Source organism: Peromyscus maniculatus, chromosome 2, assembly GCF_049852395.1.
Source record: "Peromyscus maniculatus bairdii isolate BWxNUB_F1_BW_parent chromosome 2, HU_Pman_BW_mat_3.1, whole genome shotgun sequence".
NCBI lineage: Eukaryota > Metazoa > Chordata > Mammalia > Rodentia > Cricetidae > Peromyscus > Peromyscus maniculatus.
Genome location: NC_134853.1, coordinates 70353171 through 70639227, shown reverse-complemented (window position 1 = coordinate 70639227; position 286057 = coordinate 70353171). Strand labels below are relative to the sequence as shown.

The 286057-nt window shown below is 47.9% G+C and overlaps 4 protein-coding genes and 1 long non-coding RNA gene across 17 annotated transcripts; 2 read left to right on the top strand and 3 right to left on the bottom strand.

Annotated features, from left to right (window-relative positions):
- Positions 1-108735: 108735 nt before the first annotated feature.
- LOC143271843 (uncharacterized) lies at positions 108736-119140 on the bottom strand. Its single transcript, XR_013049091.1, has 2 exons — positions 110680-119140; positions 108736-109050 (listed from the first exon to the last, which is right to left on the bottom strand). It is a non-coding gene; the product is annotated as an uncharacterized LOC143271843 (long non-coding RNA).
- Positions 119141-120161: 1021 nt separating this feature from the next.
- Positions 120162-139184, top strand: Xpa (XPA, DNA damage recognition and repair factor). Of its 2 annotated transcripts, none has more exons than XM_006973693.3 (6): positions 120162-120318; positions 122602-122712; positions 127681-127786; positions 129176-129341; positions 130582-130699; positions 138989-139184. In XM_006973693.3, exons 1-6 carry the CDS (start codon positions 120162-120164, stop codon positions 139135-139137), a joined length of 807 nt encoding a protein of 268 aa, XP_006973755.1. In that variant the 3' UTR covers positions 139138-139184. The 2 variants fall into 2 exon arrangements, with proteins under 2 accessions (XP_006973755.1, XP_076420277.1); XM_076564162.1 differs by lacking the exon at positions 138989-139184 and adding an exon at positions 133376-133579.
- A 3559-nt stretch (positions 139185-142743) lies between these two features.
- Ncbp1 (nuclear cap binding protein subunit 1) lies at positions 142744-180342 on the bottom strand. 5 transcript variants are annotated; one of them, XM_015992533.2, is made up of 23 exons: positions 180206-180342; positions 173008-173096; positions 172310-172439; positions 170018-170174; positions 167299-167406; positions 166730-166851; positions 165401-165470; positions 164435-164650; positions 161438-161535; positions 160346-160409; positions 159102-159212; positions 155923-155987; positions 154632-154694; positions 153710-153784; positions 152741-152844; positions 150942-151064; positions 148709-148811; positions 148103-148196; positions 146932-147035; positions 146166-146280; positions 144922-145050; positions 144273-144386; positions 142744-143252 (listed from the first exon to the last, which is right to left on the bottom strand). In XM_015992533.2, the coding sequence occupies exons 4-23, from the start codon at positions 170075-170077 to the stop codon at positions 143139-143141; spliced, it is 2052 nt and encodes a 683-aa protein (XP_015848019.1). In that variant the 5' UTR covers positions 170078-170174; positions 172310-172439; positions 173008-173096; positions 180206-180342; the 3' UTR covers positions 142744-143138. The 5 variants fall into 5 exon arrangements, with proteins under 5 accessions (XP_015848019.1, XP_076420270.1, XP_006973753.1 ...); XM_076564155.1 differs by having other exon boundaries at positions 152747-152844; XM_006973691.3 differs by having other exon boundaries at positions 172339-172439.
- Positions 180343-180385: 43 nt separating this feature from the next.
- Tstd2 (thiosulfate sulfurtransferase like domain containing 2) lies at positions 180386-206669 on the top strand. Of its 5 annotated transcripts, none has more exons than XM_015992534.3 (10): positions 180386-180601; positions 182959-183166; positions 188351-188664; positions 191236-191356; positions 195944-196069; positions 196802-196907; positions 200105-200223; positions 200671-200829; positions 201383-201521; positions 204476-206669. In XM_015992534.3, exons 1-10 carry the CDS (start codon positions 180501-180503, stop codon positions 204706-204708), a joined length of 1626 nt encoding a protein of 541 aa, XP_015848020.1. In that variant the 5' UTR covers positions 180386-180500; the 3' UTR covers positions 204709-206669. The 5 variants fall into 5 exon arrangements, 4 of the variants coding, with proteins under 4 accessions (XP_015848020.1, XP_076420272.1, XP_006973756.2 ...); XR_013049090.1 differs by having other exon boundaries at positions 180463-180601; positions 200757-200829; XM_006973694.4 differs by lacking the exon at positions 180386-180601 and adding an exon at positions 180607-180712.
- A 177-nt stretch (positions 206670-206846) lies between these two features.
- Positions 206847-281878, bottom strand: Tmod1 (tropomodulin 1). 4 transcript variants are annotated; one of them, XM_006973695.4, is made up of 10 exons: positions 281743-281878; positions 259435-259603; positions 241713-241869; positions 236478-236597; positions 230130-230219; positions 228765-228895; positions 227022-227129; positions 224001-224144; positions 212849-212993; positions 206847-207100 (listed from the first exon to the last, which is right to left on the bottom strand). In XM_006973695.4, exons 2-10 carry the CDS (start codon positions 259552-259554, stop codon positions 207036-207038), a joined length of 1080 nt encoding a protein of 359 aa, XP_006973757.1. In that variant the 5' UTR covers positions 259555-259603; positions 281743-281878; the 3' UTR covers positions 206847-207035. The 4 variants fall into 4 exon arrangements, with proteins under 4 accessions (XP_006973757.1, XP_076420275.1, XP_076420274.1 ...); XM_076564160.1 differs by lacking the exon at positions 241713-241869 and having other exon boundaries at positions 281743-281804; XM_076564159.1 differs by lacking the exons at positions 259435-259603; positions 281743-281878 and adding an exon at positions 242954-243102.
- Positions 281879-286057: the final 4179 nt, after the last annotated feature.

Genomic DNA, 286057 nt, shown 5'->3' with positions numbered 1-286057 from the left:
AAGTGGGGGTTGGCGGCAGGTGCCTTTACCCCCGGTTTGAATCCAGTCTTGACTGCCAGCGCGGGGGACCACGCGCACAGGCACAGGATTTCAGCGTGGCATCGGCGGGCGCCCCCGGCGTTTGTCCCGCTTACCAGGCGGCGGAAGGTCCCCGCGTGGACGGAGGCGGACGGCCCGCGGGCCGGGAGCCGAGCGTGAGAGCCGCCGCCCCGGGTTCTGCTCGCGCGGCCTTGCACAACGCGCCCGGATAAGCGCCGCGTCTCGGGGCAATTACCGCCCTGCCCCGCCGCCGGGGCTGCCTGGGCCGGGGGCCAGAGGCCGAGGGACTCGCAACCACCCAGGGAGCGCGGGCCGGCCGACCCGGCGGCCACCAGCGTGCCGGGCGATTTCACAACGCTCGGCCGGGGGCGGCGGGGGCGGTGCCGCGCGATGACGTCAGAGAGGCCACGCCCCTTCTGGGGAAAGCGGTCTGCGAGCTGGGACGTTGTGCTTCTTTGCGGCATCTTTTTCCTGCGTGTCTCCTTTTCTTGCTTTGCCTCCTTCCTTCTGGCATCTCCCTTCTTTTCCTTCTCTCCCAATCCTCTCTTCCATTCCTTCCTTCCCTTCCATCCTTTCCTTCCTGTTTCCTGCCCTTCCTTTCCGCCCACTCTTCCTTTCCCTCGTCCCTTCTCTCTCCTTGCTTCTCTTCTTTCCTTTCTCCCCTTCGTTTCTAACCTTTTACAAATTCTAAATTTCATTTTTATTGTAAAACAATTCATAAAATTTGCCATCTCAACGGAGTGTTAAAGTACAGTGGAGGGGAGTTCAATGTATGCACACTGTTGAGCCGCGGGTCTCTAGAACTTTCTCACCTTGCAAAACGCACTGCACCGGTTGCACACTTCCCCAGATCCTCTACTGCAGGGGCTCTTGACTACCGTCCTGTTACCTGCAGTTCCAGTTCTTTTTTTTTTTTTTTCCTGTTGTACCGTTCTCCCACCCCCACTCCAATCCCTTGCTTTCCTTCCCCTCCCTCTTTCTAATCTATCTTTGGCTTCTGAAGACAGTGGCCCCACTGCCCTGTTGGCAGCCCTTTGCAGCCCCTGCTGGGCCTGGCCAAGAGGCCTGTCAGCAAGGCTGTTAGAAGGCTGTGAGTCACCATTCCTCCCCCGTGTGTCAGGGCCAGTGGGCGGCCCCTGGAAGCCTCACCTGGCTTTTTGTGGTAGACAAACATGTCCTGCAGGAAACTCCTGCCAGCAGGAGTTAATTAGAGATGCTCTAACTCAGGCAGAGTCAGAGGGTCGGGCTGGGAGCCCCTGTCTTCTCTGGGCCATCCCCAAGCCTGGGGCTCCCCTTCTAGACATTGCAAGACAGCCGTGGTACTGATGATGGTGATGATAACCTGGCCCAAACACCGTTCAGTGTACCAAGCATTCCCACAGACGTGAGCTCATTCTTGTTCTCACAACCACCCTGGCAGGTGGTAGGTCTTCTTACTCCCATTTTACAGGTAAGGAAGCTGAGCCTCAGAGAGGTGGAGGGATTTGCTTGTGGCTACAAAGCTACTATGCTGCCGAGTTGGCAGGGTGGAAAGCCGAATTAGTATCGCCAAAGAAGGGGCAAAGTGTCTAGGTCCAAGTTCAAAATGCTTTTAAGCTGGACTTCCCCATCTGTGTTTCCATAGCAACTGTGTAGACCCCTTGCCTCTGGGCAGGGCTTGGTGAGTTTTGGTGTAGGACAGTGAATAAACAAGTGAGGAAGGGCTTGATGGTGTGCATAGTGAGGACAAGAGAGCTCATATCCAGCCAGGAGGAAGACCTTTGAATCAAATAGTGTCACCACCCAGCAGGTATCTGGGGTCTCCACTTTCGGTGCAGGGACTGTTCTGGGAGGAGGGGAATGAGGGGCTTTGGGGCACATCTGTAGCAGCAGCCCTTTTCTCCTTTTGGGAGACAGACCCTCTGGTTAGGGATGATTCACATTACCAAGTAGGTTCTGTTGCTGTCTCTTTACAATATATTGGTGTGAACACATTTCTTTATACCATGGGTAATGCTGATAGATTTGTAATGTTCACACATATCCATCTCTCCTTTATTTTTGGTTATTGGATGATGGACAGACTCTCCAGGCCTCTTGGAGCAAAGTGTAGTCACGTGATTCTCTTTATCCTTTACTCTGATTAGAAGTGGTGTTTGGACCTCTGAATATCTGATGCTCAATTCTTCAGTTGTGCTCAGATCAGGGAAACTTACACTCCAGAATGTTCCAGCTTTATTGGCCTGAGTTCCAGCACTGGTTGGAGGAGCAGCTAGTTTAGCTGAAATGGTTAGCTCAGAGTTCAGTGAGTGATGCTGTCTAAAAAAAAAAATAGAGGAAGACACCCTGACATCAACCTCTGGTATCCATACATCTGACATGGGTATCCATACACATACAAGAACACAGGCATACACCACACACACACACACACACACACACACACACACACACACACACGGTGGGGGGGGAGAGAGAGAATATATGTTTTAATTTATAACATCTTCCTGAAACATTTTTTTTTTCCTTTTTCAAGACAGGATTTCTTTTTGCAGTCCTGGCTGTCCTGGAACTCACTCTATAGGCCAGGCTGGCCTTGAACTTACAGAGCTCTGCCTGCCTCTGCCTCCAGAGTGCTGGGATCAAAGGTGTGTACCACTTTTGCCTGGCTCCCCTAAACATCTTTATCACAAACACTTTTAACTGTTTTTTACGACTTTGCATGTGTCAACCATACAGTTTGATGAAACGTGGCGTGTGTGTGTGTGTGTGTGTGTGTGTGTGTGTGTGTGTGTGTGCGCGTGTGCAGTGGGCAGCAGTCAATGCAGAGGTACACAACTGAGAAGTTGTGGGAATGCTCAGCCTCAGATGGGGCATCAAGCCACTGCGCTCCCTCCATCCCTGGCCCAGCCAAGGCTCAGGGAACGTCATGGAAGAGGAGGCAGAAAGAATTTTGGTAAGAAGCAAAGGATGGAGGAGAATGCTGAGAAAAGCTGTCTTTCTGGATAAGGCATGGCTATCACACTCATGGAACCACGACCTGCATAAGACCTGCTCAAGATCAAGCCCACCAAAATCCCTGCATAGATGGAGGAGATCTCCAGGCCCCACCCACTACACTGAGGTGTTGTTACTGGAAGTTAACAGCCACTGGGGGAGGGAGAAGCAGATTTTGGACAGTGTGGTCACTGGTAGGTTTCCCATGCTCCATTCGATGGCCCTATGCCCGTGCCCTTCTAGGCAGCACTGACTGGACTTAGAGGCTTATAAAAAATAAATAAAAGAAGACATAAGGTTGGGAGGGGACATGCTGGGGAGCTATGGGAGTGAGCTGAAGGGGGAAATGGGGTGTATCTGATCGTATGTATATACATGTATGAAATTCTCAATAACAAAAAAATATAAAAACATTTATCATAGATAATTGCCACAATCATGCCAGTGATTATACTCATTGCCTACAGAAGTTTATTGTGTTCCCCCTGGTTTTTCAAGTAGGCTTTTGCTATGTGTTCCAGGATGGCCTCAAACTCATGGCAGTCCTCCTGCCCCAGCCTCCAGCATGCTGGAACTACAGGTAGGCATCACCATCCATGACTTTGTGTCCCTTTAAAGGCCCTCTTTCCTTTCCACCCACCATGGGGACCAATGATTTGCTTTTGTCACCAAAGCTTAAATTATCTTTCCTAAATATTTACATAAATGGAATCTCCAGTGTTAAACACAGTATTGTCTGACTTCTTTTCAGACTGATTCAAAGCCATCCAGGCTGTGGAACATGTCAATAGCTCATTCGTTTTATATTGCTGAGAAGTAGTCCATCATATGGATATATTACCATTTCTTCACCCATTCCTGTGTTGACAGGTTTGGTATGTTTCCAGATTTTGGCCAGTCTAATGAAGTTGCTGTGAAAATTTGTGTACAAGAGATTCATTTTTTTGTGAGGTTCCTAGGGCAGGAATGGCTGGATCATGTGTTAGGTTAACTCACTTTTTCAGAAGCTGGCAACTGTTTCCCCATGTGACTGTGATAGCATCTTTCCTATCAGTGATTAAAGGGGGAGGGTTCTGGTGTTGTCACATGCTTCTCAGCACTAGTAATGGTCAGGCAGACCCTTACCCCCATTTTCCTTCCTTTCACTTTAATTTCCTTCCTTCCTTCCTTGTATCAGGACATTTGATCACACTGTGAACTCTGAGTTTGCATTACTTAAATAAAACCTGGGGTCAAGAGGTAGAGCCAGCCATTAGTTGATAGGAAGTACCCATAGAGAGGTAGAGGGAGAGTGGGAAACAGATAGAGAAACACACAGGAAGTAGTAGGAAGGACTTGGTGTGTGGTGGTCTTTTTTGGTTTGAGATGATAGAAGAGAGTCATACTGGGTCACCAGCTAAGGAGGAAGGTCAGTGATTGCTCCTTGGCCTCTCTGAGCTAGCAGGTTTTCACCCCAGCATCTGACTCCCAAGTCTTTGTGGGGAAATAGAACAATAGAGACTTAGTTTAAGCCTAACAGGAAGTCCCTCCAGGCTGCAGCCTGGGTGACCAGTTGGGGCACTGACTGCAGGGCCATGGGCTGCAGATGGTGATTAAAATATCAGTAGATTCATGTGCAGCTGCTAAGCCGACAGAAAAACATCATTTGGTGAACCTGGGCATGACCACATGAATGAACTCCACTGATAGCCACTCCAGAAAGTGGGCTCATGCTTGGACATTGTGGGAGGGGCTCCAGCCTGCCACCAACTAGGCTGTTGCTGCAGACAAACTGAGAAATCAGCAGATTTGGTGAGACACTTAGGAAGTCCATAAGGAGAGAGTTAAATAATATTAAAAGGAAAATTTTTCTCATGTTAAGAATGGGAAATACCACAATGTAGGGAGTTAGGACTCTGTATAGTGCTACTATGGATGACTTGCAAATGAAAAAAAAATAAATGAGGGGATAAACCACCTAGCTGGGATTGACATGATGCTGATTGTAATTACTATCAGTTTGGTAATTCAAAATTTATCCTTAAAAACGTGTTTTGGTAACTGTACCAAATATGAAAATTTGATTGATAAGATACAAGCCTTAGAAAGACCTATTAATGAAAATAAGAAAAATACTCAAATATGGACAGAGGAATTTAGACAAGAACCTCCTGTACCACCCCATGATGAAACTGATGAGAGGCAGCCCAAGGTTATTAGAAAACCAACCTTAGGTAATGATGAAGTTAAATGGAATCCTATAGACATATTAGATTTGAGGAGATTAAGAGGTTTTTTCATATGGTATGCCCTCACCCTATGAGAAGTAGATAGTAAACTCATGGGCAACTCAGAATAGAATTATCCTCAAGACTGGAAAGATTTGGCTTCAGCAACATTGGAAGCTGGTCCTCAGTTACAATGGTGAACATGGTGAAAAGAGGAAGCTGGGGCCATAGAAAAACAAAATAGGGCTAAAAGTATTAATTTTTCCCAAGATCAGTTTCTAAGTGAAGGCCAGTATGCTGAATTTCAAAGACAGTTAGAATCTGATGATCACACCTTGGAACTATGCCATTTAGCAGCCTTAAATGCTTGGGAGAAGGTTGAAGAATCAAGAAAGAGGTCTGAGTCATTTACTAAAATTAATCAAGGCCCAAAAGAAGCCTTCACTGATTTTTTTGCAAAGATTGACCTCAGTTGTAAATAGAATTATATCAGATTCAGAAGTCAGACAAATATTAATTGAATGTTTGGCTTTTGTAAATGCTAATTCAGGATACAAAAAGGTGATCAGGCCTCTAAAGGCAAGATAATGAATGGATTAGAAATATGGCTGATATTAGATCTCATATTTATGATATAACTTTAATAGAAGAAGTAGTCTCTAAAATTTTTAAGAAAAATCAAAATGTCAAATGTCTTAGCTGTGGCAAGCAATGTCATTTCAAAAGGAACTGTAGGCAAGGCATTCCTAGAAACAATTTTTTTTTTAGACATAATTATAAAAGAAGGCCCCAGCCTTCTGGAGTATGCAGAAGGTGTGGCAAAAGCCAACACTGGATTAAGGAACATAGATGAACAAGGAAAAATGAAATAAGTTTTTTTTTTATATAAGTTTTTTGCAACATAAGGCATATTACATGTATACTACACAGTCCTACAGGACAAGCAGTTATAGGAAGATCCAACCCTACTTTAAATGATATGCTTATTAAACAGAAAGAGTTAACAAAGACCCCCAGAGATAGATTACATAGTGCTTTATTAACTTTAAATTTTTAAAATGATAGTGAGCAAAACACAATAGAGACTTTGTTGTGGGGAAAAAACTGCTGAAGTAAACTAGCCTATATATTTTAAGGATGTCTTAACTTCAGAATGGAAGTCAGGAAATATGTTGCATTGGGGGAGAGGTTATGCCTTTGTTTCCACAGGAAACAAAAAGCTATGGATTTCCTCAAAATTAACACAAATCAGATTTGACTTGGAGAAATTGTCTGAAAATCTTGGCTGCAGACATGAAGGAAGAAAAATTACAAGACAGGTGACATGTATGCTGATCCCTCTACATGGGAACAGCTCTGAGACTGGATGAGACATGATAAATCTTGTTGGCTACAGAGTCCTTAAGACTATTATTACATGCCATCATCCTTTTATATATCATGGATAGAGATTTATAATACAGTTTGGTTATGCAGTCCAAATAAAGTTGACAGATGCCTTTTACCTGCTCTAACATAGAGCAGATAGTTGATTTGTTCACATTACACATTCCATACTTGTGTTAATGCAGATATGTTTGTTACCTTTAAACGTTTGTGTGTTTTCAGAACAAAAGGACCAGATGCTAATGAAGATAAGACAAGTAGCCCAGATGATCCAGCTTCTCAGAATGCCTCCATTGCTGTTTCCTCAAAAATCTGCATCTGGGATAACTTCAAAGTGGCTAGCTAAGATGATCTAGCCTCACAGATTACTCTAGCCAGGACTTCAGTTAAGCCTTGAACTTTCCCATCATACAGAGACTGAACAATAAATGATACAGCTAGCTCTTCTAGGACTTGACCATTGCCCCAATTTTCTGAGGGTCCCCTAAAGATGACATTGCCCCAACACAGCAGGAAGTAATTTTAAGAACATGATGTTCACATTCCCAAGAAATGGGAGTGGGTTATGATATTTGCCGTTGTCTAGGGGGGTTGATTGCAAGTTGTTATTGGTCATAGTCAGGGAAAAAACTAAGCAAAGGAGGTTAGATGCAGGGATCTCTTTCTGAAAAGAAAATGAGGGGGATATATGAATGATAGGATAAAAGGGCAGATTAATGAATATACTTTTAAACTAAACAAGCAACTACTAGTATCAAATATTTTACATTGGTATGGATTTTTGTATATTGATACAAATTGAAGGTTATTTTTGTTATAACATACTGTATATATGTTTTTACTCTTGTTTAAGGTGTTGTACCTATGCAACTCATTTGAAAATAAAATGTAAAGTTCAAGTCTTTGAAAGCTTATATTACAAACTGTTTAGGATAGTTAAATGCAGGTTAGTAGTTAGTCACCTATAACAATCAAACTTGAAGTCATGTTAGGTATGTTTTCAAGGTTAAAGAGATATATTTCAGATAGATAGGTGGCATTCAAATACTTCATAGATCTACAGAATATGTTTTATTAACATAAGGCTTGTCATGACAGTGAGATATGTCTGCTCCTGGCAGCACCAATCTACTTCAAAGAAAATGATGGGCATCAAAGAACTTCCATATGGAGTTTTCTTTAAATGTGGCAAAACTAGCCACTGGACAAGAAACTGCCCTTGCCTTGACTGCTGACAGTATGCTGTCCAAACTGGACAAGCAGGACACAAAGGAAACCATTGCCAAACTTTGCCTAGACAAGGTAGGCCAGCCCTTCAAAATTCCTGCTTCACAGAAAAGTCTGTCAGATATTCTAGGCCTGTAGGCCAATGGATGTTCCAATGTTGCAGAGGAATCTTAGGTGACTGTCCAGGTAGCCAACTGTCTCTGTTGTTTGTACAGTTTTTAAAATTGCTTGCTCTGTACTTCCTGTTTACTCTGGCAGTATTTTATCCTTCTCAGGTCTCTGATGGGGTTGAAGGCTAGATAGTTATCCTTGTTACCAATTTCAAAAAAGAAACTCATAAATGAGATGTAAAGTTTATAAAGGTTGAGAGACATAAAAGCTTAAGTTGTTTAACTAAGAAAATGTTTTACGGTCTAAAAATATATTTTTTGGCTGGTAATACAAGTTATGACAGAAAGTGGTTTAGGTACAAAACTTTGGACTCACCAGGATAGGATAGATAATAGAGTACTTTCTCCAAAGTTGCCAAACAAATGGACTTGACATTGTGAATGTAATTCTTACCTGATAATTGTTCTTATTGTATATAGTTTTACTGTGTTAGAGTTAATAAAAAAGTTTCCTTTTTATTTAGACAAAAAGGAGGAAATTTTGTGGGATATTTGATCACACTGTGAACTCTGAGTTTGCATTAATGAAATGAAACCCTGGGTCAAGAGTTGGGGCCAACAACTAGTTGACAGGAAGTACTCATAGAGTCCAGAAAACAAATAGAGAAATGTACAAGAAGTAGTAGGGAGGGATTGGAGTGTGGTGATCTTTTTTGGTTTGGGGCGGTGGAAGACAGTCCTTCTTGCTGGGTTGCCAGCTAAGGAGGAAGGTCAGTGGTTGCTCCTTGGCCTCTCTGAGCTAGAAGGTTTTCACCCCAGCACCTGACTCTTGAGTCTTTGATGGTAAATAAAACCATAGAGACTTAGTTTAAACCTGACCAGAAGTCCCTCCAGGGCATGACCTGAGTGACCAGCAGAGTGCTGATTGGGGAGCTGTGGGGTGCAGAGGTAATTAAAATATCAGTAGATTCATGTACAGTTGCTAAGCTGACAGAAAAACATCACTTCCTTTCTTTTCTCTCCCTTTCTTTTTCTTTTTCTCTTTTCCTTTCTTTCTTCATGTAGCCTAGACTGGCCTCAAGCTTACTTTGTAGCCCAGGCTGGCCACAAACTTGCCATCCTCCTGTCTCAACCTCTCCAGTGCTAGGATTACAGGCATACACTGCCATATCCATCCATTTAACCACTTTCATGAGATGTATCTCCTTGTAGTTTGGAAAGTTGTGATAAAATATACAAACCACAAAGTCTACCAGTCTAACCTTTTAGATTGTCTGACTCAGCGACATCTAGTGCATTTGCAATACTGCACAATACTGCATTACCTCTGTAGTTCCACAGTGTTCTCACTTCGGTGTTTGGAAGCCCAACACTTGAGAAGTCTCACTGTTCCTGGCATCTGCTTTTCTTCCTGTGTCTGAAGATTGCTGTTCTGGGTATCCACGGTGTACTTGCAATCTGAGCTGCACAGACTGGCTTCTTGCACTCAGCACACTTCTATCAAGGCTGCCCTGCTGTGTTCTCTGCCTCTCTGAATAGGGTTCTGTTGTACATACGTGCCGCATTTTGCTCACCCACTCACCAGCTGATGGACATTGGGTTATTTCTACCGTTTGGCTGTAGTGGAGATGCTGTGATGGGCATCTGGATACAGGCTTTCATTGGAATTCTGTTTTCAGTTGAGGATGTATCTGGGGTGATTATCTGTTGTAATTTTATGGTTAACTCTTTGACGAGCCACCACACCATTCTGCACAGCGGGTACATCACTTCACCTTCTCAGTAGTGAGGCAAGGATTCCAGGTCCTCATGATCCTTACTAACACTTGTTATTTTCCATTTTCTGGATAGCATCCATGTTAGTGGTGTGAAGTTGTAACCCATCACACCGATTTTATTTTTATTACAGCTTTTCTATTCCTGAGAAATTAATATTGGTATACAACAAAATACAGTCATTTCTCCTCTCCAATCCTCTGATCCTCCTCACAATTTCGTAGTTGTTGTTGTTTTTTAAATAATCTGCTAAGTCCAGTTAGCGCTGTGCATGGGTGTGGGACCATCCACTAGAGCATGGGAAGCTACTAGCAGACACATCTACAATCAAGAACGATTCTCCCTCCCCCAGCCGCCTTCGACTGCCAACAGCTCCTCACTAAGGGGTGGGGCCTGGACCCCCCATCTCTGTGGGAATTTTGACTGGTTCAGTCTTGTGGAGGCAACCGCAGCTGCGGTGACTGCGTGAACACAACAGTCGTGTCATTGCCCCCTTTTCTGAGACGTTCCCTGAGCCTGGGTCAGCTGGAGCCTCCTATGCCAGCCGGTTTTAATTTTGAAGCTAATGTCATTGGGTGAAACGTTCTGGACTGACATTCTTTCTCCTCCTGTCTTAAAGGATTTGCCCTGCTGTCTTCGGTCTCACATTGCATCCAGCAGCAAATCTGCTGCCATCTTCTTCCCACTGTGTGTGCCAGGTGTCTTTCTCTCATTGGTCTTTTAGATTTTATGATTCATTTTGAGTAAGTTGACTATGGTGTATGTAGTTTTATTACGCTTTTAAGATTCATTGAGCCTGTTAGTGTTTTGCATTTATACTTTTCAATCTGACTGGGACTTCAGAAGGTATTAATTAAATCTATTTTCAATTAATAGATAAATAAAAATTAACCAGGCATGGAGGAAAACACCTTTAATCCCACTGCTTGGGAGGCAGAGGCATGTGGAACTCTGTAAATCTGAGGCCAGTCTGGTCTACAGAGTGAGTTTCAGGACAGCCAGGGCTACACAGTAAAACCCAATATCAAGAAACAAAGCAAAATAAAAATATATAAATTATACAGATTAATGAGGAGCCATGTGATGTTTCAATAAAATTAAGAAAATTTTGCCATCCATTTTTAGATAGATTTATTGAGATATAATCTATACATGATACTATTCACCAACTTAAAATGCATAATTAAGTGAATTATAATTGATCTCTATCTACTATCATAATTTTAGAAGACTTTCATTATCCCAGAGGGGAACTCTGCACCTAGCTGTCACCTCTCATACACCGTCAGCCCCCAGACAATCGCTGAGGAATGGTTCAGCAGCTAAGGGCCCTGGCTGCTCTTCCAGAGGACCCAGGTTCAATGTCCAGAATCTACATGGCTGTTCAAAGCTGTCTGTAACTCCAGTTCTAGGAATCTGATGTCCCTTTCTGGCCTCCATGGGCACTGTACACATATGACACACAGACATGTGTACAGGCAAAAGACTCACGCACATAAAAATAAATAAATACAATTTTAAAAATGAAAACATCCTTTTCAGAAGATGTCCATAGACATCCACAGGTAACTGAACAGGTCTTTAGCACAAAAATGTTGGACAGAATATTCCTAGACTAGATTGCTTGTAGATCAGGATTTTCTCCTACCCAGGGTGATTCCTTTAGATATTGGAAGTTGCTCCAACTGAGGTGCTTTTGCTTATCTGGGCTTGGGGGGCACTGTGGGAAACAACACCTGGTATCTCTTCTTGTTAGATTGCACAGAATCTGTTATTTACCTACATGCTCTGAACATATGTGTGCAGGGGGTGTAATGAATAATGTTTCTTAGATCTGATGCAGCACCAAGTATACACTTTCCCCAAATTTGGTACTTAAAAATCCTAATTGGATCCACTTTAATAAATTCTGCAAAAGAACTGCTCCAAAATAAACAAACAAAAATTTTAAGAGGCCAGTTTATATTGTTACATCATGATGGGTGTTTCTCAAACTATAATAAGAATTACGACGTCTAGAGAGATGGCTCAGAGGTTAAGAACACCCACTGCCCTCACAGAGGACCTGGGCACCTACAATGCACATCAGAAGCATCTGTAACTCCAGTTCCTGGGGAACTGACACCCTCTTCTGGCCTCCTTGAGCACTAGGCATGCATGTGGTGCACAAATAAATAGTGGAAAAAGAATACTAAGACTGCGTGCCTCAGCATTGACTTAAACATGTTTCATCTTCATGTTATTTAAGTAGGTGCAGATATAAAATGAGATACAACCTTTTTATAACAAACAAACTTATGAAGTAAATGCTCACCTATACAGCCCACTGAGATCCGGCGCTGTGTGGCGAAGGCCACAGATCTTCTGGTCTTGCTGGCATGGTGAAGCCGTCTGCACTGTTGCAAAGAGCCGACCTGCTAAGCGGAAGAGTCTTTTGATTTTCATGAAAGCACCCCTCTCTCCGTGTGAATTTCCACTTGCTTCCTGCAGGGTTGTGATGTCATCTTTAGTCAATGTCACCCTGCCACATTTTCAGGTTACTGGTTATGTTTTGGGCCAGAGAGATGGCTCAGTGTTCAAGAGCACTTGCTGCTGTTGTGTGATGAGAGAGATGCCGCATGCATGTCCACTGATCCCAGACAGGGAACCTACAACAGGCCAAAGTACGGATACCACTGAAGTCCAACTTGGTGAACCAGTGAGTTGTATTGGGATTACTAACAGGACTATGGGTGAGGGGTCACTTACAGGAACAGAAACGACTCACAGACAGTGCATCCCCAAAGCCCAACCCAGCATGGGTGACAGCTCACAGAGCTGGGAACCTGGAGCACACTGCACAGCCCGCAGGCAGCTCAACAGGTTGGAGAGCGTCATTTCCAGGTGCCTCAGTTGGTCTAAACCTCTTCCAGGAAGCTGAGCTGGTTTCTGCTTCTGGGCAGCTGGTCTGGTCTCAGAGTCTTGCCAAACCTGAGTGTGGATCTCCTACTCACATAGAAGCCAGGTGTGGTGCTCTGCACCTGTAATCCCAGCACGGGGGAGGTGGAGACAGGCAGATCCCTGGAGCTCACTGGTCTGCTTGCCTAGCCGAATCAGTGAGCTCTAGATTCAGTGAGAAATTCTGCCTCAAAGAATAAGTATCGGGCTAGCAAGAGGATTTAGCTGGTAAAGGCATTTGCTACCAAACTCCAAACCTGAGTCTATCTCTGGAGCCCACGCTGTGGAAGAGAACGGTCTCCTGCAAGTTGTCTTCCAGTCTCCACACGTGCACTGTGTTCCCTCCAAAATAAATACTTAAAATTAATTAAAAAAAATTTAAATGTGGAAAGTGATTGAGGAAGACACCTAACATTGACCTCTCACCTACACACACATGCACACACACATGCACGCACATGATAAGATTATTTGGAAAAGAATGCACCCACCATTTCTGGATGGGTGTAGCAGGGAACTGTGGTTAGCCTGCTACGTTCCCAGCAGTTAACATCTCCCTCATGGTTAGCTTCATCTCCTCCCCTACCCTCCACTCCATCCCAGAGATGGAGAACAAATGTGTAGAGGAACCCGAAGCTTCTGCTGCATCCCGGTGGGAAGGGCTGATGGGGACTAGAGACTAAAGCTGGAGCTTTCCGGTGGAGGAGGGTGCTGTGAAGCATCCCTCAAAAGGCTTGCCGCAGGGATGAGACCTTCCCAAGCGCAGGGATAGCCAGTCACTCAGCGCTCCCCTGCCTATGGAACCGTGTCCATATCCACCCTCCTCAGCCTGTCTGTAGGCCTGGCTGACCCCATCTGCCTCACCTCCCCCTGCAGCTAGCGGAGGACTGACCCATGGACAAGATTCTCCCTTGAGTCTTCTCCTCATCTGGGGGTTTCCTTCCCTTTGACACTCAGATGTCCCCTGCCTTCCAAGAGAAGGGATGGGAGGCTGTTTTCTCCTCCTTCAGTCTTCCACAACCCACCCTACGGTGGCCTGTCTGCCCCACTCTAGTGTTGTTCCGGTCCACATCCGTACAGTCCTAAGAGGAAGCCATGTCTGACTGACTCCATCCTGCATGCTCAGCATGACACCTTGCTTTGCTGATTGATTGATTGTGGGGCTGGATGGAACCCGAAGCCTCACACATCCTAAGCACATGCTGGACCACAGCCCCAGCTCTTTGTTCTTGGCAAGTGTTTAAGACATTTGATAAGAAAAGATTGCGGGGGCCTGAGTACCCTGTGTGGGTATGGATGGATAGCTTACCGAGGGAGGCAGCGTGAACCCGCGGGAAGGTGGCTGTTGAGGCTGCTCTTCATTTCCTCGCTCAGAACTGGGGCTGCGGCCTCAGAGGCAAGGGAGAGAGCTCCACTTTGCTCTGAACAGAGGACAATTTACAGATTCGTGTCAGGTCTTGAGGAGACAAGATGACACCCTGAAAGGACCCGCCACTTGGTCTCCGCCACTCATTACCTATCCCCCCACTCCAGCAGCACTTTTGAGTGATGAGCAGAAGGACATAGTCCAGCTGCTGGGGGAAGGATGTTCAGGAGTCATTTTGGAATGGTGAGTTTTTGCCCAATATGCTGACTTTAGTTCCTGACTCCAGCATCAGGCACATCTCCACCTTAGCATCAGGCTGTTACGTACAGGGACGAGATTTCCAGCATTAGAACTAGATGGACCTTTATCATTAGATACAATCTACGTTTTACGGAGAAATACTCACGACAATGCTCAAGAACTGACTATGTTAGGTACCATACTGAGCACTTTAAAATCATCCAGCTTTATCCTTCCCACGGCATAAGATGAGGGCTGCCATCCGTCCTTCACAAATGGGGACCACACAGAGCTTGGGCCATCTGAACCGTCTTGCAGAGCTGGCAGGTGGCAGAGTCAGCTGTGCTCCAGGCCTACTGGCTAACCTGGCTCTCCCCACTTCCCATCACACATCACACCTGGAGGAAACAGACCCGCAGGAGGGCAGCATCTTGCCTGGGACCCCAGGCCCTCAAAGACAAGACTGCTGACTTTACCGGAGGCGCCTTCATTCCTGAGCCTTCCAAGACCATGAAAAGAATTTCAAGTGCATTCTAAGACCCGTGTCCACCCCCCTGTTGTGTGGAAGCCAGCCCGCTCTCAAGGACCCAGCCAGGGAGAAAGATTTCATCTCCAGGGCAGGCTCCACTTCCCATGGCGACGCCTGCTTGAGTCGCAGCTCTGGTATGAAGCAGGACTTGTTTAGGGCCGTGAGTGCTACAATCCCCATTGTGTCAAGTGGTGACAGTGTAATCCTCCCTAATAATTTCGTTCCCTCTTCAAGCTCCCTTCCATTACGCATCCTTAAAGTGTGGTTTCAAACATCTCTTTAGGTTTCCAGTCCCGTAAGCGTAGGGGGATTTGGTGATGGTTGGAGGTGGGGGCGCAGAGAGAATGTCTTCCACGCAATCAAATCACTCATGAGTGTGTGACTGAAAACCCCCCATCCCATCTGAATTCCTCTCTGAGTTATTTGTGTTTATTCTTTAATTTGTGTATGTATGTGTGTATGTGTGTGTGTATGTGTGTGTGTATGTGTGTCCGTGTCCATGTGAGTGTGTGTGGTGTATGCACATCTGTGTGTGCAGGTTTGTGTACTCCTGGGCACACGTGTAGAGTACAGATGAGGACGTTGGGTGTCCTGCTGTCACTCTCTGCCTTATATGCTAGTGACAAACTGTCCTGGAGCCTGGCGTTAGACTGGCAGTCACCAGCCCCAGGGAGCCTCCTGTCTTCCTATATCCTAGATCGTACTGGAGTGTGTGACCACACCCTACTTCTTATGTGGGTGCTGGGGATTTGAACCCAGGTCCTCTCCTCACTCGGTGCTGTCCTCGGCAAGTGCTCTTCCTCACGGAGCCATCTCCCTATCCTTTGTTTATGCTTTTACATAGAAATCTAAATTTATAAAAGAAAAGATAATAGTGCATTAAAACCCATTATCTTCATCAACCACTTCAACAATATCAATATATCATCAGTCTTATTCTAATATACCCTACCTACACCATAGAATATTATTACCACCAGAATACCCTTATCTCAGAATATTTTGTATATCTGGAGCATACACATCTTATATCACTAGATGATTATTTTATTTAAAATAACTAATATTCTATATGTATAAGGATTGAAAGTAATTTCTTATATCGGAGGAGGGGCTCACAAAGCCCCACCCCTAGCTGAGGCGCTGTTGGTCACTGGTGGCTGTTGAGGGAAGAAGAGTCATTTTTCTTTGGGGTTATGGTCCATTGTCCATGTTCCAATGGATGGCCCCACATTTGTGAGCAACAGGCAGACGAGGATGACTCTGGGTTATTAAAAAGTTGGGGAGACGTTAAGTTGGAGGGAAAGCAGTGGGGATGGATGTAATCAAAATACATTGTATATACGTATGAAACTCTAAACATGTATGACATTTAAGAGATTGGAAACAATTTCTTTGAAAAATATCTGTTTATTTTTTATATGTATGTGTGTGTCCTCACAAGTTTATATGCACCACGTGTGTGCAGACACCCTTGGATGCCAGAGGTTAGTGGTGTTGAGTCCTCTGGAATAGAGTCATAGGCTGTTGTGAGTAATCTGATGTGGGTGCTGGGAGCCAAACCTGGATCCTCTGCAAAAGAAGTAAGTGCTCTTAACTACTGATTCATCTTTCCAGCTAGTGAAAATAGTTTCTTAGTATCATCAAATACCTCGTCATTATTAAAGTATATGCATATCAGAATCCAGTCTGTACACTGAATGTGACTGATTACACACTCCTACCAACGGAGCCATCTCTCCTTCCCCGATTTTATATATATTAGTTTTTTGGAGACAAGCCCTAGCTGTCCTGGAACTTGCTCTGTAGACCAGGCTGGCCTCAGACTCACAGAGATCCACCTGCCTCTGCCTCCCGAGTGCTGGGATTAAAGGCATGTGCCACCACAGTCCTGCTCCCTACTATATTTTTTAAGGATGGAGTTTCACTATGTAGCCTAGGCTGATCTCAAACTCATAATTCTGCCTCAACCTCCTGAGTGCTGGGATTACAATACCACCAAGCCCAGATTTCTTTGTCTGCTTTTAAAAAACATTTATCTTTTGAAGAAGTTGGGCTGTCCTGGGGTGCCATTCTGTTCTGGATTTCACTGGTTGCATTCCCTAGGGATTATTTATTATACTCCCCTTGTCCCTGAAGTCCCCTTGTCTGAAGTGTGGTCAGACCCCAGGACACTAACTCGAGAGTGAGGTAGCCATGGAGGTGGCCCTGCAGCTGTTGGTTCGCAACAGGAGGTGGCTGCTGTCTGGTCTGCATTCTCTCTGGCTTGTTGAGATAGTAATCAGGGTGAGTAGCGTTCACAGTCTGGTCCATTCATTGTGATGCTGGCTTTTTGCCTAATGATTTTAGCAGTTACTGGTGATCCTTGCCTAATGCTATTGTTTCATCTGAGAGGTGATAGTCTACTTCTGAGTTTTCTTATTTTATTAGTTATGATTAAGAGATTGCATTCATGTATCATTTGGTAACTCTGAAATATAATTCCTAATAAAAGGCAGGATAAATTATCATCCTTCTATCTATCTATCTATCTATCTATCTATCTATCTATCTATCTATCTATCTATCATCTATCTATCATCTATCTATCTGTCTGTCTGTCTGTCTGTCTGTCTGTCTATCTATCTACCTACCTACCTACCTACCTACCTACCTACCTACCTACCTACCTACCTACCTATCTATCATCTATCAATCATCTATCTTCTCCTCCCTCCCTCTCTCCCTCCCTTCCCTTCCTCCTTCCCATCTTTTCCTGGAATTGAACATAGCACCTCCCACATGCTTGGTATATCTTCTACCATCGAGCAACATCCCCAGCCCTTTCAACCTTTCTTGATCTGTTTTTGGAACAATGAGCTTACTTTTCTCCAAAGGGGATATGTTGGTTATGTACTGATGCCTAACTCTACCTGCAAACCTAGTGGCTTAAACATCAACTTTTATTATATCCCACTTAGCACATCAACTTTTATTATATCCCACTTTGAAGGGCAGGAATCTGGGCAGGGATCAGCTGGGTGGTTCTTCAGTTCTTAGTGGCACTCACCAGGATGCTGTGGCTGGATTTGGCTCCTGCCTGGGCTGGGCTGAAGGAGCTGTGCCCACACATGGATGCCTGAGTGGGGATGGTTGGCAGGTTGGGGTCTGCTGGAATGGTCCACAGGAGTGACTTTTGAGACTTCTCTTGCATGGTGGTTTCTTATGTAGGAGCTTAGGACTCCCAGAGAACATTCTAAGAGGCTCACATCAAAGCTGCCAGACCTTCCTGACCTAGCTTAGGCAATCATTCACTTCTGCTGCATTGATGACAAGTGAATGCTAGAATTGGCCCAGCATCAGGGAGGAAGGTGACATACAAACACATGAACTTGAGAGGCTGAGTTTACTGGGACCCTTTTCTAGCTGCATGGAAGATACAGTCAAACGCTTCTGCCTCTTGAAATGTACCTGGCTCCTTCTCCCCTCTCATGGGGTCTGGCCAGCCTGGGAAGTTTGGCTGGGACCTGGCTTCAGAAGACCCAGCCAATGGTCTGTGTCTACAGTCTCCTCTGGGTCAGTAGAATATAGATGATCCTATTGTGAACAGGATCAATGATATGTCACCAAAGCTCTGCATGTTGGAGTGCCCATTGCTACCTCTCATCAACCCATTTCTGGATGATGTCTCAAGCTGAATACCTTTACTGGGAGAACTTGACCTTGGTCTACCTAAGCCTTTGAGGAGGAATCTGATCTAGAAGCTTAGCCCTCCATGAACCTGAAGAAGCACTGGACCCAGGGGGGCTTTTGTGGATGAGCCTCGGGGTCACAGCCATGCACCCACAATGACTGCTTTGGGTGGCTGTCCATGCATCTTGTTTTAGCAAACTGCTTCCCTACTCTGGAAGTGACTTGCAGCATTTGATCATTTACGAGTAGTACTCTGTGTTTTTCTGCACCTAGGCTTTTTATTCTGTTGATGTTTTCCCCCTAAGGTCAATTTTCAAGAGCAGAATGAACTTTTAGATCTTGACGCCTGTTACCAATTTGCTTTTCTAACCAAGTGAATAACTTGAGTTCCAACAGCACTGTCTCTCGGTGCTCCTGTCCGCCTCCCCCAGCACCGAGAGTCACCGTTTGAATCGCCTTTGTTAAGTTTATCGGGTGTGAAGTTGAACTTACCATTCATCTGTCTTTCTTTCCCTACCGTTTGATCCTGGATTATCAGTTCTCTTCTCTTACACCACCTCTACTGATTGACTGATTGTGATACCGAGGATGAACTGAGGGTCTTACACATACTAGATGACACTCTATCACTGAATACATCCCCAGACACTTTTAAATAAAGCAATGCTAACATCTATCCAATAACCGATCTGTTCTTTTTTTTTTTCCAACTTCAAGCAAGTTGGAATCAGGACCTTGTCACTTGAGCCAAAAGTCCAACAAGGTCTCTCAGTAGCAGCGCTACCGATGTTTGGGACCTTTCTGGGATGAGAGGGCTGCCCTGTGCCAGGAACACCCCATCCCAAGTGTGACAACCCAAATCCTTCCTGACACCACCAAATGTTTCCAAGGGGTAAGGGCAAAAATCACTCTTGGTTTGGAACCACTGGTCTAGTCTAAGACCCATAGGGACTCTTACTTTTGATTTTTAAAAGGGGGAGGGAGAAATCAAAGTATTGTGAGATGATAGCAAAGAGATCGAGGAGAAAAAGGGTCCAGGAAGTGATACTAGAAAGAGATGTTGGTGCTGGCTTTATTACAGCTGTTGGAACAATGAGAAATTCCACAAAATGAGCTGGGATTTCACCCATGTCACAAGCCGTAATTCTCCACCTAAGAATCCTCAGGCATTTCACAGGATGACAGACAAAGCAATGCCAGCTAGCTTGACTTCTGTTGCTTTAGATCTTGCTGGTGAGTGACTTGGAACTTTGGGTTCAGTGAATGTTGACGGTGTTGTCAAAAGGCTCCCACCCACCCTTCTGAAGAGATCCAAGAGGCCCAAACTTGCTCAGATGAACAGATCCCTTGCATAATGGTGTCTGTATGAGATCATAAAAACATCACAAAGAGTCAGCTTCATTTTTGTTAGAATTATGTGTGTGCGCCAGATGGGTGCACTCATGTGGGTGTGTGCACAAAGATACAGGGGAGGGATCTACACCTCTTCCAAATCTGCCACTGAACTCAGCTCAGCTTTCAGCTAGGCTGACTGGCCAATGGGCTCCAGGAATGTGCCTCTCTCCACACCCATCCCATACCCCAGTGCTGGCGTTAGACATATGTGTCTTTTTATATGGGTGCTGGGATTCAAACTTGGGCCTTCAAGCCTACAAAGCAGAGGCTTGGTCAACTGAATCTTCTCCCCAAACTCTGTCAGAACTATGTTTAGGGATGGGCTCCTTTAAAGGATAGGACCAAAGGCACAGGAGTCCAGAGGTCTGTCGTGCTTGAGCCTCAGTCAGCTCTCTGTGTGATGAGGGAGAATCACATGAACTTTCCAAAGCCATCCTGTGGTAATTTCAGGAAGCAGAACCTGGGTCTATTTATCTCAATCATCTTCAAGCCAGAACTGAATGCAGTTCCAGAAATAAAGTAGATGCTAGAAAATGCTTATGAAACACACCAATAAATTAGCCTGGATGCAAAGAACGGAATGGCAAGGCAAGACTCATCAGGGCTAAACCCCCAGCCAAATCGGGAGTTTTCCACCATGTTTGTGATGGGTCGGACTGATAGTTTGTTTTGCAAGATAGTGAGTGAACTCATTATTTGTAGGACCAGACAGCTCCATTGTTAGGTAGACCTGGATACTAAAACATTTTCCTATATCTGAAATCTCAGCCTCTGTGCAGATTGTGTGTTAGATGAATCTTCATTTAAATCCAAAGTACATGCCCAGGATTGGAAAAGTCAAGCAATGCCCAAAGCTTTCATAATGACAAGCTCTTCTGTTGTGGAATATTAGTTTAAGATGTGTTACATTTGTTCATGTTATCGAATATTTGTTTATGATGCAGAGATGTGTTGCATTCCTTTTTGTTGCATTTGTTTAACTCTGAAGCTGTGTTACTGTGCCTGTCTAAAACACCTGATTGGTCTAATGAAGAACTGAACAGCCAATAGCTAGCCAGGAGAGAGAAATAGATGGGGCTGGCAGGTGAAGAGAATAAATGGGAGGAGAAATCTAGGCTCCAGAGAGAAGAGTGAGGGAGGAGCAAGAAAAGGAGAAGAAGAGAGGACACCAGGGGCCACCCTGCCACACAGCCAGCCACGGAGTAAGAAGAAAAGAATAATATGTAGAATAAAGAAAGTAAACAGCCCAGAGGCAAAACAGTTAAAGAGAAATGGGATAATTTAAGTTAAGAAAAGCTGGCTAGAAACAAGCCAAGCTAAAGCTGGGCATTCATTAGGAAAGAATAAGCCTCCATTATTTATTTGGGAGCTGGGTGGCAGGCCCCAAAAGAGCAACGAGTAAAAGAATAAACAACAGACAACCACACTCTTCCTAGGTTTTTCCCTCCTCAGTAATGCCCCTCCCCCCCCCACATTCTTCTCTTTAGTTGCTTTCTCTGTGTTTCTAAATGATACGCTTACACAATTGTTTCCTGAGTTATCACTTTGGAAATCATCTACTGTTTCCCTGTTTTTATGGAAGAGGACTTAGCGCTCTCAATGGACAGTCTGCAACTTTCTCTCCCTCTATTCTCTCACACCCAGTTACAAGTTTTGGCTTAACTGGCACCCAGTGTTGGGAGTATTAATGTAGCTATGTAAATATTGTTCAGGAATAAGACAAGTGAAATACACCATGTCTCTTTTGGTTTTTCCTGGAGTGAATACTTGCTTTGATGTATTTTTTTAAATCTACTTTTCTCTAATTTTTCTCAAGTATTTCAACTAAGCTGAAAAATACCCATCAAGACATCCCTCTCTCTCTCCTTTCCTCTCTCTGTATGTGTGTGCACATGCATGTGTGTGTCTGTGTGTGCGTGTTGACGCTGGGTGTCTTCCTCAGTCACTCTTCACCCTATTTTTAAGACAGGGTCTCTCACTGAATCTAGAGCTCATTGATTGGCTAGGTTGGCCCACCAATGAGCTCCAGAGACCGCCTTCTTCCTGCCCCACAACATGTGGTGGGTACAGAGGCAGGCCTGGCCTTTAGGTAAAGGCTGGGGATCTGAACTCAGGCACTTTCCTGCCTGAGCCATCTTCTCAGCTCTGCCCCTTCTAACTGTAAATGTTACCAGCTGTGTGTTTGCATAGACAAAAAAGTCAAATAAAAAAGCCAGGGTTGAGAGCGAATGAGCTGAACGGAAGCAGCCTGCTCCTCCCTCTCCCGTTGCCTGACTCCTGAAGCAGTTTCCGCTTAGCTCTTCTGACTGAGTCCTTCGATGTGTTTCTTCCACAGCTCTACATAGCAGGGCCAAATTGCTGCTATTTGATTTAAATATGTTCATTAACACATATTCATTATACACAATATGTTTTATAATGACATTTTCCTACATGTACATAACGTGTTTCAATCATACTCTTGATTTTAAAATTGAGATTGACTGACAAAAATTGAACTGTAAGGCATGCAATGTGCTGCTTTAATGTGTGTGTACACTGTAAAATGATTGACATGCTCAGGCTAATTAAAATACCCAGCAGCCTCCCAGCTGCCTTGGTGTGTATGTATATAGGGGTGTGCAGAACACTTGAGATGTACCTCTTTTGAAAATGTAAATTATACAATACATTATCAACTACAGTACAACGCTACCCATTAGGCCTCCAGAACTTAATGATGGTATAACTTAAAGTTTGTACCTTTGACCAATTCTCTCTTTTTACATCCACCTCCCAGTCCCTGGTAACTACCTCTCTATTCTCTGTCACTGTAAGTTCAGCTCTTTCTGGATTCCACATAGAAGGAGGCCATGCAGATGAATCTTTCTGGGTTTGTCTTATTTCACTGAGCATGCTTTCCAAGTTGCTCCAAGTAGCAGAAACTCGTTCCCTTTTTTCAAGTCTGAATAATAGTCATGTTATATTCTTTGACCCATCTATGGGCTGAAAGCTCCTAGGTTGCTTCTGCATGTTTAACCTGGGGGTACTCTGACATACTGATTTCATTTCTGTTGAGTGGTGAAGCCAATGACACCTAGTTTTAAATTGGGAGGAAACTCCAAATTGCTTCCTAAAGTTGCTATGCCTAGTTATATCTGCCAACCCTGAAAAGGTTGCTTCTCTATGTCTTCAGCAAAATTGGCTAGGCTTTGACTTTTTTTTTGTATTTTTGTTTTTTGAGACAGGGTTTCTCTGTGTAGTTTGGTACCTTTTCTGGATCTCGCTCTGTAGACAAGGCTGGCCTCGAACTCACAGAGATCCGCCTGCCTCTGCTTCCCGAGTGCTGGGATTAAAGGTGTACGCCAACACTGCCCGGTGAGAGAGAACACCCTAACGGGTTTTCCTGTTACAGCTGATCCACTCATCAGTTCACAATGGCTTTTCCCATTCAAGAGCCTGACCTCTCTATTGTAAATCACACTGAGTTATGATGTTTTAGGTGAGTATATGTGTGAGGTGGTGGTGGTATGGAGGGGGCAGGCATGCCATGGAGTGTGTGTATATGTGGTAGAGGGCAGGCATGCCATAGAGAGTGTGTGTGGTGGTGGTATGGGGGGCAGGCATGCCATGGAGTGTGTGTGTATGTGGTGGTGGGGGGCAGGCATGCCATGGAGTGTGTGTGTATGTGGTGGTGAGGAGGATGGGCATGCCATGGAGTGTGTGTGTAGGTTAGAGGTCAACTCTGTGGAGTTGGTTTCTCTCTTTCTACCTTTATCTGGGAACTCAGGTTCCCAGGCATGCACAGTAAGCATCATTACCCACTAGCCATCTTGCTGGTCTGGAAGTCAATAAACCCCACACTCCACACTCCATAGACTATATTTATTTTATGTGTATGGGTATTTGCCTGCATGTGTATCTGTGTAGCATGTATGTGCCTGGTGCCCATGGGGGTCAGTGGAGGACATTGATCTCTGGGACTGGAGTTACAGATGGCTGTGAGCTGCCATGTGGGTGCTGGTCAGGTCTCTGGAAGATCAGATGGTGCTCTTAACCACTGAGCCATCTCTCCAGCCCCGTCAACAAGTCCTTTAAATAGGTTTCCACTTTTTGCTTTTTCTTGTCTGTATTTTTAGTCAAACCTCCTGTGCTTTACATGGCTTAGATTATATGTTCTCAACAACTCTGTTCTGTTATTAGTCTCTCCATCTTCCAGGTGAGAGAACTCAGCTCCGAAGAGGACAATAGCTAGTAAATGGCGGAACCAGACCTGGAATGAATCCAAGTACATTTCATTTTAATGTGTTTAATCCACTTTTATTTTTTGTGCACAGTTTTGGTCCTCTACACCAGTGTTTCACAGACCTCTGGACTGACTAATATTTCAAGCAGAAGAAGTGTGGCAGAGGGATTTGAGTGGAATATTGAATTTGTTTTTTTTCTTGAGTCAGAACAACGAAGAACTTCTAACCCCTCTACAACTAAGGACTAACATCATCACTTCAAGCAAGAACAGGAAGCGTGGGGTTGGGGTATAGCCAGACACCCAGTCTCCAGCCTGTGTCACTATTGGGAGGTGGAATCTAGTGGACAGAAGTTAGGTTGGGGGGCGGTGTGCCCTTGAGGGGGGTTGTGGGACTCTAGAACCTTCCATCCTCTCTCTCTCCTTCCTGATTGTGAGGAAGTGAGTAACTGTCTCCACCACAGACTCCCACCATGATCAGCTGCCTCCTCACAGGCCCCAGAGCAGCCATGGGCTGAAAGCTTTGAAACCGTGAACTGCAATATGGTTTTCTCCTTTAAGCTGATCATGCTGGGTAGTTTTATGTCACCTTGACACAGGCTAGAGCCATGAAAGGAAGGAACCTCAATTAAGTAGATGCCTCCATAAGATCCGGTGGTAAAGCTTTTTCTTAATTAGTGATTAATGGGGAAGGGCCCAGCCCATTGTGGGTGGGGCCATCCCTGGGCTGGTGGTCCTGGGAAAGCAGGCTGAGTAAGCAATGGAGAGCAAGCCAGTAGGCAGCATCCTTCATGGCCTCTGCATCAGCTCCTGCCTCTAGGTCCCTGCCCTGTGTGAGTTCCTGTCCTGACTTTCTTCAATGTTGGAGTATGATGTGGAAGTGTAAATCAAATACACCGCTTCTTCCCCAAGTTGCTTTTGGTCCTGATGTTCGGTCACAGCAATAGAGTCCCTGACTAGGACACTGGTTTTCTGAAGCTCCTGAGAACAGTTACAAAAGCCACCAGCATGGGAAGACTCACCTGTACCTTTCCAAGTTATTTTCTTTTTGTGACTTAAAACATCCTTTAGGGCCAATGAGGTGACATCAGATAGAACCACTTGCTATATAAACATGATGATCTGAGTTCAATCCCCCAGTGGGAACAGGGAGCTGATTTTTGAGGCTTCACATACACATTCACACACACACACACACACACACACACACACACACACACACACACACGGTAAATTAAAGAGATTATAGTTTTAAAAATGTCTTTTTCTTTAGTGCTGAAGATTAAACCCAGGACCTCATGAACAATAAGCAGGAATTACTCCAACATGTCAGCTGTAGTCTGATGTTTGAAGACATTGCTCTGTGCATTTTGTTTTCTTTTCTACAAGACAACGAGATGCCTTTGGATTTGGATTTGTAGCACAATATACCTTCAGAAAGCCCCTTCTTCTAGCTGTGAACAATGATGTGGGTGGAGGTTAATGTGGACTACAGCAGGTTAGGACATGGAAGTCCAGAGAGAAAAAAATGACCTGCTTAAGACCACACAGCAAGCCTGGGAGGGCCAAAGCTTTTTAAACACAAACTCAGCATTTTCCTAACAGCACTGCTTAGAACATTCCTTGGAGTTAGTACTGGTCAACAGCAGAAGGTACTCTAAAGATAAGGGGCTTCTGGGATGTTAGTCTGTCATTCTAGACACACTTGAGTAAATCACTTGGTGCAAAGTTGGTCTCAGCTACTGGCACTGAGTGGGGTGGTAGCCACCCGAGCTTCTGCATGCAAGGTGAGATGGGGCTCATACTCTCTGCTCCATGCAGAGGGGGTTACACAAATCCCTCATAGGCTTAAACTGAAGCATAGAGAAGTGAGCAGGACGGGTAAGTGATCTCTTATACATCTCGTTATGTCTCTCTGGCTGGCAGAGACCAGTCCCACCTTAATCCTTCCCAGGCAGATCTCTTCTTGTTCCTGTTGGGAACCCAGAGGCAAGAAGTGAGATGTGGCATGGCTTCTGGCTCAAAGACAAATCATTTTCACGCACGTGTGCGTACACACACACACACACACACACACACACACACACACACACACACACACACACACAACATCTGTATCTATATGTGTCCACATATGACATTATCTTTATCTCTCTGTTAATGAACACCTAGGCTGGTTCTATAACTTAGCTGTTGTGAACCATGCTTCAATAAACACTGAATGATGCTCAGGAGCCCCAGACATCTCATTTAAGAGAGAAGTCTTAGTGAGCCCGAGGACCTCACTCAGCCAGCTGCTGCTGGCGTCGCTGATAGCCGCAGCTTTCTGGGTGCTCACTGCGTGCTAAGCCAGAGTAAATGCTTAGTGCTCTTTGGCACGGGCCCAAGCTGCTTTTCTCACGGTTACTAGAAAATACCTGAGAAAGCAGCAATGCTTAGTGAAGGGTGTCCTTATTTCACCCACTTCAGAGACAAGCAAACTGAGGCTCAGAACGGTGACACACCTTCCCCAAACTGTGAGGCTCTAAAAAGGCAGGAGCCATCCTGGGCCAAGGCTTCAGCTTGTGTGTGTCAGTGAGACACTGGGTGGGAGCGCTTTGGCTAGAAATGAAGGCACAGGAGTTCCCTATATGCACAGTTCGCTCCGCATAGTTCCAGCTACCTGTGGTCAACCATGTTCTAAAGTACTGAATGGACAATTCTAGAAATCAGTGATGCATTAGGTTGGGTGTCATTCTGGGTGGCATGAAGAAACTGTACATTGGGTGTACGCATCCATGCTGTGTATGCATGCTACCCCCTCATCTGTCGCTTACCAGGCAGCCGAGTTACTGCAAGGACTGCCACAGTGTTGCAATACTGTGGCAGAGTCGCTTTTCTGAATCCCCTGATGACCCCAATGCCCAGGAGTAGCAATGCTGGTGGTTCAGACTGTCAGCTTGACAAGACCTAGGAGACAGAGCTCTGGGCGCATCTGTGAGGGGGATTGGGTCATTGGCGGTAGAATCCTCCACCCTAACTGCGGGTGGCACCACTCCACGGGCTAGTATTCCAGGCTGGACCAAAAAGAAAACTGTGCTGAGCAGAATCATGCATTTCTCTGCTTCCTGACGGTGAGTCCAACATGACCGTGGCCTCAAACGTCTACTGCCATGACGGTCCTGTCACGATGGACCCTGGGACTCTGAGCTGAAGTAAGTCCCTCCAGCGAGCTGTTTTTCTCAGGTATTTTCTAGTAACCGTGAGAAAAGATGCTTGGGCCCGTGCCAAAGAGGAGCCATAGGGCCGTCCTCTAAGCAAAAAGTGCTCCATTTCATGAGAAAAGAAAAACTAGTTTCCTGAGGGTCCTAAGGTGTACAGGGCAATAAGATGCCTTGAGAGACAACATCACGTAACTTCAACTAGAGGGCATTGCTGTTCTTGTTCTATACATTATCATTGTTAATTTCTCACTGCACCTACTTAGAAGCTAGACTCTGCCATATACACCCACATAGGAAAAGGTGTACTGTGTATACGGTTTGGTATATCTGTGGTTCCAGGCATCCCTGAGAGCCTCTCATCCCCACCCCATGCACCTAAGAGAAGATGCTGAGCCCATCTCCTATTCTGCTGTCTGCAGGGCACGTGATCCAAACTGAAGGAAGACTTCGGGGGCCTTGGTGAAGTGGGAATCAGGGGGTCTTGGGTCCCAAGGTCCTGCTCGTGATTCAGGACAAGCATCTTCCCCTTCTCTCTGAGGGCCGATTTCCTCCTCCGGAGGCCTGGGGTTGGAGGTGTGCTCTATGAGAGCAAGCTGGGGCGGCCACCGTGAAAACTGTTTTGCTTTGGTCTGACCCTCGGTGCTGAGAGGGGGAAAGGTCGTCAGAGGAGATTCTAGGACGAGATGAGAGCCTGGCCTCCCAAGAGGCTGGGCCACTCCTGTTGGCTGGGCCAGCCCAAAAACCTGCGCTTTGTTTGACTGGCCCCTTGAGCCTTGTTTAGTCTGCAGCAGGGCTGAGCTTATCCGGCTGCCTTTGTCACAGGCCATTAGTGCCCTCATAATCCCCGGGGGCTCAAAGCGGCTTGCTTTCCCGAGGAATTCAGGTAGGGTGGCAGAGGATTCAGCTTTTAGGAACCAGCAGGGCAGCTCAGTTGAGAACCTCTGGCCTGTAATTCCAGCTGTGTGACTCTTGGCCTATCCATTCCCTCTTGGAGGCCTCAGCCTAACCGGCTGTGCAGAGGGCTGCCTCAGATGCTCTCAAAGGCTCCAGTTTTATGATGATGGACGGACGCAGGTTTCTGCTCGCTCCTCCCCTCTTGGGCCTCCCCAGCCCCTTGGCTATCCCTCCCTCAATCTGTAAGCAATTTGTTGCGTCTGCTGGGTGTCCACTGATCCTTTCCCTGCCCTGAGCCTGGGGCCAATCCCTCTCTCCTCTAACTTGCTGCTTGCAAACTGGGGCTAATGAAAGCTCTGGGGATTAACTAGTCGGTGGTTATTAAGCGAAGGAGGAAGGCACATTCTCTTCCCATTGAAGATGATTTCTTCTCCTCTGATTCTCTGTTGCTGTTGCACCATCTCAGGGTGAGAATATGATTTCCAGCACCCCCACTGCACAGATGGAGAAACTGAGGCCAAGGAGGGAAAGGAGAAACTGAAGATTGAGCTAGGCGTCAGGGACAGGGCTGGCTTCCTGGTTGACCCTGGGGGTCCTGTCTATCACCCTGCTTCCTAGTGATTTGTCTGTCTGTAAATAGGATGATGGTCTCTTTTAAAGGTTGCTGCCCAGTGTAGGCATTAGGGAAACAGTAGACTTTATGTTGTATGTTTTGTTGAGTCCTCTGCCCTGCGTCCCTTCTCTTCCCTCCCCTCCCCTCCAGTTTTCTACAATGACGGAAATGCATATCTGTATTGTCCAGTCAGTAGCCAGCAGCCGTGCGTGGGCTACTGGGCCCTTGCATGTAAAAGTGGACTGAAGGACCTGAATTTTAATTCTATTTATTTACATAGCCATGGGGCTGCTGCTGGGGACCACTTGGCTGTGGAGAAGTCTACAGAAATCTCTTCTGCCCCACCTGTTTTTGATTCTTGGGCAGCTGATGTGGCTGCACCCTGTGCTGGACACACCACAGAGGTCACCGAGATGAAAACACACAGTCACAGATTCCGTAGAACTCACATCTTGCTGGTGAGAGACCAGGCAGACAGGAATTACAGCCCAAGGGGGAAGGCTTACCACCCTGCGGCTGGGTGGAGAGGACCAGGAAGCCCTCCACTTAGCTGGGGTTCCTGAACCTGTGCCGTGAGGAGAAAGGGGGTGAGCTCCGGGCAGGAAAAGCCTTCCTGAGGCGGGAACAGCATAGCCAAAGGCTTGAGGACACAGAAGAATGTGGACTATGGAGCGTGCAGGTAGGAAGCTGAACATGGTGATGGACGCCTGTGATTCTAATGTCTGGGGCGCTGAAGCAGGACCGCTGCGTTTGAGACCAGCCTGGACTACAGAGAGCTCCAGTCCAACCTGGGTTATAGAGTGAGACCTTGTCTTAAAAAAACAAAAAACAAAAACATGCTTGGTGATACTTGTCTCTAATCCCAGCACTCCAGAGCTAGAGGCAGAAAGATCAGGAGTTCAAGGTCATCTTTGGCTACAAAGAGAGTTTGAGGTTAATCTGTACATTATAAGACACTGCTTAAAATGATGATGATGGTGGTGGTGATGATGATGATAAAGTAAAATAAAATAAAAACAACAGCATTCATAGCAAGAACACAAATTGGATTGTGGCTGGATTCCCTGGTCCAACCACCAAGGAACATAGCTGAACTGATGTCATGGGCATCAGGGGATTCTGGTGAGGAACTTGTGCTATGTGCCAGGTGCTAGGGTAGACAAGAATGGCTTTGGGGTCTCCTTCTGCCCCTTACTCACAGAGCTTCATCTCCTTGCCTTGCCTATCTAGAAGGGCTCAGGGCTCTGATGTCCTTCTGGGGCAGGATCCCCAAGAGTTTGTCCTCTGAAAGTATGCCCTCCGGTGAGCCGCATCTTCATGGAGGTAGTCTAGGCTTCCCCTGGTTTTGCAGAGCTGGGGCCGACAGTGGCCCGACTTACTCCCTGATACTCCACTCAGCAGCATTTCACTCCAACCCCACCCCCACAGCAGTCAAGAGCATGTCCTTAATGCAGCCCTAATGGTGTGTGCTGGACCCAAAGGCTTCTTCTCGACAAGGCCTTGAGGCCTCGATGGCTCAGCAGTTTCTACAAGCTGACATGCTCAGGTGTAAGGAGTGCCCCAGCCAGGGCGCCATCGAATGTGGTACTGGGCACATCGTACACTTGCAGCTACAACCATCTCCTCAGGGCTCTGCTGTCCCTGATTCACCCCTGAGGATGCCCTAATTAGTCTAGGGGAAATTCCTTAGGGGCTGCCACTTCCTGCCCCAGCTCACTGGATGGCGGGAGGCATGCGATCCAGTGCTTGTTGGGGACCTTGAGAGAAGGTGCCTTGCCTTAACTCTGGGAAGAAGACACTTCTCAAGAAGGAGGCACAGACTGTACTCCCTCGGGCTGACATCATGGTGACAATACCATATAAGTATCCAGAATCACTGTGGCTAGATCAATTCTGGACAGATTGGGAGCTTGAAAGAATCTCAAAGATATCCTTTGAACTTTAAACACTTAAGTTAACCTACCCTGAAAGCTATCTGTTTTAGTTAGTTTTCTATTGCTGGGATAAAACATCATGACTGCCTGGTGGTGGTGGTGCACACCTCTAATCCCAGCATTTAGGAGGGAGAGGCAGGTGAATCTCTGAGTTCCAGGCCAGCCTGGCCAGCGAGCTCCAGGATGGTCAGGGTTACACAGAGAAACCTTTTCTCGAAAAGCCATAAAAAACAAACAAGAAAAAAATCCAAAAAACCCAAAAAGGCCAGGTGGAGGTGGCACACTTTAATCCTAGCACTTAGGGGGCAGAGCCAGGAGGATCTCTGTGAACTCCAGGCCAGCCTGGTCTACAGAGCAAGATCCAGGACAGGCACCAGAACTACACAGAGAAATCCTATCTCAAAAAAAAAAAAAAAAAAAAAAAAACCAAAAAAACCAAAAATCTGACTGAAAATCTGACTGTCTTAGTTTGGGTTTTTATTGCTGTGAAGAGACACTATGACCACGAACACTCTCATAGAGAAAAACATTCGGTTGAGGGGGCTTGCTCACAGCTTCAGAGGTTCATTCAATTATCATGGCGGGGAGCAGGGCAGCATGCAGGCAGACATGGTGCTGGAGCTGAGACTGCTGCATCTTGCAGGCAACAGGAAGTCGACTGACACACTGGGCGGTATCCTGAGTTATGTGAGACCTCAAAGCCCGCCCCCACAGTGACGCACTTCCTCCAACAAGGCCACACCCACTCCAACAAAGCCACGCCTCCTAATAGTGCCACTCCCTGTGAGATGATGGAATTATGGGGGCCAATGACATTCAAACCACCACAATGACCAAAGCAACTTATAAAAGGGAGCTTTTTATCTGGCTTATGGTTCCAGAGGGTTTTCTTCAAGGTGGGGCAAAGGCACACCTGAGAGCTCACATCTTGATCCACAACTAGAAGGCAGAAAGGGAGAGAGCTCTGGGAACCGAATGAATCTTTTGAAGCCTCAAAGCCCCCAGTGATAACATGTCCTCCAACAAAGCCACACCTCCAAATCCTTCTCAAACAGTTCCACCAACTGGGGACCCTGTAGTCAAACATGTGAGCCCGTGAGGGGCTTTCTCATTCAAATCACCACATTCTATTACCCGCCCCCTCCCATAGGCTTGTAGCCATATTGTAATGCAAATGTGTTTAATTCAACTTCAAAAGTCTCATAGTTGTCTCAACACAGTTAAAAAGTTCAAAGTCTCTTCTGAGATTCAAAGAAGTCTCTTAATTGTAACCCCCTGTAAAATTAAAAAAAAAATAAATTTACATACTGCCAACCTACAATGGCACAGAATATACATTACCATCCCAAAGGGGAAGGATGGGGGCCTAGTGAGGACGTATTGGACCAAAACAAGACCAAGACCAAACAGGGGAAACTCCAAATCCAAATCCTGTAGCTCCACGCTTGGTGTCAAAGGGCTTAGATGGCTCCATTCTTCCAGGTTTGCTGCCTGAGAGTATGGTACTCTCTCTCTCCAGCTGGTTCCACTTCCTGTGGGCAGCTCTCCTTGGCAGATCTCCATGGTCCTGCCAGGTCCAACAGCTTGGCATCTCCAATGCAGTCCAGGCCTCACTTCCACAGCTTCCGATGATGGCCTCTCAGAGCCTCTCGCCCTCATGTGGCCTTCATGTGGGGCCTTCATGCAGCACACACTGCCCGCCCTCAGTGGTTCTCCTTGACCGTGGAGGAAGAGTCTACAACCCTGTTACTCACGTGTCTTTCATGATGCTAAAGTGAGGACCATGTGGATGATGCTGACAAGCGTAGCTGCCCACTTGGGGCCGGGCCTGTCCCCCTTGAATTACACTTGCCCTAGCTTTTATTTGTGGTTGCTTTTTTATGAGTAGAAAATTCCTTAGGCTTTTTTCCCCCACAAGTTAGAAGCTTAGGTGGTGGGGGTCAACCATTCCTTTGTATATAGTCTTGTATTAGGTTAGAACCTTCTTATTTAGACACAGGAGGAGATGTAGTGGGTAGCCGTTCCAGCTTTGATCTGGAAGTTCCAACCCCCACTGAAGCTTTGGTAACTGTCACGCCTACAAGGTGGAGCCAAGAGAGGACCCTGAAGACCCGAGATCCGGATGCGCCATCTCTCTTGGTTCCTGGACCCTGGACGCTGGAAGTAGACTGAGTAGAGTTCTCCAGAGAACACTGCCGGACTGTGCTACGTCTTTCCCAGAACTTGCGACCTACCTATCCCTTCATTTGTAAGTTACACCACTAAATAAACCTCCCTTTTAACTACGTGGAGTGGCCTTAATAATTTCGCCAATACCTCCCTTTGTTCCATTTTTGGATCAGGCTTCTGCTGAATTTCCTTACCTCTTTCAGCCCAAGTCTTTGCTCCAACATGAAATTTCTTGGTGATATATATATATATTTAATTTGTTTGCCTCACTTGCTCTTTTTCATTGTAGACCTGCATAACAATGATTACTAATGACCATGTGATAGAATCAATATTGGACTGTCTTAAAGTCTCCTCCGCCAAGGAAATAGTTCATTACTATTTAATTTAGCCTCAAGCAAATTTTTAGGACAAAGGCACAAGGCAGGCATCCTTTGTCAAAGATCACAAGAAACACTTCTAGCGCAGCTGCTAATATTCTTTGTCTCTGAAGCCTCTTGAGCTGGGCCTGCTGTGGGATGTTCTGTATGTTAAATGTGTTGCTCTGATTGGTTAATAAATAAAACACCGTTTGGCAAGTAGCCAGGCAGAAAGTATAGGTGGGACAAGGAGAGAAGAGAATTCTGGGAAGTGGAAGGCTGAGGCAGAGAGACACTGCCAGCCACCTCCATGAGAAGTGAGATGTAAGGTACCGGTAAGCCACAAGCCACGTGACAACTTATAGACCAATAGAAATGGGTTAATTCAAGATAGAAGAAGTAGATAACAAGAAGCCTGCCACGGCCATACAGTTTGTAAGCAATATAAGTCTCTGTGTGTTTACTCAGTTGGGTCTAAGCATCTGTGGGACTGGTGGGTGAGAGAGATTTGTCCTGACCATGGGCCAGGCAGGACCAGGAAAACTCTAGCAACATGGGCCTCCACAGTCCACACGGCTCTCAGCACCACTGTCTTCCATGTTCTTACAAGTATGGCCCATTAAGCACCCCCTACAGCATCCAACCACTTTTCTAGTCCAAAGTCCCAAAGTCTTCCACATTCCTCCAAAACAAACAAACAAACAAACAACAAACCCCAAAGCAGCATGCTCAGGCCTGTCACAGCAGTGGCCTCTCCTGGTACCAACTTTCGTCTTCGTTACTTTTCTATTGCCATGCTAAGGCACCAATGACAAAAGCATCTCAAAGAGAAAGCACTTAATTTGGCTGGCAGTTCCAGAGGGTTAGAGTCCATGATGTTGGTGTGAAGGGACAGCTGAGAACTCACACTTGATCCGCAATCACAAGGCAGACAGAGAGCACTGGGAATCACAGGAGTCTATTGAAACCACCCTGCCCACCCCCAGTGACACGCCTCCTTCAACAAAGCCACACCTCCTAATCCTTCCCAAGCAGTTTCTTTATCTAAGGACCAAGCATTTAAATATATGAGCCTGTGGGGTCCATTTTCACGCAAACCATCACACCATCCTCTGTTTTGTGAAATGACTCGTTTCTGTCATTTGCAGCAGGAACCAACAGGCTGAGGCAGGTGCACTGGCCGGGACCCGCCCTCTCAGTTTTAAACTATAGCAGCTCAGCTCCAATTGGCTCCAGCATAAAGGGGATGTAGATGGGTCTCTGTGGCGAGACTATGTGATTTAGGAAAGTGTGTTTAGTTTGCTTTTTTTTGCTGTACTGGGGATTTAACCTATGGGCTCATGTGGGCTGGGCAAGTGCTCTACCACTGAGCCACATCCGCAGATCAAGAAAAGTGCTTCGTTTTTAGTAAATAGCTCATATTGACTCGGAGAACCTTTGTTTGGCTTTGAAGTATGCGTGAATGTTTGTGTATGTGTGTGTGTGTATGTATATGTGTGTCTGTGAGCATGTGAGTGTGTATATGAGTGAGTGTGTGAGCATTTGTTTTATGAGTATTTATGTTTGATCATGTGAGTGTATATATGTGTGTGAGCATGAGCATGTGGATATGTGAGTGAGCATGTGTATATATGAGTGAGTGAGCGTGTGTGTAAGTATTTAAGTATGTTTGATCATGTGAGCATGTGGGTATGTGAGTATGAGTGTGTGAATGTGTGAGTGTGTGTGAGTTCCAAACATTTCTATTTGGAAGGCCATAGGAAAAATGAAGAGGCATTTTTATTTCAAATTGGCAAACACCCACTGAGGAGATGTCCTTGGGTTGCACATGCTGACTTCATAACCAGGCTGGGGGCTGCATGGTTCTCTAGTCCAGTGGTTCTCAATCTTCCTAATGCTACCTTTTAATAGTTTCCTCATGTCACGGTGACCTCATTTCGTTGCTCTTTCATAACTGTAATTTTGTTAGTGTTATGATTCATAAATATCTGTGTTTTCTGGTGGTCTCAGGTGACCCCCGTGAAAGGATCGTTCGACCCCCCAAGGGGTCACGACTCACATGTTGAGAACCACTGCTCCAGACTCACACCTTGGGAAAGACACCACTTCAGGGCTTCTGTGTACTGGGACTACAGAGTGCCCAGCTTTAGCTTGGCCCCAGCCCTGAGGGTCAGAGGGAATTTCTCCTAACTGCTGGAGGCTTGCATGGTGAAATCAGGCACCGGACCGTCTCTCTCAAAGAAGAAAAGGAGAGGCCAGAAAGCTGAGAAGACCCCAGTGGGAGAGTGACGGTGTGATCCAGCCTGCAGCTCCCTGCTCTTCCCCCTGGCTGCCAGCTGCAGCTGGTGGGCTTATCCAGCCTGTGAATGTTGAGGCTATTGAGTGGGGAAGACGGTGACGTCAACAGCTTCTGCTGGTGAGGCCCTGCATTGGTAGCCCCCCCCCCCCTCGTAAGGTCGATGACGGACAAAGCAGAGCTCCAACATGGAGCTGAGAGCGGAGGACAGTGGGGTCTTGGAGCTCTGTTCTCCAACTCCTCATGGGCCTCTGAATAGTTCCCATTTGGGTCCTGTTGTGGTTTTGAGTGTGAACTGCCCCTCAGAAGGAAGGCTCACGTGTTTAAACACTGGGTCCCAGGCTGGTAGTGTTGTGTGAAGGGTTGTGGAATCTTTGGGAGGTGGCACCTCATTGAGGAAGTGGGTCACTGGGGGAGGGCCCTGAAGCTCTAGCTGGCCCTGCTTCTGTCCATGCTCGTTCTGACCGGATGGAATGTGACCTACTGTTCATACAGCTGCTGTCCTCCCCACACCATGGGGACTGTGCCCCTCTTAACTAAGCCCAAATAAACCATTCCTTTTTCAAGTAGACTTTGTCAGGTATCTTGTCCCAGGCCCCCCAAAAGTAACTAATACCACCCCCCCAATGTTAAGGTTACAGTGGGATTTGGTGGGGGGTGGGCCCAAGGTCTAAGGCATTCCGTTTACCATTCTCCAAAGCCTCCTCCTCCTCCTGGGGATGGGCTTCACTTCTCCTATGGGGTCTGAATTGGGACCAAGATGCCTGCAGACTGGGGTGTCTGTCCTCTGAGAGGGGCATTGTTTCCCTCCTCCTGTGTGCAGGAGGCTTAGGGACTTAGTGTGCTTGGAGAAATAAAGCTATTTAAGTGGTAAGCATTATATTTTGATCCGCAAGCCTGTGTGTTTCCAAAACCCCCTTGAAGTCAGCAGCAAGCAAAGCCTGGCAGATTTTGTGTTTTTCTTTTTTTTTTAAATCTGCTAAAATCATGTGGTTCCAGAAACCATCATCCCCTGTGCTGTGGATTCTGTTCTCTCCTTCCCACTGAAGCAGCAGCTTGGAAGCTTTCTGGGGTCAAGGGCAAGGGGCTGCTCCAGGTTTTTTTTTTTTCCTGAGAACTGGTTATAATGGGCCTTCTCATACTTAGCTCTGGCTATGAAGCTCCTCCTTCTCTTCCTCCTCCCCCCCCCTCCTCATTTGTTTTTTGAGACGAGGTTTCTCTGAGTAACATCCTAATTGTCCTGGAACTCACTCTGTAGACCAGGCTGACCTTGAACTCACAGAGATCCACCTGCCTCTGCCTCCCGAGTGCTGGGATTAAAGGTGTGCGCCACCACCGCCCAGCATATGAAGTTTATTTTTTTTTTAAATCTAAGTGACTATTTTTTTTTTTAATCTAGGGACCATGATTTTCCCTATACCTACTATCTGCCTGACTGTTTACCTCCCCATCCCAACCTTCCCTCCGTATATCCAAAGTCTGCCTGGATTTAAAACCCAGGGAAAATGCCAGAGCATGAGCAGGTGTCATCAGAGACCAGGACGCAAATTTCAACGTCACCAATAACAACTGTGGCTTCAGAGAAATAACTCAATCTCCCTGAACCTCACCCCCCGTGGCTTCAAGGCAGAGGCTGCAGTGTTCCCACCTCAGTGCAGAGCTGAGAGCAGGTACCCCGCAGCTCATGAACAGACCTGTCCTCCCTTCCCCTTCCCAGGACAGGGGCAGCTCAAAGACACTCGTGGTGACAGTCAGGAAGGGCTCCCTCTGCATTCCGTCTCTGATGACCACGGCCCAAGCCCTGACAGCCCTGCCTGGTCCCTTTCCTCCCTCCTTTCCATACCCAGCACCTAACTTAGCATCCTGTTGGGTGACTTACAGTGTTTGCTTTCTGTCTCCCGTTAGCAGGCAGCCCCCAGAAGGACGGGGGATTTTGTCTGTCCAGTTTTCTCTGGTGCCCAAGGCAGTGTCTGGAACTTGGCAGGCACTCAATAAGTATTTTTAGTGTGGCCTTGGAAGGACGTCTCTCTGACTTGTTTCGGCATCCCAGGAGCCCCTGAGAGCTGTCCTAGGTGCTATCTCGCTCCCACCTGGCTCTCCTGGAGAAGCTTGTGCTCACCTCCAGCTACAAGCTGCTGTCAGATCCTCTGTACTCTGTCCCTCCTCAGTCCTCAGCTGCTGAGTCACCCAATCAGTGGAATGAGGAGCCACTAAGACAGAGGTGAAGGACATGGAGACCTTAGGAAGCCAACTCCCAAGGTTCATCAGGAATAAGACAAATTCCTTGACTACTCCGACCATCCTCCATCCCACACCGCTTCCTCCTGATGTGTATGCCCAGCTTCTGGTCCTCCAATGATGCATTCCATTCCATCCCATCCCCTGAACACTTCTTTGTTGTCTGTTGTTTGAGACAGGATCTTACCACATAGGCCAGGCTAACTTTGAACTTGCGGTCTTCCTGCCTTGGCCCCCCAAGTGCTGAGGTTACAGATGAGTGCCACCACACGTGGCCCTTGAACACTTTTGACTCCAGGACCCAGGCTGTCCTTGCCTCCTGACTCCTTGCTTGGGCAACTGACTGTCAACTTTCAATTTGATCTCAAGCACCAGTGTCTGGAAGGCCTTGCTGGGTCCAGATGAGACCCTGGCCTCCCCTTGGGCAAGAGTTGCCGAGTGTATTATTAATCCTCACCACTAGTTCTTCCCACTAGACTGCAGCAAGTTCAGGGGTCGGGGTTCCAGAGCCATGGTCCTCGCCTCTGCATGGATGGAGCTTAGTTAGGCACAGCACTCTGCAGAGAGAACAAGTTTAGTTAGTCACTGTAGAGTGAAGGAGGAAAAAGGAAGCGTGGACAGAAGCCCAGGAAGAGCACCTGCTCTGGCTCCAGCTGTCCGACAGCTGTGTAAGTCACGTCTCTCCCCAGTCTCCATTTTTCACCTCTCAAGTACAGGTGGTAACAGGGGCTGCCCTGGGCTACTGTCGCATTGTGGCTGCATCTGACACTAACTGGACGCTTGGCACTTGGCCAGGTGATGAGTACACGGTACCCATGTTAATGACAGCATGAGGCTCCCATCGTAATCTCCCCTCATTCAGCTTTTGATGTCCAAGCTTCTGTCTGGTTTCATTTGGGGATAGTTTTTGGGGTTGGGAGAAGGCTGAGAAGAGACTAAGCCACGTGACCAGGTCACTCTGCCTCGAAGGAGTAGGCTGACACACAGCAACAGTTGCAGAGTTCCTCTTCTGTGGGTACAGTGTGAGCATGCACATATGTGTGCAAATGCCCATGCTCATGTGTGTGCATGTACATGGAGGCCAGAGATCAATCTCAGATTCATTTGTTTGTTTTTCAAGACAGGTTTCTCTGTGTATCCCTGGTTATCCTGGAACTCCCTCTGTAGACCAGGCTAGCCTTGAATTTAGGGGTCTGCCTGTCTCTGCCTCTTGAGTGCACCATCACATCCAGCTTAGGTCTTATTATTTTTGAGGTAGGAGCCAATGAAACTCAGACTAGTCTCAAACTCACTACATAGGTGTGGAGGACCTTAAACTTCTGTTCTTCTGCCTTACGGCCAAGTGCTAGGGTTCTGGGTGTGCTTCATTTTATGTGGTGCTGGGGATTGAACCCAGGGCCTTGTACACGCCGGGCAAGGACTCTGCCAATTGAACTATATCCTCAGATCTCCATTCTCTAACCTAGAGCTCGCTGGCTAGCTAGTCCACCCAGGAGATCTCCAGGTGCTGGGGTTGCAGACCTAGACCACCACGTGCAGCTTTTCTAACGGGTGTTGGGGAGCAAAAGTTGGCACCTCATGCTTGCTCAGCAAGCCCCTTCCTGACTGGATCTTCTCCCCAGACCCCTTCAGAGGGCCTTTTTGTCGTGATCTGCTTTGCATTTTGCCTCATTGGGCTCAAATTTTAGAAAACTGTGAAGGTCAGTTCAGTACCTAACCCACAGGTCCTGGTATAGACGAATAGAAAGCAGGCAGCTATAAGTGTCCTTTGAGTTGTGTAGATGGGGCTGCTGTGGGATGTTCTGTATGTCCTGTGGGAGCCCTTCTTGGGTTCTTTGTGGCGTTACCCAGCAGGTCCGCATAGAGGATGATTAGGACCATGGGCCTGAGTGCAGGTGTCTGAGATGGTCTGCACTTGGCTGTGCTGGGGGATGGTCTGTATGTCAAGTTGTTCTGATTGATCAATAAATAAAACCTGATCGGCTGTGGCTAGGCAGGAAGGATAGGCGGGACTAACAGAGAGGAGAAATAAAAGGACAGGAAGGCAGAAGGACTGACTGCCAGATGCCGCCATGACCAGCAGCATGTGAAGATGCCGGGAAGCCACCAGCCACGTGGCAAGGTATAGATTTATGGAAATGGATTAATTTAAGATAAAAGAACAATTAGCAAGAAGCCTGCCACGGCCATACAGTTTGTAAGCAATATAAGTCTCTGTGTTTACTTGGTTGGGTCTGAGCGGCTGTGGGACTGGCGGGTGACAGAGATTTGTCCTGACTGTGGGCAAGGCAGAAAAACTAAAGCTACATGGGGCCATCAGTCTGTCCGCAATTCCCAACTCGCCCGACCCCCAGCGGCTGCTCAGTTCAGTGAGACCCTGACTGCTTCCCATTGGCTCCTCTTGCCAGGGCCAAAGGCAGGCTCCAGAGAGGCAGGGCAACCTACAGGGAAGCAGTGTGCACTTAACTGGAGTGGATCCCTGACCTCATCGAGAGACCAGTCAAGTGTGCCCTGGAGCCCTGGCCCCTCTTAGCTGCCTGCCCACCTCTTACTCTGGGTCCTGCTTGAGTATTTAGTGACCTGTGGCCTGAGTAGACGGCACTACTGGAGAGGGTCAGGATCCCTGGGGCCCCCAAGCTTGGCTCCCCACAGCAGCTCTGGGGTTTGATCGCCGTCTCAGCCCTTTGGCAGCAGCTAGGTGGCCAGGCCCAGAGTCCCGGGACATAGCCAGCTTTGTGTCCTCTGCATGGTCCTCTTGGAGTCCCTCGGGGAGGATTTGATTGACTGGGTGTCTGAGGACCTTTGATAATTCTCATTTTGTTAGTCCAGAACACTGTTTGTTTTACAGCTATTCCCTTCTAAGGTGAGGAGTCTGGTGGAAAGTGCTGGAGAGCCTGAGGTTTTGTTCTAATTTGGTTTCCACTGTGGGGTCCCCAATCCAAGTGCTTTTCACAGGGAGAACCCCAAGGTTTAGAGAAGCATCCCTGGGAGTCGAGCAGAATGAGGTCCCTTCCTTCCCCTCAAAGCTACACAGCCAGCTCGCTAAGGAAGACCACTGAATCAGGAGAGCTCTGGGACCTCAGCAACCCATCCAACCCTGTCGCCTCAGGTGGTTTCTGTTGGTTTGTTTGTTTGCTTGTTGTTTTTTTGTTTTCTCCCTATAATGGGGACAAAAAATACTTTCCTGACCAGCTTGGTCTGTTAGGAGATCCAGAGTTCTCATAAATGTCCAGTGTGTAGGAATTTCTGCTGAATAGAAGGAACTGACCAGCATCGGAACCTCAGGCACTTACCCTCAATGTCTTAAGCGCTGACCATGTACACACTACTGGGGACCACAGAGATGTGAGGATGTGTGTCCAAAGAGTTAGAGCTCCGGGACTTTTGATGCCTACCAATCCCAAACATGACTGCTTGATGCCATTACTATCCTTACCTGGGAACCTCAAACCAAAAAAATGGGTTTCTTGGTGGCTGAGAAAGGTCAAAGGTTGTGATAGGTGGAGAAGCCACTGTCACTGAGGGTGTTCTAGGGGTTGGCTGCCATGCACATGTGAAGACAGCTCCCAAGAGACAGGTGGCGGCAGCCCATTCTACACAGGAGGTGCCTGAGGCTCAGCAAGGGGAAGCAGGAGAGATGGTCCAGATGCCAGATGCCGGTTCCGATGCTCCGACTCACTCATTGCTTCCTTCTGTGACTCTGCAAAGCGTTCACTAAGTTCATGTGCAGGTAGAAGGATTTGATTTTAGTATTTGCCTCTTCTGCTTCCTCCTCTCTGCGTCTTTCCCCTCTCATAGGCGACACTTCAGAGAGAATGAAATGGAGCTGGGTGTGGCTGGGGAGACTGGCTGGCATCAGGAAGTGAGGGAGTAGGCTGTTTGTTGGAACATGGAGAGGAAGGAGGTGGTCACCCCTCAACAATATCACTTTACATTTCCTAAGAGCTTCACTTACTTTATTAGGGAATGCATACAGCTGAGTGATGCTTCTCTTTAGACGTGGGAAGGTGTTTTGTGGTGAGGTGAACTTCGTGGGTATTGATGTGTCAAAGCCCCTGTCAAAGAAAGGGCAGGGCAAATACTGGGAAGTGCATTAGGCGTGGGACCAGGAGACTGGATTTAGTTCCTGTGGAAAAAACCTGTTGACGGCGTGGTCTAAGCCTTTCTGCTGTCATTCTGTCTTATGGGTAGAAACGAACAGTATTGAACAATGGTGTGGATAAAGTTGCACGGTTGCTATAGAGACAGCAGTCTATAAATCTTACCTGAACAGAGGGAGGGAAGTCCCACGCAGCCACCATCACGTGGGAAGCGTGGCAATCACAACCCTCCTTTTGAAAACGCCTCTTGTTTATAATGATGACTGCAGCTGCTATCGCCGGAGCCTCAACTCTACTTTGAGATCAAGAGATTACAATGATCCCAGCAGATATACTGGTGACCTCTTTTGTGTTCTGAATTTCTAAACTTTATTCTTTCTTCATTGACGGACACAGGGAGATCATACGGCTGTAGAGTCACGAATTCTAATGATAATAATGTTTTAAATGGACGTTCATCGAGCCCTCCCAGGTGCCAGGCACCAAGCTTGCCTCTACACTGGCATGTCCTCACTTAATTGTCACTCCTCTGAAGTGGCCATTAGCATGTGGCTCATTTCTACACAGGAAGCTGAGGTGGAGGGACCGTGTAGCTTGCTTCCTGGGTCTCATAACCCCCTGGCAATGCATGTGTGGGCTTTAATGAGCCATAGAGGAGTGGGAGGGTGAGGGAGGAGATGGTACTGAGACTCAGAGGCTGGCTGCAGAGGGAAGGGAGGGTGGGAGGCAGGGGTTACCCGTGTTGTTGGAGACCGAGGATCCTGTGGGAGCTGTGGTTTAAAAGCCGTCGGCACTGCCAGACTGCAGGTATCCATGAAAGGAGGGAGTGTGGTAGGAACATACCTCTCCCTCACCCTCTCAGCTCTTGCTGCTACTTTCCGGAGCTTGTCATGTGGCAGCTAGCCCCAGGGGAGCCCGGGAGATGTCCTCGGCAGGCTTGGTCTCTCAGGGCAGAAAGGGCAAGGCTGGGACTGGGGTCTTTGAAGTGGTGCACATAGAAAATGCTCACTAGCCTGGAATCCCTGTGCTAAGAAGATGCCAAGCTTGTCTCAGGTCCATCAGAGCCTGTGAAGGTATGGCATTATGGAAAGGGCAAAGCCATAGACACAGTAAAGAGCAAGGGCCGCCAGAGGCCAGTGAGGAAGAAAGGCAGCTGTGCTGGTTGGTGTTGACTTGACACGACCCTAGACACATCTGGGAATAGAGATCTCAATTGAGGAAATGCCGCCATAGGATTGGCCTGTGGGCAAGCCTGTGATGAGTTTTCTTGATTGATAATTAATATGGGTGGGTCCAGCTCACTGTGGGCAGTGCCATGCCTGGGCTTGTAGTCCTGGGTTATAACACAGATTGAGCAAGCCATGAGGAGCAAGCCAGTAAACCATGTTCCTTCATGGCCTCTGATTCAGTTCCTGCCTCCAGATTCCTGCCTTTGAGTTCCTGTCCTGACTTCCCTCCGTGGTGGAGAGCAACCAGAGAGTTGTACGTCGAAATAAACCCTTTTCTGCTCACGTTGCTTCTGGTCATGGTGTTTTATCACAGCAATCGAAACCCAACCCAGACGGCAGTGTAACAGACGGAGCACAAGGGTGTTCAGGACGGCCCTTCTCACCCGCACATTGCCTGTGACAGTGAGCACATGGCATCCGTGCCTATCATAACCACAGATCTCTCCACGCTCAAAACATGAACCCTCGGGGCTGGGGTTTGCACAAGGATAGAGCACTTGCCTAGCAAAGCCAGGCTCTGGGTTGGATCCTTGACACCATCAAAATACGAAAAGCCAACCTTAATTTGAACGAATTGTGGGGTTTTGTTAAAAGTGTATCGGTGTTGGTTCATGAGTTGTAACAGGCATACCAAACAATTCAAAGATGTTAAGAATAAGAGAAGCTTGGGGGACAGGGAGGATGAAAGGACCTGGAATTCACTCTATTGTCTGTTCAATTTTTCTACAAACCTAAAGGTGTTGTAAATGGAAAATATTTAATTTATTGGTTAATCTTGAAAGTTATATACAAAGTGCTGGGGTCTAATTGGGACATTGAAGGGGTGGTGGGGCACTTCTGTTATATGCATCTCAATATCACACTGAAGTTGGGCATGGTGCACACTTACAATCCCAGCACTTGGGAGGTAGAGGCAGGAGGATCTGAACTTCATGGCCAGCCTTAGCTCGATCATGAGTTTGAGACTAGCCAGGGCCATATGAGACCCTGACCTAAAATTTTAAAAACAAAACCCAAATAAAACCGGGCAGGCAAGATGGCTCAGGGTGTAAAGGCCCCTGCCGCCAAGCGAGACAATCTTGAGTTCGGTCACCGGGACCCACGTGGTAGAGTGAGAGAACGGACTGGGCAGGTTGTCTTCTGACTGCCACAGAAGTGCCACAGCATGAACTCTGCTGTGTGTCTTTGTCTCTCGGTCTACGTCTCTCTGTCTTTCTTGTAAAGCAAATAAATGAAAAACAGACCCCAAACCAACAAAACCCCAAACGCACAAGCCAAACAAAAGGCCAAGGCTTACTAGGTCCAGCAGCCAGTCTGTGATGCATCCCTTATTTTACAGTTAGGGAAACTGAGACCCCGGGAAGGGTGGGGTACTACTATTCTGAGCAGAGTATCGGGACAGCTTCCCAAGTCAGAGTGTGGGGTGGCACGGGGTATCTTCTCAGTGAAGGGAGACCCCTCTCCAGGAGGCCTGCTGTTGATGGAAGAGGAGCCAGTGCGGACAGAGGAGTACTGCAGTGACCCTTGCCTCCCGCCAGCCTGGGTGGGCTCTCCTGAGACACCCTGGTGGGTACCGAGAACCTCTAAGAGCCCCAGTGCTCTGACATCTGTGTTTGTTTAGTGGGAGAGCAGGCGCCCCTCCCCCCCCCCACAGCGGGTGGGTTCCGACTCACTGAGCTGGATGCAGACAGGAGTGGACACCTGTTCCCTTGCTTCAGGATAGAAGACTGAGTGGGGAGGGGCCGCCATCGGCAAAGCCCAAACTGGAGCCAGAGAACTGTGACTGTAGGATCTCACCAGACACTGCAAGAGTGCGGGGGACGCTTCTCTGAGCCCTTTCTGTCTCCTCTCATGGTTCCTGTCAGGGGTGGAAGCAGCAGAACAGAGCCTGTCAGGGTCGTTTCTCACAGGAGGACACTGAGATGGGGAGGGTGCCAGGCATGTGCCTCACACCGGCACATCCCGGGAGGGACAGAGGGAGGCTTTGCGCCCAAGCCTCCTTCTACCTGTTAAAGTGATGTTTGGGGAAAGGCCAAAGGGACCAAACTCTTGACAGGAATTTCCTTGCAGGAGCACAGGTTAGCCCTAGGACACTGCTTTGCATGGATCTGAGGACCGAACAAGCAGATAAGTGAGGACTGTAGGACCCTGCCTCCTCTCTGTGAGACCCCCTGGAAGCGAGCACAGGCCTAGGCTGAGGGGGCCTCTGCAGCTAGAGTTGGAGTTACAGTTTCAGTTGTGGTTATCTTACTATACACAGACTGACACAGAGATATATATGCACGTTACCTGCATGTGGGAATATGAACACATGTGCAGACTGAGCATCTGTTTCCCAAATGCTCGGGACCAGAAGTGGTTTAGATTTTGTAGTTTTAAAATTCTTTTTGAACATTTACATAGAGGTAATTAATTGAGCGACTCTAAAAATTGCAACTCTAAAATGCTCCAAAATCTGATTTTTTTTTTTTTTTGCATCCTCTTGGTGCTGAAAACAATTTGAATTTTGGAGTAATTGAGATTTGGCCTTTGAGGTTAGGGACTTGCATATGCCCTTGCTCTGTCTACCAGGAGGGCCAAGAGCAGTGTGGAAGAAACCAGAGCTCTCGGAGAATTAGCTGGTTCTAGGACTGAATCAAAGAAATGGATGATCTTAAAGACTAAGGAAGCATTATAAAAACTCAAAGATGGCGGCCTGTTAGAACCGAAAGCTGACCAACAATGGTGTTCTTTACAGGATGGGACTGTGATCCCGAGAAAAGGGAAGACTGATAAAATAACAAAATGGGTAAAGAAACAAAGATAAATGTGCATGCATGCGTGCGTGCGTGCGTGCGTGCGTGCGTGCGTGCGTGCGTGCGTGTGTGCATGTGCACATGTGTGTTTATGTATTTGTATATGTGTGGACATATGTAAGCAGGTACACATGTCTATACGTGTGTGTGTGTGTGTGTGTGTGTGTGTGTGTGTGTGGTGTGCATGCATTTGTATGTATGTACTTGCATGTGGGCAAGTACACGTTTTGTGTGTGTGTGTGTGTGTGTGTGTGTGTGTAGGCCAGAAATATCCTCTTTTATTTCTCTCGACTTCGTTTTTGGAGACAGGGCCTTTTACTGAATGGAGCACACACATCCGGCTAGAGGTGCTCGCCGGCGATCGGGAGGATCCTCCTGTCTGCCTCCCTGGCGCTGAGACTGAATGACACATGCCACTGCACCACTTTTTACCTGGCGGTGGAGACTGAGCTTGGGTTCTCATGCGTGTGTGGCAAACCCCTTCCCTGCTGAGCCCCTTCCCCAGCCCAGAAAAACCTTTCCACAGAACTGAGAACACAAAGGTAGAATAATGAAGGGCAGAGAGTTGCCGTGAGAACATTACCACAACAATCACACAAGCCCTGCTTAGGGTAAAATTGGTGGGTAAAACTTTAAGAAGAAACAGGACATTGGTATAGCATCAAAGAAGCTCCCCGCAATGTTGATTAGTCACTGTGGTGATTCAGCAGGCCCATGTGCTCGCTGATATTCCTCCCTTCTTGAACTTGGTGTGTGGTTTCCACTGACCTTGGTGATTCTCTTCTCTGACTGTAAAGTGGGAAGGGAGAAGCACCCGACAGTGGAGAAGCTGACAGACACCACCTCAAGCTCAACCAAATGACCACCAGTGACAATGTCATCCCCACACCACAGACACAGCCATGAGACGGGAACTCTGGGACATCCTGCGTTCCAATCCATCAGCTTCTCCAGGTCACGAGAGAAGATCAGACAGATCCAGTTAAGGACATTTCACAAAACACCTCACAGACCTCTTCTGAAGTGGCGGGGTCCTGAGAAACTGCCAGGGACCGAGGGGCGGCCAGGTGAATCCCCTGGTCAGGTCTGTGAAACAGGAAGGATTTTAGCAGGAACGCTGGCAGAACCGGAATAAAACCCTCACTCCATTGTTAACACCATGCAATCAACGCACGACATCAGGAGCTGGGCAAAGGCTGCACGGGAATGTCTGACCTAACTTTGCAACTCTCCCAGCAAGTGAAGAAGTCTTTCAAGATAAAAAGATGTTTTTTGCTTTTTGTTTTTTAAATAACTTTTGTTGTACAACTTGATGGGAGTCACCAGCAAAGAGTCCATGTTGTTGAGATTTCTCCATGTTCTATGGTTCTAAGACAAACAACATCAAAATAAGACCTTTGGTTCAGATCTCATTACCTTAATGACTCCATTGGTGATTTTTCTAATGATAGAGGGTGAACTCAGATAATGCCCATTGCACAGATGAGAAAACTGAGACACCGGTCCTAGAATTACATCCCATGCTGTAGATGGGGTGGCTAAAGTGTAGAGAGCAGAAAGGCTTTGCCCATGGTCATGAAAGCAAGTTGAAAAGCCAGTCTAGGACCAGAACTCCCAAGTCCTGAGTCCTCATTCTTAAAACCCTGGCTGCTGATTCAAGACAGCCTCAGACAAAGCTTGCATGTGGACTGTTTGAGGTCACGGCCAGCCATTCTCATCTCACCCCACCTTCTTCTCACCTTCCAGTCAAGCAATAAAGCTGAAAAGATTCTTCAACAAACAAATCCTTCCTCATTGTGGAAGCTACGGGCACAGGGTTCTTCAGAAACCTGAAAGGCAGGCTCCCTAGGAGAAGGGCTGTTGGGACACGCCTGTCTGCCTGTCCGCCTGTCCGCCTGTCCAGACACCCACTTCCAGCTCCTTCTAAGAGGGCTGAATGCCTGCCTTGGGGCAGCAGAGCAGTGGACATGCCAGGACTCCCCGCCTCTGAGGTAGGACCCAGGTGGGAGCAGCCAGGACAGCGGGAGCCCCTTCCAGGAAGGCTCCTGGACCAATCAGTGCCTGCATTCCCCTTTCAAGGTTGACTTCATCTGGATGTTGGAAAGTGCTCCAAAGAGCTAGCTCACTGTTGATGGGGGAAGGCATCGGTGGGGTCAGGCCCGGGGTGTGACAGCGCCCTATTGCCAGGCCAGAGGACGACACTGGAAAACATGGGCCTTTTTCTCTCTCTGTGAGTGAAAAGTGAAGGCCATTGTGTTTTATAAACGAAGACTCAACAGGGCTAGGGGGAAGTGGTTATGTAACTAAAACTTGGGAGCAGAGACTCGGGTGAGGTTTGGCTATGCCAAGAGGTAACAGTGCCTTGGAGAAGCAAAATGTTCCTTTGTATCCTTGAAAGGCAGAGTGAGGACCCCACTTGGGCCTCTTGCTTGAGAGAGGTTGGGGACTAGGCCCTCTATTTGCATTTGTGGAAGAGTAGAGCTTTTTGTTCAAGAACCCTGCATCACGGGGGTCGGGGGGTGAGGTCGTGAGTCATTTCCTTTGAGAAGCCTGGTGCGGTCCTGACCTAGATCTCCTGAGTCTGATCCCCTGGGTTCTCAGGAAATACCACCTTCTTCTCCAGGGTCTGTGAAAGAGAGATCAGCGCTGACAAGAGGACTCTGGCTGGCTTACATGTCAGAGGAGCTCTGAAGATCAGAAGCTCGGGCTGGGGAGATGGCTCCATGGATTAAATGCTTGCCACGCAAGCGTCATGACCTGAGTTCAAATCCCTGGAACCTACATAAAACTAGGGTATGGGGAGGCACCATCTCTGAGTCCAGTGAAATGGGAGGTGAAGATAGGAAAAGTCTCCAGGAACTCAGGCCAGCTAGCCTGGAGTACACTGCAGTGGACAACAAAGACCCTGTCTCAAACAGTGTGTACCATGACACACGCTTGTAAGTACACATACTCACACATACTTAAAACGTTTAGAAGCTACAATGTGTCTCAAGGAAAGTTTCTAAAGGGCGCTGTCAATCATGCCAGCCTGGGCTCGGATCAGGTTTTGTCTTCCAGGAATGGGTATTGATCAAGGGCACCTCACTTTTATCCTTCAGGTAAGCAAGAACCCCTCCCTGCCTGTCCTCTTTTTATAATTGCTGCAGGGAACTACTGAATCTTGTTTTAATGCCCGCTCTCAAAACAGCTGACAGACTAGCTAGCACTTTCCACTGGGCCGCCAAGCTAATCACCTCTCTATGTAGCAATTACCACCTTTTTAATTGGCTAATTAATTGTAAGATGGATTGTTTAAGGAGGATCCGATTTCCCAGAATGCAAGCTGTCTGAAGGCAGGGCCAGTAAGGACAGCAGGGACAGTGTCTGTTCTGTCCACTGCGGTGTCCTTCATACCAGGCTGTGTGTGCATGAGTGTGTGCACATGTGCATCTGTGCATGCGTGTACCCACACATGTACACATCTCAGGCAGTTTACATATTGCCATTATTCTTTGCCATCAAATGCATCCTTTGAGGTCATTTTCAGGTGTGAGCCAACAGTTACATTCATCCTCTAAATAAATGATCAAGAGAAGAAATAGTTGTTTTTGGTAAAAACTGAGGAGGGCTGTGTTTATTAAATCATACCATCATTTGTCCTCAGCGCTCATGTCAGGAGCTAGAGGTCAGGTGGAGGCTGGGTGCTCTCTTGAGGGGCCTCTGTCCAGGAGAGGAGCCATAGTCACACCCTGGCCCTGCAGGGATGGCTGGGCGGATCTTTAGAGTGGGAGCTGGGCTCTGGTGCCCACTGAGAGTTGAGTTTGCTGTGTGGCTTTGGACAACTCCTTCTCCTCTCTGAACCCTTGTGTCCAAGCAGGTCCATTTGCATGATCTGTGGGTGGCTTTGTGATCTTTGCTTGATTATATTGTTGTCCTTTCTAGTAGTATCCATCTCCTGAGACCTGGGCGGCCTCTACAGGAGGGTGTGTGAATTCCACCTGCTTCTTGGAGTGAAGGCTTTCTGTGCAGCTCTGGAGAGGGAGGCCAGACCTGTTTCTTCCCCCTAGCTGGCTGTGCAGCCTGAGGAGAGTACTGGACTCAGACCCCTGTATGTAACACGGGGGCTCTGGGATCCCCTATACGTCCATCCTCCTTACACGTCCATCCTTACACCTCCATCCTCCTTGCACCTCCATCCTCCTTACCCCTCCATCCTCACACCTCCATCTTCCTTACATCTCCATCCTCCTTGCACCTCCATCCTCCTTACCCCTCCATCCTCACACCTCCATCTTCCTTACATCTCCATACTCCTTACAACTCCATCCTTACACCTCCATCCTTACACCTCCATCCTCCTTACACCTCCATCCTTACACCTCCATCCTCCTTACACCTCCATCCTCCTTACACCTCCATCCTCCTTACACCTCCATCCTCCTTACACCTCCATCCTCCTTACACCTCCATCCTCCTCACACCTCCATCCTTACACCTCCATCCTTACACCTCCATCCTCCTCACACCTCCATCCTCACACCTCCATCCTTACACCTCCATCGTCCTTACACCTCCATCCTTACACCTCCATCCTTACACCTCCATCCTCACACCTCCATCCTCCTCACACCTCCATCCTTACACCTCCATCCTTACACCTCCATCCTCCTCACACCTCCATCCTTACACCTCCATCCTTACACCTCCATCCTCCTCACACCTCCATCCTTACACCTCCATCCTTACACCTCCATCCTTACACCTCCAGCCTTACACCTCCATCCTCCTCACACCTCCATCCTTACACCTCCATCCTTACACCTCCATCCTTACACCTCCATCCTTACACCTCCATCCTTACACCTCCATCCTTACACCTCCATCCTTACACCTTCATCCTTACACCTCCATCCTTACACCTCCATCCTCAACACACGTCCATCCTTACACCTCCATCCTTACACCTCCATCCTCCTCACACCTCCATCCTTACACCTCCATCCTGATACCTCCATCCTTACACCTCCATCCTCACACCTCCATCCTCAACACACCTCCATCCTTACACCTCCATCCTTACACCTCCATCCTCACACCTCCATCCTCACACCTCCATCCTCCTTACACCTCCATCCTTACACCTCCATCCTTACACCTCCATCCTTACACGTCCATCCTTATACCTCCATCCTCACACCTCCATCCTTACACCTCCATCCTCCTTACACCTCCATCCTTACACCTCCATCCTTACACCTCCATCCTCCTCACACCTCCATCCTTACACCTCCATCCTCCTCACACCTCCATCCTTACACCTCCATCCTTACACCTCCATCCTCCTCACACCTCCATCCTTACACCTCCATCCTTACACCTCCATCCTCCTTACACCTCCATCCTTACACCTCCATCCTTACACCTCCATCCTTACACCTCCATCCTCCTTATACCTCCATACATACACCTCCATCCTTACACCTCCATCCTTACACCTCCATCCTTACACCTCCATCCTCCTCACACCTCCATCCTTACACCTCCATACTTACACCTCCATCCTTACACCTCCATCCTCCTTACACCTCCATCCTCCTCACACCTCCATCCTTACACCTCCATCCTTACACCTCCATCCTCACACTTCCATCCTCACACCTCCATCCTCCTTACACCTCCATCCTTACACCTCCATCCTTACACCTCCATCCTTACACCTCCACCCTTACACCTCCATCCTCCTTACACCTCCATCCTCCTCACACCTCCATCCTTACACCTCCATCCTTACACCTCCATCCTCCTTACACCTCCATCCTCCTCACACCTCCATCCTTACACCTCCATCCTTACACCTCCATCCTTACACCTCCATCCTCACACCTCCATCCTTACACCTCCATCCTTACACCTCCATCCTCCTTACACCTCCATCCTCCTCACACCTCCATCCTTACACCTCCATCCTTACACCTCCATCCTCCTCACACCTCCATCCTTACACCTCCATCCTCCTCACACCTCCATCCTTACACCTCCATCCTTACACCTCCATCCTCCTCACACCTCCATCCTTACACCTCCATCCTTACACCTCCATCCTCCTTACACCTCCATCCTTACACCTCCATCCTTACACCTCCATCCTTACACCTCCATCCTCCTTATACCTCCATACTTACACCTCCATCCTTACACCTCCATCCTTACACCTCCATCCTTACACCTCCATCCTCCTCACACCTCCATCCTTACACCTCCATACTTACACCTCCATCTTTACACCTCCATCCTCCTTACACCTCCATCCTCCTCACACCTCCATCCTTACACCTCCATCCTCCTTACACCTCCATCCTCCTCACACCTCCATCCTTACACCTCCATCCTTATACCTCCATCCTTACACCTCCATCCTCACACCTCCATCCTCACACCTCCATCCTCCTCACACCTCCATCCTTACACCTCCATCCTCACACCTCCATCCTCACACCTCCATCCTCCTTACACCTCCATCCTTACACCTCCATCCTTACACCTCCATCCTTACACCTCCATCCTTACACCTCCATCCTCCTTACACCTCCATCCTCCTCACACCTCCATCCTTACACCTCCATCCTTACACCTCCATCCTCCTTACACCTCCATCCTCCTCACACCTCCATCCTTACACCTCCATCCTCCTTACACCTCCATCCTCCTCACACCTCCATCCTTACACCTCCATCCTTACACCTCCATCCTCCTCACACCTCCATCCTTCCACCTCCATCCTTACACCTCCATCCTTACACCTCCATCCTCCTTACACCTACATCCTTACACCTCCATCCTCCTCACACCTCCATCCTTACACCTCCATCCTTACACCTCCATCCTTACACCTCCATCCTTACCCCTCCATCATCCTTACACCTCCATCCTTACACCTCCATCCTCCTTACACCTCCATCCTTACACCTCCATCCTTACCCCTCCATCCTTACACCTCCATTCTCCTTACACCTCCACCCTCCTTACACCTCCATCCTTATACCTCCACCCTTACAGCTCCATCCTCACAACTCCATCCTCCTCACACCTCCATCCTTACACCTCCATCCTCCTCACACCTCCATCCGTACACCTCCATCCTCCTTACACCTCCATCCTCCTCACACCTCCATCCTCCTTACACCTCCATCCTTACACCTCCATCCTTACACCTCCATCCTTACACCTCCATACTTACACCTCCATCCTTACACCTCCATCCTCCTTACACCTCCATCCTTACACCTCCATCCTGACACCTCCATCCTTACACCTCCATCCTTACACCTCCATCCTTACCCCTCCATCCTTACACCTCCATCCTCCTCACACCTCCATCCTCCTTACACCTCCATCCTTACACCTCCATCCTTACACCTCCATCCTTACACCTCCATCCTCACACCTCCATCCTCCTTACACCTCCATCCTTACACCTCCATCCTTACACCTCCATCCTCCTCACACCTCCATCCTCCTTACACCTCCATCCTTACACCTCCATCCTCCTTACACCTCCATCCTTACACCTCCATCCTTACACCTCCATCCTCTTTACACCTCCATCCTTACACCTCCATCCTTACACCTCCATCCTTACACCTCCATCCTCCTTACACCTCCATCCTTACACCTCCATCCTTACACCTCCATCCTTACACCTGCATCCTTACACCTCCATCCTCCTCACACCTCCATCCTTACACCTCCATCCTTACACCTCCATCCTTACACCTCCATCCTCCTTACACCTCCATCCTCCTCACACCTCCATCCTTACACCTCCATCCTCCTTACACCTCCATCCTCCTCACACCTCCATCCTTACACCTCCATCCTTACACCTCCATCCTTACACCTCCATCCTTACACCTCCATCCTTATACCTCCATCCTCAACACACGTCCATCCTTACACCTCCATCCTTACACCTCCATCCTCACACCTCCATCCTCCTCACACCTCCATCCTTACACCTCCATCCTGATACCTCCATCCTCACACCTCCATCCTCACACCTCCATCCTCAACACACCTCCATCCTTACACCTCCATCCTTACACCTCCATCCTCACACCTCCATCCTCATCACACCTCCATCCTTACACCTCCATCCTTACACCTCCATCCTTACACCTCCATCCTTACACCTCCATCCTCCTTACACCTCCATCCTTACACCTCCATCCTTACACCTCCATCCTCCTCACACCTCCATCCTTACACCTCCATCCTCCTCACACCTCCATCCTTACACCTCCATCCTTACACCTCCATCCTCCTCACACCTCCATCCTTACACGTCCATCCTTACACCTCCATCCTCCTTACACCTCCATCCTTACACCTCCATCCTCCTTACACCTCCATCCTTACACCTCCATCCTTACACCTCCATCCTTACACCTCCATCCTCCTTATACCTCCATCCTTACACCTCCATCCTTACACCTCCATCTTTACACCTCCATCCTTACACCTCCATCCTCCTCACACCTCCATCCTTACACCTCCATCCTTACACCTCCATCCTTACACCTCCATCCTCCTTACACCTCCATCCTCCTCACACCTCCATCCTTAAACCTCCATCCTCCTTACACCTCCATCCTCCTCACACCTCCATCCTTACACCTCCATCATTACACCTCCATCCTTACACCTCCATCCTTACACCTCCATCCTTACACCTCCATCCTTACACCTCCATCCTTACACCTCCATCCTCCTCACACCTCCATCCTTACACCTCCATCCTTACACCTCCATCCTTACACCTCCATCCTTATACCTCCATCCTTACTCCTCCATCCTCCTTACACCTCCATCCTCCTCACACCTCCATCCTTACACCTCCATCCTCCTTACACCTCCATCCTCCTCACACCTCCATCCTTACACCTCCATCCTTACACCTCCATCCTCCTCACACCTCCATCCTTACACCTCCATCCTTACACCTCCATCCTCCTTACACCTCCATCCTTACACCTCCATCCTTATCCCTCCATCCTTATACCTCCATCCTCCTTACACCTCCATCCTCCTTACACCTCCATCCTTACACCTCCATCCTTACACCTCATCCTCCTTACACCTCCATCCTTACCCCTCCATCCTTACCCCTCCATCCTTACCCCTCCATCCTTACACCTCCATCCTCCTTACACCTCCATCCTCCTTACACCTCCATCCTTACACCTCCACCCTTACACCGCCATCCTCCTCACACCTCCATCCTTACCCCTCCATCCTTACACCTCCATCCTTACCCCTCCATCCTTATACCTCCATCCTCCTTACACCTCCATCCTCCTTACACCTCCATCCTTACACCTCCATCCTTACACCTCCATCCTCCTTACACCTCCATCCTTACCCCTCCATCCTTACCCCTCCATCCTTACCCCTCCATCCTTACACCTCCATCCTCCTTACACCTCCATCCTCCTTACACCTCCATCCTTACACCTCCACCCTTACACCGCCATCCTCCTCACACCTCCATCCTTACACCTCCATCCTTACACCTCCATCCTCACACCTCCATCCTCCTCACACCTCCATCCTTACACCTCCATCCTCCTCACACCTCCATCCTTACACCTCCATCCTCCTTACACCTCCATCCTCACACCTCCATCCTCCTCACACCTCCATCTTTAGACCTCCATCCTTACACCTCCATCCTTACACCTCCATCCTCCTTACACCTCCATCCTCCTCACACCTCCATCCTCCTTACACCTCCATCCTTACACCTCCATCCTCACACCTCCATCCTTACACCTCCATCCTTACACCTCCATCCTCCTTACACCTCCATCCTCCTCACACCTCCATCCTCCTTACACCTCCATCCTCACATCTCCATCCTCCTCACACCTCCATCCTTACACCTCCATCCTTACACCTCCATCCTTACACCTCCATCCTTACAACTCCATCCTCCTTACACCTCCATCCTTACACCTACATCCTCACACCTCCATCCTCCTCACACCTCCATCCTTACACCTCCATCCTCCTCACACCTCCATCCTTACACCTCCATCCTTACACCTCCATCCTCCTCACACCTCCATCCTTACACCTCCATCCTTACACCTCCATCCTTACACCTCCATCCTCCTTACACCTCCATCCTTACACCTCCATCCTCCTTACACCTCCATCCTTACACCTCCATACTTACACCTCCATCCTTACACCTCCATCCTCCTTACACCTCCATCCTTACACCTCGATCCTTACACCTCCATCCTCACACCTCCATCCTCCTCACACCTCCATCCTTACACCTCCATCCTTACACCTCCATCCTTACACCTCCATCCTTACACCTCCATCCTCCTCACACCTCCATCCTTACACCTCCATCCTTACACCTCCATCCTTACACCTCCATCCTCCTTACACCTCCTATCTCCTCACACCTCCATCCTTACACCTCCATCCTCCTTACACCTCCATCCTCCTCACACCTCCATCCTTACACCTCCATCCTTACACCTCCATCTTTACACCTCCATCCTTACACCTCCATCCTTACACCTCCATCCTCCTTACACCTCCATCCTTACACCTCCATCCTTACACCTCCATCCTTACACCTCCATCCTCCTCACACCTCCATCCTTACACCTCCATCCTTACACCTCCATCCTTACACCTCCATCCTTATACCTCCATCCTCCTTACACCTCCATCCTTACACCTCCATCCTCCTTACACCTCCATCCTTACACCTCCATCCTTACCCCTCCATCCTTACCCCTCCACCCTACACCTCCATCCTTACACCTCCATCCTCCTTACACCTCCATCCTCCTTACACCTCCATCCTTACACCTCCATCCTCCTTACACCTCCATCCTCCTTACACCTCCATCCTTACACCTCCATCCTTACACCTCCATCCTCACAACTCCATCCTCCTTACACCTCCATCCTTACACCTCCATCCTTACACCTCCATCCTCCTCACACCTCCATCCTCCTTACACCTCCATCCTTACACCTCCATCCTCCTTACACCTCCATCCTTACACCTCCATCCTCCTTACACCTCCATCCTTACACCTCCATCCTTACACCTCCATCCTCCTTACACCTCCATCCTTACACCTCCATACTTACACCTCCATCCTTACACCTCCATCCTCCTTATACCTCCATCCTTACACCTCCATCCTTACACCTCCATCCTTACACCTCCATCCTTAAACCTCCATCCTTACACCTCCATCCTCCTCACACCTCCATCCTTACACCTCCATCATTACACCTCCATCCTTACACCTCCATCCTTACACCTCCATCCTTATACCTCCATCCTTACACCTCCATCCTCCTCACACCTCCATCCTTACACCTCCATCCTTACACCTCCATCCTTACACCTCCATCCTCCTCACACCTCCATCCTTACACCTCCATCCTTACACCTCCATCCTTACACCTCCATCCTTACACCTCCATCCTTATACCTCCATCCTTATACCTCCATCCTCACACCTCCATCCTCAACACACCTCCATCCTTACACCTCCATCCTTACACCTCCATCCTCCTTACACCTCCATCCTCACACCTCCATCCTTACACCTCCATCCTCCTCACACCTCCATCCTTACACCTCCATCCTTACACCTCCATCCTCACACCTCCATCCTCCTCACACCTCCATCCTTACACCTCCATCCTCACACCTCCATCCTTACACCTCCATCCTTACACCTCCATCCTCACACCTCCATCCTCCTCACACCTCCATCCTTACACCTCCATCCTTACACCTCCATCCTTACACCTCCATCCTCACACCTCCATCCTCCTCACACCTCCATCCTTACTCCTCCATCCTTACACATCCATCCTCACACCTCCATCCTACTCACACCTCCATCCTTACACCTCCATCCTTACACCTCCATCCTTACACCTCCATCCTTACACCTCCATCCTCACACCTCCATCCTCCTCACAGCTCCATCCTTACACCTCCATCCTTACACCTCCATCCTCACACCTCCATCCTCCTCACACCTCCATCCTTACACCTCCATCCTCCTCACACCTCCATCCTTACACCTCCATCCTCCTTACACCTCCATCCTCACACCTCCATCCTCCTCACACCTCCATCTTTACACCTCCATCCTTACACCTCCATCCTTACACCTCCATCCTCCTTACACCTCCATCCTCCTCACACCTCCATCCTCCTTACACCTTCATCCTTACACCTCCATCCTCACACCTCCATCCTTACACCTCCATCCTTACACCTCCATCCTTACACCTTCATCCTCACACCTCCATCCTCACACCTCCATCCTCCTTACACCTCCATCCTTACACCTCCATCCTCACACCTCCATCCTCCTCACACCTCCATCCTTACACCTCCATCCTTACACCTCCATCCTTACACCTCCATCCTTACAACTCCATCCTCCTTACACCTCCATCCTTACACCTCCATCCTCTCACCTCCATCCTCCTCACACCTCCATCCTTACACCTCCATCCTCCTCACAGCTCCATCCTTACACCTCCATCCTTACACCTCCATCCTCCTCACACCTCCATCCTTACACCTCCATCCTTACACCTCCATCCTCCTTACACCTCCATCCTCACACCTCCATACTTACACCTCCATCCTTATACCTCCATCCTCCTTATACCTCCATCCTTACACCTCCATCCTTACACCTCCATCCTTACACCTCCATCCTTACACCTCCATCCTTACACCTCCATCCTTACACCTCCATCCTCCTCACACCTCCATCCTTACACCTCCATCCTTACACCTCCATTCACCTTACACCTCCTATCTCCTCACACCTCCATCCTTACACCTCCATCCTCCTTACACCTCCATCCTCCTCACACCTCCATCCTTACACCTCCATCCTTACACCTCCATCCTTACACCTCCATCCTTACACCTCCATCCTCCTCACACCTCCATCCTTACACCTCCATCCTTACACCTCCATCCTTACACCTCCATCCTTACACCTCCATCCTCCTTACACCTCCATCCTCCTCACACCTCCATCCTTACACCTCCATCCTTACACCTCCATCCTCCTTACACCTCCATCCTCCTCACACCTCCATCCTTACACCTCCATCCTTACACCTCCATCCTCCTCACACCTCCATCCTTACACCTCCATCCTTACACCTCCATCCTTATACCTCCATCCTCCTTACACCTCCATCCTTACACCTCCATCCTCCGTACACCTCCATCCTTACCCCTCCATCCTTCCCCCTCCACCCTACACCTCCATCCTTACACCTCCATCCTCCTTACACCTCCATCCTCCTTACACCTCCATCCTTACACCTCCATCCTCCTTACACCTCCATCCTCCTTACGCCTCCATCCTTACACCTCCATCCTTACAGCTCCATCCTCACAACTCCATCCTCCTTACACCTCCATCCTTACACCTCCATCCTTACACCTCCATCCTTCTCACACCTCCATCCTCCTTACACCTCCATCCTTACCCCTCCATCCTTACACCTCCATCCTCCTCACACCTCCATCCTCCTTACACCTCCATCCTTACACCTCCATCCTTACACCTCCATCCTTACACCTCCATCCTTACACTTCCATCCTTACACCTCCATCCTTACACCTCCATCCTCCTCACACCTCCATCCTCACACCTCCATCCTTACACCTCCATCCTTACACCTCCATCCTCCTCACACCTCCATCCTTACACCTCCATCCTCCTCACACCTCCATCCTATCACCTCCATCCTTACACGTCCATCCTTACACCTCCATCCTTACACCTCCATCCTTACACCTCCATCCTCCTCACACCTCCATCCTTACACCTCCATCCTCCTCACACCTCCATCCTTACACCTCCATCCTTACACCTCCATCCTTACCCCTCCATCCTTACACCTCCATCCTTATACCTCCATCCTTACACCTCCATCCTCACACCTCTATCCTCAACACACCTCCAGGCTTAGACCTCCATCCTTACACCTCCATCTTCACACCTCCATCCTCCTCACACCTCCATCCTTTCACCTCCATCCTTACACCTCCATCCTTACACCTCCATCCTTACACCTCCATCCTCCTTACACCTCCATCCTTACACCTCCATCCTTACACCTCCTTCCTCCTCACACCTCCATCCTTACACCTCCATCTTCCTCACACCTCCGTCCTTACACCTCCATCCTTACACCTCCATCCTCCTCACACCTCCATCCTTACACCTCCATACTTACACCTCCATCCTTACACCTCCATCCTCCTTATAACTCCATCCTTACACCTCCATCCTTACACCTCCATCCTTACACCTCCATCCTTACACCTCCATCCTTACACCTCCATCCTCTTCACACCTCCATCCTTACACCTCCATCCTCCTCACACCTCCATCCTTACACCTCCATCCTCCTCACACCTCCATCCTTACACCTCCATCCTTACACCTCCATCCTTACACCTCCATCCTTACCCCTCCATCCTTACCCCTCCATCCTTACACCTCCATCCTTATACCTCCATCCTTACACCTCCATCCTCACACCTCTATCCTCAACACACCTCCAGCCTTACACCTCCATCCTTACACCTCCATCTTCACACCTCCATCCTCCTCACACCTCCATCCTTACACCTCCATCCTTACACCTCCATCCTTACACCTCCATCCTTACACCTCCATCCTCCTTACACCTCCATCCTTACACCTCCATCCTTACACCTCCTTCCTCCTCACACCTCCATCCTTACACCTCCATCTTCCTCACACCTCCGTCCTTACACCTCCATCCTTACACCTCCATCCTCCTCACACCTCCATCCTTACACCTCCATACTTACACCTCCATCCTTACACCTCCATCCTCCTTATACCTCCATCCTTACACCTCCATCCTTACACCTCCATCCTTACACATCCATCCTTACACCTCCATCCTTACACCTCCATCCTCCTCACACCTCCATCCTTACACCTCCATCCTTACACCTCCATCCTTACACCTCCATCCTCCTTACACCTCCATCCTACTCACACCTCCATCCTTACACCTCCATTCTTACACCTCCATCCTCCTCACACCTCCATCCTTACACCTCCATCCTCCTTACACCTCCATCCTCCTCACACCTCCATCCTTACACCTCCATCCTCCTTACACCTCCATCCTCCTCACACCTCCATCCTTACACCTCCATCCTTACACCTCCATCCTTACACCTCCATCATTACACCTCCATCCTTACACCTGCATCCTTACACCTCCATCCTCCTTACACCTCCATCCTTACACCTCCATCCTTACACCTCCATCCTTACAACTCCATCCTCCTTACACCTCCATCCTCCTCACACCTCCATCCTTACACCTCCATCCTCCTCACACCTCCATCCTCCTCACACCTCCATCCTTACACCTCCATCCTTACACCTCCATCCTTACACCTCCATCCTTACACCTCCATCCTCCTTACACCTCCATCCTCCTCACACCTCCATCCTTACACCTCCATCCTCCTTACACCTCCATCCTCCTCACACCTCCATCCTTACACCTCCATCCTTACACCTCCATCCTCCTCACACCTCCATCCTTACACCTCCATCCTTACACCTCCATTCTTACACCTCTATCCTCCTTACACCTCCATCCTTACACCTCCATCCTTACCCCTCCATCCTCACCCCTCCACCCTACACCTCCATCCTTACACCTCCATCCTCCTTACACCTCCATCCTCCTTACACCTCCATCCTTACACCAACATCCTCCTTACACCTCCATCCTCCTTACACCTCCATCCTTACACCTCCATCCTCCTCACACCTCCATCCTCCTCACACCTCCATCCTTACACCTCCATCCTCCTTACACCTCCATCCTCCTTACACCTCCATCCTCCTTACACCTCCATCCTTACACCTCCATCCTTACACCTCCATCCTTACACCTCCATCCTTACACCTCCATCCTTACACCTCCATCCTTACACCTCCATCCTTACACCTCCATCCTTAAACCTCCATCCTTACACCTCCATCCTTACACCTCCATCCTTACACCTCCATCCTTACACCTCCATCCTCCTCACAGCTCCATGCTCCTTACACCTCCATCCTTACACCTCCATCCTTACACCTCCATCCTTACACCTCCATCCTTACACCTCCATCCTCACACCTCCATCCTCCTTACACCTCCATCCTTACACCTCCATCCTTACACCTCCATCCTCCTCACAACTCCATCCTCCTTACACCTCCATCCTTACACCTCCATACTCCTTACACCTCCATCCTTACACCTCCATCCTTACACCTCCATCCTCTTTACACCTCCATCCTTACACCTCCATCCTTACACCTCCATCCTTACACCTCCATCCTCCTTACACCTCCATCCTTACACCTCCATCCTTACACCTCCATCCTCCTCACACCTCCATCCTCCTTACACCTCCATCCTTACACCTCCATCCTCCTTACACCTCCATCCTTACACCTCAATCCTCCTCACACCTCCATCCTTACACCTCCATCCTCCTTACACCTCCATCCTCCTCACACCTCCATCCTCCTCACACCTCCATCCTTACACCTCCATCCTTACACCTCCATCCTTCTCACACCTCCATCCTCCTTACACCTCCATCCTTACACCTCCATCCTTACACCTCCATCCTCCTCACACCTCAATCCTTACACCTCCATCCTTACACCTCCATCCTTACACCTCCATCCTCCTTACACCTCCATCCTTACACCTCCATCCTCCTTACACCTCCATCCTCACACCTCCATCCTTACACCTCCATCCTCCTCACACCTCCATCCTTACACCTCCATCCTTACACCTCCATCCTTACACCTCCATCCTTACACCTCCATCCTTATACCTCCATCCTCCTCACACCTCCATCCTCACACCTCCTTCCTTACACCTCCATCCTTACACCTCCATCCTCCTCACACCTCCATCCTTACACCTCCATCCTTACACCTCCATCCTCCTTACACCTCCATCCTCACACCTCCATCCTTACACCTCCATCCTCCTCACACCTCCATCCTTACACCTCCATCCTTACACCTCCATCCTCACACCTCCATCCTCCTCACACCTCCATCCTTACACCTCCATCCTCACACCTCCATCCTTACACCTCCATCCTTACACCTCCATCCTCACACCTCCATCCTCCTCACACCTCCATCCTTACCCCTCTATCCTTACACCTCCATCCTCACACCTCCATCCTCCTCACACCTCCATCCTTACCCCTCCATCCTTACACCTCCATCCTCATACCTCCATCCTCCTCACACCTCCATCGTCACACCTCCATCCTTACACCTCCATCCTTACACCTCCATCCTCACACCTCCATCCTCCTCACACCTCCATCCTTACCCCTCCATCCTTACACCTCCATCCTCACACCTCCATCCTCCTCACACCTCCATCCTTACACCTCCATCCTTACACCTCCATCCTCCTTACACCTCCATCCTTACACCTCCATCCTCACACATCCATCCTCCTCACACCTCCATCCTTACACCTCCATCCTCACCCCTCCATCCTCCTCACACCTCCATCCTTACACCTCCATCCTCCTTACACCTCCATCCTTATACCTCCATCCTCCTTACACCTCCATCCTCACACCTCCATCCTCCTCACACCTCCATCCTTACACCTCCATCCTTACACCTCCATCCTTACACCTCCATCCTCCTTACACCTCCATCCTCCTCACACCTCCATCCTCCTTACACCTCCATCCTTACACCTCCATCCTCCTCACACATCCATCCTTACACCTCCATCCTTACACCTCCATCCTCACACCTCCATCCTCCTTACACCTCCATCCTCCTCACACCTCCATCCTTACACCTCCATCCTTACACCTCCATCCTCGTTACACCTCCATCCTTACACCTCCATCCTCCTTACACCTCCATCCTTACACCTCCATCCTCCTTACACCTCCATCCTCCTTACACCTCCATCCTTACACCTCCATCCTTACCCCTCCATCCTCACACCTCCATCCTCCTTGCACCTCCATCCTTACACCTCCATCCTTACACCTCCATCCTTACACCTCCATCCTTACACCTCCATCCTTACACCTCCATCCTTACACCTCCATCCTCACACCTCCATCCTCACACCTCCATCCTCACACCTCCATCCTCCTTATACCTCCATCCTTACACCTCCATCCTTACACCTCCATCCTTCTTACACCTCCATCCTTACACCTCCATCCTTACACCTCCAACCTCCTCACACCTCCATGCTCCTTACACCTCCATCCTTACACCTCCATCCTCCTTACACCTCCATCCTTACACATCCATCCTTACACCTCCATCCTTACACCTCCATCCTCACACCTCCATCCTCACACCTCCATCCTCCTTACACCTCCATCCTCCTCACACCTCCATCCTTACACCTCCATCCTTACACCTCCATCCTCGTTACACCTCCATCCTTACACCTCCATCCTCCTTATACCTCCATCCTTACACCTCCATCCTTACACCTCCATCCTCCTTACACCTCCATCCTCCTCCCACCTCCATCCTCCTCACACCTCCATCCTTACACCTTCATCCTCACACCTCCATCCTTACACCTCCATCCTCCTCACACCTCCATCCTTACATCTCCATCCTTACACCTCCATCCTCCTCACACCTCCATCCTCCTCACACCTCCATCCTTACACCTCCATCCTTACACCTCCATCCTCCTCACACCTCCATCCTTACACCTCCATCCTTACACCTCCATCCTTACACCTCCATCCTCACACCTCCATCCTCCTCACACCTCCATCCTTACCCCTCCATCCTTACACCTCCATCCTCACACCTCCATCCTCCTCAGCCTCCATCCTTACACCTCCATCCTTACACCTCCATCCTCCTTACACCTCCATCCTTACACCTCCATCCTCACACCTCCATCCTCCTCACACCTCCATCCTTACACCTCCATCCTTACACCTCCATCCTTACACCTCCATCCTCCTTACACTTCCATCCTTACACCTCCATCCTTACACCTCCTTCCTCCTCACACCTCCATCCTTACACCTCCATCCTCCTCACACCTCCATCCTTACACCTCCATACTTACACCTCCATCCTTACACCTCCATCCTCCTTATACCTCCATCCTTACACCTCCATCCTTACACCTCCATCCTTACACCTCCATCCTTAAACCTCCATCCTTACACCTCCATCCTCCTCACACCTACATCCTTACACTTCCATCCTTACACCTCCATCCTTACACCTCCATCCTCCTTACACCTCCATCCTCCTCACACCTCCATCCTTACACCTCCATCCTCCTTACACCTCCATCCTCCTCACACCTCCATCCTTACACCTCCATCCTTACACCTCCATCCTTACACCTCCATCCTCACACCTCCATCCTCCTCACACCTCAATCCTTACACCTCCATCCTTACACCTCCATCCTTACACCTCCATCCTCCTTACACCTCCATCCTTACACCTCCATCCTCCTCACACCTCCATCCTCACACCTCCATCCTTACACCTCCATCCTCCTCACACCTCCATCCTTACACCTCCATCCTTACACCTCCATCCTTACACCTCCATCCTTACACCTCCATCCTTATACCTCCATCCTCCTCACACCTCCATCCTCACACCTCCTTCCTTACACCTCCATCCTTACACCTCCATCCTCGTCACACCTCCATCCTTACACTTCCATCCTTACACCTCCATCCTTACACCTCCATCCTCCTTACACCTCCATCCTCCTCACACCTCCATCCTTACACCTCCATCCTCCTTACACCTCCATCCTCCTCACACCTCCATCCTTACACCTCCATCCTTACACCTCCATCCTTACACCTCCATCCTCACACCTCCATCCTCCTCACACCTCAATCCTTACACCTCCATCCTTACACCTCCATCCTTACACCTCCATCCTCCTTACACCTCCATCCTTACACCTCCATCCTCCTCACACCTCCATCCTCACACCTCCATCCTTACACCTCAATCCTCCTCACACCTCCATCCTTACACCTCCATCCTTACACCTCCATCCTTACACCTCCATCCTTACACCTCCATCCTCCTCACACCTCCATCCTTACACTTCCATCCTTACACCTCCATCCTTACACCTCCATCCTCCTTACACCTCCATCCTCCTCACACCTCCATCCTTACACCTCCATCCTCCTTACACCTCCATCCTCCTCACACCTCCATCCTTACACCTCCATCCTTACACCTCCATCCTTACACCTCCATCCTCACACCTCCATCCTCCTCACACCTCAATCCTTACACCTCCATCCTTACACCTCCATCCTTACACCTCCATCCTCCTTACACCTCCATCCTTACACCTCCATCCTCCTCACACCTCCATCCTCACACCTCCATCCTTACACCTCCATCCTCCTCACACCTCCATCCTTACACCTCCATCCTTACACCTCCATCCTTACACCTCCATCCTTACACCTCCATCCTTATACCTCCATCCTCCTCACACCTCCATCCTCACACCTCCTTCCTTACACCTCCATCCTTACACCTCCATCCTCCTCACACCTCCATCCTTACACCTCCATCCTTACACCTCCATCCTCCTTACACCTCCATCCTCACACCTCCATCCTTACACCTCCATCCTTCTCACACCTTCATCCTTACACCTCCATCCTTACACCTCCATCCTCACACCTCCATCCTCCTCACACCTCCATCCTTACACCTCCATCCTCACACCTCCATCCTTACAACTCCATCCTTACACCTCCATCCTCACACCTCCATCCTCCTCACACCTCCATCCTTACCCCTCCATCCTTACACCTCCATCCTCACACCTCCATCCTCCTCACACCTCCATCCTTACCCCTCCATCCTTACACCTCCATCCTCATACCTCCATCCTCCTCACACCTCCATCCTCACACCTCCATCCTTACACCTCCATCCTTACACCTCCATCCTTACACCTCCATCCTCACACCTCCATCCTCCTCACACCTCCATCCTTACCCCTCCATCCTTACACCTCCATCCTCACACCTCCATCCTCCTCAGCCTCCATCCTTACACCTCCATCCTTACACCTCCATCCTCCTTACACCTCCATCCTTACACCTCCATCCTCACACCTCCATCCTCCTCACACCTCCATCCTTACACCTCCATCCTCACCCCTCCATCCTCCTCACACCTCCATCCTTACACCTCCATCCTCCTTACACCTCCATCCTTATACCTCCATCCTCCTTACACCTCCATCCTCACACCTCCATCCTCCTCACACCTCCATCCTTACACCTCCATCCTCCTCACACCTCCATCCTCCTTACACCTCCATCCTTATACCTCCATCCTCCTCACACATCCATCCTTACACCTCCATCCTTACACCTCCATCCTCACACCTCCATCCTCCTTACACCTCCATCCTCCTCACACCTCCATCCTTACACCTCCATCCTTACACCTCCATCCTCGTTACACCTCCATCCTTACACCTCCATCCTCCTTACACCTCCATCCTTACACCTCCATCCTCCTTACACCTCCATCCTCCTTACACCTCCATCCTTACACCTCCATCCTTACCCCTCCATCCTCCTTACACCTCCATCCTTACACCTCCATCCTTACACCTCCATCCTTACACCTCCATCCTCACACCTCCATCCTCACACCTCCATCCTCCTTATACCTCCATCCTTACACCTCCATCCTTACACCTCCATCCTACTTACACCTCCATCCTTACACCTCCATCCTTACACCTCCAACCTCCTCACACCTCCATGCTCCTTACACCTCCATCCTTACACCTCCATCCTCCTTACACCTCCATCCTTACACCTCCATCCTCCTTACACCTCCATCCTCCTTACACCTCCATCCTTACACCTCCATCCTTACCCCTCCATCCTCCTTACACCTCCATCCTTACACCTCCATCCTCACACCTCCATCCTCACACCTCCATCCTCCTTACACCTCCATCCTCCTCACACCTCCATCCTTACACCTCCATCCTTACACCTCCATCCTCGTTACACCTCCATCCTTACACCTCCATCCTTACACCTCCATCCTTACACCTCCATCCTTACACCTCCATCCTCCTTACACCTCCATCCTCCTCCCACCTCCATCCTCCTTACACCTCCATCCTTACACCTTCATCCTCACACCTCCATCCTCCTCACACCTCCATCCTTACATCTCCATCCTTACACCTCCATCCTCCTCACACCTCCATCCTCCTCACACCTCCATCCTTACACCTCCATCCTTACACCTCCATCCTCCTCACACATCCATCCTTACACCTCCATCCTCCTCACACCTCCATCCTTACACCTCCATCCTTACACCTCCATCCTCCTTACACCTCCATCCTCACACCTCCATCCTTACACCTCCATCCTCCTCACACCTCCATCCTCCTTACACCTCCATCCTCACACCTCCATCCTTACACCTCCATCCTCCTTACACCTCCATCCTTACACCTCCATCCTTACACCTCCATCCTCACACCTCCATCCTTACACCTCCATCCTTACACCTCCATCCTCACACCTCCATCCTCACATCTCCATCCTCCTCACACCTCCATCCTTATACCTCCATCCTCGCACCTCCATCCTTACACCATCATCCTTACACCTCCATCCTTACACCTCCATCCTTACACCTCCATCCTTACACCTCCATCCTTACACCTCCATCCTCCTCACACCTCCATCCTCCTCACACCTCCATCCTTACACCTCCATCCTCACACCTCCATCCTTACACCTCCATCCTCCTCACACCTCCATCCTCACACCTCCATCCTCACATCTCCATCCTCCTCACACCTCCATCCTTTTACCTCCATCCTCGCACCTCCATCCTTACACCATCATCCTTACACCTCCATCCTTACACCTCCATCCTTACACCTCCATCCTTACACCTCCATCCTCCTCACACCTCCATCCTCCTCACACCTCCATCCTCCTTACACCTCCATCCTCACATCTCCATCCTCCTCGCACCTCCATCCTTACACCTCCATCCTTACACCTCCATCCTCACACCTCCATCCTCCTCACACCTCCATCCTTACACCTCCATCCTCACACCTCCATCCTCCTCACACCTCCATCCTTACACCTCCATCCTTACACCTCCATCCTCCTCACACCTCCATCCTTACACCTCCATCCTTACATCTCCATCCTCCTCACACCTCCATCCTTACACCTCCATCCTCACACCTCCATCCTCCTCACACCTCCATCCTCACACCTCCATCCTCCTTACACCTCCATCCTCCTCACACCTCCATCCTTACACATCCATCCTTACACCTCCATCCTCCTCACACCTCCATCCTTACACCTCCATCCTTACACCTCCATCCTCACACCTCCATCCTCCTCACACCTCCATCCTCCTCACACCTCCATCCTTACACCTCCATCCTTACACCTCCATCCTTACACCTCCATCCTTACACCTCCATCCTCACACCTCCATCCTCCTTACACCTCCATCCTTACACCTCCATCCTTACACCTCCATCCTTACACCTCCATCCTCACACCTCCATCCTTACACCTCCATCCTTACACCTCCATCCTTACACCTCCATCCTCACACCTCCATCCTCCTCACACCTCCATCATTACACCTCCATCCTTACACCTCCATCCTTACACCTCCATCCTCACACCTCCATCCTTACACCTCCATCCTCCTTACACCTCCATCCTTACACCTCCATCCTCCTTACACCTCCATCCTTACACCTCCATCCTTACTCCTCCATCCTTACACCTCCATCCTTACACCTCCATCCTTACACCTCCATCCTCCTTACACCTCCATCCTTACCCCTCCATCCTCCTTACACCTCCATCCTCCTTACACCTCCATCCTCCTTACACCTCCATCCTTACACCTCCATCCTTACACCTCCATCCTCCTTACACCTCCATCCTTATACCTCCATCCTTACACCTCCATCCTCACACCTCCATCCTCCTCACACCTCCATCCTTACACCTCCATCCTTACACCTCCATCCTCCTCACACCTCCATCCTTACACCTCCATCCTTACACCTCCATCCTCACACCTCCATCCTCCTCACACCTCCATCCTTACACCTCCATCCTTACACCTCCATCCTCCTCACACCTCCATCCTTACACCTCCATCCTTACACCTCCATCCTTACACCTCCATCCTCCTCACACCTCCATCCTTACACCTCCATCCTTACACCTCCATCCTTACACCTCCATCCTTTTTACCCCTCCATCCTTACCCCTCCATCCTTACCCCTCCATCCTCCTTACACCTCCATCCTCCTTACACCTCCATCATTACACCTCCATCCTTACACCTCCATCCTCCTTACACCTCCATCCTTACACCTCCATCCTTACACCTCCATCCTTACACCTCCATCCTTACACCTCCATCCTCCTTACACCTCCATCCTTTCACCTCCATCCTCCTCACACCTCCATCCTTACACCTCCATCCTTACACCTCCATTCTCTTACATCTCCATCCTTACACCTCCATCCTCACACCTCCATCCTCCTTACACCTCCATCCTTACACCTCCATCCTCCTCACACCTCCATCCTTACACCTCCATCCTCCTCACACCTCCATCCTTACACCTCCATCCTTACACCTCCATCCTTATACCTCCATCCTCCTCACACCTCCATCCTTACACCTCCATCCTTACACCTCCATCCTTTTTACCCCTCCATCCTTACCCCTCCATCCTTACACCTCCATCCTCCTTACACCTCCATCATTACACCTCCATCCTTACACCTCCATCCTCCTTACACCTCCATCCTTACACCTCCATCCTTACACCTCCATCCTTACACCTCCATCCTTACACCTCCATCCTCCTTACACCTCCATCCTTTCACCTCCATCCTCCTCACACCTCCATCCTTACACCTCCATCCTTACACCTCCATTCTCTTACACCTCCATCCTTACACCTCCATCCTCACACCTCCATCCTCCTTACACCTCCATCCTTACACCTCCATCCTCCTCACACCTCCATCCTTACACCTCCATCCTCCTCACACCTCCATCCTTACACCTCCATCCTTACACCTCCATCCTTATACCTCCATCCTCCTCACACCTCCATCCTTATACCTCCATCCTTACACCTCCATCCTTACACCTCCATCCTTACACCTCCATCCTCCTTACACCTCCATCCTCCTCACACCTCCATCCTCACACCTCCATCCTCCTTACACCTCCATCCTCCTCACACCTCCATCCTTACACATCCATCCTTACACCTCCATCCTCCTCACACCTCCATCCTCACACCTCCATCCTCCTTACACCTCCATCCTCCTCACACCTCCATCCTTACACCTCCATCCTTACACCTCCATCCTTACACCTCCATCCTCCTCACACCTCCATCCTTACACCTCCATCCTCCTTACACCTCCATCCTTACACCTCCATCCTCCTTACACCTCCATCCTTACACCGCCATCCTTACACCTCCATCCTCACACCTCCATCCTTACACCTCCATCCTTACACCTCCATCCTCCTTACACCTCCATCCTTACACCGCCATCCTTACACCTCCATCCTTACACCTCCATCCTTACACCTCCATCCTTACACCTCCATCCTTACACCTCCATCCTCACACCTCCATCCTCCTCACACCTCCATCCTCCTTACACCCCCGCCCTGTTCTTAGGTGACTGGCCTTTCATAACTGTGTCCAGTAGTGTTCTTTGGGGTGGCAATGGGATTCACAAGCATAGAGTGAGGAGGAAATCTCCTGTCTGGCGGATGCTAAGTTTCACTCATATGCGGATCTTTGGATATGTAATATAGTAACGAATATTTAATCACACGCAAGGGTCACTGCTGTGGAAGGAAAGAGAGACTCACAGAGTGGCCACGGAGGCTCCCTGGATTCCTGCTTCAACTGCTTTCTAGCTGTGGGACCATCCTGGAGTTTACTACAGTTTCTGGGCTGCATTCTTCTCATTTGCAAGTCAGAGAAACATGGACCTCACTTTCTAGGGATCTGGTGGATACTGTGCATAGAGCCTGTGCTGTTATTTTGGGGAGAGACGGCTAAGTCCCGCCAGCCACACAGCTCGGGAGTGGCCACCCAGCTGTTCATCCTGGCTGCTTTGCTCTTTTGTCAGGTGGACACTAGAAGACCCCAAGAGCATCAGCTCCAGCTGCTCTGACCTTGGGGTGCTGGGACTTGAAGCTGCAGATTTAAGGGCCAGTGTGTTGAGTCCCTGATGCCTAGCTGTTGGTACTGCGGGAGGTTGGGAACCTTTGGCCATGGGGCCTGACTGGCAGATGGAGGGTTAAAGGCAGGGCTGGAAGGTGATACCCTGGCCCTTTTCTACTTCCTGGTCTGTCAAGAGGTGACAAGCTGCTTCATATTCCTGCTGTCACAGCCCTGAGCTGCTGTGGCCGATTTGCCTTCCCCGGGAGGATGGACTGTACCCCTCAAACCACGGGTCAAATGGTCTTCCCTTTAGTTCTTTCTTCTGGGTGTTGGGTGAGAACGATACAGTGGTAACCGCGATGCAGGTGCTGAGCTCAGATAGTTCTCCACGTGACTCAGCAGGGACACTCGGGAAGGGGTGAGGCTGGAGAAGGTGAGAGGAGGTCAGGGAGGCCCTGGTCCAGGACAGAGGATTCAAGCCTCATCCCAGGACAACCAGAGTCATACTGGAGGTATCTGTGCCCCCCAAATGCCCTGAGATTCTGTCTCCCATTCTACCTTGCCAAAGCTGCTCTGGCCTGGGCATCCAGGGCCAGCCCAGAAGGGCAGCAGCAGTGGCATCAGGGCCAGGAGACAGAAGACGTGGCTATGGGATTGGCTTCCCATAAATAAGCACTCCTGTAACTGCTGAGAACCCGATCCATCAGCAGCAGTGAGGATACAGGGGGACAAAGTGCTTGGGTGGACATGTTAAGGTGAGGTCCTACTGTGTGCCACATTCACATTTAGGCTGGGGAAGATTGAGAAGAGCAATACAGGTCTGCCCAAGCACAGTTGTTAAGTTCGGGCCACAAAAGGGCCCTTCACCTACTGTAGGGAGAGGTGCGTCCCGAAAGTTCCCCTGGAGGATATACCTTCCCAGCGAGTCCTAAGGCACAGGTGGGCGTTAGTGAAGGAGAGTGAAAGGAAAAAGTCTCCAGGCATAGGAAACAGCAAGTGTGAAGAGGCAAGTAAGTGAAATGCCACCTTCCATACGGGTGAGTGGCCACTAGGATTATCAGGACCCACTGACCTTCCTGCGTCCCTCCCTCCCTCCCTCCTCCCTCCCTCCCTCCCTCCTCCCTCCTTCCCTCCTCCCTTCCTCTCTCCCTCCTTCTCTCCCTCCCTCCACCCTCTTCCCTCCTCCCTCCCTCCCTCCCTCCTTCCCTCCTTCCCTCCTCCCTTCCTCTCTCCCTCCCTCCTTCTCTCCCTCCCTCCTCCCTCCTCCCTCCCTCCTCCCTCCCTCCTCCCTCCCTCTCTCCTCCCTCCCTCCTTCCCTCCTTCCCTCCTCCCTTCCTCCCTCCCTCCCTCCCTCCCTCCCTCCCTTCCTGCATTCTGCACTGAACTACATTCACATCTGTTATAAAGACCTTGAATCTGAGCTAGGTGCAGAAGACCTGATGTCACAGCCGGCCGGAATGGTGCTTGGGTTTAAACAGAGGCCACACTGCAAAGCTGGAGACGTGAAGCTCCAACCGCAGAATCCCAGGAATTGGCTGGCAGGAAGCTTTTTTGTGTCCCCTGACAGGGCAGTCCCTTTGGTGTCTGTGATGCAGCAATGGTGGAGGGCAGACGGGTAGGCCCTACCCTGTGCACCAGACTGAAGGGTTTGCTCTGTCATCTGCAGACTAATGGGAGTCTCAGCCAGGAAAGCTAGGGATTTAGAATGGAATCCATGGCATGCTCCACTTGTAGGGATCTGGCTGAGTGACGAGGCTTCCAGAAGAAACCCAGGGAGCCTTTTGCCCTCCTTCTGCACTTAGGCGAAAGGCAGAATTAGCATAAGGTCCCCTGAGTGATCCAGTTGTTGTGGCTTTGTGCCAGGCTTCAGGATCCAATCTGCCACAGTGCACGGGCTTAAGGCGTGCAGCCCTGGAAGCCAGGCTGTAAGCCTCGGCCACCACGGAGGCTTTGGGGAGCTCCTACATGAATCAAGTCTGCATGGTTTCCTCGTTACCAAAAGAAAGGGACAGCTGGGAGCAGACACCCCCCAGCCTGTAGGGGATGTCTCTCAGCTTCCCGCTCCTGTCACTCTGCAGACTGAGCTTGGCAGGGAAAGCATCCCCCCCCCCACACACACACACTAGTGGTCCTCTGAGCTGCACACACAACACTAAATAAAAATGCAATAAATAGTTTTATCTTCTAAAGGGACATACTAAAATATTTGTGGACAAAGTGACATAATGTCTGAGATCTGATTCTATGTAAGGAAAAGGTGACTCAGACACGCAGAGAGATGATCATGCATGCTCAGAGGTCCACTCTTCCGCATGTTTACATTTTCCTGGAGTGGGAAGATGAATCGTTGGGCATGCATTAGAGTACGACTTCCCTGTCTTCACCTCATGTCTGTGGACGAGTCATCTCTGAACCTCGAGTGTGACGTTAAGGATGACACCTAAGGGTTCGCCATGGTCCCTGATGACCATGGATGATGATACTCAGTTCACGCTGGCTCATACAATCACGCTTGCCCATCACCTTAGGGTCAGTCATCAGTTGTCACCTGTCACCCCATGGCTTTGCTGGATGTAGCTGGGCTGTGGCTCGCCTCTTCAGGTGGGGAGGAGGCAGATCAGGGGTTAGGCTTTGCACAGCTCTGACGAGCAGGTAGCCCAGTGGACTCAGCTGGTGGAGGTGAAGGGGAGGAGAGCACGGGCCTTCTCCATCTGGGAGGATTGGGCGAACAGAAGCACTTGGACTGAATGTTTTCTCAACAGCAAACGTTAAGTCTTAAAGCACTGGGAGGGCAGAACTCTCTCTCAGAAAGGCTAAGAAATGTCCAAGGGGAAAGTGGAGCTGGAGATGTGGAGAGAAAACGAGGAATAAAGGAAAGAGGCCCCAAGGGCATGGCGTGGGGAGAACCTGTGGGCGGAAGTGGCCAGCCTTTTCTTTTCCCCTCTTCCCTCTCCCTGAGCTGAGGCATTGTTTCTGGCCTTCTTGGTTAGTCAGGAAGGGTGATGGGAAGAGCAATCATGGCCGCATGCGGGTCTGCCTTTTCCCAGCAGCACTTGCTGCGCCTAGCCTGGGGGTGTCGACCCCACTCCGGGGTCATTCTTCCTTTTCAACTGCTAAAAATGTCTTAATTGGCATGTACTAATTTTACACCACAGTGAGCTCCATGATGATGCTTTCAAGCACGTACAAATATACGTACACGTATATTGTTCCCCCTCCGACTTCCGTTAATCATTTTCCTGTTCCCAACAACCCCCTCTCCTATTTCCACGCCTGTGCATGCGTGGGTTTCATCAGGGTTGTTCACAGGAGCATGGCTTACCAGGGGCTACACCACTGAAGAAAACGTCTCTCCCTTCCACATCAACCGTTAGCTGAGGAGGGGTTCTCATGAGCACCTCCTGCTTTTGGGATTGAGTGTTGACAGGGCCAATCTTGGGCGGTTCTTGGCCGTGCAATCCCAGCTGCCGTGAGTTCAAGCACATCCCAGCCATGCCATGCCGGAAATGTGATGTTCAACACTGCTCCCTCTCCTTTCCTTTGGCCTTTACATTCTTTCTGCCTCTTCTGTAGAGGCATCTGCCCCTGAGATGGAGAGGGGATCATACAGATGCCCCACTTACGGCTGGGCATTCAACAATTATTTATTCTCATTTTTTTGGTTAGTTATGAATCTCTGCAGTCGCCATGACTTGTGATGCATATAAAATACACTCAGACACACACACACACACACACACAGAGAGAGAGAGAGAGAGAGAGAGAGAGAGAGAGAGAGAGAGAGAGAGAGAGAGAGAGATATTAAATAAATCAGTAAATGTTAAAAACAAAACAAAACCAGAACCGATGGCTTTTGGGAGCATATTCATTGATTCACACAGGAGTGCACAATGCCCTGGACAAGCCCTTATGGAGGGTCTGTTAGTCTCTCTTCCTGGGTCTTTTTGCAGTATTGAGCCTGGGCTCCTGTCCCCGGCCCTTTCTCCTTACATGCATGACTGCCTTCAGCAAGCTTGAGGCCTGATTTACAAGACCAGATATGGGATGTGGTCTGTCCTGGGGCAGAGCTTGAAGCAAGGTAAGAGTAGGACACCTTTCAGCCACCAGCCCCAGGCAGGTAGCCCAGTTTCTTAAAATATGAAGTGAGACCTTTCCCACAAGGATGCATGGTATTTGCAGAGATTAAAGCAGACATGTGGGAAATCCTTGTACAAAATCATAAGGTACTAAAAAACAAACTGGGAGACCCGTTCTTGGAGCCTTGTGAGCCCAGCCCTGCCTCTCATGGGTGTGTAACCTTGGGACAACTCTATCAGCCTTGGTTTTGACACTTGCCTTTATTATGCTGATGTGTGTTACAGACGCTGTCTTGCAGGGCTGTTAGAAGCTGTTTGAGTGTTTGTAGGGTGATGGATGCTATGGCATGCTCTGTCCGTGTGAGGACTTGTTTGGGGGTAGTCAGGATGATGGGCTGTGTTTCTTTGCGGGGCTGTGGTTTTTATCCAGGTATGGCAAGAAAGCTGCACAGGAGGATAGGTTTAGATCTTCTCTAAGTCACTGGTTGGTGGGCATCGTCTCCTGTCTTGTTCCGTGTCCACTGTGTGAAGACATGATCTTGGCTACAGTAGGAGGAAAAGATGGGCCTTTCTTTCTCTTTAAAAATTTTTTTAAGTTAAAAAGCAAAGTAATGGGCATCATCATGGCGTTTCACACACACACACACACACACACACACACACACACACACACACACACACACGCACAGACACACACGCGCGACATTATTCTTTGTGTTCGTCTTCTGTCTTTCTCAGATTCCCTGCCCATGTCTTACTGGCCCCCTCCTCTTCCCAAGTAATCCTGCCTTCTGTTTACACAGCACGAGGATTCGTTATTGTCTCTTTTCTCCCCTAGCCTCCCCTCAGGTATCTTCTTCCCCTTTCATGACCCCCCCACCCCCCCACCCCCCACCCCCACCCCACCCCACCCCACCCCCCCGGCAAAAACAAGCAAACACACACACATGCACACACACGGACACACACACATGCTCTCTCTCCCTCTCTTTAATCTTCACCTTTGAGAGAAAAATGTGCAGTATTTCTCTTTCTGAGTCTGCCTTATTTTGCTTAGCATAGTGATACCCAGTTCTACCCATTTTTCCTGCATATTTTATGATTTCATTTTTCTTTGTGGCTGAGTAAAATTCCATTATGCATATGGGACACATCTTTTTTTTTTTTAATCTATTCATCTATTGCCAGCATCCAAACTGATTCTGTTTCTTACCTGTTGTGAACAGTGGAGGAATAAACACAAATAGACAAGTCCCTCCATGGCACGTGCCTAGAGACCTCTGGGTAGATGCCCAGGAGTAGAATGCCTGGGCCATATCTTCTTTCTACTTTGAGCTTCCGAGGACCCTCCACACTGATCTCCACAGTGGCTGCAGTGGTTTGCATCCCCACCAGCAGCTTATAGGGCTCCTCTTCTCCCACATCCTCACCAGTGGTTTTCTTGACAACAGCCATTCAGATTGGGCTGAGCTGGACTCTCAAAGGAGATGGAATTTTCTCAGATGGCTAAGGATGTCTAACACCTTTTCAAGAACATACTAGCCAATTGTGTTTCTTCCACACCTCCTAAGTGAATGACTTATCTACAGCCATCCTCCAGGGAGATGCTTTGTTTTGTTGAGGGTAGCCTTGAGCTGATTCTTCATTTTAACTTTTTACATCTGTGTATTATTGTATGCATGTCTGTGTATATATGCACGCATGTGCACATACCATGCTGCACATGTGGGCGCCACAGGACAATCTGTGGAAGTCAGTCCTCTCCTTCCACCATGTGGGGTCCAGGGATCCCACTCAGGTTGTCAGGCTTGACCACAAGTGCCTTTACCACTGACCTGTTTTGCTGGCCCGACCTTGAACTCCTGGCTCTCCTGCTCCTGTCTCTCTCTAGAATGACAGGCATTTGTCATGTCACTATGTGACTTTATGTGGTGCTGGTGGGGGGGGGGGTTTGAACCCAGGACTTTGTGTATGCTGAGCAAGCGCTTTACAATGGGAGGTACAGCCTCAGACCCAGAAACCAGCATGTTTTTAGGCTATTTTCTCACTGAATCTGGGACTCAGCAATTTGGATAGACTGATGGATTGGTGAACAAGCCCCAGGGACCCTTCTGCCTGCACCTCTCCAATACTGGGGATACAGGCGCTCACTGGTTTTTATGTGGGTACTGGGGACCAGAGTTGGGCCCTCAAGCAAAGGTTTTACTGACTGAGCGATGGCTGGGAGATGTCCCCAGCCCAAAGTGACTGATTGATGTATCCTGCTACTCTGTTGAAGGTGTTTATCAGGCCTCAGAGCTTTCTGCGGGTCTGTGAGGTCTTTTGTATATAGAATCACGGCATCCATAAATAAGAGTTGCTTGACTTTTCTTCCTTCCCTGTTTGTAACCCTCTTGTGTTCTTTCTTTTCTCACAACTCTGATGAAGACATTGAGCAGTTTATTTAATGTTAAGGGGGCATCCTTTCCTCGTCCCAGACTTTAGGGAAATACTCTCAGTTTTTGCCAGTTAGTATAATGTTGGCTATGTATTTATCATGCAAAGCCTTTACCATGTTGACCGGTGTCCCTTCTCCTAGTATTTCCAGGGCTTTTATCATGAGAGGATACTGTCGTCAAAGGCGTTTTCTAGATTGGTTGAGATGATCATGTGAGTTCCTCAAGCCTCTTTATGTGTGGTGTTACACCTCCTGATCTGCATATGCTGGACCAACCTTGCATTCCCAGAGTGAAAACCACCTCGTTGTGGCATGAAAACCGCCTGGTTGTGGTGTATGATCTTCTCGTGTTCTTGAATTCAATTCCCCAGAACATTTTTTTAATGATTTATTTTTATTTTATGTGCTTTTTTTGCCTGAATGTATGTATGTCTGTGTGAGGGTGTTGGATTCTTCTCCTCCATTCCCGAGGTGGAGTTACAGGTGTGAGCTGCCATGTGGGTGCTATGAATTGAACCCAGGTCCTTTGGAAGAGCAGCTAGTGCTCTTAACCCCTGAGCCATCTCTCTAGCCCAGTTTGCCAGAATTTTATTGAAATGTTTTATGTATATGTTCATCAAGGAAATTGGCTTATAACTTTCTTTTTTGTTGTGTCTTTATCGGGTTTTTTAAAAACCAGGATATACTGTTTTTGTAGGATGGGCTTGTTAGGGTTCTATCTTTTTTTTTTTTTATGGGACAGTTTGGGAGTTTGGGGAGTGTTGGTGTGAGCTCTTTTCAAGGTTTAGTAGGATTCAGCAATGGGTCCATCTGGACCTGGGCATTTCTTTGTTGGGAGACTTTTTAAATTATTGCTTCAATCTCATTGATCATTGTGGATCTTTTAAACATGAACCTTCTTGATTTAATTTTAGTAGAACATATATATCTAGGAATTTTTCCATTTTTGTCTAGATTGTCCAGATTTTGGAAGTGTAGGTTTTCCAAATATTTTCTAATGATTTTAAATTACATTGGAATATGTAGTAACTTCTCTTTTTTCATTTCTGCTTTTATTAATCTGGGTCTTCTCTCTCTTTTTGTTATTTTGGTTAGTGGTTTGTAAATTTTTGTTTTGTTTTGTTTTTTTTGAGACAGGGTTTCTCTGTGTAGTTTTGGGTGCCTATCCTGAAACACTCTGTAGACCAGGCTGGCCTCGAACTCACAGAGATCCACCTGGCTCTGCCTCCTGAGTCCTAGGATTAAAGGCGCGTGCCACCACTGCCTGGCCATAAATTTTTTATATTATTTTTTCAAAGAGCCAGTTGTTTGATTGAGTCTATATATTGCTCTTTTAATCTCCATTTCATTCATTTGTGTTCTTTATCATTTCTTTCTTTCTTTCTTCTTTTTTTTTGTTCTTTGTTTTTTGTTTTTCAAGAGGGTTTCTTTGTGTAGCTTTGTGCCTTTCCTGGAACTCCCTTTGGAGACCAGGCTAGCCTCGAACTCACAGAGATCCACCTGCCTCTGCCTCCTGAGTGCTGGGATTAAAGGCGTGCGCCACCACCGCCCGGCTAATTTCTTGTTGTCTACTGCTTTGGGGTATGGATTATTCTTGTTTTTCTGGGTCATCAACTTGCATAATTAGGTTGTTAACATGAGATGTCTCTGATTTTTAGACATAGCACTCACAGCTATTGTCCTCCACCCTAGAACTGCCTTAGCTACATCCCCAAGATCCTGCTGGCCTGTGGTTTTGCTTTTATCTCATTCCAGGAATTTAAAAATGTCTTTCCTAACTTCTTCAAAGATCGACCCATTGGTTATTCAAGAGGGTAGTGTGCAGTCTCAGTATATTTGTGTGGTATCAATAATACATCTTATTGATTTCTAGTTTCATTGCACTACAATCTGATAAGATAAAAGGAATCATTTTGATTTTTTTTTTATTTTACAAGGCTTGATTTGTGACCTAGAATGTGGTCTATAGAAGGTTCCAGAGACTGCTGAGAAAATGTATATTCTGTGTCTACTGGATAGAATATTCTGGTGGATTTCATCTTATTTCTTCTTTGTTCATTTATTTCCCTCTCTAAACTTTTTTTCCCACTGTGCTCTGTGATTGAGACTGTGATTATCTGACTAAGTATGGCCCCCATAGACAGACTCATGTGTTTGAAAGCTTGACCTCTAGGGAGGGGTGCACACTTAGTCACCTGTGCCAGTCCCTTAGTCCCAACCATCACATCTGTGGTGGCTTCAGACTGCAGACCTTAATTCTATCACTGTCATCATGGGGGTCGAAGGTCCCAAGCAAGATGGCGGCGGGGCTGCAGTTCGGGGGGGGGGGGGCGCTCCAGGGAGAGTCCAGCCCCTGCCTCTTCTGCATGGGACCAGAGAAGGCAAGGTGGACGGGGCCCCTTGGTTGACCAGAGAGTGAAATTCTAACCAGCTTAACCCAGCAGTGTTTTACAGGTTCCTGCAGGCCCCCTGGGAGGTGGATGAGAGAAGATGGTTGGTTAAGGTGGTGGCCTCGTGATGGCTGGCCAGTTCTGGGCTCGCTCTCCTAATGTGGTCTACAGGGAACACAGGGTTCTCTACTCTCAGCTCTCATTTAAAATTCCAACAAAGGCTGGAAGGAAAAGTATGGGCTCAGGACCCCCAAGGCCAAGTTCTCGGCACAAAGGAGATTTATTTGCCTCAGAGGGACAGAGGGCAGGGATAAGGGACAAAGACAGGAGATAGAAGAAGAGGGGGACGGCAACAAGGGAGAAGGGGAATTTGTCCCAGAGGGACGAAGGACTGCCTCTGGATAGAGGGGAGACAGATGTGGCATGTAAGAAAATGGCGGTGTGGTAGTTTGAATGTAATTGGCTTCTATAAGCTCATAGGGAGTGGCACTATTAGAAAGTGTGACCTTGTTGGAGGAAGTGTGTCGCTGTGGGGGGCGGGCTTTGAGGTCTTCTTTGCTCAAGCGATGCCCAGTGTGACACACAGTTCTATTGCCTGCTGATCAAGACGTAGAACTCTCAGCTCCTTCTCCAGCACCACGTCTGCCCACATGCAGCCATGTCCCGCTGTGATGATAATGGACTGAACCTCTGAAACTGTAAGCAAGCCCAAACTATATGCTTTCTCTTGTAAGAGTTGCTGGGGTCATGGTCTCTCTTCATAGCAATAAAAACCCAAACTACGACAGGCAGGTTACAAAGGTAAAGGGGGAAAACCCTTGTTAGGATGAGGTGTTTAATTTTAGTTGGTCGTGTTAATTAGGTGAGTCAAAGGGGGCTTTTGATTGCTGAACTTCAATACTTTGATAGCTGGACCTTGGTAGTCAGCCTCAGGAGGAGGAAGTGGCAATATAAGGGACTAGACCTTGATGGCTAGCTTTAGGGATGTAATCTAATGGTTTTTAGAAGACAGAGGGAATTGGGGAGACAGGCAAGGCCTGCCAGGGTCACATGCTCGAGTGGGCTAGAGTCCCTTCAAAAACTCTGATTGGCCTATTTTGGGTCATATGACTGATTTTTGGACCAATCATCTTGGCCCAGGAGATGTGACACCTTGACCCTGTTTACTCCATTCCTGTGCCTGGAAGAAGGATTTGAATTGAAGTGAGGAAAGGGTAGTTTTTCAGAAGAAAGAAGGGCGACATTCCTGGAAAAGAAGCACTCTCAGGAAGACAAAATGGGTTTTCCAACACAGGAACAACCAGATAGTCCCTGGCTGAAGGGCTACAGAGACTGTGCATCCAACACTGGCTGCCTCTGCAGCAGCTGGGATGCTCTTTTCAGCTGCCCTGGAGTCTGGGCTTGGTCATGTGACTTTCTGTGGCAGGTGGACATTTGCCGGTGTGACGTAAGCAGAGAGCTGGCAAACGCAGGGTGCTTGGGTAAACACTTGCCTTCGCTCTTGCTGCTGGCACCCCTGAGTCCACTTCAGAAGCCCAAGCTAGCCCACTGGAGGATTCAATCATGCCAAGACAGATTACGGCTGCCCAGAGTATCTCACTGGAGGCCCAGGTGTGAGCGAGGCCAGCCCAGACAGAAGAAGCACCCACCAGCTCTCAGAACTGTGAAGATCCTTCTTCTGAACCATGATTTTTGACACAGTTGAGTAGCATCTTGATTTGGAGGACACTGGAGGAAAGGGTGGTAGTTGGGGCAGGAGAAGCATGGCCAGCAGAAGAGACAGAATCAGACATGAAACTGTGTGGCACACGTGGACACCCCAGGGTTTGGCAGCACAGAGAGCATTGGAGAATTACAGAAAATACAGTCAAAGGAGGAGGCAAGAGCTGGGTCAGAAAGAGCATTTCATATCAGACTAAAGAAATACGTTTTGGGCTTGGAGAGATGGCTCAGGGTTTAGGAGAACAATGGTTCGTTTCCCTATACTCACATGGTGGCTTATAACCGGCTGTAACTCGTTTCCAGTTCCAGGGATGTGATGCCCTCTTCTGGCTGCTGTGTGGCAAAACACTTCCAGGGAGACACAACACACTACTCACCCCAGATAGGGAACCCACAACAGACCAAAGTACAGATGCCACCAAAGTCCAACTTGATGAGCCAATGAGTTTTATTGATGTTACTCGCAGGAATATGGGTGAGGGGTTTCTCACAGGAGCAGAAATGACTCACAGACAGCTGCATCACCAAAGCCCACCGCAGCATAGGTGACAGCTCACACAGCTGGGAACCTGGAGCACACTGCACAGCCCGCAGGCAGCCCAACAGGTTGGAGAGTGTCCTTTCCAAGTGACTCTGGCCAAGTGACCAGGCAGATCAGCTGGTTTCTGCTTCTTCCAGGCAGCTGGTGTGGTCTCAGAATCTTCTGTGCAGCTTTTCTCCTCAGAGAGTCTTCTTTACAGCTCACCTCTGCTCATCTGAGAGAGGCCCTCAGCTTTTATTACTCACTCTAACAGGGAGGGGCCTAGTGAATCCCGTCAGTTTCAGGGACTTCCTGAAGCTGTTTTGAGTTGTGTTCACCTTCCTATTTAAGGAATTTCCTGCAGGATGAACTGTTTCAATCTCAGAGGAAACTGTTATACAACAGGTACACAATCACACACACACAGGCAAAACATCCCTACACTTAAAGTAACTGTAATAATTAAAAGAAAAGCATTTTATCCTGTGGTCCACGAGAGAAACTGTAGAAAGATTTGATGTAGTGAGGAGACATGATTGAACTTGTGTCTTAAAAACCCCGCAGCTATCATTAACGTTCACCAGAGACTGGGATATGCTTGTCAGAAAGGCCGTCCTGATTGCAGCACTGAGGGTGGGCAGACAGGCCAGAGAGGAGGTCACCATAGGGACTCCGGGGAACTGGATGAAAGCCTGAGCCAGTGGCCACTGGTACTGCTGTGGGACGTCTTTCTGTACACTGTGAATATGTTTCGTTACCATTGGTTAATAAAGAAGCTGCTTTGGCCTATAGCAAGGCAGGATATAGCCAGGCAGGAAATCCAAGCAGAGACACGGTGAGAAGAGAACAGAGTCGAGAAGACACTTAGCCAGCTAGCAGCCAAAGGAGCACGATGTATTAGAACACAGGTAAAACCACAAGACACGTGGCAAAACATAGATTAATAGAAACGGGTTGATTTAAGTTGCAAGAGCAAGTTAGTAATGAGCCTGAGCAATAGGCCAAACCGTTTGTAATTAACATTAAGCCTCTGGGTGATTATTTCATAAGCTGCTGCGGGACCACGAGACTGGGCAGAACAGAAAAGTCTCTGTCTACAGGTACAGTAGAGCAGGGGACAGATGGCTGATAAGGGTCAGTGGGCAGACTGCCTGGTAAGCTCACACCAGGGGCGAGGAAGAACAAGCCGGGGTTCCTGAGAATCACAATCTTGTTCTTGAGAACAAGACTTAGATGATTCTAGAAGGTTTGACTTAGATGAATGTGGAGAATTTTGGAACCAACGACACCGTCGATTCTCAGCATTGTAGAAACCCAGCTCCCAGGACTGGAAGGGAGCTAGAGGCTCTGCAGCTCCATCCGTCAACTTTACTTGCCACCAATCACTCCCAAGCTGGTTTTAAGGGGGATGGGGTTGGAAGGGTGAGCTGTGCCTGACTGTAATCCCAGCACACAGAAGCAAGAGGATCGTGAGTCCCAGGCCAGCCTGAACAACACAGTGACTTCTGGGCCAGCATGGACTACAGAGCAAGACCCAAGACCCTGTCTCAAAAGCCTGTGAAGTTGTCTAGGGAAACTTTTTATGACTGGAACACATTTTGCACTCAAATTTTACTTCTTATCTTTGAAGAGCAAGACTGAAGGACAGTTTTGGGGCTGTTGGCAGACTGGTTCCTCCTGGAACCCTTTGTCCTATTCCAAGGACTGTTTTTGGCCAGAGTTGGTCAAAGGTCACAAGCCAGAAGCTGAGGGTGGAGAACGTTCAGGTCCTAACACCCAGACTGCAAGTTCCCTCAGGGACTCCACTCTCTCTGTCATGCAACAAATGGGGACATTGATACAAACAACAGGGACACTTACAAGACCACACTATGAGTAAACAACAGTGTAAAAAAAGAGCCAAGGGCTCCTGACTTCATTCAGCTGGCCTTTCTGTCCCCAGACATCCCTTGCTACTACCAAGAAGATTTCAGTGCTCCTATAATCAGCATGCTCTCAGGCAGGCTGAGACCTGCACATTAGGAGCAAAGGCCCTGTGAAGTCCTGCAGTACGCCAGCTTGCTTACTGTTCAACGGCCTTTCCCAAAAGAGCAGTGTGGTGGTATTGTGTTCCCTAAAATATTGTGCACCCTAATAAACTTATCTGGGGTCAGAGAACAGAACAGCCACTAGATATAGAGGCCAGAAAATGGAGGCACACACGCCTTTAGTCCTAGCATTCCAGAGGCAGAGATTCACCCAGATCTCTGTGAGTTCACGGCCACACTGGAAACAGCCAGGCATGGTGACAAGAGCCTTTAATTCCAGGAAGTGATGGCAGGAAGGTATATAAGGTGTGAGGACCAGGAATTAGAGCTGGTTAAGCTTTCAGGCTTTCGAGAAGCAGTTCAGCTGAAATCCCTTCGGATATGGGGACACAGAGGCTTCCAGTCTGAGGAAACAGGATCAGCTGAGGAATTGGCGAGGTGAGGTGGCTGTGGCTTGTTCTACTTCTCTGATCTTCCAGCATTGACCCCAACACCTGGGCCCAGGTTTGTCTTTATTGATAAGACCTTCTAACAATTCATGCTACAGATCAGTGGGCAGTGAGGAGCCATAAAGGCCTCCTGTACTTTTACAAAACTGTTGGTCATTCATTAGCCCCCCACCACCCCTTTGTGGTCCTGAGGATGGAAGCGAAGGCCATGCACACACCAGATAAATGTTCTACTACCGAGCGACCTTCCCAGCCCTTGATTTACTGAGACAAGGTCCCGCTATGTAGCTCAGACTGGAGCTGAACTTGTGAATTTCCTGCCCCCCCCCCACACACACACCTCCTGAGCTGCCGAGCGCTGTAATGACAGGCCTGCCTGTCCACTGTTTTGTTGTTGATCATCTGTTTGTTTTATTTTGTTTCTAAGAAGGCAGTTGCCTTCCTTGGGGTTTTCCTACAAACAGACGCTGACTCAAAGGTCGGAAGCGGAAGTCTCTCTGAGAGGGATCCCAGGAGACCCGTGTGAGGGGAGTAAAAAGGGACGAACCAAAAGGGGGTTGTTAGGAAGCAAGTGTCTGTGGACAGTTAAGCTCCGCCCTGCTGGGGGCGTGTAGTGAGCAGATGTCTGAGCAGCCTTAGAACGAACGATCCTGTTGTGGGGTGAGGATGTAAAACATGGCAGCCACCACCTCAGGTCACTCACTGGGGTTGGGTGGGGGTGGGGCTCTGAATTCCCTAGTAACAGTGCTGGGATGGATGCTGGGGACCGCCCTCAGGGAGATGCCCCAGGCAGAGCAACGGGTGCTGAAGGCATGAATTGTCTGCCACAGGGACAGACCACTCTGGAGAGACAGAAGGGGGTCAACGCCCACCCCAGCCACTAGTGACGAGCTGCAGGTCCCCTGCTTTCTCTGAGCGTGAGGAAACTCTCAGAAACTCTGTCTATCAAATGGGTGCCACCCTGTCCCCAAAGGAGACCACACTGAAGTAAGGAAAGGGGACGCAGTTGCAGGTACTGATGCTCCCCTCTCCAAGCCACTCACCCTGCCTGCCTCAGCGCCCTGTGAACTCATCAGCCACAGCAACAGCCTCCGGACCATCGATGCCTCCCCAGCCTCCGGTCTCTGTGGCCCCCGACGCAATTCCTAGACTGGAAAAGGACTTTGCGTCTAGGATGATGTAAGATGTCTAGGTTCAAGGGAGCAGAATGACAGGGCAGACGTAGTGTGGGCCTGGACATCAGGAGGCCTGCATTCAGAGCTTTGTTCTCTCTCTCTCTCTCTCTCTCTCTCTCTCTCTCTCTCTCTCTCTCTCTCTCTCTCTCTCACTCTCTCTCTCTCTCTCTCTCTCTCTCTCTCTCTCTCTCTCTCTCTCTCTCTCTCTCTGTGTGTGTGTGTGTGTGTGTGTATGTGTAGCTGGAGTTTAACCCTGAGCCTTGTGCATCCTAGACAAGTGCTCTTCCACTGGGCCACACTCCTGGTCCCTTGTTTAACCCTCCATGTACCGCAAATGTAGCAAATACACCGGCTGATGGTGCTTCATGGAGTGTTTGCCCTCTCTTGGGCTGGGTGGTTCCAGAGGGCCCTTCCAACACCGTCACTCATTGCTTCAGGCTCATGCCTACCTCCTTGAGCTCTGCCAGGACCAGTGGAGGAAGTGGGTGCCAGGCTCTTGTTGAAGCTGAGGAGATGTACGGGATAAGGAAGGCTCATGCTGGTTCCTCCAGGGAGCTGCCCGGATGCCGGGGCCTTGTATACCATGAGCAGTGTAAGCTCAGCCAACAGCAGCTGAGGAAGCTGGATTTAGCCAGCATTAAACTGTATTAAGCTGTGCTGTTTCTACAAAGAGTGTGTTTTAGGATAAACCTGATGCCAAAGGCACCCGAGAGCGAGTGGCTTTGTGCCGTCCCGGCCCTTAGTGCAGAGAGCCGGTCTCCTGCACACGCACATGCGCTTGGGACAGGAAATCCAGCTTCAGCCTCTTCCTGTTTCTTCCAGCAGAACACCACCCAGGGCTAAGCATTGGACTCAGGCTGGGCCAATGGAGACACTCCAGCCTCCAGGCTACTGTGACCCTTCCAGATTTGTTCACGTCACACAAACAAGGCACAGCACTTTCTTGGGATCCTTTCCACTGGTGGAAGCTCCTGGTCGCAGGGCTGTTGGAAGTCATGTGACCACCCCACAGAACACCTGTGTGGCAGGACAGAAAGGAGGTAGCTGTTAGAGATGAGAAGTCTGGCTGGTGTCTGAGTCCCCGACTTCAGACCTCCCAAGGCCAGCTCCACTCCTGGGCTTCTTGTCCTTAATAAAATGCTTTGTTCACGTAAACTAGCATTTGATTTTTATCACTCCAAATCAAGGTAATTCTGCTTGGGATTGATCACCCCTTAGTTCAGAGCATGAAAGCAGCTCGCCTAGGCTCGCCCAGCACATCTGGTGCGGAGCAGAACTCAGGACCCAATTCTTCACCTCCTGTAGTCCCTTTTCTGATGAATGTCCTTGCAACTCTCGGGGTTCCAAGGCCTCTGCCGCAGGGCCTGGGCTCAGAGGACAGTGGCATACAGTATAGAAAGCCCCTACTTCGTGCTCACCAAAGCCTCCGGTGGGGTCTGTGACAAGGCTGTGGGCAGAGTACATGCACTTGGCTCCAACAAGAGACCGCCTCATGCCCCTGTCGGCCCTGGCAGCCCCTCCCTTGACTGCCACCGGCTCTCCTTCCAAGAAAAAGACAACCGTCACCTTTACAGAACAGTTTGTAGACGGAGGCCTGGACACTGCCCAGCAAGAGGTACTGTCGTCCCTTCTCATAACAGATGGCAAACCTAAGCTGTGGAACAATTACAGCACATGCCTAAAATGAGAAACACAACCCACAACACAGAGCAGGGATGTGAACTCAGCTGTCTGTTCCTAGGCTTTCTCAACCGTTGTATTCTATGTTGTAGAGATGGTGCCTTATGTTGCCCACGCTGGTCTCACACACGTGGGCTCAAGCTATCATGCTCAGCTTCCTGAGTGGCTGACCCTACAGATGGAGCCACTGCTCGGCCATGCGTAGACATCCCCTAGGTGTGGTATCTTCTTTAGGAATTGTGCATCAGAGCATTCTCTGACAACAGGACGATCTGGTTTTGGGAGGGAGAGGGCACGGCAGGTGTTTTGAGGTTGAAACAGGCAAGTTTGGATTCTGGTTCTAGAGTACTCCCTGTGAGTTAGAGCACGCATATCTACCAGCTGTTTCAAGGCCGTCTATGCGGCTTATACTATCACGGAAGAAAGGGGAGACACTTCTCTTCTTTGCCATTCTTGGGGGCTGGCTGGGTGAGCATTATTTCAGTAGGGTCTTCCCAGTCCTGTACAGGTTGCAAAGCAAACTCTAGTGTCCCTGGATTGTAAAAATCCTCTGGGAAGGCAAGACTAGCCGAAGCCTGAGAGGGGGCTATGCTGGGCTGCGTGAGTGTGCAGGTGTGTTTTCACATGCATGTGTTTTTGTGTACGAGAAGGGTTGTGATTGTTCCTGTGAGAACGGATTCCAGCTGTGAGGAGCTGCCAGCTCGGAGGGGAGCGTTCCGGCCCACTGCCCATGTTTGGAGTCACTCAGACTTAGCTGAGTACACAGCAGCCGGGAGCCTAATTTCGGCAGCTGACATCAGCAAGCAGCAGAAAAATGTAGGTGCAGTCCCCCTCCTTCCCTCTCCCCCTTCCCTTCCAGGGGCGAAACAGGCCCGGCCCGGACAACAGGTCTGCACATGAAGTATCCAGGGAACCAGTGTTGGGCAGCTCCGGGCACATGTGTGCACCGCATGTACATGCAAGTGGCTTTCGGGGGTGCATGTGTGGGAAGGTGTGGGCTGCGGCTTCTGGACCGGCTCAGCTCTAATCAACTCTCCCCTCTGAGCTCAGACTGTCCATCTGTGTAATCGGGCAGAAGGATGCCTGCCTCCCAGGACTCCTGATCCCTGCAGAGAGTGAGGTTTGAGAACTCTGGTCTAGGAGAGCCCTGTGAGACAATGAGCAGGCCCTGCTTTCATTCCGTGAACAGGGATGATGAGCCCAAGACCGGGACAGGGAAGTGCCTGGGTCATGGAGCAAATCCAGCACAGTCTGACGAGAATGTGGACCTCCTGCCTCCTAGGAATGATGTGCTAAAGCTCAAGCCAATCCTGGAAAAACAAGAGCAAGATGCTGTCAAAGGCGAACTCTTACTGGCTTCCCCGACCTTCCACGCTGGTGTCATTTTGAGGGCAACACACTCTGCAAACATTACTTATGAGCACAGACTTTCATGGATTCTGCCGGAGGGGGTCTCTCGCATGGAATATTAGCTCAGAGAGACATACAAAGGACGGTATGACTCTGGGTTTGCTGAGCCAGTTGATTTACTTCATGACTACAAGTTCATACGGAGTTCTCGAGGATCCTCTGGCCCCTTTATTGACTCTGCATGAATCCAGCTTTTCCTAAAAGATAAATTACAGAGTAGATGGAGATATGGAGGCCAGGGTTTAGGACCACTCACCATAAACTGCTAGGCTGGTCCTCTTCCGTGTGCCAGTTCTGCCCACATCTACCCACATCTGCCCACTGCAGACCTCAGCTCACCACTTCTCTTTGACTCTCCTCTGGCCCTCTGCACTGTGCTGCCCACATGGGCGTCCATCCATCAGTTCAGATCACTCCTTAAAGCCCCCATCCCACTTCAGGACCCAGCCCAGGGCAGCTATGGTGGGAATGGATGTCCAGTGGGATGGCTCCCAGGAGAACCTGGAGTTAAGACATGCAGGTCCTCAGCTGCCATTCAGCCTATATGACATTTCAGGTAACATGCTGATACTTTCTGGCTGATCTAGACCCTCCACATATAAATCACACACATCTTTTTTTGGTCACACACTACATACACACCAGGCTCTTCGTGAGCATTAGTGTGAATCCTGATTCACATCCATACTCCTATGTTCATGGTGAGGCACCCAAGGCTCAGAGACCCTATCACTTTTAGCAAGGGAAGCTACCTTTGACCTCAAGGCTGATCCCCTGGTTCATGCTCAAACAATAATAGCACAGGGCTTCTCTCAGCGTGCTGTGTTCCCTGGAGATTAGAATCAAGGTCCTTCCCCAAGCAGGACCTCTTCTCTTAGTGTGTGGGGTGGCTTTTCCCTGACCTGGACTCCTTATGTCCTTGCCTACATTAGCCTTCATTTTTCATATAGCAGGCAGTGAGTAAGGGGACCATATGGACCCCCAACTAATCTGTGACTCTGGTAAACTGTCCAGTTTCTGCTGTGGCTTTTTACTGGCAGAGGTAAGTATCCCCAGATCTGTCCTATAATACACGCATGTATATCAGAAGACATTTACAAAGTGTTCATAGCTGCACTGTTTATAGCTGTCACAGGTGTTTATCAATCTAAGTATCTTGCAATGGAACGATATGCTGAATGACTGAACTGTATTAAATTTGTCTCTTTAAAAACGTTTTCATTATTTTATTATTTATGTATATGGATATGTGTCTGTGTGAGACTTGTGCACATAAGCATGGGACCTAAAGAGGCCAGAGGAGTAAATCAGAGCCTCAGGAGCTGGAGTTACAGGTGGCTGTGAGCTGCTGGACATTGGTGCTGCGAACTGACCTTGGTTTCTCTGCAAGACCTGTGTGTGCTCCTAACTGCTGAGCTATCACTCCAGATTCCACAGTTTTATAAGTGTGTGTGTGTGTGTGTGTGTGTGTGTGTGTGTGTGTGTGTCAGAGTGTATGCCACATGTGTGTGTGTGAGTACCTGCAAAGGCCAAAGAGGGTATTGGATACCCTGGAGGTGGAATTATTGGCAGTTATGAGCCACTAGACCTGGGTGCTGAGAACCAATCCCAGGTCCAGAAGGGCAGTATAAACTCTTAACTGCTGAGCCATCTCTCCAGCTCCTAAAGTATACTACATTTGTACAGTAGACTTCTGTACCTCCATGAAAATAAAACAGGCCATTGTTTTCTGCAAAAGTATGAATGCATCCTCTAACAGTGTAGAGTGAGAGAATCTTGGCACTAAAGAGTAAATATCATAAGACCCCCTTTATAAGAATTTCCAACTCTTCCAAAAGAAAAAACTAATCAAGATGGTTGATTTGAGAGGGTTGATTTCTGTGCTGTGGGAATGTTCTGTGACCCATGTGGCAGGGATATTGGTATCTGCATTGGTGGAAACTTATCAACCTGTACACACGGTATGTACCTTACTATGTAGGCATTATATTTCAGGTTTTTTTTTTTTAAATCTAAGAAAAATAGTAAAGCAGTGGAAATTTCAGTGAATTCCAAAACATCAGCCCACAGCCACTGACCAGGTAACAAAGCAATTGAACCACTGAGTGGTAGCTCCCCTTACAAATGCATGCACCTGGCCACAGGAGCACACCTGTGAATAAACAACTGGGTACTAGAAAGCACCCTAAATAGAACCGGAGGACAAGAGCATCGTCAGTTCAGTCCCGATGCACCGTGAGTACTCAGAGGTTTGTTGAGTCACATGACCTCACTCACACGTGGAAAGCACAAACGCCCTGCAATCCTCTCACTAATCCCGCACACCTCCGGGCTTCAGTGCTCTCGCCTCAAACCCGCTCTCCAGTTTTGATCTTCTATTGCCAGCTGAGACATGCCTGCTCGCTATCGGTCAGGTCAGAGAGACCCTCCTGCCACGGTTGTCTCATGGAGGATGACGGACATCTCCATTTATACTCAGTGGGATGGAAGCGAGATCAGGGCCACATGTGACAGAACCTGATTTAGTCATCAGGGACAGAAATAAGGTTTTGCTAAATCAGACTCTGTCTCAACAATGCAAAAAAAAAAAAAAAAAAGAAAACCAGAGGAGGAGAGAGGGAGGAGGAATTGGGGGAAGGCTGGACTTGAACTCCTGGGCTCAGCCTTCTGAGAAACTGTGATTACACCTATCTTGAGACCTTTAAAACTGTAATCTGCATTATGAGTGTTTTCCATTCCGTTCTGGAGTCCTAGACTGTAGATGGTCAATGAAACAGTAAATCAAGTCCCGATATATGGGCTTTGTGGCCACAATGGCCACCATCTCGCTGAGTACAGAGGGGGAGGAGACACAGGAGTGTGTCCTTCTGTGATCTCCCTACAGCACAGAGGCAAGAGGTGTGTCAAGAACAGAGACAACAATAAAATGTAGTAAAGATAGTCAGTATTGCCATTGTTTCAAATAGCATTTAATGAGTTGTAAATGTGAGTTTTTTAGTATTATTATTTTTGAGACAGGGTCTCATGCAGCCCTGGTTGGCCTCGAACTCACTCAGTAGCCTAGGATCACACTTTTGTTTATTAATTTATTCATGTAAGTATTTATTTAGAGCAAGTGTGTGTGTGTGTGTGTGTGTGTGTGTGTGTGTGTGTGTGTGTGTGTACACTAACACTCATGCAGCCCACAGTGCACAGGATGAGATATAGAGCCATTCTCTGGATTGGGTTCTCTCTGGCCACCTTGTGGGATCCAGGGATCCAACTCGGGTCTTCAGGCCTGTGTGCAAGTGTGTCTACTCACTGAACCACATTATTTTAAATACCAGAATCTAAGCACTGAAAACATAGCAATCAACTTTCTAAGCTCTCAAACCCTCGGGAGAAGGTTGTATCTTTGCCCCGTCTCAAGATCCCAGGCCACATAGTCCTTGTTCACTCCAGCCATTGACTCCTACTTCCCTTCATGTTCCTGTGAGAGGCTCCGGCTCTGAGCCGCCTCTGTGTCTCGATGCCTAGTACTGAGCAGATTGCCTTGTATAGATGTGTGCTGAAACCAGGTCTTGGACCAGCCCTCTCCACCCTGGACCCAGGCATCTTCATGACCTCATCCTTTGGGGCAAGGACAGATTCTCAACAGAGAGGGCAGCCATTTGGCCTCAGTTTCCCCATCATCAAAGTGCTAAGGAAATAGAGGCTGGGACGGGAGCCAAACTCAGATGTTCCCACTGGTCTCTTTTTCTTAGGCATGTGAATGTAGGCTCTTACATCTGCCCTATATGTGTCTCTTGGCTTCTCGTGGAATATACCAGAAGAAATTTTCTACATTCCCCTAGCTTTTTTATTTTTATAATATAGATGGTTTCTACTCTGACTAACTCAAATTCGCTGTATCTTTCCTTTGGCTCACCAATGCCATGTCACCGCCAATAGCCTTTTTAGTTCAGAAATTATGCACTCATTTAAACAGCATGGGCTTTCTTGTGATTTTATGGCTTCTGTCTCAGTGACTAATGCTGTTGGACATTTTGCTATCAAATTTCTCTCCTGCATGTCCTCTTAAGCAGAGAGTAAGGCCATGAGTCGCTTTCAGCCCAGGAGCCCCTGGAATGCAAAGGCCTTTGGCCTTGCACTATGGCTTTGAGTGAGGACAGCTGCCATGTTTACTCTTTGGGGAGCATTTTCTGTCAGCTTGTTAAATACTTCTCTTTGCTGAGGTCAGCGGACCAGCTTCTGAGCCTTCATTTGTTTCTACTCAGAAGACAGAAACTATCACTATGCTTGTTAGATGGCCTAGACACCCCCCCACTCTCCAACCCCCCAATATCCAACCCCACACCCTCACATACCCCACAGACCCCTATACCCCACCCCTACATTGACCCCCCCAACACACACACACACACACACACACACACACACACACACAAACACACACATTGGGCTTCATTGTAAGGGGGATATGTGGATTCATAGCATGGTGCACAGATTCCCAAAGGCCTTATACCATTCAGCTCTTGGCTGAACTTGGAATGGCTCAAGATGTTGGATCAAGAAACAAGGACAACCACATTTGGTTTCATTAAAATCACGTACCAGTGTGGATGACGACACTACAGTTACATGTACATCAAACTTGACCTTGTGCCATGCCCTTTAGACACATTGTTAACCCCCACAGCCACTGTGGGACAGGCATGGTTGACGGTTTCACTGGTGAGGATGTATAGACGTTAAAAAACTCTGGGTCTCACCCAAAGCCCACAGCCAGCCCGGAGCAGCCGTTGCCTGGGCTCGGGACACGGCTGCTGAGCTGCAGGTGAGGTCTGCGTGACTCGGGCTCCCGTGTTCAGCTCCCTCACATGTTTGCTCATGTTCAAGATTCAGGATGTGGGGAAATTTCCTTGAAGAACAATTAAGGAGCAGATGAGCTCACAAGGCCTTTTGTTTGGGATGTACCTGTTTATCTAAGGCACTCTCCTCGGATCATTCATACTGCCTTTGTAGGCAGCAGTTGGGCCACCCTGCATCTGAGACAGAGGCGTTTCTCACTGGAGTTCATAAGGTCATGGTTCAGTCTATCGGGTGCCTTGGTACGGGCAAATTCAAGAGGAAGGCACCATTATTGCCATTCCGATGACACCCAAAGGCCTCTGAGATTTCTGAGGGCAGATGGGCTTCGTAGGATGCTATGGTGCTTGAAGGATTCTCCATGGGTGGCCCTTCACGGACGAGGCAGCTAGTCCCACGTAGTACAATAGCACTGTGAAGGGAGTGTGGGTTTGAGTCAGACAGACCAGCGCTGGAAAACTGACTCTGCCACTAGTGTGGCCCTGGGTGGGTCACTGGACCGCCCATTAGCACAGTCTCCATGGGGCTTGCTGTGGTACCTGTTCTATGTCGACCCCGGGTCTCGCTTTACTCCAGCCTCAGGAATCAGCCCCTTCCTTCTTTGGGCGGACTCACTGTTTGTCCATGTCCCCTTCAGATTCCTTAGCACTTGGGGGCTTGTGTGCAGCCATACCTGCCTTGTCAGAGGACAGAGCTCAGGACCGCTGGGACACAGGGTACTGAAGAACCTGGAAGGTTCCTCCGGCCCCTCCAGTGACTGACTAGCCTCCTTGCTCCTGACATGGACAACCTAAGAATGTGACTCCTCAGGGCTCCCAGGGGGGACTTGCCCACAGCTGCTCCTGGGTGGCCGAACAGTTTGCTAAGGTAATGCCAAGGGCCTCCTTACCTTCCCATCCTGCTCAGCCACCTCCAGGTTCCCGGGATCACTGCCAAATGCGCCACTTTTACAAGACTTCTTCTCCCTAGGGACCCTTAGGGACCTGGACTCAACATGCAGCTGTGGAGTGGCACCTTAAGACGGACCTCCATATGAGCTTGCTCAGACCCCTGGGGACATCTCTGCTCAGACTCACAAGCTATCCCAACTGGCCACTCGCTTAAAAAAATAAACCCTAGCTGGGTGTGGTGGTACACACCTGTAATCCCAGTACTCAGGAGGTGGAGGCAGGAGGATCAGAAGTTCAAGGTCATTCTCAGCTACATATAGAGTTTGAGGCCAGCCTGGACTACCCCAATCGAACATGAAACAGCCGTGTTTTCAGGAGAAAATCACTTATGGATGGTTCAGTGGGTAAAGATGCTTGCCACCAAACCCAATGACTTGAGTTTAATCCCTGGGACCCACATGGTGGAAGGAGAGAACCCACGTCTGCAAATTGCCCTCTGACCTTCACACAAACACACATCATGGCACAGGCATACCCACCTACAAGCATGTCACCCTACACAAAAAAGCAAAATAATCAGGCATTTTAATAATAATAACAATAATAATAACAACAACAACAACAGAAATCATTTACCTTTGCTTGTAAAGTTAAACCATTTCCACACACGTGGCTTCTTTTGAGCTTTGTTGCCCCATCAGTTCAGGAAGAGAGTATTAGACCCTTCTTAGAGGAGCACAGAGACCAGCCACTCCACTATTCTGTTAAAAACAAAACCTGGGGCTGGAGAGACAGCTCAGCGGTTAAGAGCGCTGGCTGATCTTACAGAGGTCCTGAGTTCAATTCCCAGCACCCACTGGGACCCCTCCCTCCTTCTGAGTAGCCTTGCCCAGCCCTGTTAGGAGGGTTTGTGCCTGGTCTTACTGTAACTTGTTACACCTGTTCCTTGGGAAGCCTGCTCTTTTCTGAAGGGCAACAGAGGAGGAATGGATCTGGAGGAGAGGGGAGCTGATGGGGGAACTGGGAGGATTTAAGCGAGGGGAAGCTGCAGTCAGAGAGAAGAATAAAATAAATTACATAGAGAATAAAGAGTTATATTAGAAAAAAATAAACCAGAAATATTTGTGGAGGTAAATATGTTTAGCCTAATTTGAACATGATACAATGTATATGTACATAATACATTTATGCTACCTCATTAATATGTATTATGTTATGTTTATGTGTTAATTAAAATCAAAATTGAATTAAAAATTAAAAATGAGCCAGATTAAAAAAAAATTCCCAACAACCACATGGTGGCTCACAGCCATCTCTAGTGGGATCTGACGCCCTCTTCTGGCATAAAGGTGTACATGCAGATAGCACTCACGCAAAAAATAAAACTTTTTTTTTTTAAAGGAAACCTGTTTTAAGTAATTTTCACCATTATAAAAATATATTCTTGGTACATTAAATTTGGGGGTATACAGAAGAAAAAGCAATACATATTTTTCCTCATAGTTTCAAGGCTAGCTTTTAGTCTGCTAGCCATTTCTTTCATTAATCTGCTTGGCTATTTGTTCCTGGGCTGTAAACCCAGAGTAATTACTCTTCATTGATTCTCCTAACTGCCGGCACACAGCCACCCTCACTGATCTGCAAGGCCTGTTTTCTTTCATGTTTGTCTTTTACAAGATGAGCTTGGCAGGACGCTCATATGACCTGAGAGTGTCTGTCCACAGATTACTTGTGATGGAAAAAGAGATAGCTGGGCAGTGCTGAGGCTGGATCTCACTGATGCTGGATGGGCACCATGTCCCTAGGGATGGACATTAGTATGTCCTGGAGGACACAGCCTCACTAACGTGCTGACTTAGGAATGTAAAACCTGAATCTAATGGATAAGGAGATGACAGAGGCCAGGAGAGGTGCCTCAGGTCTGTAATCCCAGCATGCATGAGTTCTAGGTCAGCCTGGGCTGTATAGTAAGACCTTGTGTCAAATCGTCTTTTCCTAAAAATGACCTGCATTGTCTAAAAATGTCAATGCCGAAGAAAGATGAACGTCTGAAAGAATTGCTTTAGATTAAAGGGGAGTAAAACATGACACAACAGAGTACAATTTTTGATTCTAGATTTGTGGACTGAGGGCAAGTGGCTAGAAACGATGTTGTTAGGAAGCATGTAACATTTGAAATATGCACAGTGGGTTGATTAGAATTGTTTTTTCTGTTGCTACTACTTTTTGAATTTTAAAATTAGACTTATTTATCTATGGCAGGGGCATGCTGCCGCAATGCACATGTGGAGCAGTTCCTTCCTTCCAGATGTGGGTCCCAGGCATCAAGCTCAGGTCACAAGGCAAGCCCCTTTACCCCTGAGACATCTTATGGGCCCCAGTGGTTGCTTCCCTTGATGTTGACCTCTATATTGTATTTATATCATGCAGGTGTGTGTATGTGTGTTGGGGTATGTGTGTGCGCGCGCGCGCGTGTGTGTGAAAGACACTGGGAGGCCAGATGTTATAGCTTCTCCTTGGATGTTCACTGCTCAAGTGGTTTTGGTGTAGTATAGAGAAAAATGAAGAGGAAAGGTCAAAGGTTAGGAATTGGTGAATCTAAGCAGAGTCTACAAAGAAGTCCATGTTCTAGCCCTTTCTATAAGCCTAAAATTATTTCCAGATAAAAAGCTAACTATTGTACATGTTTGATATCATCAGAGGATGCTATGTGCAACCTTATGCCCACATTTCACCATAGGGACAACTGGGTAGCTGGCTGTTTAAGTCCAGAAGAAACTGGCATTTCCCTGGCCCAGGTTGGGAAAAGTGGGGGCAGCCTCGGCCGTGCCCCTGTGTCCCAGAAACAGGCACAGCCATGGCTACAAGCTCAGCAGGCTGGGTGCAGCCTCGAAGAGAAAGCCTGGAGAGATGGCTCAGAGAACCCGGGTTCAATTCCCAGCACCCACATGACATCTCACAACTGTCTGTACCTCCATTCCGTGAGATCTGATGCCCTCTTCTGGCATCCATGGGCACCAGGCACACACAGACACGGGCAATACACTCACATAAATAAATAAATAAATAAATAAATAAATAAATAAATAAATAAATAAATAAATAAATAAATAAATAAGCAAACGAATGAGAGGAAGAAGGAGGGGAAGAAAGAAAGAGGGAAAAAGGAAGGGAGGAGAGAAAGAGCAAGCGGGTAAGCTAGAAGAGTGTCAATGCTGCTGGAAGGGAAGAACCGCACCCAGGACAGGAGGACCCTTTCCTGTTGGAGGAAGTGAGTGTTTCTTGGTGATCAAGGGTGTGCCCTTTGATCCCATCAATCAGCTAGGACAGGCAAATAGTCCAGGAGGCTGCAGAGTGGTGGCCCAGACCCAGGGCGGTGGCTGCACACACAGAAATGCTGCCTGAGGACTGGCTCGCTTTCTGGAGCCAGACAGGGGCAGCTCACTCCCCAGGACTCAGGTGAGGGACCTTTCTGGCTGTCCCTCTCTGCTCAAATGGCTGCACACCTGTCCTGGCCCAGTGCTGTGCTAAGTGCTTTGTATGTGCTTTTTCATTTTGTCTCTCAAAACCCTTTAACTGACTACTGCCACCCACCCCTTGTTTTACAAAGAGTCTCAGACTCAGACAGTCCCTGAGTGCCCGCTGGCCTTGGGAGCTGTGATGCCTTCTGGTTGGTCTAACAGTGCTGTCCCGTGGCCAGCTCTGCAGAGTCACAGCTAAGGCCCACTTGGGGAGAGATGAGTTCTCCCTTCTGCCCCTTGCTTCACCTCCCCTCCAATTCCTCTACCGCCTACAAGCCTGAGCACCCCCAATCCTAGCTCTGGTCTATTGTCCCCAAACCCGTCAGGTCTTTTCCTAAAAGTCCTGTCATTATGTCTCTCCTCTCTAACAATGTCACACAACTCTAAGGGCTCCCCTCTCCCTGATGACATCATTCCCTCTGATGATGCCATTTTCTCCGATGACATCACTCTCTGCTAAGATACTTTCAAGGATCTCAACACTTACACAATGAAGACCACCTTCCAAGCCTGGTACCCTAGGTCCGCAGGGTATGACGCAGCTAAGTGTTTTCTTCTCCCTTCTGCTCTGTTCCTCAATGCTTATACTTACATGTTTCTCCAAATGAAAGTGTCTTACTGGTTCTCCACTCCTCAGAACCTTCCTGACCCAGCTCTGTCTTCTCCATGAAGCTTTCTTTATTTCCTTCCAATCAGAGCTACTGGTTTCTATTCAATGTCATTCGTGTCTTTTTTTCCTTTCCCTTCTTTCCTTCCTTCCTTCCTTCCTTCCTTCCTTCCTTCCTTCCTTCCTTCCTTCCTTCCTTCTTCCTTCCTTTTTGAGACAGGTTATCTCTGTGTAGCTTTGGAGATCATCCTGGATCTCACTCTGTAGACCAGGTTGGCCTCAAACTCACAGAGATCCGCCTGCCTCTGCCTCCTGAGTGCTGGGATTAAAGACATTCGCCACCATCGCCTGGAGTCATCCTTGTCATCTTAATACTGACTGTGCTGTACCTTGATTGGAACGAAGTCAATGCATTTCTTCTTCTCTTACAGAGTACTTCAGAAGCCATGTGCTGGTTCCAGGACACATGGCACTCCAGGACACACAGCACTCCAGGACACAGGGCACTCAACTGAGGTCGAAGCAGGAACAGTGTGCTTTTGAGGTTAGCCTGGGCTACCCACAGAGTTTGAAGCCAGCCTGAGTTACCTACAGAGTTCGAGCCTGGCCCAGAACCCAAACCCAACCCAAAACAGCAGAAAGAAAGAGAAGGCAGTAAAACTTCATCCCACACTCCAAGGAGAACAGTTTCTCAGTGACTGTTACTGCAAGAACTAGAAGGGAGGAGGCAGGAATTTTCTCACGGATCAAGACTCCTGTCTGGAGCCTGTATTCCAACACCTGTGGCACTGACATCCTTGTAAGCCTCGGCTGTTATCATTTGGTGGGGAGCAGCCAGGGACTTCGGCTGCAACCAAGTCAGGCTGACTTAGCTACTGCGTGGACGCGGTTAGCTACTGGCCTGGACTGATGTCCGTTTGGCACGCTGTCACCCGGACTGAGCACACTGGAAGAACAGTACACACAGCCACATCTGGGAGCATCTGAGCACCCGGGAGACCTCTCTGAAGTTAGCGTTTCAGCCTCCACCACCTCACCGGTGCGGGGTGAGAGCTGTTTGATTCCTTTAGCTTGACCGAGTTTCATTATTTTTATTTTATTTTAATTTTTAAAAAATCATATATTTGGCCAGATGTGGTAGTGCACGCCTTTAATCCCAGCACTTAGGAAGCAGAGGCAGGCAGATCTCAGTGAGTTGGAACCCAGCCTGGTCTGCAAAGTGAGTTCCAGGACAGCCAGGACTGTTACACAGAGAAACCCTGTCTCAAAAAACCACACACACACACACACACACACACACACACACACACACACACACACAATCATATATTTGATGTGTGTGTGTGCTTGTGTGTATGCATGCAGGCACGTGTGTACTACAGTGTGTGTGCAGAGGAAGAGAGGGGATAGCCTTGGCTATTGGTCTCAGCCCTCCACCTTGTTTGAGGCAGGCTCTTGTTAGGTGGACCGTGCACCAGGCTAGCTGGCCCTCCAGCCTGCCTGCTCTCCTCCTCTCCTGTCTCTGCCCCCATTTCCCTGAAGGAGTTAGGAAGACAGCTGCTCAGGCTGCCACACTGAGCCACACTTGGACTCCGGAGTTTTGGACTCAGGTCTTTAGGCTTTCATGGCGAGTGCTTTGCTTCCTGAGCCTCAGCTTTATTGTGTTTAATGATTCTTTTAAAAATGATTTGCCCCCTTTGCTTCTCTAGGTGTGAGAGAAGGGCCGGAGGGGGTCAGGTAGCTTTACGCATCTTAGAGTAAGGCTTTGGGCTTTCTTTCAGCCGTTCAAAGCGTATTCTGTTGTCTTGGTTTTTGTGATAGGACAAAGAAGAAAAAGGCTTTTCATTCCAGATCATAGCAAACGTGGGTGGGAAGCCTCCTGAGCTGCCTTCTAGTTTTCCACAACCTGGCAAGAATGAAGCCAGGGAGACAAACATTTGAGAGTGATGTGTAGCTTAAAGAATGTTTACCCAACCCAGGTAAGAATCATTTGCCAATAAAGGGAACCCCCCAGCGCGTCCCCATCGCCATGTCACCCTGAAGAAGGTCAAGTGGCCTTACGCACTCACTAATTCCCTGCATTCCTGATTAAGAGGCACAGGGGTGGGCAAAGTCACTGCTGTCACAGCAGCTGGTGGCCAGGAGATTAGGACCAGAGGCCACCAGGGATAATTCAAACACTCCAGTCCTCCTTTTAAAGGCTGAGAAACAGAGCCTTAAGACGTCGTCCCTTCTGGATACAATTTTAAAAATGAGGCTGTCAGGTAGATTAAAGCCTAGTGCCGTTTAAGATGTGGGATTTCCACAGCATGTTCTGGTCCGTCACACCTGTCTCACTAGCCTGGTGGGCCTTCTCTTCCGAAGGCAGACCCCCTGCTCCAGAGCAGCCTCCGATTGCCAGGGACTCCTGGGCCTGCAGCCCACCTTCTCGGCCACAACTTTCCTCATGTGTGAAGTATGGGTCAGAGCTTGGGAGCTGGTCCCTGGTTCTTCCCTGACCACCTCCTGGAGAATGCTGAGCAGGTAAGAAAAATAGTGTGACCCCCATTTTACAATTTTGCAGCTGAGGCTCACTGAGAAGAAGAATCTTGGAGTTTCTGAGTGAGTCTGAATGCCGTAAACTCCTCAATTCCTCCATACATGTTCATACTCCAGACAAAATGTGCACCTGTCAAAGGTTCACTGTGGGAAAGGGCCATGGGTCCTGAATTGACAGCCCAGGGACATGTGCTGATCCCTTGCCCCCACCCCCACTCCCCACCCATAATGCTCAGGTGCTCTCTGGCAGTGGTTTGAAAGGCTGCTTTATTGATGCGGTGTAAATACGGGTCCCACAGCACTTAGACAAGATACCACCAGCAGATAGAAATGAGCTTGAAGGGCAAGGATGCACATCTCTCCTAGGCACTGCAGCAAAGATCCAGCTGACGGAGTCCACGGTGAAAGGCCTGAGCTGAGAAGAACCCTCACGGGACATGTCAACCACAGTGTCATCGGTGTGAAAGATGAGAGGGCCTGTTCCAGCCGTCAGTCACCTGTACCCCTGACACGACTCCTACTCTTCTGTGGCCTCAGGTTGCTTGCATCCCTGCCTCTACCCGTTGACATCCTTCTGGCCCTTCAAGGCCAAGCAAAGCTGGCCTTCTACTCATCTACAGAGGAGGCACTATGTGCGAGGAGTAGGCGCGTGGGCCCAGCCTCTTGATGGCCTCGGGCGTGGAAATGTGCACCTTGTGTACCATAAGAGCCGAGGTGAGGCCTGCTGTGAGGCATCAAGTTTGACTGATGCTTCCATAACAGTGACTATGCTAGAAAATTCTTCAGTGATCGTCACGTGCTTAGATGAGGTCGTCTTTTAGATGAGGAACCTGAGGCTGTCTTTCAGGAAACTCTAAGGGCTGAGAGGAAGCAAAGACCTGTGACAGGCTCCATTAGCCCCCCACTTGGGGACATATTCATCTGTAATGATGTTAAATGGCAAAGGACATGCTTTTCAGGGTGAGATGTGTTTGTCTTTAAAGAAGATAATAGAAAAGGTTTCTTCCTTACCAGTCTCCAGCTGCTAACAAATTTCTGCCCGAATCTCAGATAGTCTTGGTTAGAATGCATTTTTAATTTCACTCTAGCTTTTTTTTTTTTTTTTTTAAATCTCTCCTCCCCAGATGTAAGCCTGAACCACCCGTCAGAATCATCGCTGTCTTTGAGAGTTCTACTTTCCCAAGGGAAAGACAGACAAGAAAATGCACGTCGCCTCCCGCAGCAAATCCCTCTTGTCTTGTAGAGCCTCAGAAAGGCGAATCAGCTGTCGTCATCAGGTCTTTGTCGTCTGGCAAAGTGTGAAAGGGGTGAAGCCCAAAGACAGACCAGAACACCTGTGGCCATTATGAAAGCCAAAGCCACCTCCCAGGCCTGCGTGCTTTTCCCTCTGAACACTCAGCACCTGCCGGCTGAGGCTGAAAACCAGCTACGAGGCCTCTCATGGGCTCTGAGCGGTTGACTGAGGAATTAGGAGGATTTTGTAATAAGCCCATCCATTCTGCTGCATTCGAGTGCCTTCTGACTCCATGCAGCCCAGGAGAGCTGCACTTTAACCCTGTGTGCGTGTCTGGGAGGGGGGCAAAGCCAGAGACCCAGACCCCAGACAGGGATCGGGCTCCAAAGCTGTCACTTGCCAGCTGAAATGGACCTTGTCCAATCACAGAAGCCCCCTGGGTCTCAGCTACCACATCTCTACAGGTTCTCATCAGGACCACTGAAGACCAGGTTTTTTTAGTTTGTGTTTTTTTGTGTTTTTTTTTTTTTTAATTTTTAATTATGTGTCTGTTGTGGGTATGTGCACACAAATTCAGTACCCAGACCAGAAGAGCACATCTGATCCCCACAGAGCTGGAGGGAGAAGTAGCGGTCAGCTGCCCAGCACAGGTGTGCTCTGTAAGAGCATCAGGCACCCCAGCTGCTGCGCCATCTCTCCAGCCCAGACAACAAGTGTTTCGGCCACAAGCTCAACGTCAACTGCTTATGTTATGACCAACTGGGAGAAAAGGAAAAGCAAGACTTGGTGATGGCACCACTCGTATAGATTTTCTCTGTTTTGTGGAGATTGAAATTCCCCATTCCTCCTAACCTTGGCTCTTCGACTTACAGTGATTCCCAGAGACATCACAGTGCCCTCGTAAGAGGAGCTTAATCAGGACCCAAGTGGATTTAAGCTGGGAACAGGCCTGCACTGGGCGCAAGCTCCTACCTCGTGGACACTTAGGGTCATCCTAGAACAGCCTGTGTGCCTGTGCCGTCCATGCGGGACTTCATGACTACTCCTCCTGCATCTCAGACACGTGGTGTTATTGGCACCTCTCGGAAGGTGGCCTCCCATCTGAAGTTATTCCCTGCTCCCTTTAGCAGCTACAGAGTTGGCTCCCCAGTGAGCAGGCACTTACTGCTCTTACAGAGGACCCACATCAGACATCTCACAACCACCTCTAATTCCAGTTCTAGGGTATCTGACGCCCCCTTCTGGCCTCCTTGGGTACTTGCATGCACATGGTGCACACACACTAGGCACACACCTACACATAACATAAGAAAGAAGTAAATCTTTTAAAAATTGTTTTCTTGGCTTACACAATCATCACATACAAAAACTAATGTAAAATGCTGCTGCTGTAATGTTGAATCAGCAAATATATAACATTACAAAGTAAGATTCTAACTATGTAAAAGCTGTATACACATAAAGAAAGACTGATGAAAATAGTTGTAGTGGTTTTTTGTGGGGGGAATAGATAATAGAGTTTTCTGCTTTTCTACATTTTTCTGAAAACTTGAGAGGGCTCATACTGAAAGATTCCAATTTGAAAGATTTTAATGGTCCAATGGGAAAATCCACTTATGTATTGCATTTGACAATGTTATAAAAGTCAATAAAGATAATATCAAGAAGTTGAAAAATAGATTATAAAGATAATAATAACAACACATATAAGGATAATAATAAAAATTAAGATGTGTTCATAAAGATTCCAAGCCTGAGCCATTCAAGAGTGCATTACAGTGAAAATATATTAACAAAAGTTTTCTTACACAATAAAGACACCTCACAACCTATTTCATGATTTAACAACACAACCCAGGGCCTGGAGGGAGGGCTCATCAGTTAAGAGCACTGGCTGCTCTGACCCAGGTTTGGTTCCCAACACGGTTGGGTACAACCATCTGTAACTCTAGTTCCAGAGGCTCTGACGCCCCCTTTTGGCCTTTGAAGGCACTGCATGCATGTGATGCACAGACATACAGACAAAACACATAAAATCAAAATACATCTTGAAGAATGTGTTAATGATTTAAAATATTGCAGATGTCACTAGTAAGTGTGTATTATATAAAAAATGCATTTCAATCTCCCTACCCCGAGATAGACTCTCACTCTGTAGGCCAGGCCAGCTGGAACTCTGTGTAGCCTCAGCTAGATTCAAACTCACACCAGTTTTCAGGCCCCAGCCTCCCAGTACGGGCATTACAGATGTAAGCCACCACAGTTAGCTTGGACATAAACGCATGTTCTACAGTGGCACTGCCCCAAAGTAAGTTCCAAGGGAAGGTTGTCTCTAAGAAGTCGTGAACGTCACCTGAGAAAAGGGTCAATGGTCAGATGCACCCGGTAAACTCTAAAAAGCACTCAACCGGCCCATCCTTGTAACTTTGTGGAGCCTCAGATAAATGACTTGTCATGGTCAGTCTCTAAGAGTGGTGTGCAATTTGTAGCCTCGGCTTGAAGCATTTAGCAGAAAAACCTTCACCCCATAAAGGAGACTCGTGTAGGGTGCCCAGAGTCACAGGCATGCAGAGACATTCCCCATGTTTTCGATTTTCCGTGTCACGGCTGTGAAGCCAAGAGTGTGTCTATCTGTTGTAACAAGGGGTATGTGATGACTCTGAAGCATATGCACAGAGCCCGGTAAACCATTTCAACCAGTCACGTTTCACAGAACCCAAGCCCAGCTCCCACCTCTGGGCTGTGTCTCATGAGCCTTTCCCTTGCGGGAACCGAGGCACCAAAAGACCAGAAAGGACTTTTGAGCTTCATGGAAGGTTCTAGGCTTGGCTCTCCTTTATAAGGTGGCTTAGGAATGACATGAAACCCTGTAACTCCCCCTTGTACCCCCCACTCCCATACGCACACCCTTTGCTGGCATGCGAAGCGTGCTCAGGAAAGGGGGGGGGATCCCAAGCCACAAAAACCACATTCCTTTTAAGGGCTGTCTGTGTACACACCTTGGACCTTTGACTCCATCTCCCTGGGGAGCAAGGGATTTGGAGGCCTTGTGTGTGTGTGGGTTGGGGGGTGTTGCTGGGGGGGGGGCTGTTGCTGTTGGGGGGAGGGGAGCTGTTGCTGTGGGGGGGGGGGTTGTTGCTGTGGGGGCGGAAGAGGACTGTAATGGCTCTTACACATTCCCACTCTGTGAGTTTCCCATTCTGGGAGCTCGTTCAGCTCTTGCCCTTTGGGGACTCTGTTTCTTTATCTCCAAAATTGGGCTGGTGAGCCCCAAGTCTGGGCTAACCTCATAGAACATAGGACAAAATGGTCCCCCTTATCCCTGGGATAACCAGCCTTTGCCATCTCACCAAACATAGCATCCGCTCATCCTAAAAACCCACAACATGACGAATGTATTAAAAAAAAAAATCAGAAAGCTAATGTTCACATGAAGAGTTCTTATAAAAAATAAGGGGGCTGGAGAGATGGCTCAGCAGTTAAGAGCGCTGGCTGTTCTTCCAGAGGACCCAGGTTCAATTCCCAGCACCCACATGGCCCCTCACAACTGTCTGTAACTCCAGTTCCAGGGTACTTAAAACACCAAAGTACATAAAATAAATAAATTGTTTAAAAAATTATAAAATAAATAAATAATAAAAAAAATAAGCCAGGCTTAATGCTCAAGCCTATAATCACAGCTACTGGGGAGGCTGGGGCAGAATGATTGCAAGTTCAAAGTCAGCCTGAGCAACTTAGTGAGACCCTGTTTCAAAATAAAACATACAGAAAGGACTGGGTATATGGCTCAGTGATAGAGTGTTTGCACAGTGTATATGAGACCTCGGTTTCAACCCCTCTTATCATGAAAGTAAATAAATAATAAGCTATTACAACAATTGGCAAAAGTCAAGAATGTATCTTCAGAAGAAACAACACAAAAGGCTAATACAGGTCTTCTGGGGCAAAGTTTTGGGACTGAACCCAGCCTGGTGCATGTCAGGGGAGTACTCCATTGCTGAGCCACACTCCCACACCCTCAGCCCTGTGCTTTTATGTCTATGCTCATTTTGAGGGTTAATAGACTCTCTAGATGGTGTTAGCTAACATTAATGGTAAAGCTTGACTTAACTGTGTCATATTCTGAGACAGGTACTCAGGCTTATGAAAATACCAGATGTCGATGGCAAAGAACTCCTGCCTACAGGAATGTGGTTCAAACCATGGCTTCCTCACCATGCAATGATGTGCTACTAAAATAGATGTGGTAGTTCAGAATGCAGAGCAATTGGAACTAATACGCTGGAGGTAAAAGGTAAATTAGGAGAGCCAGTTATTGGAGATCGTTGGCTTTTACTGCCAAACCTAAACATACGCATTGGCTGTAACTTAGCAATTGTATTCCTAAGCACGTGGTTAACATAACATGTGCATTCACCAGAAGACACTGAAGAAATGCTTACGCCAGCTAAAATGGCCCAAATCTGGAAAAGAGCCCACATGTCCATCAACAGCAGAATCAATAAAGAAATTGTGATGTATTTATACAGAGGTTTGCCATATATGGCAACAAGAGTAAATACGTTATTATATATAAATAAGTTGCTATATGTAACCTGAAAGAATTTCATTCATCTACTGCTGAATGAAAAGATAAACACAAAAGGAGGGCCCAGCCAGAGGTGCAAGCTCAGAGAGCCGGATGAGCTGAAGTCAACCCTGGAACCCACTGAAAGGTGGAAGCAGAGAACGGACACCACAAAAATTGCCTTTTGTCCTCCACATGCATGCCATGGCTAGTACACACACACACACACACACACTCACACACGCGCACACACACGCACGCACGCACGCACGCATGCATGTACTCACATAGGCACAATACTAATAAAATAAACTTTAAAACCCACAACTGTTGTACAGTCCACTGTATAATGTTCCAATAACAGGAAAAAACCCCAGAAATTAGAAGTTATGCCTGGATTACTTTGAGGGGAGGAAATTCCATAAGTAGGAGCCGTCCAAAGCAGGTTCTGAGGCACTTGAAACCTCACCCGGCCCGGACACAGACAGGATTGACAGATTGATAGCTCTTTCTCGTCTCCTCTCCGTTGGCGCTGGCTGTGAAAGTCAAGCTAGTGTGCAACCGTGCTGGGGGCTGGGGGCTGGGGGGTGTACTCACTCAGCCTGGCACATTGCCGCTTCTGCGCTGCTTCAGCCAAAAGTCTGTAAAAATGACACAGGAGAAGCATTTGAATGGCGTGGGAAGACAAGCTGTCAGGTTACAGAATTAGGTTGACGTAGATACAGAGAGAGTGGACAGAATGCCCGCAGCTCTTCCTGTAAGGGAGCCTCAGAAGCACATGCACCACATCTCTATACATGATATACTTCTGTATGACATCCAGATGCATAATGCCTCCTGTATAACATCTTTAGGGTAATCTATAAGTCACGGTAAAAGTGACCGATTCAGAGAACGGGAGAGACAGGGAGAATTTTTACTTTTTTTTTTTTTTGTATCTCATGAGATCTTACCTGTGTATAGATGCTCTCAACTTGATGCATAAACAAATAAATCAGATTAGAAAACAATTTATTTTGTGAGAATAAAGTAGTGGTGATGTTAATATAAAATGCTGGCCATGGAAACCTCCAGGCGATAAGATCATGGTTGCGTTTCATTTCCTGTTTTGTAAACCATCTGTATTTCTGCTGTCTTCTATTGTGATTTTTCTTTTCAGGGCTTGGGACCCAGGGTATTTTTTTTTTTTTTTAGAAAACAACCCCTCTATGGCTGAGGTACACCCCCAGCCAACACACTATTCCTTTGAGAATAAGAAAAGTCATAGTTTGTTTGCAATTTCAGTTTAAAAAAAAATCAGTGGTATGAGGTGAAATTTGCACAGTGTAAAATGAGGGAATCTAAAGAGAACGTTGAGCTCGTCTTACAAGGATATGTACACTTTGGTTGTCACTCAATCAGGACACGGCTCAACCCCCCAGAAAGTCCTCCCACACCCCTTTGCAATCAAGCCTTCCCTGCTAATCAGGCAGCAGCCAGTCACCCGAGTTTTTGGTACCCCAGCTTAATTTTGCCAGCTTTAGAAACTCCCAGAAATGGAAACTATGAGGTATGTATTCATTTATTTATGCATCAAATCAAATGAGGTTAAGACCTCATGGGATATGAAAGACTTTTCACCCAAAACAATGTTTTTGGAATTCATGTTTTCATATCAATGATTCATCATATACATATATACATACACACATATAGTGTATGTGTGTTACGAATGGGGATTAAGGTCTCAAGCTCCCTGCTTTCTGATCAGCCCGGTGAGACAGCATCACAGCCCTGCGCAGCCTCAGGAGCCGGGCGGGTTCTCTGGCAGCGCGAGGACCCGCGCTTCCCCCTCCGCTGGCGCTGGCGGCAGCGCCTGTCTCAGGTGAGAGCCACCCTGCTCGCTGCCATTGTTCTGCGAGTGACAGCCTCCCGGGCAAAAGCAGAGCTGTCAACCTGAGGGCTGTCAACTGCACACAAGAATTCCTTTCTTTGTCAGGCTGGGTGGTCTCGGTGGCTGCAGCGGCAACCTGCACAAAAGGTTTGGGAGAGCATCGTGCTCCTGCAGGAAAACATGCCGCCGCCACCCGGGTCTCTGAGAGAACCTTTATGTGAGCTCGGGATGAGCCCTTGTGCCCTTCCCTGGACCAGGACCAAATCCCCAGCGCAGCCTGGGTGAGGGCCCTCCCCTCCCCCCACCTCAGCACCTGGATGCTGCCTGGCATTGATTTCTCCCAGATCCTTGGTGATGGACAGTTGGAAGTCTCCTAGAGGTACCTGGCCTCACTCACCATCTTGGTCTCCAAGAAGGGAAGGGGGTCAGACGGAGATTGTCATTGCCCAGGTCAAATAGCCCCCCGATTCTGTCCAGGACAAGAAGCCACGTGCAGACGTTTTCCTCCTTGATGTGTGTTTGTACTACTCCCGGTCTGCTTTTGTTAGATGATGGCTCCCAAGCACAGTGTAAAGTACAATTTAATTTATAACTTTGCAGCCACTAGGAATGTGTTCCCTTGATGGGTCTCGTTTTGTTTAGTTTGGTGCCCTCTACTGGCTACGGGTGACAACAACCGTTGCACCTACCGCCAGGACCTTGAATATGCACGGTTATTTCTGAGGCTGAAGAACAAGCCTGTGGGTAATTTCATCCCCGTTTTATAGGTGAAGAAACTGAGGCTCGTGGAGAAGACATAACCTGCCCAACTGAGCTTGGTTGAAGCTCAGCAACGGATGGGATTCCATGTCCCCCTGCCTCTTAGTGCCTGCAGCACTTTCTCTTTAAGTGCCTATGAATGCCTCAATTGCCCCTTAGTCATCCCCGGGGAGACGGCTGCTGTGACAGAGATGTGTTCAGGACACAAGGCCAGCCCAGCCTGTGCTCGCTGCCCAGGGCTCTGGGGCACTGCCCAAGAAAGCCACAAGGTCCCCTAGGAAGCATCTTTTCTGGGCCACTTTCAACCAGAGTGAAAAGAAGGAGGTGGTGTGTTCCCACCCAGGGGGAAGGGACTACATCCGGGTGCCCTCTGCTCCGGGCTGTAGGAGGCAAGGGTTCACCAGAAATAACCAGAGAAAAGAAGATATATTCCTTCCTCCCCGGGGAGCTCACATCCATCCCTACTGGAATCAGCAGATGTTGTGCCAGTAAGCCTCGGGGTCAATGGGCGAATGAATGAATGGGTGAATTAATGAATGGCTCAACTGCTGAGCAGTGCAGGTCAGGGGTCGGGAGATGGTTTATGACAGGGAACTTGCCCTTGATGTAAGTGAAGGGTCTATTTCTGTTAGCTTGAGCAGTCTGCAGGTAGAGAAAGCTGTGTCCTAAGCCTGAGCTCCACGTGCCGGGCTAGATGAGCAGGGCTGAGAGGACCACGGAGGAGATGCTGGGAAGGGACAACAAGACAGCACACGTTTCTTACCTGTGGTGTCAACCACTGGAGACTGAAGGTTTCACACATAACCCTGCGTTTTTTCGCTCCCCTTTAACAAAGTGCAGGCCGTGGCCTCAGTGGGCCTGCTCCAGCCTGTCACTGCTGCCTGCCGCCTCCTTATTGTCCCCTTAAACTGAAGATGACTGGCAGGCACCATTTCACCTTGAGCATGTGCTATTTTTCTTTTCATGAAACAAAAACAATAGCCGGCATGGTGGCATACACCTGTAATCCCAGCTGCTCGGGAGGGTGGGGCAGGAGGGTAGCAAGTTCAAAGCCAGTCTAAGCAACCTCGCAAGGCCTTGCCTCAAAGGGAAATGTCCTAAAAGGGGTCTGAGTGGGAGTAGGGATGTAGTTTGGTGGAGATGCCCCATCCAGCACACCCAAGGCCTTGGGTTCTGGTTCCACCACTGCAAACACAAAGAATCAACAGACCTAAAGCCATTTTTCTTACCAGGTATTCATCAGAGAGAACTCAAGAGACAGGAGCCATGTAATTTAAGAAAGAGAGGACATTTCATGAAAAATTAAGTGGGGAGATGGCCCAGCCAGTTAGAAATGCATGGTATGCTAGCCTGGATACCTGAGTTTGAACCCCAGAACCTATGGTGGAAAACCAAGTCCCCAAAGTTGTCCTCTGACTTCCACATGTGCATGCATGAACACACACACACACACACACACACACACACACACACACACACACACACGCACACACACACGCACATATGCACACTCACACTAATAGTAATAAGAAGATAAAAATAAATAAAGCTGTAACAACTACAACATCATGCAGTCATACAGCAATCCCACTGGGTATATAGTAGATGTCTAGTGTTCTGACCATGAAGAAGCATGCAGGTCATATGGATGTTAATTGATTTAGTCATTCCACAACACACAGGGTCTTACTGTCACCCAGGCTCTCCTGGAACTCAGGGCAATCCTCCCACTTCAGCCTCCCAAGTGCTGGGATTACAGTGTTAGTCATCGTGCCCAGTTCAAAATAAATAAAAACTGTAAAGGGAGGGGCTGGGCATGTGGCCGTTTGTAGCATGCTTGCCACAGATGCTCAAAGCCCTAGGTTTGATTCCTAGCATCACACAAACCAGACATGGTGGTACATGTCCCTGATTCTTGGGAAGTTGATGTAGGAGGATCTGAAGTTCGAGGCTATTCTTGGCTATATGTTAAGCTTGAGGCCAGTCTGGGATACATAAAAAGGAAAACAAAGATAAAACACAAGTTTGAGGAAGTGAAAAACTTCCAAATAATTGAAAGATAAATGCCCAGCTTCCTAAGCTGCTTGCTGTTGAGTCTGAAATGTCTCAGACAGGTGGATGTATTCAACACTTCGTCCCCAGCAGGAGGGAACTTTATAGGGCAGGGCCTAGCTGGAGGAAGCAGGTCACCAGGAGTGTGCCTTTGGAAGTATATGTGGTACTGGGATGGACTGCAACTTTTGACACTGGGGGCCAAAGAAGTAATTCCAAGCCCCTTACATTGTTTGTACCAGGTGCTTCTGACACAGTGACAGAAAATCTAACACAGCTTTCTGCCAGCCTGAGCCCAGCTCCGCGCAGAGGAGTCAAGTGGCGTCTTGGAGGTCTTCTTGTTCATTTGGATCGGAATCTCACCCTGTTGCCATTTCTGTCTTTAACATATGAGAACTGTGGCTTCTGGAGGCAGATATGAACGTGGCCATAACATAACCAGCATCTGGGAGCTCACACTGCCTGTGGCCACAAAGGCCGAGCAGAGACAGCAGCTGAATCTGGAAAGCAAGCTTTAGTCAGAGAGCAGATAATCCCTGAAGGTAGCAGATTAGCATCTTAAATTTGATCATATTTACTCGTTTATTTGTGCATGCATGGGTGAGAGTGTGTGTGCATGTGCCAGGTGGGTCCCAGGGGTTGAATTCAGATCATCAGGCTCGGCAGCAGGCACCTTTACCTGCTGAGCCATCTCGCTGGCCCCAGATTACCAAGTTAAAAAGCAAGCAAGCAAACAAAAACCTGCCTTCCTTCTCATCTCCACCCAGGAAGCTTTGTAAGGATTGAAAGCGGGGTGGGAACAAAGGCTGTCAGTCATTCCAGAGCTCAGTCTTGCCCCTCTGGACAGTCACACTTTGGAGGCAATGCCTGTGACTCTTTCATTATTGTCCTTTGTATCCATGTATGCTTTCTTAGTTCCATGGGTGTCTGGGCTTGACACCCCTTGAAACACTGAGTTTAGTTATTATCTGGCAATGTCAACTTTGAACTTCTCCGGGGGCATCTGGGCTGCTAGGAAGAGTGCTTAACTGCAAATAAGCACTAAGTGTGCACATGCTAAAGTATTGTTAAGTGTAGAGACTTCTCTACCGCGAAGAGTACAGATGTGTCTTTCTAATACAGAATATGAAAGTGTCCCTCCTGTCCGGCATCCCTGGTACCCATTCAAGTGAGATGAACGTCCAGATGAATGAGAGCAAAATGACTCCCTGCCTCTGCCCCAAGGAAGCCCCTTGGCCATGTGGCACTCTAGTAATCTTTCGGATTGGCCTTTCCGGATTTTCTTGGTGGATAAGGGTTACTTAGCTCTTTCCTCTTCACCCTGGCCACACCAATGGCTCTCCCCCTCCGCAGGGGCTCCTCTAGAACTGCTACAGCATCCATATGTATTCTCTACAGTTGCTTTGGTAAGCATAGCAGTTCCTCAGAATGTTAGACATGGAGCCCTCACATGTTTCAGCAATCCATGCCTGTGTCTGTATCCACCAGAGACCACATATGCTGATACCTGGATGCTCACAGCAGGGGTTCCACCAGTGGATGAACGGATAAATAAAACATATGTCCACATAATGGAATGTTGTCAATAAAGAAAAGCGTTGATACAAAGTGCAATGTTGATGAACCTTTATGCTAACATGGATTGAAGCTGTATGCTAAGTCAAGGATGCCAGACACGGAAGGCCATGTGTTCTAGGACTCTGCTTATAGGGAGCATACGAGTTTGAGGACAGAAGAGACTGATGCTTGCTCAGGGCCATGGAGGTTCGAGCTGGAGGTGAGGGAAGTGACTATTAATGGCTGTGGGGTTTGTTTCTAGGGTGACAAGAATGTTCTAGAATGGATTCTGGTGACATTTGTACAACCTGTGACCATAGTGAACATGATTAGACTGTTTGCTTTAAAGGGGCAAGTTGGAGAGCATGTGAACTGTGTCTGAGCAGAGCTGGGGGCATTGCCCGTATGAGGGATTTATGTATGTGCTCAGGGTCCTGTCCTCAGCGGCTCATGGTGACAGCAAGGCACTCAACAGTAGGTTTGACAACGTCCACTCTAGGCCAATTCTGGTTCCTGGATGCCAAAGGATTCTGCCAGATTTCATCTTGTACCATTCAGAGGCTTAGGAGTTGTGGAAGGAGGGTGTGGGTAGTTGGAGGATGAGGCAGAGGGTGAGGGCTAAGTTTCAGATGAGCAAAGAAGTAATATCCAGGCAAAATATCCAGAAAAAAAAACCCCAAAGCGTAGAGAAGAGAGAGTGTAGCGCACGGCAGGTCTAGAAAATGCCGTTTCTGTCAGCTTGGCTAAAGAATTAAGTCCATGATGAGGGCTGACGGGAGCAGGTCCTCCAAAGACTGCTGGGCCCAGATGTGAACTTAAAGTCTACGATGAGAAGTCAATTAATGATGTCTGAGCAGAGGCCTGGGCAACGTTGTAGACAGTGCTGCAGCCAGCCCATGCAGAGGATGGATCACGAGGCGTCAGCCCGAGGCACCAGGTCAGAGGTTACCCAGGGACGTCAGCAAGGACGGCATGAGGGCAGCAGCAGTGGGCCCGGTAGGGACAGAGGCCGAGACACTCAGCCACTTTCTAGGCATGATGACAACTGCAAAAGCAAATGTATCTGCTAAGCATTGCACTCGGCAGCACGATTAACTATTAGGGGAGGCTCTCGCCAGTGACTACAAGTGGTCTGTGGTTTGAAGCTGCAGCCACCGTGTTATAAAGGTAATTGAAGGGAAATCCTCAGTTGGGGTAAGAAGAGAACAGGGACCCAAAAGCCTAACACTCCACTATGTGGCGGGAGGTCAAGCCTGTTAACTGGTGAACCCTAGACCATGATCCTTACCTGGTCTATGATAGGCAACAGTCCCTCTGGTCCAGGCTTGAGACTGACGCAGGCGTCTCTACGTTAAAGCACTCTGTTAGCCGCATGGGAGCTCCTGGCCTACCACTGCGCACTGACCCCGACAAGATAAACTAGTGAAACAGGTGCCAGGAAGACATGTTCTCGTGGAGAGACTTGAACCCAGCTCTCACTCTTGAGGGTTTGGTTTTACAGAAGTTCCGTGACATCTCCGTGTGTTACTTTCTCCTTTATGAACTGGGCCTAGAGAGTCCACTAGTGAATTAGTGTATTCTAAGTGCTAATTAGTGAATTCTAAATGCCTTAAAATGACCTGTGCACTCAGGGGGCTGAGGTTGGAGGACTGTGAGTTTGAGGCCAGTCTTTAGCACACATACATACGCAGCAGACCTTGCCTCAAAACAACCCAAAACCCTTGTGTATGGTCAGCTTCATGTAAATGTTGGCCATTATTGTTGTTATTATTAAAATAGAGACAGAGCCAGGGAGCAGTGGGAGAGCCATTGTAGGGTGTCTCCTGTCACCACTGGCATATAAGTAGAAGCAAGACGTTCTCGAGGCTCAGCTCTGCACTTGAGTTTCGGCGCTAGAGAGATACACAACTAGGCATATTCGCCATCAAATTAAATCGGTTGAATCCAGTGGCCGTTTGCTAAGCAGTTCCTGCGTGCTGTATTATACATGAGGTCATATACCAATGCCACGGTGTGTTCTCCTAGTGTGAAGGATGTCACGGATGGTGAAGGTGAGCACATTAAGGGGGAAAGCCTCAGGGAATCAGAGGAAAAACAGCCCCGTCACGCACGTGGAGAAGAGGTCCTGGCAAGGCCCTGCCAGTTTTCTCGTCCCCCTTCCTGGATTCCCTTCTCCAGCGCCTGCCCTCTTTCAGTTCCACGGGGGCTTTCAATGCCCTGTCCTTTGTGCAGCTTCCTCGTTAAGGCAGGATCTGTGGGTCTGGGAGGTGAGAGGGGTCTGATGTGGGAGGTGGAGGCAGCCACAGCCTCCCCGAGACGGGACGGGGAGAGGCAGGGACACGGTTCCCGGTTTGTTACCCTTGTCTTTCTTCCTTTTGTGCCCCCACCGAGGTGACTCACGCGCTTCGCTCTGGGCAAATCCCATAGCCTTTGTCAGCCTGTGGGATGTACAGATCAGGGCACGTCCTCCTCCTTTCTCTGAGGAGGGAGCCTGCTTTGGGCTCCGTGGAGGCGCCAGCTCACGGTTCAGACCCGATTCCGTGAAACTCTATCACAAAACGTCCTTGTGCCCAAGGAGAGGGAGTCACCTGGAGAGGGAGAGCAGCAAGTGTCCAAGACTTTCAAAACACTGGGGCCCACGAGGCCTCCAGGCTGCACACTGCATCCTGCCAGATCCAGTGCTTTGTTGGGGAGAGGATCCTAAGCACCGATCACTCTCAGAGGTTATTTTAGGGGGAACGCTGTTACCCCATTCCCTAGAAATATGCCTTAGCCACCAAGTCAGAACCGTGCAGAGTCTAGGGAGGTCATCAACAGGTGCTGGCACCTGAGATTTGGTACCTAGGTGGTGGTGGTGGTGGCAGCAGCGGCGGCGGCGGCAGCCGTGGTGGTGGTGGTGGGGGAGGGTGTTTATAAATTTGTGGTGTTCAGATTCCCTGCTCTGGCCAGAAAATACATTCATGAAGTTGTGCAATCCTCAACACTGTCTGGTTCTAGAAGTTTCAACACCCCCAGAAGGACGCCCCATAGCTACTAAGCAGCCTCTCCTCCCAGTAACCCTAACATGCTTTCTATCTTGGTGGGCTTGCTTATTCTGTGGGTTTCATCTAAATGCACTCATATGCGATGGCCTTTTTGTGAGTGTCTTCTTTCTCTTAAAGAGAAACATTTTCAAGGTTCAGCCATGTTGTAGTATAGATCAGGGCTTCATTATTTTCCATGGCTGAAAAAGTTCACTGTCTGGTAATACTATACTTTGTTTATCCATTCATAAGTTGATGGACATTTGGGTAGTTTCCAGCTTTTGGTGACTGGGAACAGTGCTGCTGTGAACATGGCCTCTGGCATATTACTCCAAAGCACGGGGAGAAACAATGTGCATTTCCTTTCCAATGCCATCTTGCCACACAGGAGGAATCACTGTCATATCCCTAGCTGGATGAAAGGCTTCCTGGGGCTGGAGAGATGGCTCAGAGGTTAAGAGCACTGGCAGCTCTTCCAGAGGTCCTGAGTTCAATTCCCAGCAACCACATGGAGCTCACAGCCATCTATAATGGGATCTGATGCCCTCTTCTGGCATGCAGGTGTACATGCAGATGGAGCACTACATACATAAAATAAATCTTAAAAAAAAAAAAAGAAAGAAAGAAAGAAAGGTTTTCTGAAACTAGGGGTTTCTTCTGTGTCTAGAGTGGCCAGTCCGTTGTCATGGGGCTGCCTGGCTTCCCATGTGGTTATGGCTTTGGCTCTCCACCCATGCCCCACAGCTGATGTTGGGCTACAGACTGTGTCCTACTTCCCTCTGCTGCCTTCCTGTTTTCTCATGCTTTTTAGATGTCACGCCGTCATTCTTCATTCCCGATGCTCTTCTCCACACTCTCTTTACCGTTGGAGACAGTGTCTCCTGTAGCCCAGGCTGGTCTGGAACACACTGTGTGACCAAGGAGGACCTTGAAGTCCTGATTCTCTACCTGCCAAGTGCTGGGATTACAGGCATCTGTCACTATGCTTGGTTTCTGTCCTTGAAATACAGCCCCTCTTTTGCCAGCCTCACCTTTTCTCATCCGCAGAGTCGCACTGAGGAAATCGTAGCCTGGCACCTTAACCCAGGGGCCTCTTTTTGTTCCCGTGAACTCACCTTCTTGATAATGTCCTTTGAGGTGCCAGAGTTTTAAACTTTGACATACTAATTAATTTTTTTCTTTTGTGGCTTGTGCCTTTGGTGCTATGGAATTGGAGACTTTTTTCACCTGGACAAAATAAGTGGATGGGGAGGGAGAGTAATCTGACAAAAAGAGAACAGAGTGGCTTGAAATATTTTTATCATCTATTCAGTCAAACGATCTCAACAGGTACCTGATTTAAATATACTGATATGTAAATAACATATATGACCAATACCTTAGAACTACTGGTATACACTTCCTGAACTCTAGCCCCTGAGCATCAGTGGAGATACTCCGTGTGTCAGATTGGTGTTTCCAAAAGTCAGTCTTTTTTTTTTTTTTTTTTTTTTGGTTTTTCGAGACAGGGTTTCTCTGTGTAGCTTTGCGCCTTTCCTGGAACTCACTTGGTAGCCCAGGCTGGCCTCGAACTCACAGAGATCCGCCTGGCTCTGCCTCCCGAGTGCTGGGATTAAAGGCGTGCGCCACCAACGCCCGGCTTCCAAAAGTCAGTCTTAAGTGGTGAATGTAGTTATTAGGTTTAATACTGTTTGGATTTAATTACGTTTTATGTCATAAGGACCAGGCAAACATGTTTGGAAAGCATGCAGTGTTTCTTTGTTCTGCTGATCACATTTTCGGAAGTCAGGACAGTTGGCCGGGATTTAGACCATTTGTCTGGCAGGCAAGGAAAGTTCGATAGAAAGGACACTGAGCCAAACACTCGCCAGCGTGGAACTAAGTTCTGCATTCGCCAAGAAAGCTTGAGGCAGAGTTCTCCTTTCAAATGTGCGGCTGGATTCTAGGTATGTGCCCAACATGAAGTTAGCTATTGGTCTGTGTGACTGTCACAGATTGGCAATGCTAATGGCCACTTTATATGTGCCAGGCACCGTGATGGCAGAGCTAATCTTCGCCAAGGACCTGCAAGGTGATGCCAGAATCCTTTTTCTACCGGGAAAAAAAAAAAACGGAGCTTTGGTTAAATAACTTGCCTAAGGCCACCCAGATTTTAGAGTCAAAGCTAAGACTGACTGAATGCGAGCTCAAAGCTCATAGTCTGAACCATAAGTGGAACTAGTATCTGACGACTACTAGATCTAAAAAGTTGACCTCAGCAACATCCCTCGGTACCGTTTACAAGTCCACTACCCACTACCATCCCTTCCGCCACCACCCCTCGGCTGCGCAGGCGCGTTGCCTCGCCCACCACTCTCCCTTCCGCCACCACCCCTCGACCGCGCAGGCGCATTTCTTCGCTCCGGCGGCTGGCGGAGGAGGGTCGGGATTGTAGCTACTAGAAGCCGCTCGTGGTGCGCGTGCGCGGACTCACCGACTAGTGCTGACCATGGCGACGGCGGAGGACCCGCGGACGTCACCGGAGCCCGCGGAGCTGCCGGCCGCCGTACGCGCGAGCGTGGAGCGGAAGCGGCAGCGGGCGCTGATGCTGCGCCAGGCCCGGCTGGCAGCGCGGCCATACCCCGCGGCGGCGGCGGCCACCGGAGGTGGGAGCCCCTGACGGGCGCGCGCAGGGCCTCCCCCCCTCCCGGCGGGTTTGTGACCGCATCCCGGGCCTTCCGGCTGCTCCTCGGTGGCGCGCTCGGGCTCGGTGTGCGGGAACAGCCGTGCATGCCCGTGCCTCCGTGGTTCCAGTCCTTCCCTGTCGTGACCTCTGCCCGGCGCCTCAGTGGTGCAGAGCTTTCAGCCTTGCAAGGATTTAAACAATAAGCCCGCACCTTCTCCCAGTCCAGCGCCCAGCAGAAGCGACCCTGGCCCAATCTTTCCCCTGGGTCCTGACTTCCAGGGCCTCATTGAGTAACACACGCAGTGCCCCTCTCTTTGTCACGGCCACCCTGGAAAATGGAAAGGGCAGGGCTTGGTACCCCTGTTTTACCCCTGGCAGTTGAGATCAGAAAAGAAAAGGGATTTTCCCCAGGTTAATCAGGACCAGAACGGGTCATGTGGCCCTGGGTTCATTTTGGCTATACTTGTCATCTTAGGGTAGCCGCTGCCTGGCTATTTTCTGAGTTTTTAATGTCAGTTGTGCTTTCAGCTGCTGGCGTTGTCCTTGAGAGTAATTCATCTGAATTATTTCTACAGAAGTAATTTACTTTTTTTATCCTCCTTTCACAACTTCATGTATTGTATATATTTTTATGTATAATATATATGTTTTAGCAGTACATACTGAACAATAACGCGTAGATTTTATGACAGTTTGTACTTTTAGACTTTCTTCTAGGGTTGCCATTGGATTTGATTTGTTGCTTCTGACCAGCAAAGCTGGATTGTAAACTAATTTAGATTTGGATCCTTCGAAGTCATTTGAAAGTCCTTATGTACCATTTTGTAATGTGAAAAGTTATCTTCCTTTTTGTTGGTCATAGTGCAGATCTTGGAAGATCTGATTGATGCAGCCTCGGTGTCCCATTGTCCATATGCAGATAGACACTGCTGGATAAATGTCTTACAAATATCCTTCCCCTACCCGCTGGGAATGCAAACAGCCTGGCACATGCCCAGACCGTGCAGTTCAGAACACCAGGGAAATTAGACATAGCATAAGATGGCTGGGTCTGGTGACGCAGGTCTGTAACCACAGCTGCTAGGGAGGCTGAGACGAGAGGATCTTGTTTAAGGCCCGCCTGGGCTACAGCGTTTGCAAGTTAGCGAGGCATTGGCTCTGAACATGTAAAAGAGGCCCGTGGATGATGTTCAGTGGCGGAGTGCTTGCCTGGCCAGCTGTCTTTAGGCCTGCTTACGGCTTGGCCCTTGGCTGCTGTCTAAAAACTTGGACCGTGGTATGTTTCCACTGTTCCCGAACTGGTGGTTTACGGTGGCTAAATTGTATAGAATGTGATTTATGCAGTATACCTGTGTAGGTCTTTGGAAGTCGGGCATTTGGGGCTGGAGTATGGTAGGGAAGGAAGCTCCCATGCTTGGGACTCTTCTAGACCACCCACTTGCCCAGTGTCTTTTCACTTGACTTTTCATTTGTATTTAAAATCCTTTGCAACTAATTGGTGCACGTAAGTGAATTATTTTCCAAGGTTGTGCGTGTTGTAGAAGATTAACTGCAGCCAGGGAAGCAGTTTGGGGAACCCTGATTTATAGCCAGTTGATCAGAGTCCCTGGTCTGCAGTTGGCATCTGAAGTTGGGCAATCAGGGACCGAGACCTCAACCTGTTGGATCCGACTCCAGGTGGATAGCGTGAGAACGGAAGTGGAGGGCACCCAGTTGGTATTCACTGGAGGATGGTTGGGGTGTAGGTGTTCATTAACAGTGTTGAGTGGTTCTGTCCATAACTGGAGCTCAACCTCAGACGTGCCTGGAGTTCACTGAGCTCCGGCCTTGGTTTGGATTTGCTGTAGCTGCTGTAGGAGCGACCTTACTTCAAAAGCCCCATTTCCTAGTACACAGTCAAGTGAGTTCCACCAGGTGCATCCCAGGGTTCTGAGTGGTCTGGGTGTCTGCTGTGCCCTGTAGTCACTAGAGAGGCTTCAGGGGGTTGTCCTGTAGTCGGAACAGTAGGTTCTTGTGGCTGTTTTATAGACATCATCTGTGAGGAAATACCATTTTACTTCTTTCTACCTCTTAGGCTTTTTTGTGTTTTTTTTTTTGTTTGTTTGTTTGTTTTTGTTTTCATTTCTTGCCATGCTCTTCCAGCTGGGTCCATCTGGACAGTCTGAATAGAAATGGTGACACTTATCCTTTCCCTATTTACCTACAGGGGAACCCCTGGGCTTGCCTGGGTCAGCTGATGACTGCCTTTATCTGCTTTCTGTAGGCATGACCAGTGTAAAAGTCCCTCCCAGAATGATTGACACCAAAGGAGGCTTCATTTTAGAAGAGGAGGAGGAAGAGGAACACAAGATTGGAAATGTTGTTCATGACCCAGGTAAAGCAGAGTTTTTCCACAGAAGCATTGACACTGGTTATTCGGAGTAACATGAAGGGTTCTTTGCTCATTGATCAATGGGAAGATTGGTGGTAGATTAAAAAGTCAGAGACGGGGGAGGAGGGAGGAACTGGAAGAGTAGAGGGAGGGGAAACTGTAATCAGGATATATCGTATGAGAAAAGAATCTACTTTCAATAATGGGAAAAATACAACCGTATAGGTGTGTGTGTATATGTATATATTTATACTATCAGTTTACAATGCTAATTTTTGTGTATGCTCCCTTTTCATGGTGGAACAGATATGCTTAAACATGCAGTTTCTTGGTCATATGATAATATATTTAATTTTATGAAGCCCTACAACACAGTTTTAGGCAGATTTGTAATTTCTTTTTTTTTTTTTTTTTTTTTTTCTTTCAAGACAGGGTTTCTCTGTGTAGTTTTGTGCCTTTCCTGGAACTTGCTCTGTAGACCAGGCTGGCCTCGAACTCACAGAGATTTGCCTGCCTCTGCCTCCCGAGTGCTGGGATTAAAGGCGTGTGCCACCACCGCCTGGCTAAGGTTCATAATTTCAAACTCTCATCAGTGATATAGGAGAGGGCTGGCTTATCCACATTTGGTGCAGTTTTCTTACCAGTCTCTGGTCATATTATCCCCATGTGAATCAGTAGCATGCTTCAGGTTTGAATTGTGTATACTAGATGCTAATGGTGTTGGACATCCTTTCAAGTATTCATTGCCCATTTTACATTTTGGAGCAATATTTATTCAAAACTTCCTGTAATTTTAAATTAAACGATCTATCCTTTAATGCTGATACAAAATGTAAGTTCTAGATACAGGTTTCCTATCAGTTTCAGCATATAAATGGTTGGCTATATTCATTTTCTCTTAGCTCAGGGTGTCTTTGAATTGGCTTGATGATATTCTCTTAAGAGGATTTTGTTTGTAATATTAGCAGTATCCAATTAAAATAGCTTCCCTTCGCAAGAAAGAGAGAAGGAAAAGAAATTTTCATACTTCAAAATTCATGTACAAAATTACTCCTATTCTCTTAAGTATACAATTTATATTCTGGGGGCTTGTTAGTGTGTATATATATAAATATATATTTTAATATATATAATTTGTTTACTTTTTATTTTGATTTTTTGAGACAGAGTTTCTCTGTGTAGCTTTGGAGTCTGTCTTGGAACTCACTCTGCAGACCAGGCTGGCCTCAAACTCACAGAGATCCACCTACCTCTGCCTCCCAAGCGCTGAGATTAAAGGTGTGCGCTACCACCTCAATGTGTAATTTTAAATGATCCTCTTCATTATAAAATTCCTGAGAATTTTTTTCCATGTAATTCTTTATTTGTTCATGAATATGGCCTTACATTTATTAAATATATTCATTAACAACAGCAAAGTCCAACACCCAGGCATGTGGTTTACTTGGTTTACGTATGTGGGGGTGGACATTTGCTGATGGATGGAATAAATTCTCAGAAGTGTTTTCATGATCTGGGCATGGTGCTGCTTGGGAGGCTAACGCAGGATTGTGGTGGTAATCTAATTGTATTGAAATATTATTTTGATTTGTACTGAAATATTAATTTGATTGTATGTTAATAAATAAAGTTGTCTGGGGGTCAGAGCTATTAGAGCCATAGCAAGAGTGTGGCGGTGGTGGCACACGCCTTTAATCCCATAGATATCTGTGTGTTCAGGGTCAGAGCTATTAGAGCCATAGCAAGAGTGTGGCGGTGGTGGCACACGCCTTTAATCCCATAAGATCTCTGTGTGTTCAGGGATACAGCCAGCATTGGAGACATATGCCTTTAAGACCTAGGGGGCTGTACATTCAGACAGTGACGAGGCAGTCATGTGTTTGGGTTTACAACCAATGAGAAGGCAGAACAACATACTTTAAAAATACGAACCGACAGGAAGTAGGTCTCTTTTCGCGAAGCTGGGACAGCAGGAGGAAGGGTGAGATTTTAGCTCTGAGCTCTGACTTCTTGGCTTTCTCTTTTACATTGTTTCTGTGTTTCTTATTTAATAAGACGGTTGGTTACATCTACACAGGATGATTACTTGAATTTAGGATTTTGACTAGCCTGGTAAGGTCTGGAGACACACACCTTCATCCCAGCCTGGTTTCCATCGTGAGTTCCAGATCAGCCAGAGCAACAAAGTGAGACTCTGTCTCACAGAAAGAAGGAAAAGAGGAAGGCAGACCTGGCAGGACACAGTAAAGCCCCGTTCTAGTTCCATGTTGTCGTGATAAACGCCCTCACAAAAAGCCACCAGGGAGGAAAGGGCTTATTTGGCTTAGCATTCCAGATTGCAGGCCACCGTGGAGGGGACTGGAAGGCAGGAACTTGAGCAGCTGGTCACGACACCCAAGGGAAGAGCTAAGAAACAAATGTACCCAGTCCAGTCCAGGGTGCCGCCCACAGTGGCTGCGTCCTTCCCACATGAATTAGAAATTCAAACAGGCCCACAGGCCAACCTGATCCTGACAGTTCCCCAGTCCAGGCTCCTGTCTCTGGTGGTTTTTAGGTTGTGGCAAGTCGACAATTACAAACTTAACATCACAAACCCCATCTTTTTTTTTTTTTTTTTTTTTTTTTTTTTTTTTTTGGTTTTTTTCGAGACAGGGTTTCTCTGTGTAGCTTTGCGCCTTTCCTGGAACTCACTTGGTAGCCCAGGCTGGCCTCGAACTCACAGAGATCCGCCTGGCTCTGCCTCCCGAGTGCTGGGATTAAAGGCGTGCGCCACCACCGCCCGGCCACAAACCCCATCTTAAAAAAAAAGAAAGAAATAAAATAGTAACAATAAAAAAATAAAAATAAAAAAAGAGATTATTTTATAGATCAAAACGAGGAGCCAGTACCCACAAGACACAACTTAGGACAGTCTTTTATTTAGAGCTGGGACAGAAAGAGGGCTGTGAACCTGCCCCATGGGGTTCACATGTTGCTGAATCAGTTATGTGTACACATTCTCTCAGCTGAGAATGCTTTCACTGTGGGGAAGAGAAAGCTGTGAGGTCTGGAAAACCCCAGTGCAGCCCTTCGCTGTGGCGTGAGATGGGTGCCCAGCGTGAGTAGCAGCGCCTGCTGGCGTGTTTAGACACGGAGACCTAACGGCAACACATGTATGTTTACACTGGATATCATATTCAAGAGGGCATGTAGACAGCATGTGGCCTCGGACACAGTGGCCAGAAGTCTGGCACTTGACATGTGAGAGACGGTTGTCACAACCAGCTGACCTAGCTGAGGTCTCCTTCCAGCAGCCCGGAAGCCCGGAACACACTCCCTGGATTTCCTGTGGGGAGCAGAGCTTGCGACTGTGAGTGGCAGTTCCAGGGAGGGAAGTGTCAGCCCTGTGTGATAAGGGTGTGCTTATGTGTGTTTACCTCTGGACACTTCGGGAACGTGGCACAGACCACGTGTGCCTCTGGGTTCCCCTGAAACAGGTCCCCCGCATTGATTGCTGCCTCCTGCTGGAAGCCCCGGGATTGAGAGCACAGAGACTGTTGGGAGGAGCAAAGCAAAGCAAGGCCGCCTCGCCAGGGTGCTGTGCGGATCAGCCCTGTGCCAGGAGGGAGCACACAGGATTGAGTGGCCTTTGTGTCCCCGTGACTTTGTGGCTGTGGAAACTGTTACGGTGACTCACACGTGAAAGGATCAGCTCAAGCGAGGGAAGTTATTTTGGCCATAGTTCATGGTACCAGTCGGCCATGGTAGAGAAGGCAGGGTATGGGCTTGGTCCTTGGCATGAGTGTGTGGCGGCTGCTTGTTACAGGGTACCGACCAGGAGGCAGAAGTGTGGTCGGGCTGTGACCCTCAAGGACTGTTCTCCGGGGTCCTACTTCCATTGGTTCTCAACCTGTGGGTTTCGACCCTTTGGGGAGTTGAACAACCCTTTCACAGGGGTGACCTGAGACCATCAGACAATATAGATGTTTACATTATGACTCATAACAGTAGCAAAATGACAGTTAGGAAGTAGCAACAAAATAATTTATGGTTGGGGTCACCACAACGTGAGGGACTGTGTTAAAGGGTCACAGTGTTAGGAAGTTTGAGAAGCACTGCTCTAGACCACCTCCTCTAGGTTCTATAATCTCCCCAAATAGTGCCACAACCCGAGGGTCAAGTGGTCCAACACATGAGACCCTGGAGACATAACCAAACAAGACTGACCGTGACTAGTTTGGATTCTGCAAAGGCTCTGTGTTAATCTAATAATCATCACATACTGTGAGAGCCTGCCTTGCTACCAAGATTAAAACATGCTTATGGCATCGTTTGAGAGAAAATAGGGTCCTGGTTCTGGTGATACCGTGAAAGAATTCAGGTGATAAAACAGTAGCAAAAATGAAAGTTTACTAGAAGGAAGGACAGAACACATGAGCATCACGAGCTCTAGGCTCCTTTTGGTCAGGGGGCTGGGGTCTATGGGGTCTAGTCGAATGAAGAGACCGGGTCTACATGCAGTTTTGAAATCGCTTTCTTTGGATTTTGGTTTTTTTCTTGTAAACAGCTTGAGTAAGACTTTGTCTCATCCTTTATAGAGGATAGACACCTGCAAGACCGGTGTCCACCTCAGCTACAGTGGACAATGCTATATTCCCAGGATTCCGAGCTCTGACCTTTCTTGACCACTCCTGTCCGGCTGGTGACTTACACTGTCCAGTCACAGACCGGAAGCTCTGACCATGTTGGTAATTTTAGGGTGGCCGCCCTCAGGCTGCGTCTGCAGGTACAGGTCGAGCCTGCGAGAGGAGAGTCTCCGTCCTTGCTGCCTGTGGAACTAAACAATTGTGAGGTCGTCGTCGTCGTCGTCGGTAGTTTTCTCTCGTGGTATTTGTGTCAGGCGTATGATCTATGACGAGCGGGTAGGTAGAGGAAAATATGTATTGTTTTAGTCCTACAAAAGGATAAAGAGTCCCTTCCCTCTTTCTGCAGGGCCCGTCATGGAGTTTGATTATGTGGTCTGTGAAGAATGTGGGAAAGATTTCATGGACTCCTATCTTATGAACCACTTTGATTTGCCGACGTGTGACAGCTGCAGGTGCTTGTTTTCAGCTTTAAAACCGCCGTTTGTTTCCGGGGGGCTCGAGGCTGAAGCCTGCCTTCTAGACAACCCAACTCTTGAGCCGCGCCTCAGCAATAGAGACTCACTGAGCTGTCCAGGCTGACACTGAGTCTGCAGTCTTCCTGCCTCAGCCCTCCAGGTGGCCATCTTCTCCCTGGTCTCTGCCCCCCCCCCCCCGCCCCACCGCCGCCCCCCCCTTCCCCATCTTGCACCTCTTGATTCTCGGCTCTCTAGAGCAGCAGTTCTCAACCTGTGGGTCACAGCCCCTTTGCAGGTCGAACAACCCTTTCACAGGGGGCGCCTAAGACCATCAGAAAACCCAGATGTTTATATTACGATTCATACCAGTAACAAAATTACAGTTATGAAGTAGCAATGAAAATAATGTTATGGTTGGGGGTCACCACAGCATGAGGAACTGCATTAAGGGATTGCAGCGTTGGGAAGGTTGAGAACCACTGCTCTAGAGAATTTTGCTCAAAACTGTTCAGATGGTTTTAATTCCATTTAGAGTACGTCTTCACCACGACTGCAGGTCCCCAGTTGCCTCTTACTACCTCTTCCCACTGTTTGCCCTCGGTTACTGTGTGTGTGTGTGTGTGTGTGTGTATGTGCGCGCGTGCGTGCGCGAATACATGCGTGTGCGCCATCCAACCTACCCAGCAGCTTCTGCAGTGTGGTTCTCTACATGAAAGCTTTTTTCCTGCCCAATTCATGGGCATTTTATAAACTCTGTGGTGCTTCAAGTTCCCACTCTTTCTCTGTTTTTACCTTTTTGTTTTTGTTTTCGAGACAGGGTTTCTCTGTGTAGTTTTGGTGCCTGTCCTGGATCTCGCTCTGTAGACCAGGCTGGCCTTGAACCCATAGAGATCTGCCTGGCTCTGCCTCCCGAGTGCTGGGATTAAAGGCAAGTGCCACTGCTGCCCGGCTTACCTTGGTTTTTGAGCCTCTAGAACCCAGCTATGTTTAGGAAATAGGACCTTGTGTGCTTATATTTCTTACCATCTTTTTGAGGCAGGGTCTGTGTACCCCAGGCTGGCCTTGAACTTTAATCCTCTTTCCTCAGCCTCCTGAGTGCTGGGATGATAGGCATGAATTACTACTTCTGGTGACCTTGTAATTCAATTTATATTTTCCTTCTCATGAGTCTTTTTTTCATTGCATCTTCCCTATTCTGTTCTTTCTGGAATAAGAAACTTCTTAAATTGTTATATACTAGAGTCTGCTTGAATTTTTATGACTGATCATAAGAACCAAAGACAGGGAAGTGACGTTTGAACCTTTAGTGTGCAGACCTGCAGTTGCCGGGTTGTCTGGAAACTAAGTTTGATTAAAGTCTATATAATGCTCTTAACCTCTTTCCAGAGATGCTGATGACAAACACAGGCTTATAACCAAAACAGAAGCCAAGCAGGAATACCTTCTGAAAGACTGCGATCTCGAGAAGAGAGAGCCTGCCCTTCGGTTTATCGTGAAGAAGAACCCGCGTCACGCACAGTGGGGCGATATGAAGCTCTACTTAAAGTTACAGGTCTCTAGAGAGCGGGACTCGGGGAACTGACTAGTTATTACTAACAGTGGTTTGCTCACACAGGACAGATAATCCTTTTCTCTGTTCACACGTCCATCCTAGCCACAGCTAAGAACCGCTCGGAACACAGCACTTTCTCATCTCGCTTTTGCTGTGCTAACTTTGGCATAAACATGTTGCTAGTGGGTGATGTTAGGAGTATAATTTGGACACTAAAAAAGATTTAGAAAGGGTCAGACTTCATTTGCCTATCAGTTCCTTTATCAAACAAGAAAAAGAAATGCTCTTAAGATGATTAGCATTTCTGTTATTTCACAAACTCCTGAAACCTAGCTGTATTGGGAAATAACTCTGGAATGCTCCCGAATGCCCTAGGACTTGCACAGCTCTGAGCAGATGACATGTGGGCCATGGCAGAGACCCACTTACTGGTGTGCTCTAGAGTCCCAGGTGTCCTCCTGTATCTACTCCAGAATGGCTTAAATATTGTAATTTTGGTTCCATTATAGGAAAATATAAAAAAAAGTCATTGTTCTAAGGCTATTTATACAGGAATATGCCAGAAGATATTCTAGTATTATTAGATAGTTATATATTTGTATACAATTTATATATAATATATAATAAATCTAAATATATAATTATATACAAATAGATATGATCATATATTTAGATATCATTAGATATAAATATATAATATGTTTAGGATAATTAGATAATTACATGTTATACTCATCTATAAATAGAATTAAGCCACACTGTAAAATAAAACCTGTACTGAATTTCATTAAATATATGATTATTGATTTAAAAATTCACCACTTATCTTAGGTATTATTCAAAATAAGTAAAAATGATGTGGTTGGAGCAGCCTCGGCTTCCCCATCACTTGGTGCTTTGTCTGTTAATCACTTGTTAATGCAAGTGCCAGCAGGCCTTATTTCAGCCTCGAGTACCGCACTCATGCACACTGGTAGGAAACAAGACTTTCATGGCATTTCCTGCCCCTCTTGACCCTGTGATTGGATTTTACATTTTCTTCTCATTGAGTCTTTTCTTCATTTACATGTCTATACTCAACTCTTTCTGGAAAAAGTGGGGCTCGAAGAGAATTCTTTAGCTGTTCAAGCACATGGTTTTGCTCCTAATGTGACCTAATGGCATCCGTGAGCTTGATAGTTAGGACTTTGAACTGTGCAGCTCTGAGCCCCAGGTAACTGAAGTACTAACTGTGCTGTAGGTTGTAAAGCGGGCTCTGGAAGTTTGGGGCAGCCAGGAAGCCCTGGAAGATGCCAAGGAAGTGAGGCAGGAAAACCGAGAAAAGATGAAGCAGAAGAAGTTTGACAAAAAAGTAAAAGGTGAGCGGCGGGATTTCCTGTCACTTGGCTCGTCACAGAGCAGGAGCGCGGGGCCTCCTGTCTGGAAGGGGCTGGTGTTGTGTCCATAGCGGGAGAAATGAGCTTGGGCGTCGTTTCCGTGTGGCCGTGGTGGCGGGGTGGGGTATCGGGATGAGGCATCCTCGGGATGAGGGGGGCCTGCCTGCAGTGTTTAAGAAAACAGCAACAAAAAATAACAAGACTCTCAGTAGACGCCTCTCTCACTGCCTGAAACAAAAACTGTGAGCTCAGCAGCTGCAGATTCAGTAGCTAGGAGTCATTGGTAACCGTTTGTCTGGGCGTCTTTATTTATACGACTAAGAAAACACCCAGAGAGATGAGGGGATGGTGACCTATGTTGGGACAGTTGTCAGGTTCTCTGACTGAGTCTACATGTGTACAGTCATCCCTCTGTCTGTGTGCCTGTCTACATGCAGCAGTCCACTCCCTGTGGACCTGGCTCTGCATCTGTTATCCATGTGTGACTGTTTTCATGAATCCATGCACACATCTAGTATTTACCATGTGCCAGGTTAGCACTGTGCTAACCGGGAGAAACTTGTGATAGAGTGTGGGTGTGGCGCCACACCAGGGATGAACCCAGGGTGTGGCAGGAGCACTCGGGGCTATAAACAAAATCCCCCCAAGAAGGGTCTTCGGGAAGTCACTGGCACATGCCCTTCATTTGGTCGCTATGTAGAGTCCCTGTGTGGTGCACACTGTGTCTAGGTAACATGCATCCTGCCTGTAGGATGGGTTATACATTTACTGGATCCATTTCAAATCAGTATTCTAGCCATGTTAATTTTTCTCAGGTTTTAAAATTTAGAAGAGGTTTTACAGGGTGACTAGGATAGCCCAAATGTCTTAAAAACCAAGAAAAGGGAGTGGGGGTACAGGTCTGTAATCCTAGTACTCAGGAGGCTGAGGCAGGAGGATTGTGAGTTGGATGCCAGCCTGGGTTATAGAGTGAGTCCTTGGCTCTCAGAAAACAAAAACAAAACTCCACAACAAAACCTGCCCCTCCAAAACCAACTAAACAATAACAAAAAGCCAACCGATCAGCTAATTAACCAACTAAACAAAACCCCAAACAAAAAGCAAAAGCAGGCAGCACAGGCCTTCCCGGTCTCCTCTTGGGACTGCCTCCCTCCCCCAGTTTCCGCCATAAGAGCACAGGTGGTAGGAAAGGAGGAATGAAGTCCTGCTCCGTTTTCCACCACCTGGTCCTGAGTGACCTTTGACGCTCCTTTCCATGTGCAGACTTAGACACTGGGAAATGAAAACGGTAGTACTGCTGAACACAAGAAGTACATCAAGACAACCTCACTGAAACCCTTTTGTACAAGTGACTTACTTAATTCCTGGGCAGATAGGAAGCCACTTGTAAGGCTTAGCTGAGGTTTCCTGTAGCAGACTGCCACAGGAGAACATTTCCTTGAAGTTCCCCAAGCCAGCCAGAGCTGTGCCCCAGCATTCAGATGCCAGCAGTGACCCACGGAGAAGCGTTCCTCCTCTTCAGCTGGCCCGTTCTCTAATCTTTGCTAGTGTTTTCATAGCCTCTCCTCTAACAGCAGAGCCACGGTTAATGCAAGATAAAGCAGTGAAGAGGTGCGTAGTGAGGAAGGGGTGTGGAAGGAGGCCTCCGGGTTATCTGCTGACTCGGTGTGTGCACGCGCGTTCTCTCGTGTGCAGTGTCTGTGTGCAGTGCACACATGAGTGCATGTGCATTTGGGAGCTGGAGGCCATCTTATGCCTTTGTCTCTTCACTGAACACAAGGCTGGCGTTGGCTAGGCTGGCCGGCCAGTGAGCTCCCAGGGGCCCGGATCCACTGTCCTGTGCACCTCTCCACTCCAGTGCGAGGCTAGAGCAGCTATGCTCGCTTTTCAGTGTGGTGCTGGGGAACTCAAACCCACTTCCTCATCCTGCACTCTCTCTCACCCACGGAGCTGGGGGATGCTCCGATCACTGCAGTGTAAGCCATCTCCCCGCCCCAGTCCAGGGTTTCAGTCCAGCTGCTAGAAATCAGCCTGACCCTCCCGTCCTCAGGTGATACCTTAGTGCAGACAGTGAAATGTAGATAAAAGAATAAGGACCCATTAGAAATCTCTATCTGCAAAGTGACAAAGAACATTTTAACTTTTCCTTAGACACTAATTCTGTGGTCTGGTCAAGATGTCATGTAATGGTAACTTAATTCCTACAATTTGACTAGTAAAAGACTTATGAGATGCACTTAATTTCTTGCCTTTTTAATATGATTCTATTAGGATATGCATATATATTAATACAGATAGAAATTTTCTACAATTTCGAAAACATGAACTCAATTGGTGTTTACTTTTTGGTCGTTGTATTAGCTCACCAGACAAACTACCATGGAGTTTCCTCATTGCTTAGTTGCGGTTGATACAGGTTCTTTTGAAGATTGATTTATTGGGTTCATCTGTTTGGGTGAAGCATGCTTTTTAAGGGAATGTTTGTGCGAGTGTGTACTCTGCACGTGTCTACAGATAAAAGAGTGCCTGCCATTTCCCCCTTCGCATATGACTGTGTGAGTTCTGGGCGGCCTGCGTCACCTCCTTACCTTGGGCTGTTCAGTGTGCTGAGGTCAGTACGATGCTTTCTTTAATTGTGGCTTCTTTGATTCACTCTAGTGCTTGGTGGATATGTTCCTGTCCTGACTAGGCCACAGAGGGCTGAGTGGAGTAGACTGTAGAGTAGAAACGAGAAGCTGATTGTGCAGTTTGCTCAGAGCAGACAGGAGTCAAAGCAAGTCGAAAGGCTTTTTAGGTGGAAAGAAATTGGAACATGGTTCCTCTTGATGCACAGCGAAGCAGACATAAAGCTTTCTTCTTTATGGGAAGGTAAGCAATTCTATTTGCCTGCTCTTAACATATGGTTTATGTTAGCAGCTACAGCACTGAGTCCGCTACAGAAAAAAAGTGTAACACCATCAGTACATACAAACAAACAAGGTTCCACATCTCCGAGCCAGAGCCAGACGCAGGCTTGCTACTGCTCAGGGTAACTGGATTTCAAAGGGCGCGTCACCTAGTAGCAGACAAGAACCCTGAATTGGTTGACACACAGAACGTCTTTGGTCTTCAGGCTTTCTTGCCTTAAATGAGGTGGGACTATGGGTGTTTCTTCCATGTTACATGCTTAGTTCCAACACTTTTCTCCTGAAAGGCTAGTCACCTAACCTTCATTGTTACTGTGCATGGTCCTCACCCCTGCAAGGGGCAGGTAAGGACATCCCATTGGAGGTCCCTTCTGAGTTTGTGGACACTGCACACTGGCCTGTGGATTTATTTGTGACTGTTGTGGAGCTTCTCTGAGGAGTTTGAGAGGTACACCTCCATCCTATTTAGTTCATGGAACACAAGCTTGTAATCTTTTTCCTCCAGGTAACAAGGGTACCCGCCCTCCCACCCAGCATGTACAAGTGTTGGGTCTCCCTCAGCTAGCTCTTCTGTACGATGACCTCAGAAGCAGCACTGTGTTTGACTGCAGACTGTCTCTTTTGCAAAATGCAGCTACTAGAAACAAGCTTTGAAGTGGTATTGATTTTTCACAACAAGCATTTTGGGGAAATCTCTTTGGCTGAACATTCTAAGCAGTTTCTGAGGCTCTCAGTAGCAAGACTGGTTATTCATTCCCAGGAAAGGTGGTCTCTGGGCATCAGCCATCTACTGCCAACAGGACTAGGAGGCTGCAACATGGCAAGCCACTCACCATCTGGTTCTCCAGCCTCACTCAGGCTCCAGTTTTGTGTAGCATATGCACCCTGGTTTCTTCCTGGGTGTTAGACCTGACCCTGCTTTTGTGTACTCGAACCTTTGTATCTCAGAGTCAATGAGAGAGCATTGACTGCTACGTTCATGAGGGTTGTGAAACCCACAAACTTTCCCTTAAATTTTTTTGGGGGCCAGTGAAATGTCTCAGTGGGTAAATGTGCTGGCTGCCAATCCTAATAACCTGAGTTTGGTTCCCAGAACCCATTTGGTGAAAGGAGAGAACTCACTCCTGCCAAGTTGTCCTCTAGCCTCTACACGTGCACCATCGTGGAAGTGTACATGCGCGCGCGCGCGCTCACACACACACACACACATATGCGACACATGAATGAATATGTGTACAAACACCCCAGATATTTTTCCAAGTGTTGGCATTTGGCTGTTTCTAACCTTTTGCATTTGCATAATTTGCTAAGCCATGAGTTACCTGTAAACACTGCGATTCTTAAAAAGCTCTGTGACTCAAAGCTCATCACAATCAAGAGACTTAAGAGCGATTATGCAGTATATAATGTTTCCCATCGGTCGTCCCTGCGCCCTCTCTCACTCCCACTTGTTCGGCCCAGGAGCTGCTAGGGTGGCACCTTTAATGTCACCCTCAGCTCTTTCCTTTTCCCCCAGCACTGTGCAGCGCGCACACCAACTGCGGGACCGCACACTCCTGCCATGAACTGCTCAGCATCTTGTCTTTGCCCCATTAGATCGGGCTGCAGGTCTGGGGGAGGAGCACTTCCTAGGAGATAAGGACAGACACCACGTGAGACCTGCGAGTTTTTTGAGGCGGGTGACAGTCATCATTCTCCACTAAACTTTCTTTTTGTGATTACACATGACACTGTGGATATAGCACCATTTTACTCAGTGGTTTTAGTACATGGAGACAAGTCTTAGCTGAGCTAGTTTGTGTGCCTATAAATAGGGGTTGTTTTCTTTTGAAACAAAATGCTTTCCCTTGGGTTCTACTCTTGTTTTCTTGAGACAAGGTTCATGTAGCCTAGGGTGGACTTGAACTTGTAACAATCCTCCTGCTTCTGCCTCCCAAGCACTGGGATTACAGATGACCATCACCATGCCTGTTTTGTTTTGAGGGAGGAACTCACTGTGTAGCTCTGGCTGACCTGGAACTTACTATGTAGATGAGGCTGGCCTCCAGTTCAAAGATCCCCCTGCCTCTGCCTGCCAGGTGCTGAGACTAAAGGCGTGTGCTACTGTGCCTGGCCCTTGGGTTTTGGTTTGTAAGCCTCTTTGGACTGACTTGTGGATTCTTCCCAGGTCACCGTAGTGCAGGTGCCTCCTGTTCTTCATTTTGATTCTCAAACTGACTCAGGTTTGGCCAGTGGAGCCCCCTTTAAGCTGGTGCCTGTCTTGTCCTAAAGCCCTTTTTATTTGGAAAGAATTTCAGAAAATGGCTAGAATAGTGGGACAGAGGCGCGGGCACGCACACCCGCACACCTTCCCCAGACTAGCTGTTGCTCCTGCTGCCATTTGGATCATGTGTGTGCTCTCATGCTCTCACTAAAAACATTTTTTTCTGAACCACGTAAGAGTATGTTGCATAATCACCACCCTGTATGTGTTTAGTTTCCTAACAATTTTTTTTTACTAGTGTGACATTAGCAAACCTAGTATTTAGATTTTAATCTGAACTATGTTCTTCTTTTGCTCGCTAACTGAACCATATTTTAATGTTCCCCTTCTAGAGAGGGCTTGGTGTAGGCTAACTAGGTATTACACAGGTCTTCCTTCCTCACCGGATTTTCACCACCCCTGCCTTTTATGCCACGGACACTGTTGAAGTCTGCTCCCTTCTTCCCCGCACTGTTTTGGGGAGTCAGGCTTTTCACTTTTGTGGATTTTCTGCTAATGCAGAAATAACTGCACGCTAAGTATCTCAGGCAGGTGCTAACCCTTCCAGGGCCTCACGTCTGGAAGATACACAGTGCCATCTGCTCTCAGTGGTAATGACTTGGTTTTTATTCAGTAAGCCAAAAGAAACAGACTATGCAAACCACCCCTCCCAACCCCAATTCAGCAACTGTCCACTGGCGGCGTTGCTGGAACCAGTGCTGCTGGGATGGCTCAGGGAACAGCCTGTTGCTCTAGCTCTCCCCGTCAGTCAGCATTCTACAGCACTGTTATTGGTAAGGACTCAGATTTGGTCCATTGGGGATCTTACCATATATGGGCTGCCGTCTATGCCCCTGACAAGCTGAACATGCACAAAGCATGTTTGTCTGTTCTTGTGTGTAAGAAAACCCTGAGTGCATACTGATATAGCCCGTTTTAATCCTCCAAATTTCAGGGCTCATTCTATGCAGGGAGGAACCTGAGAACCTGGCTGCATAATAGAAAGGAAGTGATGCATCTTCCATCATTGCACTTCCTGTCCTGGTGGCTCCTTAGCCCTGAGCACGCCGCTCCACTCCCTGTCCTTAGGCTTTGGACCGCTTGTTTGGAAAAGGAGAGAAGGGCAAAGAAAAGCCAAACTGAACAGCAGAGCGGGTTAGACATCTCTAATCTGAAAATCCAAAGTGCTCCAAAAAGAAATACTGCCAGCAAGGAAACCCCATGCCCAGGCACTAGAAATACATCAGGTACATCAAGCTATATGTTTTGTTAAGACTCAGGTCCCATCAGACATATTCTGTATATGCAGATTTTTCAAAATCTAAAAGTATCCACCAAACACTTTCAAGACTTGGCTCCGTGATGCCCAGCCTGTGCTTCCACCTCTACCAGGAATGTCTGTGAGAAGCACTGCAGGTCCAGCCTTATTCTAGTGTAGTTAAATAGCTCGTTGTCACAAAAGTGACAACGATGGGGCTGGAGAGATGGCTCAGAGGTTAAGAGCACCGACTGCTCTTCCAAAGGTCCTGAGTTCAATTCCCAGCAACCACATGGTGTCTCACAACCATCTGTAATGAGATCTGGCGCCCTCTTCTGTATACATAATAAATAAATAAATCTTAAAAAAAAAAAAAAAAAAAAAAAGTGACAACGAAAATGTCAGTCTTCAGCCATGGCTGAAAAGATAGTTTTTCATGTACGTAGTACATCTGAGAAGAAAATAATTCTTACCTCTTCCTCAAGTACATATAATATTCAAATCTGGCAGAGAAGGCAGCTTAGTCTGATTGTACTGCAGCCTAATTTTGAGGGACTTTTCACTGTGGGAAGTCAAGGAGAGTGGCAGGCTGTCTTCCCCCACCCAAGCTGAGAAGCAGGAACCCACAGAGGAGATGTCTGCTGCCCCTCTGCAGACAAGAGGCACACTGACTCACTCAGGTAGCAGAGAGCAGACTTGATGATATAAAATGACGAAGATTAGAGTGTAGATGACTGACTTTCCTAGCAGATGCTGCACACACTGAACCTTGTAAATCTCAAAGTGGTGTAAAGGCAGCAGGACCCAAGGAAGAATGCTGCCCAGGGCCAGGATGATCCCAGGGACCTAAGCTGGACTGTACACCTGCTCATCAGCCCACTTTTGCCTTGGTTTGCCTATCTGTAAAACACTGGATGCAGCTCTCTGTAATTACCCAAGAGATGTAAAGTAAATGCATCTTAAGTGCTTAGCCCAGTGTCCAGTATGTCACCCTGTCTTGCTGTTACCCGTGATACTGTGATTGGAAACAAAGATTCAAGTAGTGCTATGATATTAGTTACAAACCATCTCAAGGAAAACCAGCAACCCCTGGAATCTGAAGTTACTGGTTGTGAGCCAACTGGCATGGTTGCTAGGAATCAGTCTCAAGTCCTCTGGAAGGGCAGTATGAGCTCCTAACCACTGAGCCACCTCTCCAGCCCTTGGCAGTCTGTTTTTAACAACAGTGTTGGTATGGAGATGTAGCTCAGCTGACAGAGTAGCATGCATACAGCCAGAGTCTGATCCCCAGCACCACATAAACCAGATGTGGTTCTCATGCCTGAACAGCTGGGAGTGGAGGCAGGAGTGGCCATAGGCTGCATGGCCTACCCCTGCCTCGACTGTCTCAACAGAAGCAAAGACAGTGCTGTCATGTGATAAAATAGACATGAGGTCACTGCACGAGCAGGTTCTCTAAGATGGGAACACATCAGCCTACATTAGTCTTGGCTTTCTGGTTTTCCGGTAAGCAGAACTTGACGACTACAGGAGCTCCTGATTGAAAACCTTGGGCTCTGGGCCATTCCCATCCTTTGCTTACCTCAGCTGACTTTGCTGCTCTGGCATCCTGTTTTCTGTCAGATGCCTACCCCCCAGCACCCCCATTCTGTTGTTTTTTGTTGCTAACTTCTAACTAACTCACACAGCCACCTCTGCCAACTACTGCTCAATGATGAAACGAGCAATCGCAGACTCCGCAGGCCTGCCACGTTTGTGGAACCAACTGTTAGAAAGGAAGCCATTATGTACATCACACACACAAATACCAACGAGAGCCTCGTTGGATCTATTTTGTATTCAACTGAAAACCTTTTTTCCCCTAGAATTGCGGAGAGCAGTAAGAAGCAGCGTGTGGAAAAGAGAGACAGCTGCTCACCAACATGAGTATGGACCAGAGGAAAACTTAGAAGATGACATGTACCGCAAGACTTGTACCTTGTGTGGCCACGAACTGACATATGAAAAAATGTGACTTTTAAAAACAAATTTATATTCAAATAAAGGCTTTGTTCAAATGTACCACAGTGTAGTCTCCACAGAAACAACACTTATACAACAATGTTTTAGAAATGATTGTGCTTAAGGTCTGGCTGAGGGCACAATGTTGCATTTGTGGGAGCCCAGAGCAGGCCATTTACTAACTAAAGAAAAAACCCTCAGGTAATGGATATGCTTAGAGAAAAAAGGTACACATGTACACGCCCCCACCCGTGTGCCCCTTTCCTTTGCACACACGAAGTGAAAATAAAAGTGACAGGCTAGAGCCACTCCATGGGAACAGGGACCGGTAAACCGTAGCTTGGCATAGGAGGAAGCATTTTCAGGTGAAGTTGGTGGAACTGACCTTAGCTCAAGAAGCCAGTAGGTCTGATGATGTAAACCGCTGTAACGTTTCCAGATGTAAACTGCTGTAACGTTTCCAGCAGTGGCAACAGAGAGCTGTCACTACAGAAACAAGCTCCCAGTCACAGCAGGAACCACCAGGACCAGTTTATGTTTGTGGTTTGGGGAGAAAATTATTTGTGTTGGGAAGAATGTTATGGGGGTGGGGGGAATTGAGTTGGGGGTTATTTTCTAATTTTTTTTTGTACATTTGGAACAGTGACAATAAGTGTGCCCCCTTTAAAAAAAAAAAAAAGGTTCAAGACCTCCATGCAGCAATTTGGGAATGCTGGGTCAGAAGGAAAAAGGCTACTTTCAGAGCTGAGTATCCGACTCTTCCATCCAAAGCATTCATTCACCTTATCAGCTGAGTGCTCTCACCTGCCTTACAAGCTCTCACCTAGCCCAGGGAGAGGTAACGACTTGCTTCCATGCTTTTTACCAGTTCTGAGGCAGGAAGTGACAGTTGCAAAGATTACCTCTCCATAGCTATTTGCATCAGTTCAGCTACCCAGACTTGTCTTCAGTCTGGTCAAAAATATTACCAAAAGTACCATTAATCAGCTATCAGAAGCAACCATTATACATGAAGAAAGGACCAAGAGAAAGAGTGGGTGGTGGTGGCACTCAGGAGGCAGAGGCAGGCCGATTTCTGTGAGTTCAAAGCCAGCCTGGTCTAAGAGTGAGTTCTAGGATAGTCAGGGCTACACAGTCTTGAACCAAATAAATAAGAAATCAAGCAAAAGAATACATACAAATTTCTCTAGACTGTAGCTCAAGTAGAACTAGCTGAGGTCAAAAGCTGCTTCAGGGAGAGAAGGCATTCCTAACTAATATGTATTGTTTAAGCATCAGCAAGGAGGCATACTCTTAAGAACTGTTTAGCCAAAGGCCATACATCATTTTGACAAAAACCCAACTTGAGATAAAGTGGGCACTTCTATCCCTCAGATGCACTAGGAAGCTTGTGCAGCTCACGCTTTAGATCAACAGTGCACATTAGACTTGTAGGAAGGCCAAACAAAAAGCAAGTCAACCCCAGATAAACATGTGGTTCTTTAGAAACACTGCTGTAGAGATGTGCTGGGGATGTCTTTCTGTATGCTGTGAATGTGTTGCTCTGACTGACTGATAAATAAAACGCTGATTGGCCAGTAGCCAGGCAGGAAGTATAGTGTAGGCAGGATAAGCACAGAGGAGAATTCTGGGAAGTGGAAGGCTGAGTCAGTAGACACTGCTGCCATGAAAAGTAAGATGTCAAGTATCAGCGGCAACTTATAGATTAATAGACACGGGTTAATTTAAGATATAAGAAGAACTAGATAGCAAGAAGCCTGCCATGGCCATACAGTTTATAAGTAATAAAAGTCACTGTGTGTTTACTTGGATCTGAGTGGCTGCGGGCCCCAGTGGGACTGGAGAAATCTCCAGCTACAGAGATGTTCTGTGTGGTTTTCAAGGCAAGCCTTTCACATGTGCTATGCTAAATGTTACAGCTGAGTAAAAACAGATCCCGGATGGGAAACCAGACTTCTTCCAGCAGAGAGAAGTTTCCCTGATGACAAGAGGAACTTGAGGTTCAGGCGGCTGTTAAGTATTACTGCATTGTGGAGAGATAAGGTGCTCCTGAGACACATGGATTTAACTTTCTGGCTGTGGACTTCAGGCAAGGTTTCCTGGGGTTTGCTTCTATCTGTGAAGTGGGCACAGTCATGTGTCAGAAATCTGCTGGAAAGATTTAATATACTGAATTGGGTAACCAGCATGTAGCAGCCAATAGTTAACACTCACTGCCAAGGCCAACACAGTGAGATCTGATTGGCTGTATGCTTCTCTTCTCTGGCTGCATCAAGGTTAATCCTGGGGTCCAGATATCACTGGTAGCCCAGGGTGGCAAAGGCATTTCACACACCGTTCACTTTTAGGAATGATATAGTTCTTATGGAAGAAACATGTCCACCTTGACAACAGCCTGTTAAAGAGCACCAGCACACCACAGGACCTGTGAGGTATGGCATGCAGTGACATGCCACCCGTCTATGGAACACCACCAGAAGGGAGCAGCTGTGTTCTGCTTTTGCTGCTTTTCTTCTGTGAGATACAACTCTGTCCAGTCTTGCAGCCGACAGAGCAGGACAGAGCAGGGCATATGAACAGTTTCTAGAAACAACCACCACACAGGAGGATCCAGAAGGGTAGGAGAGCACAAGCTCCTCTAGCTGTAGAGCAAGGATAACCAAATTCCACTGTGCCTCAAGAGAGGATACAGCTACCAATGCCTTCAATAGTTAATTCTTCACCTGCTGGAGGACCAGAGCCATTTTAAATAATTACAGCATTAGCTGTGTTCAATGGGAAGGAGGAACAGTGTAAATAAATAAAGATATTTAGCCAATAACCCAGGTTTTGTCTTTCTGAAGTACCTGCCATCTAACCTTGATCTACTGAATTTAAATGATTAGATGATCCTCCTGCTTTAAATATGGTACTTAAAAAGCCTAGGGATTCCCATTATTAAGAAATTATATTCTATAGCCACTAAAATGTATGGTAACGAAAGACTCATATATCCAGACAACTGTAATGTATACTTACTAGGATGTAACATGTACAAAAAGATAACAAATATACAAAATTACTACCAGTAATTATATCATTACTAGCAGATTTTTCTAAGGTTTAATAGAAGTTTAAAAATCTCAGAAATTTGGAATGTCAGATAATGCATTATTTTACAAAACACTCATTTCCCTTAAGCCTCAATAGGCTCAGGGATCAATTATCTTCCCAGGACCCACAGAGCCAAGCCCTAAGCCACCCTGAACTCCAAGTCCACCTCAGCTCAGTTATCGCCAGCTGCACATCAGTTTGTGACATTATAGGATCGTGGGCAAATCCTTCTTAGAGGTGCAGGGCACGACCAGAAGCTTCTCAACAATGGCTGCCAAACCTGCAATCACCTGAGAGGTAGAAAAACTGCTACCACCACCACTGTACCTTGAGATCACAGTTTAAAGAATGCTGGGTGACTTCTAGTTAGACAAATTTGAGGGTTAGTACTAATAACTTTCTATACTAACAATTAGTGTCATAAGATGGCTACTTGAAAACATTTGCAAGAAATAGCTTCGGATAGAGGCTAGTATGCCTTCAGTAAGAAAAGAGACTAAGATAATAAATCATGAAATACCAAAGCTTAAAAAACGTAACTTTATTCCAGCCATGTTACCCAGGAGCAGAGAAAAGCTAGGCTCCCTGGGGATAGATAGTCCGTTGGTTGTATCTACTACTTTGCAAGCCTGAGCTTGCATTTCACACACCTCAAACCTGTTGTTTGGGCCCTAAGGAGGAAAAGTATCAAATTCATCACAGGAAAGTTGTGTCTCACATATGTACAACGCTACAGTCACCATAACATCGCTGTCATCAAGCAATACTTGCCCTTCAGGGCAACTAAGGGTAATGTCATACTCCTCGCTCTCCTCCCCGTTTCCTTTAGGAAGTGAAAGGCTACTACAAGAAAGCAAACATTCAAACCATCAAAAATAAGACAATTATTCCAAGATAATAAAAAGGGAAGAAACATGATGATTAGGCCTGCAGAGCACAGAACTGCTGGAACACAGCCAGGATGTGAGGGTCCAACTCGGCAGTAAAAAGCAGGTTCTCCAGGGTCACCATGTACTGCTGGATTATCTGGTGATGCTGCGGACACAGAGAAGAGGCTTGTGTCAGGAAACCGAATGCAGAAACCTTGCACAACATTTCCCTCATAGCCCACCTATGCTGAGGAAGGACAAGAAGTGGGGAAAGCAGTCATGCTGACACATCTCTGAGAAGCCCCAGCATTACGACACCATGCGGGGAAGGGTGGAGGAACATACAATGATGTAAACCCAAACCCAGCTCTGGACGCCTTCATAGGAATGGGATCCTTGATGCAAGGCACAGCGGGTCTATACCACAGACAGTTTCAGAGGGCATCCCAAAAGTCAGGACCCAGTACATTACAGCTTTTTGAAAATCAGCCTGACTAGGGAGCCAAGGCATCAGAAAATGAGAACCTTTTCTCTGAAGACTAAAATATACTCAAATTTCTACAGGACTAGGGGCTCTCAGTTACCTTTTGAACTGGCTAATAACTACAAATGCCCGGGGGAGAATTATATTTGGAGGCTTATAGAATTGAACTTTAAGAATAATTACTTCTGAATTAACCGCTTTTCTAGAACACAGGAGAACTTAGGGAGTTAATGTCTTGAAGAGGTAGAATGAACTTCATGCCCCTGCACATCAATAAATATATCTGGAAGCAGGTGTTGGTACTGTGTCCAGAGACCCCAAAGAGTTTACCTTGCTCCTGTGGATATAGTTTACCACGGGAATTTAAGATTTCAAAATACCTTTATAAATCTAATTACAACAGCAACAGTTAGTGTTCTCTCTCCACCCCGCCAGCCCACACACCCATTTTAAATTACAGCTATGCTGGCTCCCTACCACAGAAAATGGCAACCCAGAGTCTGAGTGATATAAAACTTGTCTAAATATTCTGATGAAAAGTAGTGTCAGCAAATGGACATAAACTAAAAGGCTACAAGAGCTAGCTATATAACCTCTGTATAGTTTTGAGGACTTTTTTTTTACAGTGGTAGGCATGGAAATTTGTTGAGGGCTTTTATATTGGAAAGCCCGTGTGACTGAAAACCATGTGTTGACACAAACCTGTAGGAAGATCTGCTGCAGCCGCTCTATGCAGTTCTTGTACCACGGGGTTAATATGCTGGTCCCATCGGTTTCACAGCGTACCAAGTGCTCAGTCAAGATCATGATGAAGCGCTGGAAAGTGGAGGAAGCATTAGGGAGGATCTAACTTCCGGACACACCCAACCCTGAGTGCTCCACCAGCCTGTGCTATGCACTCCTGCCTTTCACGACTCCCACACTGCCAGCTTAGCAAGGGGAGATTTCATGTTAAAGCCTTCAGCCTCAGGCTGGAGAGATGGCTCAGCGGTTAAGAGCACTGGCTGCTCTTCCAAAGGTTCTGAGTTCAATTCCCAGCACCCACATGGTGTGGATCTGTAATGAGATCTGGTGCCCTCTTCTGACATGCAGGCAGAACACTGTATACATAATAAATCTTAAAAAAAATAAAAATCCTTTAGCTTCTTCTAGAAATATGTCCTGGCCTCTGTTCTAAGAAAACAGCATGTAATAACAATCTATGTACAAAAATGCTCACAGGAAAGGAAGCAATCACCTAAATCATCAACCATATGGAATAATTGGCCAGATATTTAAATGGTGAGCAAAGTTCTGTACTTTTGTGATTAAAAGCGGCAACTTTTCACACTAAGGGAATGGAGCTGGCTACCTGGAAGATGACGAGGAAAAGGTTCTTCTGTTCACTCTGCGCAGACTCCACCTTCTCCTGTAGTCTTTCTATCTGCTCCTCCAGGGCCCCGTCCTTCCGGTCACTGCCCCTGTCGTCATCGTCACTGCGCTACAGAAGCCGCAGGAACAAAGTAACAGTCGGCGTACAAGGTCTCAAGAGCGTACACGGTCTCAAGAACGGGGATGGTCACAGCACCAGGCTCTGCTCTGCTTGGGCTGGCCTTGAATCATGCCCGGTCTTCGGCCTCCACCTCCCCAGTGCTCCTCTGTGGGGTGCGGAGTGGGCGGGGCTAGGACTCAAAGTCAGAGCTCTCGGTGCCAGGCAAGCGGTTTTTGTCAAGGAGCTATGCTCCTACCCCTGGGAAGGGCGGGTCTTCACTAAAGGGCTTGATCTTGTAGTGACAGCACTGGGGTACTAGCCTTGGTAGCAGCAGTGGGGTGACGATTATGAGGTAGGTGTCTCCCCTATGGCCAGCTCAGTTATTAAACTTATTAATATCCTTGTCTTCTACTCTGGCGGATACACTGAACACCAGAAAATACTGTAATGGAGAACACTCACTTTGATCTATCTATCTTCCTTCCTTCCTTTTTTTCTGAGACAGGGTTTCTCTGGGTAGCCCTGGCTGGCCTTGAACTCAGAGACTGGACCACCTCTGTCTCCTGAGTGCTGGGATTAAAGGTGTGTGCCACCGCTACCCAGTTAGAATACTCACTGTTATAAGTCACAGGATCCAGCCAGCTCATTGCTTCCCTGTAAACCAGTGGTTCTCATCCTTCCTAATGCTGCCATCCTTTAATTCAGTTCCTCATGTTGTAACCTCCAACCATAAAATTATTTTCATTGCTACTTCATAACTGTAATGTTGCTACTGCTATGAACTGTAATATCTGACTGTCAACCTCCAAAAGGGTTGTGACCCACAGGTTGAGAACTACAGTTCTAAACACAATCTTTGTCACCATGAGAAGTATTCTGATAAGTTGGAACTTGAGACTGACTTGTCCCCCTTCTCCACACAGCATCTACAGCTGTCTCCTTTCCTCTTTGTGCCAGACTCAGAAATGCACATGTCCTTCTCTAGGAAGTCAAACTTGGTGGTAAACTGGGGGAAACGCTTTGTGGTCCCCCTCAGTGCCACGGCAGGCAGCAGTCAAGGCCCTGGACTGTGGCCGCTGCAGACTGTCAGAACCTCTGCCGCTCAGGATCAGCACACGACTTACCCGCTTGTGCTGCCTTGCCAGTTTCTCTTTAGCTTCTTCCAGCTCCTTCTGGATCTTCAGAACATGCTTGTTCATCTTACGAATTGTCGAGTGCAAAATTTCCCAAACAAACAACCTTAACATAATACAGCTGTTGGTTAACGTAAGTGAAGCTGTCTTACAGAGGAGACATCACAATTCTTCAGACACTCATTCCTAAGGGCTGACAGGGCCTTCTGTCCTCTGGGCAGAGTTGGGCATTCTTCTCCAGCAACACTTAATTCACCACTGCTGTGAGTTATGTATGTGAGCATCTATCTCCATCCATAGACTCAGGTGGGCTCCCTAAGTGTGCTAAGGCCGTACCATACCCTGGACTTGTCCACCCCTTACTAAAAGACCAACAGAGTTGGGTTTCTCCCTCCTTCAGGTGAGTTCTGAGGATCGAACCCAGGGAACTCAGCTCCCCAACCCACTGAGCAATCTTGTTGGCCTTTCTAAACTTGTGATCACATCTGTCACCTCAGGACTCAGTGTATTTCAGACCAGTGTGTGCTGGCAGTAACAGGTAGAGTGGAGAAGTTAAAGAACTGTTACAGAGTGTAATTGGAGCTCATTTGCTTTCACTGTATGTCAACTCCAGCTGTCCTGTCCTTGATCATCTTTAAAACCTGTGTAACTTCATAAAAAATGTTACTAGGTGATAGGAACTATTTCACACAGTTCATGTTCTCTAAGCACTGCAAACACAGAGTCTCATATATGTGCTCTAAATTCTGGTCCAAACCTAGTGAAATCCCGAGATAGCTCCGATGAGAAGATCCAGTTTGCTACTGCTGCACAGTCAACAATCTGTGTACGAATCATCTTATCAACCAGGACAGCAATCATCTACAATGAGAACAGAGACAGGCTCAGGTGACTGATAATAGGCATAATGATAATGCTATAAAAATAAAATAGCAGGGCTATAAGATTTGATTTCAATGGCGATGGAACTGACCAGTTTAAGCAATAGGCCATCGTTTTATTTTCTCTTCTAGATAGGGTCTCATGTAGCTAAGGCTGGCCTTGAACTCCTGATTGTTTTGCCATTACCTCCCAAGTGCTACAATTACAGACAGATATGTGCCACCACTCCTGACTTAACTAGTCAGTCTTAGACTTACTCTGCCTAAGAAATACTACATTAACAATGAAGATTGCATGAAAAGAAACTCTTGAATGGTAGCACCTAATCTTTAGGAAAATTTAGTTGATAATACCTCTACAAAATGTGTGTGTGTGATTTCAACTGAAATTTCCAGTTAAAAAACAGCATCTTATGGATTTTGTTTGTAGAAATGGATAAACATAACTTCTTCCTACCAAATATTGTTGTCTAGCAACAATTTTATTACTCAGCATCTAATATATGTGGAAATGCAATAGTATAAACCAACCACAATGCTATCTGTAGATGTTATCAAGGGCTGGTGAGATGGCTCAGGGGGTAAGACACTTGAAGCTAAGCTTGAGAACCCAGGACCCACATGGCGGAAGGAAAGAAGTGACCTGAAATTTGTCATCTGACTTCACACAGGCCCTGTGGCTCTCCCATGCACCCCCAGCCAACAAATCAATGTAATTTAAAAATTTACCAAAAGGAATGTATCAATTATTCCCACAACAACAAGTTTATAGATCTGAAAACCATTCTACCGGCTCAAATATAATTAATTTCTAATTTACATATCTACATAGCCAGGATCTTTTTTTTTTTTTTTTTTTTTTTTTTTTTGAGACAGGGTTTCTCTGTATAGTTTTGGTGCCTATCCTAGATCTCGCTCTGTAGACTAGGTTGCCCTCGAACTCACAGAGATCTGCCTGGCTCTGCCTCTCGAGTGCTGGGATTAAAGGAGTGTGCCACCATTGCCCCACAGCCAGGATCTTACTATGCCTAAGTAAATAGTTGTTACCTGTGGATGATTCCTCCAAACTTCAAACATAACTCTCAGCACATGTAACTTCCCCTCATTACTTTCTGCTAGAGTTTTGAAGACTTCATGAAACCTTTAAACAAAGGTGAAAAATACCACATATAATTAATTACACATAAGCCATTTTAGTGTTTTCAAAGCCCCTTTAATCTTATTCAATTTAAAATACAATATGCAAATGCAAGATAACCAGAGCGATCACTAAATACATAAAGCATTAGAATTCGGCCTGCAGAGAAGCTGCCACTAACTTACGAGAGCTCTCTTTTGATTTTGGATTCTTACCACATTTGCTGTCTCTTTAGAAGCCAACCTTTGGGTGGGCTTTCACTCCGCTTTCTGTCTTTGGAAAGATGTCTAGATAGGCCAGACCTCTCTGCCTATGTAAACAACCATCCCAACGGCCTACGTTTGTACTAGCTCACCCACTACATGCACATCTACACTGCACACACACGTAACCATGGGAAACATTTTGGCCACCACAAACCGAATCTCATGCTATCAAATTATATAGTAAGATCTTCATATTTAACAATTTTAGGCAAAACTTACTACAGCATTGGTGTTAAATGCCACACTTACTTTGCAAGAGCACTGAAGGAGTGACTAAAGGATTTGGCCGCCAAGTGCAGCAGAGTCTGTACGAAGACCTCTATCTTCAATGGGTTAAAGCTGAAACCTTCATCTGAAAACATTTACAGTAAGATTTAACAAGTGTCAAGGACAGTAAGTCCTTGGCGCCACACCCTGGAACGCTAAGCAGACAGTGTGCTCCTAAGACATTTATATAATAATCTGTCAGTAAAAATAAACAATCAAAGGCTTCTCAAAATATAAAACTAAGCAGGGCCAGCCAAAGCTATATAATGAGAACTTATCTCAACCCCATCAAGAAAGTATACCCTTAATTCTCTCTTTTATGGAACAATTTTCCCAGTTCTTCTATAAAATTCAGTGTTTTAGGTTTTTTTGTAAATTTATGACAGGGTCTCACTATAGACTGCTGGCTGGCTGGCTGGCCTTGATATACAGACCAAACCCCAAATTGCTCAGATTAGCAGGGTTGCACCACCATGCCTGGCTTATGACCCATTTCCTTAAAAAGTATTGCACATACGTCCTCCTTCATATTCTGTCTAGGAAGTGTCAAATGTTAATAAAAAGCAAAAACAGTAAACCCTGTAAACCTCTGCTATGGGATGTCCTGTGTGCTGTGAATATATGTTGCTAAGAGTGATTGATAAATAAAACGCCGATTGGCCAGCAGCCAGGCAGGAAGGATAGTGTAGGCGGGACAAGGAGAGAGGAGAATGCTGGGAGGTGGAAGGCTGAGGCAGGAAGATGCTGCCAGCTGTCATGAGGAGAAGCATGATGTAAGATATGGTAAGCCACGTGGCAAGGTATAGATTTATAGAAATGGGTTCATTTAAGATATAAGAACAGATGGCAAGCAGCCTGCCATGGCCATACAGTTTGTAAGTAATATAAGTCTCTTTGTGTTTACTTGGGGCACTTGAGTGGGAGAGATTTGTCCTGACCGTGGGCCAGGCAGGACCAGGAAAACTTCAGCTACAAACCTCCATCTTAAGACATCTGCCGAAGTCTAAACTTAGTATTAGCACGTCTGGCTGACACCTCCTAGGTATACTCGCACCAGATGGTTGTCTCTGTAGACTTGTTATCCACTCTACTGATCTGACTTTTTGTGCAACATACTGATTTACTTATTATAGATAATTACACATTTCACAGTATGTCTTATTAGAGCAACTCTTGCAGTATTTCTTTCCTTATCCGGTCACAAAGCAGGTAAACTTGTATGTCATTCTGTCCATTTCCTCATTCATACCAGGAAAATACAACAAAGCTAAGATGCTGGCTGAAACTGTGTGGTATATACTAAGTAAAGATTAGGCATTAGTACTGTAATAGCTTATAATTTAGAGAAAACATCAATCCCATCAAAAATATCCAACACACTAAGTTTTCCCAATCAGGAATCCCTCTATATACTAAAAGCAGAAATATTAAAAAAACAACAAAACAAAACAAAAACACCTTGACTAAGCTATATGTGATTTGCTTTGTATGTAGGACATGGTTTGTGTTCTTTTTGTACCTGCTGCTTGTTTTTGAGACAAGACCTCATTATGCAGTTCCGGCTGGCCTGAAATTCATTATGTAATCTAGGCTGGCCTCTAACTCATAGAGATCATAGAGATCCACCTGCCTCTGCCTCCCAAGTGCTAGGATAAAAGGCGTACAACTACCACACCCAGGATGGTTTCTATTCTTTTTTTTTCCTTTGGTTTTTTTGAGACAGGGTTTCTCCATGTAGTTTTGGTGCCTGTCCTGGATCTCGCTCTATAGACCAGGCTGGCTTCGAACTCAAGAGATCTGCCTGTCTCTGCCTTCCAAGTACAAGGATTGCCCGGCCCAGCCTCTATTCTTTTTTTTTTTTTTTGGTTTTTCGAGACAGGGTTTCTCTGTGTAGCTTTGCGCCTTTCCTGGGACTCACTTGGTAGCCCAGGCTGGCCTCGAACTCACAGAGATCCGCCTGGCTCTGCCTCCCGAGTGCTGGGATTAAAGGCGTGCGCCACCACCGCCCGGCTTCAGCCTCTATTCTTAATATAAGCTGCTTCATAGGAATTTTAGGGCCTCCTAGGTAAGGGGGTGAAATAAGCAGGTCCTAAGGAGAGCAGAGAGACTGCTGTATGAGCACCCAAAAGGATTTAATGGAGCTCATGTTTCCTCAGAGCTCTGTTTATGCTTTAACGTGGCCTATGTGCTTCAGCTAAAGAAGGAATTCTCTTACCGCTATCATCGTCCTGGTTAGGATTTGGTACGTCCTTCAGAATGCTGAAGATTTCATCATTAGTTGCCTTACTTTTAAAAGCAACAGATAAACAGAGTGCCACGGAATGTCCAGGGAGAGAATCTAAACACAGAACAGAGGGAAGGTAGATCAGGCTGACAGTCTACTCTATGAGAAGCCAATCAACACTTTCAGTTCCGTCGAGATCAGCATGAAAAGAGAACTCTCATGTCGATACTCAAGAGCACACCAGGCCTCAGGTCTCAGGGACATTTGTAAACCCAACAGCTTCTTGGTCATTTTTGCCAACAACCTTTTCTGGGGCAAACGAGCTCAAGCAAGGTGAAGGCTGCCAACATAAGAGGCTCTGCGATTACTGGTTAAGGTTTTGTGAGGTGTGCTCATGGTGTAGAAGTCATGTTTGTGTAAAGGCATCATCAAAGCAACAGGAAATCGACTTTCAATGTAATGCAGACGATGGCAATACAAAGGGCAATCTTGACACAGGCTCATAAGACAACATTAAGACCTGTAAAGACTGACGTCTATTACAACAGGTCACACACAGATAGTCATTCAGCCAGCACCTGCTGTGAGCCTGTCCCTGAAAGTGGAAGGGAATGCTATGAAAAACAAACAAACAAACAAACAAACAAATCCCACACATACACAAGAAAATAAGAACCCCTTGTCTTCGGAGAATTTACACATTAGCTGGGGAACCAAGAAATTTACTTTAGAAGTAGACAGAAAGCATTTTTATGAAATAGGTTTTCTAAAGATTAAAGTTATTTACAAACAACAAACTTGGGCCAGACCTGAGGAAGAAACAGGAACCAGAGATAAAAAGGGCTTTCTGTACTGAGGTAATATAACTGCACAAAGCAAGGAAGAGCAGAGCTTTCAGATGCAGAGAACTTCTCTGAAGCACAAAATGTGAGGCTCATGAATGAACTAGAACATTCAGTGCAATCCCAGCAGCACAGTTGGATAACCTGACGTCTACTCTGGCCACCACCGCACACACTGCCTTCACAAAGCGTCAACTGTGCAAAGGAGAAAGACCACAGCAATTCCAGCAGCTCTGGCTCATGGTGCAATCCCAGAACCCATGGGGCCAAATGGTAAAAGTCAGGTTTACAAGTTTACTTTTGAAGCAGACTGCCGTGTGCCCCAGTGTTCCCAGCATCAGATGTGTGCCAGCTAGTCTTAGGTCAACTTGACACAAGCTAGTTATCTGAAAGGAGGGAATCTCAATTGTGAAAACGCTTCCAAAAGGTCCATCTATAGCAAGCCAGTAAGCAGCATTATATTGTTTTCTGGCTTGTTGGAGTTCCTACCCTGACTTCCTTCAACAATGAGCAGTGACATGGAAATATAAACCAAATAAACACTTTCCTCTTCACTTGCTTTTGCTCACGGTGTTCCATCATTTAGTAACCCTAACGAAGACAAGATGATAACTAATTCAAGAAGTCTCCATTGTAACAAATGCACCTTCAGTTTCAGTACATTCCAAGTATAAATTCATCTTACTATTTTTTGTACCATATTAAAAATGTCATATACAAAACACTGTAAACAATATAAACAGAAAAAAAGCTATAAGCTAATAATTACTAATTAGATAACAACAAAATCCTTAATCTAGTGGCTAATGATGGGCCACTTTTCAAACAAAGAAATACAATTCTAAGAAAGTGTCAACTCCTCCTCCTTCTCCTCCTCCTCCTCTCGATCCCTAGCTGGCTTCGGAGCACGGTGCACTCTAAGGAGAGGTTTGTGGTTTCATTACTTACTGCTACCTTCATCTCCATACTTGTAAATGCAGGTTGGGTTGGCAGGACACAGCGCTGAGAAGGTGGGAGGAACAATATCTAATATATGTTGATGGTAAGACAACCTATAACACAAATAAGAGCCTCAGAAAAGGTCTCACGTTTTAGTCTTTGATAGTACTCAACTTGCCCAAAAAGCCAGGATCCAACATCCCAACTCAGTGGACAACCAGGAAGCAAATGGGGACGAAGTCCTTCAGGCCTCTGAATGAGTTAGCAGAGTGGTAAACTGAGGCCTGCTTCAAAGCGTACTGACTAGTGGGGGTTGGGGGCCCACAGGTCTGCTGGTGAGAGACGGGAAGTGATGGCGGCTTGGGTGAGAAGGTAAGGGTGGCATGGCTGGGAGGCTGGCTGTGATGCACCAAAGAAATACATGGAAGATAGTAAAAGCCAAGTTTCTTCCCGCCTGACAAAGTATTTACACATCATGTTATAGATAGAGGATGGCAGGAGACAATATTGGGTTGGATGTGAGAGAGGGATATACCACACCCAGAGAGAAAAGTATTTATACATATATGAAATTTGTGTCTTTCCAAAAGCCTAAACCCATCTATCCCTCAAAAATACACATTAAGAGCTCACATCACAGTTCCCCCAAAGCATATCCTATTTTTAGAAACTAAAGCTTTTTAAATAGATGACTATAGGGGAGGGCTAAGAAAACACAAATTAGAAAAAAAATACAAGCTTAGAAAATGAGAAAACGCTCATGATATCTTTTTGGCCTAATTCACATAAATTCCAATTGTAGCCCCAATCCTGATTAAAATGTGAGGTGGACAATGGACGAACAGCAGAATTTAAGAAAGAATACTGCATCACACATGCCAAGGAGAGAGAAAGCCTATCAGATGATAGCCAGTTCAAGTAGTATCCTTCAAGAGAAACGAAGAGACCTACATCAAGGAGAAAGTACAAAGAGCTTACCTCATGCATTTTTCTAGAACTTCTCTTACAAACTTTGGTTTGGGACTTTCAAGATCCTGAGTAAGACAATCTGACCTAAGGAGGAAACGTGGCTTTATTAAGTTCATATACATAACCTATCGTATATATAATCATCATTTCCTGGCTTATACTAGGGTCTTTCTACCTATTATCTCATCCACATATAGTAACTAAATACCAATAAAATAAATAATGGAGACAACAGACTTGTTTGTTTGTTTTTGGTTTATCAAGACAGTTTCCCTGTGTAACAGCTCTGGCTGTCCTGGAACTCTAGTTTTGTAGACCAAGCTGGCCTCAAACTCAGAGATCTGCCTGCCTCTGCCTCCCAAGTGCTGAGATGAAAGGTGTGCGCCACCACTGCCCAGCACAACAGACTATTTTAAAGTGTGTTTTAAATATGCAGGTTCTTTTGTGTATGTGTATATTCATGTGCTGTGCACACGCATGGAGGCCAGAGGATAACCGTGGGTGCTGTTCCCTGGTGCACCCACTTTGGTTTTTGAGTCAGTGTTTCTCACTAGGCTGGCCAGCCAGTGAGCTTCAGGGATCTGCTAATCTCCATGTCCCCAGTGATGGGGTTAGAAGCCCATGCCTCCAGGACTGGCTTCTTCTTCTTCTTTTTTTTTTTTTTAAACAGGATCTCATTGGGTAGTACTGGCTGGTCTGGAACTTACTATGTAGACCAGGCTAGCCTCAAACTCACAAAGGTTGATCTGCCTCTGCCTCCTGAGTGCTGGGATTAAAGGAGTGTACCACTATGTAGGGCTCAATGGTGGGGCTCTTTAACATGGGCTCTGGTGATCAAACTCGGGTCTTTTTTTGAGTTGCAAACACTTTACAGACTAGGAGGTCTCCAATATAATTTTTCTGAATAAGATAGGATAAACATTATACTTACCAATCTTCCCAGCTCCAACGGAACTGAAAGTTACTTAGATGATGAGAAAACCAATTAATAAACCTAAATTGGGGAATAAGGCAGGGAAGAAGAGAAAGGAAGAATGCAATTTAGACCAGCAATTTATATAATCCTTTATACAGCTAAACCTTGTCTTATGTGCACAACCCACTCGCTACCTGTAGCTCTTAGACTGTTCTCTTAGCAAAGCCTCTAACTCGCTGTCTTATAGTCCCCCAGCTGTCTCAGTTTTCCTGATGGTGCATCCTTTTATTCTTGTTAGGTAACAGACATGATTTAAGCTCATACTTTATGGAAAATATTTATATATGATTCTCAGAGCTGTGAAGGAATATACTATTTTTCTCCTGCAACTGTTGATGAAATGGAAGCAGTAAAAAATTTTTAGTTAAACATTCATAAATAATTTACAAATGGCAGAACCAAAGCAAGCCTGTCGTATGGTGCTGGGAATTGACCGTGGGCTCCTGGGAGAGCAGCCAGTGCTCTTAACTACTGAGCCTTCTCTCCAGCTCTTATACTGTGACCTTTTCAAAAACTTTACTTCTTCATTTACATGTTTATGTTGTATGTGCATGTATATGCAGCACCAGAGGCCACAAGTGTGTTGGATCCTCTGGAGATGGGGCTGCAGGTGGTTGTAAAGCTGCCTGATGTGGGTGGGTGCTGAGAACCAAACTCAGGTCCTCTGGGAGAGCCATCTCCAGGCCCACTCGACCTTTTCACGACAGCCTGTATGCACAAAGTCCCATTTAGCTCTCTAGACAGCAGGCGTCTTATAGTGTTAAATAGTCCCGTGAGGCCGTAAGAGCACTCAAGACGTTTATTGAATCAATACTTTTAGAGCAGAGACACCAGAAGACATGTTCTTAAAGCACTACCCTCAAAAACCTGATTTCAATCATCTGAATTTTTCAAGGTCACCAACAGAGGTAGTCACCACTGGTAATTTTTAATACAGAAGAATTAGGGTAAAAGATAGGGCAATAAGACAACTATTCAATTCTTCCTCCGATCTGATTTGGAAAATGGAAAGAAGAAAAAAAAATGTTGGTAAAAGTAGTCACACAGACTTTCCCAAAAGAAAACAAAAAGCGTGGGCATCTCTAGACTGAAACGGACTGGAAGCCACGGTGTTCTAACAAGCAAGCTATCACAAAAAGGGGTTTTGGAAAGCAGGGAACAATCTGGAAATCCTTAAAACAGCCTTCTGACAAATTCTTGAAGGTGCTAACATAACCCTTAGCATAGAAGTAACCAATGGCTGTACCTGTCTACACATGTAGTACTCATCGTGTCCAGACGCATGTACAGCATCTCGGTCGCCTGTGCAAGCTGCGGATTGAAGATAAGGAAAACTACTTTCTACTCTCCTTTCAAATGAGTTGTGATGGGAGAAAGGAAGAGAAGATCATATCATCCTAAGTCTTTATCACTAAGAATTTATGAGTCTTTCATCCTTTCACATAACTGATCTTGTTTTTCAAGTTTTAAACTGCCCATGATGTGCAATAAATCTGACTGTATCCACATCTGTGAAGTCAAGATAATATTTTCATCATCTCTACAATTTCCCCAAGCTTCTTTGTAATCCACTCCTTCCTCAGTCATTCTAGACCTCTCCCCAAGCATCCACTGGTCTTCTTTCATTAGAGGATTTTTGAATTTTTTTAGAATTTTACAAAAATAGCATCATGTTCTGTGAATCTGTTACCTTTCCTTCAGCATATATTATTTTTCAACTCATGTTGTTCATTGCATTAAAAACAAGTCCTTTTTCTTGCTGAATTGAATGTTACCATGGCAAGGAAACAAAATTTGTTTATCCATTCATGTGTTGTTGGACACTGAGGTTGTTTCTGGTTTGGAAATATTAGAAATAAAATCTATAGGCATCGTGCCCAGTTCTCTCTAAAACCTCACACCATCTTTTAAGAACAAAAACCATCATTACCACAAAAAAACCAACCCAAAACAAACAAATACAAAAGTAAAACTTTTTCTAAAAACTGTAGCAACCACTAGCAACAATCCATCTTTAAAGAAAATTCCACATGAAATAATTGGAGATGGAAGTTTAGGCCACACAAAAGAAATGGACACCAGAGAATGATAGGTACAGATTTATCTAATGGATATCATGTATAATTTTTTTATTTAAAATGTCAAAAAGATAAAATAAACATACTTGAAATTGAAGTGTTCTCTGATCTTTTTATTTTCTGAAAGGAAGGCCAGAACTGGTAGGAGAAAGGTACGTCTGTGGCATGTGTGTGCACACAAACACACATGGGGGAGGGTGTGAACCAGCAGAGGGCAAAATGCAGTAACAACTCAAACTCTTTTGTGATCTAAGAGACAGACAGGAGAGAAGAATAAAATGGGCGTGACAAACAGGGTGCAGTCGAATGGCAGTGTCAGACTGGAGAGAAATACAGTGGTTATGAGCCACACTAGAAACCCAAGGATGCAACAGGCGACAAGGAAAAGATCTTAACAAGAAAGCGGCTGATACTCATTAAGAATCAAAAAGCATCACAGATCTATGTGGAGGAGGAGGTGGAGAGACTGGGAGAGACAGAGGTGGGAGTGACTCCAAGGATGCAGCATCCTCCAGGCACCAGGGCTGACACACACGAACTCAGAGGCCGTGACAGCACGCACAGGAGTGCACGGGTTCAGATCAGACACAACCCCAGCACTGACTGGGGAAGGGCATCCTCCAGACACCAGGGCTGACACACACAAACTCAGAGGCCGTGACAGCATGCACAGGAGTGCACGGGATCAGATCAGACACAATCCCAGCGCTGACTAGGGGAAGGGATGCAAAGCTGACCCCCAACCAAGAAACTATTTGTAATTGATACCTGCGGGAAGGGAAAGCAGTTTTCTCCAGTGGAGTGTCACTATGTCAACCACACTTCAGGGCAGGCCCTGTGTGCAGGAACAGCGGGCCAACGTAAAACAAACTCCATGGTTTTTTTTTTTTGTTTTTTTGTTTGTGTGTGTGTGTGTGTGTGTGTGTGTGTGTGCGCGCGCGCGCGTGTTTTGTCTTAATATTTTCTTCTTCCTCCTCCCCTCAAAGTTTGTTTGGATTTTCATTCTTTTTTTTCTTTTTTCTGTTTTTGTTTTAAGAGAGATATTAAATTGAGTGGGTAGGATTTGGGAAAAGTTGGGGAAAAGGACAGAATATAATCAAAATATATTGTATGAAAAAATTTTGATAAGAAGTGATCTAGCTTGGCACCGGTGGCATATGCCTTTAATGCTAGCACTTGGGAGGCAGAGGCAGGCCATCTCTGTGAGTTCAAGGTCAGCCTGGTCTACAGAGCAAGTCCCAGTCCAGCCAGAGCTGTTACACAGAGAAGCCCTGTCTCGAAAACCAAGGGGAAAAAATATATATAAAATAAAAGCAAGGCATTCATTTTAAGATAAAAGCCATGTAACATATAAGCTAGTAGTACTCCAGACTCCAGAGTGTTAAAAAACTTACTTCACCAAGGGTACAACAAAGTTGAGCACCAAATATTGACGAAGCAAAATTGATGGACTAGAGAAATGAGCATACCCACGGGTATAAAGGGAGACTAATATCATTCCTAGTAACTCACAGAAGCAGCACCACACACACACACACACACACACACACACACACACACACACACACACAGTTATAGATATGGAACTATTTATTCAAATAATACAATCAATGGAATTTATCTAATGGGCTTATAGAAGACCTGAAGTCCTGAAAAGGCAGAATGTACGATTTCTTCAAAAAACTATTGTTTGCAAACAGTGCAAAGGAGCTGGGCACTGGTGTGCACACCTTTAATCCCAACACTTGGGAGGGAGAAGCAGGTGGATCTCCGTGAGTTCAAGGCCAGCCTGGTCTACAAATCAAGTTCCAGGACAACTAAGGCTGTTATACAGAGAAACCCTGTCTCAGACCAAAACCAAAAAGAAAAAAAAAAAAAGAAAGAAAAAGAAACAAACAACAAACAACAAAAGGGCAAAGGAATAGATTGGACACAGCCTCAACCCTGTAATTTCTACACTTGAGGCTGAGGCAGGTGGATCATCCTGAGTTTGAGGCCATCCTGGGCTACAGAGTACGACCCTATCTCAGGAAACAAACAAAAGGCAAGGGAATGCTAACACCAGCATTATTAGTGTGGTGTGAAAGGAGCGGATCCTGCTGGGAGAACAAGGAGCTTGTAAGCCATAGCAGCACCTTCTATTTAAGCAGGGGATGCTGTATGTTAACTTCACAAGCATGCATTTTGTCCCAAGTCTTACTTACTTAAAAACATAGTCAATTAAACCATTACTCCTAAAACCCAAAGCATAGGAATATAAAGGTGAACTGAGGAAAGATAGCTCCATAATGCAATCTTCTAAAAAGATTGCACAGCCAGGCCGTACATTTAAAACACAAAAGGATACAACTTGGGGCAGAGAGCCCGGCTGAAGTTTGCACAGTTCGATGAGCAGTGTAGTGTACATTACATCGACGTGAGGGGGCGCTGGAAGCTGAAACAGCTCTGCAAAGATCACCTGCAAAACACCAGGAAGACCACACATTACACCCTAACCCGAAACTCCACGGCACCTACAGTGGAAGAATTACCTTCTATCGCAAAAAGCATGCTTTCCAATCTACAACTGAACAACACAATGAACACCCCCTTTTTCTACTTCAAGCATCCACTAGGTGAAGGCTGCTGTGACACACACTGCTGAGACAAATGTGCACTAGTAATCCATCCTTTGAAGTCCCAAAGGTGACTGACTGAGGGAGACACTGTATCAAGGGGCTCAACCCATGGGCTGCATTCCTGTGGGTACTGAGAATTCTTAAGCCAGGCGGTGGTGGTGCACACCTTTAATCCCAGCACTTGGGAGGCAGAGCCAGGCAGATCTTTGTCAGCCTGGTCTACAGAGCGAGAGCCAGGAAAGGTGCAAAGCTACACACTTGTAGAGAAACCCTGTCTCGAAAAACCAAAAAAAGAATTCTTAGTGGACCAGGGTTCGAGACAGCTGAGTATTCTCCACTGCTACTCACAACAGAGCCCACATCTTTTTGGCATGCTATTTCTTACCCCTGGCTAAATGTCTATAGTCCTAGTCTGTACTCTTTCCTCTTAATGCATGAGGAATTCTGCACATTTTTTTCAGATTTAAAAATATGACTTAGAGCCATGTGTGGCAGCACATGCCTGGAGTCCCAGCAACTCAGGAGGATAAGGCAGAAGGATCATGAGTCCCAGGTTAGGTTGGGTGATATGGTGACACCCAGTCTTTTTTTTCCCTCCTCTCTCATTTTTTGAGACAGGTTTTCTCTGTGTAGTCCTGGCTGTCCTGGAACTCTCTTTGTAGACCAGGCTGGCCTCGAACTCAGACCTGCGCCTCTGCCTCCTGAGTGCTGGGATTAAAGACATGCACCACTTAAAAGGGGGATGGAGGGTGGAGGGAGGGAGGAGGCAGCTGAGGCCAGCAAGATGACTCAACAGGTAAAGCCTTCAACTCCTTTCTTCCTTCACCAGGAGGCTAATTGGTGATGGCCTTGCTCCTCTATTCCTCCTCAGAGCCTGGTAACAGCGAGGACAGCACAGACAAACAGCCAGGAGAACCCGTACAGTCCTCAGACAGACTGGGAAACCAGAGTTAGCACCGCGTGGAATGCATACCTCAACTATGTGGTAGTTCAAGGGGATCTTGTTCTTCCCTGGATAGCTCACCAGCTGGGCAGCACTGTAAGAAGTGGGATTTCAGTTAGCAAGTGGACAAAGATACACACGAAACCCAACAGTTTCAAATGCAGTGAGCTTAGCTGACAAAAACCTTGCTGTGATGTTCTAGTTTCAGTTATTTATTAACATGCTATGAATTGTTTGTCTTACACACAAAAAGGAAACTAATAAAACCAGCACCTGAAGATCTACTAACTCAGCACATTCTTACAGGTGGTCCACTCCTAACTACAATATTTCTCCTCAAAATCCACTCCTAACTACAATATTTCTCCTCAAAATCGAAGCCAAAACTTTCCAGCTCTATGAAAATTTATTAACACTTAGGTTTCTAAATGTTAAAAAACAGAAAACACATTAGTAAGCTTTAATTTCCATACATCCAAACTAAATCTAGCCTACTATTCAATTTTAGCATATATGGAATGTATGTACTTGTGTGTGCATGAATAGGTATGTGGAAGTCAGAGGTCAAGAGGTCATGTTGAGTGTCTTCTTCAACTGCTTCTCCATCTTACTTCTAATACAAGACCTCTCACTAAGCCTGGGATTTAGGGACTAGAAAGAGGGCTCAACAGCTAAGAGCACTAGCTGCTCTTGCAGAGGACCCAGGTTCAATTCCCAGCAACCACAAGGCACCTCACAGCTATCTAGAACCCCATTTCCATGTGATTCAAAGCCTTCTTCTGGCCTTTGAGGGCACCAGACACACAAGTGATATATAGATACACATGCAGGAAAAATACCCATACACATAAAGTATTTCAAACCAACAAAACACCTGAGGTTCATAGACTGGCTTAACTGGCTGGGCAGCAATCCCTAGGGATACTCCTGTTTCAGCATCTCCAGAACTGAGATACAGGTGAATGCCAACTGTGTTTACATGGGTGCTGGGCACCCGGACACTGGTCCTCATGCCTTTAGGCTATCTCTCCAGCCTTACACACTCCAAATGTATATTTTCCAAATGTATATCATCAAAATGGTTTACTAGCCCCTTTAAAAGTACCATGGAGAGAATCTCACCAAGTTTTCCTTTCCTTCCAGTAGGATTTTATGATGCAGTGAAGATTCTCCTCTATGACAAACCTCTCCACTGAATGACTCCCTGGCATAACAGGACCCTGGAAAGAAGACCAAATGTACTCACACACAGAACCACAAAACAGATTTTTCATTTATTCAATAAATACTTTCATCTAGGACTGAACTGTTAAATACCTACCAAAGAATCAAGAGTATATGGTGCTCCTGAGACATCAAATACCCACCAAATTTAATAAATTTTACAAATTTATTAAAAACAAAAACAAAACACTACCTACCCACCCACCCACCCACCCACCCACCCATCCATCCATCCATCCGTCATGTGTGGGGAATTGGCTGTCTCTCTCTCTGTCTCTCTCTGTCTCTCTGAACTGGGTTTCTCTGTGTAGCTTTGCGCCTTTACTGGATCTCACTCTGTAGCCCAGGCTGGCCTTGAACTCACAGAGATCCACCTGCCTCTGCCTCCCGAGTGCTGGGATTAAAGGCGTGCGCCACTGCCACCCAGCTCTGGCTGTCTCTTTTTACCATGCGGGTCAGCCAATTATGATGGAACTCTGGTGTCAGATTTCATGGCCTGTGCATTTATCCACTGAATTATCACCCAATTTCCAAGTTTAAGAAACACCTTTTAAAGACATTATCAAAATACAGAAGAATGCAGTTTTTCCATTTTGGGACATTTATACTCTCTGCTGGGGGAAGGGCAGGCAGTGTGCAGCAACAGCAGGGAAATATAATCAGCACAGGAGAAATACATCCCGAGGTCAAATTCTTGTTTCCTTTGCTATAACTAATCACAGAGACTAAGTGGCATGAATATAGATTTTCAGTTGGTAAACCTAACAGGTCATCATGTAATTTTGACTCAAGGTGCTTTCTCATTATTTACTACAGCAAAGCAGAAATCAAGTCCTCCCACCACCAAGCCTTCCAGAAGGCTGGACTACTAAACGGGAACCAAGGCAGGTGTTAAACCGATCCTCATCAAGCCTTTCCCACTACCAGTCTAGTCATGTTCTGTCTCTGGGCTGACCCAGGGAGAAGAGTTGAAACTCAAGACTGAAGAGCAGATGTGCTGCCTGGAAGATTCATAATTTGGAATCTCTGTTTTATTTCTGTTTGTATTCTTTAAACAATAAACAACAACAACAACAAAATTTGAAACCAAACCAAAGTCCTGTGTGTAGCATTTCACCCAAAGACAGCTGATTCTCTTTATACTTCCCTTGTGCTAAACACAGATTTACAGGTCCACTCAGGAAATGCATGTGTTCTTTAAGTCATTTGGTACCCGTAGCTAGTTACCTGACATGGGCAACCAGAGAAGAGAGCCAGGCCAAGCATCTTATAACGCAAGGATGGTGCTCGTTCACAAACACATACCCTGGAAAGCCCACTGTGTTGAGGGTTAAGATTGAGCTGCTTGCTACATACAACAAGGATGGAGCAAGCACCAGCTCTGGTACTTGAGCTGGCTAAACTACTTTCCAGAAACAATCTAGTAATCATATGCTTGCTGCCTGGCTTCAAGACAGACACGTACACACCGAGATATAAAATAACTAATGTGTACTTCAAATGTTAATTTTTACTTCCAATAATCACAATAAAATCACATTTTCCTGTCAAAGGGTTGCCAACAATTTGGCTTCATAACAAAAAAACACTATAAAAAGTATTTAAAAACTAGAATGTTAAGTTTGGAAGGTTGACAAAAATACTTTGTTAAATAATTGTACAATGAGTAACAAGCTGAGCTATTTAAAAATATGGACAATTTAGAAAAGGAATCATTTTTCTTGAAAAAAATATTAACAATGACTAAATAGGACTGGGGTGTAGCTTGGTCAGTAGAGTACTTGCTTAGCATGCCTGAAGCCCTGGGCTCCATCCTTAGCATCATATAAACGTGGGCATGGTGGGGAATGCCTATAATCACCATAGAGGCATCGGCAAGAGGATCACAGCTTAAAGGTCATCTTCAACTGCACAGCAAGCACCAGGCCAGCCTGGGTTAGATGGACCTTTCCCAGAAAATAACAACAATGCAGAAATGTTCAGCATAGTGGCTCACAGGTACTAACTATCTCAGAGTTCAAGAGGCCAAGGCAGGAGGGTTGTCACAATGAGAACAGACTGGGCTACAAAGACAGACACACACTAAACAGTAATAATAATTAGCTAAACATGGTGCCTGGGAGATGGCTCAGTGGATACCTGAGTATTGTACTTACTGTACAAGTATGAGGAACTGAACTAAACACCCCCAGAATCCACATTAAAAGCTATACCAGGTGGTACATGCTCAATTGGGCAGGCTCAATATAGGTAGATCCCTTGGGGCCTACTGGTCAGCCATATAGCTACAATGGTGAGCAACAACAGTTGAAGTCAACCTCTGGCCACCCCCACATACACACATGACACACCCTGTACCCAAACAGCTAACATTGAGCATTCATATGAGACACTGTTCATTTTCTACATGTGATCCATACTATTATTGTTCCTTTGGGGACTGAGGCACAGGGAGTAAATAACTCACTCATGTTCCCAGGCAGTATTTGTATTAAAATGCTAACCAACTTGGCTCTTGACTGGTAAACTATATTGTCTCTCTTATTATGAGCATAACAAATTTTGTGCATAACAAGGTGATATAGTTTGCTGAATCAAAGCATATAATTGATTTTCATCAATCTTCTTATGATAAAAAAAACCCTGGAAATTGAAAGGTTATTTCAGAGCTAGGATGGGCAATGTGGTAGGAGCCTGTAATCCCAGCACCTGGAAGACTGAGGTAAGAGAATTTGTGAATTCAAAGCCAATCTGGGTCCACAGAGAGAGACCCTGAAAAAAAAAAGAAGAAAAAAGAAAAAGAAAAACAAAGCATCGAGAGTGTAAGTCAAAGCAAACTAGGTCCCAAGTACAGCCGCAAGCCAGGCCTTCCTGGATTGGGGGCTACTCACATACCTCGGGATCATCTGTGTAGTCAAACATCCTGAAGATGACCCTGGGCATCGGGTACACCGAGTCCTCGGTGTGAGGCGGGGGCGTGAAAGGAGGCAGGTTGTGCTGTAGTGCTTCACAGAGGATGCTGTCAAAGGCAAGGTAGGGTCTTAGGATGTGCCTTTCCTGCCACCGGTCCTTTTTCAGTTTCTGAATCTGGGCCCACAAGCAATCTAAATACTAAAAAGAGATTTTAATATTTAATATAAACATTTTGGCTAGACAGTACAGAAAACGTCTACTCTCTAAAATACGGGACAAAGTAGAATATGGTATTTCATATGACAGAAAAGAATGGCATTAAGTTTTTGTTTTTACTTAAAGATTTTAAATGCCATTACTGTGCCCACACTTGGCACAGCATGCACGCTGAAGCCAGGAGAACTTTTCAAAGGTGCCCTCCACTCTGTGGTCTGGGGCTCTCCCCAGGCTGCCTTTACCCACTCAGCAGCCCCACTCTCCATTTGTACCCCAGCAGCTTGTTTGTGGAAGCACATTCGGAGCCATTAGCTCGGCTATTTTTAAAACTGAGTATTTGGATATAAAACGTGTCAAGTCTGTGAAAACTGGTATTCTAAAAAGCAAGGGCTGTTTCAATTACATTCTAACATGCATTAACCCTCGACGCTTAAGACCCAGAGGAAATGAATTCCTCACTGGAAATATTTAGAAACATAGCTAAGACACACAAATGCAAGTCTGAGCATTTTTAAAAATTGCAGTTTTACTTATTTATGTGGCCCATGGGCCATAGTGCACTTTCAGAGGTCAGGGGACAACTTGTAGGAATCACTTTCCTCCTTCTACCTGTGGGTCCTTGGAATTGAATTCGGGATGTCAGGGTTGGTGACTGACTCAGTTTGGGCATGTTACAGGGACAAGAATCTACTCAAGAGTTCTGTGTATATCACCAGATGAAAAGCAATTCACCTCTTCTTGTGGATGTGGTTTATCGGCAGTCCATACTTGTAACATGGGCACATGAGTCTTCTGGCGTCTTCTAAAGGTAAAAATGAAAGTCTACACTTAGGCTTTAGAAACATAAAAGACACTCATTGGATAGCAACATTTTTGATAATGATCATCAAGATAATAGGCACATCTGTATCTCAAACACTGGTGACAGAGAGGTTAATTGGTACAATCTGGAAGAATATGTCTCTGGAAGACAATGTGACAATTTCTGTCAAAGTTTTAGTTGTTCTGAATCTTCACCCAACAATGTCATTCCTATAAATCCATATCACCATAAATATACCTGCACATATTTTATGCAGCCATACACATATTATATTATACATTATATATACAACAATGTATAGTATATATACAGTAATATTCCCTGATACTTATGTATGGTAACAGGAGACTGCATAAGCTAAATATCCAGAGAGGGGACTAATAAAGAGAAACATTAAAAAAAAAAAAAAAGAATATCATGCTGTTAATAAACCCAATCTGATAGAACCACATACTTTCATACAATAAATTCAAGTTAAAGAAAAAAAAAAAACATGTGAAAAAGTATATACACTGGATTATCATTTGTATAAAATCAAGTATATATATTCATACACACACACAAATAAAAAGTCTTTATCTTTAGTTGTCATGTTTATTTGTACTGAACAAAGCAATTAATAATGGTATCCAAAGAAGTATGACAAAATCAATCTGTGAAAGCTAAAGGAATACACACCCATCATCACCATCATGTTGCGAAGTAATTAGGCATGTTTACTAACAAGGCTCATTACCTGATTGTAGCTAACAAGATAAAGCAGTTTTCACACTGGCATGGGAGAAGGCTGTGCTCAGGATTAGTGTGCAGGATGGAAGGAACCCATGTCCCAGGGCAGGGCTCCCACTCTCAACACATCAGTAGCCGGGGCAGAGGTGTAATTTTAAGTGCTAGAGGTGACCTTTAAGCGTACAAACACTAACACTAGTGGAGCTATCACACCACGGCGTTCTAGGCCTTTCACCAACGTGTGAAAACTGCTCAGTAGACACAATACCGACTTCTTGCACTAGCAAAGTACTGAGATCTTAGTGAGTTATGCAGCAGAAGAATGAAATGTAATAGAGAAAAATTTCAGCAACTTTACGGTTTGGTTTTGTTTTTTAAAAAAATGAAACTGAACTGGTGTTACTGTTAACAGAGAATTTAAGACATTTATCATACCATTTATCACTAAGACATTTATCAGTAGGATATCTTCATGCAAACAACAAAGAACCTATGAACTGTGCCCTTACTTAAGATAACTTTCAGTGTTGGAGAAGATGCGGTCCATTTCTGCATCTTTCTTTTCATATAACTCTTTTCCGACCCAGGGCAAAGAGGACAGAAACGCATACACATACCAATCCCGTCGCACCTGAAGAAAGTTTAGAAAGGTGAGTTAACAAAATGCTAATTGTATTTATTTATTCCTTATTCTTTCTTTCCAGTGTTAGGGATCAAACTCAAGGCCTTATAGATGCTAGGCAAGCATTCTACAACCAAGCTATACAACTCCCCAGCTTCACCTTTTTTTATTCAAAAATGCAATTCTGGGGAGGCTTTTCAATAGGGCTTAAATAAAATATCTGGCTCATCTAGAGGATTTCTAGTTATACAGCTCTAATCTTAAAATCGTTTGAATTAATACAATGATGTCAAGAGAACCCACTAGGAAGCCAGTGGACTTGCCCTTCAGATATTAAGCATTACAGTGTGATAATCTGTTATTGTATTTTGTTTATTGCTGCTAAAGAGTTATCAGTGGGGGGAAAAAAATCTGGTACAGTGCTTCATGGAAAAGGTTCAACATAAAGAGTCTTACTTGAGGCACATCTTCTTCCTGAGTCACACTTACAAAATTCTCAAACATAGCAACCATAGATGGGGCAGCAATCACATGACAATTCACAAGATCAGATAGAAAACGGACCTGGGAGGGCAAAGGATATCTGTATTAAACCTAACAGTACTTCATAATAGTCATAAAAAACCTTGTAATGGTCTGCAAAATTAAAGCCCATGGCTACATTTAGCTTACTTTTTGTTTGCACAACCTGTGAGCCAAGAAGTCTCTAAATTTAATGCTTAAAACAAAACACTATTCACATAAAATAACATGAATTCAAATTTCAGTGCCCACAACCACACTTGCAGTGGAAGATAGTTCACATCCATTCAGTGACTTATTGATCATGGTAGCTTTGTGGTATAATGGCAAAGTCGGGTAGTTGTGACACTGGATAGGAATCTGTGACTTTGTGGGTTTCTATGCTATGCTACATTAAGCACCCAGACAGCCAAATATTCTAGTTATTCCATTCTACTGAAGTAGGTTGGTCTTTTTGTTTGGCTGGCAATAATTTTCACTGAAATATAGAAATGGAAAATTTAAAAAAGAGATGTTTACTGGTGTCCTCTGTGTGCCAGGGCTAAATAAACACTCTTCATGGTACTGTTTAAGGGAACTTAACAGCTTATTTGGGGCAAACATAATCTCAATGAAAAGGGATGACTCCTGCACTAAAAGATAAATTAACAAGTGTTCTTGGGACCAGTGACATTGGTAACAAGGGAAAAGTGTAACAAGAAAACACCTGGGCAAGGTTATAAATGGTGAGCAAAGCCCCTCAGTGGGGAGCAGGGAAGGCATTCTTGGCAGCGGGTTGTGAAGTCCTTTTATATAGCTGGAGGGCATACGGGGACAAGAGAAAGCAACCAGACTGGGGCAGTCACCAAAGACCAAGACTTTAATCCTAGATCCTAATAAGTGTCCAAAGAATGTCTTCAGTAAAAACATTCAGTTTTCTGAATGTCTTCAGTAAAAAAAACCTTGATCACATCATTTCCAACATGCATGCATTTATTTATAGTAAATACTAGATTACTACCAATCTACGTATTAGGTATTAGTAAGACCTAATTCCATTTCCTTCTATTCAAGACACATAAAGGTTTTGTGTTGCAGAAAGAACCCAAGAAGAAGAGGATGGGAGGAGTCTGTGAAACGTTATCCTCTGGACAGGACATGGCCACAGCACTCACAATCTCACAGCAGCTACGCAAAACCTACCTAAGACTAGGCAGGTCAACATTCCTCCTGGACGAGGACGGAGCCCACGAGGCCCCACCCCTTCCTGTACTGGCAGTTAAGTTTCTAGGGAAGGAGGTATTTCTCGGTTGTGTAGCCATTAGTAAGGTGCTCATGCTCCAGTAAATAACCTCCCACATTTGTATGAAAGCAACTCTAAATTAAACTCAGTGAGTCACATGTGCAAAAAGACATCAAAGCAGGGTGCAGCAAGAAATAAATGCTACAAGGATTAATCACAAAAATATGCAGAGTGAATTAGCTGGATTCAAAAGGCAACATATTGCATGACTTTACTTATGTCAAGTCGAGGATGGGAAGTAGACAGCCATAGAAGCTAGATTAGCCCTCTCCAGAGTGTTACAGAATAGGGGAAAAGAGAAGATAATGGGGGACCAATGTGACTAGAATATTAAATACATATATGAAATTGTTAAGAAAAAAAAAGAAGATAAAGTTTCTAATATTCACTCCCTGTAGCCCAATGAATCATTTTGTGTATCAGAATTTTAAGACCACACACTATAAAACCAGGAAGGAAGTGAAGCTTTTAGCCAGTAACCAACAGGAGCAGAGCCTAGTTATACAGAGGCCACTCTGGTGCTATTATTACTGAAGACAAAGTCAAAGGCAGAGAATTTGGATGGACAAATGTCAAGTAAGGAAGCAGCTAACAACAAAAAGTTATAAACCGTGCTAGATGCCATGGGACAAAGAAGAGAATTTAGGAGATAGGATTGAGAGTGTTTGGAGATGTGTAAAGAGGCAAAGAAAAGCTAAAGATAATGTAGATTTCTGGATGGTTTGTCCAGCAGATAGTGGCCCCTGTGAACGAGCTGGTGAGTAGACAGAAGAGAGGGATGAATAACACATGGATTTTGGGACTTGCAAGGACAAAATCTCTGGGCTCTATTTGGGATACAGGTTTAGAACTCAGGAGGAAGGTTGGGGTAGGAGATAGTTATAAATTTGGGGGCCCCTTCAAAATAAATTTGGTTTATGCAGCTATGAGAGTGCATAAGAATGATTCAGAAGAAAAACTTAAATAGAAGACAGAATCATTGTAACACAAACATTTAAGGAATAAAAGATGACAACCCAGTGAAAGAAAGACAAGAATCAAAGACAGGAGCCATGCTGATGTCATTACTGTTATTAATAGTTGGTCTTCAAACAGCTGTGCCGTAGAGATCAAGAGATAAGAAAATAACATGGGAATCATATGCTGCAAGGAAGGGAACTAAGATTCCAAGTCAACATAAGCACTACATTGAGCAGTAAGTCAACAGCTTCCCAAAGAGCAGCTACAAGCTGAGCACGGACCAGAACTGAGGACCAGGGAGTGAGTCATTGGCCATAGTTTCTTTTCTCCCCTTTAACACTAATTTATAACACACACACACACACACACACACACACACACACACACACACACACACAACATTAAACTTACCAAATATACAGCTTCATTATAGTTATTTGCTTTTAGTGATTCTTTAAGTTGGCGAATCATAGCTTCTACAAATTCTCCACCAAAGTTGTAATTTCTGGCATTCAGCAGTCCAACTAACGTTGTATAAATTGTCAACTTCTCAGGTAACAGACGTGCACTGATTTGAGAACCCGTACAAGACAACCCCAAAACAAAGGTTTTATATTAAGCTGTTGAATTGTATATGAAGCTTTTAACATCAAATAACTTTGGAACAAAATTACTTTTAACTGTGTTTTGAAAATGATTTCAGAAAAGGCATATGTGTAACTGAAAAGAATGCAGCTATAGATCCCAATATTTTTCATTTTAGTTAGTCCAAGAGTTAAGGAACAGTTACTTGTGAAGTTATCACAACAAAATTACCACAACTAATGCTAGACCAGTTTTTCTTCAAATATATTGAGCGGAAATAACAATTCCACTGAAAATGGTTTCCATGGTAATATCAGAAGTGTTCCATGAAACAGATTCTTTAATGCAGAATCATTAAGGGGGAACAGAGCACTGGGAGTTTCTAAATTTAGCTAATCAAGTGCCATGGGACCAGAATTCCACTTGGAGAAACATTATTGGATTGCTTATAAAAGATAAAGAATTAAACCAGTTTTAAACAAGTTCCTGTAAGAAATGCTTAACATGGTTAAGTTAATATAGTTGAGGACAGCTAGATGGCTCAGCAGGTTAAGGCTCTTGCCAACCTGACTTTAGCCCCAGGGCCCACATGGTAGAAGAGAGAACTGATTCCTCTAAGTGTTCTATGAATTCCACACACTGAGGCGGCACATGTGCACCCAGATGTGTACACACACACAAAATAAATAAATAAAAGGGACAGTAAAGGTAAGCCTAAAAAGAAGTCAACGTCACTTCCTAATAAAAGGAAACAGAACTAATGACAATTCTGTGGAGAATTATCTCATATTGTTCCTTCGAATACACTGCTGAGTACAGGGGAGGATTTAGGACCTCAAGAAATACTAGTATTGAAAATAAGCCATGGTCCCTAAGGCTTTCTCCAAGTAAAAAAATTGAAAAGGACACTGCCAATCAATCCCAGCCCAGCCTTACACAAACAAGCGTGGCTTCCAACAGCCCCCTTCGCATAACCATTCTGTAATACACAGTATCCAACCAGGGCATCCATGGATGACTATAATAAAATGATTGTTTTTAGAGTCCCTTAGTCCAGAAATACATTTTCCTGAGCTGACTGGATTCCTTTGAAATTTGAAAACAAAATTTAAATATGGGTCTAGAGAACTCGGCAGTTAAGAGAACTTTTTCTTGCAGAGGACTCAAGTTGGATTCCTAGCACCCACATGGTGACTCAGAACTGCCCATAACTCCAGTTCCAGGGTACCCTAAGCCCTCTTCTGACCTCCATAGTCACAGACACACGTGCAAAACACTCATACACACAAAAAAAAAAACCTTTAAAAAAATTTTAACTATTAGATGTTAAAATGGATTCTGCTTTGTATATTTTTAAATTAAAAATGAGCTGTAAACATTTAACAATTATTTTTAAATTACTGAAATGGTAACTATAGCATTGAGGACAACTATGCCCATTAAAAGGTTCAAAAGCACCTTCGGTATTCAGGGAAGGCCACTCACTTGATTTACACGTTTTCCAATGTATTTGGTCCTACTGATAAAAAACAAAAAACAAACAAAAAAACACACCCAAACAAAACAAAACAAAAAACAAAAATAAAACCAACTCAACTCTACTTTAAACATACAACTGTGTATTCCTTGGTTGGGGGAAAGGGTCTCTAACTGAAAGACATCTACTTTCTCATTTATTTTCTGAGTTAAAAAATTAACTCCAATGATTTCAAAAATCCTAAGAAATAAAACATATGAAAACCAGGGCTGGAGAGATGGCTCAGAGGTTAAGAGCATTGACTGTTCTTTCAGAGGACCCACATTCCATTCCCAGCACCCACATGGCAGCTCACAACTGTCTGTAACTCCAGTTCCAGGGGATCTGACACCCTCACACAGACACGCATGCAGGCAAAACACCAACACACATTAAAAAAAAAAAACCAACAACAACAAAATATGAAAACCACTTCATTTTAGTTCTGTCTATCCCTTTTAAAAAGTAAGTTCAGCAAAGGGCCAAAGAGGAACATTTCATGAGCACGAGTTTCAGGACAGAAGGGAGGCTAGTGACATGTAATGTAAGCACATCCTCTGCACATTCCCCAAAGCACGTAAGAGTAGATAATACATTATCACCTGGATCCACAAATCTTTTACATACATACACTGTACAAAGAAGCCTTAAGATCTTGCTCTTGTAGTTAGGAAGGTCAGCTTCCAAAACACCAGCCAAGCTTTCTAGATTGCTCTCCAAAGAGCAGGCACTCTGCAGAGGACATCACATTAAAGATCTGTTAGCACTCAAGCAATCAGAGAATTAAAGTTAAAATTCCTACATAACCATAAAAACATTAAGGCCTTCTATAAGGCACTCTAATTCTGTGGGGAAGAAAATAAGAACTAAAGACAATTTCATGGAGAATCCCCTTAGCATCAATCAATTCCAGGAGTTACTGTTCATTAGAAACAATTCCAGGAAGAGTCAACGAAATCTTCAATATAGTCTAAGCAGAATGTGCATCCCAAGCGTGAGAACAGCATGGCTGTGTTCTACCTCTCTCACTAATAACCCACTACTGTCTCAGGCATCCAAGTCTGCTTCAGGTCATCTATACTGGGGACTATGCCCAGTCTACTGTAAGGCTTGTCTAATGAAATGACTTACTAAAAATCCTTAATGATCTGAATCCCAGGAGCTACAAAACACATTCACATTGGAATACAGATGTGCAGTAATAATGCAAGCTTTGTCTATAACTTACATTACCCAGTACAACTTCAGAAATTAATCAAAGCTGTCAGTCACAACCCTAGCCCCTGGGCTTGGTGCATACCTTTTCCCCTACTTTGCATATTAAAGATTCCAAATGATCTTCAGTTGCATTTGCATCAGAGGTCTTCCTCCTTTTGTGAGGTTGTCCACCTATTTCAGCAACATTAAAAAAAAAAAAGCAACATTACACAATGTTACATGATGAATCTACTAACAAAATTTGTCACCTTCTTAGCCTCTAATCTCTTTTCCATCAGCTGTGTTCTTTAGAGTAGCTCTAACCATCATGTTTTAACTAGGCTGGTACCTGGACAATTTCTATTCTGCATTCTTTTAAAGATTTGTGTGCATGTGAACGTACGCACATATGTGTACAGGTCCCCATGCCAGTACACTCACATAAAGCCAGGAGAGGTGTTGGGTGTCTTCTACCACACTGTTCCTTCAAGGCAAGGTCTCTCCCGAACCTGCAGCTCACTTTACTTAACTAAGCTGATAGCCAGCAAGTCCTAGTGATCCTCTTGTCTCCATTCTGGCTTGAAGCTGGGGTTAGAGGCATATACTGCATGCTTATCTTCTGAGAGTGCTGAGACCCAAATTCCAGTTCTCATGATTGTGTAGTATGTAGTAAATGCTTTTAAGTGTTGAGCCGCCTCTCTGGACCTCAGTCTCTCTCTCTCTCCATATGTGCTCGCTCGCTCTCTCTCTCTCTCTCTCTCTCTCTCTCTCTCTCTCTCTCTCTCTCTCTCACACACACACACACACACACACAATTTAAATCTCTTTATCATTTTATGTGTACAGATGTTTGGGATTCATGTATAACTGTGTACCACTTGTATTCCTGAAGCCTGTGGAGGCCAAAAGAGGGCATCATACCCCCTTAACTAGTGTTATGAACTTCTGTATGACACAAAGCGAATGCTGGGAATTAAACCCAGGTTCTCAAGAAGAATAGCCAGTGCGCTTAACTGCTGAGCCATCTTTCCAATGCCCCACACTGTCTCTATTATTAAGGTCACTATAAACAATAATGTCAGGAGGAATTTTTTTCAGTTAAATTTTGTATAAACAGCGTCCAGGGAGCTATGTCTGTTTCTGTGGATACACTGGAATGGCATCCACACACTAAACACCTGGAATCTGAATACTGCTGCTCCTGCTCTTTTAACTTGCTTACTGACCCTCAGTTGTTGGTTCCTAAACTTGACAGTGTCAACAGTACTTGTTAATATGATGAGTTAACTAAATGTGCCCATGCCGAGAAACTGCTTCAGAATGCATAATGCACCAACTGTGCTCTTCATTATTATTCAGAACCAGATTTTAGGTGAGGTTCGGAGACTAGCAAGTGAAAAAGTAGCTGAATGAGAACAGCTGTTTTTCTGAACCGTACCAAACTTTCCCTTCCTTCTGGTCCATCTTCTATACTAATCCTTTATCACGTGCCAAAGCCCTCCTAATTATACAGTTAGCTTGCTCCAGTTTGCAACCATTTCTGTCTTCAAAACCCTTCCAGGTCCTCTTGTAAGCCTGACACACAGAAAACACTACTTCAGGGAGACAAGGCAGGTTTTCTAAAGAAACTGAGAAAATACAGGCACATAGTCACATCTCTGAATTGTAAACCTCTGTGTTGCTGGCTGTGGCTATTCAGCCAAGGTTTATTTGGAGAAATGGAGATGACTGAAAGTACTACAATAAGAGGCACTCTTCTTCTTCTTCTTTTTTTTGGTTTTTTGGTTTTCTGAGACAGGGTTTCTCTGTGTAGCTTTGCACCTTTCCTGGAACTCACTCTGTAGCCCAGGCAGGCCTCGAACTCAGAGATCTGCCTGCCTCTGTCTCTGGAGTGCTGAGATTAAAGGCGTGCGCCACCACCCAGTAAGAGGCATTCTTCTTACCTGGTACTTGAGAGGATATGAAAGGTGCATGTGAGTGCTACAGATTACAATCTGAACCCATGGACAGTAACAAGACACTGAACTCAGCAGAGTCTGGGTGAGAACACAGAAGCAGAATACAGCACCTTCATTAAGAATACTTTTTTAGGGGGCTGGGGAGATGACTTGGTGAGTAAGAATACTTGCTACACAAGCATGAAGAACCAAGTTTGATCCTCAGTACCCGCATCAAAAAGCTAACACATACCTGGTATTGTGGCCTTTAAACCCACCACTAGGGAGGCAGAGGCAGGTGGATCACTGTGAGTTTGAGGCCAGACTGATCTACATACAGAGTTCCAGGACAGCCAGGGCAAAATAGTGAGTCCCTGTGCTGGCTAATTTTATGTCAACTGGACACAGGCTAGGTTCATTTGAGAGAAGAGAACTCCAACTGAGAAAATGCACCCATAAGATTGGGCAGCAGGCAAGCCTATAGGGCATTGTCTTAATTAGTGACTGATGGGGGAGGGCCCAGCTTATTGTGGGTGGTGCCTTCCCTGGGCTGGTGGTCCTGGGTTCTAAAAGAGCAGGCTGAGCAAACCATGGGGAGCAAGCCAGTAAGCAGTACTCCCCTATGGTCTTTGCATCAGCTCTTGCCTCCAAATTCCTGCTCTATTTGAGTTCCTCTCCTGACTCCCCTCAGTGATGGACTGTCCCTGGAAGTATAAACTGAAATAAAACTTTTCCTCTTGTTGTAGATAATATTTGTCTAACTATGTAGAGATGTGTTGCATTTGTTTATGCCACATTTGTTTAACTATGTAAAGGTGTGCTGCTGTTCAGTCTAGTAAGTAAGGCAGAGAGTGTGGCACACAGACTCATGTGCACATATACAACATCCATACTGTTTGGGGGGTGGGGGTGGTCAGTGGGTAGAGCGCCTGCTGAGCAATCATGAGGACCGGTCTGTCTAATTCCACTGTCTGTAACCTGAAGGTGGCAGGGAGCATGGAAACAGGCAGATCCCTGAAGCTCCTTGATCAACTAGCCTAGTCAAATCCACGGGGGGAAAAATGAGCTGGAGTAAGAAAAAGGTAGATACCTTAGACCAGTGGTTCTCAGCCTGTGGATTGCAACCCCTTTGGGGGTTAAATGACCTCTTAGGGGTCAAATATTAGATATCCTGCATATCAGATATTTACATTACGATTCATAACAGTAGCAAAACTACAGTCATGAAGTAACAACAAAATAACTATGATTGGGGTCACCACATGAGGAGCTGGATTAAGGATCACAGCATTAAGAAGGTTGAAAACCACTGCCCTTGACACTCTAAACAGATACTTTAGTCACTCTTTGGGCAATTAGCTGAACATTTTCATACTCTGAACAATAAAAGAGAAACATGTCTATGGTGGCACCATAATCCAAAACAGGCTTTAAAACACAGCTATGTAAGTTTTACAACATATGTTAAGCTACATATTGCTATACACACTTAGCTAGTGCAGAGAAGAGACCTTGAATCACTCATAGGGCTCTTAAGAAAACAAAGAGCAGCCTGGCAAGGTGGCACACGCCTTTAATCCCGGCACTCTAGCAGCAAAGGCAGGTGGATCTCTGAATTTGAAGCCAGCCTGGTCTCCACAGCCAGTTCCAGAACAGAGAGTGCTAAACAGGGAAAGCAGATGGTGGTGGTGGAACAACAGAACAAAACAAACAGACAAACAAACCAACAACAAAATAATTTTCCCACTGCAACATGAACCTAATGTTACACAGATACATGGTACTATTTCCTATGCCCTTATTAGAATCAGATGTGTAATTTGGATCCACAAAGTAGACAAAAAGCAACACCATAAAAAGAAAAAGTAACAAAACCCAGCCAAGAAAAGTAATATACTTTGACTATAGACTTAAACCAAAAATTTAGGTTGATTAAAAATATCACCTCTGAAACAAAGTATACTATCCCTCAGCATAATAAACCTTTCGCCTCTCTTCAATTTTTCTTTCTATAGTTAAGTTTAAAAACATCAGTCATAGTCTAAAAGATAAAGACCTAAATGGAAGTAGATTAAATAGGCTTTCTGGACTTTTGACTAAGATTCTGAATGATCTAAATTCCTTTTTAAGAATAAAACAGTATACTTAACACTGATAAAATGTATATCCAACAGTAATTGAAGAGGTTCAGAGACATTTTTAAGGAATCTACGACTGCCAGACATGGTGGTCCACACCTTAGGGGATGACAGGGGCAGCCAACCTGGTCTATATAGCCAGGACATAGTGGTTTCAGCCTGGACTACATAGTTCCAGACAGCAGGATTACTTAGGCAGTCACATAGAGACCCTGTCTCAGAAAACAACAAAACGTGTTTAAGACTTAGATTTGGTACTTTCCATTTAGGATAGCCCTTTCTGTATCTCTAAATAAATGACAGAAACTATTGATTAGTCATCTAATACTACCTCTGTGAACCCCCAATAGTATAGTTCTAACAGAAACATTTAAAATGGCTCAGTAAGGTAAGAAAGAGCCTCATCTAAACTCTCTGGTCTTTTCTCTCATAACTTGTACCCCTACTTCCTCACTTCTACCAACAATGGCCTCCTTGCTGTTCTGTGGACATGACAAATGCTCTAACCTTAACATTACACTCATGGTTTCCTTTCAACCTCTGCCTTCTCAAACATCCATATGGCTTGTTCCTTACATCACTCAAGTCATAGGCCATCTGCAGGGAGGCCTTACCTGACCAGCTTTTCTGTTACTTTGGTCCCTCTACCCTTTACCTTCCTTCATTCTCCACAATCCTGTGATCATAGAGGAACTACACTATCCTTCACTGGGCTGTCTTGAACATGGGAAGGAGCCTCCACTGTTAATACTGTCTGCTACTGCACTGCAAGTAGTTAGGAAATTCTTTAGCAAGTCCTGACTATATTACATAGTTGTCCTTGGTATCCATGAGGCTCCAACTCAGAGAGCAAAACTTGAGGATGCTAATGTCCCTTCTATACAGTGGTGCTGGTATTTGCCCATGACCTATGTATATTGTGATACTTTACATTATCTCTACATTACCTAATATAAGTGTTATGTGAATAGTTGTGACATTGTATCATTTAGGGAATAACCGGGTGGGGGGAGGTGACTACATGTTTAGAACTGAGGCCTTTCCTTCAAATATTTTGTAACCAGATTGCTGAATTCAGGAGAGAGAATGAAGATGCACAAGGCCAACGCTACACAGCCAAGTATAAGGAAAGTCAGAGAAGAGCTGACAATACCCAGACATCTATTTAACTTTGATTCCTTTAAAATCTCTATCCACCTTTAAAACAGTCACCCACATTTTTTAAAATTGTAGATACTTCACTAAAAGCATCACACTTTTTATTTAGGTCACTAAACTCTAACAGTGTATATTTCCATATGTGTACTATTGGAGGAACTGTAAACAACCTTTTCCACTACTGAATGATTTGCTAGACTGAATTTTGATTAAGAAATGCTTAATTTTACATCACTTGGTTCTATTTATTCTAAGGTTTCTGTAACCAGACCCAACTGGGAAAATGATTTAGCTGCTAGCTGGGGTATAAAAAAGCCAACCACAAGCAAAAGTTATGCAAGCCTCCTAAACAAAACCACGAGGTTTTCTATATATTTACATTCTAATTCTCCAGTTGGCTCTCCAGTGTCATTTCCCCCTCACTTTAGGGGTACCCTGGAAGTGAGAGAAAGAATGAAGAAAAGAAGTGTAAGATGAGCAAAGAGAATGGGAAGAACAAGAGATGAAGGCCAAGGACAAACTCTCTAATCCAAAGCAGATTATACACTAATCAAATACAAAGTAGCGAAAAACTTTATTTCCTATATTCTGTACATGCATTACACAAGAAACCACCATGTTTTTAAAAGCACAAACACACACACACACACACACACACACACACACAAACAAACAAAACAAAACAAAACAAAAACCAACCCACACACACCCAAAAAAAACCCAAGCATACAGAGCAGTCATGCTGACCTGGTAGAGTGCTGACTTGCACTCTGGGCACTGACAGACTAGGATATTCTTTCAGGTACTCCCTAGTTTCACTGTTAAAAATTATGTCTGATTCTGCTCCATTGTCTTTTTTGTTTGTTTGTTTTTCTAGACAGGGTTTCTCCGTGTAGCTCTGGTGCCTGTCCTGGATCTCGCTCTGTAGACCAGGCTGGCCTCGAACTCACAGAGATCCACCTGGCTCTGCTGCCGGGCTCTGCTTGATTGTCTTCACATTCCAAGAGAGTAAGCTAATCCAATTACACTTTTTTTTCTCTTATGATGTTGGTATATATCTGTGTGTATCACCTCTGAGACATTAACAGTTGATAAAATAAACATCATGAACTATCAGTGAGCACCGTATCTCATTGAACCCTCACAGAAACCAAAAGGCTTAATATTACTCCACATCACACACTCAGGTTTAAGGAAGTCATGTGACCCTGGCAAGCTCACATAGTAAATAGCAGATTTAAAGCCTGAGGTTCTAAAAGTCTTTCTTGCTTTAACCATAGACACTCTTCGAAGAGTAATTCAATAAAATATCAATAGCTCCAAGTTCCACTCTTGTGTGTGCCTGTGTCCTTGAAGGGCAGTAATGGTGCAGAATTGAGCTTGTTTTTTATGATGACAACACAATGACCTCCTTGCCGGCGACTATCAAAGCCGACATGAGAAATACTAGGCTGCTCAGGTTAGTTTTCCTGCACTTTCTTACACAGAGGAATATGCTTAAGGTCAATCCAACGGAACAGCACGTGTCTGTTTATTAGTGACTCTGGGGTGTTGGTAAGACGCAAAATTCTTTCCCTGAAGCTTCAAAGAGGGAAATCAATGGGTAGCTTGTAGAGGAGCAGGGCTCAGATTGTAATTCATCCGACCTCTGTCATAGCTGTGTTCTTTTTCCTGTCTTCGCAGGGTCCTTTCCAGGTGCACCCCTGGAGGGTTAAAACAAAAACACTGCTCCACTAGATCCCCGGCACTAACTAATCCTAAGGCATCAGACACACGTGCATGTCCACGCTCAGCAGGGAGTGATCAAGTCTTAAGGGTCGGCAGGTTTGCCCACGGGGTTCACCAGGCCTTCCTTCCCCATGCCTGAAGGAGTTGGGGCAGCGGGAAGGCCGTCGCTTTCCTGAAGCCACAAGCCACACCCGAGCCGCGCCAGCCGCCTCCCTCTCCCGGGCCCCCAGAACCCTCCCGGGAAGAAAGAGCTGCCTATACGTTCCCCGGAGAGCCGAGGACCAAAGCAGCCCGGCCTCAGTTCCCACCCCGGCGCGGCGGCCAAGCCGAGGGCACTCACCATCATTCTCGTAGCTGTGCCGCCTCCGCGACATGCTGCTCGCGGGGGCGCAGGCGAGCTGAGCTGCGAGCGACCTGCAACACCAGAACCGTCGGGCTGCTGGCCGGCCGGTGCGCGGTCAGCGGCGAGGCGCGCGGACTGGCCGGCGCGCAGGCGCACTCGCCCACGACGGCTGCCGGAAGCGCAAGCGGAGAAGCACCGGGTGGGCTCGGAGGCGGAAGGCCGGCGTCTGCAGGCCCACGCGCGGCCACCTCCTCCCGCCTTCCACCCTGAGGCCTTCCAGATGGCGAGCTAAATGACCCCGGCCCGGACGACCCCGCCTCAGCTTTGCAGCGGTCCCGCCGTGTTTCTCCCGGCGGCCCCTGCGCCGACGGCTTTAGAGACTTCCGGAGCGAGGTGACGTCCCAGGGACTTTCTGCGCACGCGCGCGTCGGGGGCGTGGGCTCGAGGGCGGGGAGCCGCGCCAAGTTGGTGAAGGGAGACCCGGGAAAGGCCTAGGACCGGCGGGTATGTGTTCTCACTCTCGCCGCCCGGCCGGAGCTGCCTCGGGAGACCTGGGCGGGGAGGGAGGGGAAGCCGTTCCCCAGCGGTAGGGAAGTTGGGCCCGCCCGGCCGAACCTGCTCATGGTCGTTTTACCGCCCACCTCTTCCAGCTGACGCCGCAGATAACCGATCGATCTGGTTTCAATTGTTCCTCTGTCCGTCTGCACGTGTGCAGTACGTGGACGCCCTCTGCCCTGCTGTCTTTGATGGGCACCCAACTGCCTTGTCCATGGTCTGGCCGGAACTCCTCCTTCAGTCTTACCGGTTTCAGTAAAAAGGCCGTTTTTGTCGTTTGCTTAATCCATGAATTTAGGGAGGAGTCATTAGATCCTTCACTTCCTGTTATCCACAAACATTACCCGCTGTACTTTGAGAGCAAGTCCATTAATCAAACTTATTTACTACTATGTTTAAAACACTTCGCGGACTTAAAAAATATGAATATTTTATGGTTGTGCCTGGATGTGTAGGAGCTTATGGAGGCCAGAAGAGGGCATCAGATCCCCTATAACTGGAGTTTCAGACACTTGTGAGCTGCCATGTGGGTGCGGGGGTGGGGGAACCAGAATCATAGGTCCTTTGCAAGAGCAGTAAGCACTCTTCACCACTGAGCCATCTTTCCAGCCCTACTTTTTTCTTTCTAAAGAATATCTTTTATTTGCCCTTTTCATCTGTCCATACACGTAAACAATCCATCTTGATCATATGCCCGCCAACTCTCCGGGAATTTCCATTGCAAACTCCGAACTATGGCTTCTGGGGTTCTGTCCCCACCACTGTGTGTGAACCACTATGTTCTTCTGATGAGTCCAGCTTGTTCACATTTTAGGAATCAAGACTTACTGTTTCCTTTACCTAATGGTCTCTGCTCTGAAATCTACATGACTGACCATCAGATGCCTACAGAGTTATTTCTCTGACTCTTCAATTCTTGCTTTATTTCACTCAAGTACTATACTGGATTAATTAACATTTGTCGCCTTCTGTACACAAGACTGTTCAAGATAGTGAGCTGCATGGTGAACCAAAGGAAGCCTTTGGTCTTTTGGAGCTGAAGTCCTAAACGACCCTTTCAGGATGATGACAGGCACTGTAGTCTGACATAATGGCAGAGGAAGAGTGGTACAAGTTGGGATCAGAGAGGCAGGGACAGATTATCTGAGCAGGCTGAGACTTTGGAAAAGTCCTCCAAGTAGGTAGTTAGGCATCAGTAATTCAGGCAAGAAATGCTGGAGCCTTGCACTGGGGTGATGGTGACTAAGGTTCAAATGGGTGGCTGACTTTAAAAGGAAGGTAAAGGTTAGGGTCTGGTATGGTGGCACCCTGTTCTGGAAGTAGAGACAAGGGAATCTCAAATTCAAGATTACTAGGGGTTCAAGGCCAGCCTGTACTATGCAGCAAGTCTCAGAAAAAATAATTTGAAAAATAGGGGCTGGCAAGATGGCTCAGCAGGTAAGCACCTGCCGCATGAGCCTGATGATAGAGTTTGATCCCTGGAGCCTGTGTAAATGTGGAAGCAGGGAACTGACTGCTCAAAGTTGTCCCCTCCCTTCCACATCCATGGCAAGTGTCTAGGCTCAAGTAGACACAAAGTAGATAAAATGTAACTAAAAGGAAAAAAGAAAACAGTTCATTGGTTATAGTGTATCCATTTCGGGGAGATGTGGCCACAGTAGCAATTTTGAAATTTTGGCTCTGAGATTTGAGAACAAAAGAAACAAAGCCATAGTATCACTGGTATTGGTTGATTTGGGAAGTACATAGTGCTTTCCTACTATTATTCACCCAGCATTTTTTACATGGCTTACTTCCCAATTCATGTTTCTTTGAAAATGCTATGGCCTCAGAAAGGCTATACCTACCCCTTTAGGTACAAAGAGCCCTTTCACCTGCCTCCTTACTCTGCTTATTTTTCTTTAAAATATTAAATTTAAAACGACTTTTAAAAAATCAGTTTATTGGCTTATCTTTTCCACTAGATTGTAAACTTTAGAGGGCAGACTTTTTCCTGTTGCGTTTACTGCTCTGTTCCCAATGTGTAGAGGGTGCTCCGCCAAGCATAGTTGTCACATAAATACTATTGAGTGAGCAAGTGAATGGGATAGCCTGGGTTATGTGGCCACTGCTAATTTGCATGACTGATTAGCTTCATGTTTGCTTCAACCAGTACCCAAAGAGTTGAGCATTGCATCTTCTCTCTTCTCTCTCAGAAGCTACCTGACTGAAAGGAATCTGCCCCACGGATCAATCCAGATGCCTTCTTCCACTTCACCAGATGAAGAAGTTGGCCTGGAGACCTGTGTTTTAAAGTTTTCTGATCTGGATTTAAAAGAATCGAATCTTATTAACCCCAGCAACAGTCTCAAAGCAGAGTTAGATGCCAATACAAAGAAGAAGTACTCATTTGCAAAGAAAAAGGTAAAATTGCTGTCAGTGTTTTCATGATCGTGTGTATAAAGTTAGTGAAGTACATACAGGAAGGAGTGGATTACTGAGCTTGCCTTCCACCTCACAGTGTGGTCTAGTCTAGCAGCATGCAGTCTTGGAACTACATGTTATGGTGGAGTATTGGAGGATACTAGGTCCTGGACAGGCAGGATGGATGTCTTTCCTCACTCGGTTGTAGAAAGACTCCAGGAACTCAGCACCGTAGTGTAAGGAGAACTGACAGGTAGTAGGGCAGCTGGCGTCTAGTGAGGCTGTTAATGAGCCCTGCTGCTGCCGGTGGGGAAAGAGTTTGGTCTCACCTCGCTAGCTCAGTGCTTTGAAGAAAGGACAGAGCATCACAGGGTACTGCAAGACTATAAGAATGCCGTGACTGGGTGTAAAGAGGTGGTATTGGTGCCCTTCGTCAGCCCCATGTATTTTGTTGTTGTTGAGACCATTGGCTGAAACTCCGTTTTCTTAAAAGCAGGGATCCAGAGGCCCATTGGCAGGGAAATGGCTGGCTAAGGAGCCAGAGAAAGCCTGGCTTTCTCACCTTCAGCCTGTGGTCCTCTTAAGGAGCCTCTTTCTGGCTCTATGTCAGTGAAGAATAAATATCTCTGTCATCTCCCAGCTGCCACCTTCCGTCAGTCTCAGACAGGTTTCCTTGAAAATGAAATTCAGAGGTTACAGAGGTCCTTCACCCGTATTACTTTGCAAAAATTTCAAACTTAGAGAAAAGTGAGAAGAATTTTATAAATGATGCACACACTGGCCTTGTCCAGAGGTTCTGTTCATACTCACCACTTGTCTCAAGTGCAGAAAGCTCACCTGGTTACACAGAAACTGAGCTGGTTCCAGTGCCCACCCCTTGGTTGTTGCCACACCTTAGTCCTTCTCTTTTGTCTATGTAGCCAGAGTTGACCCTGAACTCAACTCATGCCTCTCTTCCTAGAGGTCTGAGTGCTTGGTCTTTTCTTTTTTTTTTTCTTGGTTTTTCGAGACAGGGTTTCTCTGTGTAGCTTTGTGCCTTTCCTGGAACTCGCTTTGGAGACCAGGCTGGCCTCAAACTCACAGAGATCCACCTGGCTCTGCCTCCCGAGTGCTGGGATTAAAGGCGTGCACCACCACCGCCCGGCTGTGCTTGGTCTTTAAACTAGAACACTACATTTTTCTCTCAAGTTCTGGTTGTTTTGTAGATGGGCCCTCAGTTTGGTTTTGACTCATATTCCTTCCATGAGATTCAGAGTTGGCTTTCTTAGGAAGACTATCCAGGAAGAAATGCCTGTTCATTTTGCCACATTCTCCCAGGTGCTCCCCAGTGCTGATGCTCCTGTTCCTGACTGTGTTCATTTTAGTAATTGGCAGGAACTGTCTGCTAGGTTTCCTCACTGTAAAGTGTTTCCTCACTGTAAACTTTCCTTTTTCCCATTTAATTCATCAGTGGCTGGGAAGGAATAACAGTGCCATCTTTTCCTCTTGCCTGTCTTGAAGGATCAACTGTAAGAAACACTAAAACGGCCCTAGCTTGTCATTTCAGATGCCCCACCCTGCATACTCCAGGTCCGGGCTTGCACAAGTTGAGGAAGGTCCATCAGTGGTGCGCCTCACCTCTAGCACAGCCCCACCACCCATGTAGAGGTCGATGGAGAGGACTGACTATTCCATAGAGTTGCTCTCTGACTTCCAAGTGTGCACCATGGCATGTGCTCCTCCCCCCAATTATAATATAAAGTTTAAAACTTTTGAAAAAGGAAAATATACAGTACATATAAACTAACAAATCAAAGAAAGTAGGAAAAAATTCAGCCTTAGTACGAAGAAAAAATATGCAAATAAAAATAAAGTAGCATTTATCTTGCTTTTTGGGGGGAATGATATTTAAAATATTGACAGTAAAAACTTAAGTACCAATAAGACTTAGGCCGTTCGTCTGCTTTGTAGTTGAGAGCATGCACTGACACAGAGTTTGGTTTCAAACGTGATGCTCTTTGATCCACCCATTTCCCTTCGAACACCTATCCTAAATGGGTAAGTGATGGAAGGAAGGAGCGTCTGCTCACACCAGTGCTTGTGCTCACACTGCAGATATGGGGCCCTCCGTGGGTTTCAGTTGGTAACTAAGAGAGTTTTGTGTTGAACCTTTTAACAATGGCCGTAAATCATTCGTATGAAGACCCTGTGATGCTCAGCTGTAGTCGCCATCCTGCACAGTTTCTGGGAAGGAAGGAGAGGCAGAGAAGTCAGGTCCTAACAGCGCCGCAGTTAGTGCCGGGGACAGGGAGGCCCTGCTGCATTCCTTCCCCTTCCCCAGTGCACCTAAGGTGTCACGAGGGCCACACTGCCTTGGCCGGTCCGGCCAGGGCTTTCACATAGGGTGTCAGGAACGTTTCTCCAGGGAAAGCTTCATACTGAACTGGAAAAGTACCTAATTGCCATGGTAAGTAAGTAGTACTCCATAAGTTATGATTCCCATTTGAAAAGGACCACTGTCTGCTACTTGCAGTGTGCTACTTACTAACATTTACCTGACATTCAGATCCTTCAGAATAGTCTCTAAAATGAGTTAAAACATTTGAATATTTTTGAAGTTCTTGATATCTTTGTTAAATAATCAGGAGTGTCCCAGAAAGAGGAATATATGCTCCTTCTGGTAGTATATTTTGCTGTTTTATTTTGCCTATTGCAGAGTCAAGGCATCTTATAGAAGACTTTATATATAGGTAATAATTAGTAATAACTATGTTATAGGAACTTTAATAGATATCCACAAGCTATTACTAGAGTAACACAATTATAAACAACTATCTAATGTATTAAATGATGTAAGTGTTATAGGGAAAAGTTAGAGAAGTTTAAAGAGATTTCAGCTTGTTCTCTGACTTACGATGGTCAGAAAAAGTCCTCGTTCATCAATAGGTGAGATTTGAAGACGTGAAGAATGATAAACCATACGGATAGTGGAGGGAGGAGAATCCAGTGCAAAGGCTGTAAGTAGTACAGAAACCTGCGTGCTATGTTTGAGCCAAAGCCACGAGGCTGAAACGGGATGTGGTAGGAGCAGTGGAAGGAGCCAGGCTATCGGGGATTTCCTAGAGAATAGGAAGAGAGCTTCTGGGGAATTTAGAGCGGTGAAGTGATACCTGGTCTAGGTTTTTGTTCATGTTTTTTGTTGGTTTGTCACTGTTTCAAGACAGGGTTTCTCTGTGTAACCCTGACTGTCCTAGAACTTGCTCTGTGGACCAGGCTGGCCTGGAACTCAGAGATCCACATGTCACCATGCCTGACTTGATCTAGATTTTAAAAGAAGCATTTCAATTGAATGGAAAATAAATGGTGATAAATATGGAAAGAGGGAGGCTAAGAAGCTATTATAATAATCCAGGGAAGAGTGATGGTGGCTTGCATCAGTGGAGTGGTAGCCAAGGGAGAAATGGTTAGATTTTGGGTGTACTTGGAAGTCACATTGATGGATTGGATGTAGGATGTGGAAGAAAAGACTTGGAAATGTTCTATTAATGTTTTTTATTTATTTTTGGAGGCAGTCTAACTTTGTAGCCTTGGCTGGCCTAGAACTCAGACTGGCCTTGAACTTACAGAGATCTGTTTGCCTCTGCTGGGATTAAAGGTGTGCACTACCCTTTGCTTTTGTTACATATGTGTTGATACCTTTGCTCTGTGTTCCTCCTCATTTGTCTTGTAGAAATTCCTAACGTATTAATTGTGGTGGCCAAGGCTCCGGTAACAAATGGCCTCACACCTGTAGTGGATAGAGCACATTAGGAGTTTGGACTTGGGAGATGGGAGATGAGGCATCTTCAGTACCACACAGGTTGCAAGAACCTAGCCTGGTGTTACGTCTGCTGGCCTCAGCACATTTCCGAGAGAGAGAGAGCACAGAGGAGCACACGTGGGAGGTTTTTATGGACCAGAAGTGGAGCTATCATGTGTCACTTCCATTGGAAACAGTAGTACAGCCTTAATTGCAAAGGCTAGTTTCCCAGGGAGAAAGGAAAATGGATTTTGGTGGCTGAACAGTAAGAGGTTGTTACTTTAGAACAGTCTTGCCAATTTCCTGAGGGGTACTTATCTGCTTTGGGCTGTAATTGCCCTAAGCGTCTGCTTCAAACAGTGGACATCTTTTCAGTTAGATAAGATTTTGGTGACTTAGGAAAGAAGAGTACTCCAGACATAAGCCGGGCTGAGCATAAGCCGGGCAGGGAGGGCAGAGGTGTTGAAGTGACATTGAGGAACAGTGAGTAGACTGGTTCATGTGAACTAAGGTTGTAAAAGAAATAGGAAATGATGGGGCTCGAAGCAGCAGGGTGGGGCAACATTCAGGAGTCATTGTGTTTCTGTTCTGTGCTAGACAAGGACATAATTCTAGTATGTGCTGAACATTTATGTAATTCTTTGATTTACATTTTCCAAGTAGAAATTTGGACTGAATAACTTCCTCACATTTGTTTTCAAAGGTAAACAGCAGGGCCAATATTTCCAACTAAGTGGAAACATGAAAATAGAAGATGTTATATCCAGAAAGCAAAGAAATGGCATTTAGTGGGAGTGCCACAGACTGATGTTAGATGAGGCCTCTGCAGCGAACTCTGAGTGTTTAAAGGGTCTGACAGAGCAGCAGTTCTCAACTTGGGGGTGACATACCAGACGTCCTGCATAGAGATATTTAGATTGTGATTCCTAACACTAGCAAAATTACACTTATGAAGTAGCAATGAAACAAGTTTATGGTTGGGGTCACCGCAGCATGAAGAACTGTGTTCAAGGGTCACAGCATTAGGAAGGTTGGGACTACTGTCTTAGAGGAATCCGAGTAACATGGCACCTCAGGGAACACTGTGGAGAAGGACTCTCTGGAAGGTGGAAGCAGTAAGTGTCCAGGTTTGCCCATGTCCCTGACATGGATGAAGAACATGGATGATGAAGGCTTGGGTGTGGAAGACCAGGGTACGAAGCCATACCTTACCACTCCAGTGTCAGTGTATGGGTTGTGAAGCAACACAAACCCATGCTCTTGCTCTTAGAATTCTTCGTAGACTGGCAGGGTGCCAAACTGGAACCCCCCCCCCAAAAAAAAAGTAATATAAGAGATTGAGTGAAACTTGTTACCCGAAACCTAAGGCTGTTAAGTAATGATGCTGTTTGAAATGTGAATTGCAGGCCTTTGCCCTTTTTGTCAAAACCAAACAAGTTCCAGCACCTTCTCTGGAATTTAAAGGAAAATGGTGGAGATGCTGTCAGCAGCTATTTGCAGACCAGACCAGCATCCACAGACATGTGGCAACACAGCACGCTGAAGAAGTTTGCCAGCAGACCGCTTCTGTTCTGAAGCAGCTAACTGCAGCTCCGAGTGCTTCACAGAGTCTCCCCTCTGCAGACAGGAAGAGCCCGCCGAAAGACTGTCGCCCTCCTAGTCAGGAAGTGTCTGCTTGGCTCCCCGATGTAAGCCGCATTAGCCCTGATGAGCTGAGCAGGTACGTTTTTTATTCTGTGTTTGGTTTGCTTTTTAAATACTTTCAACTACAATAGTAAACTACAGTTAACCCACAAAAATGGGCAAACTGAGAAAGAGCAACCATGGCGAATACAGGTGACACGGTGAAGCCAGCAGAATGCTCAGTCCTTGCTGGTGAGGGTAGAGATGGCCCCACCACTCTAGAAAAGGGTTCGGCAGGTTCTTTTAAAATTCAGACATCTTCCCAGTGATCCACTCCTGGGTGTAGAACAAACAGAAATAAACACATAGGCCCACAAAAGCCTAAACATGAGTATTTGTGGCAGTTTTATTCGTAGTAACGAAATATTGGAAACAACTCATTATTTTGTCTGCTAAATAAAAATAAACTAGTTATATTTTAAAATGATAAGGACTCAAGAAATGGTTCACTGGGGGAAATGCTTACCATGTAAATATGAGGACCTGAGTTTGAATCCCCAGGATCCATGGAAAGCCTGGCATGGTAGTGCTTATGGGCAATCCTAGTACTCCTACAGCAAAATGGGAGGAGGGACAGAATCCCCAAAAGCTCACAGGCCAGCAAGCGTTGGGTACACAGCAGTAAAGAACAATAGACCTGTCCAAACAAGGTGGAAGATGAGGACCGATACCCAATATTGTCCTCCGACTTCCACATCACATAGTGGCACCCATGTGCCTGCCTGCATTCACACGTGAACACATTCATACCATAGACACACATCATACACACACAGAGATTAAAGAAATAAAAATAGCTGGGTGGTGCGCACGCCTTTAACCCCAGCACTCGGGAGGCAGAGCCAGGCGGAACTCTGTGAGTTCGAGGCCAGCCTGGGGTACAAAGTGAGCTCCAGGAAAGGCGCAAAGCTACACAGAGAAACCCTGTATCGAAAAACCAAAAAAAAGAAAGAAAGAAAGAAAGAGAGAGAGAGAGAGAGAGAGAGAGAGAGAGAGAGAGAGAGAGAGAGAAAGAAAGAAAGAAAGAAAGAAAGAAAGAAAGAAAGAAAGAAAGAAAGAAAGAAAGAAAGAAAGAAAGAAAGAAAGAAAGAAAGAAAGAAAAATACTTTAAGGAGACGAAGTGGAAACAACTGTAAATAGAATAGCAGGAGCGTGAAAGGAAGGATACTGTCTTGTTAGAACATGGGGCACTGCCTCACACTTTTAATCCCAGCACTCGGGAGGCAGAGGCCAAGGCTGGCAGAGCTCTGTGAGTTCAAGGCCAACCTCGCCTACAGAGCTAGTTCCAGGACAGCCAGGGCTACACGGAAAAACAAACAAACTAAAACCAGAAAGGAACATTGTGCAGTAAGAGCCATGGACAGCGAATAGCACAGGGCTGTGAGTGAATGGTTTGTCAGATCGTTATGCTGAGAGACCAGAAGCCCCACACAAGAGTGCCTGCCTGGAGGGTAAACCCAGTCTGCTTTCTGAGAGTTTGAATGGGAACATAATACTTGAATTTTATTATAAGTTATACTTAGATTTAAAATGTCTAAATAAATGGAGTAGGTAAGAATCAGATAGACTTGTTTGGTCAAGGTACTGATGAATTCAGAACTATGCATCTGGACAGATGGCTCAGTGGTTAAGAGAACTGGTTACTCTTCCAGAGGGTGCAGGTTTGATTCCCAGTACACAGTGGGTGGCCCACAACTGTCTGTAATTCAAGGGGATCTGATGCCCTCTTCTGGCTTCTGCATGCACATGGTCCACACACAGGTAGACAAAACACCATACACATAAAAATAGTAAATGCATAAAATGTTTTTAAAAGATTATTAGAGAACACCATACTCCACATACTGAATTTTCAGAATCCATCCACATACTGGATTTTCAGAATCCAAACTTTTCCTTTACTTTGAATTTTTTAAGTCTAGTTTCAAACTATATTACTCTCTTCTCCTAAGGTACTGATGTCTTCTTAGTGATTTAGTGCTACTGTGTGAGCATGCTGACATAGAAAGGTTTGTCTTGTATGGCCAATAAGAACATGACTCAGCCAGATGTGGCAGCGCACGCCTTTAATCCCAGCACTTGGAAGGCAGAGGCAGGTGGATCTCTGTGAGTTTGAGGCCAGCCAACCTGGGTCTACAAAGCAAGTTCCAAGACATCTAGGGCTGCTACACAGAGAAACCCTGTCTTGAATCCCCTCAAAAAAATAAAAAATACCTATGTCTCATAGGTAAGTGGATTATATGGAAAAAAAGGAAGTGGACCTTTTTCATGGTGAGCCAGTCAAACTAGATGCTGCCTTCTGATTGAGGCTAAGGCACAGTGGGCTCATTTCCAGCTTGCCTGCAAAGGGGTTAGTAATATCTGTCTCTTGGGTGTGGGTGGTGAGTGAGGACAGTAAAGCAGATTTGCTTTTTGTGATATCAGAAGTCCGGCGCAGATGCTGTCCTATGTAGAGAAACTACGAAAGAGAAGTTCTCCCGTGTTAGAATAGCAAGAACACAGGCACGAGCTGCTCCATCTTTGTGTTCTCCCATTCCTGCCTGGGTTATTGAGAACTGTGGCCTCCTTGTGACTCGGGTGCTCCTGCCCTCTGACTTTCCTTTTGTAGTGGCCAGGGCGACGAGGATGGGGAGGTACTCCTGTATTACTGCTACTGTGACTTGGAGGACCCCCACAGGATCTGTGCCTGGCAAACAGCTCTGTGCCAGCTCCTGCACCTCACAGGCAAGGTAAGCCCTGCTGCCCACGTGCCCTGCACAGCCTCATCCTGTCTGGACTGCAGGAGCTGTGCTCTTTGTGGAAGTCTTCACTCCAGGTTCTCAGAACAAGGGAAATCCTGCCTGGCATTCTAATGAAGTCATAAACAGCTGCTGATGTGTTATTTTCTAGACCAGGAGTCAGTCACCTATACCTAAAGAATCGAATAGTAATTATCTCAGGCTTTGTTAAAAACCCAACAAACCTGCTCATTGCTCCCGGAGGTTGAACCATCCCTGGGTGGTTCCTAAAGGAGTGCTGTGGCTGTGTCCCGATACAGCTGGATGCTGACAGTTGGCTGGTGGCTGAGATGGGGAAATGTTCGGAACCCAGAGGCCTCTGCATGTCGGTTTGATTCTCATAGCACCTTTGTTTCCCGAGAACCAGGTCTTTTACCACCTCAGGTACTGACGTTTGCTCCTCCTTCCCTTCTCTGAACACACACCCCACCCCCACACACCCCGCCTTTGCTCAAAGACTTCCTTAGGGTCTGAAAGTAGAACCTGCCTCCTCAGCATACAGGCCGCATGGGGAGCCAGGAGCTTCTCTCCAGTGCTGCGCTGTGCTCTCAGTGCTGGAGCAAGTGTATGGCAGACTCTCTGTAAGGATCGGAGACTGGGAGTGAAGGAAGACTGCATGTCCGTAGCGTAGCCACGAGTGCGTGTGTAAAGATGAGAGGAAGAAGCATATTCCCAGATGGCAACGTTCATCTCTGCGTGAGAGGACAACATTCATTTTTGTAAAATGCCGTTTGTGGTTTATTCTCCACATTTATGTCTATTAAATAATTTTCAAATTTTGAATCTAAAGGAAGTGCAGTAGAAACCTTCTGAGGTTCTTCCACACCCCAGTTACTAATAAACTGATAGGTCAGTGACATTTTTCACGCCCATGTCATTTGACAAGTACTGGTTCACTCACCCCATTCAGTTCATCACCACACCCTGCCCTGCAGTGCTGTTCACATTGCAGATGGTCTTTAAAAAAAAACAACAACCAGTACCAGAGACTGGGGTACAAGCTGAAAGATCAGAGAAGCAGAACAAGCCACAGCCACCACCTGTTACCTTACCAACTCCATGAATTCTCTGAGATCCTCTGTGTCTTCACCCGAAAGGATCTCGGCTGAACTGCCTTAGTTCCTGTTTCCTCACGCCTTAAATACCTTTCTCCGCCCTGCCGGCACATCCTGGGATGAAAGGTGTGTGTGTGTGTGTGTGTGTGTGTGTGTGTGTGTGTGTGTGTGTGTGTGTGCGCTTCCCAGTACTAGGACTAAAGGTGTGTGCCACCATTGCCTGGCTCTGTTTCCAGTGTGGCCTTGAACTCACAGAGATCCAGGCAGATCTCTGCCTCTCTCATGATAGGATTAAGGGTGCGTGCCACCACTGTCTGGCGTCCATGTCTAATCTAGTGGCTGGCTCTGTCCTCTGATCCTCAGGCACGCTTTATTAGTGTACACAGTATATCCCCACACTGCAGTATCCCTGGACTCCATTTCCTTCTTTTTTCCACTTCAGTCACCCTAGACCAAGCTGCCGCTCGGTCTCCTCCGTGCGGTAAGTTCCAGACTGGCCTCCAGTTCCTAGTTGTCACCCACCATTTAGTCTGCTCTCCATGCGGCAGCCAGAAGGATCTGGTTAGAGCAGCTCCAGCAGCACTGGATGGGCTTGGCCACCTCCCCAACAGCCTCCACTGCTGCAGGGCAGGGCCCTTGGTCTGGCCACTCTTCACACTCCAGCTGTGCCCTTGGGTTTCTTGGGACCTAGCAAGATTTGTTTGGTTTGCCTTTTCCTTGACAAACTCTCTTCAGGGAGCACTCCCACACCCACCGTTCCCCTAGTCTAAGTTCCCGAAGCTTCCGTTGTCCATTTTAATGACACTTTCTCGGAACCCTTTCTCTCCTCCCACCTGAACTCATTTTCCTCAGTACCCTCCGGGGGCATCCGCGACCCTTTCATAGCTTTCCAGCGCTCGTCTGTTTCTGACTCTTTGCATCTGTGAGCTGGCGGAGGCAGGGGCGTTACTTTTCAACAATGTATCCTAATGCCTAGCACATAGTTTTGGAAACTGGTATTTGTATTCTGAATATATATCACCATCTCTGTTCAGTGAACTTTCTCAACAAGAAAGATGACTGTTCATACAAAATGTACAGAATTATGAAATCAGTCTTATTGTGGTTTCAAGCTAAGTGTGGTGGTACATTTTTGTAATCTCATCACTCAAGAGTCTGAGGCAGGAGGATTGCTGCAATTTCAAGAGCAGGCTAGGCTACATACAGAGAAAAAAAGGTCTCTTGGTCTAGGAGGCCTTTCCTTTTAGGCCCAGCCTGTGGCACCCTAGCAGTGAGCAATCCCGTCCACCAGGTGGCAGCAGTTTCCTGGATCTCAGATCCAAATTTCTAGACTTCAAAGACTTGGCCAGTTTAATGAGATACTTTAGTGCCGTGCTTTGACAATATTGGTTCTTAGGTAAGGAAAGGAGAACCTGAGTGTTCCTTGCTGTACATCATATGACCTCAAGAAATTTGAGAATGACTTGTGGAAATGGCTTAACAGTTAAGAATGCTTACTGCTCTTGCAGAGAACCTGGGTTCAATTCTCAGCACCCACAGAGCAGCTCACAGCAGTCGATATAAGTGGAGTTTCGGGGGAGCCAGTGCCCTTTTCTGACTTTCACAGGCTCCTGAACACACTTGTACGAATACATACATGCAGGCACACACACATGCACATAAAGTGAATGGATTAATTAATAAAATGTGAGGGATACATTCAGACTTGGAAAGGACAAATGATAAGATTTGAATCCTACGACAGTTGAGTCACAGATCCACTACTCACCAATTCTTTGACTGCTCTGCAGCCGTGGCTGCCCTTTTCTGGTCTGTGGACTGGAGATGAGAATGTGGAGCTCTGTCTCAGGAGGTGCTCCACATGCTAACTGTTGCTTGTCTCAGTTTCTTACTGACAAGGCCTTTCCCCAAAGAGCATCTCTGATAGATACTGCACATCTCCTGAGGGAGTTTAGAGGTGACTGTCCTAGGCAGTGGATATGCATGGCGTGCATTTGGTTTCTGAGATGAGAATGAAATGGGAAAGAACTGGCCCGCCTACCCAGAAACAGCCGCATAGAAACATGCACTCATCCTCGCCTCCGCCGGACTGTTCTCAGATGGACCTCCTGACCTTGCTCCCGAGGCTGTCGTGCTTTGCTGTCTCCTGTTGGGTGGGGATAGGTATGGTGCCCGTGGGCAGAGATGGCCCGTGCACTCTGCTTCCCCGGCTCACACCCAGAGCCTGCTCCCTGGATTGCAGCCCTCTTTGTTTTCTGAATGTGTTCCAAGACAGGGTTTCTCTGTGTGGCCTGGCCTGTCCCAGAACTTGTTCTGTAGTCCAGGCTGGCCTCACACTCACAGAGATCCTCCTGCCTCTGCCTCCTGAGCGCTGGGAAAAGGTGTGTTGTAGCACGCCCAGCTGCAGCTCTCTTTCTCAGGGAGTCTGTGGGAATCAGGATACTTCTCTGGGTAGTTACCAGTCAACTGGCATTGGCTTGTCACATGACCTAAGAGTTGGATCAAGTGAGACAACTGCTCAGTTGTCTTCTCTGGACCCCGAAAACGAGCAGCCACATATAACTTTCAAATTGGCTGCCTTTATGTGTGAATAGTGGTGACAGTTCTGGGCCTTGAATTGAATCCCTTCTCTCCATGATGTCCCAGCTGGCATTCTCTAGCACCTTGCTCTGAGGTGGCCCCTTATAAAGTTGCTCCATCTTAAACTCACCCACAGAATCTTGCTCTCTTAGGACAACCAGGCTGTGCAGGCCTCTGGCATGCCCTAGACAGGCTTTTATGTTTCATTCCCAGTGAAGTGTTTCAAAGACAGTTTCAGATTAGAGAAGCCAGAGGAGCCTGGATGTGGGCACACATGCATTTACTCAGTGGGTACTGAGCCCACCATGTGGCAGGCATTGATACAGACATAGGGGACGTGAGTAAGCAAAACATAACTAGAATTACAGCCTATAGGTTTGGGATGGTGGCTTTCCTTCAGCCTCTGTGCAGAGGTGACATGTGCATCCCACTATCAGATAAGTTCCCTCTTTAGAACTGGGGTAAAGTCTCTTCAGTGGGCTTTTTTTTTTTTTTAATTCACTTTTGGCATTGTCGTACCTATGAAAGTAGCATGGAGACATCAAAGTTGAAGCTTCTTGGGCCTCCTGTGAGGAAGTGGTGGAGCTCATCTTCTTCCTAGCCTCTGGAAGCTCTGTCTACAGCCTGGGTTTAGACTCATCTCAGAACCCCCTTTGTTACTGGGCAGTTGGAGCTCTGGACCGAACAGGCTTTCCAGAGGTCTCAGTCCCGTGTTCTTGTTTGGCACATATGGACTGAATTCCTCAGCTGACCAGTGGGTCCCGCTGCTTCAGAGGGACACACTTGTTGTCTTGTAAGAGCCTCTGCTCTTCCTGTTAGCTCCTTGACATGAAAGGGACCTTTAGTCTGTCCTGGGAAGACAGCCAAGCTAAGACAGCACTCTTCTCACCATCCCGTGTCTCAGATCCGGATCGCTACCGAAGGAATCAACGGAACCGTTGGAGGAAGTAAAGTGGCCACCAGACTCTACGTGGAAGCCATGCTTTCTTGCCCATTATTTAAGGATTACCTGTGTGAGGAAGATTTTAAGGTAAGAGAAGTAGGAAATGAACTAAAGCTCGAGCAGTCTGCTGGTGTGGGTCATTGAAGAGCCAGACAAACCCCTCCCCTTGAGTTCCAAGCCGGTGCGATGAAACAGGCGTACTTATCACTGCTGCCAATGAGTGACCGTGGCACCTCGCAGAATCAGTCAGACCCTTCCTGGTCCCAGTCTCCCTTCCTGTAAGGATGCTGCACTTAGACAAGCTGGCATCTGAAACCAGCATGTTTTGACTGGAGAGACTGATTGGCAGATCTCCGTGGTGGACTATGGTTTCAGTAACCCCAAGTTAAAGCTGACACCACCTGAGAGGAAAGCTGTGGCTCTGTCAGCAGAAGTGCTGTGTCTCAGTCCTTCAGGCTTCAGCACAGTGAGTGGTGAGCTGGCGGGACACCCGATGATTCCCAAGCTGCCATTGCTCCCCAACCAGAGCTGGCGTGCGATCACGTCAGTGGCTCAGTGGTGCTGACTTACATGTTCAGAGCCCTACAAACATTATGTTCCTGCATGTGGAAGTGGCACAGTGAACATTTATTAACATGTTGAATTATCTGGAACATTCTGGATCATGGCTTTATCTCCATTGACACTTCCTTTTTACCCCTAATTTGAGGTTTAAAATTTCAGCTATCACACCATAAAACAGACCATAATTTTTATATTTGGCACTTGTCTTCAGCTGGCAGTGGGACAATAAACTCTGTCTTGTTTCTCCTTGGCCAGAGCAGCAAAGGAGGCGCTCACTGCTTCCCGGACTTGCGAGTCGGTGTGTTTGAAGAGATCGTGCCTATGGGGGTCAGCCCCAGTCAGATCTCCTACAAGAACCCTGGTATGCTCATGTCGTAGAGTCGTGCTCTTGTCATAGAGATAAAGCATAATAGGCAAGCAAGAAAGGGAGACATTGATCAGCAGACACCAGTGGATCTTCTCTCTGAAATAGCCACAGGGCAGCTAACCGTCTATCCAGGATTTGAACTGGCTTCTGTGGTACTTATGGTAACTAAAGGCTCACCTTTAGACCCATAGCACATTTTTCTCGGTAATGGTTTGGCAAGAAGTTGTTTCCTCTTTCCAGAGAGAGCAATTTGAAAGTGGTGTGGTTATTACTTGCAAATAGTTCATCAGCAGAAAGAGCATGTGGGCTTTTGTCACGGTAAGCAAATAGCTTTCAAAACCAAAGCAGTGTTCTAGAATATTCAATCCCTGCTTCCCTGTGCTTACTATAGATGACTGAAAGACATTTGTTTGGTGGGGATTTTTGGTTTTGTTTTACTTTTTATCATGAAAGTTTTCAAACACTAACTAGAGTAGAGAAAATAATAGAATGAACTTCCATATGCTTACCATGCAGCCTCAGCAGCTACTCATTCATGGCAAACTGTCCTCTCACCCCATTCCTTTCTCCCATCCTAGATCACTTTAAAGAGAACCTCTGTGTCATGTTATTTCACTCATAAATATTTCAGTAGATACCTCTAAAAGAAAGGTTAACAGTTAGCTTTTACTATTAACCATGTCTAAAACATTTTAGCAGTAATTACTTCATAAATATCTTGTCAGTGAATTCCCAGTTGTGTCATGACTTCTGAAGTTTCTATTAGGATTAAATACGAGGAGCTGAGACGGCTCACTGGGTAAAGCACTGGTCACTCGGGTGTGTCACAGTGTGCACACCTGTAACCCCAGAGCTGCTGTGAGATGGGAGCAGGACCAGGAGACCCTCAGAGAGTCACAGGCAGCTGACACACAGCAGTCCCTTGCAGACGAGATGGAAGGTAAACACTCATGCTTGAGCTTGTCCTCTGACCTCCACACAAATAAAACAGATTTAAGTAAGCTCTCTTCAGCCAGTCTTTAAGCTTGTGCATTCAGATTGGCTTTCAAGGATTTCAGTCCTTTGGCTTGTGGAGGTTCTCAGAGTCTGGATAGTGTTAACTGCGTCCCATGGGGTAGTCCTCAGCTGACTGTATCTCCTGGAGACACACGTACTTGTATATATTTGTGTGAGTGTGTGTGTATGCGCTTGTGAGCTGCAGCGAGCATGTGGAAGTCAGAGGATAACTCGTGAGGCTTGGTTCTCTCCTTCCATCATAGGGTTCTGGGGATAAAACTCAGATCATGAGGCGTGAAGGCAGTTCCTTTACCTACTGAGCCATCTTGCTTGCCCTGCAGGTTAGTTTTGAAGGCACCCAACCATTTGTCTATAGAGTTCCCCAGTCTTGGAATAGTCCTAATTACATCCCAATAGGGTGGTCCTCTGTTCACCTATCTCCCCTAGATTGCTCTTTAGATTAAGAATTATGCTGTCGAGTAGAAATACGGGAGCCACGTAACATTGTTTTTCAATTTCTAGTGTAAATAGAAATAGGTGAAATGAGCTTGCATAACATGGTTAACATGTCCAAAACATATCAGTATGTACTGAATATAAAACTATTAATGAGATTTACTTTTTTCATACTAAGTCCTTGAAATGCAGTATGTCACACTTACTGTCACCTTCCTCAGAGTACACTCAGGGAGTTGTCATCCACAGGTGACCAGCAGCATCTGTGCTAGACAGCTCTGGGCCCGAGCCTTGATCAGTTCAGGTTCAGTCCCTTCTCTGCCTCCACTTGTGTGACTGCTCCAGGATAGCATTGCCTTCCCTCAAAGAACAGAGGGCCACCCCCTCAAAGATAGTAAGTTTTCATGGGTCAATATCAAAGAGAAGGCCAAGGGTAGAGGGGGGAGGGGGGAGACACAGGCATCTTGAAAATAGGCTCCTGCATGAAGAGAGAGGACCCAGGTAGGGATGTGTCTGCTTGGTGTCCCCGTCTTAGTGTCCCCGTCTTAGCAGGAGGTAGTATGACAGCATCTCTCCTTGGTGTGGCAGGACGCTGCTTGGGAGCTGAGGGGAGGCTGGCCTGGGCTGCCTTTCACTGAAGGAGGTGACTAAAGGGACTTCTTGTCTATTTGGACCCTCTCTGCCAGAAGAGCAGCAGCAGTAACAGCAGCAGGGAACACTTTGGGCTCCCTGAAGTTCCCTGCTGCAGGGAGAAGACAAAGAGAATTCCCATGCTCCTCCTCATAGTTTTGAAGCTCACTTTTGACATCACCATTTTGGGACCCATGTGAGAATGTGACATGGCCTGAATAGCACAGGCCTGGATAGAGAGCTGGGAACCTAGACTGCTCAAGGGCCCTTTGCTCTCCAGGTTTGGGGAACTAGTGATGGTTATTGGGGTTCGTGCTGAATACAGCGAGGCTCCTGTGGTGCCATAGAGCTCTGTCATGAGTGGTGGATAACTATGTCACAACCCCCCCCCCCCAAGTGTAATTATCCCACAATGCAAGGTTCACGCTGAGTTCTTCACAGTGAGTGAGATTTCTGGGGATGTTTCTGTTCTGGGAGTCTAAGGCGAAGGCTCCACAGACTAGAGTCCGTTCTCTCAGCCCTCTCCTGTTGTAGAGCTTTTCTTTCCCTCTCCTGCCCTCTTTTTCATGTGTGTTGTCACCCCCCCTTCTCTTCTGCATGCACATTTAGATAGATTCTCCTTACCCTTGTATCAAACACACACATGCTCTGACTTTCCCATAACACCGTGCTCTCAACTACCTTGGCCTAAGCCAAGGTCTTAGCCTTGAATTTGGAGTCAACTTTGTTAACTGACAATTTGAAGGCTGTAGTGAATCCTGAGCATGTTGACATTGACATTGACAGCAGGACCCTCTCCATTTCCTTACTCACTAGTGACCACACAGCACACAGTGTGCTGGCACTCCACATAAATCCCTAAGCATCTAGTTTAAGAATAATCCCTTATTTCTCAACTGTCGGAGCTCTGTAGTCTCAGGTTAGAGCAAGGAGATAGAGATGCCTGGGATGCTGAGATGTTTTATCTTGATCATCAGATACTGTCATTCTTTGAATTGTAATTAGTGAAAAGAGGTTTAGGTGGAAAGAAGCAAAGTCCACACTTAGGTTGGGACAGTTGTGATTAGATTTTCCTGTTGTTTTAATGTAATTGTTTGGCTTGGTTTTAGGAATCCATTTATCCCCTGGTGAATTTCATAAAGAAATAGAAAAGCTTTTATCGCAGGCAAATCAGGACCGAGGTGACACTATCCTACTGGACTGCAGAAACTTCTATGAAAGCAAAATAGTAAGTAAAGCAGAACTGAGCGCCGTGCAGGGTGTGTGTGCCAGCACAGCACATGTCTTGTGTGGAACCTTTAGTCTCCTTCCTGTGCTGGCAGCATCGGGGAAAACTGAACTCTAAGTCTGTTGAGAAAGTCTAAGGAAATACGAGTTCAAGACATCTTGGCACATAAAATGATTTTGTTTCCCATGAACCTCCTCTCGGCATGTGCCAGTGACCTTGTGAAAGCTGCCACTGTAACCTTGACCATTCCCCTGGGGGATCTGTAGGAAGGGAACCCACAAGCCTAGCCCCGTGTCTAGTTCCAGATCTTGAAGTTAAAGGGTGAGAGTGTGGGATGCAAACCTTGGGTAGCAGATGCTTGTTACCCAGGTGGGGTTGTTACCCGGAAAGAACCGGGTTCCCAGCAGGTACATTTTCTAATCATTTCCTTCTGTCCCTATGTTGTAGGGACGATTCCAGGGCTGCTTAGCACCAGACATCAGGAAATTCAGTTACTTCCCTAGCTACGTTGACAAAAACCTTGACATTTTCAGGCAGAAGAGGGTGCTGATGTACTGCACTGGGGGCATCCGCTGCGAGCGGGGTTCTGCATACCTCAGAGCCAAGGTGAGCCAGCACACAGGGGTGAAGACAGCGCCACCCCCACCAGCCTCCCCCACCCTCCCCCCTGCTCACCCGAGCCGGCTGAAGGGTCTTCTTTCCCTGGCGCAGCTCCAGCATGGGGTCTGTAAGTGTAGACGCTGAGCTGCTTAAGCCTGCCGCACTTAGCCGTCGTGAGGACTCGTCCAGTACAAAGGAGCCAGCTTAGCTGAGTGGCTCCCTGTCCTAATCCCTGCGCCTGATCCCGAGAAGAGCACGTTCAGGAACACTGCATGTCCCGACAGATGCCTTCCTATATTTAGGGGCTAGCAAAAATAGTTAGGCTTCCCAGGGTCTTAGAGGGTGAAGGGCCTGACTGCTGTCGCCACCCATCCCCCAGGAGGCCAGGTCTAGCCAGGTGGTTCTTTGGCCCTTTGGTCAGCAGTTTCCACCCCTCAGGAGGCCACTGGGAGCCCCTGGCTGATGGGCACAGGTGGTGGATGCTGTGCCTGGGCATTCACCACCATGGAGCTGCTTCTAAATGTTTCTTTCACCACCGTAATGTTTTTTCTCTATCCAGGGGGTGTGTAAGGAAGTGTTTCAGCTCAAGGGTGGCATCCACAAGTACCTGGAAGAGTTTCCTGAGGGTTTTTACAAAGGGAAGCTGTTTGTCTTTGATGAGCGGTTTGCCCTGGCCTACAACAGTTCTGTGGTAGCAGGTAGGTCAGCCCAGGTCCAGGTCCAGAGCCTACATTCTGTCAGGTCAGAATCATTCACCATTCTGGACCACTGCCCAGGAAAGGCATTCCAGGACTGCCACCCTGGAATGACATGGGGAAGGGAAGGTCACTGGGCCACCGTTTTGTTCCCAGCAGCTGGAGATGCAGGAATGAAACGGGCATCGATGGTCCTGGCCATGCCGTATACTGGGTAGGCAAGTGCTTTAAAATTCAGACAGTGGTGGGATTCCCATACTGCCACGTCCACTGCTGGTGCTGTAGGTGACTAGCTCGTGTATTTAATGTTGCAAATAACATGGCTCTTGCTGTGTCGCACGTTTTGAAGATACTTTGCTCTTTTGTATTTCTATACAGTTGGTTTCCCTTGTCATGCTGTGCATTTGATTTTATTCATTTAAAATGGGTCCACAGTCATTGCCAGGCTACCAGATAATCCACAGCAGCAGAGTAGAATCAGGTGGTCTGTGCACACGAGTGCACATTGGGGGGCTCGTGTGAACACTGGGGGGCTCGTGTGAACACTGGGGGGCTCGTGTGAACACTGGGGGGCTTGTGTGAACACTGGGGGGCTCGTGTGAACACTGGGGGGCTCGTGTGAACACTGGGGGGCTCGTGTGAACACTGGGGGGCTCGTGTGAACACTGGGGGGCTCTTGTGAACACTGGAGGGCTCGTGTGAGCACTGGAGGGCTCGTGTGAACACTGGGGGGCTCGTGTGAACACTGGAGGGCTCGTGTGAACACTGGGGGGCTCGTGTGAACACTGGGGGGCTCGTGTGAACACTGGGGGGCTCGTGTGAACACTGGGGGGCTCGTGTGAACACTGGGGGGCTCTTGTGAACACTGGAGGGCTCGTGTGAGCACTGGAGGGCTCGTGTGAACACTGGGGGGCTCGTGTGAACACTGGGGGGCTCGTGTGAACACTGGGGGGCTCTTGTGAACACTGGAGGGCTCGTGTGAGCACTGGAGGGCTCGTGTGAACACTGGGGGGCTCGTGTGAACACTGGGGGGCTCGTGTGAACACTGGGGGGCTCTTGTGAACACTGGAGGGCTCGTGTGAGCACTGGAGGGCTCGTGTGAACACTGGGGGGCTCGTGTGAACACTGGAGGGCTCGTGTGAACACTGGGGGGCTCGTGTGAACACTGGGGGGCTCGTGTGAACACTGGGGGGCTCGTGTGAACACTGGAGGGCTCGTGTGCACTCCTACCAGGAAGCACGGCAGCTGCCTGCACTCCCTTGCTCCAGGACTGCTGCTCTTCTCTGGGAAGCCCTCCTCCTCCTCCTCCTCCTCCTCCTCCTCTGAGCTGCAGCATACATGGAGGGGGGGGGGCACCTGCTGACACGGCCAGATGAGCCCAGTCAACCCTGGCAGTCGATGACAACGGGGCGACAAGTGGCGCCCCCAGAGCGCCCCGTGTCCCAGAGTGCACGTGGGAGGTGGGAAGGGACGAGCAGGAGCAGGGCCGTGAGGGTGGCCGCTGCAGCAGGTCATTAGTTGCCTGCAGGGCTGGGCCAGGCAGTCAGGAAAGGGCCGGGCAGGCCTCCAGGTCGGTTGCCATGGATACTGCAGTTCAGTAGGATCTGAATCAGTCATAGTTTCTAGAACACTGTGAATACAGACCCGTTAGAGAGTAAGATTGAGTTAGTCTACTCACATCATTTCTGTCTTGTGAAAATTACATTTATGTATCTACGCATGTGCTCGTGTACATTCCACCATGCACGTGTGGAGGTCGGAGGAAAACTACAGGAGTTGGCTCCCTCCCACCATGTCGATCCTGGAGGTCGAACTCAGGCCGTCATTCTTGGTATGCCTTTACCAGAGCACTGAGGAGCCATCTTGCCTGCCTACAGTACTGATCTTTTCACTCATTATGATGGCCTGATATTTGTCTTATTTAAAACCTCGAATGACAAGTAGAAAACAAATTAGGAGCCGGGCGGTAGTGGCACACACCTTTAATCCCAGCACTTGGGAGGCATAAGCAGGCGGATCTCAGTAAGTTCAAGGCCAGCCTGGACTACAAAGTGAGTTCCAGGACAGCTGGGGCTACACAGAGAAACCCTGTCTCGAAGAACCAAAAAAAGAAAACAAATTAGTGATTTTATAGAGGAAATACCTACAGGACTTGAGTGTCTGCATGTGACTGTGAGTGTGAGAAAGGCCAAAGAGAGCATAGCCAAGCAAGGGCAACTGTGGTGTTTTCAAAGGGGCCTCAAGGTGGCCAGGAAATACAGGCTGAAAAAGAAGTAATGAGCAGTTCAGGAGTTGGGTGGTCAGGTGTCCAGGCAATGGCCTTTGGTAGTGGCCTAGGGTGGACAGTTGTGCATTTACAAGTTGGATGTGATGTGGGGTCATCTGTATTCAGGTATGTAATCCCCCTGGAAAGGGAGCTTATCTCAGGGTAATAAGCTCGTTTCAGAAGTGCTCAGGAGAAAGAGATGAACCTGTTTTCTGGATGGAAAAAAGAATAATGGATGGGTGAAGGGGAGTCAAAACATGGTTTCCAGAAGCCTCACCACACTGACCGCCAACAGAGGCCTTTCTCTTTCTTAGAAGATAGGAATACTATTTTTTTGATCTGTTTGTTCCTATTTCAGAGACAGGGTCTTACTGTGCATATAGCCCAGGCCGGCCTTGAATTTGTAATCTTCCTGTCTCAGCCTTCCAAGTGTTGGGGTTATAGTTGGTGCCACCCCGCCTGACTTGGAAACATTCCCTTGGACCACAAGAGTATACTAGATTCTAGTGAACTCAGGGTTGTATTTATTGTATTTGGGATAAGGATATTCATTCTCTCTCTCTCTCTCTCTCTCTCTCTCTCTCTCTCTCTCTCTCTCTCTCTGTGGGTATTTGTGTGTGTGAGAGGTGGGGGGAGTTGGGGAGGAGGCGGGGGAGAGGGAGAGAGAATAATAAGACTTTTTCTTCCCTAGAATGTTCATACTGTGGAGCCCCGTGGGACCAATATAAACTCTGTTCTACTCCCCAATGCCGCCAGCTCGTTTTGACCTGTTCTGCTTGTCAAGGACAAGGATTCACAGCCTGTTGTGTCACGTGTCAAGACAAAGGGGGCAGGCAAGCTTCAGGCCCCACCCAGGACAGTTTTAAAGAAGAATGTGAGTGTACAGCCCGGAGGCCACGCATCCCACAGGAGCAGCGTGCGTGAGTCCCTGTGAACCTGGAGCCAGGGCCTGATGCTGGTGAGGCTGAGTGGCATCTTCAGCGTTCCATAAGCTTCACAATACAGGCTTAAGTGGCCCTGTGTGGATTGTCAAGGGGACTTCCATGTTGGTCACTGCCACCATAGCAGATGGCCACAGGCAGAGGGGACAGGGAGTCCAGTGTTGGCTACCTGGTCTACCCGTTTTGATTCAGAAGATGCGAGAGCCTGGAAGGAGGTGAACATTGTGGATCCCAAGGACGCTGAGGGGAGGAGCCTTGAGCTTGGCAGCTGCGCCTTGACTCCTCTGCCATGCGGCTGGGTAGTGGGCGTTGCTCTTGCCGGCAAACCTTTTTACCCCGGGCTGGACTCTTAAACCAGGTCAGCTGCCACCTTCCCCTGCCTCAGCCTCTTCCCCAGCTGCCCGAAGAGATCTGTAATCTGTGGTATTGACCACTTTCTGCTTTGAAGACTTGACTGAATCCGGCCATTCCTTTACATGAGATCATGGCACTACTGAGTAGTTGGCCAGAGACCATGTAGCCTTCAGAGTCTAAAGGATTCACTCTGTCCTTTCACAGAAAATGCCAGCCCCCAGGCCAGACCCACAGCTCATCTGAGAGAGGTGGCCTCCAAGTGGCCTACATTTTTATTGATTTGGTTTCTTTGAAAGATGTCCACCTAACAGCCCTGCATTACCCAGCACCCCCTCTCTTTCCTTCGAAGTGTTCCTTCTAGGGATCCAGATGAGCAGCAGGTTTAGGACACCTGGGACACAAGACACTTTCTTAGTGAGGTCATCCAGCATAGCCGCTCTCTAGCCTTCTGACCTTTGGCACATGTCCCTATCCCACGAGTCATAAGAAGCACACACAGCCACACGTAGACCAATGGCTTTAATATTATGTTGCAGTTTCCAGTGATGCAGAATGCAGCTGCAGTTGTGTTTCAAGGAGAAGCTGAGTGGGGCTGGCCATCCCTGCAGCTTGGTGCCACTCCTGGGCCCATGTGCAGCCTCACTAGACGCTGTCAGAGTGGTGAGGCCCCGGCGCCACCTCTAGTTACCCTGTGCTGTCCACAGCGTTGCGGTTCAGTGTGCAGGACTTTCCCTTGTGAGAAGCCCCCCGGGGCGTGCCCAACAGCTGTTGAGCCTTGTCATTGTTATAGTATCGGCTGAATTCCTAAGGAAATAATCCCCCAAAGCAACAACAAAACACTAGCTTAACTGGCACTGTGGTCTATTAGAAGGCACAAGAACAACGTTTTAACATTTTTACTGACTCCCGTGGTGTTAAAAAAGGGACCCAGTAGGAACACCCAACTTAGGTTTCAGAGTAATCACTTGTGTCGCTTGGCCAGAATTTCCTAATTCCGTGCCGTTTGGACATTGTGCACTGCTGTCCTTCAAAGGCTTCATTTGTAGACAAGAGCTCTGTGTGATTTGATGTGTCTCATAAGTGACCAGGCAGGCACTTGGTGTCTGTAAGCAGGGCCATGCTAAATACCACAGCCACAGTGGACTGGAAATTCACCCAGTGGTGTTGGCCTCACATAAGCCATTTGCCCACTGAGGTATCTGGAGAGGTTTTCATCCATCATGAAGTTGGCATTCAATAAAGAAAAAATGATTTCTGTCTGCAGTGAGTACATCCCAGGTGTTCACACAGAGCACTCAGGAATATGTCTGTTGCCTGGGGTGGTAGATTTTAAAACTTGAAATTTCACCGTTGCCTTTTTCTTCCCCCTTCTCTTACCTGGCAGAAGGAATCCTGTGTCTTTCTGACTCTTAAAAGATTCTGCAGCTTGTTTTTCATTCTTGGGGGGAGGGAGTTTGATTCTGGAATCAGTTTGGCAGCTTTGATCTGAGGCTAAGGTTTCAGGTGGGGTGGAAAAGTCATGATTAGCTGTTCTTCTGACTGAGCTGCTGTGATCAAACCTGTAATAAAGCGTTTTACAGCCCTTCCAAACTAGTTGGCGAGAGTGCTCTGTGTTGACGCGTTCCATGTTGTAAATGTACCTAAATACCAAAGCATGGCCACCGAGGGACTCCTGGGCTGGTACCGCCACTGTCATGCATCTGCAGCAAGATCTGCCGGTTTGAGGGCTTCTTCATTTAAATAATAACCAGACTGAACTTCTGTGACTAAAGAAAACTTCACATTGACCATATTTTATAAAAGGTCCAACTACAGTCACTAGTTAACCTAAACCTTAGTGCACAAAGAACTGAACCACAAGAGTTCCACGCCAGCATTTGCCTCCTGGTCTCCACTGGGGAACACAGATCATCCGCAGCACACGTCCAGTTCACAGGCGTGGGCTTCCTCTGCACACTAGACACCACTACGGCACTTGGGAATGATGGGTCCCGTCAGGTCTGCCAGCCTCCTCTTCCTCACTGCAAAGGAATGGGGAGGAGATGTGAGCAGCCATCCTGCCGGTCCTGGCACACTGGCCCAAAGGTCAGTCTGCTTGTTAGAGACAGTTACAACCCTGGTTACTAATGGGAGTCTGTGGTAGGGTGGACATCTAAATGGCTGACCACACAGTTCCCCACCCCACCACACACACACACACACCCTTTGCCTTTGCCTACAGGGGCTCCACAGCTGAAGACTGGATCTGAGCGAAGTTAACTTTAACCAGTCTTAAGACTGGGGTCTTAGCCTGCTGAAATGTTTCTCCCTTTGCTCCTCCTGAGAGTGCCTGGCCTGCCTCCTGCCTAAGTCAATAACTGAAAAATACCCCAAATTTTCCTGCCCCCTCATGTTTTAACAGTGACATTCCCCCCAGGAGCAAGACAATTCATGCTCAAATGCTGTTCACAAGACAGTTAAACCTATGAGAGGAAGGTATGAGCCAGGAGGTTACAAACAGAAGAGCCAAGCTTAGAGAATGGGCTAGGGCTGACAGGGTAATGGGAGGGAACATGGTATTGGCGGATGAAGACTAAGAAGCAAGCTAGATTCACTACAAGAAAACACAAGGTCAGGGAAGGCTGTAGGGTGGGGAGATGGCAATCAAGAGGTCTGCTGAGGTGGCAGAGGCAGGTGACCATTGCTACCTGTTCATCGCTCTAAGATAGCTTCCAGTTCCTCAGCTGAGGTGGACTGGCAGCCACCAGATCAGAGCCCATGAGCTCCAACACCCTGTCAGCTTGCATATGACTCAGATGAAGCAGGTGATTGTGAAGGTGTGGCCAAGAGCTAGAAGCAGGTCTCAGGCTCACAGGCACCCAGTGTGAGTCTCAACCTCCTCCCTAACCTCAGGTCAGAAGAAGGAAAGCAAACCAGGATGGGCAGGCAATCTGGAAGGAAGACACGGTCTAGTCCAGTTCCTGGAGGTGACTAAGAGTGTCACACAGTTTGAGAATCTGCACAGGAACAAAAACCAAAACCTAAAGAACAGAAGAGGCTTGTCCAGATGTGCAGCTTCTACAAATGAGCCTATCACCCCCACGTTAGCTGTGCAAGCATGCCTGTGAGCTATCCGTGTGCCTCTCCATACCTACAGTACGGAATCACCCACTGACATGCAGAACTAGGATTTGAACAGAAGCCCCTCTAAAGGTCTGGACCTGCATGCTGGCATTTCCATTTCACAGATAAGGAAATGGAACAAGGATATGATGTTTGCTTAAAGCCAGAAAGCTAGTGATAAACTGGATATGGTAGCACACCCCTGTAATCACAGCACTTGGGAAGTGGATGTAAGAGCATGAAGAGTTCAAGGCTAGTCTCTGAGACATAGCAAGTTCAAGACCAGTCTTAGCTACATGAAACTGCCTCAAACAAACAAAAAATAACAAAGCTAGACCCAGATGGAGCCAAGACTTGTTACTCATCTTGAGCCTCAGCCTCCTGCCTCTCAGTGATTTGGTTACGTGTCTGTGTCTCATCTGCTCCTCACAGGACCAACCCCTCCCTCAGAGAAGAAGGCCATTTTACAGAGCTAGGATTGCAACCTTAAGCACTGGCCTTCGATGGAGTGTGTAGAAAGGGACCTGGTGTGGGGGTGCTCCCATTACCCTTCCTCAGATATATGAGGCTAGATCTGGGTGCATGGTTCGTAAGAACAGCCTTTCACAGAAAGGGACACTCATTTACTTGGGTGTTATGTCTTCCCATTTTGATGATGGGCCAAGGGAGAAGTCACCCGCTATAAAAGTTCTAGTGGAGACAGAGGCCGGGTGGTGGGAGGGAGGGTGATGGAAATGGGAGGGTGGTCAGAGGTTAAAATCGCAGGAAGAACCAGGTGGGTTTTCGTTTCCTTTGAGACCGTCACACAATTTAGTAAGTAGTTACTAACAGTGTATTGTACATTTCAAAACTGCTGAGAAAGTACATTTCAAATGTTTCTACCACAGAAAAAATATTGAGGCGACAGATAATGCTGACTTACTTGATATAATTATTCTACACTTTAATCTTGGATTCAAACCTTTTGTTGTACCTGAGAAATATACACGGTTATAACTTGTTAATTTATTGTTACAAATTAAAAGCTGATTTGAGGTCTGCTCTGATGGAAGCGCCAGTTAGGAAGGCGTTAAGAATGTGGTCAAGCAGAGGTGTTCTGCTTTCAAATCTGCTGCCCTCTGTACAGCCTCTGCTCCCTGACTTGGAGGCTGTGCTTCAGACTCTGTGAAGAGTGTGCCGGTGGCAGGTTCAGAGGACCCGAGAGCCACCCTTAGCCTGGCCTGGGCTATAAATAGCATGGAGACCGGAGTCATCTGAGGTGGTGCTGCAGGGAGACAGGGATAGGCAATGACATCCCCGCCCTGCCCCTCAATCATACTCTGGTGTCCTGTGTGCATCCACAGAGCGGTTTGCTAAGAGCTCTGAGATCAGGGTGGGGAAGACGAGAAGATGTGGCCAGGTAGGCCAGCTGCAGGCCCTGGCTCAGTGTTCCCAACACTGCAGAGGCCCTTGCCCCAGGCCACTGACCAGGCCTGATGCAAGCAGGAAGAACATGAGGCTCTCCCGTGTGCTCTAGCACAGCATTGCTTACAACCACGGTACCAAGGAGACCAGCAGGAGGCTCTCATGATAAAAAAAAAACAAGACAGCTGGGGAGCATGGGTGATGATGGCCCGATTTCACAGCATGGCGGCAGGAGGAAGCCACCAGGCTGGAAGGACCGTAGGCATTTGTCTTGCAGGAAGAAGCCAACTGTACTGGTTAGAATTCAAAGTGGTTCTCATACTGAAAATCAGCAAATGGGTAGACATTTTGCTTTTCAAGTTGGAAATCCTACATCACTAACTCACACTGTGAATGTGGCCTGTGTCACTGAGATGATCCTCCTGTGAGAAACATCGAGGGAAGAGCGGCATCCAGGCCCCTGCGGTACCCAGAAGCCACCGTCACCATTTTCTCTTGACATCCCTGATCAATAAACTGCTATGGTTCCTACTCCCCACCCGTCTTCACTGAAGTTTCTTTGGCTTCCATGCCCCAAGTCCCAATCACAGTCCGTCACTGAGGGAAGCCAGGGCAGGAACCTGGAGGCAGGACCGAAGCAGAGACCAGAGATGAACACTGCTTACTGGCTTGTTCCCCCTGGTTTGCTTAGCTACCTTTCCTATACAGCCCAGGACCACCTGCCCAGGGGTGGTGTGGCCTGCAGTGGGCTTCATGATGGCCCCTCTTACATAAATCATTAATAAAAAAAAATGCCCCACAGGCTTGCCTGGAGGCCAATCTGATGGAGGCAATTGGTCAGTTGACATTCCCTCCTGACAGACGATTTTAGCTTGTGTCAAGTTGACATTAAAACCAATTAATAAAACCATACTGTAGGCCGGGCCCCCTATTAAGGCTTATACCCAAGTCCTTCCTAGAGTTCCTGCAGGGTCACCCCCTGACCTTCTCTGTCAGCCTATCTCTCCCTTTCAAGGCTGGACAAAGACCCTCCTCACCAGACTGCTTTGCTCAACTGGCTTCTGCTCTCATAAATCACTCCCTTGTGTTGTTTGGACAAAGCTTGCAGGCATTCTTGAATTTTCAAGCACGCCATTGAGTCCTTCCCTCTAAAAGGTGGCAAGGCTTCTTACATCCAAGAACTAGCCTTGCTGTCATCCCAGGTTACCCAGCATAGCCTGGTCACACCAAGGTTTCTCAGAAAAGTTACCAACAATGGCTGTGACCGGAGCCGTGGTCCCCAACCACCGGGCTTCTGTCTCAAGTAGGGAAGTGAAGAGTACACTTGCGATCTGGTCGGCTCTCGCTTGGAAACTCCTACCGTGGCCTTCAGGAGTCCTCATGATGGGAGTCGCGCCTGTGGCCTAGAATCTGAGTCTCACAATTTGTCTGTCTCATCCAGAAAGACTCCAGTATGCCCCTGTAGCACCCCGGACTCTGGGCATGTGAGAACACTTTCCTGCCTAAGAAGGGGCTTCTGTCTGTGATTCCAGGGAAGGCAAGCCAGGCTAGCTCTGAGATGGTGGGCATGAGGATCCTGTCAAAAGCTTAATCCCTAACTAGGGAAAAATGTGAGATTATCGCTTTTCATAACTATACTCAGGGCTTTAAAGTTCTGGTTCATACCCAGACCACAGCCGGGCCTGCAATGCTCTGGCAGCTGGCCTCATCCAACGATTCGGTGTAACTATCACTTCTGTGCTGTGGTAGGAATTTTGCATCTTATTTATGTTTGCTCTTACTTTGTTTCAAAAAACTGGCACCTCAGATACACGAAGGCAGAAGTACATTTTTCTAGACTCAGGGGTCTAGAGAAAGTAGCCCGTGAAATGAGCAATGAACAAACAGCCCCCGGGCTAGCAGGAGCCTGTGCCCCAGGGTCCTGGCCTCGGAACTTTGACAGATGGCTCCCGCGGTTGAAGAACTTGATTGGAAGTGTGTGTGAGTCTGAGTTCCGGGCGGGGTCTGTGAGCGCTGCCTTTCCTGTGCACACTCAACTCAATTTTCCATGGGGATCTGACAGCCTTGGCTCATCACCTAACCCTGCTTCGGGTTAGGCTCTTTTCATTTTGTGGAAGGTTGGAAGCTCCAGAGAGCCCTGGTGGTAAGGATTTGATGAAAACCTCACCAAAGACAGTCTTTTCAAAACTCATTTGACTTCATCATTTGATCCAGAAATCAGCTCCCACTTAGCTCACCACACTTCCTTCTCCCCTACAATAGAAAGTGCCATTTAGTTGGTCGTGGCTTTATGGCACTCCAGGTAAATGTCACATTCAATCAAGTTAACAATACAGACGAGCTGCACATCTTGTTTTTCCTTCCGACTCTCCCACAGCCTCATCAGTCACACTGCCTTCATTTCACTCCGTATCCTGTGCTCCTCAGCATCATCAGGAACATGTAATGAGCAAGTACACCCGGGACTCGTGAGCGATCAGCATGTGGGAGCCAGTGGATGACTGACGTTGCCTTTCATTCTGTGGACCAGCACAGGTGTTTGATACAGCCCATGATCAAAAGAGACTAAGATGTTTTCTTTTCTATTTAGAAAAACGAGTCAACTGATACTTCAGCAGAGGCTGAGGGAATGTAACTTGCTTTTACATTGTATTTTTATTTATCAGCGTGTGTGTGCACGTGTGTATGTGTGTGCATGTGGAGGTCAAAGGGCAACTGTGTGGGTTCTGGGGACTGAACTCAGCTCACCAAAGCTTGTCCAGTGAGCACATTAACTCACTGAGCCATCTTGCTGGCCCTGCATTGACTTTTCTATGAACCGCACATTTCCATCTTTGCCTTGGGAGCCACGTGGTATCTCCTGGGCTGTGGCTTTTGGTAATGGTGTTGGCTGAGAGCTTTGGGATTTTGAACAAAAATCAGTGTGACCTAGAGAAGGGTCTTCAGAAGAGGAGCAGACCCAGGGTGAGCCCATAGATTCTCAAATTTCATCTCCTCTAGCCAACACGCTGATGTAAGCCCTGGGTCCAGCCTATGCTGAGCTGGGCTGGGGGAGGAAGGGCCCTTGGTCCCAAAGATAGGCAGCTCACAGACTGGGGGAAGACATGCATAGACACAGATCAAGATGTGATTCTCCGGAAGTCAGGAGTTTGACCCCATAAACCGTTCTCCTGGAGTTGGGGGTGTCTGGAGGATTTTCCCTGACTTAGCCTGTGAGGGGGGAGGCAGGCAAATAAGCAGGCAGAAGGCAGACGTCAACTCACCAAGGTCATTGTTGTTCATCATGGCATTGGATGCCCGCAGCCGGGGCCCCTGCTGGGTAAAGTGGTAGCCAAATTTGAGAAGCGTTGTGTTTTTCTCCAACATGTTCACAATCTCCATTTCCACTTTGTTGCCCAAAGGCTGGCTCTTGGGTTTTTAAAAAAGAAAAAATAAAAGACCAATAATTACACATGTGCTTTGCCTAAACTCGCTCTCCACATGGAAGCCCTGAGAAAATAAGAGCAATAAACAAAAGCCACTTGCGTCTCTACACAGTAGAAATAAGCACCTAAAACAGCCCCTTTATAGTAATGTCAAAAAGAGCAAAATACGTTGGATCGTGTTGGCAGAAAGAAGACACTAAAACTACAAGAGCATTGAACAGCATCAAAGAAAACCTGTGAAATGTGAACCAACAGCCAGGTTCACAGGCCAGAAATCTGTTCCTGCTAATAAGGTGATGCCACCAAACTGACCTCTGATGTCAATGGGATCCGTATCAAAATTTCAACTTTCCTTCTTTTCCTGTTTCCCCCCAGAAATGGACAAAGTGATCTAGAAATCCTGCAAGTGATCTTAAAACAGTCAAAACAATACTAGAGAACTCAAACTCTCTGATTTCAAAAGGACTCCAAAGCTATGATATTAAAGACTTTGGGGTGCTGTGTAAAACAGACATGATGCTGAATGAAACAGAAGAGAGTCCAGCTATGAACCCCCACATCTCTTCAGACCACATTACAAAGGGCACTAAGAAAACTCAGTGAAGCCATGTGTTGACACAAGCAAAAGAATGAATTTAGATCCTTCATTCTATTATTAATAATTACATTATTAATTATAATTCTATTATATTAATAATACAACATAATAATCTAAATATTAATACATAATATTTATGTATGATGTGAATCAAGGACAGGCCACCATGACACAAGCCGACATGGTGGCATGTCCTTGACTCACATCACACATAAATATTAATTCCAAATGGTTCAAAGGGGACTGAGGAGATGCTCAGTGGGTAAGAGTGTTTGCTGTACAGGTGCAGGGTCGGAGTGCAGATCCCCAGCACCTACGTGAATAGCCAGGCATGGCCATGAGCATCTGTAACTCCAGCAATGGGTGGTGGGTAGAGACAGGAGGATCACTGGGGCTGGCCGGACACCAGTCCAGCCAAGAATCGCTTGTGGTCTCCAGGTTGGAATAAGAGACCCTGTCTCAGAGGAGAAAGCAGAGTGATAGAGGAGAACACCGAGAGGCCTCCTCCGGCCTATGGACCAAAGACCGGACTATAAAAACTAACACTATAATACTTGAAAATAAAACACAGGTGCAAAAGTCTGTGACCTTAGCCCTGGTTCTTTAGGTGTGACACCAGAGCACAAACAACAGAAGGTGAAAACCAATGAGTTGGATTTCACAAGCATGTAAATCGTTTATGCTTCTAGAACAGGGCAGATCCTGAAAGTTCATTGGCTAGCCACTCTAGCCAAAGTGACGTCTCCAGATTCAGTAAGATACCCCATCTCAAAAGATAAAGAGCAACCAGAGAGACAGCTGATATTGACCTCTAGGTCCACGGTTGTATGCATGGGCAGGTGCACTTTCATATACACGTGTACACATATATACATCACACATGCTAGTGTCTAGAATGCACAATATATAAAGAAGCTGCAAATAAATCAATTAGAGGTGGGCAAAGTATTCAAACAGAAGTTCCTTAAAGAAGATGTATGAGGACCTAGAGAGATAGCTCAGTGGTTAAGAGCACTGGCTGTTCTTCCAGAGGACCTGGGCTCAATCAGTTCCCAGTACCCACATGGCAGCTCACAACTGTCTGGAACTCCAGTCCTAGGGGATCCAATGCCCTGTGGCCTCTATGGGTATCAGGTATACACTTGGTGTACAGACATATACCCAGGCAAAACACCCATAAAAATAAAATTTTAATAAAGAAGATTCTGAACAGCCAGTAGGCATATGGAACACACTCACCCTCGTCAGTAACTAACCAAAATGCAACCCAAACCATAGACAATGCTGCCTGAACACTGGGTTTGTGGACCATGGGACAGATGGGGGAGCAGGATGTGGAGAGGGTAGGACCCACTGATGAGGTGAGGGAATGGTCCAGCGGCTGTGGAGAAGTTTGACAGTTCTTCAGAGGTAGAAGTGGAGCTACTCTATGACCCAGTAATTTCACTCACGCACATTAATTCCTACAGTACTATCCATAGCAGTCAAACCTGCAAACATCCTGAATGCCCACCCCCACCAACACAGGGGCCCCAAGTGTCTCTCCACTACGCTCTGTGGAAGTGAACTAGACAGACACTGGCACACAAAACCAGCCACGGGTCTGGAGGACACAACAGCCCCACGAGCAAATGGACAAACCAGAACTGTGGTCAAGGCCCTTGATGACGATCTCCTCTGTGCTGAGTTCCCTAGTACTCATCTCTGCTCAGATGGGGCTGGGACAGGGGACCACGGCAGGCAGTGACATTGGTGAGTTGCATCAGCCCAGCTGGCAAAGCTCCTGAGAATGCTAGGAAGAGCTGGGGCCTATCCTTAGAGGACTCGACACAGTCCTGAGCCGTGGATAGCAAAACCTGGTGGTGCAGCACCCATCTGAGGGCCCTAGACAGGGCTGCTAGCTCTCGTGGAGCAGGAAACGAGGCCTCTTCTTTAGGTCACTTGCTGAGAAAGCCTTGCTGGACTGGAGTGAGCTAGATTCAAAACCATGGGTCTGACCTGGTGGAAGGGAGTGGCCAGGTCTATGAGGGCTGTCTCTGTGAAAATGCCACTTGGTGAGACCCAGTCCACTGTATACTGCCCCCTTCATGTGAACTATCCCCTTCATTCATTCCCACAGCAAACACTCTCCTCTCCCCGGCCTGCCTCTCTCCTCCTCCTCTTCTTCTCTTCTCTTCTCTTCTCTTCTCTTCTCTTCTCTTCTCTTCTCTTCTTCTCTTCTCTTCTCTTCTCTTCTCTTCTCTTCTCTTCTCTCCTCTCCTCTCCTCTCCTCTCCTCTCCTCTCCTCTCCTCTCCTCTCCTCTCCTCTCCTCTCCTCTCCTCTCCTCTCTCTCTCTCTCTCTCTCTCTCTCTCTCTCTCTCTCTCTCTCTCTCTCTCTCTCTCTCTCTCTCTTTCTCTCTCTCTCTCCCTGCCTACATCCTGGGGAGGCCAGCAGGGCAGACAGGCAGTAACCTCTCCATCTTGAGAGTAAACAAGCCTGAAGAAATGGAAGCCAGACTTCAGATGAGCCAAGACATGGCCTTGACCTCGTCTAGGGCTGGAAAGACTACAGAAGTCTCAGATTCTCAAATTGGTAACCAGGCTCCCTGTGATATGTGCAGACATATCTGGGTGTGTGAGAGGGTACAAGATTCTCTCAAGCTAATGATGGCTGATCCTCCTGGAGTGAAAAATTTAAATTATACTCACTTTTTTCTTCCTTTCCTTTTTCTCCCCTCCCTCCCTCCCTCCCGTCCTCCCTCCCATTATTCTTTTGTGGTGCTATGGACCAAACCCAGGGCTTATATGCATTCTGCCCCTGAGCCATAGCTCCAGCCTCAAACCATTATTTTTAAACTAAGGAGTAAAACAGAAAATGTGCCTATTGAGTTGCTGATGGAGCCCAGTGGGAGAGCAGCTGCTAGTCTGCACCGGCCCTGGGTTTGACCCCCAGAACTGGAAAAGGAAAATCCCATACATCTTTGAGTAAGATGTCGAAGGACCTTCCTCCTTGCTTCTTTCTCAGATCCAGGGACCCTTCACACCAGAGAAGGGAAGAAGAGCTGGCGGGAGCCAGAACTACCACTCAGGCCTGACTTATTTTCATGGCAGCACTCCTCAGCAGCGGTCACAGTGTGCCAAGCAAAATCACAAGGACACCACAAAGGGTACACACCCACTGTCTCGTCGTCATCCACCTGCGGGACACACACTGTTGAACAGAATTTTCGTGTTACGGGCAAGGAAAATGAAGTGCACTGGAGTGAAGAGTTTTCTCACAAATCCCAGAACTGACCAGGTACGGGAGGAGCTGAACACAGGTATCTGCTCCAGGGTCTCTAGCGGTAACCTTGGACCTCTGAGGAAGCTCAAAGGCAGACACAGGACAGATAGAAAAGCCACAGGTGGCCAGGAGGGCCGAACTGCAGCCTTCCCATGCAGAGTCCATGCAGCAAAGGGAGGAGACCTCTGTCCCCTGAGGCAAGTAAGAAGAAGGCAGCGGCCTCTTTCTAGAGTCTTCCTCAACATCATTGGTGGGGAAGGCTGGGACTCCATGACCTCTACAACCTCCCAGGGCTGCAGGCTGTGACCCTATGAAGGGATTACTTGGGTGACATAAAAAGATCAGGAGAGTGACCTCAGACCTCGACAGTGGGTGAAAGGCAGTAAGAAGCCCCAAGGGAGAGACCAAGGGCCGGGCTGCCGGGACTGTGCTGGCAGGGTTTGGGCAGTGAAGTACTCTGGCTTCCTTTCAGATTTACTGGAGGATGAAATAAATCATTTGTGGATAAATATAATCTCATTTTTAAGATTCAAATGATTGGATGGAGAGACGTGAACAGTCTTCCTTCATACCATCCCTCCTTCCCATCCCCTCCACCCCCCCACCCCCCACAGCCCCCCACCCCCACCCCGTCCATAGAAGTCCCACCACCCCACCATGACCACACTGCTGGGGATAAGATACAGGGCAGAAATAGACAGGGCTGGGTTGTTTTGTTGCTCTTTTCTCCTTAAATAGATTCATATCCTATTTATTTTCTGCAACTTCCTGTTCCGTTCACTATTTTGTAGAGGCCTTCCCAAGCTAGTACAAGAGAAGTACTGCCTTGTTTTTTAACTGCTTCTTGGGATGCCCTGGAGATGCTGCAGGGGTAGGCTGTAGGCTGTGTCCACAAATGGCAGCCCAGTGGACTTCGCAGGGGAAGACAGACTACTCTGCAATCAGCTATCATTGGGTTGAGAGAGGGGCACACTTTGAATTGGCATCGTGGCTGTTCTGTGGAAAGCATACATGGTGGGCATACACACACACACACACACACACACACACACACACACAAAAGAATTTAGTCAGAGTTATTCTACACAAGTGATAATGCTTGTTCCAGAAACCAGAGGTTGCCAAATAAAAAGCCCAGTGCCAGATGTGGAATTCCTCCCCTTGAGTTGTTAGTCAGGGGTGTCTCCAAGATGCCCCCAAAACAACATAGGCTATTGCTATCGCTCTGTATTGCCCACCAGAACTTGATGGTAAGGCCACATTGCTGAAGACACCACACAGTCTGGTCACAGGACGTGGAGATATCAGACTGGTACTGACCAGGGAGATTCTTCCTCACTGGCTAGCTTTCATAGTACTTGAAAGTCCTAAGCAGGCTGCTGAAGTTGGGGGGAGTCGTCAACAGCCTTTCCCAGCTGTGGACCCTGTAAACTGTGATAATGACTGTCCTGGTAACACAGGTTGACAGGTGTAATCCAGGCACACATGTTGTGGGGACCAAGCGCTTTCTGGTTGGATTTAAGGTCCACTCCACAGGAGGAAAAACATGCCTGGTACTGTAAATCTGGCCAAGAACCCGGGTTGGCAAGCACCCAGAACCCAGAGGTGAACAACTACTATTATTCTACTAAATGGACATAGTGTTAACTGCCCTTTAAACTTGTATCTTTCTGCCCTTATGTTAGTGCAGTCTTCATACCTCACCAGAGACATTTCTTTGCACGATAGATGGTGGCTAATGCAGAAACTTAGAACCGAAGTACAGAGAATAAGTGTTAGTGGAGTGTTCAGCCACAACTGGGACATCCATATCCTCCCCCCCCCCCCCCGCCCCGTGCCCCAAGACTCAAGGACCATTATGGAAGAGGGAGCTGAAAGAGTCTAAGAGCCAGAGGTCAGGGAACATTGGAGCAAGACAGTGTCTTCGGGACAGGACAGGACACTGCACCGTGAACTCACAGCAGCTGTGGTGCCCGCGCAAGACCCGCACAAGACCAAGCCAGTCGGCAGTCTAGAATGGGGGAGGAGGGACCCACAGCTCCATCCCCAGCTGAGGAGCTGTAGACGGCTGGTGTCTAGGGGAAGAGAGTCAGTTTTCTTGAAGGGTGTCATCCATGGGTTCTATTTTGTTTTGAGACAGGGTCCCACTGGTTATGGTCTATCAAAAAAAAAAAAATGAGGTGGGTAGGGAAGTAGAGAATGAATCTGGGAAGAGTTAGGTGTGAATATGATCAAAATATATTTTCTGAAATTATCAAAGAAGTATTAAAAATAGGTCTGAAAAATTCTTTGGTCTGCCTGCCTCAAAAGGTAGGACCTAGTCCATCACCTTCCTGAGTGTGGGCTTCGCCTATCGACTCACTTCTAAAAGAAAATGTCAGAAGAGACTTTGTTCCGATTCCAAGGTTGGGTCATCAAAGACAGTTGGGACTCTCTTCTTTGCCTTGAATTGCATGCTCTGGGGGAAGTTAGCCAGCTCAGCTGCCCTGGATTCCTGTCACTTGGAAACTGAGCAAATTTGCTGAGCATTGGTTTATCCCAGAACTCTGAGGCCAAGCTTTGGGGTCATTTGTCACATAGCTATAGATAACTGATATACTCCCAGACAGCGTCACATTAGAGAAAAGCCAGACACAAATTAACTTGGAAAAACAACATGAGTGCATAATCTACTTCCTGTGGCTTCTGTTCAAAATATCAAGCAGCCTCCCTGTCCCATAGGGGAGGGGAAAGCGGGACTGTAATCAATATGCCCAGATGGTGAATACATCTTCCTTTGGAGGGGTCGTGTTCCCAGGTCTTATCTATTCTGAGGGATGCTGAAGGGCTGGGGCGGGACTGCCGGGCACATCACTGTTGGGAGGCGGGAGGAGATTCAAGCAAGCAGAGCAGTGCTGGGGGGCGATATGGCCTGGGCTGGAGGTTTCCAAGCACCCTGTGGTGAGAGCCTACTTCCTGGGCCGGATAGGGATTTTCCTCTCCAACACACAGCAAGGGTGCTGACACTCCAGCCCAGCCCTGTCTCGGACAACGGCCTGTGACTAAAGCAAGCCCACTCCTTCTCAGGTCCTCAGTTTCCCCAGCTGTAAAAGAAAGCTGGTGAGACACTCTCAGAGCTTTTCAGGCCAGCTCGGGGTTCCTGAGGCTGCTCCCCACCCTTGCCGGGCACTGGGCAGCTTTGGGCAGAAGCAGAACATTGCCTAGAGATAACGGGAAGCGATGGAGTAAACAAAGCGCCTCAGCATCCATGTCACCCTCTGTCGAATGCCCCGAGTCCCTTTCTTTGGCCGTAAAAGGAGAGAGAGGGAGAGTCTCTCAACACAGGTTACAATTCCAAGGACTGAGGCAAACACTCTGGCCTTCAAGGACCTCGGTGACGAACCAAGGAGGAGGAATAAATCAAAGCCACTTGTCACCTCCTCCTGGCCCCCCCTCTTCCCCGGGCCACCATGAGAAGACAACTGTGTCCAGGCCGCCTGGGACACATCGCAACACAGGCATGGTCCTTCCCTGAGCTTGGGCCAGTGAAGCCTCCAACCTGAAGCCCTCGGCCCCTCCCCACCAGGCCCCACCCAGGCAGGAGTGCCACCTGGGGCCAGAAGTCCGTGGTTGTAGCTTCTGCTGGTCTATCCTTAGCTTTCTCTTCACACCGGATGCCCGCTCCCCCCACCCCAGTCCAGCCAGGAGCCATCTTGTCAGAGCAGAGCTTACAGGCTTACCCATAAGGCCCTTTGCCTCTTAATCCCCACAGACTTCTTCTGGACCCCCAAAGTCCTGCCTGGATGGGCTCCAAGCTCTCCCCAGCCTTCTCTCTATTTTCTTCTTTTCCTCTGGGTACCCTGACTTCCGTTTTCCCTTTGAGTCACTTTCCACTCTCTGGGTTAGCTCTCTGGTGCTATTTTCTCCCTAATACCCTCCCTGACCTGCTCCTGACGATGGTCGCACCTTCCACTGGACCTCACCCAGCCCCACCCCATCTTTGGCCTACAAGAGTACCTGATACAGGGGTCATTTCTGCACCTACATCCCCTCCTATCCACTGTGGCTTCCTGGAAGGTTCAACTGGAACCTCATTTTCACAGAGGCCAGCATGGCCTAGAGGATGGAATGGAAGAGAGAGGCCAGGCTAGCTCACAAAACCACGGTCCTCTCAAGAACCCCACTGGTACCATGGGTGGGCTTTGGAGTCACACAGACCTGAGTCAGGATCCTCCTCTGTCACTGTGTTACCATAGTCCATGTGGCAGGCAGAGTCACTTACGGGTGAGCACAGAATGGGGCCGGCATGCTTGCCGTCAGCACTCACCCTCTGGGGTAGTGTGTGAGACTCCCAGACAACTACATAATGATTCTAAAATTCATCAATGGTGTCAGCCTTCAGCTCTGTAATTCCCTTAGGACAGTGGTTCATTATCCTCATTTACAAGAGGGGAAACTGAGGCTGAGGCAGTGGATGTTCTTACATTAGGGTGTTTGGCCAGGGTGAAGGCAATGGTCAGCACACGGTCTCTCTTGTGCCCCAGAAGCATAGGTGGAATACAGCTGAGCAGGGCAGGTGGGCAGCTTGATAACAGCCGTCGCTTGGTTGACAGGTCTGCCCTGGGAGTCAGGTTTCAGCTGATGCTGTGGAGGCTCTGACTCCTTCCTGGTCAGGACAGAAGTCGCCAGAATAGCCAAGCTGGTGGGGAGGGTACTGCTGCAGGCTGTGATCCATCTGCTCTACCTTTCCCACCCTCAGGGGATCAGAGTCAGCAATGGCCAAGGAACAAGGCCGAGGCAGTCAGGGTCAAGGTAGGATCAAGGCTAGCAGTATATGAAAGATACCCAGCCCAATGCAGCAGCAAGTTCCCATAACAGGAAGGCTGCTGGCTCATGCAGCCTCTTTATATAACTTAGAAACATGCTCTCTCTACAGCACACAGCTTGCAGAGATTTGCTCTGCCTCCTCTCATTGTGCTATGAACAGTGTGCACAACCATCCAGGACAAGCTTGCTTACCGAGTACCCATGAGGCCCAGGTACCAGGCTGAGCATTGGGATAAGGAAAAGACTCCCACACAGTGCCATCTTCTGAGAAGCTCATGGGGAAGCTGAAGGACAGGGGAACCACAGGGACGTACCTAGCTCTCTCTGGGCAGAAAGGCTTGGAGGAATTATGGGGGCTAAGCAGAGAAGGCAGGGGTGTAGTGGCTCTCGAAAGAGAGGAGAGAGGAAAGAAAGGAGGGAGGAAGGGATGGAAGGAGGGAGGGAGGAGGGAGGGGGAATGGAAGGAGGGAAGGAAGGAAGAAGAGGGAGGGAGAGAGGGATGGAAGGAGGAAGGGAGGAAGGGATGGAGGGAGGAAGGGATCGGGGGAGAGAGGGAGGGAGGGAGGGAGGAAGGGAGGAAAGGACTTATACGTAGCACTTCTCACAGTCTACACTCCTGCTAGCCAGGGCGATTCAAGGCCAACCTGTCAAGTACAACACTGAGGTGCAGCCGGGCAGAGATGTGCACACTGCCCTTCCTGCTGCCCAGGATGCTTCAGCATCCTCTGTAAGCCACAAAGTCACCTGAAGCAAGAGGAGGTCTTTTAGGCAGGGAATGGGCAGGTTGGGCACAGGATGTTCCAGCAGTCTATGACATGGGAGCAGGGACAAGAGTGGGAGTAAGCTGGGAAGTTTCCAGAAGCCATGGCTAGGATGAGGCAGCCTGAGTCCCCAGGCCTCTGGAGGCTGGTGATGTTTAGTTCTGACCCGGAGGGAGTCACAAGCCTGTTGTGATTAATCTGCACATTTATGATCTAAGCACTTTCTGTCTCTTCACAACATTTTAACAAGAAGAAAGTTACTTATGGTCTTGCTTGGGGCACAATAATTTCACAATATCCCCTTCCAATCTTCTCTCCATTCATACATATACAACCATTCCGTTGCATTTTCTAGTGTAAAGAAAATTCCCATTTCCACATCTCTAAAGAAGGTAGTGACTTAGTCTAGAAGCAGTGTGCAGTAGTTGATACAGAGTGGACTTTGGAGTTGGGGAGCTGTGTAGTGGGTAGCCATTCCAGCTTTGATCTGGAAGTTTCAACCCCCATTGAGGCTTTGGTAACTGTCACACCTACAAGGAGGAGCCGAGAGAGGACCCTGAAGACCCAAGATCTGGATGGGCAAGCTCTCTTGGTTCCTGGACCCTGGACCCTGGAGGTAGACCAAGCAGAGTTCTCTAGAGAACACCGCCAGACTGCGCTACACCTTTCCCAGACCTTGTTACCTATCCCTTCACTTGTAAGTCACCCCACAAAATAAACCTCCCTTTTAACTACATGGAGTGGCCTTAATAATTTCACCAATAGAGCTGTGGGTTCAAATTTTGCCTCCTAAGTGTTGAGCGTGACCCTGAGAAGGTCACCCCTTTCTTAGCTTCTTTCAGCAGATCTGACCACACCCCCATCCTACAGCACGGTGATGAAGATCAGAGAGGGTGGGCACAGAGAGCATGGAACCTCCCACCCCACAGCAACCCACAACCCTCAAACAGCCAAGCTACTGCTCGTGCAGTTCCGGTTATTCGCCCTCTCTTGGACAGCCGAGACCCAGAGAGTTGCCCCCAAAGGAATGGAAGTCATCTGTGGAAGTCAGAGAAGCAGGAGCTCCGTGGGATAAAGACAGGAGAGGTGTCACGTGGAGGAGAATCAAAAGCCACATCAAGTAGGGAGAAGAAAGGGAAATGGGGGTGTTCCTGGCAAAGACAAGTCCTGTGGCTTGTGGGATCTGTGCACTCCATGTCTCGGGTTCCTCAACAGAACAGCTGAGGCAACACGCAGGACTTGAAGTCCCTTTGCCCAGGTCTAAGAAAGGACGCTCTGAATCCAAAGGACAAGGCTGGTGCTGAGGAGGAGCCCCCACCCCTCCTGGGCACACGAAGAAGCTGGCAGAGCACATGCTGGGAAGGAGGATGGCAGGATGGCAGTATGGCGGGGGGTGGGGTGGTGGGGGTGGTGGTGTGGTGTCTGGACAGCGGCACCTGGAGGGGCTCACAGGGGACTCTGGAGCACTTATCACCAGTGTCCTCCACTCTGCCAGCAGCATGTGGGCAGATACCAACTGCCCTGTGTGGGGAAGGGTGTGAGAGGAGCCCTGCCCGACTCACCTGGTTATCGATTTTCAGTTCCACCAGAGAAGTGTTGTGTGGGAGAGCTTCCACCAGGCGCAGGATCCCAGCTCCAGAAATGAAGTTGGATTCCACGTTCAGTGTCTTCAACACCTTGTTCACCTTCAGCATTTCAGCAAGAGCCTTTGGGAGAAAAGCAGAACCCATGTGTTACCTTGGGCAAGGTTGGAACAGGTCCACAGACAAGGGGCCTGGGCCAGGCAGTGTCTGGAGCTACCTTTCTAAGCACACTGCTGTCTCTGCTCTCCCTCAACTTGCCATGGCCCCGAACACCCCTCCCGGAGAACACTCATTGGCACCCAGAACCTCTGGACCTGCCCTTCCTTCCCTGCATAGCCCTGGCTCTCTGGGTTTCCTGCACATGCTCAGTGCCTCACCCCCCAGCCTTTCTCTGCTTCATTGGACCATTTAGAATGTTCTGTCTCACTTGGTGGAGTCTTGTTCATCCCAGCTACCCAGGGCCTGCTCCTTGCGACCTCACGGAACTTATCCACATCTCCTTCATGACACCTACATTCCTCAAATCCCTATGTGTTATTGTTTTGTGTGTGCACATGCATATGCATGTCTGTGTGCCTGTGTGTCTGTGTGTGCAAGTTCATGTATGTGCAGGTGTGTGTGTGCATGTTCATATATGTGCAGGCATGTGTATGCATTCATACCCATGTATGTGCATGTGGAGGTCAGAAGACAATATCCGATGTCATTTTCATCAATACCATGTACTTCCTTTGAGAGAGTGTCTCTCTTGTTGGCTTGGAGCTCACCAATTAGTCTATATTGGCTGGTCAAGGAGCCTCAGAGATTGTCCTTTGTCCACATCTCTAGCACTGAGACTACAAGGGAGCCACCACGCCCAGCTTTCAACATGGCGCTCAGGTTCTCACGCTTGTAAGGCAAGCATTTTACTGACTGAGCTATCTCCCAAGTGGTCTCATGTTTTTTATTGATATGCCTCTACCACCAGACAATCTACCCTTCGTGGGCTGAAAATGCAACTTAATATCTGTTTTTAACCACACAGTGCCCAGCTCACAGTAGACCATGGAGCAATGATCACCAAGGCCCCCCCAGGAATCTCCATCTCCCTGTGGGTTCTTAGCTTGTCTCCTCTCTGGCCCTGTGGAAATGTCACATGATCTTCCTCTGAGCCCCAGACAGAAGAGGGCTGGCTTGCAGAGGAGGGCTCAGATGGCCCTCAGCACGTTTGAGAGGGATCTAGCCAGGGGGTGTAGATGACAATCGGAGCCTCTGAAGGAAATGAGGTAATTAGCAGCTGGTGGAAACGATGTGTCATGGGGAAAGAAGATACCAGCAGCCGAGAGACCTGGGACACCGTGACCAGTGTGCCAGCCAGTCAGAAGCATGCCAGGAATGGCTGCCTATTGTGCTCCCCCAACTTGCTGAACCCTGCCAGAGGCCCAGCTCCCAGGGAGCCTTCATGCTGAAACCACTTCTCCTTCTTTGGCTCCCTCAGTCCAGCATGCCCAGGGGTGGTGTGTCAGCTTCTCTATGACCAATGGCTGTCCCCTGACCTGTGCAGGGTAGCCTCCCTGGGCCTCACCTGCAACACCCTCTCCCAGGAAAAGCCTGACCTGACCTAACCACCAATCCCGTTTAACAACCAGTGGACAGGTGTACCAGGCCATGGGCTGCACGTGCTGGGAACTGAGCAGGCCCTGGAGCCCTGGAGTCATTCCGTGTGTCAGATCCTGTGCGCTGGGTCACAGGAGAGGAACAGAGGGTAGGAGGTGGTGCCAGGCAGGCCGTGGGGGGACTGGCAGGGCTCTGGCACCTGGCCTAGCAAAAGGCCAGAAGCATTTTAGCACTCGGTAATAGGTATGCAGGTAAGAAGGGCCTGCCACCAGCTGTCGGCCTGGCACGGAGTCCATGCCCCCAATCCACCCGTGGCATGGAGCTGAGTGCCAGCATGGCCCTGCCTGGGTTCTGATCCATGAGCAAGTCCAACACGGGGTTTTGCCAGTTATGTCTGTCAGACGGACTCGGGATCCACTGAGGACAGACAGAGGTCACTGATCTAGAAGTTCCCACGCTGGCAGTCTGTGAGCTGCCTCTGCCCCCCCTCCGCCCCCCCACTGGGAGCCTACTCAGTTATTTCAAAAGTACTGAGGGCAACAGTCTCACCTATTTTACAACCGGCACGAGAACTGATTGCTGCTCCGCTCCCTCCCCTCCTGGGGAAGCTAATTCTTGCATCTCCCCCAGGTCCCACGGTAGAGCAGCTGCACTGTGCTGTGCCACTGGGCTGCCTTCAAGCCCAGACAGATGCGTGGGATCATGAATGTGGGCGATTACAGGCAGATTCCCAGAGTCTAATTCAGCATTACCCATAGACTGTCGAGAAGTTTGCATGGAATATTTTTTAAAAAGAATTAGCAGTTACTTTGTAAGTACAATTTGCTTTGAGTAAACATGTTTGTTTGTTTGTTTTTTCATTTGTTTGTTTTTGAGACAGAGCCTTATGGAACGGAGGCTAGTCTCAAACTTCTGACCCTCCTGCCTCCACCTCCCGCACGTTGTTATTACAGGTGTGCACATCACCATACCTGGCTGCCTGGCAGTGTTTTTAGAGACACCCGTAAAAGTAAAATTGGTCACTGGGATTCACCGATGAAGACCGTGACTTGGGAGCTGGAGAAGCTGAGCCCCAAGAAGGGGAGGAGCTTTGAACGTGAGGTGCTGAGTGGAGAAAGAGGCGTCAATGTGACTTTGTTTGATCCCAGGTCTGCTTTTCTCTTTTTGTGTGACTCTGGACAAAGCCAGTTGCCTATCCTCCCTGGAGACCCACCCTTCTGAGAGCAGGGTGGCTGCAAGGATTAGCTGGGATGAGAACTCCGCATTGTGTGAGGGCTGTCCCATCTATATCCCTTCCTGGCTCCTAGCTGAGTCCCCTGGCCATGCCACATAGGACTCTCCATCAGCGGGACCAGGCCTGAGTGCCCAGTGACCACAAAGCAAAGCGGAGAGGTCAGAACATACAAACGCCACAGGGTCGTTGCTACGGGTCCCCACGATGCTGAACTTCTTCACGTGGGAGTTCTCTTTCAGGGCTTCCGCATACGCCTTGAGGGTGGGTATGGGGATATTCTGCAGGGAAAAAGACAGAAGAGTGAACAGTAGCCCTACACGGGGCCATGGGGCCAGGTGGCCTGCAGGGATGAGGGAACAGTAACTTCTTCCCAAATGCAGCCTGGCTCCCTGTGGAGTCCTAGCAAGTCTTTGAAGGGGGCTGTGTGCCAGCCAGCTGAGGCTCAGAGGATTCCTACCTAGTACATGGACTGATAAAATCACCCCTGAAAGTTGCAGATAGGACCCACAGCTCTCCTCCATGCACGGGGAGGCTGGGGAAGAGGTAGTACACAATGCTCAAAGTTGGGAGGAATATTTACAAAAGGCTCAGGACTGGGAGAAGGGCAGGGCTGGACCCTGGCTTCCACCCAGTGACTGGCAGGATGGCATTGGGGGACTCTCTTCCCCTCTTTGGGTCTGTTCTGAAAGACAGACTGGGGAGATACACCCACTGCTCTCTGAGATGTCTGTCCCGAAGGGTCTCAGCTCTGTCTGCATGTCTGTGGGTCCTGGGAACAGTTCCCTATGCTGATGAGCAGGCCAGCCCCAGACCATCACACACAGAACCTCAGAGGGGGAGGCCTGGGCATTGGTGTATGCTTTTTAATCTCCTCAGGTGAAAACCCGATCTCTGTCCAGCTGCCTCCTGGTATAGAAGGGAAACTGAGGCCTGGAGGTATCCAAGCCCTTCGCTGAGGCCTCCCAGTGAAGTCCCACCACTCAGGCCTGGCTGAGGCACTATCCACTGCCCAGGTCAGACGAGTCTGGACTGTGTTAGCATCTCTCACATGGCAGACAAGGGAGGCCTCAAGAGGGAGCTGGCTATGCTTTTCCAGAGCTCTCATTTCCAAGTGTCACCTAAGCTCCTGTGGGAGCGGAACAAGGCGCCAGGCGGAGGAGAAAACTGGGTACAGGTTTCCAATCAGATTATGCTTGGGACTGGCAACCCCTGAGATGAAAGCCGAGAAGTAAAGGAGAGCAGGAGGAAGGGGCTGGCTTCCATTCTTACCCCCACCCTCTCAAAGCTAATCCGGGGCCTCAGGACAGGCAGCTGAGCCTGATTCCACCTGATTCCCTGGTGGTCATAGAGGGAAGCGGCCACAGAGCCATGGCACACAGCTTGGGTATTTCTTGGGGCACTTGTACCAACATCTCCTTCTCTGGCTGTAAAATGAGACTGAATATGAACATGATCCGGAGGGAACAGTAATGCCTCAGGGTTAGTGCCCACCTGGGGTTTGTGACCTCACAAGTCTTGGAGGCACAGGGCTCTGCCAGCCTTGAGGTCCCGTGCTGATTCATCGTGTGACTCTGACTCACAGTTTTATCACAGAGAATCTCTGTGTTTTTGAACAACATGGCAGGTGTCCAGATCAAAGCTGGACTGGCCTGTAGTAGACTTCTGAGCCTGGAATTGTCCTCTGAAAGAAACCAGGACTATGGGATTCGCTTGTTGACAATGCCCCCCACCTCTTAAGTGTTCCCACATGTCAAGGCTTGTCTCTGTTTCTGATCCAGGAATACCCAGGTCCAGATAGGGCCCTGCTGATCTGTGTAGCCTGGACTGCTAGCATCCATATGTTTGTCAAGACATTCCCACCACAACTGCAAAACCTACCCCAGTACACATGAGTTGAAATAGCAGGACATTACCCGGATATTGTTGAGATTAACCTCTTCAAGTTCTGGGTCATTGTTCTTTATCCGCTCCAGCGTCTCCTCTACATCTGTTGAATTTGGTTCTTCATCGGGCACAGGCTTGTACTGTGTGGGTTTAATCACACCTAGAGTGATGGATAAAAAGGAGTTGGCTCACAGGAACATAGGGGTCACTTTCTTCTAACATCAGGACTCCTTGAGAGGAAGCATGGGTTGAATTCGAGGTACAAGGGAGGCAGCACATTACGGGGGGGGGGGAGGGGGGGACCAGGGGCTGGGATGTGTCAGAAGAAGTCAGGGAGGAAGCCAAGAGGTTTGGGCTGTCTCTGGATGCTGCTTTTGAGTTCTTCCAAGATCTGGTGAATTACCTAAACCCTCTGACTCTCAAGCCTTGTCTGTTCTGTGGGGATGGCATTATTGCCATGCTCGGTATCTCAGTGGGCTCCCAGGAGGGTAAGATGAGGCCTGGGCTGGAAAGAACTGTACTTCTCTTCCAAAAGGAAGGATGCTTATTCTTTTGGCACCCTCATTTCTCTTTGGGCCCAAAATGTTAGTTTGGAATAACGCAGTTAAATAATTGAGACAATGTGATATGGGCCCAGGAAAGGCCAAAGGGTCCCATGGGACAGAAGAGGGTAGCGGAAACTGAAGAGAAAGAGAGAGTCCCACCGAGTGGTAAAGAACACACTGTTCAAAGAATGTTGTGTGAAAGAAATAGGTATCCATTAAACATTTTAAGTAGGAGCCTTGATCAGTAGAGTCCTCGTTTCACAAGCTTGGGGACCTAAGTTCCATTCCCAGAATCCATGTTAGAAAAGAAAAAGAAATCTGGGTGCAGTGGCCTGTGCCTGTAATTCTAGCACCGGGGAGGTGGAGACAGGGGATCCCAGGAGCTCACTAGCTGGCCAGTCTAGTCAAATATGTGAGCTCTAGGTTCACTGAGAGACTGTCTCAAGACAAGGTGGAGAGCAACTAAGGACGACACTGGCATCCGGCTTCCACAAGTACACATATGCACACACACACACACACACACACACACACACACACACACACACACACACACACACACTGGGAGGATTAAGACACTGAATATAAGAAGCAAATCTCTAAAACCTTTAGAAGAAAACCTGCCATGGAGATGAAGAAGACTTTGTAAATGAGACATAAAATCCCAGCAGACTCAAAGGAGACGATGAAGAGATTTGCCTACATAAAATCTGCGACGAGCCAGAGTACCTGGGAGCACGGGCTCCTAGATGCAGGAGGAAGCACCTCTCTTTCAAGGTCCCCTCTGTGAGCAGGTCCTGGGGCCCAGCAAGGGAAGGGGACAGCAGCCAAGCAGGGCTGTATACTCACTGTTGAGTCCTTCCTTGTTCACAATGGAGCTGCTGCCCAAGGCCTGGTAATATTGCTGGTTGCTCATGAGCGTGTGCATGCCCAGGATAGCTGTGGAGACAAAAGGAGGCCCATGACGCTGCTCTTGAAGACCCATCTTCCACGTGCTGGGAGTTTTGCTCATGGAAATGGTTAGAAGTACATACATGAACTGTGGGTTATTTTCATCCTGGCTTTCATTCATGTGATTCTCAGACCTCTGGCCACAGATTTCCTGGTCTGCTTGAGGTCCCACAGGCACACCCCACACTACATGACCCAGCAGAATGAGTCAATCCAGCAAGGATCTCTTTCAAGGAGTGCTCTTCCCTCTCCCTGAGTAGCATGTGCTCTGGGCCAGAAAAGATCTTTGGGTCCATGATAATCCCTTAGCATAGACATGCCCCATTCAATATTTGAGATAAATTATTCAAAAGTTGTGGGCCTTTCTCCAGGTGTGGAAATTGGACCCAGGACCCTGTACCATGCTGGGTAAGTGCTCTACCACTGAGATATATTCCCAGCCCTCATTTTACTTTGTATTGCTTTTTACTACATTGCTCAGGCTGGCCTTGGACTCATTCTGTAGCCAAGGCTGACTTTGAATTTTGATCTTCCTGTCTCGTCCTTCTAAATAGCTGACATTACAAGCCTGCTCTACCAGGGGTACAACTCTTCCTCCTCCAGGGAGGCTTCTTAGATCTTCCCTCTCTCTGAGTGCCTGGCATCCTTCCTACACCACAGTGGACGTCAGAACAAAGGTGGTTCCAGAGCACCTGTGTGTTTTCTCTGCCAGGCTGTGGGCTTCCACAGGTCATGGAGGAACATCACTACTCTCCCATCTCTTGTAGAAGATAGTAGGCAGATGGTAAATATTTGGTGACTTTTAAAATTTCTATCTAAGCCATGTCAGTAGATATGTTCTCTAGGTAGAGAGAACATGGTAAGTCTTAAAGAAGACTCAGATGAAGTTCTGGTTCTGACCATGTCCTTGGTGTCACCCTGTGCAAGTCACTCCTCTCTCTGGGCTTCAGCCTCCAGTGTCCAGCCAGGGGTGATGTAAACCCTGGCTGCATATGCAGACCATCTGGGGGCTGAAAAACGGTATCAGTGTCCAGCTCCTTCCTGGACTGAGGGGTGCAATTTCTTTGGATGCCTTTTTCCTTTTGGATAGGACCTTGTTATATAACTTAGGCTGGCTTTGAACTCATGATCCTCCTGCCTCAGCCTCTCAGGTGTTGGGATCACAGGCGCGCACAACTATGCTTGGTTCCTTGAGGTGATTTTGGTGCCCCAAATGGGAACTGAGAACCACAGAAGAGATGCTCTCCACTCTCCACGTCCCTTCTGTTCCTCACCCCTAGGAGTCTTTGCTAAAATTAGCCTTGCCGGCTCATGGGCTCATCACTGAGGAGGGCTGGGGAGAAAGACAGCTGCTGCCTTTCCAGCTCTCGAGGTTTTAATTTAGGCTGTGTCCCTGTGGGCTGAGGGAGCGGGGGCTGAGTCAGCAGCAGGTGAGTCACAGCACATTGACTCATCTTCCAGAGAGGTGCTCCAGCCCCCACACAGCAGAGTTCTCAGGTTCGACAAGGTTGGGATCAGATGAAATACACTACCTTTCTTTTCTTTTCTTTTCTTTTATGCCTGGTTCAGTTCAGAGCATACAGAGAGGTAAGGAAATAAATAAAAATAAAAATGGAAAACATATTTGGTCCTTGAATTCCAGCATCCTGTGATGGGTTAGAGAGGGCCACAGAGGAGTGTGAGGGGACCAAGAGCAAAGAGCCCTGGGTTATTACTACTTTTCTGAGTGACCTTGTAGAGGTCATTTCCTCCCTGGACTCCCTGGATTTCACAGCTGCAACTGCACGTGCTTGAATGCCGAATTCCTCCCTTCCCGGGGGACTCAGCAGCCATTCGGCAATGCTCACAGTTCTGGACTGTTCAGTGTTCTAGAACAAGCATCCCTCCATGCTGGTGCTGGCAAATGCCCCTCCCCACACGAACAGGACATGGTCTGTCATGTGACTCGGCAGAGATGCTCCATGAGGCATTTGTGGACTGGACCACTCAGAGTTCTAAAACAGTCCCTCAACTGGAGAATTCTAGGACTAACAACATATTCGGAGAGATGGTATGTGCAGACAGGAGGCTGGAGAAGGAAGATGCCGTTTGGCAGTTCAGAGGAAATTGGGGTTCCTGGAAGGAAGGAAGGAAGGAAGGAAGGAAGGAAGGGAGGGAGGGAGGGAGGGAGGGGAAAGTTAGGAAGGAAGGAAGGAAGGAAGGAAGGAAGGAAGGAAGGAAGGAAGGAAGGAAGGAAGAGAGGGAGGGAGGGGGAAGGAAGGAAAGGAAGGAAGGAAGGAAGGAAGGAAGGAAGGAAGGAAGGAAGGAAGGAAGGAAGGAAGGAAGGAAGGAAGGAAGGAAAGAGAGAGAGAAGGAAAGGAAGAAGGGAGAGAGTGTGGTTTAAACTAAATGGCCACCACCAGCCTGGGCTACCGGCCCTAGGCACACAGTTGTGGCTTTCTCCCTGGCTTCTTTCTGTACTCATGTGTCACCAGGAGTGAACATGCAAAGAAAGCCCTACCCTGACATCTCGTATTGCTTCCTTCTTTGTTGATCTTGGCCAGGCTGATTTTAGTTAGCACCAGGGAACTTGATTTCTTTTCTTTCTTTTTTCCTTTCTGTTTTTTTTTTTAAGTCTAGATCTTCCTCAAAACTCGAAAAGGACTATTTTTGAACTCTGAAAAAGAACACTGAGTTCTGTTTCCTCTCTCTGCCTTGGCAGGGCTCCTTCCATTTGTAATTCCACTCAGGATGCAGAGTGATCACAGCGCACATCCCTGGCTTCTCCAGCTGCCTCAGGCTTGAGTGGCCTGGGTGGAGGGCTGCAAGGTGCGTTCTCACACCCTAGGTACAGGTGCAGAATCTGGCTCGGGATTCGGTGCTGGGGAACTGTTCCTAGAAAAGCCGCATCCTCCGACAGTCTCAGCTTGAGAGGAGGATGGGTGCTAAAGACATGGAAGCCACCCATGACCAGGGGACAGTCTAGCTAGGGCTGGCCAATTCCCCCTGGGCGGGGGGTCTTCCCACCCAAATCCTTTCCTCATTCCTGCCTACTGCAAGGGTTTCTAAAACCCAGCTAGGATCAAATCCCCGAGTAAGTGTAGGAGGCATTGATAATCTTTAGCTTAGTGGCCTCTAAGCTAAAGTCTCAGGCCACAGGCCAAGACCTTTGCACTGCCAGAGTCCCATGAGCTCTTTCTAGCTCCCTGTGGGGACATGTTTGAGACTGAAACCTACATACTTCTGGCCTGTCCTCCCATGTACCTCTTGGGCCCCCAAGGGCAAAGAATGGATCTCATTCACCCTCTCAAAGGGCACGTGTTCCACAATGTATGTCAACTCAATGAGTAGGCGCACGGATTGTCAACAATGCACCTTTCTGGGTGCAACAGTGCATCACACTTTCTGTGGTCTCCTACAAGCTCCTGACATCTCCAGATACTGAGGCTGCTCCGTAAGCCCTTCCCGGGCCTGGGTGGGAGCTCTCGCTGTGCCTGAGTGTCCCACCCTGGCCCTTCCTCTTCCCTACCCCACTTTGTCTGGATCACCCCGATTGTCTGACTTTTGGCTCAGTGTCCATGTCTCCCTTTATGTCCCTCGACCCCAACGTTTAATCCAAGTGCTCCTCTTGCACTCATTGTCCTTGTCACACCCAGTGTGACACTCTTACTGATCACGTCTCATTTGCCTGTCTAATGCCAGCTCCATGAGGGCGGACAGAGATGTTTCCTTAGGATCTTCTCCCCAGAACCAAGTCCACAGCCTGGTACACAGTAGGCAGGAAAGCTCTGGGCAACCGGTGCCATGTCTGAGGGACCTAGTGAAGGCTTGGCTCTCCTGTGGGGAGAGCATGTAGACCAGAGGCAGCCTGCAGACCCCTCATCTCTTTCTCTCTTCTCTCTCTCTCTCTCTCTCTCTCTCTCTCTCTCTCTCTCTCTCTCTCTCTCTCTCTCTCTCTCTCTCTCAGCTTTCCTTCCTTTAATGAGTCACATACTGGAGAGTCCAACTGGCCTCTCGGGCCACACTGCCACTTTCTGGTGGGCCTGCCGCACCAACACCTCTGGTCATCCAGGACCGCTTGCTTCCAACCGCCTGGCTGTGCTTTTTACCCACAGTCACAAAGCCTGGCATCGCCTCGCCTTAGCTCCTTGATTCTGACCCGCCACTAGGAACAGCTGGTGAGGTGGTGTAAAATGGGAACAATAATAGGATTTACTTCATAGGATTTGTCACGGTCAATAAATACAGTGCTGTATGGAGAGCTACCGACAGGGCACCTGGAACACGCTCATCACTTAGCAAATGTTCCATGCCTCCTTCCCCAAAGGCACTGCTCCCTTGTGATGGCCGAAGTCAAACAATGACAGGCACCCAAGGACACTCAGTCAGCACTGGGATGCAAACACAGCCAGCCTCCTGTCCCGTCCCATTCCGGACATCACAGGGGCTGGGGATCTTAGGCAGATCATCACAGTGTGCCAACAACAACAAGGGAAATGTTTCCGAGAGCAGGCCCAGACACTCAGCTCCCAGGGCTGCTCTGCTGTGGCTCAGGCGGCAGCCGCAGGAGTCTGCTCTGACAGCGGTCATTTACAAATCCCCACGTGCCCTAATGGGGGCAATGAGGTCATGCAGGGGCGCAGAGGAGCGGGCCCCAGATAAAAACAGCTCCTGGGGAGTAAATAGAGGCACGCAGGGCAAGGTATCCACTCTCTCTGTTGCGCAGATTAACCAGAAGTCAAGGGGCCTGTGGGGGAAGTGGGGTGGCTGAAAACTATGGGCACACGGAGGGATCTGGGGCGGCTCCGCTGGCATCTTACATAACCCGCTGAGTCCCGTGAAGCAAACCTGGCTCCTGAGCTGCGTGCCTGGGCTCCTGCTGGGACCAGGGGGCCCCTCGGTGCTGCTTAGACTGAACCCCATTCTCTGGGCCCTGCTGCTTTTGTCTTTGACCACCGTTTCCTCCTGTTGAGGAAAGGGCTGTCTGGAGAAAGGCCACCTGCCTGCTCTGCCCCACCTCTCCTCAGGTCCCTGCAACCTGGCTTCCAGGGCCACCCACCTACTACACAGTTTAAGTCACTGCCCCTCAGCCCTGCTAGCTAACAGAGGAAGGCCATCTGCAGACCCCGCCCCCTCCTGTCTCAATGCCACCAAGAGCCACAAATCGCATCCCAGGAGGCTGGCAGACCGGATGAAGCAGAGGCAGAGGCAGTCCTGTCTGGGCTTGGCCTCAGCTCCACTGTCTCAGTCAGTCCGAAGCCCCATTCTGCCTTCTTGGCTCTCTTACAGTCAGTCTGTCTGTCTTCACTCAGTCCTTCCCTCCTTTGCTCACCTGTGTCTGGCCGCTGGGTCCCACACTAGGCTTGCCGCACTCCATTCCTGAACCCACTCTCCACCTGCCACATGTTCCTCCTTAAGCCTGGCACCTCTGAGCATGTCCAAACGAAACCTCCTGCAGAATGCTAGACCATCATGCACAGCTGTTCCCATCTGGGTGGCCCCTGGATAACTCAGATGCCACGGGCCCCAGACTGAGCTAGTGTTTCCCTCACTGCCCTCCTCCTGTGTCAAGGACACAGAACCCACTTGATCTCTGGGACCAACTTCTCCCTGGGCCACACTCACGGCCAGATCATTTCCATCATCCCTCTCCTCTCCTACGTTACTAGTCTGCAGTACTTCCCCCACACCACCCACCTGCTGAGCCAGGGCCCAGTGTGGCAGAGGCAGGTGGGGTGCCGAGTGCAGCCTGCAGTGAACCCCAGAGAGACTCGGCACAAGGTGCCTAGAGCAGGGACTCAGCAGTGGTAAGGAGAGACGGGGCAGCAGAGGGTTTGCATTAGCAGACTGCCTTCTGGAGTTTATTGTTTGTGAGGGTGGAAGAGAAACGCCCATGAGGGTGGGAGGGTGGGACACATAAGAGGTGTGAGGGTGATGCTCTCGACGCACCGTGGTCTTTGCTCCAAGCCTTTTATGAAGTGGCGTGGGCAGAATCTGGTGGGAATGGCTAGGCAGGGTCCTCCCTACAGTCCCATTCCCCTGGGGAGTGGTCTCATGGCAACAACAGGTGGTTCTGGGACAGGTGTGTTTGAATGGTTTTAGCTTTATTTTCTTCATTTGGTTTTTGGTAATGTATTTTTTTAAATCTTATCAATATATTCCTTGTTAGGAATTAGAGACGGCACTCATGTTCAAATGAAGCAGACAAGGCTGTCTGCATGGGAAGCTTCCAGGAAGACAGGCAGAAGCCCCCGGGATGTTTCTCACCTGCAATGTCACACAGTTCTGCATCCGAGGCATTGGCTAAGGCTTCCTCCAGCTCTGGCTCCAGTGTCACACTCTCCAGCACGGGATCCATTGGCTTCTGCTTAGGGACCCAGATCTTTCCTGTAAACACACAGGGCACCTGTCAGGGTGCATGGCTACTGTGGGGCCTGAGAGCCCTTCACAAAAGGTTCTGATATGAGAGAAGACCTGTAAACATTCTTCAACAAAATAGACAAAGCGCACGCAGATGGCTAAAGGATAAGAGGGAACCGAATGCATCCTAGCGTCACTGGACCTTTTATTCTTTTTTGTTTGTTTGTTTGTTTTGAGATAGGGGTTTTGTTTTGGTGCCTGTCCTGGAGCTCGCTCTGTGGACAGGCTGGCCTCGAACTCACAGAGATCCGCCTGCCTCTGCCTCCCGAGTGCTGGGATTAAAGGCGTGCGGTGCCGCCGCCGCCACTGCCACCACCACCTGGCGGGGACCTTCTGTTCTTGGTGTCATGCTCATAAGTGGGCGAGCAGGGAATAAGGCGGCCAGGAGAGCGTCCACTGTGTGTCCACGGGTAGAGATGGTGGAAAAAGTCTGTCCTAGGGAATCCCAGAAGTCATTACAGAAGTCATGGAGGGGCAGAGTGATGGCTCCGTGGTTAAGGGTGCCTCCTGCCCTTGAGGAGGACCTGGGTTCATTCTCAGCACCCACAAGTCAAAGCTGCCCGTACCTCCATCTCCAGGGAATCCGACACCCTCTTCTGGCCTCTGTGGATGCCTGCCTGCATTCACGCTCAGATTCCTACTCACAAACACACAACTCAACATCAAAGAATTCTCTTGTTTGTTTGTGTGTTTTTAAAGATCATGCAGATCATTAAGGAGGAATATGTCCTAGAAATTTTTTTCTGTGAAAAATCAAGTTTGAAAACCATCACGAAAAGATTTCATTTCTGAGAAACTGCATGTGGTCTGCAGGTGTCCCTCCCAGCTTGTGTACTGGGAACCTAGTCCCCAGATTCATATGTTAAGGGTATGTGGAGGCGGAGCTTTGGGGGAGGCAATTAGGATTAGTTGAAGTCACGAGTTTGGGCTCCTGGGATGGCATTAGTGATTTTATAAGGAAAAGAAAACAGACCTGAGCGGCCACACTTGCAGTCTGCCTGAGTGAGGCCCTCCACACCACATAGGCACGCAACAAGGACGCCACCCTCCACCGCTGCCTCTGTGGCCAGCTCTTGAGCTTCGTGGCTTTTAGAGCTTTGAGAAATAACTTTCTTCTCTTTATAAATCAACTACTCTGTGGTATTCAGTTCAAGTAGTCTATGATTATGCATGCGTGTGCTGTTTGGGGGACGGGAGATCAGAAGGGAGTCGGGCGATGGCTGTTTCTGATCGGGGGGCCTCACAGAAGTAGGGAAACTAGCTCCCAAGGTCAAGCACTACACAAGGATGCCCAGCTCCATCGCTGTCGTCCAACATTGCATTAGAAGTTCTAGTTAGAGCGAATGGCCACGACGGAGAAATACGTGGACCTCAAACAGAAGAAGATGCTGCTGTTTACAAATAACATACTCTTATATGGAGAAAAGTCTAAACTTCTACATTCCAAAACACACACACACACAAAAACTAATGAATCAACCAAACAAGAAATCCTACCCAAAATGAAAAACAAACAAACAAACAACTGTTAGAACTTGATTTGGCAACATTTGATGCCGAGGATGAGATCAGTGGTGTTCCTATAGCAGCAATAGGAATATGCAAAGGCAATCAGGAAGGCAGTTCACAGTAACAACCAAAGAATAAAACACTCGGGAAGAAAGTTTAAATACGTGTACACTGAAAACTATGATGCATTATAAAAGAAATTAAAGAAAGTAGAAATAACTGAAAAAATATCTGGTTTCATGGATTAGAAAACTTCATAATATTAAGTTAGCAATACTACTCAAAGCAACCTACAGTTTCAACATAATCCCCATCAAAATCCCCAGAAGTCTTTTTCACAGAAACAGAAAAGCTAATCTTCAGATTTATGTGAAAAAGCCAAGGCATACAAATAACCAAAACAATCCCCTAAAACAGCACAATGAGGAGCCTCATGCTTGCTGATTTCAAAGCATAACCACAAAGCTAATGATGTATTTGTAAAAGGGTGAGCACAACAAACACCACAACAGAATTGAGGACCCAGAAAAAACAAACAAACATATATACTAACTATTGTCAACAAGGCTCCATTGTCTAGTCACAAGTGCTGGGCCACTAGACAGCGTCACCTCTGGAAGAATGGAGTCAGGCCCTACCTCACAGCAGAGGCAAAAACGGAACCCAAATCAGAACTAAAACCAAGACATTTTTAAAGGAAACAACAGCATGATCAAAATTAGCCATGGAATCCTGTTACAACCACAAGCAACGAAAGAGACCATCATGGACTTCACTCAAAATTGCAAGTTTTAGGTCTCAAAGGATGTGATCAAAGAAAGCACAAAGACGATTTCTGGAGTGGGTAAAACATTCATGAATCATATATCTGATAAAAGTCTAGTATCAAAAATAGAGAGCCAGGGCTGTGGACACAGCTCAGCTGGCAAGGGTCCTTGTCACCAGGCCTGACAACCTGTGTTCGATCCACAGAACTCACACGGTAGAAGGGGAGAACGGATTTCTGCAAGCTGTCTTCTGACCCACATAGACATGCACACTGTGGTACATGTACATATACAGGTGTCTGCAAGCACACATAGGATCACACAAATAAATGTGACAACATTTAAGAATACAGAAATAACTTTCACAATTCGTCAAAAAAAAAAAAAAAAAAAAAAAGCCAAATGGCCCAACTTATGGGCAAATTACTTGAGCAGACATTGCATCAAGAGGATACATACATACATTCATAGCCAACAAATACATGTGAAGATGCTTAACTGGTCACCATTTTACAGCCATGAGGATGCTGCTATAGAGGGAACATGGCAAATCAATGTTGGAAAAAATGAGGAAAACTGGACCTCTTATGTATTACTGCTGGGAACAAGAAAAAAAAAACAGAACAAAACAAACTACCAAAAAAAAAAAAATAATCGGTACAGTTGTTAAAGAAGTTTAGAGTTCTTCCAAGATTTTAGAGTTATCACTGGGCTCATCAATTCCTTAGGTATATGCTCCAAAGAACTGAAAACAAGTTTTTAAACAAATACTTGAGTAAGACCTGGTAGTACAAGTGTATAATCTGAGCTCTTCAGGGGGTTGAGGCAGGAGGATTGCAAGGTCAAAGCCTGCCTAGGCTACATAACAAGAGAGTTCAAAGGCAGCCCAAATAACTTAGTGAGACACTCTGCCTCTGGTCCTGGAGCTGGCTGAGGGGTGGGAGGGATGTGGCTCAGTGGTAGAGCACTTGCCTAACATACACAAGGCTCTAGGTCCCGTCCCCTGAACCAGAAACAACAGCAACACCTTCAAATAGGAATGTTCACTGTACGTCTACAGAAGTATTTAATTTTAACAGACCAAAGATGGAAAACAACCAAAATGTCTGTGGATGAATGGTTCAACAACTGTGGAATAGGACTGACTCTGAAAGCACGTTAAGTGAAAGAAGCTAGTCAGCCAGTCATACCTGTGTGCATGCGCGCGCGCGCGCGCGCGCACACACACACACACACACACAGAGAGAGAGAGAGAGAGAGAGAGAGAGAGAGAGAGAGAGAGAGAGAGAGAGAGAGAGAGAGAGAGAGAGAGCTTGGTTTCACTCATAGGCGATCAGCCAGTCCACAGAAACAGATTGGGAAAATAAAGGAGAATGGGAAGACTGTTTAGAGAAACCCACCCTGACGTGGGGTCAATGCTTATTTCCATGGAAAAAATTACTTTGTTGTCTTTTCATAGCAAATGTCACTTACCTCTGCAAGCAAAGCACACAATAAAATCACTAGGGGGAAAATGTATGAGAAACTCTATGGTGATGTCAGATTCTAAACAAAGAGAGAAACATACAAGGAAAAGAAAATGCCTGAGAGCTGGGGCTGTAGCTCAGCTGTGAACATGACTGATGCAGTGTGTAAATGAACATTCAGTAAATATTTAAGACCCGTGGTTTATTAGCCCCCTGCTACAGGGCCTTCCCCTGAGGATGGTGACTCCATGGTTCTCATGTGAGGGACTTAACCTTCTTGGAAAATATCCAAGAGGGGAGTAGAGAGTGGCGGTTCTTTGTCCAAGGAGACAGGGGCAAAGTTCCTGAAAGAGAGGTCAGTACAGATGGAACGTGAGGGGCAGGGCAGTCATAGCTGATGCTTCCATGATATTTGCTGTGTGCCAGGGTGGGTCTATATGTCTCTCAGTCCTCCCAACAGTCTCAGGAGGCTGGGAATGTTATTCTCAGCCCTGTTTGCCAGAAGAGGAAATAGAAGTAATTCACTGAGCTCTCACAGCTAATAAGTAGTAAAACTTGGCCTATAAGCTGTTTCTAACCACTGCATCTCTTACTAGACAGGGAGACACACCCATGAGGGCATAGAGCTGGGTGACAGGGAAGAATACTCAGGGCTTGGGGACAGGTATAAAGTTCTAATAGAATAAAAGGTCTGTAAATTTGAAGAACAGAATTCAGACTTCTGGTCTACCCTATTCATCACCCTTCTGTTCCACAGAGTCTGCAGATAACTGGGCAGAGAGTAGAGAGTGTGTCAAGCAAGAAGAAGGTCTAAAGAGAAGGGAGGACCAAGGGTGGATTGTCATGAGAGTGTCCATGATTCTATGGAGACTTCTAGATGGCTTGTTTTTGGCAGGAGCAGAGGGTCTCAGGAGAAGAGATGAAGAAAAAATGTTACCAGTGTCAGAAAAAGAGACTTTAGAGAGAGCAGAGTCAGGGCAGAGGGAGTTGTTCCTCATTTCCACAGAATAGTCCTTGTTTAGGTCTCATATTCTGACACCATTAGCAATAGCTTGCTTCTTCCCTCTAGGCTTTAATGAAAAAATAACCAATGTACCCTAATTACAGAGGATTTAGGGAGACATTCTGGTTGTCTGGGTGAGTCTTTTATCTCAACTATCCCCAACTGATTGAATACACACCACAGAGGATGCTTTGGGGGTAGGGATTGTTTCCTGTTCAGGCAGGCAGGACACAGGAGAGGCCCAAGTACATTTGGCCCAACACAGGGTGAGACTCACAAGTGGCCCTCTGTGATGCCTCAGGAAGGCAAGCTCATGAGAGCCATGCTGTTTAAGTACCTCGTTTCTCCCCTGTGTAGGGAACCAGGTCTTCTCGGTCTTTAAATTCCTTCGCTTGCTTTTCCAAGTGATCCAAAAGCTCCTCTCTTTTAAAGGGGCCTGTGGGCGCCTTGGTGGTCTGATCCTTCTGCCTCAGGCCTGCGGGGAGCAGTGCATTCTAAGATGGGGGTGGCAGGTGAGAGAGAGAGAAGGAGAGAGGGAGAGAGAGAGAGAGAAAGAGAGAGCAGTCAGTAGCTATAGATATGCGATTCTCTAGAAACACAACACAGACTAGCAGGGACCTCAGAGCTGGAGAATCCAGCCACGTCCGTCCTTTCCTTTTCTATGCAAGGAACCAGAAGGCTGGAGGAGGGCTGGGGCTTGTCCCGGGTCACACTTAAGGGGCAGGGAGCAGCTGTGGGGCTCAGCCCTCTGGTGTCCCTACCTGGAACATTTTTAAACGTGTGGTGTTAACCAACAGGGCCGTCAACACAGGTTGAGCGTAGAGAGATTCTTGGAATCCAGCACTTGGAAGCAAAATTATGTTTGCTGCAGTGTGGTAAGTGATCAGTGAGAGAAGCCAAAGGGAGCTTGGTAGGGTCTTAGATGGAAGATGATTCATAAAGAAGGAAACTCCCAAGAAGCCCGAGAAAGGCTCAACAGAACTACAAAGCAGGCCAGGCACACTCAGCCCACAGTCTCTACGGCCTTTTGGCTCTGGGGTCTGTGCTATGAGAACTGATGGTGAATTTTAAACGATGCCTCTGGAGATGGGTCTCTCAAGGATGACAGCATCAATCAATTGCTGGGTTCTCTTCTTCAAGCATGGCGGGGGGGTGGGAGGGTGGGGGGCTTCTAGGTATGGGCTCACTAGCAAAGTAGATCCTAGTTAGGGGGATTTCACCTACGTCAGCCCCTAGCACCTCAAGAATCAAAGATAATGAGAGCTTCAAGGATGCTTAGAGACCAGATAGTATATAACCCTCCCTTCAAGGGGAAACTGAGGCCCAGAGCCAGAAAGATTACCCAAGGAGTCTCAGGGCTAGATCATGAACAAACCAGGGCTTTCCCTCAGATTTTGGGGAGAGGCAGCTTCATTTCTAATCCTTGTGCATTCTGTGTGTCTTACATTCAGAGAGCTAGAAGGGGATGCCTCAAAGAGGCAGGTGTGCAATCTTAGCTGCACCCCCAAATTGACTAAATCGGTGTCACTCCTATCTCAAATCAAGGTTCTCTCAGAGTGCTTATTTCTTGTTACTCACAACACTCTCCAAATCCTTTTCTGAAGATCCATGGAGCAGAGGATGAGAGACACATGGGACTGGCAATGCCCACAGGGATGAAGCTTGGAGGAGAGACACGACCGACCGGCTAATAGCTGTGGGCTGCTTAGGAAGTGCTCTGCCATTGGCTAATGCCTGCTGTTGTCTCAACAGTAGCAGGGCGTGGCCCACATTGGGTCACAAGGGTCTATAACTTGCAAGGCTGGGAGGTAAGGGGTTCAAAGGCGGGGACTAGGATACATGCAAGTAGACATAGGCCAGAGGCTAGCAGAGACAATGGAAACTGGGGCATTTTATGAGAAGAGGACCAGCAGGTAGGCAGACAAACCTAAACTGATCTGAGGGAATATAAATGATGTCACAGGAGTCGGAGCTCTCCTGAAGCAGCAGTTCACAGACAGCATCCACTGTGATGATGCTCCCGGCTGAGCCACACTTCTGCAGGCAGGTACAGATCATATGGTGCTTCCTAAAGCTAGATGTGAGGGTCTACTCCTTCTATCCCTTCTATGGCAGGGGCTTCTTGTGGCACAGTGGGTAAGGATACACCTTACTGCCTGCCATGTCTATCTATGACTATCCATAGCAGGTGACCCTTGCTACCCATAGCAGGTGACCGATGCTATCCATAGCAGGTGACCCATGCCATCCATAGCAGGTGACCCATGCCATCCATAGCAGGTGACCCATGCCATCCATAGCAGGTGACCCATGCCATCCATAGCAGGTGACCCTTGCTATCCATAGCAGGTGACCCTTGCTATCCATAGCAGGTGATCCATGCCAAGCATGGCGGGGGGTGGGAGGGTGGGGGGGCTAATAGGTGTGAGCTCACTAGCAAAGTAGATCCTAGTTAGGGGGGTTTCACCTACGTCAGCCCCTAGCACCTCGAGAATCAAAGATAATGAGAGCTTCAAGGATGCTTAGAGACCAGATAGTATATAACCCTCCCTTCAAGGGGAAACTGAGGCCCATGCCATCCATAGCAGGTGACCCTTGCCATCCATAGCAGGTGACCCATGCCATCCGTAGCCAGTGATCCACTTGCTTTGTGATATGGCCTGTGCTTCACAGTTGAGGCCCCATCCGGTGTAAGCCCTGGATTGATGCAGGTACAACTGAATGGCATTCACTAAGCCCTCCAGACTCTGTGTGCTGTGGCTCCTATGGCTACTGAATGTGAATGATGATGATGATGATGGCTGTCTCATACATATTTGGGGGAAGTTAAAATGAAGTAATGTGAAAGACTGGCCAGTACTGATATATTATTTATATATTTATTTTATGTACATTGGTGTTTTGCCTGTATGTGAGGGTGTCAACCCCCTTGGAACAGTTACAGACAGTTGTGAGCTACCATGTATGTGCTGGGAATTGGACTCGGGTCCTCTGAAAGAGCAGCCAGTGCTCTTAACCGATGAGCTATCTCTCCAGCAGCACTGATATATTAAATATCCCCAAGTGATAGCTTCCCACTGTTCTATCATCAGATAAGATACATTTTAGCAGGAGGCCAGTCATTCAAAATCTGAGTAACAGAAAAAAAGTTATCCAAATACGTTTTAGAATCCAAGAAACCCAGACACACAAATATGAAATGAGTTAATCCCTGAAGGTAAGTGCCCAGTGGTCCCCTCAAGGGGCTTGTATGGATTTTCATCTCCATAAAGGGTTTCATCATTCTTTCTGGTTTGTTTGACTTATTATTCTTTTTTTTTTTAAGCAGAGTCTCATTCTGTAGCCAAGTGAGGTCTCCAATTTGCCATCCTCCTTCTTCAGCCCCTTAATACTACAATTACAGATGTGTGCCACCCCACCAGGGTACCATAGAGGATTTTAATGGCAGGAAGGTATTAGGGCTCAGTATTGTAATGAAAGAAACCCATGAGGTTGGAAAGGGGGTTCAAACTCTCATCACCTTCAGACCTTGCTGCCAGAGGACCCTGGCTTAGCTGGGGGCAGTTTCTCAACCTTGGCATCATGGTGTGCTAATCTGGACAACAGGGTCCAGGCAACTGCTCTGATGCACTGGTAGTAGTTGCTCTGGTTTCTACCCCAGGCCAGCAGCTCTGTGACACCAAAACCCATCTCCAAAAACTGCTGAGTCTTCTCTGGGGGAGCCCTGCCCTGGCTCAGAACCACTACGTTAAACCAAGGACATAGACTTTGGGAGGAGAGATTTTTTAATGTGTGTAAGAATATTCGTTATATAACACATTAAACCATGGCTTCATCAAGTTAAGTATTTAATGAAAGAAGTTGAGTTTTGAAAAACCAAAATTTCAAAAGTATTTTCTAGTAATTCTTAGCTCATCAGCTTTTTAAAGTACATTGTGATCATGGCAGCCTTATTAGGGCTCAAAGTTTATTTTCTTTCCATTAAAGGCTACATTGAAAAAAGTATCACAGAATCTTCAGTTAAAATCAAAGAGAGTTACATCTTTTAAAACTCTTAGTTATTTATCACTTTAACTTGTTTTCAAAAACAGCATATGACCTCACCGTGTACATAAATATTAACTCACAGAGGATCAAAGACAGAAATGTAAAAGCAAAAACTATAAAATTCTTAGAAGAAAGCATAGACATAAATCTTGGGGCTCTGGATTAGGCAATGGTTCCTTAGATATGACACAAAACAATGAGAAACAGAAGAAAAAAATAAATGCACTGGATGGACTTCACCAAAATTAAAAACATTTGTTCTTCAAAGGACACTGGCAGAGAGACAGAATGGAAGAAATGCTTTTAAATCACATATCTGATAAGAGTACAGCATCCAGCATGCATGAGTTTCTCTTAGGACTCAATAATAGAGCACACACACACACAAAAAAAAAATTAAACAACTTAAAAAATGGTCAAAGAAGCGGAATAGATATTTTTCAAAAAACATCTAAAATTCCTGATGAGGGGGCTGAAGAGATGGCTCAGACCGTCAAGTGCTTGCCACACAAGCCTGAGGACCTGGGTTTGATCCTTAGCATGCACATAAATCGGTGAGCACTTGCAATCCCAGCGCTTGGGAGGTGGAGACAGGACCCTGGGCCCTGGAGCTTGGGGCTAGACACCTAGCCTAACTGGAGAGCTCCAGATTAAATGGCAGACCCTGTTCCAAAAAGATGGGGTGCATGTGCTTATGGGCAGCATTAGTTAGACTCGAGGGATTATTAATAACAAAAATAAAAAGAGGACTTGAGGCTGGGAGAGATGTGGGGGGAGGGGCACTAGGAGGAGTTAGAGGGAGGCAGTGGTGGGCTGAGGTGATCAACACACTTGTGTAAATGTGCCAGCCATCCAAAGAACCAAGCATTATTTACAAAAAGGGGTGGGGGGGAAGCAGACAAGGAAGACATGGACCTCTGGTCACCACATGCGCACGCACGAACATGTATACACATGTAAATCCCTACACTCAAAATAAAGAAATTAATGTTTTCATTATAAAACATTCCCGATAAGCTAGGTATAGTAGCGCATACCTTTAATCCCAGCCGAACCTGACAGGACAGAGAGTTTGAAGCCACTCTGGGTTACACAGTGAGACCCTGTCTCAAAAAAAGAAAAGCCAAGCCAAACCAAAAAGCTCTCTCAGAGATGTCCGCTGAACACATGAGAAGATCCTCAGCACCGCTAGCCATCAACAAAATGGCGCTCGCCCTGCACGGGCACAGTACAAGGCACAGATGATAACAAGTGTTGGCAGGAATGTGGTGAAACTGGACCTTGGCTGCTGGCAGGCATGGGGCAATACACAGACTCTTTGGAAAGCAGTCTGGAAGTTTCTAAAAAATCTACCCATAGAATTACCATATGACCCAGAAATTATACTTAGAAGTGGAAAAGAATTCAAACCATAGGTTAACCACAAAACTTGTACACAGATGCATGTAAAGCATGATTAATAATGGCCAAAAAACAAACATGCTAAGTTCCATCAACTGATGGATGGATACATAAAATATGGTACATCTGTCAAACCATGAAAAGGAATATAGTACTATAACATGAGTGAAAACACGCTAAGTGAAAGAAACTAGATACTAAGGCTGTTATTGTGTGCTGTAATTTAGGTGGTGTAAGCACCAGTGTTTGCTTACTGAGCCAGGGTCTCCTGATATGGCCGGTGGAAATTAAAACCAGGATTGGTTTGTGGGGGGGTTTCAGCAAGACTGAAGCTGAGACAAGTTTATTGCAAGCAATCAGACTTTTTTTTTTTTTTTTTTTTTGGTTTTTCGAGACAGGGTTTCTCTGTGTAGCTTTGCGCCTTTCCTGGAGCTCACTTGGTAGCCCAGGCTGGCCTCAAACTCACAGAGATCCACCCGGCTCTGCCTCCCGAGTGCTGGGATTAAAGGCGTGCGCCACCACCGCCCGGCTGCAATCAGACTTTTTATCTTATCAGAAAGAGAACATAGTGGAGGTCGCCAGGATCAATACAATTGTAGTTGCCAGGATACAATGATGTTTGCAAGCTATACAGGGCACACAGATTAACGTCTAAGACTAATTGTCCAGCCAAGCTTCTATATGCTTCTCTGACTTCTAGGGGACACAGAGACACACAGGTGGCCTGCATGCTCCACTGTCTGAGTGAGTGCCTCAGTGTCTCAGGAGTCACAATGCACACAGTGCCCTGGGTGCCACAGACTCTAACCTGAAAAACCTATGATGCATGCCTCTCAAGGCAGCTGGACCAGGCTGCAATGTGATTTCCAAAATAGCCCAGTCTACAAAGACAAAAGGTACCTCAATTGTTGCTCCAGGGCTGGTGCTGCAGATTGAACTCTGTCCCCAACCCCCAAATCACACACTGAAGCCCCAACTCCCACCATGACTCTATCTGGAGATAGGGTCTGTGCAGACATGCCTAAGGATAGCTGAGGTCATGAGGATGGAGCCCTGACCCCACAGGATTAGTGTCCTTCCAACAAGAGGCTTCAGAGAGCTTGCTGTGTGCCCTTCCTCAGCCACCTGTCGAAAGGGGACATCATGAGAAGACAGCCGAACCCAAGCCAGGAAGGGGTCCTTCACAAGAAACCCCCAGACTCCAGACTCTAGCCCGGGCTTTCCAAGCCTCCAGAACTTGGAAAAGATGGTTCTAGTACGTAAGCCCTGTACTCTGCAGTACCTGCATCACAACAGCCTGAGCTAAGGCAGCTGATGAGGAGTGGGGCTGAGCGGCAAGTCAAGAAGTTTCTTTCTGAGGTGATGAAAATGTTTTTAAATTGACTGCAGTAGAGGCTGGACAACTGTAAATAGACTTTAAAAACCGAATTGTCTACTTTAAATGGATAAATTGGATGATGTGTGGCTTATATAAAAAAAAAGCTGGTTTTTTTTTCCTAATATGAAAAATATTATCAAAATAGCCAAAGCAACAACTAACTCAAGCAGTCCTGGGATGCTGAGAAGGGAGGCGGTTGTCAGGCTAGGGCCAGCAGGGATGCTGGGACTGACGAGATCAGAGTCAGCTCGACCAGAAATGCTGCCGTATCCTACAGCGTAACATGCTGTGGGATAGAGATGGACCATGAAGGAGACAGTGGAGAGAAAATACTGCTTTGGATCACCTGTCAGGTTTGCTTAGACCCAAACCTTGACTCTCAGACCCAGGCTAGCCAATGTGGGGAAGAGCCCCCATCACTGTCTTGGTGGCCAGGAGAACATGTCATGACCACTTTATGTGTAGAATATATCTTTTATGACCTTTAAAAAAATGACAACAGACATCTACTGCGTGAACATTATTATGTGTCCAGGCAATGTGCAAGGATATAGTCATGATCCTACTGGGTGGAGCAAAAACATTGGAAGGTGAAGGGGGCAGAGCAGATAGTGAAGAGAAACCTCAAGCCCTCGTGGTCCTTCCCTGAATACCTCTACATCAGCACCCTAAAGGGGTCACTCCACTGAACAGTGAAGAGCGATCTTTACCAGGCTGCATATCACCTGCAGTGGTGGACTCCATGATGCCTGCAGGCAAGGGGAGCTATTTGTCCTCCGAGGACTCTGAGTCCCATTCCCCTCCCTGAAGTGTGTCTAAAGCAAGTCTACCACACAAGCACTCTGGCTTCCCCACAGTGCCCACCGTTTTGCCTTAGAAGGGAAAGTCCGTGTGGGTTTAAGGAATGGATTTATAGGCACTCTCTGATATCAGCTTAAAATGACAGCTGTGGGACCCTTGGGAGTAGTGCTGACAGCGGCATGTGGCTTTGGAGCCCTACATTGCCCAGCTCCAGCAAACTGAGGACAGGGACAAATGTGGGTGGGCTGATTAAACCTGCTTATTTTAATGTGAACTCTTTTGATTTTAAAACATTGACATATAATCTAAACGTTCGCAAAATAACATTCAGGACAATTAACACACACTTAAAGTGGCCTCAGCCGTGGGCTGCCAGGCTGTCATGCCTGATCCAAGTTTGCTCTCCTGCTGCCATCCCATACAGAGGAGGTCAGGACAGCCCTTCGTGTCGTGTTCACCGTCCACTCCTGGCACTGGGCTATGGAAAGAGGTACACCCGTGGGTTTTTAATTAAAAATGTAAGCTGGGCATGGTGGTACATGCCTTTAATGTCAGCACTTGGGAGGCAGAGGCAGGCAGCTGTCTGTGAGCTTGAGGCCAGCCTGGTCTTCATAACTAGGACTATATAGTGAGACCTTGTCTCCAACAAACAAACAAACAAAAAACACAAACTAAAAAACAAAGAATTTTTTTAAATTACAGAAGCACAAAGTTTAATATATCTTGGAAATAATCATAGAGGGGAAACTAACCACATTTCCTATGGTACTCTACTTTTAAAAAAAATTATTTATTTTTAAGACAAAGCCTTAAATTTATTATATAGCCCAGGTTGGCCTCAAACTAGCAGTCTTCCTGTAGCAGCCTCCCAAGTTCCTGGGATAACAGGTGTGGGCCATAACATGGAACTTATTTCCGGCCCTTTAAACATCAACTTCCTGTTACATACTAGACTCAGATGTCCAGCGTCTTAGCTTGACCTTCATACCGCATGCTGGAGCCCAGTCATCCAAAGGACAGCAGAGGTCCACAGATCCTTTCCTGGGGCCCACAGCCTGCAAACAGGCATCTACAAGCCTGAGGATGAACTTTCTGCAGCTGTCCTGGCTATACTGGTGAGGGCTGTGTTAGGAACCACCCAGGCTAGACCACTCACTACGGGCTTAAGATGTGAACATGCGCACAGCTGTCCAGGCACACAATGTGCTGTAACAAAGGACTGTAGACTCCTGGAAACTCTGTGAGGAAATCTAAAAAGATCCTCTGCACTAATGATTTCGGGCTTAAAAGCTACAGGGCAGGCGGCCCACGTTTGCATACAAATGACACTGTTTATAAGGAGTGTGCTCAAGGATCTGCAGACGCTCTGGCAATGGATGGTTAGCCATGCACAGAATGGTCCTTAACCTGATTCTCCATGGTAGCAAAAACAAACTATTATATTACTTTTGCCAAAGAAATTAGTTATGTCTAAAAAATAAAAAAGTATGTGTGTGTGTGGGGGGGGGGTAACACAGCATGCTTCTGTTGGTCTGGGCACTGTTCTTTTTAACTAAGCCCCACAACCCCCCAAATTAAAGGATGGAGCAAGGGGTACAGACAGCCTCCAGGATGGTGCTGGGGAATACTGAGAGCCGGGAGGGGACTTCACTGAGGTCCCATGCTGGACAGCCAGGCCTCCCTTGACAAACAGACCATTCTTCCTCACATACCCCGGGCCTACCTCCTGGAAGCCAGGTGGGCCCAGAGGAAAACCAGACCAGAAGCCAGGCTCTATCTACGTCTACTTCCATCAAACGCTGGGTGGTGTGATGATGTGGCTCTCAGTCTCAGACAGCTTAGAGTTTAGATGTTTAACAAATCAAGCATTCAGGTGCAACGAACATTTGTTAGGTCTAAACTGTATGCCAGGCAATAGTCAGGTTCTTTTGTTCTTTTTGTATGTGTGCACATATGCGTTGCTGTATGAATTGTGCACATGTGTGTAAGAGGCCGGAGGCCGATGCGGACATGTCTTCCTCAGTCACTTCACCTTACTTTTCCAGACATGGCTTCTCATTGAATTTAGAGCTCATCTGGTCAGCTAGCCTAGCTGCCAACAAGCCCCAGGACCCACCTATACCTGCTCCCCACTCCCCAGTACCAGTATTACAAACATCCATGGTCAGACATGTGGGTGCTGGGGAACCGAACTCGGGTCCTCAGGCTTGCACAGGATGCACTTTATCTGCTGGGCCGTCTTGCTAGCACACAAGGTCCTTTTGATATAATCATACTTATATCTACATATACATGTGCATATGTTTGTGCATATCTTCGTTAAACAAGAAATAAAACCAAAACCTTGTCATACAGAGCAGAAGACAGGCCTGCACATGGAGACATCTACGACCCAACGGAATACAGAGGTTTGGATTTTTGGGTTTGGACTTGAGTGTTTCAATTAATTGTCAATGCTTTAAAAAACAAATTTCCTGCGTCTCTCAAAATTTTACCTGGCATGACAATACTGAACCGCCATGCTCATGGGGGCACCAATTGGCAGAGCCAAAAGCAGGTGTCCTTTAGTCAAACTCCCACTTACCCCTAGTCCCTACCGTTCCCTGTTGTTTCTGACATGGATGCCAAAGCCAATTACTCCAAGGAATTGTTTTGGGTGTTGCTTTTCTTCCTCAAAGTTTGTGGCACATGGAATTTCTTTTTTCTGTACAGTGCATCTCTTTATACACTGTGGATTTCATTGTATACAAGTCTTTCCAAAGGTGGGGAAAATAAAAGATGAGCCGTGGCAGCCGCAGACTTCTTTCTTTCATCCGCATCCCCACCTGATGCTGTGGGAACCTGGTTTGCTGCCTGAGAGGTAGAAAGTGCTCAGGGGGATGAGGAGAGATGGAGAGGTTGGCTCCAGGCTTTAGCCACAGAGTTATCTTCCCCTTTTAAGGGTGGTGTGAGTCAAGGAAGATAAGATCGTAAGATCTGTTCAGCGTGGGCAGTGGGGATGTAGGTATTGCTCTGCATTCTCCCACTGCTATTCAATGTCAAAACAGAAAACCTGTGCCGTTTCCTGTGGAGGAGGTGCCATGCTGGGGGCACTGAGGCTCCAGGTGTTGAGGGGGTTGTCGTCCTGCAGAATGGGAGGATTTTTCGGTCTAAGGTATGAAGGACTCTGGCTCTAGAGGCAGAAAAGAGGGGCACTGGGAAGCATGGGGAATGGAGAAGGGTGAGGAAGAGGTGTCAGGAGACAGGGTGGGGTGGGGACGCTGCAGCCTGGCCTGACTCTCGTCCTTGCTGGCCAGGCCCATCCCCGGTTCTGCACACACCGCTGGGCAGTGTTTCTAAGGATGAGAGCCTATTTTTAGAGAGAGATTTATTTCTTTCCATTCCAACTGTTTACTTCTGTCCTGGGCTTGCAATTCTGTCGGTTTGTGTTACAAGGGAGCACCACAGCCCCATGGACCAAACCTGGCTGCTCCTGGGATGGCCAGGCGAGCCCTGTGCCCTACAGGACCTGATCTGGGGCATGGCAGGATGTACCGTTCTGCAGAGTCGGACCTGTAGGGAGCCCTGAGGCATGATAGGAAGGCCCAGGCCCTCCCTATCACCCTGCTGCCGACCCAGGGGTGTGACCTTTGGTGAGCTTTCCCCACTCTCAAGAGCAGTCTCGTCATTGTTGATTTTTCATCTCTACAATGGTCATGAGACTCATGGGACTGGTATGACAGCTTGATCAAAGACAGTACCAACCAAATAGCACACGTCCAGGAGGATGCCGCAGTCAGGGTCATATTGTATGCATATTGTAGTGTGTGTGTTTGTGTGTGTGTGTACTTGCATATGTGTCTCTGTGTGTGTGCATATTGTAGTGTGTTTGTGTGTGTGTGTATGTACATGCATATGTGTCTCTCTGTGTGTGCATAATGTATGCGAGCATGCATGTATGTGCATGCAATCATGCATGCATGTACACCCCTTGTTTTCATAACCTTTGACACATAAGCCCAGCAAGGACTTGTTGGATACAGTCCGCCCTTTAATAGCCATAGGGTTCCCTCACATTACCCTAGCCCCAGTATAGAATGGCATTGACCCTGCCACCATGGGGCTCAATCACAGGGTCTTTGTGGAGATTCATGAGACAATTTCCATGAAATGCAGAACCCCTGACATGCAAGAGCATGTCTATACAGAGTCACGTTACCTCGGGCCTTGCAGACAGCCTGCTTCTCAGCCTGTTTCCGTTAGCGTTTCTGTGGTGATACTCTGTCACAAATTCCCAACAGCTGACTTAAAAATCAACTCCGGCTCTAATTCCTTTATAAGGTTGGGATTAATCTACCTTCTCTCTTGTAAGCAGCCTTTTAAAAATACTCAATTTCCCCTCAAAGTCTCATTAACAAGCAATATTAATAAATTATTTGTTGACAGACTCTTCATTTTTCTTTATATATTTTCATTTTGTGTGTGTGTGCGCAACATGCCCATGCTGGTACCCTTGACTGCCTGTTTCTGTGTGTGTATGTAGAAGCGAAGTATCTTATTTGTTGACACAGGGGCTCTCACTAAACTTGGAGCTCACTGATTGGTCAGACGGCTGGCCAATGAGCTCCAGGAATCCATCTCCGTTTCCCTAGCCTTACCCCTAAGCACTAGGAATTCAAGGGCAAGCCTCTTCTCCTGGCATTTTCCTTTGGCTCTGGGGATCAAAATCAAGTCCTTTGCCTCTGAGGCACTGAGCTATCGTAACCTAACCCTCATCCCTCTAAGCCTCAGTTTCCCCATCTTGGAGCTAATGGAGCTAAAAGAGCTGATGGAGCTAAATGCTGAACCCTCTCGAGGACTGGATGGTCCATGCACACCATGGGACCCGTCAACTGCGAAGGTCTGGGAATGGCCTAAGAGCCACCCACTGTGGCTGGCACACATCGCTTGCCTGGCTCGCCATTCCCGAGCTGCTTTCCCCCACTGCCCAGCACGAAGGCGATCTGAGCGAGGAGTTGGCTGGGCTTCAGCACGGCACCCACTCCACAGCACGGAGAGAGAGGGCGGGGCTCGGAGTCAGTCAACAGCAGACACTTTTAGAGCATGAGGCATTCCTTTCCCGAGGGAGCCCAAGGGCAGCAATCTCATGATAAGCTCGAGTTTTTCCAGAGTGAGAGACACTAAGTTTCGAGGCCCTTTTTTTTTTTTTTTAATGTGCGCAAGTTTGGAATCCTCTATGACCAAGCAGCTTTTCAAGTGTTCTACTCGACTCTGTCACATGACACTGGGGCTTAACAGTTGCGTAACCCCACACAGCACTCTCTGAAGTGTTTGTTGCCATCAGGTGCCAAGACAGCTAGGAGGGGTTCAGAAAATTACAAGTGGATAGACACCCCCTCCCCCGGGCGGGGGGCTTCCTAGCCATCTGGACCAACTGTGTCTACGTCACTGAGAAGGGAACTGAGATCCAAACAGGAAAAAGGCCCAGGTCTGAGCCCAGGGCAGAGCAGACCTGACACCACCATGTCTCCACCTCCTTCCAGAAAGAAAGAAGATGATCTGCGGGTACAGCCTCTGGAACCACAAAGCCACGGCACATCTGTGGCCCCAACTCTTTTCCTCCCCAGTCCCATGAGGCCTTCAAAATGTGGCTAGGGTGTGAACTCTAGGACAATTTTCGGGCTCTGTCACTGGCCACGTGTGAGACGTTGGACAAGTTACCTTGGCTCTCAGCGTCTTCCTGTGCGGAACCCGGATGACAAGAGCACCTGCCTCCCAGGATCAGGGTGAAGTTAAGTGAGCTCCGTCTTTCAAGTACTTAGAACAGCATGTGCACGCAGTAATTGCCGCATCAGCACCAGGACACAAAAATAAATGCAGGAGTGGGAGTCTGCCAAGGCACAGTGCCCGGGCACTCAGGTCTCAGGGGCTGCTCTGGTTCTGACAGACACCTGCTCTAGGGACAGGTTCCTTTCCCTCTCTGGGCTCTGAGTCTGGTCTGTGAAAGGGGGATTGGGCACCTGTTGGGCGCCCCTCCTCCAGGCCTGCATACCTTCGGCCTCTCCCAGAGTCCCGATTACAAAGCTGGGCCCAGGCCCAGTGAAACTGGAGCTGGAATGTTCTGTTCTGGGATGGAGGGAGCCCCGTTTGCCTTTCAAAACTCAACTGTCTTGTAAATCAGGTAAGGGAGCCCATCTCAGTGAAGGGGCCCATTGTGTGGCTGGGACACTAACTCTACCACCCCATCATCTCCCCTCCTCTCTGGTTTCTCTTTTCTTCTCCCTGAACTGAGAGAGAGAAAGGAGCCTTTGAAAATAACGTCACTTTTTGAAACCACAGTAGCTGAGAATGGCAGGTTTCAGGTGGCGGGTGTCTGCTTCAGGACCTATGCTGCTTCTCTCCAGAGTGCCTGCAATCTGACTCCTGGCCCCCTAGTTCCCTGACCAGGCCAGCTGGGCAGCAATCTGAACCTCCTGTGTCCTCTCCCTCCCTCCTGTGGGTCCCCACAGAGTGGCCTCTTCCCTGCCACCTTCCAGGTAGAGCAGGCTGCCTGGTACAGAGGCCCCTGGGAACTTCTGCTGAGGCCACACAGCCTGCTATTGGAGTTGGGGACTCTGTGGGAGTTCTTTGTTGGTTTAGGGGTGAAGCAGGGCCCCAGCCAGGGCCTCAGCACAGTCCTTGGAAACTGAAGTCTTGGCTCTGAGAGGCTCCACCCTCCCGGGGCTGACACAGGGTTCTGACCCCTGTCACCACCTGCCCTGTTTGCAGCCACAGCCTCAGCTGACCTCGTCCCCACACTGCAGCTCAGGGTGACGCCAAGAGAGCAAAGGGCCAGACACAGTGGGCAGGCAGGTGTCTGCGGGGCGGGGTGGATGGTCGCACTGCTCCGGGAGTGGTACAGATTCCACTCCCTAGAGGGTATGTCTGTGGAGAGGGCAGCATCCTTAACTTCGGGAAAAGCATATGCCCGTGGGAGCTCCCAGGATGCAGGGCTCCCATGGGACCCCTTTCATCTCCTATCTGGCCGGCACTTCCAGGGTTAGCTCCCGAACCACTAAGCCTCGTGGAATCACCTCCCTTTGAGAGGCTCCCCAGTTCACCTTGCCACCTTAACACCATTACGCATTCCCTTCCTTTTTCTAGTCACATCCAATTTTCCATAGAAACCACACTGAGATTCCTCCTCCCCAGCGAACCCTCACACAGGGAACCACACTCAACTGGAATGCTTCGCTTTTATTCTTGACTTAGAAAACCTGCGGCATGGTTCCAACCTCAACTGCTCTGTGGAACCTCCCACCAGGAAGAAGCAATCCCTGCCCTGAGTTCCATCTGTTCCTAGGATGTAATCTTTTCTGCCCACCTGGCATACCTTGAGCTAACCAGAGGCGATATCTGTGCCAGGCTCCTGTGATGGCACCTAGCACCAAGTTAAGTGTGGGCAGGCACGTGGCTTGTATTTTCACTCTTAAAAGCAATTCCCTCTTGGACTTTTATGGAACAGTGATCTAGAACAGCTAGGGACTTCTATGGAACAGTGATCTAGAACAGCTAGGGAATTCTATGGAAGAGTGATCTAGAACAGCTAGGGACTTCTATGGAACAGTGATGTAGAAGAGCTAGGGACTTCTATGGAACAGTGATCTAGAACAGCTAGGGAATTCTATGGAAGAGTGATCTAGAACAGCTAGGGACTTCTATGGAACAGTGATCTAGAACAGCTAGGGAATTCTATGGAAGAGTGATCTAGAACAGTTAGGGAATTCTATGGAACAGTGATCTAGAATAGTTAGAACAGAAAAGCTCAACCTTCCCTATGTTTCCTTTGCTGTTTCCTCTGAATGGAGGAGGCAGGGGAAGGAGGGCCCTAAGACTCTCCACCAAGGCCTTTTGCTAGTCAACTTGAGCAGCCCCACTAAGGAACCATCTCATGGTTGGGACAGTTGCAAACAGCAAGATGAGGACATACAACTCAGATGGATGTCGCTGCGGGTGGGGGCTGGGACCAGCCCTTCCACACACTAGGAAGAAGCCTAGTCTGCAGATGAAAAGGTGCCTGCCACTGAGGCCTGAGTCCTCATAAAGGGTCCATCATAATTTCATTGGTGGGACACTAAGGCCTGGAGAAGGACAGACTGCAGCTAGCCCAAGATCACACGTGTCAAAGACAGGGCCCAGGTGGGAGGTGGGACTCTAACTCTGGCCTTGCCCACTGTGCCTCAGTAGCAATGGCCTGTGGGTTAGTAAAACACTATTGAAGCGATGTTCTCCTGATGGGCCACTGTTAGGAGAGTTGAGCAATGCCTGGCTTTAAAGGGGGGCTGGGGGTTCCATCTTTAATGCCTTCGCTTGTGCTGGGTACCTGGAATACAGTTCCAGGCTGGAAACCTGTCCAGGAGGCTGGTGGGAATGTCTCCCTTGACCCTGCTCACAGCTCCAGTGGGGCTTGCCAAACAAGACATCCCTGAGCATTGAAAGAACTTCCTAAATATGCCAAGTGTGAGATTCGCTTATGATACTTAAAACACACGAGAGGGTTCTTGGTGTTCTCTATTGCCCAATGTATTTCAACCTGTTCTCCACTGTCCAGGGGCAGCAGGGTGTGAGGGCAGCACGATGGCCCTCTGAAGGCTGCTGCAGGGCTAAGACAGAAGGCAGGGCCTTGCAGTGCCAGCCAGGAGGAGGGGCCTTGCAGTGCCAGCCAGGAGGAGGGGCCTTGCAGTGTTAGCCAGGAGGAGGGGCCTTGCAGTGTTAGCCAGGAGGCGGGGCCTTGCAGTGTTAGCCAGGAGGAGGGGCCTTGCAGTGCCAGCCAGGAGGAGGGGCCTTGCAGTGTTAGCCAGGAGGAGGGGCCTTGCAGTGCTATCCAGGAGGAGGGGCCTTGCAGTGCTGGGGCAAGGCTTCCTAGAAGTCTGCATGTGCTCTAAATCCAGGGCCTCATGTGGTGCTGTCTCCCTCAGAGCCAAGACCCACAGGTCCAGGACTCAAGGCTGGGCCCTGGAGTGGTAACCCACACCATCACCTTTGGCAACTCATTAGCAACCGCTTTTGCATCTATCCCCTGGACCTTCCCATTCGCCTAGAAGTCTCAGTTCCGAAAGAGCAAAGGTTTTCCTTCACAGGATGCAAGAGGATTCCACCGAGCAGGAGGTTCACACTGCCACCCGGCCTCTGGTGGTCCTCATGGTTCAGCATCCACCGGTGAGGAGCGGGTGACTGATCCTGACCACCAACAACTGCGAAGGCTGGTGGAAAGCACCAGCAGCCTAGCCTGAGCAGAACTGCTGCCAACACCAACCTCTCAAGCGTGAGGCTCGGGCTCAGCCCATCAGGTCATGAACCACAGCCAGCAGCGGCGCTAGTCGGAGGCAGAAGCGGTGCATGATGGGTGATGGAGGGAGGCTGTTCTAAATGCTGGCTACGCCCACCTGTCTGGTTAGAGAAACCAGGGCTACAGCCATCCGGAGTATTCCCTCCTGCTTCCTGAACACGTGTGAGGACAGCAGAGCCCCTGTCCCCTCGCCTCCGGTCTCGTCACGTAGCATGGGCTGTACTGACATTTTATGGTACTATTTAAGTCTTAATTTCCCATCACAGTGTCCGAGTAAACATCACTGGAGATTTTTACCTTCCCTCCTGGAGAAGAGGAATTTTTCTGTCGTACAGAGTATCATGTTGGGCACAGTGGCGACATGCTGTTGTCTTCGTTTGCTAATAATTACCTCTGGTGTGAAGAGACACACACAGGAGCCAAGTTAACTAAGAGGCGGAGCTTGTCCCGGGCGATTTTACCATCAACATGCCTGAGCCGTGGGCCACCAGGCGTTTGGTAGGATGTTATTCTAGTTGTATCTGGGACGGTGTTTCTGGAGGAGATGAACATTTGCAGAGTCTGCAGACTGAGTCAGGCAGATGGCCTCTGTGACGTGGGAGGGCCGATCCCATCTGTCACAGGCCTAAATAGCCCCCGAGAAGCTGACCCTCCCCGGGAAGGGAGATTGCCTCCTACCTACCTGCCTCAACTGGACCACGGTTTTTGTTCTGTTATTTTGGACTAACAGCATGAGCTTTAGGAGCATTTAGATCAGATTGGCGTCATCGGCCCTCCTGGACTCCGGCTTCCCAAATGCAGATCTCAGGACTTCAGTCTCCGAAATCGTATGAGCCAATTGCTTATAAATCTCTCAGTAGGATATACATTTACTCTGTCTCTCTCTCACACACACACGTCTTATTGGTTCTATTTTTCTGGAGAATCATGAGTAATACAACATTTTAAAAATAGCCCTACCAAGGCAACATCATTCCAATGCACTGTCATATAAGGAGAAAGGCTTTGGTTGCTTCGAGAAAGGCCCACCTGCCCCTCCCCCTGTGGCCACCACACTGCCCCTTCAACAAGTTCCTGGGACACGATGTGCCCCCAAGACCAGTGTTCCCCTTTCCTGCTACTCACATCAGGATCTAGTTCATCCAGCTCATTTTCCAGCGTCCTGAGCTCCTCCTCCGTGAGGGCCCCCAGGATTTCATCTTCATCCAGGTCTCGGTATTTCTCCAGCTCACGTCTGTAGGACATTGTGGAAGGGTGCGTCTTTGTCTTCTGAACTTCTGTGCTGACTGGTGACCTGCCAGAAAGAGCCAAAACCCTTAAGATGGACCCCTGTCAGATTTTTCTCTCAAGCCACAGGTGGGATGTGTTTAATAGCGGCTAATTTGAATTCATCCTCTGTCCACTTCCCAACAAACGGCAAGTCCTGAAGGCATGGGGTTTAATGAATTGTGTTTTATTTCTTTGATATGTATGTGTAATGTGTTTGACCGCACCTGTGTGTGTGAGTGTGTGTGTGTGTGTGTGTGTGTGTGTGTGTGTGTGTGTGTGAGTGTGTGTGTGTGTGCGCGTGTGCACACATGACGGTCAGAGGATGACCTTGGATGTCAGCCCTTGCCCCCTCCACCTGTGAACCCCAGGCTAGCTGGCCTGCAAGCTTCCAGGGCTGCTCCTGCCTCTGCCACGCTCAGCTCTACAAGGGTTCTGAGGATCTTTAACTCAGGTCCTCCTCATGCTTGTGTGGAAAGTGCTTCACCCACTGAACATATGCCCAGTGCGGTTTAATAAGTTTCAGTTGGTTGTAATGAGCACTGCCAGTAACCGGAAGTAAATGGGTAGCTATCAACAGTTGGCGTACTTGACGACAAATCTGTTCTTAGGTAGTTCAATTATTTTCTGGACGATCTTCCCAGTGTCCCAGTGGGAGCCATGAGCGCCAGCAATGGTCAGGTTAGTCTTTTAAAGGGGGTGGAGGGTCATGTGAACATCTGCTCCATGCAGACACCTCACCTACCATATTTCAGTCAGTCCTGACAGAAATCTTCCTACAGTAACGGCTTTGACACCACACAGAGCCACCCATTAATCACTACACACGGATTCTCCAGTTTAACCTGCCCTTGAGTATTTAGTGTTATCTTCCTCTCACAGATAAGGACGGTGGGCCGAGAGAGGTTGGATGTCTTGTCTAACCCATACACCAGGAAGTGGTAGGTCCCCACTATGAACTCAGGTCTTGGGGGGCTCTAGCACCTCTGTGGGAGAGGCTTTTTCATGGAATCACTGAATCCCATGAGGTCAAGAGAACCATGGACCAGACCCCTCATTATAGTCTCCAGGGATTGGCTTCAGAAGGAAGAAGTGACTTCTCCAGGGGAACAGTCTGTGCCCGCCACTTCCAGGCTGCCCTCCCTGTCAATGGCACTCCAACACCCCTAACGCGACCTTTCACACCTGTGAACTCATTCCAGCTGGGGCTTTTAAGTGAGATCATTTCATCACTGAAGAAACTGAAAGATGGCCTTGACTCAGGGTCCCTGACGGCTCTGGGAGTCCCTCCACGGTGCTGCATAGCCTCCCTCTGGTCTGAGGGGGACAGCAAGGCCATGAACCCTGCTGTCCCTTAGCCTGACTAAAATAATAACATGACAAGCATGGCCTATCTGTCACCTCCCTGAGAAGTCCTGGCAACTCCTCATGAACCTGAGCTCATCGTGGCATCAGGACCGGGTCCATGCCTCTTTGAACAACTCCCATGAGGCCCTCACTTACCCCCAGGGCCCAGTTTAATGGCAGAAAGCTTCTCACTAAAACCAGCCCAGGATGGTTTTCTACTTGTCTCTGGTTATCCCCAGGTGGCTCTGGGCTCTTCTCTTGGGGAATGAGTTGCTGCAGACCCCTGCCTGTGAGTTGCCCCCTGTCTGAGGCCTCCCCACTACCTGACTCTCTCCATCCTTTCAGAAGCTGATGGGTAGGTAGATAAGAAAGCAGCTGAATGCCTTAAATGTGGCAGAGTGGAATCTAGTCCTGTGCACACAGTCAGTGTGATGAATCAACACACTGCCTTAAGCTTCCAGTGTTGAAGTTTTAATCCCCAGCACATCAGCCACCCAGGAGCACACTACAGGTTAATGTGAGCCCTCGTTTGAAAGTGGTCCTTACAGGGTTGCTGAGATATGAATAAATTTAGACAAAGCCGTCCTGGAATCGGATGGGCTGCTACCAAATGTGACTGTTCTTCCTACAGAAAGGGGACATTCAGGCACAAGAATAGTGTCACCCACTGATGCGACAGAGAGTAGGGGGAGGCTTTTACAAGACAAGGCTTGCCAGCACACCTGGGAAGCCAGAGGAGACACTCTGAGCGTGTTCTTCCTCAGAAGAACCAAAGCAGTGGAGGCATGGTGGCTCCTGCCTTTAATCCCAGCACACAGGAGACAGAGGCAGGCGGATCTCTGAGTTCGAGGCCAGCCTGGTCTACAGAACTAAAACAGCTGACACGTTGATCTTGGCTTCCAACCTCCAGACATGCATTCACTTAAGCTGTTCAGCTTCCTGGTTTGGGGTACCTCGTTCTAGCGCCCCAGCACATCTGCATAATTGCCACCCCCTCTCCACAGCAGTTCTTTCTAAACTCCCATCAAACAAACAAAAATCACCCATGGCTCATCTGTGAAATAAATGGAATTTTCCACAGCAGAGAAAAATGAAAACTGAGAGGAGACAACCAATCCACTTAAAGCCTGGGATTTGTTAATTAAGGACAATTGGAGTTCACTAAGCACCAGAAAGGGCATCCACTTTGGAGAGCAGGGGCATGCTTCATTAATGTAAATCTGCATGCGTGGGCACACCCACAGGGGAAGGCAGAGTGAGCGACAGCCACCTCCACCAGAAGGACGAGCTTCCCAAACACAGAAACCAAGTGCTGTTCTCTGAGAAAGCCTCAGCTTCAGCTGAAGTCTTCCTTTGACCAGACCCCAAGAACGTCAAGGTCAGACCATAAATGCACCCCGTACTCATTTCCTTTTGCTTTTGGGTGCCCTTGCACAACAGCCTAATTTGGTACATCCTGAGCGAAGCCAGGAAACATGAGGATCCATGGTCTCCATTACAGGGCCCAGAGGGACTCAAATGCCGGCTTCCAGGAGCTCACAAAGATGTCCAGCATGTCCTCTGACCTAGCATCTCTGAGATGGGCTGCTTTTGTTTGTTTGTTTGTTTGTTTGTTTGTTTTTCCAGACAGGGTTTCTCTGTGTAGTTTTGGTGCCTGTCCTGGATCTCGCTCTGTAGACCAGGCTGGCCTTGAACTCACAGAGATCCACCTGCCTCTGCCTCCTGAGTGCTGGGATTAAAGGCATGTGCCATCACTACCCAGCTGAGATGGGCTTCAAAACACACATCTTTGGTGTTTGCTGTGCTCTAGATGTGGTTTGCTTTCCCGAAGGTTCTTGTGCCAGAGCGGATTCTGGAGGTTTTAAGACTGGCAGGTGTCCATGTTCCAGTGGATGGCCCCACACCCGGGGGGATATGGGCAACACAAATTGGACTCCATGGGTTATTTTAAAGAAGATGCCATGATGTTGGGAGCAGTAGGGAGGTGGGGGGTGGATCTGGGAGGAGTAGAGAGGTGAATGTGATCAAAATACATGGCATAAAATTCTCAAAGAACTAGTAAAAATATATATTTAAGAAGAGGCAAGGCTTAGTTGGAGGTGGTTGGGGCACTTCAGGAGTTGCCATCTGGAGGGACCAATTCTGGTCTTATAGGATGATTTATTTACTAGCAGATAAGTTGTTACAAAATAATTCGATTGGCCCTTCCCCTTGGGTTTCTATTGCTGTGATGAAACACCATGACCAAAGGCAGCTTGGGGAGGGGGGGTTTGTTTCATCTTACAAGTCTCAGGTTGTCACACTCCATCACTGGGGGAAGAAGTCAGGGCAGGAAGCCGGAGGCAGGAGCTGAAGCAGAGACCATGAAAGGGTGCTGCTGACTCCATTGCTACCCATAGCTTGCTCATCCTGCTTCCTTATGTGACCCAGGACCACCTGCCCATGGTGGCACTGCCCACAGTGGGCTGGGCCCTCCTATATCGATCATCAATCAAGAAAATCCCCCACAGGCTTGCCCACAAACCAGTCTGTTGGAGGCATTTTCCCAGCTGAGGTTCCTCTTCCCAGACGACTCTAACTTGTGTCAAGTTGACAGAGGAAATAGCCAGGCCCCTCCCCTTGCTTTCTGGGTCACGGTCTTGGCAAGTGATGTCTACTTCCGATGGTCTCTCCCACCGTGTTTCCGTGGCCATGTTATCATGCAGCCAAGAGGGCCCTCACTGAAGGGAACACATATGGGGCTGCCTGGCTTTGGATTTCCACCTCCAAAACTGTGAGCTAAATAAAGCTCTTTACTTTTAGAAGTACCCAGCCTCGGGTATTTTGTCTTAGCAAGAAAGAGTCGGGGTAAGACAGTCCTCAAAGGTTTTAGAGTAGACGAAGTTCCACAAGACATGGATGACAGGATTCCTCAGAACTTTTCCTATACGGCTAGCTACCCAAGAGATGTCTCCAGGAATGGGGTGCAATAGAATCCCCCAAGTCTCTTGTCATGACATTAGCTCTCTAAGACACTTCTCCACCAACTGGAATCTTGTGAAACAAACGTGAAAACACTGTTTTAGAGTCACCTCTAGGTCTTACTGGGGAGCCATCACACAAGGAGAGAAGTCACAGGGACAGAATTCATCGGGACAAAACTTGAGAGTATCCAATGTCGAAACCTGCGGGCTTCCTGTGCTTGCTAGTTTTTGCGGGTTGACTCATTTTCTAGGTGATTTTCAGTAAGACTTTAGGAGAAGAATCCTACACATACGAACCCTAGAGAATGGATGAGCCAGAACCTGAGAACGGGGGACGAGGCACCCACGTGGAAGGCAGCTGGGGCAGAGGTCGTTGGGGAAGAAGCCAGTTGAAAGAGGTAGGTGGTAACTCTGGGGCCTGCTGAAGGAGAAATATCAGGCCTGGCAACAAGTCACCCCCAGGATGCCACTCGAAGAGCTGACATCATCCAACTTTCTGAGCAGTTCTCTTCCGGTTGCATCCAGGAAGTTATACTACATATCCACTGAGTCCAAAATCTCTACTTCATAGGGTTTTTAAAGCCCTTTTGAATGTCAAACACCTTGTGCATATTACAGAGGGATGGAGACATTATGTTAAATAAGCCAATAAGAACAGAAAATTCCCAAGGTAAGCCATAAAGCTGTCAGTCAGCCTCCAGCCACACTCATCTAGTTGGCTCACAGGACGGTTTCTACAGAGAAGGATTCTCCTGAGTGTGGGGCCTGAGAGGGAAGTGGAGGTGGAGGGGAGGCAGAGTCGGAGGGACACAAAGCTCAGTGCTAATAAGTTCCCCTACAGGCTCAGTCTTAAAACAGGGCTTAGAAGAAGAGATTGCATTTTATAACTGTTAATGCAAGGCCTCTGTTTCCTAACAGACGAGTTGTTGGGGACCGAGAGTCCCCCATCTGATTGGAGAGCTAGTTGTGATGTTAATTGCTAGGGCAACCATCATTAAATTCTCGAGGGCTCTGTTTACTCAACTGTCCAATGACAGAATCGGATCACATAGGTGGCTTTGAAACCGTGCCCAGAGAGCTCTGAGAAAGTGTCTCCAGATGCCTGGAGGAGACCAAAGAGAGGGCTTGCCCTGACCTTGCTTGATGTACAGGCTTAGGGTCATGGAAGAGCTCCCTGAAATAAAAGATCAAATACAAAGCGGAGACTCACTGGACCATACAGTGGTGCCGGGACTCAGCCCATAGGATGCTGTAAGAACGAGTATTGTGAGGCAGGTAAGAGTGCAGCCTGGGGCTGGAGCTCCATCCATACAGGCTCACATAGTGCCAGGCACTGTGACTGCTGAGGCCGCAGGAGTCCCCTTCTTCTCTGTTTCCCCCCACATTATCATAACGGCCCTCTGAGGAGACCTGGGCTTTGTTTGTCTCTGTGTCCTCACAGCTAAGCCCTGTGCCTGGTGCAGAAGCACCATCAAAGGAACAGAGACAGCACACTTGGGCTCTTGACCTAGCAGCCTTGAACACTCGGGCAAATGCCCTGTCTTAGAGTCTCTGTGTATCCATCTTTACATGGGAAGCCTGGCCTGGGCTGATTGGCATGTGGAAGGGACGAGGGAAGGGATGGGCAGGGCGATTGTGCCTCAGCAGTAGCTCCCAATGAGGGCCTCCTGAAGCAGACCAGCTGCTGTTTTCCTGGCCTTATAAATTGGGTCCTGCCTTAAGTGTCAGTATGAAGAAGAAGAGGAGCTGAAGAAATTTGAAAGTCCCCTCACACACTCAAGCCTCTACAGCCTGGCGCACACCTACAGCAGATCTAGCTAGCCTGGTTCTTTATAGCATCAACCCCAAGCAGCCGCTAAACATAAAACAATGGATTTACAAGCTGTGGCAGGAAATAAAACTCTGCAGAATACACAGTAAAAATTAGTGGGTCAAGGCTAAGGCTATCCATCAGGAAGGGCTGCAGAAACCAAAAGCTCCTAGCAGGGTAGCTCCAGTGACATGGAGTGCTGGTTTGCTCCTGTCGTGATGGACGGGTGGGCTGTTCTGACAGTGGATCCTCCAGAGTCTGCTATGTGGGCACATGGGGAGGAGGCACCAGGTGACACCATCTTGATTTATGACACTATCTCCCCAAGTTCAGGAAGGGCTGAGCCACGATTATAAACGAATATTTTCCATTTATGCTGCCTGACTTCCGCCAGGGAACATCTTGAAGATAAATCGACATTTCATCCTCTCATTCTTTGACATGCGAGCCTCTCTTTGGGAAGACACATCAGCTACGGGATTCTATGCCATGGTTCTTCATGACGAAATCCTGCATCCCAGACTACATGGTTTGTCTTCTTCTCCTGAATCTTCTTCTCTAGCTTTAGGGACACAAGAGCATCGACAGTGTCCTTGTGCCTCCCAAGGGAGTGGTTTCCCCTGTGCCCTCCTTCAGGAAAAGTCCTGAAGCAGCCATGTTGCTATCATCTGCTACTTCTCCGCTCCCAGCTGAGCCCAGAGTTTAGCACTGGATGGTCAGTGGCCTATGCTGTGGCTTAGGATGGAGGAGGAGGAAGAGGAGGAGGAGGAGGAGATGGAGGGGTGGGTGCTCCCGTGGTGGTGTCAGCCTCCAGGGATCGGGCACCTGGGTCAGCCCAGCCACTTGTTCCTGCTCCTCCAGCTCCATCAACCCCCACGCCTGACAGTCTTCTCTTTCTATTGTATTTTCTTCCTACATTGTGGTAAAATGCACATCACACGCATTTTTACTGTTTTGGGGGTGCCGTGGATGAAGCCTAGGGCTCTGTTCATGCTAGGTGCACCTTTTCCTGATGAGCCACATCCCAGCCTGTCACCATTTTGAAGGGTCCAGTTCTATGGCACTCAGGACAATTCAGTACATTCTCATGTAGCCGTCACCACCATCCACCTCTGGAATTCTTTCATCCATCTCAGCCACAACTTGGCAACATTAAACACCAGCCCCCTTTCTTGCCCGTGCCCAGCTCCTGTCCGCTTATGACTGCTCTCCAGGGCCCTGCCTGGCCTGGGAGTTTGGCTACACTTTGTAGTAGCTCACAGGGTGGAATCGGACACTATTGTCTTTGTGTGCCCGGAATCCTGTGTCTTCCAGCATTCACTCATCTGTCCTCTTTTCTCAGGGCCGTTACCCTTTAGTGTCTGTGTTACCCCAACAGCTTGGCCCATCCCTTTGCCTGGGCTCTCCTTCCTTAGGCCACATGCCACGCCTGTGAAAACATTCTCCTGCAGCCTGTGAGCTTCTGATTGTCCCCAACAGCTCTCCCATGGAGACAGAACAAGTGTGCCCGGCACCTTCCCAGCTTCTAATCCCACTTCAAGCCTTCCTCTTCTAGCTGGGCTGACCACCTTCCCCTGGAAATTTCAGTCCCGGGTCAGCTCTCATTTCTCTGCAGCCTGGATTGTTCCTTTTCACACAGGCCCTCCAGGTCTCAGGGGGACCCTCAGTGCACAGCTCCCCTGAGTATGCTCCAGGCCCTTTGATTCCCCCACTCCCACACAGCCTGGGGAGGGGGGTTATGTAACCCATGCTCCCCCTGACTACTGGAAGAGAGTGCATCCCAGGCAGGGCCAGAGGGGAGGGCAGTCACATGTGACATCTCCTCTCAGGTTCAGCCCCAGCCTGGCTCCGAGGAAGAAGACAGTAGCTGCAGATGGGTTGTCAACGAGGGACACAGTGCCCAAGGGAGCCCCACCTCAGGTCAGCAGCCAGCGAGGGAAGAAAGTCAAGCACCACTCAGCTGGTGTGAAAGGCGGGGACAGGAGGATGAGTGTTTGGGGGTGCTGAACTTGGTCGTGTCTGGGGACAAGTTCAAGGTCATAAAATGGGAGGATTGTGACAACAGCCACTCCCTGGTGTACAGAGACCTCTGTAGCACCTAAGGAACCACCACTTTCAGGCACAAGTTTCCAGTCCCCGGGGCGCTGTCACCTGTCCAGAGAGAAAAGAGGAACGGGGAAGTTCTCAGAGTGATCAGTGTCCAAGTCCCTGTCCTCCTCACACTTCCCGGGAGCCCCCAAATCAGGTGGCCCAGTACCACAAGAGTGGCCATTCCGCAAGCGTCTCCCAGGCAGGACTGATGTGATGGTTACCTCGTGACTGTCACCTCGGCAGGATGGAGGATCACCTAGAAAAACCTCGGGCTTCGTCTGTGAGGGACTTTAGACTGACTGAGGCTGGAATGGCCACCCTGGATGTAGGTGCTGGACCACAGAGAAAGGAGAAATCGAGCTGAGCACCAGCACCCTCTCCCCCTGCTTTCTGACTGTGACGTCTGCCTCCCGCTCCTGCTGCTGCGCCTTCCCCACCATGACGGAGCGGACAGGACCTTCAGACCTGCAGCCTGGGCAGCCCTCCCCTCCTTCCTTCAGTGGCTTTTGTCTGGCAATTTGTCACAGCCGTGAGACAAATAACTAACCCCACAGCTGTGCTGGTTGACTAAGAACGGCCCCCACAGGCTCCCGTAATTGAATGCTTAGTCACCAGGGAGTGGAACAGTGGGAAAGAATTAGAAGGATTAGGAGGAGTGGCCTTGTTGGAGGAAGTGTGTCACTGGGGGTGGGACTTGAGGATTTGTGGACCCGGATGTAGCTCTCAGCTACTATCCCAGCGCCATGCATGCCACGGTGCTCCCTGCCATGATGACAATGGACTAAGCCTCTGACATGTCAACAAGCCCCCAATTAAACGCTTTCCTTTATAAGAGTTGCCACGGTCATGGTGTCTCTCCACAGCAGTAGAACGGTGTCAAAGACAACTGCCTACAGAACTTTCCATTGTGGGGAAAAGCCATAGGGCCCTCCGAAGGGCGGGAAGGGGGCTGGAGAGAGGGCTCAGCAGCTGGGAGCACTTGCTGCTCTTGAAGAGGACTGAGTTCTGTTCCCAGCACCCCCACTGGGTGGCTCACAGCCGCCTGCAGCTCCAGCTCCAGGGCATCCAATATCCACTGTTGGCCTTTGTGGGCACCTACACACATACATGTGCACATACCTTGCCTTCCCCTCACACACATATGGAAGTGGGGGACGTGACAGAGGAGACAGAGACACAGAGGGAATTAAAAACAAATCCTTTTTGAAAGGTAGGGGGAAAGTATCAATAAAACGACGTCTTTCATTTTCTCTCTTGCTGTCCTAGTTTCTCTTACTACATAATGTTATGATACATACTAATATACATAATGATACATACTAATCAACACAGGTGCCCTTGTTCTTCAGCTCAGAGCATGTGTGAGGAGGCTGCTGGCCTCTAAGGCCCCCTCCTATCACACATAGGATGGATGCACTGTGTTCTGGTGGGGCAAGGTAGGAACTCAGTCCCCTTGACCACTGTAACAACATAATTCTCCACCTTATACCCTCATTTAGGTTCCCACTGTCTCGGCCCACGGGTTTCCATGCCATGGGCCGTTCCCTGTGGGTGTTTTACTACTTGGCTGGGCCAAGGTGCCAGAGGCTAACTGTGGTGAGGTAGATATTTCTACCTTCAGCATTCCCAGCTGAATGCACTGGGATGCGTGGGCAGAGGGCCTAGGTGGTATCTGGGCAGGGAGGAGAGGACCTGGGCATGCAACACAGGGACAGGGCAGTTGGATTCCAAGAATCCCACCCAGGAAGCAGAGATGAAGAAGGAGGGTCCATGTGAACTAAGGTTTCGACTGAACGTAAAAATATAAGTTCGGTGGGTGGGAGATATAGTCCACCCAATAAGGTGCCTGCCACCCAAGCATGAGGACCTGAGCTTGATGTCCAGCATGTATATGATGAGCCAGGTGTGGCAGTGTCACTAACAGTCCTAGGTTGGGGACATGAAGACAGGTGGATCCCTGGGGCTGTTGGCCAGACAGCCAGGTTAATATAATGGGCAAGTGCCATGTTCCAGTGAGAGACCCTGTCTCAAAATCAAGGTGGAGGGCTCTGCGGAACAACACCCGAGGCTTACCTCTGGCCTCCATGTACACATGCACCCAAGTGAATGGACACACACACACACACACACACACACGCACACGCACACGCACACGCACACGCACACACATGCACACATACACACACACACGGACACACACACATATACATACACACACATATGCGCACTCACACTTGCACACAAGCACACACACGTGTGCACACACTCAAAAATGAAAGGCTTAAGCATCTCTGGATGGTGACTGCAGAGCATTTAACCAAACACAGGGTCTTTGCAGAATCAGGGTCTGTGTGCCAGCAAGGGTATATATAGAACCCACTTCTGTCCCCTTTCTGGAGGGCCTGGGGCCAACTTGGCTTTTTCTCCACTTGTGATGACAGCCATTTCCTTCCCTGGTGACTACTCACCCTTCACAACCTGTCTGCTCTACTGAGGCTGTTGTGTCACAGCAGAAGGAAGAGTGGAGCAGGAGTCAAGGTCACAGGTCCCAACTGGAGTTGCAGGTGTGCAGTGTGACCCTGAGCCAGCTGCTACACTCCTCTGGATCCACAGCCTAGTCCCCAGGGTGTGCAGGGACAGATCACTATTACAGCAGGGCATTCTGGGCCTTCGTGGGAGAGAGAAAAGCTGAAAGGGAGGATAAGGGTCACACAGAGATCCCTGGGGTGAGGTCACACATGACAGTTCTTGGTCCACCATCCTTGGAGGAGGAGTGATGTGTTAAAAACCCTCAGCTCTTTAACAAATGAGGCCTGATCTCAGGCTGTCCTTTAGAGAAGAGAAGAGAATGCGGACTAGGCCTGGCCCTGGCCCCGGCCCTGGCAGCCTCAGGTACGCAGCACTGAGCATCCCTGAGATCCTGTGCAAAAGTGAGAACATGCCACGTACTGTTTGTTCCATGATGGGGACACTGTATCAGGACGACACAGCTCAGATGGCTGGTTTATTTCTCCTTCCTCCAGCTCCCGAGAGGCCCAACAGCCAACTCTGCCAGTCCTGGAGAACGACAGCTGGGCAACCGTGAGGATGGGGAACTCTCCAGTGACCAGGCACCCAACGTAAGTCAGCAGTGTGGGCCACCGGACCCTAAACCGTGGTGAAGGCTCAGCCGTGTTAATGAAACTCTAGTGACTCAGACAAGGGTGGTGACATGCCAGCTTTGTGACGAAGAACAACTCTGAGCCACCATCATTTCAGTGGGGAAATGAATTTTTTTTTCTTTTCCAACAAGGTTACATGCAGTACAGTACAAGTCTTAAGTGTAGAATCCACTGAATTTCCCCAAATATAAACAATTACTTAAACATTCCTCTGGCCCCTCACCCTGAAGGCCTATTAAACAACCCTGCTTAGTCTCCCTAGAACATAGCAAGATTCTGACCTTCAAAAATACAAACTATGATGATATTTTGAACATCATATACATTGAAACACACAGTGCAAAGGATTTTGAGTTTGGTTTCTTTCGTGTGTGTGTGTGTGTGTGTGTGTGTGTGTGTGTGTGTGTGTGTGTGCTCATGTTGTGTGCAGGTAGGCGTGGTGCACACAGGTGTGGGGGCCAGTGGACAACCTCAGCTACCATTCCTCAGGCATTGTCCACTACGGGGCATTTACCCACCAACCCCACAGTTCCCCAGAGTTTAGATAAAAGGATTTAGATTGTAGAGATAAGCAGTTGGAAAATAAAGGATAGCCTCAAGAGGACCTGGAACCTTTTCCAATGGGCCCAGACTATCTCTGCCCCAGGGTATTTATAGAGACACCAAGGGGTGGAGCAAAAGACTTCCCCCCAGCACAGCCAAGTGCAGACCATCTCAGACACCTGCACTCAGGCCCGTGGTTCTAATCATCCTCTCTATGTGGACCTGCTGAGTAAAGCCATGAGGAACCTGAGAACGGGCTCCCACAGTCCACTGTTTTGTTTTGTTGTTTTTGAGACAGGGTCTCCCGTTGATCTGGAACTTGCCAGGTGAACTCGGCTGGCTGGCCAGTGAGCCCCAGGTGTTTGGCTGCCTCGGCCTCCCAGCTCTGGTGACAGGAGTGTGCCACCACACTCGGCCTTTCCACGTGGGTTCTGGCGACCAAACAGCCCTCGTGTGTGCCAGGCGAGCACATTGTCAACCCAGCCATCTCCTCAGTGCCAGACTTGGTTTCTTTTGAACAAAGCATCCTATCTACGAGATCTGTAGGCGGTATTACCTGTATTAACAGTCTGTTCTTTTCAGTGTTGTGTAGTATCAGGGTCACACAAAACACACCACAACAGACTGATTTATTTTTAAAGAACACTTAAGTTGTTCCCATTGCTTGGGAATTACCAACAGGGCCCTGAATGTGTCTTCTGGGAGAAAGAACTACTTACTTTTTGGCCGACTGGGTACAGAATGGGTACACACTGAGTTTCAAAAGATGCTACCAAACTACGATGGATGCGGTTTTCGGAAGTGATCATACAGTTCCTCATTCCCACCAGAAATGCACGAGCCTTCACTCGGCTCCCAGATCGCCAACACTTGTTACTGTCAGTACTTATCTGTTTAGCCATTCGGGTGGGTGGCTGTAGCATCTCACTGTGCATTTTCCCGCTGGCTGACAATGCCGAGCACACTTCAAAAGCCCCCTGTGGGGCTAGAAAGATGGTTCAGCAGGTAAGAGTGCTTGCTAGGAGGTGGAGTCCCAGCACCATGTTGGATGGCTCATGATCTGTAACTCCAGTTCCAGGGGATCCATACCCCTTTCTGGCATCCTTGGGTACCCATTCACATGTGATACATGCAGTCACACACACACACACACACACACACACACACACACGAATAAAAAAATAAATTACTTAAGAGTCGATTGGTCTTACAGATGACCTCCACATTGACTGAATCCAGAGAAGGTGGGCTGCTGTCATGTGTAGAACAGTCAATGGGCCAGGAAGAGTGAGGTCACAGGGCAACCTTGGATATCATTCCTCAGGCACTGGAGAATGCTGACTGGTGAAGAAAAAAACCATGCAGCCTGATGGCTTCCCAGAGAGAAGAAGACACAACTTGACTGAGGTCACCGATACATGGATTCTGACCAAGACAAGGAACAATATATGCAGCACCTGGGCTGACCCGGGGGTTAGGAGCACCGTCACTCCAGGCACGTGAGCAGGGACACCTCTAGAAGAGGCCTTCTGGAGGGAGCTGATGCCCCCGTTCCTGGCGCTGTTGTGGGGCTGATATGGTTGAAGGCCCTCCGGAATCCAGTTCTATTATGAAAGATGTATTTGCAGTGCTGACGGGACGGGGCTCAGCTATCATTAGAAAACGCGTCTTCTGGCTTGTGTGCTTTTCTGTTTGGGGGCTGAGCTCCTTCTGTTAGTCATGCGGGAAAGCACCTTCTAAAAAAGCGACACCACTAAACACAGGGTTTGCCTGTCACTTTCTGCAGCTGCTGTGAATCCCAGCCCAGAGCACGCTGAGCCTCAAAGGTCCACGTAGCCAAAGCTGCTGGGTGGTTTAAATCAGAAAGGTGTACACACACACACACACACACACCACACAAACACACACATACACCACGCACACATACAAACACACACACACAAACACATGTACACACACACAAACATAAACACACACACACACACACACACACACACACACACACACACACACACACACCCCGAGTCTCATTTTACATCTCTCGGGGTCATCACAGTGTTGGAGCCACCACACACATCCTCATTAGCAGGGCTCCAGGGATTCCAAAGACACCCCCTCCTCCAGCTGCCCGCCCCCCTGCCCTCAAGCAGCTCTCAGGCTGCCTCCTTCCTTGTCTTTGTACAGCTTCCCTGGTTCTGGCTACCTTGGCTCTGGCCGGGCTCTGTGTGCCTGTTTAGGAGGCTTCCAGAAGCCAAACCTTATAACACAAACAGAAAAGGCCGTCAGGGTTCGTGGGAGTAACTGCATGGGTTTACGGCCCCATCCACGCAAAGACAAGCCTCCCAAGGCCTATACTAAGCCCTGCACCGGAGAGGCGGGGGTGGACGGGGTGGATGACAGGCAGGAGAGCTGAGAACGCGGCTCAGTTGGTCATTTGCCTAGCATGCACAAAGCCTTGGGTTTTATCCCAGCACCTCATAAACACAGAGTGGTGTCACACTTACACCTGTAATCCCAGCACTCAGGAGCTGGAGGCAAGAGGATCAGAAATTCCAGGTCATCCTCAGATACATAACAAGTTCAAGGCCAGCCTGGGCTACAGGAGAGCCTATGTGGGGTGTGCCTGTGAATCTGATGGCTGTAAATCACAGAGGAATGAAAGTGAACTTGTAGAGAAGAACCCTGGGCTCTTCCTGTCCCCACCTGGCCTCACTGTGGGTGTTCACAGAAAGTAGAGCTTTAAGGAGCACATTCATATTTTTTGAAAATATGAAAATTAGCACAAATGAGCAGTGACAAGAGGCAACTTGGGAGGACTATATCTACTGTGCCTTGAACAAAATCTTGCTTAATGAAGAGTTCTTACAGCAACAAACAACAAAAATCGAACGGTCCAGAAAAAATGTGGGACAAGGAAGGAATAGGCAAGTCACATAAAAAGATGGTCCATCAACATCTGGATGGAGGATGAAACCCCACACCAAAATATATCAGTGCTCACCTGTCGAGGGCCAGGGTTAAAGGCCCAGGCACCACCCATGCGTAGAACTTGAGGAGAGGTGAGTGGCCCTCACAGGACGGGGAGATGCTGCCAGGCCTTCCAAAGCCAGGTAACTCCTGCCCTTCAAAGCACACATACCCTTTGACTCAGCAACTCCATTTCTAGGCATCAACTCTACCAGGGACTCGTGGAATTTTGTAAAGATCTACATACAAATTGTCTTGCTGTCTCGGCCTCAAACCTGCAACCCCCTAAGAGCTCATGAACAGGATTCTGGGTAAGTAGTGTTAAAACACAATAGAAAACTGTTTCTGCCTCATGTCACTGTAGTCGCTCACAAAAAGGATGATGATGATGATGATGGTGATCAGTGTGTGTGTGTGTGTGTGTGTGTGTGTGTGTGTGTGTGTGTGTGTGTGTACATGAGAATGCCCACAGAAGCCAGGAGAGGGCGGGGCATCCACTGGAGCTGGAGTTACAGTGGTTGGTTGTGAACTGCCCAGTATCGGTGCTGGGAACCAAACCTGTGTACTCTGAGAGAGCAGCAAGTACTCTATCTGCTAAGTCAGCTTTCCAGCCACCCTTGACTTTATTTTGGGTTAGGGTTTCCCTAAATTGCCCAGACTGAACTCACACTGTAGCCCAGGAAGGTCTTGAACTTGTAATTTTCCTTCTCAAGTAGCTGAGATAACAGCCTGGGGCCAGGTACAGGCTGTTTTTCTTTCTTCCTTTTGTGGTTGGGGGATGAAGCCGGGGGCCTAGGGCATGCTAGGCACGCGCTCTACCAGCCACACCCCGCTGGCCAGTGTTAGTCTTACTCACTGCACAGAACCACCCTGCCACACCAAGCTCCCTGTGTGGCTCACTTCCTGCAGTCTTGTTAAGGCAAATACTTTATTCTTCTTATTTTATTTTATTATTTATTTATTTATTTATTTATTTATTTATTTATTTATTTATTTTATTTTTTTTGTTTTTTCGAGACAGGGTTTCTCTGTGTAGCTTTGCGCCTTTCCTGGGACTCACTTGTAGCCCAGGCTGGCCTCGAACTCACAGAGATCCGCCTGTCTCTGCCTCCCGAGTGCTGGGATTAAAGGCGTGCGCCACCACTGCCCGGCTTATTCTTCTCATTTTATAGGTGAAGAGACTTAGGTGCAGAAAAGTGAAGCAAACTAATTACATCGGCTTTTAAGGGCTGCCACACGAATGACCAGTTCTACAACAGTTCAGAAGGGCAGACTCCTAATTCACGGCACTTAGTGAGACAGGTTCCTTCTGGGAGAATCTGGCGGTGGGCACAGGGTAGGGGCTTGCCCCTGACTCACTCTCTCTTCACTTCTGGTGACTCTGGGCAATTCCTGGTGTGCCAGGCCTTGTCCCTCCCTCTCCCGGTTTCCAGCTACCTTGCCACATGGCTTCTTCCCTATGCACTCACTTTCCTTATAAGGACGCCAGCCACAGCCCATAGGACCACTCTATCTGGTATGACCTCACCTTAACTAACGGTCTCTGCAAAGATGCTGTTTCCAAGTCAGGTGCCATCTGGGGTTCCAGGTGGTGTAGATGGGGCGGGTACACCAGCCCAGTATGCTAAGTAAGGCCGCAGAACCAGTGCTCAGATCCAGGGAGTCATCGGGCTGTGCTCACCGCCCCGGCTCCCCGCTGCCTTGCCTCAGCATGAGAACTCATTCTGACCTAGCACGGACCATGTCCCAGGTGCCGTCCTTAGCATTTTGCATGTAACTGATTCAATCCTGACAACAGCCCACTTGATAGATGAGGAAACCAAGACGCAGAGCGGGTAGAAGTTACCTGAGATCACATAGTCTGTGTTTGTTAGGCTTGAGATGTGAAGCCAAGGAGTTGGGCTCCAGAGTCCACGTTCTTAGCCACTGTGCTAAGCCTCTTAAACTGCTGGTGATGTGTGGCTTTTACAAGAAGCTAGTTTGGTGTGTTGTCATGACAACACACTGAGACTCGGGGTTCAGGAAGCTTTTCTGTCTCTAGAAAGACCTTCCTGCGTCAGACGAAGAGGCTGACCTCACCTCCTCAGCCGCCAGCACTAACTGGGAGCCGAGTGTCCAGACACAGCTGCCATGTCCAGCCAGGACCCCCCCACAGTGCTTGCTCCTTCTGTGTTGGGCATTCATGCTTTTGAGTGGCTCCAGGGGTCTCTGCACCACCTGAAATGCTATGTGAGCTACCATATGGATGGATAAATGTATTTTTCTACAGCAAGGATCCACAGCATTAATCAGATTCTCAAAGAGTGTCATGATTGTGATCTTCCGGGTTTCTGCTGTCTTTAAGAATGTGTGGGTCTTTGTGAGTTTCCTTGGCCGTCTAGGTTCATCTTGAGCCGGCTCAAATGCTTTTACGTAAGCAAGCAGAACTTGGTGCTCAAAGCTCACACACAATTGCACGCAGCACTGCCATCCAGAGTTCTGTGATCTGCCTGAACCTGCATGGGGAGTCGGGGGGTCCTGTCTTCATGTCTTCCTGTCTGTCACTTTTCAATCGGCACACCCTTGGGTGTGTGATATTTCAGCATCTCAGCTGTCTCAGATCCCACCCCAACACTGTCCAAAAGCTTGCTGATACAAAACTTGTAAGCAGTGTGCTGACCAGAAAGAGCCCTTGACGGTGAGCCATTGTGCAAAAGCATTCACCTGCAGATTTTAGAAAACACTAATAAAGTCCGGCAGGAGAAAGCTGCTGTGGATATGGATGGGATGAAGGTCAGGACCACTTTGTTGTGGCTACAAGAGATGTTAGAGGTAATTAGGCTTATTACTTGATAAGCATGGTCCACCTTGTTAGAAGCAAGGCGCTCATTGGAAATTCACCCTCTCAAGCCCCATCTCACACCTACTGAGCTAGAATCTGCATATTTACATAAAGAGTCCACGTGGCTGAGATGCCCAGTAAAGAGAGAGAAGCATTGGCACAGAATGTGAGGAACCCTTGTTCCTCAAGTTTATAACCCCCGGACAGCACCTCGGTATTCTAGAATATGCACCCCAATTCCTGCTGGGGTCCACGGTCTAATTATTAAAAAACAAACAACAACAAAAATAAACAGGTTTCTCCTTCAAATGACCTGGTGGATTGTCTCATCTGCTGCTCAGTGTGACGGGACTGGTAGGGGCTGGGCACCTGACAGGAAGCCGTCAAGCAGATCTGGTTCCTGGCCCCCTGGAGCCGATGGCCTGGTGGATGGGGAAACACGTCAAGTGCCGGTTGGTGTGTAGTGTATGCCTGTCATTATGATGACTCAGTCATTCACTCATCTGCCAACCATTGACTAGAACCTATATCACAGCAAGCATTTGCTCTGTGACCTAGACACGAAGGATGCTCCTTAGATACAGGGCCACCAGCATTGCCCTCCAGCAGCTTCCGGTCTGCCCAGACAGAAGGCAGCAGATGGGTCCGGTGTGGGCACACCATGCTGGTGCTCTAGGAGTTGGAGGGGAGCACGGACAGGAAACCAAGGAGCCGGGCTCTAAAGGATGTCTGCAAGTTCCTTGGCTGAGTACGGGAGAGCAGCATCCCAGGCAGACGGAGTAGGAGACATAAAATATCAGCGTACTTCTGACCACTGGGAAGGCTCATAGAACTGGGCCCGGCCTAGCAGGGATTTCAGAGTACTCTGGGACCAGTTCTTGCTTAATGCTAAGGAATCTCTGGTCTTTAACAGGAAATGGGGAGTTCCCCCTCCCAAAGCATTGAAAAGGCCATAGCTCTGCTTTGGGAAGTCCTTTGAACAGCAGCATAGTCCGTTTTTACGCGACCCCCAACAATATCCTGGGGTGGAAATGCAGAAGTCCTTGACTGGAGTGGTCCACGTGGACCTAAGAATGGAAGGTAGAATGGACTGGGTGACCGTGTGAAGGGACAGGGGAGGGAAAGGAGGCTTGGTACCTGGGTAGACTGAGTCATTGATGACCAAGAAGAGAACACAGGAGGAGGAGAGACAGGAGAGCCCAGAGCTCGGTCTGTGCAGGCAGAAACATTTTAGTGACCCATTACCGGCTTTGCGCAGTATGCAGGTGCCTGGGGCTAAGGAGCTTGGATATGGGAACTTGTCCGGTAGGTAAGGAGGTCTGTGAGGAGTGGCGTGAGAGGCCACCAGAGGCAGCAGAAGATGAGTCTATGAAGAAGAGAGTGAGGTCTGGAGGCGCCTCATCTTTCCTTGGCTCGCCTGGGCACGGGAGGAAATGTCCAATGGCCACAGCCACCATCCACGACAGACATCTCTAGGAACAGCCCTGTGGCACTATCCTAATATCCCAGAGTAAAGGCAGCCAGGGCTAAGGACCCTGGGAGTCCCCTCCCCTCCTTCCCACCTCCTCGGGCACTGCGATACTGAGCTTATCCCAAAGGTTATCACCACGAAATGGTATGATGGAAGAACAAGAGAAATGCTGGTGTTTGTTTAGCTTTCCTAGCAGACAAGAACCCAGTGCCTCAGCCCACAAGACTCCAGACCATGTCCTAGGCTGATTCCAGTGAGCTCATTCTTTCATTATCATCGAGAGCAACTGGGAGTCTGTTGCCATCATAATAAACCAGAGGACTTTACAAAACAAACGGAAAGAGAGGTGGGTCCAGCACCGTGGGATAGAACTCATCCCGAGAAGCAGGCCCCCGGCTTTAAACTGATAATGACTCCTAGTAGCCAAATAATTGATCAAGCTGGTGTTCTGGCTTTAAGGGAAAATGAACTGGCCTCTTTAGAAATGTTGGCAGCCTGGGCTGGTCCATTAGGAAGACTGAAAAATCAAAACACTGTCCGGAAGAAGCCGTATGACTGGGCTCAGCAGAAGTCATCAATAGATGACATCATCTCAGAAATAAGCACGCCAAGATCACGAGGCCCCCACAGCAGGGTCAACTCACCCTTCATGGCTCACTGCCACCCTCCTTTACAGACACTGGTCAGTTAGGGGACGCGGGGACCTGCTTCATTTTATCCTTTTTTGCTCTGTGGTCCCCCCTGGGTTCTCTTCCACCTCCTATCACACTTGCCTCCCCCCGCCCCAGCTCCTACCACCTTCCATCGTCTCTCTCTTCCTGTCTGAGCTCTGAGAAAGAGTCCGAGTTGTCTCTACTTAAGCTCCTGCCTGGGCTAGCTTAGCACATCTTCACAAGGCGCCAGGCTAGCTCTAAGCTCAGGGCTTGCCCACCAACACTCCCATCCACAGCCTGAACCAAGTGGCTACTACTGTTAGCCCTGCTGCATGCAGGGGAAACTGAGGCGAGGCAAGCTAGGTCACAGGCAGAGCCTAGTTTTGAATGCTCTGTCATGGTAAAACTAAGTCCCCCGAGCCGGTGATGGCTTCTCCCCAATTCTCAACCACTCTCCTCCTGTGTGGTAACTGCCATTGCCCACTTCTCCCCGACTCCTGGGTCCTCACCCTAGGATGGGTGCCCCAGACCTCCTCCCTGCATTTCCTCTGGCTCATGCTAGGAGGCTTCCGGAAGAACTCCAGCCCTCTGCACTCCGGCTCCGCTAAAGACCATCTTGTCCACCAGGTCGTCTCTCAAGGTCGCACTGGGTGGGTAAGGGAGCTGGGACTGGAGCCAGCCAGTTCAGGGGCCTGCCTGAACTCCAGGCCCATCCCCCTTCTCGAGACACCACCTAGTCCCTGTTTTCTGCAGTTAAGTTGCAGCAAGCAGCCTGCCCAAGAGGAGGGAGAAGGTGCGAGACTCTGATAAGGTGGGCTGAGGCTATTTTTAGAGGACTCTAACCTCCCACTTAGGATGCTAGGCACCCAAGGGCCGATTGCTGTCTAAAGGGTGGACTGTGAGGCTGGTTCATTAGAGATAAGATGCCAGAGTGACAGGTTCCTTGTCTTCACTCTGCCTGTTTGTTGTGAGGTCTGAAGTCAGTGGGAATCTGTGAAGCACAGAGATAGCCTTAGAGGAAACGGAGGAACCTTCAAGATCTAGAACTAGAATCTTCACACTGTTACTCCAGCCTGGGAAGGTCCCGGCCAACCACAGATCACAAAAGAGGGGCTCAGAGAGTCCCCAGACCTCTCCGGAAGGGAAGGGCCGTAAGAAACAGGAAAGACAGACAGACTGCAGCAGGGGTATGCACGACCTCCAGCAAGGGGCTCTGAGGCCCTTCACAGTCAACAATGGCGGTGACCTAGGGAGAAAGATCAGCTTTTTGGTCTCCCCCCTCAAGAACCCAGGATCTGGGTTTAGGGTCTGGCTCTGCTGGGGCCAGGTGGTCTTCAGGAGTCTCATTGGGGGAAGTGAGCACCAGCTGAGAGGGGGAACTAAGGAGAGAGCGGGGCTGCGTGGTTAAGGGAGTATGGCAGGTGCCAGTCAGGGAACTGAATTCCCGGAGCCTGCCCAGTTCATTTGGTCACTTGTTTTGCCAAGCTACTCGGGCTAGAGATGTCCCAAACACCCCAGGCACACTTCCCAGGCTATTCCGAGGGCCCCAGTGGGTCCTAGGCCAGGATCTGAGTTCCAAGAGTCACCCAAGTCTCTGACTTCTGCAGCTGTGTCCCCAGCATCCCTAGCCCGAAACTGGAGAACAGGTGCAGGGAGTGTGGGCAGTTCAGAGCATGCCTGGCCGCTCTCATGGCCTCGGGCCCCATCCCCTCGAAGGACCCCAACTTCACTCTACAAATGGGAAATCGAGGTCCAGAGAAAAAAGCAAGATCGCCTAGGCCACCCCCGAGATGGCGACAGCCAGTGGTCTCCAGCTTCCAGGCTCTTTCCCGTCCCACCTGGCTGCGCAACGCAAGTGCGGCTGGTGCTTTAAACCTCGCTAGCTCCAGCAGTTTGGGAAACTTTTCCGGGACGCGCCAGATCCGTGCGGTCGAGGCTCAGCGTCCTCCGAGCGCAGACTCCCTTCCTCCCCAGATTCCCCGAGGGCTCGTGCCCTGTTCGCCCCGTGCTGATGCCCGCGGGGGGCGCCCCGGGCGGCTCCCAAGGTCCCTGGGCGACCTGGTCTAGAGCTCGGGCACCCTGATCAGAGCCGCGCGCGCCAGGCTGCCGGGACTCGAACGCCAGTGAGCGGATCGCCAGGCTGGGGAACCGGACCCCCAGGGCCCCTAGCCCCGAAGGCCACTCGAGGCGGCGGCTATTTATAGAGGGAACCATGCTCAGTCCCTTCTCGGCGCTGGCGACAGCTGAATATTTTGCCCAGATATGGCTGCGCCCCGGTGCGGCGGCAGGGAGCCCCGCGAGGCCGAGGGGGACCTAGGGCTGGCGGGCGAGGGGTCTTACCGGGACGCGAGGCGGCGCGAGCGCGGGCGGTGGCAACGAGCAGAACCCGGGGCTGGGCGAGTTCCCTGGCGGCCGCGGGTGGGAGCCGGGGGCGGGCCCTGTTCGGCTGTCACCGCGCCCCGCCCCACCCCGCCGCCCTCCCCGCCCTCCCGCTCCACCAGGGGCGCCGGGGTGCAAAGCAGTCTCCGGCTGGGGAGCGACACTCTCTGGGAGGATCGCGAGCCACCCGCCAAGCCATCCAGAGTCCGGAGCCAGGTGAATGTGTCGCTCCCTGCCGTGGCCTCAGTTTCCCCAACTTGTCTCGGGAAGATTTTAAGCATCACTGGAGGTATCTGAACAAAGATGGGCAGGTCTTTTTTTCTCACGGGGTCTAGAATGTTCCAGTAAAATCAAGCCCAGATACACCTTGCTTCATTTGAAGAGGCAACCTGTCCCCTCTCCCCAGTAGGCCGGCCGTGTCTGGCACGCGCCCAGGTCTTAATAACCATCATCCGTAGACGCACAATTCCAACGTAGAATCGAACGCCTTCTCCCACACAGCGCTGAGAATGGAGCATCTGAAATCACCACTTAAAATAACCGGAACAAAAGTTCTGCTTTCTTAAAAGGCTAATGTGTTCTCCAGAACAAACCACTTACACCCAAACCAAAGCCATTAAGTGTTTCAAAAAACAAATGGCTCATACCAAAGAATCCAAACAGACACAGGGAAACGTCTCAGTTGGACTGTCTCGACGCTTTTGGTGAGGGGAACCCTAATTCTGCTGGAGATGCCTAAAGAGAAACGCTGGAAAGTACTAAAAGTATTTTCCCAAAGCATTTTTGTATTATAAAACCCTCACACTATTAAGAATGCTTTCAGGGGTAAGTGGCGTGTAGTTTTAAACAAAGCAGGGACTCACCATTCCCAATAACGTATTTTTAAGCATTTTTGTTGTAGGTGTAAACATTTTCAGGGAACACCTTAGTGTGTAGCTTCCTGAATTTTTACAGTAAGAACACCTGTTCAAGCCAACCACCAGCCTGTCTCTCCATCCACCCCTCCCTCCCGAGATGCCTGCTTCCTGGACCCTCCCAGGAATCATGCCTTTCCTGCCAAGTTGGTGACTGTCGCTCAGCGCTGAGGTTAATTTGTGATGCATTGTTTTTTTTCTCACTGTTGAATTTATAGGTTTCATACTGAGTGAATTACCATATGAACATAACAAATATGGTATTTCCATATGAATACGCCCTCTTTTAAAAGTCCACTATTAATGGAAATTTGGGATATCACAGTGTGGCTGTGATCATTTTCAGTGTCCTGTACAGGTGCACACATGGCTGTGGGAAGTTCAGGGTCAGAGTGCCCATGCTCCGCTCCAGGAGAGATCAGCACTGGGCTCAATGCTATCTGCAAATTTAACAAGAACTGCTACATTGTAGCCACTCTGGCAGAGAGTAATGGCAACCATTGAGATTGTGATCTGCACTGCCCCATGTCCACAACTGTAGACAGATTTTCATTTATTGGCCAGTTAGACTTTTTTTTTATGAAATGTTTGTTCAAATTTCTTGCCCACTTTTACTGAACATATTCAATATATCAACGTAAGTATCAACACTGTACAGTTACATATGCCACATGTATAATATACAACAGCGTATATTCTTCCTCCTGCCCTCCTCCCTCCTCTGAGGATGCTGCCCTTGTGCTCTGTCAGCTGTGTCCTGCTTAGGGACTCTCAGGTAAGGGGGATCTGTGTTACTTCCTACCTCAGCCTCTCACACCCGGGTCCTAACCCATCTGGAACTGACTCTGGACTTCAGCAGTGCAGGGCAGAGGCCAAATGCACCTATGTGTCCAGCTACCTCACATCACATTAATTTTATCACTACACCAACAAATGTAATTGCTTTAAGAATGGAAATATTTTCACATCAATGAAACAGATAAGTCTTCCTTTGGCTGCATACAATTCAAGGATTTGTTCCTTTCTGTTGTTAGAGAGAGATCACTATAAGAACATTAACACTGCCTTAATTCACTTAAACATTTGTTTTGGGAAAAAAAATTTATTTCATTGTAATTACTCTAATCAGTGGCATAAATATTCTGAAATCTTGCTATTCTGGAAGAATTTTTATTTCATAATCAATTGTTTTAGTTATTGTATTTTGGGAGAATTTTTATTTCATAATCAATTGTTTTAGAATTTAGCTTATTTTTATTTCATAATCAATTGTTTTAGTATTTAGCATAAGTATTCATGACGATTTTAAATATATTTTTTCTTAAAACTAGAATAAGTTTTACATGTTTAAGATAAAAAACCTTTAAAAACCCAGTCTTTTCTTTTTCTATTATTGTTTTCCCTATATTTTCTCAAATAAAAATAAATGACTTTAAGACAGGTTGTTTTCAGCCTGGATTTCTCCCAAAGCCCACTCACTTCACATTTCCAATGGCCTAGGGGCACCTTCCCAGCAATCTACTAGCTCAAAAGCAACTGCCGTTCACACTGGGTGAGGGCACCGTCCTCTGTCATCTCCCGCTCACACTGGGTGAGGAGCACCGTCCTCTGTCATCTCCCGCTCACACTGGGTGAGGGCACCGTCCTCTGTCATCTCCCGCTCACACTGGGTAAGGAGCACCGTCCTCTGTCATCTCCCGCTCACACTGGGTGAGGGCACCGTCCTCTGTCATCTCCCGCTCACACTGGGTGAGGAGCACCGTCCTCTGTCATCTCCCGCTCACACTGGGTAAGGAGCACTGTCCTGTCATCTTCCGCTCACACTGGGTAAGGAGCACCATCCTGTCATCTCCCGCTCACACTGGGTGAGGGCACCGTCCTCTGTCATCTTCCACTCACACTGGGTGAGGGCACCGTCCTCTGCCATCTCCCGCTCACACTGGGTGAGGGCACCGTCCTCTGCCATCTCCCGCTCACACTGAGTGAGGGCACCGTCCTCTGCCATCTCCCGCTCACACTGGGTGAGGGCACTGTCCTCTGTCATCTCCCGCTCACACTGGGTGAGGGCACCGTCCTGTCATCTCCCGCTCACACTGGGTGAGGGCACCATCCTCTGTCATCTCCCGCTCACACTGGGTGAGGGCACCGTCCTCTGCCATCTCCCGCTCACACTGGGTAAGGAGCACCATCCTCTGTCATCTCCCGCTCACACTGGGTGAGAGCACCGTCCTCTGCCATCTCCCGCTCACACTGGGTGAGGGCACCGTCCTCTGCCATCTCCCGCTCACACTGGGTGAGGGCACCGTCCTCTGTCATCTCCCGCTCACACTGGGTGAGGGCACCGTCCTGTCATCTCCCGCTCACACTGGGTGAGGGCACCATCCTCTGTCATCTCCCGCTCACACTGGGTGAGGGCACCGTCCTCTGCCATCTCCCGCTCACACTGGGTAAGGAGCACCGTCCTCTGTCATCTCCCGCTCACACTGGGTAAGGAGCACCATCCTCTGTCATCTCCCGCTCACACTGGGTGAGAGCACCGTCCTCTGCCATCTCCCGCTCACACTGGGTGAGGGCGCCGTCCTCTGTCATCTCCCGCTCACACTGGGTGAGGAGCACCGTCCTCTGTCATCTCCCGCTCACACTGGGTGAGGAGCACCGTCCTGTCATCTCCCGCTCACACTGGGTGAGGGCACCATCCTCTGTCATCTCCCGCTCACACTGGGTGAGGAGCACCATCCTGTCATCTCCCGCTCACACTGGGTGAGGGCGCCGTCCTCTGCCATCTCCCGCTCACACTGGGTAAGGAGCACCGTCCTCTGTCATCTCCCGCTCACACTGGGTAAGGAGCACCGTCCTGTCATCTCCCGCTCACACTGGGTGAGGGCACCATCCTCTGTCATCTCCCGCTCACACTGGGTGAGGGCACCGTCCTGTCATCTCCCGCTCACACTGGGTGAGGGCGCCGTCCTCTGGCTTACTTCCGGCCTGCTGTGCCTATGCTGTCTATCCTAATATTCTAATTGACAATGTCAAGATGTCTTCAGTGTTTTATTCCAGTGCCCTTCGTCTGGGACTTCTCCATATCTTACCCATAGCTAACACTTACCGTCCATCCATTTGTCCATCTGTCTGCGCACCCGCAGACATGTGCCCAGCCAGCACATGCTGAACTGTCCACGGTGTTATTTTGTCTACATGGGGGACACAGGAAGTGACCACACACAACAGTTACAGAAGCTAACGCGGTACAGACAGTGACGTCACGTGGTTAGCCGGCAATCAGCGAGGTGGGAGTGTGGACTGCAGACATTGTCAGGCAGTCCGATTCAAGGCTCATCTGCTCGTGAGCAGCAGCTGGTAAC

Excerpts from the sequence above, each read along its gene's own strand:
- Tstd2 (XM_015992534.3), top strand. The coding sequence starts at position 180,501 with ATGACCCCGGCCCGGACGACCCCGCCTCAGCTTTGCAGCGGTCCCGCC. Across the intron at positions 188,665-191,235 it reads AGCCCTGATGAGCTGAGCAG|TGGCCAGGGCGACGAGGATG; the intron begins GTACGTTTTTTA and ends TTCCTTTTGTAG. Across the intron at positions 201,522-204,475 it reads CAACAGTTCTGTGGTAGCAG|AATGTTCATACTGTGGAGCC; the intron begins GTAGGTCAGCCC and ends TTTCTTCCCTAG.
- Xpa (XM_006973693.3), top strand. The coding sequence starts at position 120,162 with ATGGCGACGGCGGAGGACCCGCGGACGTCACCGGAGCCCGCGGAGCTG. Across the intron at positions 127,787-129,175 it reads CCGACGTGTGACAGCTGCAG|AGATGCTGATGACAAACACA; the intron begins GTGCTTGTTTTC and ends ACCTCTTTCCAG. Across the intron at positions 130,700-138,988 it reads GTTTGACAAAAAAGTAAAAG|AATTGCGGAGAGCAGTAAGA; the intron begins GTGAGCGGCGGG and ends TTTTTCCCCTAG.
- Ncbp1 (XM_006973691.3), bottom strand. The coding sequence starts at position 180,239 with ATGTCGCGGAGGCGGCACAGCTACGAGAATGATG. Across the intron at positions 172,440-173,007 it reads TATGCAAAGTAGGGGAAAAG|AGTGCCTGCTCTTTGGAGAG; the intron begins GTATGCACCAAG and ends TGTCCTCTGCAG. Across the intron at positions 161,536-164,434 it reads ACTACACAGATGATCCCGAG|GGTCCTGTTATGCCAGGGAG; the intron begins GTATGTGAGTAG and ends TCTTCTTTCCAG.
- Tmod1 (XM_006973695.4), bottom strand. The coding sequence starts at position 259,554 with ATGTCCTACAGACGTGAGCTGGAGAAATACCGAGACCTGGATGAAGAT. Across the intron at positions 228,896-230,129 it reads GAACAAGGAAGGACTCAACA|GTGTGATTAAACCCACACAG; the intron begins GTGAGTATACAG and ends CCATCACTCTAG. Across the intron at positions 207,101-212,848 it reads GATGAACAACAATGACCTTG|TGAGGAAGAGGAGGCTGGCA; the intron begins GTGAGTTGACGT and ends ATTCCTTTGCAG.